This window comes from Lagopus leucura, unplaced genomic scaffold, assembly GCF_019238085.1.
Source record: "Lagopus leucura isolate 7727_CA_CO unplaced genomic scaffold, USGS_WTPT01 Super-Scaffold_1, whole genome shotgun sequence".
Lineage (NCBI taxonomy): Eukaryota > Metazoa > Chordata > Aves > Galliformes > Phasianidae > Lagopus > Lagopus leucura.
Window position 1 is genome coordinate 31,064,529 of NW_024962250.1, and position 259,473 is coordinate 31,324,001.

The 259,473-nt window shown below is 43.3% G+C and overlaps 6 protein-coding genes across 7 annotated transcripts; 4 read left to right on the top strand and 2 right to left on the bottom strand.

The window, feature by feature from the left end:
• Positions 1-7,532: 7,532 nt before the first annotated feature.
• Positions 7,533-59,731, bottom strand: SETD3 (SET domain containing 3, actin histidine methyltransferase). The gene is made up of 13 exons (XM_042863518.1): positions 59,661-59,731; positions 43,843-43,952; positions 42,147-42,239; positions 39,106-39,254; positions 38,029-38,101; positions 37,249-37,505; positions 21,629-21,687; positions 20,257-20,371; positions 15,412-15,486; positions 11,983-12,149; positions 11,264-11,349; positions 9,461-9,621; positions 7,533-8,864 (listed from the first exon to the last, which is right to left on the bottom strand). The coding sequence occupies exons 2-13, from the start codon at positions 43,943-43,945 to the stop codon at positions 8,421-8,423; spliced, it is 1,782 nt and encodes a 593-aa protein (XP_042719452.1). The 5' UTR covers positions 43,946-43,952; positions 59,661-59,731; the 3' UTR covers positions 7,533-8,420.
• Positions 59,732-60,187: 456 nt separating this feature from the next.
• Positions 60,188-73,997, top strand: CCNK (cyclin K). Of its 2 annotated transcripts, none has more exons than XM_042889931.1 (11): positions 60,188-60,322; positions 61,781-62,045; positions 63,000-63,081; positions 63,553-63,684; positions 64,504-64,609; positions 64,753-64,810; positions 66,861-67,030; positions 67,506-67,789; positions 69,971-70,004; positions 70,484-70,558; positions 72,656-73,997. In XM_042889931.1, exons 2-11 carry the CDS (start codon positions 61,849-61,851, stop codon positions 73,279-73,281), a joined length of 1,764 nt encoding a protein of 587 aa, XP_042745865.1. In that variant the 5' UTR covers positions 60,188-60,322; positions 61,781-61,848; the 3' UTR covers positions 73,282-73,997. The 2 variants fall into 2 exon arrangements, with proteins under 2 accessions (XP_042745865.1, XP_042745778.1); XM_042889844.1 differs by having other exon boundaries at positions 60,188-60,283.
• CCDC85C (coiled-coil domain containing 85C) lies at positions 73,718-174,919 on the bottom strand. The gene is made up of 6 exons (XM_042890046.1): positions 173,803-174,919; positions 112,759-112,835; positions 97,473-97,577; positions 85,034-85,129; positions 79,555-79,653; positions 73,718-77,794 (listed from the first exon to the last, which is right to left on the bottom strand). The coding sequence occupies exons 1-6, from the start codon at positions 174,512-174,514 to the stop codon at positions 77,705-77,707; spliced, it is 1,179 nt and encodes a 392-aa protein (XP_042745980.1). The 5' UTR covers positions 174,515-174,919; the 3' UTR covers positions 73,718-77,704.
• Positions 174,920-198,591: 23,672 nt separating this feature from the next.
• HHIPL1 (HHIP like 1) lies at positions 198,592-215,178 on the top strand. Its single transcript, XM_042870040.1, has 9 exons — positions 198,592-198,861; positions 201,812-202,458; positions 204,374-204,517; positions 204,800-205,128; positions 206,944-207,070; positions 207,701-207,846; positions 209,157-209,238; positions 211,006-211,088; positions 213,725-215,178. The coding sequence occupies exons 1-9, from the start codon at positions 198,592-198,594 to the stop codon at positions 214,285-214,287; spliced, it is 2,391 nt and encodes a 796-aa protein (XP_042725974.1). The 3' UTR covers positions 214,288-215,178.
• A 5,467-nt stretch (positions 215,179-220,645) lies between these two features.
• Positions 220,646-236,059, top strand: LOC122179242 (cholesterol 24-hydroxylase). The gene is made up of 15 exons (XM_042870007.1): positions 220,646-220,799; positions 224,432-224,509; positions 224,773-224,854; positions 225,354-225,427; positions 226,094-226,180; positions 226,832-226,970; positions 227,551-227,661; positions 228,447-228,603; positions 228,959-229,021; positions 230,450-230,522; positions 230,931-231,015; positions 232,899-233,009; positions 233,270-233,358; positions 234,050-234,116; positions 234,560-236,059. Exons 1-15 carry the CDS (start codon positions 220,675-220,677, stop codon positions 234,719-234,721), a joined length of 1,503 nt encoding a protein of 500 aa, XP_042725941.1. The 5' UTR covers positions 220,646-220,674; the 3' UTR covers positions 234,722-236,059.
• A 3,057-nt stretch (positions 236,060-239,116) lies between these two features.
• On the top strand, positions 239,117-246,362 carry LOC122176957 (extracellular tyrosine-protein kinase PKDCC-like). The gene is made up of 7 exons (XM_042865981.1): positions 239,117-239,572; positions 239,641-239,763; positions 242,138-242,409; positions 243,116-243,195; positions 243,295-243,399; positions 244,239-244,415; positions 245,485-246,362. Exons 1-7 carry the CDS (start codon positions 239,117-239,119, stop codon positions 245,586-245,588), a joined length of 1,317 nt encoding a protein of 438 aa, XP_042721915.1. The 3' UTR covers positions 245,589-246,362.
• The last annotated feature ends 13,111 nt before the right edge of the window (positions 246,363-259,473 follow it).

Consider the following 259,473-nt stretch of genomic DNA (forward strand, 5'->3'; position numbering starts at 1 on the left):
TTTCCTGGATCTGTAGAATCATAGAATCATAGAATGGCTTGGGTTGGAAGGGACCTCAAGGATCATCAAGTTCCAACCCCCCAGTCACAGACAGGATTGCTAGCTGCTACATCAAGCACCAGATTAGGTTGCCAGAGTCCTATCCAGCCTGCTCTTAAACACCTCCGGGGATGGGGCATCCTCTCTGGGCAACGTGCTCCAGCATCTCACCTGTCTCTCACTAAAATACTTCCCCCTTGACATCTAATCTAAATCTATTCTCCTTTAGTTTAAAATAATTCCCCCTTGTCCTATCACTGTTTACCTGTGTAAGAAGTTGATTTCCCTCACATTTATGAACTCCTTTTAAATACTGGAAGGCCACAATGAAGTCTCCCCCCAGCCTTCTCCTTTCCAGACTGAACAAGCCCAGTTCCCTCAGCCTATCTTCATAGGAGATCATGTTATGTCACAATTGAACAAGCCTTTGAGGCTCACTCATAGAGAAGCTCCATTTTGACTTTGTTGTCTATATTGATTCTCTAGGAAATAGGATGACCAGACTGCACCACCATGTCCTCTTCAGTGTTTTGAGTGCTAATATTCTATTTGCATTTGCTGTCACCGAACCTAGAGAGAAAATAACAGTCAGGACAAGTGCATTTACAGTCACAAATGCTGCCCTGACATGGGGACTGGCTAAGCACTGTTGTTACAGCATTACTTTCTTCCCCTCACCCATGACTGTGGAGAAAATCAATACTTAATGATCTATTTCTAAGGATCAACTGCTGATTATAGCAAATATTTGTTACAAACAGGTAGCAGGCACATATTTTTCTAGAAATAGTCTCGTAGTTTGTTCATGGTACCATTTCTCATGAACCTGAAAGCATTTAACAAAAGCATCTCTTGTCACCAGAACCACAGATTCAGGCTCTGGCATCCTACTGCAACCCCTTCTTCATGTCAGAAAACATCATAATGCTCCTTCATCTCAGAAAAGTACTGCAAAAATTCAGCTTTGTAAGAGCTGTGAGGCATTTGGAAATCACTGGGAGAAAACGTGCCATGAAAGTGAATGCCTTCACTGCATGGTGCAAACATACATTAAGCAATAAAATTCTGGTTCCCAAATAAACTTGCCTTGTTTTGATATTCAAGGAAATAAAAAAAAAGATATACACACTTCTCATTTCATCCTGACAAGATACAAAACCAGCCTATTTTTATTTTGTTGCCCAATATGGACAATGAAAATAGCTGTCTTAATAAAGAGAGAGAAGAGGAAAATGCAAGATCTTGTGACGCAAAATGCCGAGGCTCACCTCAGGACTGCACACCATTCTGGGGCTGAAGTTCCACCTGCTGGTCCCCACTTCTTTAAAAAGTGCTCTTTAATCACAGAAGTAAAATCTGAAGAAAAGATGAAAATACTTTGCTAAGCTTAAAAACTACAATGGTGCAGTAAATATGCTTCTCATGGCGGGTGACATTTGATCATTTGAAATACCTGGCTTTAGCTGAAAATCCTTCGAATCAAGTGGCTGTAAATCATCTGTCCCACACGTATTGCTACTAAACAGCGAGCATTTAGCACTATTAGCACGGGCTGATAACTGCTCTCAGCGGGAGAAGGGCAGAGTACCTAAAGCACATGTCTGTGTCTATAGAGGCCACGGGGGACAGCACAAGTTTTTAAAGCAACAACCAGACCTCTCACATGGAAAGTAAGCCACAGCAGTGTCAAAATGCATGAGAGTACTTTAAAATCATGAACCACACTTTTTTTTTTTTCCTTTTTTTCCAGAGGGAAAACAATTTCTTCTAACGATGATATTAGAATACAAATGTGCAGTCATATTGGTACACGTGCTGGATACTGCACACCTCCACACTTTGTTTTTCTACAGACAGGCTGAGAATTGAGGAGAACACCATCTCCACTTGAAAGGTTTGGGCAACAGGACTTCTTCAAGAAAAACTACGATAGAGGAATAGGAATAGACTGTTTTCAACACAGAGCTTCTTATTCTCTGAGAGATTTGCTGGCTGTATTAAACTGTTCAGCATCAACCCATGAAACCGCTGTGGGAGCACTCCAGAGGTATTAGTCAATACCCTAAAAGCAGGTGAACGTGTATGGTAAAAGTAGGCTTCCAAAAATCACTCGGCACTGACCTAATCCTAATGATGCATTGATTGTATTAACTTACAAAATGACTGCTTTGATTCCTCAGTGGATGGTGCAATTTAAAATTAATAAATATGCTTTTTGATGGATACTTTGCAGAGGAGTCAGAAACTACGATGTGTGTCAGTACTGACATTCAAGTGATAGCTTGCTTAACAAAACAACAAACCGATGTGCCTTTTAAGAAATGATGCCATGACACAGAACCAAGCATTTATTCCTGTCTAATCTTGCAGCTCTCTGAGATCCAGGTATTAGTGAAATGCAGTATAACAAGGCTTTGGTCAGCTGAAAACACCAACCCTGTTTTCTGACTCACTTTGCTGGTTTATGCCTTTCAGCTGTGGTTAGATGCTGCTTTACAGCTGTAGGAAACCTCATATGTATACATGAAAAAAACGTAAAGGGACAAATTACGTATTTGCATAATTGGAAGCTAAGGTAGCACAAGTTAATGGGGATGCTAGTGGAAACATTTTAAACAGCTTGCTGTGATCTATACTTTCCTATTTCGTTCTCCTGTAGTCTTAGGCTACTCCTTCTACTTCAAACACGCAGTGGGTCTGGTCCTTTTGTTACTAGCCTTTCGATGGTATCTTGACAGCAGAACTACATCTTCCTTCTCATTTAATAACTATTTATCATTCTGTATCTGCCCATTTTCAAGAAGGAATAAAGTTAAGTGTTCCAGAAATTGGAAAAAATTGAAGCTTGACCTTTATTAAGTGGGTTAATTGTCACAATCTCAGCATGTATGAAATTAATGACCAAAAAGTGGAACTTCAGAGTTTCAGAAGACTAGGTTAATGTCCAAAAAAGTTTAAACTCTGACCTTCTTGACATATGCCAAAAGAAACAGCCACCCTAATAAATTACTACCTGTGTGCAATTATAATAAACCATTCCTAGCATCCAATCACTTGAATTAATTGCTGCAAGGCAGTAGGGCTCTCTTACAGATATTCAAGTTAATCTAAAAATTCCTTTGCAGTTCATATGAGGCTGTTTGTGAATGCTTGCTTCTGTACAGGGATTCAGTTTCAAAGCACGTTATTCCTACCTTTGGACCACAAATCTGTATATAACACATCTCCTTAGTGCTAAAATTAGGCCTTGGCTGAGTTGCCAGCAGTGGTGAATGTGGTGAACCAAGGAAGAATAAAGGAAAGGCAAATGAATTTGCCTGATACATGACACCTACATAGCTCCCAATTTTGTCTTACAGAGAAGAAACAGAGTCACTTTTTGTAAAAGTCACAACAAATTGCAGAATGATTGAGTCCAACAGTAACTACAAAAAGAAAGTTAAAAACATACAAACAAACTCTGCACACATTAAACAACAGCACAACACAAAAGCTATACACTCGTACAGGGGAAGGTTGGTGGGGACAGCCAAGATTTCTCCTCTGGCCAGTAGTGCCTTTACAGAACAGAAAGGTGATTCCAGCCTGGTGCAAAGCAGCAGAAAAAGCACATAACACCTGCCTGCAAGTGCAACAGGGCATGTGCAGGGACCCAGCTACTGTCAGCTGGAGCACAAAGAAACCAGAACGGGATGGGATAGGCAACCCCACCTTGTCCCTGTTTGGAGGACAAATGAGCTGTGTTCAGGGCTTCAAGCTCACCCATTTTTCAAGAGTGATATATGCTTAATATTAAAAAGAATGCTAAATGTTTAAGTTCAGTTATCTGAGTCTGCTGGTGTCCGGATCCGTGCATAAATAATGGCAATCAGCTGGGAAACAGGAGTGGGGATTCTATTCCCTGTTCTCATGCAGATTTTAAGCAACTTTCTGAAGAAGCAGAGAAAAGTCTCTATGGGCTGTAGATCTATTCCACTGAAATTCACGTTAAACTGCTTGAAGGCACCAGTTGTAATGGTCAGCAGTCCTTATTTTTCTGTCTGAGAGGAACGAGAAAACTATTGTTTGTCTAAAATTACAAAGTTCCAAAAAAAAACAACCCAAAACAAAACTGTATTTTGTGTGGTACAGACCTCCTTTGAAAAATAGAAACAAAAAAGAAATGAGTTCTAGCACAGTGAACACAAGGGTTGGCCTGGAACACTGAATACTCAGGTTCAAAGCTGTGCTCCATCACCTTCGTGCAACAAAAAAGTTCTATATGCAAAAATACGATATGAGTAGGACTAAGCTCTCCAAGTTCAGACACATCGTCCAGGTGACTGTCCTGAGCACAGCACTACCATGGATTTCAGCGTTGCTTCCTGTGGCTCTGAGCAATGCTCTCAGAAGGGACACACAAAGCCCCCCTGTAGCCCCAGCACTGAGCAGCTCTCCTGCAGCAGCCAAGGGGCACAACCAATATATGCTGCTACACAAAACAACTTATTTGGTCGTACTTTAAAGCCTGTTACAGATAATCCAGGAGAATGAATACTAGAGCATTCATATTCAGCAGAGGGCTAAGGAGAAAAAAATAATAAAAAAAAAGTAAAGAAAACAGGTGCTTTGGTTTCTGCTTGGTGCCACAGGACAGGCAATATGGTATTTAGGAAAATGTGAGCGTTGCTGTGTTTTTCACTGAATGAATTCACAGAAATAGCTTCTACTTGTATCGCTAAAGCTGAAGTTAGTGCCATTTACACTGACTTCATAGCTGCTATCCTTTCAGTTGTGAGATCAGCTGAACAGTTCAGTGAATTGAAGGAGACAAAACCCAAAAGAGTCCACGTCCTTTTATGTTTTGCCTTTTCCTCCGAAGTACAACTGAGATTTTTATCTTATTTTAAACATAAATCTTGCACAATTTCCAAGCCTGCTGCACTTGCTAGGAAATAGATGTGGACACCAGAGAAATGCAAAAAACAGCGAGTGACCAATTTCCATGCTGTACTTGGTGCAGTAAGGCACCTGAAGAAGGAAGCGGATGGTAATTATGTGATAGACATGTCATCACATCTGAGTTCAACACGGATTAGAAGTCTTCTTGAGAAAAGAATTGGATGCTGCTTTGTCTGAGTGTTTGGTAGAGCAGTGTTTTGCCTAAACGCTCCTGTTTGGCACAGAGCATGAGGAACACCCAAAACTCACTTTCAGTTCATAAAACCAGGAAAGAGCAGTGGATTTGGGGGAGCACCTTCAATGCATCAGATTGAAATGCTTCAAATCACATTGTTTTGTCATTCCTTCACATCTTTTTATAAGGTAACAACTGGCAGCCATGTGTATTCCATAGTTTCTAACTATACAAATTAGAGAAAAGCAGAACCTTTCAGCATACCAACTTCATGGCTATGATGCTCATTCCTCTGTAAAGGCAAATCAGCTTCAGGAATACAGCCACTGATGAGCTGCACAGATCTTCTACACATATGGCCTTTAAACAGCATCCAGCCTCCATCCTACCTCCAGCCAAAAGGCTCGGCTCACACTCACGACAACACTTAGCCTGTGGTTGATTTTACATACTTTACATTTTTTTTTCAAAGCGGAGATTGTAGCTCTGTTTCATGACTTCAACAACAGGGCTGGAAGCACACAGCCCTGCAGTACAGCCGAAGAAGCTGCAGGTTGTTAGGGAAACGATTCATCAGTAGGTAGGTTCATGCAAAATTCAAAGGGTTTATTTTTTCCCCTCCCATTTTGTTTTTGGAGAACAGTCTAAGAAATCCAAGCGATGTCTTTCTTGCATGAGTACTTCACATAGACAGCTAAACAGAAGCAAGATTTGGCATTTAGCCTGAGATTAGTGTGAACAGCCTCTTAACCAAACATTATGAAGAAAGTTAACTTTAAAATGCTTTGAAAGGTCTGTTTTCATGACAGATGGTAATAAGGGCTCATCAGCGCCAATTTTTTTTTGTTTCCACCTCAGTTTTCAAAAGCTGAAGCTTTAGGTTAGTTCTGAGAAACCGCTACACGTGTAGAGGAGAAATGCAAATTACAAAATGAGATTACTCACTACTTTTATTGTGTGCAACATTTTGCTAAATGACACTAACATCTGAAGAGTAAGAATTTGGCTGCGTGCTTAATAGATCAGTTTCTGTTCACTTGAATCCCCCTTTTAATTGTCAGATAGTTCTCCTTTAACCTTCCTTCACCTGTGCACTTGGACAGTCACTGCTCTTCCCATACGCCACGAGACACAGCAGTCAGCAGCAGGTACAGATTTTGATTGCATAATACACTCTCACTAGGGAAGATATTGTAGAACTATATTTTATTCAAGAAAACCCACACATCCTGTCCTGTGGTGACCACAGGCTTTGCTAAGCCATAGTTATTAGCAAACACTGGAACAAAATACAGTGTATCAGATTGAATCAAAGCATGTAAATTCCGGATTACAGTTATGATTTTCAGGAAAGCTAGATTCAGGATTTCATCATAGTATCTACTACAGTGTTGTGCAATGTAGCTGGCAGAAACAGAAATGGAATATTGGTCCTAATAAGAAGTGATCAGTAACTACTTCGGTATGACATTTAAACTGTCAAGACACCAATTCATGACATTCTACCAAAGGCAGCATATAGTTACAAAAATACTGGTCCAGCATCTCGTTAGTGGTGAAGCAATACCCAAGGTGCAATGGCAACACGCCATTCTTAGTGAAGTATTTTTTAAAAAACTATTTATTTTTTTTTTCCATTTTCCCCACACTGATACTAGCTGAACACCAAAACTGCTATGACAACCTGAAAGTCACTACTTATGTGCATTGCACCAAAAATTTATGCAAAAACACATTTTCCAAGTTGTAGTATGAAAGAAGCAAAATGTAATAAAACTATCTATATGCCAAAAGACACTTAACTGATCTTGGATGAACAGCTTGCAACATTTATTGAACTTTCAACTGCTGTCCAAGCTTCACTCTTTCCAATATCTTAATTTTAAGGAAAAATGGGTAAAAGACAAAGTCCTTAATATTGGGAGGAGCATTAAATCACTTTTATACCTCTCCACTCACTCACAGAATAAAAATGTTCCACCCTCTCCTCCTTCCAACAAACAGGCAATCTCAAAATCAGGCCCTGAAATTACCCTTGTCCTCATATTGCACTATGGGAGGATTGTATTGTTTTCAACTGCAAGTTAAAAAATCGTACGGCGGTGACCAAAATTGCTGGAGGCAGTAAACCTGGTTAACCTGTGGAGGTATCCAGAGAAACGTGCATCAGAAAGACACACTATAAATGGCAAAGTATACTGCAGACTAGGCTTTGGTTTGCACTTGGGCCAAAAAATACATTAGCCTGCCATTTCCTTCAAGAAAACTGTGTCAATGAGCATCTTCAGCAAAAGATGAAGTTGAATAGGATCAAGTAACCACATCACATTCAGTGTTACATCCAACAACAAAGAAATGAAGGAGTAGCAGACAGGAATATTAATCATATTTTCCTTTTAATAACGGTTTAGTCAAAAGTGGAGCTTTGAAAATCTCTAGCTAATTGTGAAAACCTGTAGAAGCTGGGAAGCAACCTCACTTGGAACAGTACATTTTAAAGCTGTGGCTTGGCCTATCTGCTTTCAAACTCTGCAGTAGCACTGCCAACATTGTAAATAACAACAGGTACCACCTGGAAATAAAAAGTCTGCCTTTAAAAGTTGGTGAATGTAGTATTGTAGCAGCCTAACTCTGACTGAAGAAGAAAGATGAGATATTTTCATACAGTAAACAAAGTAAACTGAAATTTTCAGAGATCACTTTAAGTGTATACAATTTGGATTCTCATCAACATTTAGAACTACCGATCATAAGGTTGCCACCTTACCTTTTTCTGGACTGGCATACCTGATTTTAAACAGGTTTTCATCAAGTCTCCCAAGTTTCTGAACATCTTATCCAGTTTTCTGCTGTACTGCTCTCCCACCTTCATGCTGAATACCGAGTCAGTCCTGCCTTCTGCCTTTCTTGGCAGGAAGCAGAGCAAGCTTTTAATTTCGGTAGTCAGAGTGACAGAACAACAAAAGCACAGCAGATAGAAGAGCTTAATTCTTCCCCAGGAAGAAAATACATTTGGTTCAACAAAGGGCTGCAAAATCTTCCAAAGGCACCTCTATCCCCAGTTTTTGCCTGAAAGCAAGATGGCAATCTTAATTGAAAAGGGGTGCTAAACCTTTTTAATAACTTAAAAATTCATTTTTATATAAAGCAGCAAAAACATTTTTCTCTGCAGAAAGAGAAATGTTAACAAAGAAACACACCAACATAAATGCACTGTTCATAAACTTCAGCTAATTTAATTTCACAAGGAAGTCAAATTTTAGAACTATTCTTTAACCTCATCAGTACTTTCTGAAGAAGATTCTTTGGCATCTTCAGTCTCTCTGTTGCTTTCCTCTTTATTTAAATTTTCATTTTCTGATTTGGTCCCATTGAATAGAGAGTTTTCACCATTTACAAACCCATTTTCTGTGACTTCTGCATCCATAGCTTCATCAATCTTTAAGTCCCCTTGCTCTTCCACATTGTCTAGGTTTCTCAAGACAATAGGGAGTCTAGAGTCTGCCACAGTGTTCTCCAACAAGGCAATATTGCTCTCTTCATACTTAGGAAGCGGAGCTCCATCCGCCATTTGTTTGGTATAGTACTCTCGGCTCGCAGCAGCACTCTTTACTGCCTTCTCCAAGATCTCTTTTTCACCTAATCGCAGCTTGATAGCCATTGTCGCATGTGAAGTAAGGTCATGGGTCTCCAAGAAAGACTTATCATCCTGGTAGAGAAGAACAAGCAAATTTTTGTTATCAACAGCCAACAATAGAAGAAACCCCTTAATTTTTCTCTCTTTGCTTTAGCAGTAAGTGACAGTGATCCAAATAGACATATAGGAATGAGGGGGCCTGCATAAAGTTCCAGTGAAATTCGTCGCATATCCATAAAGAAGCCAAACATTTCTCCACATCGGTCAGCCTGCATAACAAACAAAGCCAGGAGACTTCACAAACATACAAAACATATACCCTCAATTAAAATATGCCTGCAGTAGTAGTATGTTTCTTTCCAGTTTGGAGAATACAACTAACAGACAACAAGTTGAAACGGGTACCCAATTTTACTTGCAGAGAAAAAGCAAGTAGCCTTTATTTGGTGAATCAAAGAAAAATTACATTAACAAAATTTTCTTTCTCGCAATCTTATTTGATTTTCCTTAGATAATGCAAATATCTTTCCACACTTTAAGAAGTGCAAAATGAATTATGTACTACCGCTCAGATGAAAGTCTGGAAGGAGAAGATGGGGACAAAATATCTCTTCTTACAATCATAATACTATTTCAGATGTTCAAGTTACATGTAATGATAATTTTACCTCCACCGTTGTTTTATAGGTTTTCAAAAGAAGGGATGCTCTGGCTTCTAGGAATGTCCACAGTTTAACTTCATTGTCCCAGCTAATGGGAAACTCAGAGTTCCCCAGCGTGAAGATTTTATCAATGGCATGCTCGCCTATCAAGTGTTCCTTCAGCTCTTCTGCAATAAGCATAAAACCAATCTGTTAAAAACAATCTTGTCATTCACTTTGTTAGCTGACAAACTGCAGAAAAGTTTATCTTCAAGAGTACAGCTTTGAGCAGCTAAGCAAAAAAATGCTTTCAAACCAGAATTATCAAATATGCTGATTAACTCCAGGATTCTTCTCAAAGAGGCAAAAGAAAGCCTTGCGGTGAGAAGGAGGATCTTCACTCTAAAGTAAGATCTGTTTATTTTAGTATCTCATACACAATGCAACTCTGACAGTGAGATACGATGTTTTGTATCATAACCAATAAACTAAACTGAAAGGAATAATTCTTCAGAGTTTGGTGAACTTTATGATAATAAAAGGAACACGGCAGAGAAAATTGCAAACAATAACAGATCATTTTTTCTAATGTTTCAGAAATTTGTTTCAGCAGCAGAAACAACCTATGGTTGGTCAAAAGAAACACCCATCAAAAACCCTTACAGAGAGTAGAAAATGCTTCATCAGCTCCTTGACATTATGTGAATTCTCTATCAATCTTTAATGATCAAATTTCACTCCTGCAAAGCAGCTTCCACAAACTTCAAGTAAAACTCACCGCAAACAGCAGAATGATGACTGACATCTACAATATAAATTGCTATGTACTTAAATTTCCACTTGTTTACAAGAGGATTACCAAAGTCAGTATCTTTCTCCTAATGAAATAACTCCTTGCATGTAGTTTCCCAATAAACTTACCAGTTTTATCAGGAAGTATTAAGGACACATGAGTAATCAAAGCACAGTCATATCTGGGAAGTGCAATTAAGATGTCCACTCATTGTATTTCCTTTCCCAAGGCAAAATTAACCCCCCTGCAAGATTCTTTACTTGGATTTCTTAAAAAGTTCTAAAAGATGGACAGCAGGATGCAGCAAAGCTGTGACATTAAAGAAGGCAAGCTTTTATAAAAGAAAACAAATAGAACACATGCAAAAAAAATTTAACAGTGCCAATATTCGTACTGATATTAAATCTGTATCATTTGTACAGCATATCTGACTGCAAGGCAATTCTCTTGCTGTCATCTAAGAGTTGTATCTCTTTTCCCCGTGAATCTCTCCAACATAAGAGGGACATAACAAAAATCACTGAGTACATAATTTGAATTTAGACTATAAATTGTCAAAATTCTTTAAACACTCAACTTTGAAACTTCTCTTCCACATTTTTCATACAATATGAAATATCCCAATTCTGCACGTGAATGATTCAGGTAGTAAAGACTGATTTGCTATGATTTTAAGAGTGTAGTAACACCCTAAGTCTCATATCATCTTGTTTTGTGAACCATTTTTAAAACTAGGAAGTAAAGGTCAAGCTCCAAAGCTCATTCACTCAACAACAGCCTGGGAGATGAAATATCAATTGGATCACCTCTTCAGGGGTTCTGAAAGTCTGTGCTACTACAATATTCTTTCAGACAACACTGCCAAAGTGTTGGGGTTTCTCACTGGCTCACAGTTGTGCTTATAACATCAACTCCAGCATATTCCTTTTTCTGATCTTCTATCTTCATGTTCTATATAAATGCCTACCACTGCATAATAAAAACAAACAAACAAAAAATCAAAACTGTAAACAAAAATTGAGATGGTTTTATCTTACCTTCATTCATACAAAACACTCGAAGGAAAGCCAGAAGCTGGGCAGAGATTGGAGGTTCAATGGAGTGCAAGGCAAAAACACTAGAACTAACAAAAGAAGCAATCAAACAAGAGAAAAGACAAGTTCTGTTGTTATGCCTTTGAACTTATTTAAAAAGACCTTAAAGAATATAATAAATGCAGCGTTACAAAAGTAACTTTAGTTTAAGCTGAAGAAAGTCTTTTCTAACCTGTATCTGAAAAGAACAATTATCTCTACAATTTTACACTTACAATGATTTTTATATGGTTTTCATAATAAATGCATGAAAATGCAATGTTTCATGTCTGCTGCTCCTAACAGCACCCTCTGGACTGAAAAGACTAAAGGAAAATGCTGTGGTTCACATACTGAGCATTGTAGTATGTCTGCAAGGGATAGGAAAGAAAGAAAAACCACAGATTACTTCAAATTAATCCTCTCTCTGTTTCTGTTCAAGTGGTTATTAAAGCAAAGACTTTTTTTCCCTTATAGATGGTCCAAATTAGATGGTAATATAGCTCAGAGAACTTCTGTAAATATTATTATAACAACTTTAGTTTACTATACAAACACGAGAAATATTAGACACAAGAAAGCTATCACAGAACAGCTTTATGTATGCATTAATGACATTACATACATTAGAAATGTGGGCTTTTTTTTTAAGAAAAAACAACACTGCATTGTGTTTTACTTACGTTGGGATACCAGCACGAGCTAAGACCTCTGCCTTCATAGCATACAGCCTGTCACTTTTACTCACGCCAAGCTTTATTTTCACTCTGTCATGTGAATTATTATCAAAGAAAAAACCACTGTGGATCACAAATTCAGCGTTTGACCGAGTGCCATAAAAAATGTAAATCTAGAAGGATGAAAAGAGAAGTGAAGGGACAGGAAAAAAAGCTTAAGATTAGCTCACAAATCTGACATAATTTGAAAGTTATTTCTTGGAAAAGTTACTATTCACAGTACAAGTTATACTTGGTCATATGAAGAAACATGCTTTGTTTGATGGCACTGATTCAAATGCTGTATATCACGATAAACTTCATAAAGTCTAGAGGCAGAAGTAAACATATACATGTAACTAAGAAACTGAAAGGAGAGAAAAGATTCTTATTCCATACTTCAAAAAAAAAAAAACTAACTGCTTTGTTTCTCACAATCTCATAAAACACTGGTATTTAGAAACAAGCTTTCAAAGATCCTACACTATCGTGGGCCAAAGAACATTCTGAGATAAGGACAACTCATTTAAAATACTGATGTTTCTGGGGTCATTTTTTCTCCATATGCTCAACACAACAGAGTAATGGAAGGATCAACTTTGGCTGGTTTTAATGTTACCTAAAGACATGGGTATACCAAAGTAAATCATACAGAGAGATCAGTTCCATGTTAAGCCAATATTTTCTCTCGTGCTACACTCCAAACCCTTTATCTAAAGTAAATGCATCACTTTAATTCATACACAAAGATCTGTTCCTAAATTTAACCTGCAAAAAAGTTTACCCAAAAGTGGATAAAAGAAAGGCAGTTCTGCGAAAAGCAGAACAAGCAAAGTCTCTTTTCTTACGGGTGCTTTTGTATCTCATTAATTTTGGTGCCCATAAAGGGCAAAATTCAATTAAGTTTTCTTCTTGTTTGTTACCTGTTGTGGAACAGCGTCCAACTGAGATCTGTTCCCTGTGCCCAGTAGCTGAATTTCCTGAAATACTCACAGGTAGTTAATAATCTTTGATTGCCATTGTGCTGATAAATGTGGTTAAAATACATTTAAAACCTATTAGAGTAATCCACGGCATTACAAACTCACAAGCTGTATGAAGTCTATGGGACAGGAGGTCAGAGTAATAGTAATCTCCTGCATCAAGGGGATATTTTTCCATTTTCCTTGACAATGGAATTGTCAATCAAAAAATAAAGTTTCAGCAGTTACAGAACAACCTGTTTAACTTTAGGGCAGGGCAATGCCGTGGATATGTGAAAGTCTGCACCCCTGGCTAGCTGACAGAAAAAGGCATGATGTTCTCTTAACGGCTCAACAACACTGGCAATGCCATTTACCTTCTTAGTGTTCAGTTTTAGTTAGAAGTATTTGCCCTAAGCACTAAGTGCTCCAATGTTATATTTAATTATAGTAGACATTACACAATAAGGCAGGCATATAAGGAATGAATGACCTGCCTATGAATGCAAGGGCTAAGTCAGGTCAGCAGCCCCCTCCTCCAGGAAGGCCCTTCCAAAAAGTGCTTAGGCAAACCATGGGAAAATGAAATGCCAGTGCAAATCTCCACTTGATTATAGGAAATGTTGCACAATCAGAAGAAACTCTGGCTCAATTAGTCCAGGAGTCCAGTTTGAAAACTACTGCATTATATCTCATATTAAACTGTCACAGTCATGCATACATTATACAGTATTCTCTTACACAAGAAGGCAAATCAGGCCATATGAGAAGCTCCTAAATTTGAGGCCAGTGTTTGATAAGACTCTGTGGACTTCTGCCTCGCTTTGTAGCAGCAAAAGCAGGGATTGTGCACTTTTCCTACTAAAACTGTAAGAAATAACATCTTCACACGATATTAAAAGACTAAACCATTACATAATTAAAACACATTAATGACACTGATAGCAGTTAAAGTTTGCACAGATTATAAATAAATAAATAAATAGCAAAGTGAAACCACTGAAATAAAATTAAAAAGAGAGAAAGCCTCTATAACTGAAATTGAGAGAGCAGCCAGAAAGCTATGCAACACATCTATTGCCAGCTGTGGAAAATTATAAATTGGATCACTTCTGGAAAAAACTGTGGACCCCTTTTAACTCAGCATACTGGTATAGGAAAAACAGCATATATTTGACTACCATAACAAATTTTAAGATCAACACAAAAAAATATACAATCACTGTGAAACACAGCATAGCAATGAGGATAAATATACCTCTGGAAAGCCACACTTAAAAAAATTCATACATATCTTTGCTCAAAAAGAAGGTAACAATACACAAGGAAAATGAAAATCAAAAGACTATAAAGCATAAGACTAGCAAAGTAATACACTTAAAGGTAGTAACTCAGATATACTGAGTTAGAAAACATTTTAGAATGTTTTAAAGGAAAAAGGTCTCTTTTTTTTTTTTTGTCCATGCAGACTGCTATCGCACAAGCAGCAGGAAAAATGGAGTGCAGCAGCACTGAGTGTTTATACTGGCTGCTGACACAGCACAAGAACACTCCCATCAGGAATTTCCTACAGTCCCAAACCACCATCTTCAATGCATCACTTGACAGACTTAGTTTGAACATTCTTTTTTGCTTCTTAGCAGTTCTGAACAGAATACTGGTATCTGAACTGTTCTGTGCATTTTACCAGACTCATTTTTGCTACTTTCTGTTTAAGGATGAAGATGTGTATACATGCAGGAATGTGAGTGGGAAAGGAAAGGAATATATCTTTAGGCTCCTTCTCATTTTCACTAAGCATGATAATGGAAACATGAGTAAAATGATTGACAAGTATACTGCATTTAATCTCCTCTCAGAAACTAACAAGAAAAGTAAAACAACTACATATTCAGAGTCTACAACCTGCCAGTGCAGATAAAGTAAGGTTCCAAATCTAAAATATATTTATCTTTGGTGCTTTGAGTATGAGTCTTTTATTAATCTTTGCTAGAATACTGAAGTCAGTGTCTGTGCGCTCAGCATTGAATAAATATTTCAAGCAGTTATCAAAAACATGAGGAATCAATGCCCTCTTAAAATTGGGGTTCACCAGGTAATGGAAAATCTTTTATTTTGCAAATCATGTATTTGATTAGCTCGGTAGTGTTTTCACACTGAATTAGCTAATGATACTAAAATTCAATTGTAGCAGGGCTTAATTCAAACCACTCTTCTATTATAATTTTATGGGGAGTTTTCAAGTGTCATTTTTTGTGCAAATTTTAGTAGTAGATTAGCAAAACTGTTGCAGCTAATTAAAATCTCTGAAATCAGCATTCTACTGTGCAAGCATCGGTACATACTACCTTTATCAGAGTATTCTTCACTTTCCAGTACATTTCTGCACAAAACTTCATAGAAGAACTATTATGTAGACAACTGTTCACATTACCTGTTCTCCAGCCTTGAAATCTTGAAGTGCTACACATTCACAACGGTCATCTTCTAAATTGTAGCCTGTAGTGATCTATCCAAGGAAAGAGCAATAAAAGGACCGTAAGCATTTTTTTCTATCTCCCCTGGTGTTGATTAAGCATCATCCAAATGGAAAGCTATATTGACAGTAGCAATTGCATATATTTATTTCTCTATCCAATATAATACAGACAGTAATAAATGTTTCATGATTTCTAATCAATCTCTCTTTAAAATTCTCTCTGAATTGCAGAAATCTAAGAAAGGAAATAACTGAAGTGAATGGAAGACTGTGAAACAAAGTATGATAGAATCACAGAATCATAAAATTGCTTGGCTTGGAACCTGTTAGGGTTCCAAGCTCCTTGCCATGGGGGTTGCCACCCACCAGATCAGGCTGCCCAGGGCTCCATCCAACCTGACTCTGAAGACCTCCAGTGATGGGGCATTCACAGTTTCTCTGGGCAACCTGTTCCAGTGCCTCACCACCCCCTGAGTAATTTTCTCCTAATACTTAATGTAAATCCCTCTTCTAGTTTGAAACCGTTACACCTTGTTCTATCACTATTAGACTCTGTAGAAAGTTTGTCTCTCTCCTGCCTATAAGCTCCCCTTATGTACTGAAAGGCAATGAGGTTTCCCTGGGGCGTCCTCTTCTCCAGACTGAACAAGCACAACTCCCTTAATGTTTCTTCACAGAAGAGGTGTTCCAGCCCACTGACAACCTGCATGGTCTCCTATGAACCTGCTCCAACAGTTCCACATCTTTCTTGCAGTGGGGCCCCCTGATGTGGATGCAGTATTTCAGATGGGACCTCACAAGGGCAGAGTACAGGGAGACAATCACTTTTCTCACTCTGCTGGCCACAGCTGGTAAAGATGCTGAAGAGCACAGGTTCAAAGACAGACTCTTGGGGGATACCACTTGTCACCGACTGTCTCCCCTACTTGTTCCATGCTAAAGCCAGCTGTTTCTTATAAAAAGTTCTTGAGCTTTCTGTCACTCCCAGGAGTGCCCGCAGGAGCCTATGACAGTTCTACATTGTGTTTTATCCTTCAACTACTGGCATATTTTTGATCTCCCAGTGAAAATGGATTAGATGACTGTAGTGGATATAATCTTCAGAAAATTATAATCTACATGCAAATAATCTCTTTATCTGAAGTTAGATCATATCCTTAACACGCTAACAGGATTTTTCTTTTAGTAGACAATGGAAGAGGGCAAATTTCTTGACCAACCTGCACTTCATCAGAACGATCAAGTATTCACACCAGCAAGTAAGGCTATTCTAAAAATGTAATACTTTGCCATTACTTTGAATATTATTATAAACATACAGACACAGATGCAAATAGAGGCTGAAACAAAATCTGTCGCACAATCAGAAAACAACTATTATGGCAGGCGTTCTGAATTTAGTCTGAATTTAAAAAGCTAACTTATTGAAAAATATGCTCTACAGGAAAACTTAGAAGAAGCCGAAGTTTCTTTATCGGTCTTTATAAATGAATAAACATTTCTTTATAAGCTGACTTAAAATCAAGTTTAACTACACTATGATTCCCATCTTGGATGAAATTTGTCCAAAGACAGAACTCCATGGGTTATTTTGAAAGCCTGGTCAATGGTTTACATATTAATAGCTTTACACTGCTTGCATAACCAAAGGTGCATTTGTAAGCCAAAACAATGCTTTCAAAGTGACCACAGGGAACTTGCCTCAGACGCAGCACATCCAAAATGGCAGCCACAAGCTAGGGCAGCCTGGCCCTGTGGGACACTTGCGTAACTGCACTGCACACAGATGCCACCACTTAAGATCTATTAAAAGGACTTGCGGTGTGCTGAGATCAGAAGAGAACATTAGAGTCATGCAACACAGGCTACTGCAAAAGACAGGCTGCAGTGTTTCAACACACGAGTTCCTGTGCTTTCATTATGCTGGATTGAACAATTTCTAATTAAGATCCACCATTTACAAAGTTATTCAACCTTGAACTGACAGTTGCAAGTGAAGAGGATTTGCCCTCACTATTACAAGGTATCCTCCTGGTTGTAATATGGTAATACAGTTACCTTCTCAAAAACCGCCAAGAGCATTCAAAAGAAAAGAGAAAACTCTTGACACCATTTGACCTGTCCTGATTTATTTTTTTTCAAGTGTAAACTCAATGAAATATATGAACACTCCTTTCCAGGCTCTCCAAAGGACTGTGTAACAGGAGAATTTCAAGAATTGGAAGAATTCCAGTACGTTAAGGGAAGGATTTGGTCAGTTTAAGCACGCTTCACTAGACTACCACTACTGTTTTGAGGCTGTTATTTCTCTTTCTTTTATGGGTTGAGTGGTGTTGTTTTATTTCCTTTGTTTTAAACAGTAGCACATCTGAAAGGCTTTTCTGAAAAGCATAATGGAGTGCTAGACTTACTTCCTCTTTCTTTTAATAACAGTCATGTAACAGAATTAACAGGGTGATTACTTCTCTTTCCACATCATGGCTGACAAATTGCATCCCTCCAGTTTTATTTCTGAAGCAGACCTGCATATGAATTTCAAGTTTTGCTTAAAGCATACAGTACTCTGCTTGGTCAGTGATTATGGATGGACCCAGCCCAATAGGCAGAGCGTAGCCTATTTAAAGCTCTGGCAGAACTGGTAATCAACCTCTGACTGTCAAAATACAATCCCACTAAAGAATAACAATGAGAAATGCATGAAGACAACCATTTTGATATAGTTCTTAGAGGAAGGTTGATCTAATTAATACTGTCAGAAGCACGAAAAAGCAGGATGGACCTGGCTACAGTTAAAACCCAAAGAGCATTTTATTACCCACTTGGGCAATGGGGCCCTGTAGAAAACAGCAAGAACAGGAATACGTAGTAGGCCACTGACTCAGGAAGCATTTCAGTATCTTTGGAATAGACTACAGTGGTACATACAATACCATCTCTCATGTCTTATTTTCATACAGTAAACTGTTTATTCCATGTGCTATAGCTACAGCAGAATCCACCCTCATCCCACTCTACAGCAACATAAACCACAACACAGGCAGCTTACAGTTACCTTAGCAGTTTTTTTTTTCTTCTCAATTTCTACTATACAACACACAGAATGAAAAATGCTGAGCAGCTTTTCTTACTGCCAGTGTTCTAGTTGTCTGTCCTTCCTAAGCCTATAGCTATTTTAAAGTAGCTTGTGTGGAAATATGAAACAAATGAGTAAAGTCTGTACAGAAATTCAAATTATTTAAGATTCCTCCCTTCCCCTCTTCTCTTTTTTAGGATACACTTAAGCATTAAACATTGCTTAGAGCCCTGATATACTACTGCACTAGCAGGTTTGGCTCCAGACACTGGCTCCATATCAAACCCAATGTAAAGGAACATAATAAAGATAAAAAATTACTTTATCAATTTAAATATAAGTTTGAATGGCTAAAACAACATACCTAACTGCTCTTTTAATATGGGCTAGTTATTTTTTTCCCTCCCAGAACCTTAATTCTCTTCCCCTTTCCCTTTAATCCCAACTTTGAAGGCATTCATTAAGGGCTGTCTAATGAATACAGGCAAGTCCCTGCAAAAGTATCATAAAGAGAAGCCCAGCAGAAGGGTACAAGAAGTACTGATGCATGCAGCTAAGACTTACATTACAAAAATATACATTTGTGAATTCAAAGCAATTTTCTTGATACCAGAGATTCTCATACAAGAGAAATCAAAGTTGTGAGACTGCAAAAATAGTGAAAAGCAAGAATCAGTACTAGAACACAGGAGAAAAAAAATACAATAGCCAAACGTGCAACTTTGTAGCCTGGCTTTTGGTGCTTAATTGGAACAATCATGGTAACAATAAATTAACTAAGTATTAAGTGAAACACTACTTGTTTTACATTTTGTTCATGTAAAGGAAGCTTTTCTTACAGCAACAATAGTAACACATGCTGTTGTCCTAACACTCACATCAACTCTCCTACAAAAGGACTAGATTACTTGAAATAGAATGGTCATATTTACTACTTAAATAATACTATTTACTGGAAATAAAATTTTAGAATGTAAATCTTGAAGCATACACAACATTGGCTAAACAACACTGATAAACTGTCCTCTTACAGTTTTCCATTTCCTCACTTCAACATTAACTAGCCTGTTAATGAAATCAAGACCTTATCCTCTAAACCAGCTCACGTAAGAAAAACCTTAGCAGAGATTTTCCATACATGTGTCACCTTTTAAATGTTTAATATGCCCTAAAGTAGCATTTTTGCATTTTGTTTCTTTGATGTAGTAACTGTTTTTGTTGAACTGGGCTTTGTTCTTGTCATTGCTGTCTCCATAACAAGGTTCTCTGGGCACAGTTAAAAGAGCAGGCAGTGTTTCTTAGCTGCAAATTTCTAACCACTTTCCTTTATGGTAGCTATAAGAGGTAACCCTCCATCACTGCTGACTTTCATATTCTCAGTACAGATCTATTTAGTATTGCAAATCTTTGTCAGATTAGTCAGAAACTCTATGTCAGAAAAATGGCTGGAAAAAAAAAGAGGTATCGTGTAGCTGGAACACAACTGTATACAATCATTTCTAAATGCTTGTTTAAATGAAGAAAGCTCTCCTGAAAAACTAATATAAGACATTTAAGAAATTGATAAATCTTTCTTTCAGCTGTAAGATTTTTTTAGGGTCAAGTCAGAAAGATAAAATAACTGTATTAAGAAGTGTAATGAAAAGTTACTAAAACTGTTTGCTGGCATTTGAAAGGCTTAATACTTAAGTCTTAAAGCCTTTCAACAACGCTGAAGTAAACCTTACCAGTCCATTAGTATGATTACACATGTCCCATAGAGGTATTAGAGCCAACGTAACTCTGGAACCATCTTCTGTTGGAATCTGGTTCTGCCGTGTCATAACAGAGGAAACTGCCCATCTACCAAAATAAAGAACATTAGGTGTTCATGCTCAATACATCAATGTACAGAGAGCCTGTAACACACATCTGGAGCAGACATTTACACAAGGAATTTCCAATTTTTTTTTTTAATAATATGTTAATAACAGCAAGAGGTAACAGAAGAATCATTCAAAACCCTTCTAAGTCGGGTTAAGTGAATGAAATTCCAGCTATGTATTCAAACACAGGAATCTTTGGAAAAGCTGAATATCCCAGTATTTTCTAAACATTTCTGGAATTCCATTTCATTGCATTTCAGACAAAAAGGAATATCTAATGACAGAAAATAGAAATCTTCAAGTATCACTATGCTCTGGTCTTAGTATACACATCACTGCTCTTCTTGAAAAAACAAACACCACCAGGAGAAGGTCAAAAGAATTTTAACTCCCCAGACTCCATTAATAGTAACAGGATTAGACTTTCAGAAGGTTTGGTGTTTTTTTTTCCTGAAGTGCTCCAGATTGCTTACAAAGGTATGGTCAACTTGAATTTTAATTCATTTCTTAAATAACAAGTTAAAACCATGGATAGCTTTGCTATACAATTTCAATACAAACATCATTTGAAACATAACAGTAGGATTTTTTTTTTTATCTGAAAAATTTTAGACCACTTCACTTGCAAGTTGGCATGTTCCTCTGCAGCTTTGTAAGTGAAGCAGGCATGCTTCAGATGTGTCAGTTTCATAGACTTACCCAGAAGCTTCTCAGACCTCATGAATGCCTTTTACTCCAGCTATTTTAATCACTTAACAGAATTTAGCTCATCATTTTAATTATTCTTATTTTTATTGTAATTATGTCACCCCCCCATATTACCTCCGAGTGACATTCAAGGTTCATATCTACAACTTAAGTTTTCCAGCTTTCCAGTTCAACATCCACTGTAAATATTTGCTACTACGCATTGGTAAAGCCTCTTACAAAATAAAATCTAAAAAAAAAACCCACAAAAACAAAACAAACAGCAAAATGAACCGAATTATTTTCTTAAAAAATAACCAATTACCTTACTAATCTCAAACTGCATGTGCCAGTTGGCTAAATTTACTACTCATGACTATTCCTTTGAAACTATTAAAATACGCATATTTATTTTACTTTCCTCATTAAGTATATTAGTATCAAACCCTACGTTTAACATTTAAGACTGTGCTTTCCCATCAATGAAGCATTACCAGGGCCCATCAGTTCACACACAGCAAAAAAGAATTAAAACAGACAGACCAACCTGTAGTCGTCATAAGTGAAAGAATCCTTTAAGGGCAGTTTGCTGGCATTAGGATGGGTCTGGGAAACACAAGTTTCAGAAAAAGGTGGAAAGAGAAAGAAAACAGAAATCAGTCAGCAGAATTTCATTATTTAGCTGCCTAACAGATCCTAACAAGAGCCAAATGAAGCAGGAGGCGTCCAGCCGCGCTACAGAGGGATCATCATGCTATTATGCTCTCATACATCACTGTCAACTTAATTTGTTGTGCCCAGCAGCCGCCATAAATCTGTTTCTTCATATTTCAGGACTGGAACTCACAGACATCATACAAAAATAATAATAAAAAAAATAAGGTGGACTGAGTATGCAAAGGTAAAACAAAACACAGCTCTGCAGGGAGGGAGAAAGAAATCAGACAATAAACACACATTAGGTTTCAGCAGCTCTCTCCATTTCCTCTTTCCTGCAATAGCAGTAAAGCACTTCACTTGTTCAAGGAAAAGAATACGTTTTTCATTTCTTCCCCTATACCTGTAGTAGTCGTTGTTTTTTTTTGTTTGTTTGTTTGTTTTTTCAGTAAAAGCTGCACTTCACTTCAGAAATCAAACCGATTAAAATATTTACAAAGCCTTGGTGACAAACAGATGAGACTATATACCTACATCAACAGTCCACACATACCCTGCTTTAAAAGCAAAGTAACCCCACTCGAGAAAGCCAATTGTAGTCCTCGCTGACAAGCAAAATCTATAGATTTGTAAAAGGCTTTAAGTAGCCCTAATGCCTGCTACTTCCCTAATGAATTGACTTGTTTCAACTTGCAAACAACACAGGTAGTTTTCAGCCCACACTCGCACACTTCAGAACTTCATCCCAGCTCGCAAGCGGAAAGCCATAACAACATAAATTCTACTCTTCAGGTTCAATTAGGTCTCAGAGACAAATTGAAGCCAGTGATCAAACGTTATTTCAAAAGATACTGATGAATGCTGCCCAGCTCTGTCCCCGTGACGCTGTAAGGCAGCAGCTCCATGCAGCGCCTTACTCCTGATGCATTAGCATCACAAGTGCGCGGCAATTCATCATCGCTCTCCGTAATGTACTTGCTGGCACGGTGTGCAGGACAGTAGGGGATGAGGTAAAAGTGGCTCAAACCGTAAATCAATTAGAAAACAAAAGCTTGCGCTCAACGCACAATTTTAGGCAAATTATATATTACAAAAGACTGCCAATTGGGTGCTCGGTCCCAGGTGCCCCTCGGTTAACCCTTCGGGCGAGTTAGCGCTAGACGCCGCCGTCCTCCCCCTCGCCTTTTGGTTGCGTTTTAAAGCGCACTGCCGCCAATTTTCCATCACGCCGGTGAGCTGGGCCCGGCACGGCACGGCACGGCAAGGCACGGCAAGGCACGGCAAGGCACGGCACGGCTTTCCTTGCAGCGGCACTTAACGGAACTGTCGCCTCTCACCGAGCCGTGCAAACAAACCCAAGAGACACCCCGAGCAGCACGCTTCGGGAGACGCCTGGCCCGCGTTTGTTCTTACAAATTCCGTCTCCCACGTTATTCCTTCGCGACAATTTCACGTCAGTGTTTTATTGCTAGCATTAACGATCGGTTCTACAGCGACAGGACGCGATGCACTAAGCGGAGAAAGCCCGCAGGCAGGAGCCGGCCCGGCCGTGCCCCGCGCCGCACGGCGCCTCAGCGGAGGGCCGCCCCTGCCACCTGCCGGCCAAAGGCGGAACGGCGCCTCGTCCGGCCGGGCGCGGAGCGGGTCGGGGCAGATGAAGGACGACGAAAGCCCCCCTAGCAGCTGTCGTGACCGGCGTTCGGCAAGAAGGGTCCGAATGTAAGGAACCAACTTGAATTTTGGGATTCCACTACGTGCTCCGCAGACTGCCCCGTTCGTAACTCCCTCCAACTCTGCTCTGAGACAGCCCAGGCATCACTCACATAAACACCAGCAAATTATAGTAAGGTATAGTCAATAGCCTTCTAATAAAAGACACAAGGCAGAATACAAACCCTGGTGTACATGATTACCATATTTATAACATTTTGTGACACGAGAAACTAGCAGCTATTTAAAAGTTAAGATGCTCCAATGTCAGCACATTTATGTTAGCTTTCTGACCTGGGCTATGCTGGTATTAACTTAAAAACTCTACAGATTATAAGAATCTGAAGACACACAAAAAAGAACAATATTCTGATTAAAAAATTGATTTAGTATGCAGCTTCTCTTTATGGTCCCTTGGTAAAAATGAAATCTCCCTAACAAACACTTAATAAAACCTGTCAATATATCTAGAAAGAAAAATGACACAAATGCATTAAGTATTAAATACCCTTGAAAAAAAGTCACATATTCCATGAATTTTTGATGCACTATCTTGACATTAATGTAAAACCTTGATATTTATAATTGACAGATATTTAATAAAGTATAGAAGATGTCTGCTGCATAGCATGCAAATTGCTTAGACTGATCAAAAAGATACAGACGTATTTAAACTAAACAAACACTTGATATGTAAAAAAACCCAATAAACCAGACCTAGCTTTTATCGGTTTATACACCTAGGTCTCTATAGATTAGCTATGAAGCATGACATATCCACCACATGAATCCTGATTTTAACTTCCCAAGTCTGTTATGAAGTAGTTTCATAAAGTTGGGAGGGGAAAAGCTTTAAATAAAAAATGGAAACATGAAATGTGAATATATTCATTTAGATGCAGGTCCTGACATTCTACTGAAAGAGTTATTATAAAGAACAAATACCATCTATTTAGTTACCCTCTCTGTGAAAATATTGTCAGAGCTGGCAATCAGGGTGATGACCACTGCAAAAACAAATAGCAGCATGTTGAATTTCATTTTCCTCCTGATGCTGCTATTCTTAAAGAAAAAAAATAAAAAATGTTTCTTCCCCTTCAGCGTTCCAAGCCTTCTTTGAGACATTTGGAGGATATCTCAAAATAACCAAAAATATTAAAAAGTAACAGTGATTGCTGCCAGATTGTCTGCAGCCACTGTGGAAAGAGACAGACTGTTATTCTAGTCACCTAAAACACTATCAGACTAGAAGCCAGTTACACAGTATGGCAACCGGATAAAGGGGGGAAAAAAATCCCCAACAACAAGAAAAAAGGCTTCTAAATATTTTTCTCTCTGGAAAGCAGTGATATCCAAGGGTTCACATCTCATGTTCAGCGTTGCACGAGAAAGCACAACTCCTGATGCCCCCAGAGGGGCCTTCACACTAATAATTTCCTCATCATGTTTTTGGACGGGCTTTAGAAGATTAATGATTCTCAAATCCCAACCTTGACGTTAGATGACTCCTCCACTTTTGAGGGGGCTTATTTTTATTTGGACAGGATGAAGGATTAGATGTAGAAAGGGTGGGTGCCTTTCCAGCTGAGAAGCCATCACAACCTCACTCCTGCTATCCAGCCTACACAAGCATTAACCTCCTGTACAAGAATGGGTAGACTATTAGAGACTACACCCCTTGCCCCATTCAATCATGAAATGCCAAAGCTCATTTATCAGAGCTCCCAATCTCAACAAAGGCCATCAACAATCTCAACAACTGCCATTAAAAGGAGCTTAATATCTGCTTCTTTACCAAGTGATGCTGTGTACAAGTCCTATTACTGTAACATGCAATAAAGCTTCTGGATAAAATCAGAACTAGAGTTTACAAAGTGTTAAATTTGCATTTATATGTATGCTGCTACTTTTCGGGAAAAGAACTGATGTATGTGCAAAGACATGTTGGCCAGCATATTTCTTTGTACAATTAGCCCTTCCATTTCATGAAGAAGAAAAAGCTAACAGAATCACTGGATATAATCAAAGTGAATGGAGTTTTTTTTGTTCTCTTTTTTTGTTCTTTTTTTTGGAAGACACCACCTCTAAGTTGAGATAAGCCACCCACCTGAGTAATCTACTACTCCACTCTAATACCTAACTAGAAAACAGTCCTTGTTTAAATCACTTTTCTGCATTTTAACTCAACACTGTACACATCCTTCGAGTAGTGACAGACCCATGAATAAGTTTCACGTGTTTATAGATACAGAGGTGGTTGAACTTCTGTGAAGGACATTTCAAGTACACACAAGTCCAAGGAAAAGTAACAGACAATCTCTGTATCAATATTAGTAAATCAGATTTCAATATTCTCAAGAACCTCTTGTGTACTGCTAAAGTAGAAACAGCTCCATTTCTATGTTGAGAAAGCATCATATGAAGTGCTGAGATTATATTGAGGATATCATTCCCCACCCCAGCAACCCTAAATTAAAACACTAAGAGTACTCGAAACCAAGTCAAAGCCAAAAACAGTTTAAACTTCCACCCTGTTAACTTTAATTCCTTTGAACAAAAAGCCCAAGGGTTTGTTCCTTTTGACCAAATTTATTTCCTCCCCTTCTTTACAGATTCTTCCCTCTTTCCAGTGTACTCATTAGCATGGGGAGATTTTGTTATGAGCCTTGTTGGATGCTACTTGATGGTTTCGGGCCAATGTGTAGGTGTATGAAAACACAAACACACACCACACACACACTTTCAGGGCCAGAAGCAGGAAGATCTGTCAGCATTTGCTGGTTACTGTCCCTTTCCTAGTTCTGGAAATCCTTTGAAGCAGCAGCCTTGAAGAGAAACTCCTCTCTGTGGAGCAGCTGAGGCTTTAACTGCCCTAAAGCTAAGTAAAATAAAGAATTCAGAATGGAGGATCCTAGTGATCTACAGGGAAACAAGAATTCTTTTTTTCCATTGGACGTATGCTGCCTAACCTAACAAGGGAAAGCCAGTTCACCATACAGGATAGGAGAAAAAGCTGAAGATTATTTTACTTTGTAATAACATTTTATAACTACAGAGGCTTGCTTTGGAATTTTCAAACAGCCTGATTCATTAAGCATTAGGAATTAGATCTACAAATGTACTGATGACTGTTACATGATTTTTCTTATGGAAGAAAGACAATCCTACTCCACAAAATCCAATCCTAAAATTAAAGATGTATTGCAGGACTGAAACTTATTAAACTAAGTAACAGTGTTGCTTATTCTTTATGTCAGCAATTTTTATTTACTTTCTGCCAATATATACACAAGAAAGCACTGTTCCACACTATTATGGGATTCATGCAGTGGAAGCAGACTAGAATGACTCCTCCTGGTGCAATGGAATTTAACTGCACCATCTATTTTTTTTTGTACCTTCTACCTGAAAAAAAATTGTGCTTAGTTGATGAGAAAGCAGTGGCATAACAGACAGCTCAACCATGACATCAGTTGCTAACTTGAGTGTCTGAAGGACCAACAGCCCACCTCATATGCAAAATGGACACTACTGTTTGACAGAAGACACAGTAAACATTTTCAAACAACAGCAAACCAGTATCCTACTTACAAACCTGCAGCTACTTTATTAAATGGAGGCAAGACAGTGACTGACTTTTTAACATCCACTTCATGAAATACAGGATATTTCTTTATCTTTTCCCAAATAAGAAGCCAATTAGTTATGACACAAAATAGTAACCAAGTTTTCTCTACCTTTTCCTGTCCCCTCACAGAGCTAAATGAAGATCCCCAGGGGCTGAAGGAATGAAGAGGAGAGCAAACGGTGAGAATGGGCTCATTTCACAGTGAGACAGCCCCCCAATCACCCCTCAGACACACTAAGCCTATACCTCATTTGGTAGATGGCCTCACAAAACACGTCTTGTGTTCACGCTGAGCCGGAGATTTATAGATTCCGACTGTAGTTCTTCATGCAGTTACAGTAAGACAGCTACAGACCTTTGTGAGCAAACTTTATTATGTCTGCATATGGGGACTTATTTACTCTTTAGACTCCGCCTGAAGCTGAAAGTTTACCTTGTTCATTTTATCTAGTGCAAAATAATGATGCTTCATGCTCAAATTCATCACAAACCTCCATTACTGATTCACTGAATCACTAACCACAAATAAGATGCTTTGATGGAAAGCCTGAAGTGAACTGCTTCAGGAAGTCAGGGAAATGCTTCCTATTCACCACCAGTCCTCTTCTAACAAGCATTAACATTACACACTATGGACAACGCTCTGGTACCTGTGAATCAGCTACTCAAGTTCACAGGTAAATCCTACCAGTTATCACTCTTGTGGAAGCTCAGACCACGATAACTAAGCTACTGTACTGCACAAGGGACACTGCGTATTGGAGAGGCTAAGTCCTGGAGCCAGTTGTACTGGGACTACGGCACACATACAAAACTAAAAACTTATCACTTCCTCTTCAAGTTACATTCAAGTGATAGTACAAGAAAATAAACTTTGGTTTACTTAGCAACATATCAATCTCCTACTGTGTGGAGTATTAACACTGAGTCTGACTGAAGAGGATAATCCACTTTGTAATTTAGTTAAATTACTAATTTTAACAAAGATAAGTCCCCTGTATAATTTTGTAGTGCTTAAAGAATACATCCTTTGAGTATTCCGTTCCAAGAAACCTCAGCTTGTTATCATATTTTAAATTTATGGAACATTTGTAACTGCTGTTATATCAGGAAAAATATTAAATCTGCACATTAAGTACAAACTTTATATGAGAAAGTATACTTGGAAGTGCATGATGATCTTTCGGTGTCTATTGAGGCACTCACTTCCACAAAAGACACAGACAGCATCTCTAGGGATAAACTCAACTGCCCCAGAAAGTGCAACTTGGTTAAAAAATAGGAATAAAAGCAAATAATGGAAAAGCAAACAGAAAAACAAAAAAGGCTCTACATGCTATTGGCTGTAAAAACAGTTGCCTATCTGCATTCTCAACCAGAAGGGTGGTTGAGAACCCTGCCTTCAAAAAATAAAAAAAGCCTTTAAAGACCACAAGACTAACAAGGAAACGTATTATTCCTCCCAAATGTGGTTTAAACTGTGCAGAAACACATTTTGCTTAGTGCTAGCGTATAAACTTTGAAGTACATCCCTGTTTCTCTAGAGGAAAGAGGGCATTTAGGCTAGTAAATGATATAGATCATAAATGAATGCAAACCATTCAGAATATAAAATATATTAAAACCTACTGATTTGATCTTAACCACTAATGTCCAAAGAAAGATGAGATCCACATCCAAACCAAAAGATATATTTTATCCTGTCTTGTCCCCATCCGATTTTAAAACATTCTGGCTGTTAAGAAATAACAGACACCACGTAGGATGCGCCTGCATTTTGATCCAGGCCAGCACGGTCCAACTGGCACCCATCGGCTGAATCTGGACCACGGGATGCCTCCATATGGCCTGCCACCTTTTCCTTGGAGGAGCTAGGGAACAGCTGTTTGAGGAGCAAATGCTGCCCAAACAGCTCAACACCTCCTCCTGTGTCCGGCTGGCTCAAAGCCCAAAGCTGTTGCCATGCTCCGGTGGGAGGCAAGGAGGCAACGGAGGAAGAAGGAAGGAGCCCTCCCACCCCTGAAAGGTCTTGAGCTCTTCATCTGGCCAAGACAAATTTAGACACACTTAAGCCAGCAAAGCCTGCAGCTGCTTCTCTCATAGAGAGGGGAGGCCACAGGAATGGCCCAACAAAGCCCTAGGATGTGCTGTTGTTGTCACCATAGCCAGGAGCAGGATATACTAGAAGTGACATAAATAAATAAATACATATATATATACATATATATATATATATCAGGAAATTGGCCCAGGTTTGCAAAGTCTATACCACCTTACAGTAAATACACTGAATGGTACAGTACAGTCAAACAATCAATCTTCAGTTTGCTGCCAGCAAAACAGACTAATACAATATTTTGGCCCTTACAGAGATGAAAAACACAGAAAAGCATAAATATATTCCAGCATTAACTGACTATTGATTTATTATTGATCTAGCAGAACAACTCAGCTGCTGAAATTTGGACAAAGCAAATATAAATAGCAACACTATCATACCTCTGTAACTGCCCACACAATTAAATTTTAAATCCTAAGGCTGACATTTATAGCAGATAAGTAAATAAAGGGAAAAGATACAGAATTTACAACAGTGCCATTTTTTTTTCAGTGACATTGACATTACTTCTGAAAAAAAAGCTGTTTGACTGGCATGCCAATGAGTATAAATTAAATGAGAGACAAAACAGAGTCCTGAGGACCTGGCTGCTACATGATCAAAACTGTATTCTGTTTCCAGGTACATTTACATTTGGCAGTGTATTAAACTCTGTAGAAGTATTAAAATACTCTGTATCTATTATATCAATACAAAACAAAATAAAAAACAAACAAAAAACAACTTCCAAACATCTGCCTGAATAGAGCATTTTAGAAGTTAGTATGTTTGTCTGCATTTAGCTCAAATGTTGTTTAACACGTGAAAGTTAAATGGCTGTATCTTAAAGCTAAGTACAGAGAGAGACCAGACATTCTACTTGACAGCTACCTGGAAAATCATACACTTTATTAGAATAATACAGATTAGAAACAGTATGGAGAAAAAAAGCAAGACTGGCTTTATCCACTCAGCTTAACTCTGAAATTCTTGCTTACTGATTGACAATCATTCTTTATTCACTGATTTCTATGCTATCCTTATGCACGAGTAAGTTACAGAAAGGAGATCCTGTCATTGGCATTTCTTAATAAGTTAACTTCTACTGGCCAGAAAAACCTTCTGCCAGGATGCTCTGTACTCATGGAAGGCATCTCAGTTTACCGGCAAGAAGGAAAACTTGCTTCCTAACTAAGTTAACATTTCTTTTAAGTAAGACAGTTTAACGAGTTAAGAAAAATGCATACATAACTAAAACATGACTGAATTAATTCAATCCACAACTAGAACCCTTTGCCTCTATCAGGTTATAAAAAGGCAGCTATTTGCAAGCACCTGGACCTTGACGTTACTTCTAAATTTACAGTCAGCTATTAAAATACATACCACTGCAAGTTCTTTACAATCAAACGCTAATTTTCTTTATGTTATTATATATTTTTTAAGGTTTTGCTACAAATTACTCAAAGAGTTGTGTTATGACTTAAGTGCAACAGGTTACGGTTTGAGCAGCAGGTATTTCCAGCATGCTTCCATTCATCCAAATGGCCAAATTAGCCAAATGAGAAATGGTTCTAGACCCAGAATGGTGGAGATGGGAAGGGACCTCTGGGTTCATCTGGTGCAACCTCCCTGTTTAAGCAGGGACACCCTGAGCAGTTTGCCCAGGACCATGCCCAGATATATCCGACTTTTTCCAAGGTTAGAGATCCCAGTCTCTCTGGGTAACCTCAAAGAAGCAATGCTCAGTCATCCCTCACAGTAAAAAAGTGTTTCCTGATGTTCAGACCAAGCTTCCTGTGTGCCAAGTGGATCACCTCCCTCAGACTGCTGCCAACACTTCTCCTAATGCAGCTCAGGACACCACCGGCCCACCAAAGCAAAGACAAATTACTGGCTCATGTTCAACTTGGCCCCCAGCACATTCACAGATCACCTGTAAAGTTCCTGTCACCCTATTTCTCCAGTCTGTTAAACAAAAAATTCCTTCTGAATGGTAGTGCAACCCCCTGGTGTTTCAGTCGCCTCCCCCAATTTGTGTCACCAGCAGATTTGCTGAGGGCACTCTGTGCCCCATCACCTGGCTGTTGGCCAGTCATCAGTGACATTCCCCTGGACTCAAGTGTAGAGCTGGTTCTGTTCAAGATTTTTATCAATGAGCTTAAAGCAGTTGAACACATCCTTAGTGCATTTGCTGATGACGCTAAACAAGGAGGTGTTGCTGAGTCCCTGGAGGGATCAGAGACCTCACAGAGGAATTTAGATAGCCTGGAACATTGGGCAATTATCAAAATGAAATTCAACACAGGTGCTGGGTTCTGCACCTGGAACAGAGTAATGGTGAACACATGTGAAAAGAGAGCTCAGGAAGAGAGGGACCTGGGGGTGCTGGTTACAGCAGTCTCAGCATGAGATAGCAGCACACCCTGGCAGCAAAGGATGAAAGCTGCATTTTAGAATTCATTAAATGCAGCACAACCAGCTGCTCAAAAAGAGGTAATTCCCTACATATTTACTGCTGGTACAGCCTCACTTTGAATATTGTGTGCAGTCCCACAAAATAAAAAGGATGTTTAAGATACTCAAATGCATGCAGAGGAGGGCAACAAAGCTGATAAAAGGGCCATGTCCAAGAAGGAGAGACTGACAACAAACTTTGTTTTGGGTTGAAGAAGGAGGCTGAGATGCTCACTGTTCCTTTTCCTCATAAGGGGAAGCAGAGAAGGAGATTGCAGACTCACCTCCCTAGTCACTGATGACAAGACGTGGTAACAGCACAAATCTGCATCAGGGGAGGTTCAGACTGGATATTAGGGAAAATGTAACTGTGAGCATGGTCAAACACTGAAATAGTGTCCCCCTAAAGAGGTTGTTGATGCTCCATGACTGTGCTCAAGAGGCATGTAGATAACACTCTTAATAACATGCTTTAACTTCTGGTTAGTCCCAAAGCAGTGAGGCAGTTAGACATGATGATCTTTGTAGGCCCCTTCCAACTGAACTGTTTTTTTTCCTGTCATTTATTAATGATGTTGCACAGCACTGAAACAGTACTGACCCCTGGGGTACACTGGCCTTCAAGTGGACTTTGTTGGACTCATTACAACCATACAGGGGGCTCAGCCAGTTCTCACTCCACCACCCAGTCTTCCCATCCAGCCCATACTCCAACATGTTCTTTTTCCATGAAGGTCTAGTAGGAGACAGCATCAAAACCCTTAATGAACTCCATACAGACAATATCCACTACCCACCCATTGTTTAGCAAGCCAGCCATTTCAGTATGGAAGGTTATTGGGTTAGTCAAGTCTTATTTTCCATTTATGAATTTATGCTATTTGCCTCAAAATTATTTCCAGGATTAGGTCTTCCACTATGGTTTGTATTTCCTCCTTCCTGCCCCTTCTGGAATATAGAAATGGTACTTCCCTTTCATCAATGACTTGGATACAAGACTTGAAGATGCATTAAGTAAGTTTGCAGCCAACACTAAACTGGGAGGAGCTGGTAATTCCTTTGAGGCTTTGTAGAGAAACCTTGCCAAATTAGAGGGCTGGGCAATCACTAACCATGTGGAGTTCAACAGGAACAACATTTGCAGTGTCCAAAATGATTAAATAGTACTGCGGTACTTCCATCTGCTCTAGGAGCACTCCATGTCTCGTTCTGATTCACAAAAGTTTCTCTTTAGTAGACTACAGTCATCCAGGTGCAGCTGTGAGAAAAAGTAAAACGGGAAAACCACTGCATACTATTTTTTTTTAAAGGCTCAAAGCATTTATTTTCTTAACAAATATAATCTTTCTGTGGATGTCAGTAAACTATATGGCTCCCTCTTGTGCTTATTATATCACATTTCAACCTACAATATATGTATTTTTAAAATATGAAGCCATAAATATTTGGACTCTATTCACCCTTCACTATGCATGCAGTGCCCATAAATGTTAATGAAAGTCACACACGTACCTTCCCAGGGAAAAGAGAACCCTGCAGTTTACTAAACTCCACTTTGGAATAAGCTACAAAAACTTAAAACTATGAATCTGCATGATGAAAGTACTCCTTTGACCATTTGCTGTATTCTGATAGCAACGCAGAGGCTAAATACACCTTTAAGGCACATCTGCAAAAACTTTCAACTATTTTTTAGTTATCAAATTACATACATTTAGAAAGGTGTCAGTGTGGTTTATAGACCCTGGCTAACATGCTCAAAGGTTTATTTTTGTCTACTCAACATCACACCTGTTTCTGCTTATCAAACCAGACCACAGTTTGGCTTGCAACAGCTGTGAAATGCATAAATCTGCCCATTCTTCATGTGTATCTGGACTAATCACTTTGAGAAAGAGTTAGAAGTACAGTGCTCTGAGAAATCCAGCACTGCTGACAAGGTAGTGAAATAAAACAGACCAGTACTTGTCAAGTTGTTTAAACCTGCACATGTATCAGACACAGAATTATTTTAATAACAGTCTAGCAATCCTATATGGAAAGACAATGAAGCACTTAAATGGTTTAACCCTTTTCTTCCCCTAGTCATTAGAGACATTTTGCAGACTAAAGATTCTGCAGAGCACTTTAAATATTCTGAGTTCACAAATTAATCCCTTTTTCAGTATTTCCAGATATTAAAAAAAAACCCTCTTATTTCAATATTCTACTTGCTTCATTTCCTTTGGTAAAACAAATCATCAAGAAAGCAAATATAAGATTTCTGTAATGCAAAATGGATATTTAAAATGTTTTAAAAAACACTAAGACTGCACGCCTGAAGGAGAATCAAAATCCTGGTCACAAGCACCAGCTTTCCTTAAAATGCTTATTCGAATGTAGCAATACTGAATGAAATGGTATACAAAAGTCTCACGTTCACTTTCATAAAGCTTGTGGAGTGCCCTGCCCTTCATAAGAAAACAGTTCTGCTTTGCCTTCTTTTCATTATCATGATGAATCTTTTACACCACTTTTTCCCTTTTTCCATATGTTCTTGAATTTCCAAACAGCACGTTACCCTTCATGCTAATATTTTTTAGTCACAATTGTTTATGAAATAAGAGTGCATGCAAGATGATACAAAAATTCATTCTGTTTTTCATGAATAATGAAAGTGATGCATTGTTTTAGGGGGAAAAAAAGGAGGCCTCTTGTGCACTGTTTTCTTCACTATTTCAAACATTGTAAGCTTTTATTTTTGAGAGCAGAAACAGTGATCAAGTAGTATTAAAACTTTCCCATGACTTTTCATCAAAATCACTGATCAGTACTTAGTACATTCACTTGGCAGTTCTGGATAGACCTATCCATCTTTCCAATGTGACTGAATTTTTACTGAATACTAGTAAGGTATTCATTGTAAGTAAAGTATTCATTGAAAATGTGGTTTCCTAGCACGGCACCAAATAATCAGAACGTACCTAATGTTTACCCAGTAAATATTACTACTCAGTTTCTAAAGAACAAGTAAATAAAGCACATGATTCCTTTTTGATCCATGTTCATGCTCATGTTAAGTTTAAAATAGTAGGTATATTATGCAAAAAGTATTTGTCAGGAGGCTAAGAAATATTTGGTATAGATTTTTTTTTTTTAATCACAAATGACCAGAACCTGTATGTTTAATATTTCATGTGAAAGACAATGGTACCATACTATTTTTTTTCTTTGGTATATGAATAGGAAGTCTAAAGAGAAGAACATAATGTATTTAAAAACTATTTCCACAAAGGTATCCATTACAGCAGACAAAGCTAAACTATATTGGTTTCAAAAGTATCAGAATGGAACAGTTTCAGTTGGAAGAGACCCTATGAGGATTAAGATCAACTGTCAAACTATCTTGGGGCTGACCCAAATTTAAAACATATCATTAAGAACACATTATCCAAATGCCTCAAACATAGACAGGCAGAGAGCATTAATCATCTCTCTAGAAAGCATGTTCCAGTGTCTGTCTAACCTCCTGGTAAGTTTCCCCTGATGCTGAGTCTGAACCTTACTGCTTTCAGCCATTCCATTGTGTCCTGTCAACCAATACAAAGGAGAAGAGATCACTTCCCTCTGCCCTTCTTCTCCTCAGGAAGTTAGAGAAAGCAATGAGGTCCCTTTTTCTCTATTTAACCGACCCAGCATCTTCAGTTGCTCCTCACAGGACGTCTTCCAGCTCCTTAATCAGGTTTGTTGCCATCAGTATCAGCTTTGATGTGTTCAAGTATCCTAACACCCTTTTTGAGTTGTGGAGCACAGAACTGCATGCAATATTCCAGAAGAAGCTGCATCAATGCTAAATACAGTAGGAGAACCACTTTTGACCAGCTCGTTATGCCATGTTTAATGCAATACAATTTTCACTCTTGACTGTCAAGCCACGAGGGCACACTGCTGAGTAACTGTGAGGTACCATACCAGTTTCGATGTAATTGATAATACAGAAAGTGCAAGAGTACAGAGTATTAAAAGCTTGTTACCACAGAAAATCATCATTAGGTTTCCAAAGACAGACTGCCACTGAAGTCATCCTACTTACGTTATTTTCTTTGCTTAAACTGTAGCTCCTCTTACCGTAACAATCAACAGTATGGCTCTTGATACCAAATATGAATTATTTAGTGAGATACTGCTTTGATGACATTAGCTTAAATGTTATACAAATTACCTTTGATTAGCTTTAAGAAATAATAAGAGAAATAGAATAAATTTGCCATCCTTAAACAGATGGGCAAAAAACATTTTGTCAAACATTCAAGCTCTTTTCCCACATATGTGGCATGCAATTACGTCACTGTGTTCTATAAACATTCTTCAGTTGTTTCTATCACCTTAGTATCAGATTGATGAACTCATCAATCACTTCAATCACTGAGAAGATGTTCAGAAGGACTGGACACATGGCAGACCCAATCCGGAGTGTAACTCTAGATCTCATTTCTCTGCAGAAGTGCATATTTTTTCCTTACTGTTGTGATCATATAACTTCTCACACTGACTAATGCTGCTGTAATAGTGTTAGGAAGTTGGTAGAACTAACCACAGATTAGCTATCTGATTAAGTATTGCAAGACCATGAAGAGCAGTTAGAAGAATTCAGTAATGTTACTCTGATAATGCTACAGAAGAACATAATTGTTCTGTGTTTTCTGACCTCTCCTATTGTCAAAAAAACCATCTCTCTAGATTGCACATCTGTGGAAATTCAGTTCATCAGTATTTATGCTTTTTACACAGACACAAGAAGCGTTGGATGGTTGGACACCGAATCTGACCCTGACAACAACATATCACTATTCACCTACAACATTACATCAAGACAGTCAGAGTAACAGATCTATCTTAAAAGCTCAATTTAAATCATTACTTAAATAGTTCAACAATCTCACAGGCTCTCCATACTCAAATTGTTACCAGATGTGTTTATGTATTTAAAACCAATCAAAATTATTATGTTAAATAGAAGGGAAAACTACAGGTAAACCACAGCCATTGGAAAGGCTACGTATGCAATATTCTCTTCTATCAATTAAAAATTGTTTCTGCTTTGATTACTGTAAACTACATTTTTCAATGAATCAAATGAACAAGTCGTATGAGAATTCTGAAGGTCCAGCTACTCACAGGGAAACTTCTGGAATCTGGCTACCAGAAGGAAAGATTGAAAGCAATAATTGGACCACCCTTATCTTCTCAAATTGAACAAATTTAGTTCCCTGTGTCTCTCCTTGCACAGAAAAAGGGCTAAAACAAGTGAGGTCTTAGCCCTGTTCTGCACTCACTTCAGTTTGTCAGTGCTCTTGTGCTGATGGGCCCAAGAATGTACAGTATTCCAGGAGAAATCTCAACAATGTCAAACAAAGGGTAGTAATCACTTCTCTCAATCAGCTAAATACATTCTTATATATTCATAAACCTACCGAACTGTGAATTTTTAAACAGCAGTTCAAAAAAAACAGCATGAATTTGCTTCAATAATTCAAACCTTCTAAGAACAATACACTTTATTATTAAGCATCACTGTTTTCACGCCTTTTTCAATCATGAGATGAACTATACTGTTTACTATATTTAAGATGCTTACCTGAATAACTTTGTAGAAATAAGCATATTGTCGGGCTGTGTTTTTATATTGGCTAAAAACATCATGTATGGCCTGAGTTGACCGAAGATACTGCACTTCATCTTCTTCAAAGTAGAGAGGAGTATCGTATTCATTGGGGAGAGTCTGGATGTAGGGCAGCCAGAAAGAGTTGGGGTTGGCTCGCTCACAAAGAAGATGGAATGCCAATGTTATATTGCCCATGGCTTGAAGAATTCGATCTTGAGAATACAAGGAACCTGAATTAATCAGAAAGTGAAGCACTAAATTAACAAGCCATGGAAAATATCATCTTACACTCACTTTAAGTTAAGATTCTGAAATAACATGTAAGAATTCTCAACCAAGAAGAGTTTTTCAGCTTTCTAAAATATGTGGCCACCTGCATTGTATTTTGCAACAAGTTATTTGAGTAAACACCTCATACAATCACATGGTGGAAGACATGAAGCTAGAAAAATATTTAGTGTCTGAGAACATTTCAACTGGCAGTACTGTAGAAATTGCATGATACACTATACACAGAACACTGTGCTAGCTACATAATGTGTTCAAAGTAATACACATGCTTCTGGAATATATCAAACATGCCCAGTGCTCTCAGCCAGAAACAGAAGTTTTTTCCACTATGTTCAAGCTTCTGGATATGCCAACCCTGAAGGTGAAGGTAATCAAGTCCTGTGGTATAGTAGATCAGCTAAATAAGAGACTTAAATTTAATGATCTCATACTTCTTACTTAAGAACTTCCTTAACATCTTACCTAATACTGAGTTTTTAGCTGACTCAACTGTCATCAACAGTTTTCTAGGTACCCACAGAAATAACTCTTCAGCCTACGGAAAGAAAAAACAAGTAGAGGGTCACACAGCATTTATATGACATGTCAAGTGTTAGGTATGCATCATTAAATTCCAGTTTTTTCTTTTTTAATAAAAATTATTTTGCAAAATCCTTCCTTCTCTTCCACTGAAAATTAAACATTGCAATAACTGAAGTGTCCAGATCTGCACTACACAAAACACAGATATGTATATTACAAAATAAAGTGCTTTGCTTTCTAGATGCCAACCTGTAGACTGTCCACAACAACCTCAAAATGTACAATATCCGTTATATTGCTATTAACTGTGTGATCAAATATTTTTTCTCAGTAATCTTTTCCATTGCCTCTGACTTTAGGAGAAATCTTTTGAGATTTTAATCCTTATCAATCAGTGGTACTAGTCTTGAGTACGTGCCACTAAAGCCCTAGAGTGAACATAATATACTTCTTTTTCAACATTCTTTCTACAGCAGCTGATTGTCTCTTCCCATCCTCCATTTTACAGATGGGAAACAGCTGTAAAAAAAGCAGCTTAAGCATTTACCTTTCACAGTTAGCTAACTGTGTGCATCTATTTTCCTTACCTGACGATTGAAAGATTCAACATAAGGGTTTTGTTTTGTATTTTTTTCCCTTCCAAAGTCACTAGAAAGTAAGTATCACAGTACCTCTGTGAGGCAAAAAGACCAGTGCTTGAAAGTAATGTGGAAGAAGGTACTAGAGCAGTTAGAATGTGAGCAAGCTACATTAATAAGGTAAGAGCACTCTTGCAATCAGGCAAACATTATGGGCAAACAAGGATAAAGACCAATAAGTTCACAGTACTACTCAACAGTCAAAGTAATATTCAATTTTATTAACTATTTTACTTCTCAAGTACACACAGTTTAGCTTTTCAGAACAGCAGTTTCACCAACAGTCAAAATACGGAAGAAAAGAAGATGAATGTTTCAGAGCTCAGCAGCTATGTTTCAAATATCATTTGCTGATCAAGTGAAGTGTTCACATGCTCACCTTTATCTCTCTTGTTGCTTTCAAACCAAACCCCTCCTCTTCAAAGTTAGCTATTTCAAAACCCTCTGTGGATGCTCCATTTTCAGTTGCCCATTTTATCAATTCAGGGAAATAGTCATCTCGTTTTCCATCAAAGACAACAGACAAACCTACATACAAAATTTATTTAAAAAGCAGAAATAAGAGGACATAGAAAGATAAAGAAGTACAATGTAAGGGTTCTCAGCTATTCCACAGCAGTTCTACTTGGAAGAAGCTGAGTCCAAACTGTTCTCTGCTAAGCATTACTTGATAGTAGACAAAAGGCTGCAAAATTGGCTTACTCAACACTTTAAAAATACAGCCATTTGAACAAAGCTGAGCTAAAATATGAAACTTCCCTCCTCTTCTCCTTTTAAATAAGGGAGAAAATATTTCCCAGCTTAATATTGATGATAAATATAATCACCACAACATATTAATACAGTCTTGAGGAGGAGCATGTTGAAATTTCATTATTTGAGCACCGGAAATGAAGATAAGCAGATATCAAGCTCCTTCTCTCACATCCAAAGCGCTTGGCTTTTTCATATAGCACATGGATATGCTAAAATAACTAAGAACTGATCAACACCTGATATACCACAGTCCTTCCAAACTGCAGACACTGATCCCTGATCCACAGATCCACTGATCCAAAAGGCACTTGGTCCACCAGTGAAATCTCAAGTCTCATTCAATTCCTCAGCTTTCCCTCCAACCTTCATCTGATTCAAACCTATGCATTTCCGTTCCCCGTTGGATCCTTCCACACCTCTTTGTCTAAGTTCTTTTCAATCCCAATTCTAGAATCAGATCAAATTAAAATTGCTCAAAACCCCCTGAAATGCTCAGGCCATTTTATGAGTGACAATATGCAATCAGCAAATCGCTCACGTTCAAAGATATTTTGGTTAAGCACAGTAGTTAAATAAATCTTAATGAGAGAAGAGTTTTAGGAAAGTAGAAATCACGTATTTGAGTTTTATCCTTGAAATCATGCATTTAAAATTCCAGAAACAATCAAATCTGTGGTTATCATTGACAATATGGTATAAAAGAGGTATACTGATAAGTATTTGCTTTGAAAGCAATGAGAATGTGGCGCACAATTATTTTGCTTGTTTTTAACCAAGCTAGCATCTTTCCTTTATTTCATACTCATTTCATTAAGTTATTTTCTGTGGAATATATTTAGGGATAAGGCTAGCCAAGGCATACCTAGTATGGCTAGCTGCATAACTTCTGCAGATCTTCAGTATTTAAAATTCAGTCACTGTTACAGAACTATGTAATTCTAAACAAAATACAGCTGTACTGATAAAAGAACTGACAAATCAGCTCTAAAATTCCCTTTTTGGCTCATGAAGCAAAAAAAGTTAGAAAACAAAAATACTCAGTTTTCATGTGAAGAGTTTTAGTTTTGCGTTCTGCAACCCACTGCCCTATTTGAGAAAAGCACAAAGTACTGTACATCTTAAAATTCCCAGCCTCAATTCACAATCCCATTGCTAATCATTTAAAGCTCATATTAATCTTAAAAACTATGTCGTATAAGTTATGTTCAATTCAAAAAATAGTTTTGAAAGACACCATACTATTCATACTCACTGTGTATGTGAAAATGTACATTAGAAGGCATTTGTATGGCAATCGTGTTGTGGCTGTGCATCTTTCAAGGAAAAAAAAAATGTATCCTATTAACAAATTCTACTGCTGCCAGCAGATTTTTGCCATAAATAGTTCTGTCTTTTTGGTGCAGGAGATATAGCAGAAAGCTCCACGCCAACACTAACTGCTCTTGTTAACCTGAACTATGTTCTACCACTACACGTGGATTACATTGCAGAAACCAGGACACATACCTCAACTTTATAGAAGTTACTGGATAGTAAAAGAATGAATCGAGTTCAATGCACAGTTACAGGAGGCAGTAATTCAAACAGTATCATTTATTCTTTGATATGTCCTCTGCTAATAACTACAGTTCAGAGGTTTAAAAGATCTTTTATGAACCGAGAGTTTTATACATTAGTCAACATATATTTCAAAAGGAGCTAAAAGAACACTTAAAGCTCCTGAACAGTCTGCTACTTGACAGATACAATGAAACACTCAAGCTTCATGCAGTCTGGCTCTTTCCCCACCCCTCCTCTTCGCTACATAAATATGAGGGAAGAAAACCATAAAGACATTTTCTGGTATTTCCAGTCTGAACCTCAAGTAAAAAAAGATAATTCTTAGACATTAAAACAACTCTCTGAAGAGGTTGCTTTTATTAAAGACTAAGTGGAAAATAGTTTTTAGAACTTACTTACAAGTAAAAAGAAAGCTTATTCAACAGCTATTGCAGAACATAGTGAAAGCAAACTGATCTAATCTGAACAATAAACATACATTAAACTTAGGAAAATCATCAATAATAGTTCAGATAAACCGTAATATCATAAGTATATACTTAATTTTATGGTTGGTATATAGCAGATAGATGTTTATTTTGTATATTTATATGCTTCCATTTTGTCCAAATTTGATGTCATTATTTTAAATGCAGAAATCATTTTCATGACCAGTAAAGTGTTCAGATTAAAATATTCATAAAGTTTAATTTCAAATGTTTCAATTCATAGAGGCAAAGAAGGCAGACTAGGCAATCGGAAATCAAAAAGGCCTATTATTCTCCAATGGCATTTTACTTTAGTCCTTCAGATTGTCATCTCACCACAATCTCAAGCTGTCTCTTCTAATTATGGGAAAAAATCATTTGTCTGTGGTACTCATTCATAAACACAAATATTAAAACTGCTCATGCCAGTGATTATGCTCATCAGAGCATTTAAGACACTTAAACGTACAAAGAAGCTGCATATCAAGAGGACTAGTATTTTTGTCCCAACACAGTAGAATGGCACAATATTTACATAACCACAACAAAATCTCTCTTTTAGCTGTCAACAGAAACAAGTCTTAGGGCAAATTAGTACTGTATGAGCCAACCAGCTCTCACAGTCTTCCACACTCACCTTTTTGTTTTTTGCGAATTTTCTCAACAAGTGAACGAATCTGTACATATTCTTCCCATTCCTTACCAGGACCTGGGGTAGGACTGCTGCATTCTGGAAAAAAAAATGCCAAACAAAAATATTTAATATATACATTTTAACATCAACAGATAGAAGGTCACAGTTTCACAGTATCTTTACCTGAAGTCTAGTATTTCAGTCCCATGAATGTGTTTGCATGGTAAACACCATCTCTGCTGTTAAAAACATCCTGGTTTTTTGACATGTAATGGCTAGAGACTTTTGAAATTTTCATAGTATAACTCACCCAAGTTATCTTACTTCCATCTGTTTGTCAGATAGAAGAAACACTAGATGTTTAAAAAAAGCTTAGAGGAAGAAAGACATTTAGAACCATAACTTTTGTTTTCAATAAGCATCACAATTTACATTAGCCTACTTGCCATTATTCTTACTGTAACGAAAGCAGATAACAATATCACAGAGTTTAACTTCAATAAATGAAGAATTTGCTAGTCCATCTGTTTCATCTACCTAGTTAATGTAATGCTCAAAGATGCATACATACTGGAAGGATAAGCAAAGAAAGACTTAGCCAAGCTTCAGTGTTAGATTAAATCCAATGTTTCTGACAGTGTTCTAAATGCCAGCATGTGGATCTGAGCTACACAAATCCAAGTGGGCAGCTGAAGATTACTTTGTTCAACTGATTTGCAAATCTCTCTGTTGAACAAAATATGGAAGCTTGACAAAAAGAACAGCTGATACTTGGCTTTGCTTAGAAAATTAGATCTATATTTTATTTTTGGTAGCAAAGCACAGGCCAACTGTAGCATAAGCACAAAACTGCTCTGCCAACTCCTTGTCTCCTCTTTATGAGCAATGCTAAGAGAAAATTGATTTTTCAAAGGCAACATTTAGATGTGTCCAGGGTATAAAAATGCAGATCTGTTTTCAACCACGGTGTAGCTTCACTACAGCTGCCAATGACAGTAACAAGTGTGAACAGTATTTTAGCATCATCATATGAATTTGTGTTCCATTTTTCACGTTTTGTAGAAATAATGGATAAACTCCAATTTCCTCAACAAGTGAAACCACCTTTAGTCTACACACCAGACCTGAGCTCTGCAGAAAATTTCTAAGCAGTGATAAAAATAAGCGTTTTTGCTTTAGGCAACAGTAGCAGTGCAGTTGAGTTGTAGTTCTGCTTTCCATTGTTAATTTTTCCACTCTGGTATCAGTTCAAAGTGTTGTTCAGAAGCTTAACAGAAATGGTATAATTCTTGAGGTTTACAAGAAAAATGCTTTTGACAAAGCTGCAATGTTAAGTAATTTACAGCAGTTTTTTGTTTAACTGATCTCACCAAGTGTTTAGAGTTTAGTCAAAGTGTTTAGTCAAGTGTTTAGACAAGACAGTCAAAAGCTACCCAAATACGTTGTGTTGCACAAACACACATAATAAACCCACAACAGTAAAATATATATATGTACTGTAATGTACAGCAATGATAAGTACATATCTCTTACCATTATATGTAGTGCTATGAAATACACATTCCCGTATTTGAAATTGGTTGCAAGGTTGGCTGCTTAGAGAAAATGAAGTAACTGTTTTGAACAAGAGAATGACTGAACATTTTTGATCATTTTGCACATCACCCCTTTTCCTTGAGGGGCAATAAATGAAACTTACTTTGCAACAACTCACTAGTCAGATTCAACAGTTCCTTCGGAGACACTGTCGCTGCAGCTCCTGTACCTGACTTCTGTGTTTTCACTCTGCTTTTCTTCCCCATCTTCCAACTACAACAGATTAATGAGCACACCATCACCAACTGCTAAGAAATCAAACACAGTATTGACGAACAGACAGGAAGACAAACAAAATTCTTTCCTCTGCTGATACTAAACACAAGAGTGAGACAGACTGTCCCCGAGGACATGCAGACTATGAAGTCTGGGGGCACAACAAGGCTTCTTTTATCTCCCTAGCAGATAGAGATTAGAGGCTCAAACAACCCAAGTTCACTGTTTCATTTTATCAGCTCTCCCTTGAGTTGCATAATTTAATTTCCCAGCATCTCTTCTACCATGACAAGCCCTCATGTGCAGACTGGTAAGGAAAGACCCCACAGATTCACATCCTTTATAGTTTTTGAAGGAACAACCACAAGCAGTTTATTACGCACAATACAAAATCGGGTTACTTCCTCAGGTCATAGAAAGGCAGAAGATAATGATCCTAATGATATCCATGTGAATTTATACAGAGTATGTAAGCTACAGCTTCTCAAATATGATATAAAGAAAAATATTAAATGATGGTAGGTATTTACGTTACTATTATAAGTGAATGTTGTTTTAAAGACTAAAAAATGATCTTTAGCTGAAGATGCTCTTGTACAGTATAAGAAAATCAATGCTGAAAAATTTACAACACATAACCAATTACATATGAAAAAAACAGCTTAGCTAAGCAATGATACCTGCCATTTTTAAGCAGTAGATGAGTACCCTGATAACACAAGAACTAAATGATAAGTGTGTAGTTTCTCTGTGAAGCTACTTTTTACATTTAAATTCACATCTACAGGTTGTGAAACAGATTTTAAAGTTTAATTCCAATTCTGTAGAAGATTCTGGAATTTCGTATAATCATAGAATGACCTGGGTTGAAAAGGACCACAACGATCATCTGGTTTCAACCCCCCTGCTATGTGCAGGGTCGCCAACACCAGACCAGGCTGCCCAGAGGCAGTTTTAAAAGTATTTTTTAATTTGAAATACAATTTCAGAAATTAAGATTTTTTTTTTCTTATATTAAAACCACGTCTCAGAAAAAAAAAAAGGAAGTATAAACTGGTTTCTCGTAACAGCAATGAAAAGACATGCTGTTTGCCAATACATGTATGACTGCAGGGAAAGCACTAAAAAACATAGCTGCATAACTTGCAGAGAAAAAAGCCTTCAGGACTGAGATGCACTGCAAACTTCATAAATATCAGAGGCAGTAGCACAACATTTCAATTAAGGGGTTTTTGTTTGTTTTTTTTCCCCCAAGTTCACTTTTCTTGTTGTCTTCTGGTTAATACTTTTTAAGTGCAATGCCATGTTCCCTTTCAAATGCACACTGCTTAAAATTCCTGAAATCATTCTGCAAGGAGAGTAAGCTGACAGCAATGATGAATAAGCTTGGTAATACACAACACAGCCACATTTCCAAATATAGTGTATCAGCTGGCTTGGAAAGAAGGATCATGCCAAAACACTGGCAGTGATGGGTGTAAATGATCTTTTTCCCCCTTTAATACTGCTGTCAAAAATGATCCATCTCCCTCCCCTAATACTGCTGTCAAAGAGCAGTCGTGTTGTGTAGGACTTTGAACTTTTTTCCATATCTCACACAAACAGTATTTTGATGAGCTGTAAAATATTCTCCCTTTGACTTACAGCTTTAGAGTGTGCTCACCTAACAGCTTTAGTGGGTAACCATGAGAAGTCTGTATGAAAATCCCAAAATAAGTTTGTCTTTTTTTTTTTTTTTTTTTCAAATACAGAGATAAGAATACTACTTAGCTTTCTGAAAGGAAATGTTAATACTTATGATATGTGAGAACTTGACCACTTCACAGGGCCACGTTTCCATATGGAAGCAATGCAAAGCATGGATGACAGGAATACGGATCCTAGCAAACAGTACTTCAAGGGGGAAAAATAGGCAGAAAAAAACCACTAGAATTATTCCATTCTAACTATTAACAAAAAAAATCTTAACTTTTCCCATTCACAAGACCACCAAAAAGTTCATTGCGGCATTTACAAAAACACAGCTGCAGGTAAGTTTAATAGAAAAAAAGTCTAAGACGAGAAATTAAGAAACTATAAAGATATCTTCCTCTCATTCAGTGTGTAAAACTAGAAGCTTCTAGCTTGTAATTGTGTTCAGCAGTGAACATAACTGTTCTAAGGAAATACTGTATTAGCTTTAAGTATGTTACTATTAGTTTTTAAAAACTCTGAAACTGCCTCTTTCTGTCTTATACACACCTTTCCAGAGATCCCAGAACTCTTGCAATGCTCTCTGTTCCCCTCCACAGCTCTTTATCAGCTCCACACTGCCTTCAGAAGCCCCCCCTTCTAGCTGGGCAACATCATCTTTTGTTAAGTTTGGCTACATCTAAATACACTGAGCAAAACTACCACCATTCATGTCGATTGCTGGGCAAACAAGCCAAACATATCCTATTCTCAAGGCAGCTTTCCCTTGAGCAAACTGGCCACGTCATGCTTGAACTCTTCCACTCTGAAATTGGATTGAAAATGTCCAACATGCTGACGGATTAAGAGGGAAGAATGACCAGCAGACAGAACTGACGTGACTGCAGAAGCTTCATTTGCTTCAACCATTACTTTTGAGTTTACAAAGCAGTAAACCAGTTACTCAAAACTTCACTGAGCTTTTATAACAACTACCGAGTCTGGAATTCCCACAGCAAGAGTCACCTGATTAAGTCAAAGGGATCACCAGCATATTCCTAATGCAGTGGAATGCCATAATATTGCATCACCTTTGGTTCAGATCATTGTAGATGCCAATTACATTATGTCCTCCTTCCATAAGTTCCCACCCCACCCATCTTCTTGCCATACACCAGCACAGAAGGTGAGGGGTGCAAATCCAGAATGGGTGTTAGAAGGACAGAAATGAGTTGATGAGGGCAGACAAGGAGAAGACAAAGAAATTCTCAAGATATGCAAAGAGCAATGGGAGGTGAGCACAGTAGGTGGTTGTGGGACACGTTCCTTGGCTGCTCTGACATGAGTAGGATGTACACAAACCAGGCTTGCAATTTTTTTTCTTTCCAAAATTGACTGCCTAGACTAAGTCATTTTCCCCTCTACTTCTGTTAAGGAAGTGTATAAACATCTTGTATCAACATACACTGAACATCCAGGGGCTTAAGGGACGTGCCTATAGGCAACCGATATCAGTTCTCCCATCTGTAAGCAGGAGAATGCACTTTATATTCTGTATGACCAGGCTGAATGGGACTTTGGCCTTTTGCTTCCAATACTAGAGTTAAGGGTTGGGTTTTTGTTTTGTTTTTAACTTGAATCTTATGACTGCTGGTAAAGATAAACACATTTCAGTGAATAGAAAGCATGGAATCAAGAAGTGTAAGAACAGCGTAGGTGGAGGAAGATATCTGTGATCTTTAAGAAAATTCAGTTTATACACTTACAATGAACACTATATTTGCTTGTAAAAACCACCTACATCATGTCACTTGGAAACCACATTAACACTCTCATCTCTCCTGAAGTATTAATCTAGATGTTCCCAGTAAATAAATGGCTGTTACAGTTTCAATGCCTTTCCTTCCAGCTCTCACTCTCATCCTCATTGTGCTTTATCCCTTCTTGCTATTACCTCTCCCAGCACTACCCTTCCCTTTTTTTCTTCCATTTCCCCCATAAACTTGCCTCAAAAGCACTATGAAAGACAGTATCATTGCAGTTCACTATGTACCCTTTCTCCAACATGTTTCTGTAGTTGTATTTAAATTGTAAGATTGTAACAAGGCAGTCTTTTCCCCCAACTTTTCAAGGGCATCTGAAATATTACAATATTTCAGTGGTAACAAAAACTAACAGGAAAAAACACTAAGAAGATTGATGGTAGAAAGCCTACACCATTTCCACTTAAGAATGCATTCTACTTTGAATGCAATGTAAACACAGGACTTCTACCTCAATCTTTTCTTTCTGCAAGCTATCTACCCTACAGAGGCAACAGCCTGAGCAAACAGCTGCCACTTTCCCCAGTATCTCCCTGCTTCTATGAAGAAAAGTTGGGCATTATCCATCTTCTCCCAGTGAGATAGCGAGAAGTTTCTCTGCCTCTTTTTACAGTCTATTATTTTCATCCTTTGCCATCCACTTCTTTTCTCCTGTCAGATTTTTACCATAGAAAGAATCATGACAGCAACTAAGAGCAGATCCTTCTGGAGCTACAAGAAAAGCACCACAAAGAGGGATTTTTCTTCAGTGTGTTCATCCAACTTCTTGTGGTCCAGGCTGCATCTGAGTAAGCTTTCTTTCTTTACAAGGCTGTAAAAATCCCCAAGCCAGCTTCTCCTATTTCATATGAGTTTCACTTTTATCTCCCCTTGAAAGACCTTATTTAGACACATGACCCATTTGCAATGGGACTGCACATTTCCTCTCCCAAGAGAAGTGAATGAAATAATTTGTCCCCACTTCTTCTCAACAAGAACAGTCTTCCCAAGATAAACTCTGCAAACCTCATGATTTTTCATTCAGGTATTTCCTCTCAAAGCACTTCCTCCATTATCAGCAAGCAGCTGGATTTTACTCCCTTTCAGGAACCTTTTACCTCTGCCTCTTCTCCCTGTTGATTTTCTTTAAGAGATCTGTCAAGCCAGTAGGTCTGAGCCTTGGTGTTCCTTAAAGAAAGTACAGAATTGTATCCAAAGTATAGGCATCTACAATTAACTGAATAACGTTTGAAAACAAAAGAAACACTGAACACGAGCAAAATCAGAGAAAATAAATATCAGACCAACGCTAAAAATTTATCTCAAGTTTTCACTAATTAAAAGAACTTGGCAACAAAAGGTTTGAAATCTACGCCTCTCCTCTTAATGCCTCCAAAGGAATGTTTTTCCTCTTACTAGAGGATGAGTTTGAATACAGATACTGCAAATGAATTCGTTCCTATTTCAAAAGCAGTTAACATCAACTAAGTATTTAAAAAATACTAAGAGAACATTGTTGGTTTTGTACTTACTCAGAAAAATCCAGTTCGTGCAAAGCAACTATTTTCCAACAAGATGCTGTTTTTACTTAATTTTACAGCTGGGCTCTTTAGGAAGGCATAAGGCAGTCACGTGGCTGACACGTGCTTCAATAAACCCTGATGTAAAATACATTTTGATTGTTTGTGAAAATACTGCTTACGTGCTTTAAGCTCCACGAGCTGTTTGCTATGGTTACACAATCCCAAAAGCAACCCCTTCCAAAGATAAAAGAGATTTTATAAGGGTTTGGTCCACAAGCAATTGAGAGCAGTTGCTGCCAACAACAACCCTCCTGATGCTCACCTAACAGAATTCTCCAAAATACGCAGTAAAACCATTAATTAAAAAATGCAAACATCGTTCCCAATTTCTACTGCCACAGCTATACATAACACTTGTAGGGGTATACTGCTTTTCTCAGATACAAGCATTTCAGCTGTACAGGTATATCAGAAAGTAACATACTATCACAAGTCAAATTCCGAATGGTGGTATGCTAAAACAGCAACTAGCAACTGTGTGCTACCTCCTGTAGCTAAACAGATTTCCAGGAGTTCCATACAGCCACAAAAATCCCATCAATTTTCAAAACAGCTCCTGTGATGGTTTAACATGACGTGTCCTGCTTCCCAATGCTGCATGCCAACAACAACCAGATTTCTCTGCAGAGTAAGTTCAGACAGAGGCTTCCTGAAAGTTTGAGAGAGCCTTGGATGCAATTGAAGATTATGACAATGGTATCTAAGCATTATCATGCAATATATCATATATATCATGCAATTTGCTTTTTGAGTCCCCAAATACAGATTTCATGTGGGTCAGCCCTCACAGCAACTGCTTCTTAGTCAACAATCTGAATAATTTTAATGATCAAAAGAGAGGACGCCTCTTTAAAACAGAACTCCACCTAACTTGGCTCTTTCCACCACTCCTTCCTTTGAAAAAAAAAAAAAAATATATGTTTTCTGGTATTGAATGCAAATTCTTTAGGATGTACAAAAAAAAAATAAAAAAATTAGATGTTGATTGATATATCTATCATTATATTACACTGTCTGCTTCACACAGCACACAGAGTGGAATAAAGTCTGCTTGAACAGTAAGAAGTTTTGGTGTATCACTGCATAGATTGTTATTATTATTTTTTAAAGTCCTCTAATTGTATTATAGTCAATGACATAACTAGCACAAAACTAGGGAACAACATATATTCCAATTAAGTGGACTGTCTCCAAGGAAGAGATTTAAAGCCAAAGATGCTTAATGTCAAGGACTACCATTTAATTGCAACAATAATTCCACCTAAGTAGAATGCCCTCAAGCAACTTAGCAGAAATAGGGCCCTTGATTATTTCTATGCAGTGAAAAAAAAATTAAGTCTATCAGTTCTGTTTATTTTTTGTTTTAACACCTTTGTCTACCCTCTGCTTTCTGCACATATTGCAACTCCAACACCATTTACCATTGCCGGCTGACTGCTCCTTCCAGATAATTACAATCATTACAGGACAGCCCACATCTCTAATCACAGCACAGGCAGCAGATGCCATAGATGCTCCTCCCAGCATCTGGGATTTTCTAATGTGACTAATCCAAGCATTAAGAACCTCATCCAAGCAGCGAGGTGACACAGAATGTAACCATACAAAGACACCACTGGCCCTTCATTCTGAAGGGCTTCCTACTCACACACATTCCTTACAACACTTACATGCTGATAAAAACCCTTGCAAATATCCCTACCAGACAGTACAGAGGAAGGAAGATATCCACAGCACCAAACAAGTTTGCACAGACCTTAGGATCTGCTCCATGTTACACGGCAGCACACACAACTCCTGCCCTCAAAATGACTATAATTACACCTTCATCTCTTCCAACAGCATACACAGGCTGACCGTTCCGGCACCATGGCTTGAACCACAAATCCCTTCACGACCTTTATTTGAGCACTCAGTTGACATTACCCAGTGTACGTGAATCTGTTAATATGTGAATTAAGAGGAGAATTTGGGCAGCTTTAAAGTAACTGCTGTTTTTCTCTGGATAACATCACAGTTTCTTCTAACTTTTCTCCACACTAATGTATGTTGGCACCACACCCCCACTAGCAGTGCTTGGGATTGCTATCAGACCACCAAGAAGACCTCCCCCCACCCCCTCAAATGGATACAGAAATGTATATTCAAAGCATAGCAATGCAGAGGACACCAGGCTTTGGCCATGAACCACAGCACATACTTGTCTGAACGCACATTCACACAAATATGTTTTGAAAAGCTTTTACTATGAAAGCCTAAACTATGTGATGCAGTCTAGGATTTAATACAGTTGGAAGGCCTTCCCAACACGCTCACCTTAAGTCTACTCCCCATTTAGTAGGGAAATCGTGACCAACTTGGAAGAAGAGAATAGACATTTTAGATGAAATCCTGGCAGTAATTCTAGACCTTGGAAGTGAAGGAGCAGGTTCCTCTTAGACTCCTTTCATCTCTTGGCATTCATAGTTGGCAACCTGAACCCTCAGAGGTTCCAAGTTAACTCAAAGTGACAGTGTAGGGGGTTTGAAATGAAAGCTTCTAACACAAGCATTTATTGGATTATTGGAGGTATAAGAAAGGTGCAGAAATATTAAATGTATTTGGCCTCAGCCCTGAGTTTTCAGATGTTTAATAAATTATACATAGTTTGATAACGATGTATACAGATCACAAGGCACTGTAAACTGCTATGAAATGTTAATCTTCACACTTCAGAACAAGTAGAGTGGGCACAGTAGTAGTTCTGCTAGTTTTGGTGTTTATTTGCATGTTTGCATGTGACAAAACAAACCAAAGCAAAGATTTTAAACATTTATTTTAGCACAGAAGTGCCAATTGTAAATGCATTGCTCCCTGCACTCCCAGAATGCAATCAGGAAGAATATTGCTGCTCCTGCACTGCCTCAGACCACAAAAGCGCCATGCCATGTCACTGACCTATCCTGCCCACCAGAGGAAGCATGTGACCAGACCCTACAAGTGTTCAGATAAGGAGCTGCAAACAACTACAGGACCCCACAAATCCCTATGAAGCCTGAGTATCTCTTATCTCCAGCTCTTCCAAACTGATAGCTAAAAACATTGGAATATCTGCGCTCCTATTTTACTGGGACTGCCTCTGCACAGTCAGGGTATAAGAAGAGGAAAAAAGCATCAGCATGACTCCTGACAAGAGTGCTATCAATATTAGTATTAATATCCTGCTTCCCAGCTCTTGTACTAAAGAGTTTGCTACTTCCACAAACAGAACTGTTACCCTTTAATCTGACAAGTCACCAGATACAGACATGACATCCACAGTGGAAGCAACCAAGGAATTCTTCCTTAAAGAGCACAAGTGACAGTGCTGATACGAGCACTGACTATGGCCATGCAGGGGCTGCCCCTGACACCTCACTGCTCTGTCTCTGTACACCACAGAAAATGCATTCTGGAAGCAGTAATGTGCGAAAACATGTTCAAGCCAGGTCTCGGTCATTCATCTGATCTGACATTTCTGAACTTGTTGGAAAATAAAGTTGTATCCTTAGAGAAGATGAAATGTTTCTCAAAGTTGCAAAGACTTTTGCTTTCCTCAAGCACAGGAATAAGGCCCTGGTGGAACACATTCAAGCTGCATCACTACATTAACTTCCCATCTTCAAAGCAGGTATACACTAAAACTATGGCTGCAGTTTCAAAGAGTTTACAGCACAAGTCTTTAGTTGCTTGTATCATCAGAAAAAAAAATAAAACTTACTATTTCTACCTCTGCTCCACTTCCAGAGAACAACTACAAAGACACTGCAAAGAAAAGTAAGCATTTATCACATTAAGCTGTTGCTTCACCTTAGTCTTCCAAATGCCCATACTTCAACTACACTGCAGCAGTTTCTTCTATTCAGACATTGATCTAAAGGTTTAATAAGCCAGAGAAACAGGTTGTGTGAGTCAGGCATCCTACAATGATAAGAGAACTGCAACATTATCTGCCGTTGTTTTAAAAGCAGGACTTGCATTTTTTTTTTATTTTTACATAAAGCTGTGAGACAGAGAAAAAAAAATGCTACTTTATGATCCCTTGCAGACCTGACTTTTATTCCCCAGCATCATCTAGGAATGAAGTCAGAAATAACTGAGTGCTGACTTTTAAAAAAGGAGAAAAGAGATACCGATCTGCATCTGACTACCATGTGAGAACACAACAGTCATTTTCTGCAGCTTCAAGCTTTTACATGGAACAGCTTCTTCACTGTAGAGCACACAAAGCCTCTCCAATTGGTCTGACAATGCCAGCTTCATTTTGCTCTTGACAGACAGAATCAGATGCAGCATGCTCCAGAGGGAATGGACGCTTCTCTATTTTAAGGAGTTAATATATTAATATGCTGCCAATGCAACTGTGCATAGCAAAGTGGAAGATTAGACGCTGTTGCCGGTCATCCAAGGCAGACAGCTATTCTCTCTTTCTCACCAGACAACCCATGCTACTTTCCACAGGTCTAAAAATAATGCTCCAGCAAGCATAGGTCGTCGAAGAACGAATCCATCCATACATAGCTGAGCTTCCTGCTGAGACACTATTTGGAGAAGGTAGCTTCCAAAGAAAAGATTATCCAGTCGCAAGATCATAAACGCATGTATTAATGTCAGGAGTATCAAAACCCAGGCGGTATTTCATTCTTCATAGTGAGTAGCAGTAGTTATAAAAATGCTGCTGGTTCAGAGATGTTAGCAATGGAACATCAAAAACTGTTGCAATACATCAGTTTCATCAAGTTCCTGAACCTGAGCAGCTCTAGCAATGCCACGCAGAAGCCCATGGCCCACCCAGATTACAGTTCTATGCAGCACTCACCCAGAAGGCTGTGAGCCAGTTTTGAAAAGCCCATTTTATGTGTAAAACTAAAAGCCGAGCATGACAAACGGGTCACAGGGTTTTAAACACACAATAGCAACTATTCCCTAATAACACGTTCCTTAAGAAGCAAGCTATGCAGATGCATTAAAGAATTGCTTTTGTATCAAGGGTTGAACTGGCAGAACTCAAATTAATATTTAAAGATGTGCAAGGGACCAGCAAAGACTAGAAGATATGAATATTTTAAGATATATCTTATATATAATACATATAATATATCTTACATAAATATAATTTAAGATAATATATTTTATCACTAGTTTTAAAGAACTAAGAAGCCCAAATTTGTAAACCTCTTTTAAACTATTAATAGTCAACAGAATAGGAAATTGGTGACAATTCAATATACTCCCATTAAACTCCTCTTCCTTCAAGAAGAGCAATTAAAAAAAAAAAAACAACAACAACAAAATAAGGTGTGGCAATTTTCAGAGCAGCAGAACAATTGTTTTGATGTGAACTTTGAAATGCTGTTGCACACATACAAAAAGGTGACAAAGCCCCCCTAAGCATAACTCTTTACTTTCAGACAATACTTTTCAAAGTTGTAATAGTCCACTGCATTTCAGAAAAAAAATGTAGCATGAAATGCTCCAACAAACCTCACATAGCTTCCTACAGTCAGAGAACCAATGCAGAAAGGTAACTCAGTATTTACTAACTCAGCAAGTATTCTTGGTTTCACTAACTGTGCTCTACTGGCCTAACACTTCCACCTACTCCAGGAGAACGGCTTTGAGAACTGAAGGATAGAAAGTGATACTCTGATACTCTTTCATTTTTAAGACCTGTAAACAGGTGAGACTTCTCAACAGTCACTTCCTCCATGCTCAGAAATGGTCTGTTGCTGCACGCAGGATGTTAAGCAAAGGTGAGAAGAAGGCAGCATGAATGACTGTTGCCATTTAACCTAATTTATTGCTCAGCACAGTGCTAACATGGTGTGGGATATCCCTTTGGCCAGTTGGGGACAGCTGTCCTGGTTCTGTACACTCCCTGCCGCCCACTGACAAGTCAAGTGAGAAGCTGAAGTGTCCTTGGTTTAGTGCAAGCAATGATCTTCAATAACTAGAACAGTTATCAACATTATTCTCATTCTTAATCCAAACAGCACTATAGCAGCTGCTAGGAAGAAAATTAACTCTATCCCAGCTACTGAACAGGGTACTTCTGACAAAACTCAAACAACAAAACAGAAGAGGTAGAAAGCGAGCCACATGACATGAAGGAAGACGTGAGACATTGAGTGCAAGGATGAAGCTAAGAAAGCCAGAGCCCATTTGGGGTTTAACCTGGTAAGGAACATGAAGACACTTCCAAACACATGAAGGGCAAGGTGACTGGGATTGCTCACCATGGAATTATGAAGAGTAAGCCACACTTGACCAACAGATGTTACTTACCCCTATTAAGGCCTTTGAAACTATTGCCATCACATACTCATGGACAGGCTGACAGAGGATCAGTCAGTGAGGCAGGCTGCAAACTGGCTGAACTGCTGGGTTTAAAGAGTTATAACGAGCAGCACAAAGTTCAACTGGAGGCACTCACTAGTGGCATACCCTGAAGTCATTACTGGGACAAATGCTGTTTACTACCTGCTCTGCTGATCTAAACAGTAGGACAGCATACATACAGAAAACAAACTTTATCACAAAGTAAAAATAAGAGTGTCTCAGATGGGCCCTAAAACCAATCCAACTCCTTGAAGGCCTGGCTGGAAACAGTCTGCACTTCATGCTTGGTTATCAAAAACCCTTCTCCCAGACGAGCTCATAGCTTAAAGGGACTAAGTTATCACTGTACAAGCATCAAAGTAAGACCCAGCATATCAGAGACACTGGACTGTCAATGCAGGTTCTGAGGGAAAAAAAAAAACTTCATACTACACCTTTTACCTGCTCCACTAAAACAATACCACATAAAAACTTTGGTCAGTAGGGCTTTAAAGTACTAAGACAAAGATCTACTTCTACTACTTGCTAAGAAACATAGGCAGTATTTACCAGTGACTTAAGTTTTATTGAGTTAAATAATTCAACCATTGTGTATCATATCCTGCATATGCATACAAACTAGGAACTGAGCCACGTGCAAAACTTTAAAATCCAAATGAAAGCAAAAGAGCTCCAGAGATGCATTCACCTCCAGCACAGGTTATTGACACTCTTTGCAAAAGTGACTGCAAAGCAAAAACAGACACAATTTATAGTCCATGCTCAGCTACAATAACTTCAGCCTATAATAACAGGCTAGCTGAAAACTCCAGTGGTTCAAGCACTGCTGTCCAATCACTTCCAGAAGAGCTGAATCACCTCTTTCAGAAATCAGGGACACAGAAGAATAAAATAAGACAGTACATAACTCCTAATCTATCATTCTCTTTGACCTGGTTTTGGCTAGGATAGAGTTTGTTTTCTTCCTACAGGCTGCAAAGGTGCTGTGTTTTGGATTTAGGACAGCTGATAACACATCAATGTTTACTTGTTGATCAGTGTTTATACCAAATCAAGGACTTATTTGCTCCTAACATTTAACAGTCTAACAGCAGTACCAAAAATCCTTCTGAAAAGTATAGGATATCTCAAAAGAGAAGTTATACTCCATTTTGATTTTTAATAGGACATCAGCAACTATAGTCCCAGAAACACACTTTTTGCTCATGTTGTACTACCTGGATATGAATAGCTTCAAAGCTTGTAAACATCTGTTCATATATACACATAGGAGACAAAACCTACCTCAACCAAATCTTTCCCGCCTCAGCATGCTTCAGAACAGGGCTAGAAAGACAAGCAGAATTCTCCCTGCAGCTGACAGGTCTGCTGCTCTGGCCTGGTAACTGATTCCAGAACTGAATGTGAGCCTTCAGTGCCAATTCTTCCCCACTTCAAAAAGTAAGGAACACAAGAGGCATGAGTAGAATTGCTGAACAGTACAGGAAGGGTAGAGGACAGGGATAGACTGAACAACCAGAATAGTCATTGGTGGAAAAGCCAATGTAGGACAAGTAGCTAAAAACAGAAAAAGGGAACAGAGAAGGTTACGGCTGACAAAGGGCGAGTACAAGAATGTAAAGCAATGTTAAAAACACTCTTGGGCACTGAATTTGCCTTTGAATTACTAAAATACAAACCTCTTCAAAGTGGGGCTCCAAATAGATCACAGCTATACAACATCACTGGAGCACACTTAAGATAACATCACAAAGTAGTTTACTTTTAGAATTTACACTCAGTAAAGCACTATTAAGCACCCGAAATCAGGCACAGGAAACCAAAGCTTCTCTAAGTTAGCTGGCAAAGGATAGCTAGAATTCAACTCTTAATCCCTTGTTTGCTATGAAAAAAAATGGTACCACCACAGGTTTGTCAGCATCCACGCAAGTCTACAGTGTCTAGAAAAGAGAATGTTGAACCACTGCTACACGCATGCAGTCTGCAAAGAACAAGCTTCATTATTCTCTCCTTAACCTGAAGCTAAGATGGGGTCTATTGTATGCAAATGCTACTACGATACTGGGGAGCAGCCACTCTGCAGAGTAGCAGTAAAATAAATCCCTACAATAAGCAAAATCCTTATTTGATCTGCTTACAAAGAACACTGACACCAAGTCCAGCTAATTATTTGGGAGCTAATCTCAAACACGTTCAGTTTTCTAACTAGAATTTGAGAGAATACCCAGGGCAATATTCTGACCTGGGATACTGAAGATGCTCCTAGATCTACATAATACCACAGTTCTGTCAGTTTGACTCCTGTTTCACTTCAGTTGCTAGTTAGATATTACATTCAAGACTGCCTCAAATTAATAATTTCTTACCCAAAGTTTAATTCAAAAGTAAATCAAAATACCGAAGGGTAAAGAAGAGTGCCTAAATCCAAGACAACACCCCAAATCTATGTACATATTTTATAATTACTATCACCAGCCTGCTAATTGTGAACTGCTACACTGAGAGCTGTAGTACTGTACATCCACCATTACCCGCCTTCTGCAGAACTTACTTAGGCAGAAGGAATGCTGCTTACTATAAACACCTCGCTGATCTTCAAGGGAAGACGACTTACTAGCTGCCATGCAGGAAACAAGCCAGGCTCTTTTTTAATGATTAATACATTCAGTGCCTCCCCTTTGAGCCATCTCCTCCTAACTATTTAACCAGAAAAGTAAAAAATAAGCACAGAAAACAGGTAAATGGACTGTTAAACTCTACCACTTCACTCCACTTCTGTTGTTTTGTTGCTTTGAGTTTAGCTCTTCCTGAAGACTAACAGATCTGCAAATTCCTTCCGAGCAGAATTAATGAAAAAATTTCTTTCAATGTTTTTGAATGTCTGTTTTTATTTCAATTATTAACTTTGTGTCACCATAACATAGCTTTGAGGAATGAAGCAAATTATCCAGTTGACTGCAGCTACCAGAACACAGCCTAAACAACCCAGCTTCCAGAACTACTTAGTGCTTGTGCCACAGGCATCAGGGCTTGGTCTCGAACAGTGGTCTACTGAACACTCATATGGTGACAGGGAAGCTACAGATCAGCACCACTATGGTGAAGTATAAAGCTCTAGATACAGAGACCTCCTGTGCTACAGAGGTATTTTCAACTGTACTTCAGCCCAGCTAGCTCAACATAACTCAAAGCTCTATCAAAGCACAAGTTGACATGCTTGAGCTTCTACCATATTAAGTTACTTAACAGAGTAAAGTTATCTGGAAGCATTCCTGCCTTCCCACCATCACACCATTCCCTGCAGCTTGTACTTACTGGCTTATTATTTTACACCAGGAACCAGACGCAAGGCATTCAGAACAGTACAGCCATTTACTCACCTACAGTAGTTTCAATACACTGTGGCTTTTTATTTGATTTTTTTAAACAAGCTTACAACTGAAAGCAGAAGAGTTAAGACATTAAGGTAATGTTACTAACACCCACAGAACGGAGGCATCTTTTGAAGAGACAGGTGGTTGTGTTGCACACCCTCAGAAGGGAGAAAGAATTTGCACTCAGCTTCATCTCACGCACAAAATTAAGTTCACAGAAGAGCAGGTACCAGGCCTCTCGTCCCAAGCTCCACACTGCAAAGAACAGCTTCCAGAAGGAAGGCTGAGGTTGTTCTGACGGCTCAGTGCAGCGTTTGGGCAACAAATCAATTGCAGATGGAAAATTTAGGAAGTCGTTCAGAACTAAAGACAATTGTGGAGCACAGCTTCACTTAAGCAACCCGTAGCGAGCACGCTGGGCGGGAAGAGGATGAAGAACAGCTGTGCAAAGTTGGGTTTCAGCAGCCTCAGGGGGCGACCTCCGTGTAGGCAAACAGCTTAACTGACACTCGGAAGAAGTATTTAACGGCAGCCCCGCCGGAACCGGCGCTGGGGAGCGGAAGGGTCGGCGTCAGCGAACGGAGGGAGCGGGCAGCGTGCGAAGCGCGGCACGCACAGAGATTACATCACGGGGAAAGCAGCTCCAAGCGGGGCGTCCCGCTCCGGCCTCCGAGGGCGAGGCTGAGCGGAGGGGGTCGCGCCGGGCTCCCCTCAGGCCGACCCAGGCGGAGAGGCGGAGAAGGGAGAAACGCGGCGGCGGGCGGGAAGCGACGGGCCGGCGAGGCCTGGGCCGGCGGAGCGCGCCCGCGGCACAGGAAGGGAGGCGGCGGGGCGGGCCGCGGAGGGACGGGCTCCAGGAACGACACCGCCGCGCGGGAGGCCGGCGCCCGAGGGGTCCCTGGCACGACCTCCACTTACCTCCCGCGCGGAGCGGCCGCGGCCTCGGCTGCTGGGAGCGGCGCCGAACCCAGGCCGTCCCTCCGCCGGACGCCGCTGCCCGCGGGTGGGGAGGCGGAGGCCGAGCGAGGCCCAACCCCGCTCAGCCAGCGCACGGCCCCGCCCCCGCGCCGCCATTGGTCCAACTGCGGCCACACGGGAGGCTCCGCCCCCAGAGGGACGCTCGGCGACCAATCCATAGGCTCTCCTCTGCCGACCCTAAGAAAGGGCATGGGGGCTCCTCCATTGGCTGGGAATTATCCCACGCCTTCGGTAGCCCATTGGCTTGCGCAGCTTGCAATCCTGTCCCCTCGGCCTTGTGATTGGTCGGTTCTAAGGCCGGGGCAGACCGTTGCGGGACTGCTCCTCGCGCTTAGCGGACACTGAAAAAGACGGGATTGGTTGCTGGAGTGTTCTACCGCTTCTCATTGGCCGCCGCGCGGCGGCCGCTCGGGGCTCGCGCGCTGCGCTCCGGTGACGTTGACGTGACGACGCAGCGAGCGGCCTGGCCTGCTTCCCAAGATGGCGGCGCGCAGAGCGCGGGGGCCGCGCTGTCGTTAAGAGGCCCGGCGCTCCACACCGCTCTGCTGTCCCGCGCGAGGCCTGTGAGTGCGCGGCGCGCGGGCGGCATCTCCTGGGCGTAGGTGGGTGGGAGTCCGGCCCTGAGGCACAGGGCAGGGGAGCGGGGGCGAGCGGGGGTACCGGGAGCCTCTGCGAGCCGGGGGAGGTAGGACGGAACCGGGCGCGAAGGGCGCTGCGTGAGGGAAATGCGAGGGAGCCGCGATCGGAGACCCGAGGGCTTGGCGGGGCGGCCAGGAGCGCTGTGTGACGGGTGGGGGGTGGGGGGCGGGGGCGCGGTTCGCGGTGAAGGTTTTGGGGCTGCGGGGCCGTGCAGGCGGAAGTGCCTTTGGCTCTGAGAGGAACGGGCCTGGCTCGTTAAAAAGCTCATTAAAAGTCGCGGCCGAGCGTGAGGAGGAGGAACCGTAACGGCTGTTAAATGAGGGGGGAGCCGGAGAGTGCTTTAAGCGGCTGTGGACTGTGTGTGACAGGGCTGTCAGTGGCACGGGGAGACCTGAAGGCCCTTCAGGGTGGCACGACGTGCTTTCCTTCCGACAGAGAAACTTGCTGAGTTTAGGAGAGATGGGTTATTGCTTTTTCTTCTTTCTCCTTCTGGCTGTTCGTTTGTCTTGCCATCCGTTTTCGCAGTGGAAACATCTGGAAAATCAAACTTCATCAGATTTGAGTAGGCTTACTCCTGGGTCTTCCTCTGACTGTTTTGCTTGGAGGAAATCTGTTGCGTCATATTGTAATGGGCATTTGTTAGTGGAAGCTTTGCCAGTGTGCACAGCAATTTGGGCATGGTATCTGTAGTTTATTGAATTATAGTAGAAATAGCCTTGTGCCCAGAAGAAATAAAGGCACCTCTGTAAATTGTGGAAGGGCTGAGCGCCACTAACAACTCCAACACCAGAAAGCTCTTTGCAGAGCTTTAGTGCTGTCTGTATGGATAGGTGAAATGCTGGTCAGCATGCTCTAACTGTAATCTGCTGCCTTATTTTGGTGTGATTTTAGGTGGCACCTTACCACACAGACCTATCTCAGTTGTCTTGATCTTCATGTGTGAAAGAACATTAATCTGTACTGTACTGTTTTTTTTCTTAAGTAACTCAAGTGCAGATCACTTCACAAAGGTTTTAGCCAAGTGTTGCCATCCTGGTCATGTTTTCAGGAGACCCACTGGGTGTTAAAATTGTCTTCAGGCTGACCTAACATACGTGTCCTGGTTATGAAGAGTGATCTGATTTCATCTCCTTCCCTCAGCTGTTCAAATCTTGCTGCTGCCATCACTAAAATGTTTTTTTCGTATTTTGTGGGCAAAATGGATTAAAGTTGTTCTATAGAAAAGTAGCAGGTACTTTTGATAAAACGTTGTAGAAGTTTCTCTGTCAAAGAATAGCAAAAATAATCATATATATGTTTGGTCTTTGAATTGCATTTGCAGTATACAGGGAAGATGAGAACACGTTAAATATTACCCATTTTTGAGCATGGAAAAAGAGTCCCCTCCATTTTAAAATATGTTCTTTTTGCTTTTCTTAAAGGTACTGAAGCTCCTAACCAGAAACTTTTCTGAAAACTTAACCAAGCAAGAACAGTTCTGTTTTAATAAATGAAGGAGAATAAAGAAAATTCCAGCCCTTCTGTAAACTTGGCAAATCTGGACCATACAAAGCCATGCTGGTACTGGGATAAGAAAGATTTGGCACATACACCTTCACAGCTTGAAGGGCTTGATCCAGCCACCGAGGCACGGTACCGCAGGGAGGGGGCCAGGTTCATATTTGATGTGGGAACACGTTTAGGGCTGTATCCTTTAAATTCCTGATAGAAACGTGTTGACGAGTGGGGGGTTTGAATAGTTAAATATTGCAGAAAATCTGTGGTGAGCTGTTCAAATGTTTCTCCATCGTGAATCAAAAATCTTTTTAAGTGCTGCCTTGTAGTTTTAGCCATTCCTTGGGTAATCGAGGTGTTTTCTGACTCCCATTGGCAATAGAGGAGCAAAAGAGTACAGTCTTGTCAATTATGGATATTCTGGCAGTTACCAGATGTGGTTTCACGTCATGTAATTCACACAAATTACATGATTCCTCAAATTTTGAATTTTGTGTTCATTTTTCTGCATATTTTAACTTTACAGATTCTAACCTGTGATCCACCTCCCCCTGCTTTTTCTTTCTTATAGGTTGGGATCTACAACTTTGTATATGTTGGTAATTTCTTCCCATTGTCTCACCTCACAGATACCACTTAATTACATCTTTAAATCCCACGAGTTCTTTGTTTAATAAATCTTGAAGATATAATTTTGCATTTATTCTGGCAGGGAAGAGTAGGGAGCGTGTTCAGATGAAAGCTGTATTTGTAGGTATGAATGTTTAGTAACTGTTTTCTGCAGTAACAGTTTCATGTGAAGCGATACTCATACGAAGTGATACTTTTGTTCCCCTTTGTGCCTATTCTCTGCTTTTGAGCTTTTTGAGGTCAGTGGTGCTTGTCATGCAGATGCCCATCATGGATGTGATGTGGACTTTTCTTACTGCCAGTAAACACTTGAGGTATCAGCTGCATCCGGACTGAATTTGCACTGAGGGGGGTCGTGGCTTCTGTTTGTCCTTTAATTGCAATGTTTTTCAGCCAGTCAGTGAATGGACAGCTGCTTGAGATACTTGGTACATCAGAGTGTATCTTTTCCATTGGGTATATGTGGTTTAAAATTTGTTCTGTCACTCGCTTGAAGTTCCTTATCCTGCACCACAGACACTATGATACTCTAGCAACTGGAATCATTTACTTTCATCGGTTTTATATGTTCCATTCCTTCAAACAGTTCCCAAGATATGTAAGTATTTACCATATTGATTACCTAATGCCATGATGATGTGAAGGATAGGCTATCTGAAATGACTACAAGTCAAGGTATTACTGCTTGCCTCAACGATTAAAAATGAATTTTTTATCTCTTAATCAACATAACTCCTGTTTGTTCACTCATTTTTATGGTTGGAAATGTGCTTGTGTTGGTAACATCTTGCTGATGCTTTTCTGTCACAGCTGATACAAGACAAATTCTACTTAGGGTCTCTAACCAAGAAATAAAGTTCTATGAAATGGTCAGTCCTCCAAATTCTGTCCTTTTCTTTGAGACTGAAAAGCTTAAATTAACACTACGGTAATATTAGAAGTCAATGTGCTTGTTAAATCTCTTCTGGGAAACTTCTACGCATCTGTTAATGGAAACTGACAGTGCTTTAATAATGTTGTACTGTACTGAATATGCAGACAACTCTTTGAAAGCACTTTTATTTTTCAGGTGACAGGAGCCTGCTGTCTCTTCCTGGCAGGGAAAGTTGAAGAAACACCTAAGAAATGTAAAGATATAATTAAAACAGCCCGTAGCTTGCTAAATGATGTACAGTTTGGACAATTTGGAGATGATCCAAAGGTAAAAAGAAAATACTCACATTGAACTCATTTTCATCCTATTGTACCCAGCAACACGACAGGCCTTAAAGCACTGATTGGTTTTCGGTTGTTGCAGATTTCATGTTGAACATGCATTTGTGGCTCTTCTGGGTAACGTAGTAGGAATTATGAAAATAATTCTTGCTAATAGAGATAGTTCTTGCTAACACAAGTGAAAACTACTGCAGTAAGTGTTTATATAAAAGCCTTATATTTGATTTCCTGTGAGCTCTGGTGTTATTTTGCAATTTAAAATAAATCTGGAGTCATTGTGGTCAGAGCTAGAAATGCTGTCAAGACATAAATCACACTTAATGTGGCTTTAGGAAAGAACCCACTGCAAATCTCAAGTCCAATAAGAGAGCATCATCTCAAATATTTTAAGGTTCTTGTTTATAGTACTTAGCAAAACTAAGCTTCTCTCAAAAGTGTTGCTGATGTTTTTTTGTAATTACAAGACAGATCTAAAACTAGAGAGATACGGTGGAAGCTTACCTGTTTGTTTTGTGTATTGGACAGTTTTATGCTATATCTACTTCAGTTCTTTGTTGCACATAGGAAAAGGAATTTAAAACACAACTGCCCTCTGCCCCAAGTAACTCTGAAGAAAAAGTGTCTGGATTTAAAAGAGTGATTAAGTTGGAAAGGTTTTTCTTCTCCTTGGAGACAAACCCTAATCAAACAAAAGCAGGCAAACATGTTTGCGTGGAGATGCTCTGTAGTCAGACTTCATACCAGCATAAAATATCTGTGAGTAAAAATGGGTCTGATATTGTGGTTACCTTGTTGTGTGTTGTAGGAAGAAGTGATGGTCCTTGAAAGAATCCTACTACAAACAATAAAGTTTGATTTACAAGTGGAACATCCATACCAGTTCCTTCTCAAGTATGCTAAACAACTCAAAGGTAAAGTGCTATAGAGTGAGCGAGTGCTGCCTGTCCTTAATTTGTGACATCTTATTTACATTAATAGTGCAGGTGTGTTCTGCTCCAAAGAGTTTGCTTTTCTGATAACTTTATTTCTTTTACCTCTTCTGATTGTTTTTCAGGAGACAAAAATAAAATTCAGAAGCTGGTTCAAATGGCATGGACATTTGTCAATGACAGGTGAGATGGTACTGGGAAATGTTCTGGAAGTTAAATGGTTACTTACCACTAATGGTTGCTTACTCTATTCTGTGTTGAAATATTTCTTCGACATTTCTTTGCTTATTATGTGTTGTCTGCTCATACTGAGGACAGCTGAGTTATTTCTTGATCTAGGTATTTTTTATTTCTACCCTTTTACTGCAGAAGTAGTCCATTAAAACCTTGATATTTTATGGGAACGACTTAATATTGCAGTCAGAAGCAAAGAAAGAAAAAAAAAAAAAAGATGTTTATTGAAAGGACCAACACAGATTACAGATGTCAAGACAGAGTTTGGCTTCTTGCCCAGCCTGAGACACGTAGCTTATTCTGTTCATTGCAGGGGAGTTGGACTATCTGATGATGTTTAAGGGTGACTTCCATCTCAATAGATGCCATGAATCCAAATACACTACTGGATTGCATGCCAGAGGATAGCAGCTATACTCTCCCAAGTTTTGTACACTAATCTATTTGGGATTATGTGGTGTTTATAACTTCTTAAGTATCCCATTTGCTTTCAGTCATCTGTAGCTTGCTGTAGAGAAAATCGATTTGAACTACTGCATATGTTACTATTTTGCTGCATCTAAGAAATAGTAATGAACACATCAGTGAGCTGTCAGGAACTTAGTTGGCTTGTTCCTATGGAGAAGAAAAAGGGAAAAGGGGAAAAAGAGGAAAAGAAGCAAGAATCACAGAATCATAGAATGGCCTGGGTTGAAAAGGACCACAATGATCATCTAGTTTCAACCCCCTGCTATGTGCAGGTCACCAACCAGCAGACCAGGCTGCCCAGAGCCACATCCAGCCTGGCCTTGAATGCCTCCAGGGATGGGGCATCCGCAGCCTCCTTGGGCAACCTGTTCCAGTGTGTCACCACCTCTGTGTGGAAAAACTTCCTCCTAATATCTGACCTAAACCTCCCCTGTCTCAGTTTAAAACCATTCCCCCTTGTCCTGTCACTGTCCACCCTCATAAAAAGCCATTCCCCTTCCTGTTTATATGCTCCCTTCAAGTACTGGAAGGCAACAATGAGGTTTCCCCAGAGCCTTCTCTTCTCCAAGCTGAACAATCCCAGTTCCCTCAACCTTTCCTCATAGGACAGGTGCTCCAGCCCTCTGAAATGTTATAGTTTACTATTAAAAACCAGTGGCTTTGATTATGACACGAATGTACTCAATTGCTATCAATAATATCAGTTAGTTTAGCATTAACTTTGACAAAGGCTATCCAGGGGATAACCTCTGACAGTTCTTATGGTTTGTTTTAAAACTCCAGATGGGTTGTTTCACAATTTCATGCTGGCTGTTCTACTTTTTTAGTATTTTACATTTGCTTGAAAAGCGAGCAGAAAATCTAAAATCCAATTTGAGCATCAATCCCTAAGCAGTGAAATGCAGTGACAGCACACTTCAGTAGCAGTGAACATAAACACTGTGGTTAGTTAAAGCTGCAGGTGAGACTGCTTTGCCATGTGGCTGCCCACAGTGGAATATAACGCTGCCTGTTGCACTCCCAAGTCATGCTAGTTTTCTGTTTTAGAATTGCAAACTTTGCAGAGTGTGATGTAGAACTTCTGCGAGCATCTGCTCTTTGTATTCTGTGTCTGAAAGTGCTGTGGTAAAAGAGCACAGTGCAGGAACAGCTTAGTTGTGTAAACTCAGCTTAACTCACTTAAGTGGCTGTTCTAGGTTTCTCCATTGAATTTGTCTGAGATGTTTCACAGAATCACAGAATGGCCAGAGTTGGAAGGGACCTCAAGGATCACAAATCTCCCAACCCCCCTGCCACATGCAGGGCCACCAACCTCCCCATTTAATATTAGACCAGACTGCCCAGGGCCCCATCCAACCTGGCCTTGAACACCTCCAGGGACGGGGCATCCGCAGCTTCTCTGGGCAGCCTGTTCCAGTACCTCACCACTCTCTGTGTAGAGAACTTAAGTTCTTTATGTTTAAGTGTAGTGGGAGTTGATGCAGTTATAGCTGTTGCGCATTAAATTTCTATTTGTTTTTTTGTATCCCAGCCTCTGCACTACTCTGTCACTGCAGTGGGAACCTGAGATCATTGCTGTTGCAGTTATGTACTTAGCAGGCCGGCTGTGTAAGTTTGAAATACAGGAGTGGACTTCAAAACCAATGTACAGACGATGGTGGGAGCAGTTTGTCCAAGATGTTCCTGTTGATGTTTTGGAAGGTATGAGAAACGTTTGCCAAAAAGAGAGGAGTATTTCTTTCAGCTACGTGATCTAAATCACAAGTAAATGCATATTGCTTTCTTTATGGGCCTTTAGTGCTGTGTCCTAACCAGATTTTTAATTGAACTTTTTAAATGATGATTTTAGTCTGGTTATCATGGTTAGTTTTCTGATCAGTGTTTGCTTTGCTAATCATTTAATTTGTTTAGTTTATAACACAGCTAATTAGCTGCTGATCTGTGATGCGTTGTTTTGGTGTGGCATTTGTTTGTTTTCAGTTGTTATTCCTTTTCTCCCTATTTTTAAATGCTCAGTTCTGTGAGCACTGGAACTAATGCAGCCTGGTTTCTAGCAAATTACACCAGGGTTGCTGTCACTGAAGTTTATTTTCAGTAAAAAGCTTAGTTGATTATGGTGAGCTAAGTGTACATTATGAGTCCATTATAATTGAGTTTTCTTTCTTTCTTTTTAAAGACATCTGTCACCAGATACTGGATCTGTACTCGCAGGGAAAACAGCAAATGCCTCATCATACTCCTCATCAGCTGCAGCAGCCACCATCTCTTCAGTCTACACCTCAGACACCTACAGTGCAACAATCACAGCAGTCCCAGGGTTCAGAGCAATCGCAGACTCAGCAGCAAAAAGAGTCACAGCAGTCATCACAACAGCAGCAGCAGCAGCAGCAAACACAAGCACAGCAACCTAAAAAGCCTTCTCCCCAGCCAAGTCCTCCTAGACAGATTAAAAGACCAGCAGTAAGTTTAACTTCGATCTTCAACTTGCATTTTATTTTTAAGCTCATCTGATGTCACTTTTATTTAAAGGCTCTGTCGTGCAGCAGCTTTGTTTGCTTTAAGGATCAGCCTGGTAATTAATTTTTTATGGTAGACTTCTGTTATATGGCAAGAATGTCAGCGTAGAGCAGTCTTGACAGTTCTGGCGTACTGTACTCTCATTTCACTTGAGGCAAAACCAGGTGGACAGGCATCTAAGGCAGCATCAGCTACTGAGGTTTGTGGTTCTGTGCCATCTGAATTTGTTGTGTTACTGTTGAGCAAGCTTAATTAAGGAAAGGTGTCTATTTTCTGTTACCACCTCATCGTTGAAAATAAGAAACTTCATGAGCAATAGAATAATACTGTAAGTACTCCAGATGCTTTTACAAGGTCTTTTACAAGTTATATTTTACAAAGCATAGCCTGCTGCTAGAGGAAGAAAAGCTGTGCTGCCAAATATGTGGTTCTTGCCCTGAGTACTAACTTCAGAGTTATTCAGGATAGAAGGCTGATTAAATGTGTTCAAGAGCTTGAAAACTGAGAGAGCTCTTTATAGACGGTGTGTATTGGTTTTCATGCTTTTTCTACTGTCAGCACAAACCCTGCTTGGGTGGTCGGATCTGCAGGGCAGGGAACTCTTTTCTTACTTTCAGTCAACAAAAATATGTAGGATAGTTTGGCACTTTAGAAATCGTAGACAACAGCTGGGATTTCTCTGGGTGTCTCCATCCCAGTTGGAAGTTTTAGAAATGCTTGTTCTAAATGTCTTCATTCAAAGCATTACCAATTGCACCCCATCCTATGCACTGATGAACTATCTAAAGGGGACAAAAGCAGTGCCTTCAGCATGAGCAGTGCTTTCCGGTCGAGTCCTCAGAGCACTTTCTTTGAAGTCAGAGGTTGAGTTCCACCATCTAAGAATTAAGGAAGGGAATAAAAACGCAGATAAAAAGGTGAGCCTGATGGAGTGCAGGCATCCAGAACAAAAATAGAGTAAAGTGTGACTACAGAACTTTGCTGTTCTTCTAGAGAACAGCAAAAATTGAGAAAAAGAAATGCGATGATCTGAACTCATCCTTTCTCCAGAAAACATTCTGGGAGAGCAAAATCTGTAACATTTGAACAATTTACTTGGTGCTTCTGAAATATTCTTCAGTTAGATGAACCACAAACCTTTTTAAAAATGTTTGCCTCCTCCTATAAATAGGGCTTTGCATGACATCTCCTTCACTTTGTATGGAATATAAATACACTTCATTCCTGGAGGCTAGATTTTCCATTTACATGAGCTCCTAGAACTGCATTACTTTTTACCGAGCCAGGATATTTTCAAGCAGCTGAGGCATTGGCCCGTGACTTACAAGCCCATAGTAGCTGCCTCAAGCATATGCACACGCTCTGCATCTCTAGTGTTGAAGAGCTCTTGAGTGTTCAGTTGATTTTGCTAAAAATACACTCGTGAATCATGAGATATAGACAGTAAGCTCAGTTTGATTAAACCAAAAATTATTAGTGGGAACACTTTTAATGCATGGAGAAATGGCACTAAATGAGCAATTCCATTATGACGTGCATAAAGCTTTTTATGAATACTGTAAATAAGAATTAGCATGCTAATAACACTAAAGTTAACTCTGGTCCAGTTGCTCTTTCCGTCCTTGTGGCAGTTGGGATTTAAGACTAAGTGACATAAGACTAAGATTGTCCTTAAAAAGCAGGGAAGCGGCCAGAAGGTGGCTGGAGATAAGTTGAATTGACTGTCAAAGGGATACAAGATTGAAGAAGTCTTAAGCAGTCCTCAGGTACCTTTGGACAGCAGAAATCTTGAGAATGCTTGGCAGAATGAAGAGGAATTCACTGTCCTAATTGGAGTGAAATGCCATTCCATTCTTCCTGCAGAAACTGAAGTGATGGGAGCTGAGCAACAGTTGGTGAAGACAGAACCACGAGACCTAACACAGTCCCTTGGAAAAACACTCATTCAAAAACTATGTACCCTTCTAACTTTTATCTTCCTTTTAAATGGCTTTCTACAAAAAAAAAAAAAAAAAGTTGTTTCCTGATTTGCTTGCTTTTTAGAATGTTGAAATGCTTTGTGTTTTGCAGTAAACACCTTTCTTTTCTCCTCTTCTTTTTTTTTTTTTTTTTTTTTTACTACAGGCCGTCTCTCCAAAAGAAGAAACAAAGACAACAGGTAAATGCCAATATTTGGTTCCTTTCATTTTATGTAAACAGTGCAGTCCTAAACTATTTTAGTATCAATGCTGTATCTGTAAATGCATGCTGAAAATATTTTTTAAATGTTCCTAACTGGGAAACTTGTGGAAATGGAATATGTGTGCCCCAGTAGTCCCTTACTACAGTTGAGTCAGTAGACCTCTCACTAAACTTCGCTACTCTTAGCATACAACTCTTCATCATTTGGAGTAGTGCTTCAGCAAGCTGTGGGACCCTGAAAAAAACTGACGATGCCACGTCACTGAATATCCACACTAATAAGAATTCTGTTGGTAATTAGTGACATTTTAATTGGCTGCTGGCATGGGTAAAAAGCATCTCCCATGTTTGCGTCGAGTAGCGTGACAGATGGTGACTGTTAGAACGGGACTGTGCGGGGACTTGGGAAAGCACTGCAGAGCCACGGCTAATGAGGAACTTCCAAATGTGTTTCAGAACCACCACCACCATCCAAAATTCCCAAAATCGAAACTTCACATCCACCAATACCTCCTCCACATCCACCTCCAGGTAAGCTTTGATTTTCTAAAACACATCTACTCTTGCAGTTAATCTTTCATTCATACGGCTTTAGAGGTGGAAGGGAGGACGGGGAGGAATTTGTTGCCTTGATTAAGCAGCTTGGCAATTAAATGCATTAGGTGGATGAGCACAAGAAAGAATTTCATTTTAGTAGTATAGGCTTTTCCAGAGAGAAGGAAAAAAAGTTCTGATGGAAATAAGAGCATACTTTGTGGGCCAAAGCTCTGACTTTTAAAGGGATAGAAGAATGAAGCAAACTCCAGCATGCAAAAAATGACAGACTAGCAGGCCTAGGACTCATGATATGGAAAAGGATGGCGGATGCCTTACTATCAGTATAGCTTCCAGCTGTCCTACAGAAGACCTGCATGCTACATCTTTAATGCAGAAATTGTGCAGGTACGTAACTTCCAAAAAGTAAAGGGGATGCTTTGCTGTGTCCCAAAACTGGGCTCTGTCTGCCAGAGAGCTTTAGCTCTGCACACGTCTTACTTTCACAAGTATACTGCTGTAAAAACTTACTTACCTCCAGTGCCTTGACAGGTTAGCAGTCCTTCCACTGACCCTTAAATATTACAAACATTTTACAGAGCATGGTCTGTAATGTAACTGTAAGATGGCCGCTTCTGACAGAAATACAGGAGAGAAAAACTATGCTCTGAATTTATAGTAGGAACATCTTTCCCCATCTGTTAAAAACTCATTAAGAATAAAGGGATTCTTCCAAAGATCACATTCATCATTCCTTCCAATGTTAATTATTGAAAGCACATCTTAAATCCAGAGTGATAATGGCAGTGGGCAAATGGAGAAATTATCGCCTGTGTAATGCAGTTACACAGTTACAAGTCCTGGAAATGCTGTGCATCACAGCCAGCATCCCCACCGTGCAGCATCTAATGGTGCAGCTGTCCTAGAAGGCAGGTTTGCTGTTAAAATGATGGCTGTTTATATGAGGCAGATCCTTTTGATGCAGGTAACAAACCTGTTCCCTTTCCTACCTAAAATTTTCCTCTTAAAATTTGCTTATATAAGCACATCATTGTGTAAGCACTGATACATTATAACAGCCTCTCTTGCCTGTCCTTTGAGGAAACAGCTCTTGAAATCTAATAGTATTTATTGACCAAATGAATAAAAGGACTGGAAGACTTACATTCTGTTTAGCTTTGTCAGTTTAGTTGATGGATGTCCCTGGAAACAACTGTCTGCTTCTAAATAACTTTTCCTAGCTGAGCAATGGTTTTAGGTGCTTACATGCACAAGTAAGTTGAACGTCAGAAGCCCCAAACCATTTTGCTTGGGCCTTTTGATACAGACTGTATCAAACCATACAGAGATGTTGCCATGAGGTTATTCATCTTACTGTAGAATTCCTTACTTTACAAAGTCTATATTAGAAGGGAAACACATTCTTATTTGAAGGTAATTTAAAGGACATTCTTAATGGAAATGGCCAAATATAGTTCTGTGAAAATCTGACCTTTCTGTGAACTTCATCAGACTGTCGTGTGTTGAGCTCCCTGAAATTAATCAGTGGAACAAAGCTGATCATATTTCGTATTCTAAATAATCTACAGCAGTTTTTTGCTTTTTATTTTTTTTCTGTTAAAAGACTTGAGACTTTGGCCTGTATTCCTACATAGTCCTTCACAACGTGGGAGGCAAGTGAAGTGCAGAGCAATCCCAGGGCACCCCTTGGAGTATAAAAGGGCAGAAAGGGGATGGGATGCGTAGACAAAAGAAGTTGGAAGCTCTTATCAGAAGCTCTTTGATATGCTGGGTCTCAGGACTTTTTAAAAGTGTACCAGTTACGATTCTCTTCTTCCAGTCGGCTGATTGTAGAACAGTATTTATATGAAAACAGTAGGAAGAAAGGAAGATGCGTTTGAGAGTGGGAAAACTGACCAGGATCTTTGTTGTACAGTTAAGTTATTTTCTAATGACAGAACAAGGTCTGACCGTGTACCATATGGCACTCAGAGGCTTAGGAAATCGTTGATTACTCTTTTGATAAAATAACTGGAAGAAAATACAGATGTAGTGAGAAGCTATTGCCACCATCAGTGAGATTTTCTTTTCCAGAGCGCAAGCCTCCTTTGACAAGTGCAGTTTCCATGGGAGAAGCAGAGCCATCTACTGCTGTGGACTCGGTCGATATGCCGAAGGTCCAGATTCCTCCCCCCGCTCATCCTGCCCCGGTGCATCAACCTCCTCCTCTGCCGCATCGCCCCCCGCCCCCGCCCCCCACCAGTTACATTACGGGGATGTCTACTACAAATTCGTACATGTCAGGGGAGGGTTATCAGAGCCTTCAGTCCATGATGAAAACAGAAGGACCAACTTACGGAGCTCTGCCACCGGCCTACGGACCGCCGGCTCACCTACCGTACCATCCTCACGTCTATCCTCCCAATCCCCCGCCACCCGTTCCCCCTCCGCCTCCCGCGTCGTTCCCTCCCCCCAACATCCCACCTCCTACTCCCGGATACCCTCCCCCACCTACGTACAATCCTAATTTCCCACCTCCCAGGCTGCCTCCCACCCATGCGGTGCCACCTCACCCACCACCTCCGGGGCTGGGAATGCCCCCGGCCAGTTATCCCCCGCCCGCCGTTCCCCCAGGCGGGCAGCCCCCCGTACCGCCTCCAATCCCCCCGCCTGGGATGCCGCCCGTAGCAGGACTCGGACGTGCTACGTGGATGAGATAGCATGAGGTGATTGGCACGGGATCCCTTGGTGTTGAGCAGGCAGGAGGAGCTAGCCAAAGCCTGCTTTGTAAAGATGGGGAGGGTAATTTGTATAATTTAGATGAAGAAATGAGACGGTGAAATGAAAATTTAGCTGACCTGTTTGCAGTCTTGTTTATGGTGAGTTATATAGGCTTCTAGATTTTAATGAGCTTTGCAGTATCTATTCTAACTTTATACATTTGTCTTAAGTTTAAATTGTCTGAGTTATTCCAGCACTGGATTACTTTGTACTAGCAAAAACCTTAACCAGCCATATTGGCTCAATTGTATCAGTAAGAAGTAAATTTCCTTCTAGAAATCAGTGCCTATTTTTGAGTATCAGAATAGCCAGATACCATGGAATTTCATCTATAATAAGAAACTTCATTTTTAGTAATAATTAAAAACAACACAATGTCGAGCATAAAAGCTACTTTATTTAAAGAGAGATTCTGAATGCTGACTGACTGGAATCGTTTTGAGGTGTTTGCCTTGCTGATATTTTTGTTTTGGAATGTACTGGTATCTTAAAGTATTGTTATGTTTACACCTATTTGCAAATTCCTGTACATAATATATATATTTTCTAAGTGTGAAAGTCTGAATGTAACAACCTACTGTGATGTACATCCTGGTTATAAGTGGGACTAACTCCATTCATGTCATCTACCCAAATAAAATTGGTTCTGAACTCAGCGGGCTTCCAGGGTTGTCGCGTTCCTCAGTTTGTAACTGTGATTCACACTTCACTGTATTCCAGCGGCTGCCGCCCAAGTCTTATTCATCAGTTTATTGAAAAAGAATGTATTTTAATTTATTCAGCTAGAAGTATACACTATCACAATCCATCTCTTACTTCATTTGTACTAAAATATTTCAAATGAATGTTTTACACACATTATCAAAAAAATCTGTACTAATACTTTCCGTCCCCAAAAAAGCCAGAGTGGTTCAGTAATAGGTAAAAACGCGTGCTAAGGTCTAAAGAATTCTGCTATGTACACAACAGCGGGTGCTAACTTTTCCAGTTCTTTGAAATTCATATACAGAAAATAGAGCAGGGCTGTAAGATCACGGGTTGAACAGAAATCAAACTTTAAACTGATTTCTAAAGCAGCACAAATAGACTTTCCCCACATTATGAAAAATATACAATTTTATCACTTTACAGTCACGCACTTGGTTTGCAAAAGATCAGTAGTAACTCTTCCCCCGCAGTCTCTAAAAAGATCAAAGGTCACTTTAACACTGGTTTATTTCAATAGCTAATATTTGGATACAAATGTGCCGTTCTCAAACAAGGTTGTGCTCAGCAGTCTTAGCAAGGTGCACAGAGCCGACTGCAGCTGGTTACACCACAGCGTTCCAGAGCCTTCTACAGAAACGCTGCTCCCTTCAGTCGCCCCAACCAAAGCCAAGGATGTCATTTCACTTCCCTTCAAGCAAAGTCCATTGGTAACGCTGGATGCTTTCTTTGCTAGAGGATTGCAGAACCTAGGGCTTCAGGCTTGAGGAAATCACACTTGGTCTGCTGCTCAACAAATAGCAATTCAGTGGCCGTGATTTCAAGGGAAGCTCCCCTCCAGTGTGATGTACAGAAACTGAAAACTCAGCATGGATCCATTAATTTAAATACGCAGATAATTCGGCTTTCAGACAACTGAAAGTTTAGCATCCAGGTCATCCTGTGAAGTCACCAAGCGTTGGTTTAATCCACGAAGACACTTTGTAGCTCAAATGGAGTTCAGAGCAGCATGCCTAAATACCCTCAGACAGCACCCTACTGTACAGCACTGGTGTTCTGCAAAATCAACGCGCATCTTACACCAAAAATCTATGCTGCCAACCAGAACCATCAATAAAACAACTGTCACTTCAAGAGCAGCAAAGGCTGTTCAGCAGGACTACTGGCTCCCCTGAGAAGTGGCTCTTTTGGCTTTGCAGCACTACTGGGCCTCAATCACAGCACTGTTTCCCATGGAGGAGAGCTCTGCAGGTGGAACAAAACAGGCTTTGCTTGTAGAAAGTGATACAGGGAATACTTAAGAGAGAGCTACATAGCTGGCAGGGCTGGTAATCTGATCAGCAGAGCTCCTGTCTCCTTGAGAGCGCTTGCTAGTCTTGATATAGTCCTAAAATAGCAAGCATGTCATCAACAAAATTAACACCCCAAAAACTCTGGCAACGTTTTGCTGTTTTAGTTAAAATTCAATGACGTAAATTAACCTTATTCCCAATATGATTAAATTCTCTGCTTAATCCAGAGATTAGATGCCACCAAAATTAAAATGGGCTTTCAAGCTGACAGAAGCTACAGTAACCCTCTGTTATGCATTCCGTGCTCAGGAAGAACGATGGTCTGATTTATCTGATTTACCTTTTCTGGTACAAAAAGATACAAATTTTGCAGGGTGAAGAAAGGTAATCCAGGGTGACTACAGACCCGAGGTTAAAACACGAAGCAAGAAGGAGGAATTCAGGAAGCTTCTGCAGATGGCAGATTTTAAAGGGGAGTCGTAGTCCTGAATGGATCTTTTCCAGACTACACTGGGTATAAATATCACCAGAGTTAGAATGAGCAAGTTCAGTGTTTGCTGACTGAGCAATAGTGAGAAATACACTACAGGCTGGCAGTGTGTGTGTGTGTGTTTTGGGGGAGGTCATTGTTCTTCACTTTTTTTGTTCTGTTTTGATTTCTGCACTCAATAATGAGGTGGTTCTTAACGGTTAGCACGAATGTTGGTTGCATTCTGGCTCTGTTTTTGTTGCTTACAGATCTAGGCTCTGACACCACAAATTCTTTACCCAGGCAGCTGGTTATACTAATTACCATGGGAGCAATTAGCTGTTTCCTATCTCGCAGTGTGGGCCTCCTGATATTGTATTGGTGCTCCATATTCATCAAGTAGCACAAATGAAGGACTCAGCCGGTAGAGCAAAGTAATTTAAGAGGAAGAACCTGTCTCACTAATCCATCTGCAGCTGTGACTGAGTCCTAGAGAGGATAAGACGAAAGTAATGGTGTCTGAGGTCATTAAATCTTTGAGCTAATCACTAAAATTGATGCAACTTCTGAAGAGAAGGCTTTGATCATTACATGTATCTGTCTTTTACATTTATTTTACACCAATGAGCTTAAGAAACAAGTTCAGCTTCCTCGCACTACTGGGAAATATGGGAACACTGAATGAAATACAAGAACAGCTGCTGTGATAGCTTGGAAGAGAAGGAGTGAGGTTCAGATTCTTACAGCCATACAAGCGGTACTGCACAATAGCAAAATATAAGTCCCATTGTTTTATATACAACCACTTGAAGAAGAAAAAAACCACTTGTTTTGGTTCATTAACAAAAATAAAGCTTCAGTGGCAGGAAGTAGTCTCACCAGACAGCCTGTGTTTACTGAGCTTTAATCAGCTCTGCAAGGTTGTTGTTGTTGGGTTACCTTTCACAGTACCCGACAGAGGAGAAGGATCCAGGGAGAACATTAAAAAGAATACCCAAATCTTCCACAGGTGAAAGATGAGCTGCTCTTGAAGATACTGTGAAAGCCATAAGCACTGTTAGGATGGCAGTTTCTGCTGAATTGCTTAGTAGTAAAAGCTTACAGGAACAGTGTTGCCATATTTGTAGGAAATACTGATGTGTGACAAAGTGACTTCAGTTCATTCACATGACAGCTGCAGAAATCTCATCATTTGTTCATGAAAAATAGTTCATTAACAGCTCATACGGCGTCTCAAGCTTTTCTGTATGCTGGTGTGATGAGTGCCACCACACAACATACACAGGGGGGCAAAGTGCTTTCATCTCACTGCTCAGCGTTTTACACAGCGCCAGGTGAAAACAGTTCTGTTTCTTCCTTCACAACAAGCACTTCCAAAAACCTGCTAGCAGCTCAGGAGCCTGACAGCCCATCAGCTGGGGAATTCAAATTGCTCTTTGCTCAGAAGGTTCCATCAGGTGCTGCCTGGAGCCGCTAACCTAGCTGTGACTCACTGACAAGCAGGTGGGCAGGAGCAACACAAACTGTGACTTCTCCATGGATTAAGGGTTCTTCTTGTTTGTCTTCAAAATGCTCTCAAGTTAGTTAATTCTAAAAACAGACCATACAACAAAGCGGGTTTGAACTACAATACAAATGATGCGAGTCTGGTATGACTGGATGGTTACCCATTGAACATCAGTTCCAGAGCACCACAGCCTGGAAATCAGGCCTTTAGCTGCCGTATTTACACTATTGACAGTTACAAAAAAAAAAAAAAAAAAAAAAAAAAAAGCCAAAAAAAGGAAACCCTGAAAAAACTCAACCCCCAACTCCCACAGAACGGGCAGCCTGAAATAGTGAGCTCTGCCCCTCGGAGTCTTCACAGAATCACCTCCAGCCCACGGGACAGCACTCCTACAACGGCCCCTTGAACTGGTTTCCCGACAGATGTTGCCTGATGGAGGGTTTGGAGCTTGCAGCATCGCCCAGCTTTCGCCAGACAACCTGTGAGGAAAATATACAGGGCGGGGAGAGAAAAGCAGGAATTAAAACTCAAAGGCCGCCGAGCTGTAGTAGAACGCTTACTATCAGGATCCGCGATTTCCCATAGCCGGGCTGTAATTCTCAGCAAGGCCACTTGGTGGCCCCGGTGCATCAGTTTCCATGGGAAAGCCATTGATGCATTTTTCTAATTAGACTCTCGAAATTAGAACCATTTCTGCCTGAGGTAATAGCGCAGAGCAAATACACCGGGTTCAGAAGTGAAGTTCAATGTTAGGTCAGCGCTGTCATGCTCACTGAAATTATGTTACCGTGAAGGGGAAAGATAAAGAAGGCATTAGTTAAAATTATACATGAAGGATTTTCTAAAAACATACATTTTATCACCAGTCACTGCTGGGGTGAGAGAGGCTATTTCTAAAAAATACAGAACTGCAAAGTGCTTTATAGGTGCCTTGAGTCTACACCAAAATAATATTTAAAGAAAAAAAAGCTGATGGCAGGCAATTATCAATTAGGCTGTTTGTGAGCACGAAGTTTCCACGTTTTACCTTCCCACTGCCTGGCTAAGAGAAGATGTGGCATTAAGCAGAGGAAATATCCCAAAAATCTGACCCCATTTAGTCCGTGCTTGGCTTTGCTTGCAGGGATCCAGTGACGCAATGAAGCATCTCAGCCCTTGCCATGGATGCGTGCAGTGATTAAGCTCTGTAAGGCACACTTGTGTTCTTCACACCCCGTTTAGGATTTATGTGATTTTTTTTTCCCCCTTAAGATTTTCCTTGCTGTTTGCACGCAGGGAAGCGCTGTCTTTGTTCTTTCTGCCTCCCATTGTATCCATAAACCAACATACAACAGCAGAACCATCCCTACTGAATGCAGTAGCACTGTCTTGTCACCACAGCATTTTGTAAGACCCCACTGCAAGCAACTTCAGAATTTAAAAGGAAGATTAGGCTTCTCTCTGCTGCTGTGAGGTACAAAGCGGTGCCACTTGTGCTGACCTCCAGCACGGACTTCTAAAAGAGAAGGCTCCATGAGCATTCCCCTCCCTGCTGCGGGAGCTGCTGCTACCGTCAAACAGCAAATCCCCATCTGCACACGACATGCATTTGGAGCCCTGCTCCTGCAGAAATCCAAACCTCTTTGTTCAAAGCCAAAACACAGTCAAGGTACTTTGAAGCCAGAGGTGGTGGCCCAGCAGCAGACACAGAAAGCAAGCTTTTGGGATGAATGCTCCCTGTACAGTATGGGCTAAGCTCAGTTTACAGTGTGGTTGCCAAACTGGTTAGCGGTGCTAAAAGAACCCCACACATCATAATGCTGCTCAGTGCTTTCAAACAACAAGACTCTCCCTCTGATGTCACATCTTATGGTTTAGGCTCAAAGCCATTCAGGCTGTACGGCTTTGAACACAGCAACCAAATGCTGCTCAGCCCAAACGGAGTCCCTATGGGCACAGTTGGAGCAAGCTGCAAACAGGACTCTCGTAGCCAGGGAGAGCCCTTTGCAGGGCCGGTGGTTAGCCAGAAAGCCACTGCCTTTCAGCAGAGGGGAAGTATCTGCTGAGCAGCGGCTGCTTGGTGCCGTGAATGAGGCATTCAGATTACTGACACCCAAAGCAGGCGACAGCAGAGCCCAACCCTCCCCTAGTGCCTGTGGCTCTCGTATCAAACTGGGTTTGTATGCAGACCAGTGATCCCCCCTGCCTACAACAAAAGAACACAAAAGACAGTGCTAGAATTACTGAGATGCATTCTTACATTACACATTTCACGAACAATCGCCTTCTCCTTTTCACTCAGGTCTTCTTCATAGTTGTCCTGCATTTGCCTATCCAAATTTTCATGGACCTCGAGGACCTAGAAAAAAAATATTACAAAAGTGTTGTGCTCCACAAATAATGAATACAATGCTGAGTGTCCTCAGCAACGTGTCAGAATCACAGAAGGGTTAAGGCAGGAAGGTACGTCTGGAGGTCATCTGGTCCAAGCTCTTGCTCCAGCAGGGCAACCAGAGTAACATCACTCATGAATATTTAAATTAGTAAAGTTCATAAAGCCTTGAGACTCAAAGATGAGAATGAAACCATGCTGAGGATTCCCATTCTCTCCCTTTCTGCCCTGACAGTTTGCTTGTGTTCTGCTGCCTGCCTCATATGGCTGACACCACAGCCCCAGGCACCACACGGCCTCCAGCAAAGCATGCTTCTCCATTCCTCCCTTCTGCAGGAGCAGAGCTTCTTCACTCCCTTCCATTTATCTCAGGTGTGGGGCAACTGTGGTCAGCCCACAGTTCTTAGGTCTAACAGCTTAACCACCTGAAAGCAGAGGTGCCACTGAATAACAGAGCACTGCACACCATTCAGCTGATGTGCCTCCAACCAACCATGAACTTTTAGATCTTAAACACACTGAGTCAATTTCACTCACTTTTGGCTGAAAATTGTTTTTAACCCATTTAGTTTCCCCAGGGAACCCCTCAGAGACCCATGGTGACAGCGTGCAGAAACCGGCTGTTATCCCTGAGACTTGGTGCCCTGAGATCCTGATGCAATGTGCAGCTCTCATTCATTGCCTCTTCGAGCCAGATCCAGCCAGAATGAACAGGGGATGGAAACAAGGGGAAAGCAGCATCCCAGGTCTGTATGCTGACTGCTCTCCTCTGAAGGTGTCTTTCCCAGCACAGGACTGCAACCACAGTGCATCCTCTCCACATCCCCACACCCAGGACTGCAACCACAGCAACAGGATAAAACCTGCTGGCACTGATCAGCAACAAACGAACAAGGGATGTGCCCAAAGAGGTATTTTGTGCACGGAAGTGCTACAGCACCCTGCCACCAGCAGCTTTGTAGGAGTGAGGAACCAGCTTTCCTTTCCATCCTGCTTGTGATTACAGGGCTTTTCCCACAATAGTATCAGGAGGAAAGCACTGCAAAAACAGGAAATGTGGCTGCAAAAGCACAGCAACAGCATGAAAGAGTGTGTGGGAGAGGATCTGAGATTTTTCAGAGTGCTTCTGATAGGCAGCTACCAGGGCTGCCTGCTACTGCAGCTCCACTGGGAGCCCTCGAAGGCACTCACTGGGCCCTGCAGGGCAGCCAGGCTGACCAGACAGCCCAAGCCTTGCAAGGAGATGGGGTCATGGCTCCCTGCATACTGGAAAGCAAGCACAGGTCACAGCAGCCAGAGTGCGTGAGGAGGCTTTGTGGCCTGCCAGCTCCATCAGCTGTTAGCACCTCCCAGACCTGCAGAGAACCAGGTTTCCTTGTTCTGGCTCCAACATCGACACCCTAGGCCTCACAACCCAGTGCCAATGTCTGTGGGCCCTGCAGACATCACTCAAGCTGGCTGGCAAGCAAGTACTATGGGCAGCCCTGGCCTGCAGCTGCACACTGACCCACAGATATACCTGTGGGGCAGCCCAGAGCCCTCAGGCAGCCCAGAGCCTGCCCACACCCAGGCAGCTCTGCACGAGCCAGGCCTGGCGCAGTGCAGGAGCTCTGCAGGTGCGTCTGCGCTGACCTACATACCTTACACTGCAGCCACCCCAGTGGGTGGGGAGAGCCTGAAATCATCACACAGCTTGTGGTCCCTTCCTCCCCACCAAACACCCCCACACACCACACCCTACTGCAGGTGAATCTGCGTGCAGGAATACTCCTGAAGCTCCCAGGGACCTGCAGACATGGTGTGAGGACAGTTTTCTTGCTGAGGTGCCCAGCACTGGCTGCTCTACAGAATGGGATCCGAGAGCAGATTATCTCCTGGTCTGGTTCAGCACAGCACTCCTACTGCACTCCAACTGTGACACATACAAAAATAGGTCATTCTCCTCGGGCCCTTAACCTACTTCCAAAATTCACCAGCTCATTCAACCAACAGGCCCAGTTCCCACCTTTACACAAATCAGGAACAGCCGTATCCTTTTTAAGGGGAGAGGAAGGGCGAAAGAGATGTAAAAAGCATGTATGTGCTGACGGAGAGAGCAGCTTTTTTTTTTTTTTTGCTAAAGAGGAGGGAATTAATTATTGATCCGGCTGGACCAGCACATCGAACCCGCTCCTCTGGAGTCAGCGTGCCCCTGACGCCGTGCTGCGAAGCTGTCTGCAGCTCAGCACTGCCCGTGTCTGCAGGGCAAGTGTCAAGGGCAGCCGTCGTTCACCACAGTTGAAGATCACATCAGCTCCAGTGCCTGCTGCCACCCAGCCATCAATCTTGCAGGCAGAGGAGTCTCAGAGACAAAAATAAACTGTTTTTCTACGGCTTCCATTTAAAATAAAATTGCATTCCCCAGGCCGTGAGGTGTGAAGGGGTGGTGCAGCCCGTTCAGCCCAGTGGAAATGTCTCATTTCCCCTGGAAACCATCCCTCACAAGAGACACAAGCCCTCTTCTGACAGGTGTTTTGTCAAGAAGTGTCAGCATCTTGGGTTTGCAAAGCCCAAACCAGGAGGATAACACTCAGATGCCTATCCCAGAGAGGCATGCTGGGAAGCAACACACTCCAAAGAGCACAGCCTGCTCTTGAAGGACAAGCCTAGGAGTGCTGACCCAGCCCGATCCATCTTTGAATCCTGCCTGGCGCCACATCAGCTGCTTAGGAAGGCCCAGGTCAATGTTCCTCAGGTTACGCTGCTGGGCACCGCAGCTGGGCCTTCACATAGGTTGTCTCTGGCTCAGCTAAAAGCATCAGCTGCCATTCAAAGGCTGGATTTGATTATATCTTCCTTTGATTTCTGCCATGTTTGAACCCAGGAACCCACAGCAAAAAGACAAGCGTACCCCAGGCTCACACCATCCCCGGAATTTTGTTCTTCACTGAGCATCACTTCAGCACACGGCCCTTTGCAGACACCTCAGTACCACATTATCTCCTGAGCTGCTCTCAGTCGAAGGCGAGGTGTCGAAGGTGACTTCTGTGCAGGGGATGGGCCAAAGACAGGCAACACTCCCTGGTTCCTAGCACCTCCTGAAGACAACCTCTTCAACATATTCATCAATGTGCTACAGACGTGCTGCACTTTGCTTCCAGTGAGCACGCTGGCTCATCTTGCTGCCTCTGTGTCACTATGTAAACTGTGAGGAACACCTCAAGTATATTTAGTTCTCTTTTGTGACTGCACTGATGTCTGTGACCAAGACGGTGTCACCTCAGTCACCCAGTCCACCACATCCCCTCCCTTCTGCCTCAGTGTGCAGCCCTCACAGGACCGTGCACGGCATATTTAAAAACAAAACCCACCAGAGTCTGCATGACTGCAGGAAGGCTCTGAAAGAGGCTCTGAAAGTTTGGGTCAGCATTTCTCTGAGAGGAAGGACTCTGATACTAAGGAATGCTTTCCTAATGGTGCAAGCCTCGCTGATTTTATAGATCTATAGGTCACATGGGAAACACGGGAAACACATGGGAAGCACTGGGAAACATGGCACAGAGCAGAGTTCTGTTTCAGCAAGTGAGAAGTCTGTACATCCTACTAGGCCTCTTCTCTGGTTTTGGCAGGGCCAAATCCTGCCTCCCTCAGCATCGGTGGGAACAAGAATTGTGTGCTTGGTGGATCAGCGCCCACTGCGAAGAGCCCAGAGGAGGTGAATTATAGGCTAAACATTGTTTTCTCACATTTGTCTCCTCCACATCTCCCCACGTCTTTAGCAGGTTTGCTCAATGCCTAAGAAAAGTGCTTTGATGTTCAGTGAGATACTGAGATGTAGCATATGTACCTTTTATTCCTGTTAGCTGAAACAGCTGTTAGGAGTGCCAACCTGTCATCTTGCTCCGTATTTAGCAGGTGCAAATAAGCAAAAACTATTTCAGAAGCAAAAATAAAGAAAACTCCAAAAGATGCTCAAGGAAGATCTTATACTAAATTGTAGACAACATTTCATCCACAGAGTGACTCAGTTGCAGGAAAGAAAAAAAAAAAGAAGAAGCCTAGGGAACATCACACAACTGAACAGAGCTTCTCTAGTATTCAATGTTGTATAGACAAAATGCAAAGGTCATGAGCTGTACCACGGACAGGGTCTAGGCTGGTAGCTGCATCCGATTTCCCACATGCAAGGGCTGGCACTGAAAATGTTCCCAGTTCTGCAGGGTGCAAATAAGACCAACTCCATCTGCTGCAGCATGTTGCGGCCAAAACACATTATCTTCCACACAGATTAAGATCCATGATCAGAGACCAACAGCCTCGATTTTATTGTGTCATATGAAGTAGGGGGAGGAGAGGTAGAGACCACAACCAGTTTCCTCAGTCCCTTCAATGTGCAGCTGATCTTTTGGACATAGGCTACAGGGAGGAAAAATAAAAACCTCCTCTCTCCTTGTTGCCACTGACTTAGAGGAGAATTTCCTCCTCACTTCACATCTGAGAATATTTTTAACCCCAGGTGTGTGAGCAGGACACATCACATTATGCCCTGTGAGATGTGATGGCTGTGCCACCTGCTTTCTGTCCCCAGCTGAGGCAGTTTCTAGGGTTTTGACAAACGTACCCCACCAGCCAAATCACAAAATCTCAGAGAACTTCTTGCAGCCCTTCCTTGTGATCAACAAAACCCCAAAGCAGAGGAATAGTAATAACAATAACACGGGCAAACAACCGGCATCCAACTTCCTTTTGAACCCTTCACATGCAACATTGTGCCAGAATCAATTTCCAGTTTCCAAGAATGTTCCTTATTAACTTCATAATCCTTTCCGTGAGCTTATCAAACTACACCTTAAAAACCATTTATGTTTCTTGCCCTTACTTGGAAATTTGGTCCCATAACCCCTACAGCAGACAGAAATGAAGGTACTGTATGAGACTGAAATGTTCTGCTAGGCATCAGTTTAGCAGATATATAAGCAAGAAGGAACTTACTAAGAAAACACAGGAAATATACATGGAGGCAATTGAACAGACACTCCTGGAGCTCCTCTGGGAAGCAGTAAAAACTGCACTAATGGTAATTTTTAAACCCTGATGATCCTAGACACCCTCCTCTTAACACCTCCAGCAGTAGCAGCTTTCATTGAAGGTCTCCAATGCACATAGTCACATGTGATCTTGCTGTACTCCAAGTATTTGAAGCAATCATTACAACTCATGATACAGATCCTGGCTATTGATTGCATGCCTCAACACCAACTTTCCAATTCCAATTGTCATGTTCCCATGAGTTCTGCCTGTCTGGGGTTAGCTGCATTGCATTACACTGCATGGTGCACAGCAGTGTGGAGACTACAGGCATCCTTACCTTCATGGCGTGCACAACAGCCTCTGGTTTCTGACCAACAGGGACGTATCCTGCTGCAGGAGACGAAGCAAGATCAGCTGTCATGCGCGCTGGTCCCTGTTTAAAGAAGAAAAGAAGATATGTTTTAATTGCTTTTGGGTTATTTTATCAAGGAGGAAGAAAATATCCATTAGTCATTGTATGGGAACTGTTGATCACGGCCTGAACCTCTGATTGACCATCTGAAGCAAGCAGTGAGTCAGCCCTGGGAGCACACATGAAGGCAAATCACCTGTGCTACCAGGAAGGGATGGAGCCTGGCTCCACCTCTCCTAGATCCCACTTAAGTGTTGACTGCCACCAAGAAGGGATCTCTCTCTGAACATCACTCCTTGTGGAGCTTACTGTGAGCCTATGACACTGGTGAGCATTTCCATTTATTTTTATTATCTTTCCATCACAACAATCTTACTAAGCCTAACCTTTGCACACCTATTGACTGTACAGCCATCTAAAATTCAGTCTTCTTCAACCACCTGCAAAGATGAACATACCACTATGCCCCCCAAAATGATTTTATCTAATGCCACTTAAGCCTGCCACCACTAAGTCTGTGTATACTCAGGCAGGAGATCACTTGGGTTTAAACCTAAATTGGTTCAGGAAACATGTTTTATTCATTTCAGATAACTCTGCATAAAGTTACAATCAAATGGTCCTCATCCAAGGGAGCAACACAAAGATCTTCAGCACAAAGAGGTCATTTCTAAGAAGCTGTACACATGAAAGAAACAGTTGGCAGAACATCATCGCTTTTTTGGCAATACTTTCACATAGACACCAAGTACCAATCTCCAGCTACAGAGAAAATTGTGAAGGCAACCTTAAAACAAGCAGATGTCCAAAGCTAATGTTGGCTGCGTTTGTTTCCAAAAAGCTGGCCAGTTCTCTTGCACGAAAGATCCCATTGGGAAAGATCCCAAAACAACATTTTACAAAAGATTTCTCCTGCTCAAACAGCCTCGTAAGCACTTTTGATAAAGACATCCATCTTGGATTGTATGAAACATAATGAGAATGAGATGTGCCCTGCCTGTCGCTAATATTCTGTACTTGCTTTATAGCACTGGAAGAAATCAACAATGAAACCATTGACCAAACTCATATTTAGTCTTCACATCCCTTAGGAAATACAAAGAATGATTATACTGAAGCCTGTGAAAGCAAATTAGGATGGCAGAGTGGTATGTAGCACCATGGCAGGAATGCTTCTGCATGCAATATGTGAGGCACTCCATTACCATCTTTTCCACACTGTGTGTTTTACGCTGCACATCACTGCTTCGCCTTCCAAGCCAAGGCCAGCAAGCGAGCCATGCCAGAAAGGAGGACCCAAGGAGGGGCACTTTGTCACATCTCACGCTTCCAAACAGTTTGCACTAGGAAAAAAAAGGCCACGGACAAGAACAGCAGGAAGAGCATGGAGCCTTTCAAGCCTAAGCCACTGGTCTGTGCTTAGCCCACGTAAACCAACAGCCACTTACCCAACTGACCTTCATGAACTGAGCTGTTGGTGACATAACACCTTCCTTCTGAGAGGCAGGCATCTCAGAAAAGGGAAAATCAGACTTAGTAACTCCTCAGTAACTCTCCAAGGAGATTTCACAGACTGATGAAGCATGGCAACCACAGGATGCTCCCAGGCCAGATGCTTGCTGGCACAGGGACACAGCTCACTGCAGCTCTATGGCCACCTGGGGACACATTCTCAGCATCTGGCAAGCCCCAAAAGTTACACAGAAAAGGCAGAGCCTGGGGAGGGAGCATCAGGGGCAGAGTCCAGCCAGGTTACAGCTGTGCCTTAAAGCTGCATATTTCTCTCAGAGCTGGTAAACGCAGAGTCAGCCTCCCACAGAGGTCACAGGCATTGATACTTGCATAACTCCTCTGACCTCGGAGTGAAAGCTGTCTTCCTCCCATTAACAACCAAGATCACAACAACTGAAAGCAGAAAATTCGGGAGTTTGTGGCCATGAACCATACTTGATAAAGATCTTTCTCCACAGCCCCCTTTAGAAGCAACACAGGAAATACCAATTGGTGCAACAACCAGAATTTGTTCTGAGTTGAAAGTAATCAGAAAAAGTAAAAGAAATTCATCTGGATAGAGCATCTAACAACACTGCAAATACATTTCTGTGACAAAACGAGAGCAGAACACAAGGTCCCCTGTATGACAGGCAGCAGCAGCTTCTCCTCACAGAAACGAAGCCACTAATGAGCTACAAAGCATCTCCATGATCATAATCACCCTCAAAATTATTACAGAATACTAATGAAACCAGAATGATTAGAGAGAAATGCTTTTTTCTAAAGAGTTTGATCATACTTCGCTGATTACTATACTAACATGATAAAAGCAATCCTGCAAGCACAGTAATGTGTTGGATAGATTGGATCACACAAAAATGCTCAATGGGTCGGTGCCCTTTGGATTGGAGTGGCTGAAATTTGGCAAATGCAATCAGCTGAACTCCACCTGAATGCAAGTAGAGAATTTGACTGAAGAAGAGAAAATTAATCTTAAAGATTAATGCAACAATGGAGGAATGCCCAATCCTTGCTGCTGGAGTCTCAGTACAAGATAACATTATTTGTAAAGCAGGCATGATTCTTCATCTTTAGGTTGGAAGCCAGAAGAAAAGCCTGTAAACAAAAACGGACATCCAAATTGCTGCATGCAATGACAGAGACTTGCATGAGAGAGTTCAGAAAAAAAACATGACACAGGCTTGCAGCATTCCCACTGCTGAAATGAGAGTCCATTTCTATCAAAAGCCAAACACGCATACAAAAAATGGAGAGGAGTGAACAAGGACCTCACCAATATCTCTGCCCTCTGCAGCTGTAAGATGCACTGGGTAAAAATACCCACAAGCTGCCAGAAAATACTCCACACCACTACAGATACCTTAACGTTTATCATTACACTGAAATTTTGTTGTGTAGTCATACCCTCACAGAAGGCTCTTTCCAGACATAAGAGTCATTATAAAGGTGTTTAGGGGTGCTCAACTCCCACTCATTTCAGTGTGGTTCACAAAAAAGTTTTAGCCAAATTCCTATCAGCTTCCTGCACTGGGACAAACATGAAGGAGGCCAGAAAAGAAAGGAGCTGTGGTAAGCAAGGAAAGAAATGACAACATACCCGGCAGGATGTATGGCCAGCCTTTGGAGGATGGAGGAGAAGAAAACGAGCAGAGTTCACCAATAGTGTTAGCTGGAGGGGAGGAAATGGAAGGAATTGGAGATAAGGTCAAGGTTGCTGAACTGGAAAACTGCCAGCAGTGGGAGAGGAGGGAGGGAACAGGAAGAAAAAGGAGGATGTGCATTTTACCCAACAGGAAAGCAGTTGAGATGTAATGCAAGGGAGGGAGAACCAGAGATAGGAGACTGGAAGGAGGGCAGGAGGGCAGGATGGAGGAGGAAGACTCAGGAAGTAAGCATTAAGGCAGTAGCTGAAATCACTGATGGAAGAGATTCCTCATGTCTAAAACAGACACATTTGGAAAATGCAAGTAAGAATCAACATGGTTGCACTCCACTTCAGCTACTCTGAGCACTTCTATCACTGCAGAAATCTATGCCCTTCCTCTTCCTTAAAGCTGACATTATCAAAGCCATGGGAACACAACTGACTCAGCATCCTGAGGGGCAATAATAGCAAGGTTAATCTGGTTACATCCTAAGAAGCAAGAATTGTCCATATAGGCAAAAAGTAATACTGAGGGCCTAGGGGTATGCAACACTCTAAACTTCTTCTCTCTGTCCGGTCCTGTTAGACATGCACTCCCAGTCTTAGACAGCCTTTCCACTTGCTAGGTTTTTACAGCATTCAGTAGTTCAGGGACAGTACACTTTTCATCTTCCATTATGTGGCCAACATGTCACACAATTTTGTAAAATAATGGTGCTAAATAAACTCAGAAGTAATGAAAATGCCATGCACTCACAATGAAGCTATTGACAAATACGATATTGACTGTTTCTCTAGTTTGCTTCTCTTGAAGTTGAACCAACTAACAAGAAGCTGTTTCATTTCAAAAGGCAAAGTTTCTTATTCTCTCTGGCTTTGGGGTTGCTCCAGGCTTACGGCAACAGCAACAAGACTAGAAGTTAGCTCATCTAACTCACCAGTTATACAAGGAACTTGTAACATAGAAAGAAAATTACATCTACACTGTGGCTTCCAACGGTCACCTGAGTAGAATTACATTGCATGTCTCTTCTGCTTCGACCAAAGCCACAGTTAACATTATCAAAACTAAACAAAACAAAAGGGCTGCCCAGCAGGGAGAATGCCAACCTCAAGAGTGGTTGCATCATAGAGTTCCTTGGAGGAAATATCTTTGCTAAGCACAGTGTTTGTTGGCCACTGCTCCTCTTAAGAACTAGAGGCCCTTCTCCAAGTCTTCACAAGCAAAAGGACTCATTGCCAATCCCAGGGAAAGAGAGGCTGTCAAACTGCTTGTGACCTATCTGAATACAACCTTGTCCCTGCTGTCGGGACTGCAGGGTCATACAAGACTCCTGGAGAGGCTTTCCCACCTACCTCATGGGAGAAACATCCTGAGTACTCAAGAATCCAGCCTCCTTCCAATTGGAAAACCATGACGAGAGCTCCTCCTCTGCCACCCCTACATATAGAGCAATACTGAAGCATCACTGAACGCATCTCCCTTTTAGCCCTCACCTACTCCTCCATTTCAAGCAGACCAGCACAAGACATTTGCTGGCATCTGTGATGGGACCAATTTACTTGCCAGAGCTCATTACATTACAGCTTTATGCTGTATGTGTCCAAATCACTAAAAAAGCCCAATTCTGTTTCAGACTCCCTCAGAAAATTTTCACTGGAGCCCTGCCTACAGGGCTTATGATTCAAGCTTGACGCCTGAAAGGAGATGCACAGTTCAGCTGTCTAGGCTAAGAAAAGAGAAAAGGAACTCTGCAGCCTCCTGTGTCAGAGGACCCTTGAGGGAGGATGCTTTGCACATGAGATAAATCCTCTCTTTCTCTACTTGCAACAAATTGTGCATGATCTGGTGGCAGACTCAAATCTACAAAAGCAAAGAAAACAAACTGAATAAAAGCAGCCCCAAAGTACTGCCCCTGTCCAGAACCCAAAGAGCATCAGTGAAGTAACAGTGCTGGTGTGAGAAAGAAAATTCAAAGGCAACAAATAATGCTAAAGATCCTTTTTAATCAGACACCAAAAAATGAAGAGACCTTAAATGCAGCTGCTGAAAACATCTGCTTCTGCACATCGAGCCGTGATGGCACTGCTGGTGCCTAAGACCAAGCCGCCTAATGAGTCCTTGCTGGGTGTGTGTAGTTGCATGGGATGTGGTCCAGCTCAGATGCTGAAAAGCACTGTGGTCGATACTCCATTCCTACGTGTTTGGAGGAACAAAATTAATAAGACTATAAAAGCGCACACTGGGAACTCCTAGTAATGACACACCTCCACAGAGGCAAAATAAGGCTTAAAATACGTACATTTCTTATAATAGATTCTCTGGAATCCAAGAAGAAAAGAGCCTAACTGGTGATAACAGGTGTCTGTTCTTTTATGGGTTGTCGGTTAGAAATCTCAAAAACGAACAGCGAAATTGCAATAAACAATTTCTTCTTGATTCCTCCAGAGATTGGAAAAAGCACAAGACCTTGGTCCTGACATCAGTTTTCAATCTCCTTCTCCTCAATGACATTCTATGTTTTAATGACATCCTTTCCTACCTCAGCTCCAAGAGAGCTGTTCCTGATCTGCAGAAAGACTGTGAAAAGGGAGCTAAACTTTAAAACCCAGAGGAAAACAGCATGCTGATTTTGCTTCACCAGCAGTCACAGCCCAGACACGGAGAATGCTTCAGAGCAAAGTGTGGCATGCAAGCAAACGCTAATGCTTCTGAATCTCACATCTTCTTCTTGCTTTCTATTAATTTTTGTCTATGATTTCAAAAAAACAAGCAGACATTTAGGGTTCAAATTTGATTACACGCGCCACAGTGTTCTAATGGCATATCTCAGACAACATTACAGCTAAATGGAATCATATCAGAAGTTTTTATTGCCGAGACAGAACAAGGAGAATTACATTATAGGCAGGCACTGCCAGATAACTCACAATAAAATTCCCAGGCACAAAGATTTATCTCACAGTGGTTTTGTTTGCAGCCTACTTAACCAGGTTTAAATTAAGCTTGGGCCCTTCTTCAGCACTCATCACCATCCAGGTGCTGTACATAAATCAAGGTGTCGACACTGCTCTGTAAACTGGGAGCTGTTGAGGGACAAGGCAACATAGCAATGTGCCCACAGGCATGTCATAAGCAGCAGGCAGAGCCTGGCAAAATACCGGAAGTCTTCACAGCCAGCTCCAGCCCTGGGCACGTGATGCTCTGGGGCCTCACATCCCTTCATCTGCCACTGTGATGCTGCAGAAGGGCTAAGAGCTCCAACAGAGTGAGCCTGCCTCATGGCTCCAAGACGACCCCACTCCAGAGTGGCATTTTCCTTCAAAGCCCCTGCTCTGTTACCTGAGCATGAGACACCCCGTCCACAGCCCAGGAGCACCCACATGCACTGAATGCCCAGTGCACCTGGTGGCAGATGATCTATTTTGACATCTTGCTGCCAGTCACATGAGAAGAAACAAGCAGGATGCTGTGCGGAAAGACACCAGCTCCCTAGCACAGCACCATCCAGGCCACAGGCGTGAGGGCAGGAGCCACTAGTGCTCTGCATAGCATCCTTCCTATCACATGGAGGGACGCTACTGCAGTGGCTAATCTCCTTTGGTATTACTTCATTTGCTCCCTTTAATCATAGAGAGCATCTGGTCATGCAGTTATTCAAGTCCATGAATTAATCCTTGGCACCACACAGAGCAGGGCTCTGTCTGCCCAGTTCAGCCATCTCATCAGGTTCACGGGAATCCACCTGGGTAACCCAACATGCTTACCCAATGCTCTTTTGATTAACAGAGAAACAACTTTACTGTTCCGCTGATTTCTGAGCAGAACATCGAGGACACTAAACAACATAAGAGCTGTTCTCCCCAGGAGACATGCCACACTGCATGGGCTGTGCTGGGGCATGCAAGGGAAGGAAGGCTTCCAGGGACTGCCAGAGTCCTAATAAACAAAGTCAGGACATTGTTTGCAAGTGGGTCTCATCTACAAGCTGGAAAGGAAATTCTAATGGTGGGAGCACAGCTCCAGCCCTGCAAAACTCTTCAGTGAATCCAAGCTGCTGGGACAACTTCCTCCAGGAGCAGAAAAAGAACCGAGTTGCTGCCCTTTGGGTTTGCAACAGGTTTGCTGCAGAGCTGCAAGCAGTGCATGACACCAGAAAGCCTCACTGCCAGCTTCAGCTGCTCCCCCAGCCAGGTATCCATTACTGACAAGTCAGATTCCGAGTGGTTTCAGCCTGTAACTACCTATACAAACAAACAAAAACGCTACAGACAGAAGTAGTCCTGCTGTACCCATGGACAAAGTGCACTAACTGCAGCTGACTCACAGGGGCACTATTAGCATGAGTATTTGGAGAGGTGCTAGCTATTTTAGTAAAAAAAGATGAAGCCCATTCCATCGCAGACGTAAACACCGAATAATATTAAGACATTCCCAGTTCTGAAGCACACCTAGTTTGGGGTGGCCCTGCTGAAAAGGTTCAGGTGGGCAGAGAACGGCACACATCAGACACCTCTTGTCCCTCATGGCCATGTAGCACCCCACCAGGGCTGCACCTCATGTGGCTGCTCTGCCACTGCTGGTGAAGCAGTTCTCTCTGAAGTCTGGGGAAAGTGAGGGTCTACAGACCACAGTATTTATCTCAGACCCACTGCTGGCTCCATACTAACAGATGCAGTAATGAATGTGCTGATCTACAGCAGATCATCAAAACATGAATTTTTCCCATCTTCTGTGGTTACCTGTAACAGTGGATGACGAATACAGACTGTCAGCGCCTCTTTTCCTCATCAAACCCCCAAACTTTGACATTGTCTAACTTTGTGCTGGTTGGCTGCTGTAGGGAAAAAGCCACACGCTGCTCAGGTGCACCAGAATAGCAGTTGATGAAGGGCCATTAAAAATGCACTGGCTTGTCCTCAGTCTCTCACTATACGCTCTGAAGTTTCACAATAGCCCTCCTCAGGCTGCAAATTCTGCCACTCTCCCCACAAACCTTTCATTTCATTTTCCCTTTCACCACTGCTGTTGTTGCAGTGGCAGAACGGCTACCATGAATCTCTGCCTTTGTCTGCTCCCCGGTACTGGCGCAGGCAGCAGGAAGAAGTTGCCCTCTGCCTTTGTTTCCCCTGTCTACACAGGCAGTCTGGCCACAGGAAGGCAAACAATGGCCCCAGCAGGATGTGCCCAGCACACACCAGTGGGAGCCACGAGGACCATAGGGTTCCTCTGGGTGCTGCTCCCAGACCCCAGCCCTCACACGACATGAACTGTCATCTTCGGCTGTCTCAGTCTTATTTTAAAAGCAAAGTCAGCTGTAAGGAGCCAGTCTGGTTTTGCTCCCAGAGATGAATGGATTTACTCCCACACAGGCTCCAGTGGGGACAAGCAGCCCTGCTTTGGGTGGCCTCCACCAGCACCAGGCTTGGGCCACAGCTGCACTGCCCCTGATCTCCACTGATTGAAGGCTGTTGCAGGATAAATGTTCTATTTTCTCTGCAGGGAGTGGAGAAGAGAGATTGAGTCATGTTCTTGTTATTCCTCTGACCCAACAGGTGCATCAGAGGACTGAGATCATCACTGTTCCAGCTAGAAGAATACAGGGCTGCCAGAAGGGGCCCAGTTTAGCTACTGCGTATCTCTCGCTGCCTCTGCCAAATAACAGAATTATAGAATCATTAAGGTTAGACATACTTCTAAGATCATCTAGTCCAATCATCAACACATCATCACCATGCCCATTAAGCCATGTACCGCAGGCGCAGCAGGCAACCAACACATCAGCCAAAGAGCCTTTGTCATCCACTTCCACCTCATCCAACGGCTTCTCCTTACACCTCCACACCATCAATATTTGGGTTTGTTTTTATCTCAATGTACGTGCCATATGGTAAATGGAATACTCACCTCAGAAGCATCTTTGCAAAGCACAAACGTGGCTGGTAGTGACAGTGCGGTGGAAATTAAGGGAATTAGTCCGACAGGCAGCAGGAGCTGAGGTGAGCAGAAAGCTGCTGCACAGCCTGAGCTCAGACTCAGATCTGGGTTTTGTTCTTTGAAAGAAACAGTCACTAGAGACAAATGCCATGAGCAGCACACAACTACAAACTCACACTCACTCACCAAGAGGTGCGTGCTCAGGGTCACTGTGTGACACAGAGGACAAGGGACACCAGCTGTCTTAATGACAGCTCTGGCATTCCTCCCCATTGATGGCAGAGAACTGGTTTTTTGGACAGATATTTTACAAGCTTCACGAGTGAATGGTTGTTATGGGCTGATCTTTATCTCAGTCTTGCTTACTCACCCTCATAAATTCGAGGAAGCTGCTGCCTGTTGTGTTCTTTCCCTCATTTTGGGTACCTTATCTAAGCCACCCCTTTAGAACAAAAGGAAGCACAATGGCACCTCCATGGTGTAACCTTGCTGCCATCCTTCCCTTATCAGGGAACAATTCTAAGGATGAGCCATCTGTGCTGTGGCCTTATCACAGCGCAGACCTCCTGGTCCTGATGCAAACCACACATCCTTCACTGTTTACTCAGTTGTTTGCTGCCAGTTGTCTCTCTCATTATCAGCACAGGCCATTCCGGCATCCCTAGCTCAGTAAACATAACATTTCCATTACAAAAATCTACAGTTATTTCCACTCAAGGAAGGAGTCTTGTTAAAATCAAATTATCAGTGCTAGTACATTTTAAATCTCAATCAGCTAAGCTAGTTCCAATCGCCAACAACAAGCTGGTTCACCCTTACTGGTGGTTCATGTCAATGTGGATTCGTGGCTCCTCCAGGCAGCTGATATATGAGCTTACCCAATGTGAAGACCTCTACCCACAGGAGCATGAGTAGCCTTCAGGTTGCCCTCACATCCCTGAGCACCAACATGTGCCTGGCATGGCCACAGGGCAGCGGGCAGGAATATGAACCAGTTCAGGGGCTGCACATTTGCACAGGCTGTTGCAACACCGCAGAGGAGGCAGACAGCAAAAGGATCAGAGAAAGGATGCAATTCTGAGCCATGCCCCAGCATTCATCCTCAGCTTTTCTACAGAGATATTGAATGCTCCAGAAACTAGAAACCGAGACTCTGTCCCTCAGCAAATGAGCTGCTGAAATGTGATTAGCAGTAACAAAATAACAGCCTCGTGTGGATGGGGAATTTCCTTTCCCCCTCATTCATTCTCCCTAGTCAGAAATGTAGCCAGCAATTATTAGATGAACTCTCCAGCAATGCCATAGCGTTCCAAAAATTAAACACTGCCTTTTAGTATGCATCTCTGGAGGATCCTGGAGCACTTAGCACTATTGAGCTTAGTGATAAAGAAACGCCTGAAAATCATGTTACAGAGTGGGTCATTTCCCACCCAGTCCCTTTAAGGGAAAAAAGGAGGTGCGGAGAGATGAAAGAAGCTACACACGGTCATGGGAGGATCCCAATCCTGATCCATAGCTGCACTGATAGGTAATGCCTGTTACCTCTCACTAACCACAGGTGGGTCCATATGAACGTGCAATGCAGGCTCCTTAAACAATGTCAACAAACAGAACTTCACATCGATAACCCCTGCTGGGTACTATTAAAACTCCAGAAAACCTCCGTGCTGGATAAGTTTTACCTTCTCTGTGCTCTCCAGCCACCAATCTGAGACTCCTATGGAGCAATTTCCTACAGCACATCAGATCAGAGTGCAATAGCTCATTTAAAGTGCTGTGCATCCATACGGTTGAGCCACAAAGGAAACACATACAGTACAAGGGGAAATGGATTCAAACTAAAAGAGGAGAGATTTAGACTGGATACAAGGAAAAAGTTTTTATAAGGGTGGTGAGGTACTGGAACAAGTTGCCTAAAGAGATGATAGATGCTTTGGCCTTGGAGACACTCAAGGTCAGGCTGGACAGGGCTCCAAGCACCTGACTGAGTGGTAGGCATCCCTGTTCACTGCAGGAGAGTTGGACTAGATTACCTTTTAGGGTCCCTTCCAACTCAAACAATTCTATGATTCTATATCAAGACCTAAAGCCAAAGGATTTCAGCAGGAATAAAATTTAAAAATGGCTACATAGTATTCCAGACAACATGGATTCAGAGCTGTTTGATCACCTGTCCCCAAAGAAGGCAGTATACTACCAAGGATGGGTGAAGGTGTCACACAGCACCTGGCCCTTCCTATAGACATTGACAGGAGTTGACACTTCCTCCCAGGTCATGGAGGAAAGCAGAAGGAAGCACTGGGCTCTAGTGAGCAGTGATGAATGGCAGTACCCACACAGCCACCAGGACAAAACAACTGTGATCTCTTTGTAAAGTTCCCTGACTGCTACATGGGGAAAAAAGAAAAGAGGATATTCGAACTCCCACTTCGTTTACATGGTTTTGTCTTGTTTGGATTTTATTTATTTTTTTTTACATGAAGGTTCTTCATTCATTCTGGGTTCTCACACTGAATGGAGTTTTACTTAAGAAGTCTTCCCTAAATTATTATTTCCTCCACCCTTCTTGTTTACAGATGTAAGAGGAATGCTGATATACAGAATGACTTAATGACTTTTACCCTAGTGGGCAGCCGAAATACAACTGTCAGCAACACAGGTGGTGTCTCAGGCACCAGGGCAAACATCTGGACAATGGTCATCTGTGCACTGCAGGGCAGCAGGGAGAAGCCCTGACACAGCAGCACAGCATTTATCTCTTGCAAGAGCCTTCTATGCCTCTAACCAAGATTCCTCTGTCATCTGAGAAGAAGCAACGCAGGCAAATCTTGGGAAACATAAAACCTCATTTGTGCTACAGAAAAACCTGAAACAAAAGTCCTGAGAACTTAATCACTAAAGCAATCCTGACTATGCATTGGCAAAACAATTTTTATGTCACCTAAGAGGAGCTTCTTAGCAGTGCACATAAAGCATATTTATGAAGAAGGAGAGGCAGGTGTAACAAGACTCACCCTTGCTTAAAAACATGCACAACAGTAACCGTCAGCCAAAAAATCTGAGCAGGAAAATTAATCAGTCCAAATTTTAAGAGGTAAAGTTCAATATTTCCAGGGGCTCTCCATCCTCCCAACAGCTGCACCTTTTATCTGGCTCCAGGGCCAGCTTTCAGAGAGAGCTGCTCCCTGAATCCTTGCGTGCAGGTCATACCCACCCCTCAGGAAAGCTCTGGCTCTTACACACACAGACAAAGAAAGGGCTCTTACGTTTTGCAGGGCATCTTGATACTGTGGCAGTGAGGACAGCTGTGACTCAGAGTGGTATGGGGACAACCCTTTCCTCAGAGTCCTCAAATCCCCAGTGCTGGACTGCTGCAAAGACAAAAAGAAAATGGGACAGGCTGTATTAGCAAGAATGAAACTTATCTCCTTTCTTCTGCATTACCTCTTCCCACAATCACCAGCTGTTCCCATAACTTCTCCCTGCAACAACAGTTCAACTGACCATTATGATACAAGCCGTTCCCGTGCCCACACCTAGAGAAAGCATTTGCAAGCAGCTGGAGGTGAAACTCTCGAAGTCTACACCACTAAACGACAGAGTGAGAAGGCATTTTAATTTTACCCAAGCTTGTGCTAGTTAGAACCACCTTCAAAGACGTAAACCCAGCAGGAGATATTTTCTGGATCTTTTTAAAGCAACATCAGCTATTCCAGTCTCCCACAGGTGGAGAGCAATGAGAGTTTGTAAACAGTGCTATTGTAACTCATTTAAGCTTGCAAAAGGGGCGTGAAAGCAACAGTTTCTTATTTGGTTATAAATTAGCTTGCAACCACAAGACTTAAGTGGAGCCATGTAAATAAAGGTAGTCAGCATGACTCAACAAACCATGCAGATAGATGCAATCAACTGCACTCAAAAAGAAGCATCAGGTGTTGGGAAGTGCTGAATAACATCAGGACAATAATATCTGCCTCATGTTATCTGTTCTCTCACTCAGTTGTTCTGAAATGGGATGGTCTTCAAACAAGAGGAGTTTCTCCTTTAAGAAAGCACGCCCATACATCATCAACATACAAGTAGCCAAAATCAAGCACCTGGGAGAAGATTATATCTTTTTATTAACAATAAATATCCTCATTAACTTTACATTTTTTTAAGAGCATAAAGCAATGCACTATCCCTCATTTTAAAGCCATAAAAGCATGACCTTTTAGATTTTTACGTTCCATTAAGACTTCTGACTTGCATCTGCTGGAGAAATGATGTTTTCCACTTCAAAAGAACCAAAGAAAAACCACTGGTGCAATAAAATTTAACAGCAAGTCTCATAAATCAGCTCAACTGTATATAAGAAAACCCTCAGTAACCCCAAAGGCCTGACCATAACCAAGGCTTCAGGGACCGTGGCTGTATACAGATCTCAGAAATACGGAAAGTTTGTCTTTGTGTTTCTTGCTCCCATTGTACAGAGAAGAATCAATGCATTCAGAGTGGGTACATCATTTTCTATTGGTGTCAGAAACCTTTTCTTGTAGCCAGATGGTCTGCTTAGTGCTAGTTCAGCTTTTGTTTTTATCTCAAAATGTCTTTTTTTTTTTTCCCCCCCACACAAGCATTCTGACCCACACATCCTATTTCTTTCATTTTACAAGCTGTGAGGAGGACAGTTCTCAAGAAAGTCATCATGAGAAATGGATGCTAGCCCTCCATCACCTGACATACTAGGAACTGCTGTATTTCACATAGAGGCATGATTTTAGCTTAGGGGATGTCCAGGATTCCTTGGATCTACAAGGCCTACAATTTGTTTGCATTTCACAACAGAACCCAGAACAAAAAAAAAACCAAAAAAAAAGTGCAGAAGAAGCCAACTCCTTCTGTACACAAGAACACCAGAACAAAAATGAGTTCTCTTCACCATGGTAAATACTTTCAAAGGAAGGGTAGAAGGCTAGAAAGAAAGATGGGGAGCAGATCCTTGTTTTCTTGGTAATGTCTCAGATATGTCATACGTAAGAGTTTCCTGGTGGTGACACTGAAAGGATTGTAGCCCAGCTGGTTCTGCTTCCACTGTCCATGCAGCCACTTCTTCATTCCTTATGGCACCAGGAGCAGCAATCCCAAGAGAGGTCTCTGCTGCCTGCTCCTTCAGTGCGCCCCTCTCACACCCTTCCCAGTCTCTGGAATGAACAGGCTCTCACACAGGCACAGGAAAGGAAGCAGAAACCAACACAGAGAAAACGTGAGGATACAGCCATGTACTGGAGACCCCAAGGCCACACATCGCAAACCTCAGCTCCATGCTCTGCCTTGTTGGTATTTAGACTCTCAAATTCATTCCCGTTGCTTCAGATTTCTGCAAACTGCATGAGACATGCAGCATGCCATGTGCTTGTGGGAAATAGGAGTGTGGAAACAGGCATGCAAAAGAGATGAGGCGTTCATTTGCTTCTGTCTCGCAGGAACTTGTCCTCTTGCCCCAAAATCTCAAGGGGTTAGCCTATATTAGATCTAGCATGTGTTTCAACACACTACAGGTCATCCGCATAGGAAGTCAAAATGCCAGCAAAGGAAGCAATGACACCAGATCAAGTTCTGGTCAACACACACCACCACTTTGGTTAAAATCATGCTAGTTTAAACTGATTTAACTGACCTGTGCTCCTGCCTGTAAGCAGAAGTATGCTTTAATTCCAATTTGGCTTAAATTGATTCAAATTGTGTTGGTAAATACACAGATACAGTCAAAACTCTGCTCAAGTGTTCCTAATGGATTGGTTCAATTGCTTTTTTTTAAACAAATCCCATTTACGACAGTGAATTTGTGTGACAAAACTATTGTTAGGTTGTTTCAGCGACTAATGCTGATGAATCTGATCTAACGCACTCAGTTTGATGGAAAGATCCCCGCTAAGTTCAATGAACATCAAAACGAGCCCTTAATTAAAGAGTAGGAAGGAAAAAAGAAAAAAAAAAAAAGAGGAGCAAACAAAGAATAGAAAAGAAATCTTAAGAAACAAAAAGGCTGGACAGAGAAATACTCAGAAGAGGAATGGGGCATGGGGTGAATTCAGTAGGGCTAGAAAAATCATCGCTTTCCATTATTCATCTGTGTTGGAGATGACCAAAGAACCATTTTTTCCTCCTGTTGTCAGTATGGTTTCCTACTTTTCCTATTGCTGTCAGCAGGACAGCCAGTCCCTTTCAGGAGCACTCCGCTCAACGCAGTTTTACTTCTGCACTTTCTAGAATGTGTTTCAAATTGCATTGAGATGTTTTTGCAACAACTTAACAGTCACAGTTCTGCACTATTTATTTTTCTTGAACTAAAAGCAAAAGCTCTTTTTTTTTTTTTTTTTTGGCCTTAGAAGGAAAATTGCTTTTTCTTCTTTTTAAATTAAAATAGCGTAGTGATGCATATTTATCAGACCTCTCAAACATTTACACATTCATTGGACTTGGCTATCAGTGTGGAGCTAACCAGAAAAAGAAAGTGAAACCCTTATTAAAAAGCAATATGACTAATGATGCATCAGAATGAGTAGCCATTACTCCACTTAAGCATAAATTAAAAATCCTGGTATTTGCATTGTCAATTCATTCACAAAATGAAATCTCTTATTACTTTACCCAGTTTTCATTACTGAGATCTAAGTGGAGCCCAAATTGCTTTTCCAGTCAGAACAGCATTAAAAGTACAATCACTGATCATCCCCGTTTATCATCATTGTTGGAGATTATCTCAATTAATGTGCAACGTGCCTATAATAAATTGCCTTTCAGGTAAAAAATCACTTCCTGTTTCATAGAATCACCAAGTTTGGAAAAGACCTCTAAGATCATCCAGTTTGATCATCCACCTATCACCAATATTTCCCATTAAACCACATCCCTCAGTACTACATCTAAATATTTCTTGAACACTTCCAGGGTTGGTGACTCCACCACCTCCCTGGGCAGCCTGTTCCAGAGAGGTTTCAATAAATTTATCACCAAAACAATTTTCATTTGTACTAAAACTCTCCATAGGAGAGTGCTCATCTGATGGAACTTCTGGGGGGCATGTTTTCTAGCCTGAGGTGCAGTGGGAGGTGAGGGACACTAAAAGAAATGGAAACTGCAGGAGGAGATATGAGGCACACAGTCAGTCTTAATCCTTTCAAATTTACAACTTGTGCATCCCAAAATGCCCTTATCCCTGCAAATTCCAACAACCAGGCACTGGTGACTCTGGAGTACCTCTTGCTCTTTTACTGAGATGTTTTTTTTTTTTTGTCAAACGCTTGTTTCATTTAAATAAAAACTGAAAAAAAAAAAAGAGGAAATGGAAAAGAAATAGAGAAACATCTCAGAGCTGTACAGAAGTGCAACATCTCCCCTAGGTCTAATGCCACTGCACATTGCTGCCTCCCCTTACCAGCTGATGAGCATAGGAAGAAGCCTGCATACCACCCTGACAGCATACCACCGACAGCTCCACAGCAGTCCTCCACACAATAACTCTTTATCATTTGGAAATAAGGATGTGACATTTATTGCTATATTTTTCAGTTAGGCAGAACTTGAACTGACCTCAGAATATACTGCCATTGGACCAAAGCCTGAAATCTTTGTCAGCCCTGCTAAGACAGTGATGGACCTAAATATGCCCCTCCTGGCAGGGGAAGAATTTTACCTACACATGTCAGTGAGAAAAGAATACAACAAAGAAACCATATTTTTATTAAAAATGAACTGCAGACCCACCTTCCAGTCTCCCTAGAAAATAGAAGTAATTTGATGACTGCCATGGGTGGAAAGTGGCAAGTATTTTCCACGCAAAGTAATTTCTCATTTAAAACCTTTGAAGTGAAGGTGCTTAGCAAGCCCTAGAATTACATTTAAAAAAAAAAAAAAAAAAAAAAAAAACCAGCAAACACTTGTGCCAATCAAAGCCTTCCGTTCTTCTATCAGGGAGAAGAAATGGTACCCTTTGACTTTTTGACCTGATGTGCTGAGTGATTCAATTTGAAAATAACACAAATAACACAAGAGGATGGATGGTGCTCGCAGTATTTTAAGGTCAAGTTACTATGAAGAAACATTTGTTTTCCTTTCTGTTTCTGTCCAGTAAAGTCAGATCATTGCTATGGCCATGTTGAACCAACTGTGAAGATAAAGCACTGAAAACTTATAGACAAGTTAGACAAATTATCTTTTCTGTTACACTTCAGTGTTACTTCTGCTGGAAGGGAGGAAAGAAAGAAGATAGGCATTTAATTCTGCAACACTTTGATCTGACAAAATGGACCGTTCTCAACAGAAGTTAAATGCAGCAAGAGACAGAAATTTACTTGACAGATACTTTCAGCATCTCTGAAAGATATTAGCAAAAGAACCCTGAACGATTTCAATTAAAATTATGTGCTGAAGTGGCTGAGAAAAATTAAAAAGCGACGCTGTCAGCTTCCAGTAATTCATGAATTAGCATTCAAAATAGGGTCGTTACATAAGTAGCCTTTAATTGAAAACACTATTTTCTCCTTTCACTAAGTCATTACAGCTGAAGGCTGAACAGAGGTCAAAAAAGGAAGAGCAATCATAAATGATCAGTTTGACTCTGTGCTCTAGGGAAATAATAAAGCCTTTACTAAGAATCACAGCTTCCCTTCTCTCCCGGAACATGGGGTCACCTTGTAGCAACTCAGGTGTGCACCCACAAGCACCCTGTGCCTCTGAGAACTCCAAACAGGAGCTTGGCAGATGTGATGTGGTGCTAGACTGCTGGAGACCCACGTCCTCCCAGAGTGCAGCAAGAGCCAAGAGGGACAGTCCTGCTGGAACCTGAGGCTATGGCTGAGCACCGGAGATGCTGCTCGCGTCACTTCTTAACTCATTTGTAATCTTCAGCCCTGTGAAAGCTTCCACTCCTGTCCCCATGCCACGCAGAAGAAAACTAAGCACCAATTCAAAGACCAGGTTTCACACAAAGCCTCATCCAACTCTTTTCTGCTTACCTCTGGGAAGTCCCTCAATGAAGGGAAAGGGAAACACGTCCAGTACTAAGAGCGGGATCAACCCCACAAGTCACCAACAGCAGACAGCCCAGAGAAGTGTGAGTTCAAGGGCTTTATGACTATCAGCATTCCCTACAACCGGTACCAAGTTCAAGAGATAGCAGATTACATACACATCAAATTCATTAAGAATTTCTCCCCTGATAAACATAACTTTACAGAAATTAAGCATCTTGAACACAACTAAAGGAGACGGAATATTGTGATGAATTCAGTACTGGTAACATAACATTCATTTTTTGATATCAGTTCATTAGATTTTCTTCTGACAAATTATTATGCCATACAACGCCCAGCTCTTAGAGAGAGAAAAGCAATTTCCATTTTTCAGTGGCTACTCCATTCTTTCACAAAGCACAGGATTCCCTTCAGCTGTAGTTTACAAGAGGTAACAGCCTTAAGTTGCACCAGGAGAGGCTCAGGTTGCGTATTAGGAAAAATTTCTTCTCAGAAACAGCAGTAATGCACTGACAGGCTGCCCTGGGAGGTAGGGGAGCCACCATCCTTGGAGTGTTCAAGAAATGTGGAGATGTGGCACTGACAGATGTTGTTAGTGGGCACGTGGGGGTGGGCTGAGCTTGGACCAGAGGATCTCAAAGGTCTTTTTCTACCTTAATGATTCTATGATTCTAGTGTGAGCATTATGGTGAAACTGGTCCCTGACTATAGAGCAAGCACCCCATACTAACCATGTATGTCCATAAGAATCTGGTCTTACAATGTGGTGAGTTCTCTATATGAGAAACTGTGCACATGAAAAAAAAAAAAAACATTCTTTGCATTCTACTTCTGCCCATAAATCTTTGATGGAAACTCTCATGAAAACCTTTTCTGAAGCCTTGGCTTTTGGTTATTTTTGTGATTATAAAAAAGGAGGAAGGGTTTATTTTAGCTCAGTGAGTTGGGCTGCCTTCATCTTTATGGACTGCTGTACTGCCCATTACCTGAATTACTTGCTTGTCACTGCAGTATAAATTCTTAAACCCACTGGCAACAATTTTCTACACCATAATTGTCCCAGTAATTGAAACTGCATCAATTTTGTCACTCAGCAACCCATTGTTTGCAACAGGGTAATTAAATGGAAGGTTTAGCTCGAAATCTTTTCCTCTTATTCCTAACACATGCTGCTCCTGAAGCAATTTACCCAAAACTTACCAACTTCTCTCATGGGTAAATTTGATTTGTAGCTGGTCAAAACCCAAGATTTTACTAACAAACATCTTTTGCACAAGTACAGGATGGAAATAAATAATTAGAGGCATATTTAATACATTCAGATGATTAAAAACTAGAAATGGCCCATATTAGCATGTGAAAGAACAAGCAACCAGAGCTCCAAACAACTAGCACCAGTATTAAGAGGCAGCCCCCAGATCCAAGAAGTTGTTTATGGATGCATCAGCAATCTCTACCTTACTGAAATTTCATGGCAAGCTGCTGCAGTCAGTCAGCTAGAAGGGAATAGAAGAACATTATACAGACATTTAGAACCTTAAACAAACAAACAAACAGATACTTTATCATCTTGGATTAATTTCTGTCAGTACCACAGATCAAAGTAAGCTGTTCTTACATGCAACATTTGACATAGATAACACAACTATTTGAACTTCAACCCCATTTTCCCATATTAATGAATGAAGCCTTGCAGAAACTATTATTACCTGCACAGACATTAACATCTTATTAACCCGATTTTAAGCATGGTGACCCCAAACAGCTGACTAAGTTCAAGCACCTTGCTTTCACTCACAACTACCGACATTTTAAGACCCAAAGAGCTGAACAGCACTATCAGAACAAAGCAGTCTGTAAGGACAACCTGACCCAAGTTCTCCAAAGTCCAGCAGAGCAACTCTTCACACTGTTGAGGTACAGCAAAGCAGAAACACATCTCAAACTAAGTGAAAGAAATGCTGCAATAAGTCAGCAGAGAACCTGGTGACTGAGCACACAACAGCTGATCCTACTGCTGAACATCTCCTATCGCATCGCCTAGCACAAAGATTGCCCCTTTATCTCATCAGTCAATGTTTTAGGGTCTCATGCACCAGGAAGTCGAGGGATGCGCAATTTCACTGTGTGAAGCTAGGTAATAATTGAATCAAAGCTCTGTAATTGCTGTTATCACTACAAGACATTCAAGCAAAAATAAGCTCAGCAAAGCACGCATCTGACTTTAAGTATACATGAAGAGTCCCATTAGCTCCAGTGGCATTTATCAGGCAAGCTGGAAACCACACACATGAGAAAGCAATTAAAAAAAAAAATCAACGTGCTTGATTTCTTAAGGATTCTGCAAACAAGAAAAAAAATAAGGAATGAGATTAAAACTATTTAACATCTTTCATGTCATACGAGCCTTCAGAAACAGGAGAGATTAAATTCCTTTACACTGGCTCATATCCCTGTTGTCCACACAGCACACCCTGAGATCGTTCCTTATGCTGGTGGTAAAGGCCTTGGAGGACCAAGGTGTTCCGATCACACTGTTTCCCAATTCCCTCTCTGGTGCTCAACCAACAGGTCACAAACACAGCTCAGGAATCAGCATTCCACTCCCACTGATCCTCAGATTCTCTCCCTCATTATCACGAACTGCAGGCATACAAGTTGAAGGGGCAAAGCCACAGATTTCATCTGCTTCAGTGGTTAAAAAAAAAACCACACTGGAATTCTCTACCACTGGGGGAACTAACATTTTGGGAGAGATGGTCAGTAAGAGGCCTAGCAGATTTTACTATGTAAAACCACTACCAGAAAAAAAAAAGTGGAGTATGAGCAATAAAAGCAGTGCAAGTTTTAAACCCCTCCATTCTCTGTAGCAACTGAGGCGAGAACTTCAGCATGCTGTTAATATTCAAGTGTGTCTGCATCTTTTTGCTCTTTTTTTTGACCAGCAGAGAAAGATCAGCTCCACAACTCATTGGAGGCTCAGATAATCAGCTCAAACCAAATTGCAGTATATAATTATAATCACACAACTGGCAGGCTTTGCTCAAGAGAGGACAAGGACTGAGATTCACGCAGTACAGCCTATAACCCAAATAGAAATGCAGCTCACTAGTTAACATGCCAAATGGAGCTATAAGCATTGACATTCCACGTAGCCCTCATCTGGCCTGTGGCTTGTAAGCAATAAGTTTAGGAGTTGCAGATTAATGGAGCCCATCCGTGGCTCATTAGCAGCAAAATCAGTCTCTTGGTTAGTAAATCGATGCAGAAGTTAAGGAATGCTGCCCCAGTTCCACTGTGTGAGTACATGTAGATGTAGCATTACTCAAATAAACAAACTCAGGACCATGCCCTCATAGCACCTTGCATTTTCTTTTCTCAGCTGCGCTCCAGGCTAGAGGCCAAAGGGAATCCCCGCAGCTCCTGGCCAAAGCTCTGCAGATGGAGTTCTTCATATCCCACCAAATAAAAGGGCTAGGAGTGAGGACAACAAAGACCTAAATCCCCTGCAGGCTTTAGCTAACACTGCAACCAAGCACTCTGCTGGCCATTTCTCCTTTCTAAGCAGTGCTCAAGGCAGAATGGAAACTCAAGCTCCTCTCTTCTGGTGGATCATTCAAATATTCAAACCACTTTCTTGCACCAAAGCGAAACAGGTGGGAAGAATCAGCTGAAACAAGTCTGATTTTTGATGAGATAGTTTGAATGTCTTTAAAAGTCTGCTACATAGTTCTAGATTTACATTTTTGACTTTAAGAAAAGCAAAACATAACTGGAAACATGTAGTTTTGGCTAAAGTCTTTTTTTTTTTTCCTTTTTTTTTTTTTTTTGGTCTAGAATTCAGCACTGAACTTCTTCCAGAAGTCTGTTTTTAAGCTTCTGCAACCAATGCTTAGTTTCTCTTTGAAAATCATTTTTCAGTCTTTATCAGGCTGACTGATCACTGAGAAGCTGCGTACTTTGAACCTCTCTACATGCTATAAAGACACAAACTAATGTTACTTCGTAGCCCAATCTAACTGTAATTAACAGCATTTTTTCCCAATCCTGTCCTTATAAGCAGAAAAAAGTGGAATCTGGGGAAAGTGTTACAAAACTGGTTAAGCACAGGATATGACTAATCTTGCATTTCACAGCTGGAGGTTGAACTGAGCCTCATTAAACCCAGTGTTCTTGCTCACCCAGAACAGAAACAAATGGGGCATGGAAGATCTCCGTGTAAGTTTCTCTCATACACTATTCCACAGCAATACAGAATCTCCCAATTTTGGTGAGTGCAGACACTCATAACAATGTGGTTCTGTATAAGCTATACCTCAAAGAGAGTGGAATTCTGTAGACAGTCCTCATTTACTGGAAATGAATATTTGAATGAGGACCCAAATGTGCATCTTCTTTTTAATTAATTCAAATCAGTGTGCAGGTAAACACTTACACAGTGCACGAGAATAAGAATACAGTACCTCAGAGCATGTCATCTTCAGCATTCTGAATTTAAATGGAGACTAAGTGCATTGGAAAGCTTTCACATCTGACTTGCTCTCCATTACAAAAAACCCTATTTCCCTTGTGATACTTCAAATTAAAGCAATTATCCTCATCCTTCTCGCACACAAACACCAGGTAGGCATTGGGGAAATAAGACAGGTTTGTAATTTTGCTCCATTGTGGCGAGCACACACAGCACTCCCAGCACACGTAACAGCCTCACAACAAACCTGTGAAGCTGCGGTTCAAGGAGAGGCCCCAGTGTGAGGACCTGATCCCAGCCCTGAGAAAAGTGCACAAGCAAGAACTGTTAACAGCAGGCTTGGCACACAACAGGGTGATCATAAAACAAGAGAAGAAATTGCAGCCTGATTCTCCCATAGCCAGCCAGCACACTGCATGCAATTCCTTCCTCTCCTCCATCCTCCATTCTTCAGGAAGAAACTAAACTCCATGGAACCCCATTTACATCCTTATCCTGCGTAGCACTGTTGACCCCTCAGCTCCCTGAAGTCCTGGGGTCCATTTTCTCCTCCTCGTTTTCAGAACAATGTGCCAGAAATTGCTTGCTGGGTGTATGCCTGTCACAAGTGCACAGAACTCAGGCTAAGCATACAGCTTCTTAAAAAGAAGGCTAAGCACAATTTCCAGGATTTTGTTTTGGCATAAGAAGGGGTCTCCCAGGGATACTCTCAATCCCCATCAGCAGGCAGGCAGCCGCTGAGGTGCTGGTAATACTGAAGTCTATGTGGCGATTTAATTAAATATTCAGATGTTCCTGGTAACTCCCCAGGGTTGCCCCCTCCCAGGAGAAGAATTTTTCTTATTTCTGCTCAGCACAAAAGCTCCTGGCATTTTTCCTCAAAGAAACATCAGGATCTCATTGTTAAACGTCTGGCCACTCACTGCTGCCCTGAGTATCTCCTCCCTCCAAGCTGGGCTTTCTGAAGCCAAGGTGTGCAACATGCCCTGGGCTTCTCTGAGTAGGAAAATGCTTCCAGCATACCCACCCTGAAGGGAAAATCTGGACTGGGATCAGCAGAGACACACCAAGCCCACAGTGCACAGGACTTCATTGCAAGAAGTGAGAAGAGTGGACAAGCCCATGAAGCCTACACATTTTGCAATTTTAGTTGTAAGTGCTTAATTCTTACCATTGTACAGAACGATGTGAAAACATAAAATAATAACCCTAATGATGGCCAAAAGTTCATCACTGTTATTATCTCTAAAACGCATGCATTAGTCGCAAAACTGCCCAGAACTGACCTTTGGAGCTCCCAAAGCTGTTAAATATAGGTTTCTCCAATCTTGAGGGAAAAGCACATAATTACCAATTCATTTTTAGTTTAAGGGGCATTGTGATGTGGCTGAAGGGGTTTATTTTCAACTCGGACACTTTCAGCTCAGCAACAAAAAGTAAATACGATCTCTCATCACAGGGCTTGTATTTCTGTAATATGGAAGGTTCCCTCATCTCCCTAACCAAAGGCTGCAACAGAATGTTCAGCTCTCCAGGACATTCTCCTCAAAGACAGAGGAAAAACAGGACTTCTCACACACGCTGTGGAACAGATTAAATCCCTGCACACAGCAGAATGCAGCACGCTTCTTCCCTGGAGAATTTCAGACAACAAAAGGGATGCCTGCAAAGCTCTCCACAGCCAACACCCAACGTTCCTGAGAGCTTACGTCCTTGTTCATTACACCTTAACTAGAACTTGAGAAAATAAAGTTGTCACTTAAACCCATACACAAGAAACATATTTGGATTGTTCTTCTCCTATAAAAGGAAGCTGGAAACTAGCCAAGGATTGCTACCACACCTTGCCACATTAAAATGCTAGCCACAGTGAGGCTGGCACAGAGGCTCCTTGGGTGCACAGCATGAGCCACTCCCCTTACCTGGTCTCGTGTTTGCAGGACAGAAGCCACCTCCACTTGTAAGAAAAGGTGGCACCATCAGCTCCAAGACACTGTGAGGTCCTTGCTACTGGGGTTATACCACAGACAGCTTCTCAGTAGTGGCCTTTGGTAGAACCTCTCTCCAAGCAATATAAACCAGGCAACAAGATCTGTGTGTTGTCAGAACTGCTGCCAGGTGTTTTGCCAGCACAGTGGTGCCATTCGCTGTCACTTTCACAGCCATGTCACCAAAACAACATAGTGTAAACCTAAGTCTATGACAGCATCAAACTGGAGTCATTTCTCCAGTTTTCTTTCCAGAGAAAGGAGGATGGGAAAAGCAGTGATTACTGATGGGTAAGCAATTTGAGAAGTTCATTTCCCTACTGGAAATACACACAATCTTCCCTAGAAAGAAAAAAGAAAAAAAAAAGTGAAAACAAAAAAAAAATCCATATATGGCTATCATAAAAAAATTCACTTCTTCATTTATTTTCCTCCTATCACAAAGTGCAGCTCATGAGAGATGGCACTTCCTTACCACACAAGAGAAGGAACAGCCTTCTCCATTAATCTCTTCCAGTGAGTCACCAGAAAAGCGAAGTGAATCACAGCACGCTTGGGTGCTGGTAACATGCACCAGGCAAGGCAGCAATTCCAGCACACGTTGGGAAGGTCTCCAATCCCTCTCAACAAGCTCTTGCTTGTGGCACCAAGCTTGCAAAAAATTCAAGAATCATCTGGACAACTCTCAGTCATACTGTCTGATTTTGGGTGGTCCTGCGTGAAGCCAGGAGTTGGACTTGAGGATCTTCGCAGGTCCCTCCCAGTTCAGGATATTCTATGATCCTACAATCCTTGCACGTGAAGATAATCATCACATCTCAGCATAGCCTCACCTGGCAGACACCAAGATAAAGCAACAAATCTCACTCAGGATGCCTTAGCTAGCAGAGGTACACTGTCTCACGAGTCACTGTAATATAAATCCTCCCATCAAGCTCACAATATCATCTGCAGCACCAGGCTTCTCAGGTTTCTCTGGATGAAGCACTATTTTAGCTCTATGTTTAGCACTTGGAAAGTAGCCAGAAGACTTCCATAACCACCACTGATTTGTTAATCCCTTAATGCACAGGCACTGTTTGTTACTTAGGATGTCAGGTTTCATCACCCCTCAGCACAGTGGTGATAGAACTTCTTGACATCAGACTACAAATATTATTGCAATGTCAATACTCCCAGGGAGGAAGCCAGGCTGAGTTAAAATGCGACTCTGGTATTGACAAGCTGGTTTGGCATTGCCGAGTTCAAACTGCCAGGATCACCTGGCAACTTCAAAAACAAGAGAATTGTTGCCAGGATCCTTTTTGAGTCCTTTGAGTCTTAGCCCAAGATCCACATGGTAACAGCTAAACACCTTCCAATGAGATGAAGCAAGAAAGTGTGGTTAAGTGGATTACACTCTTCCGGGAAAGTACTGGGAACAATGTGTACATATGCATGTGAGTGTGTGCAGAGACAAGTTTTCCTTGCTCTTCTTGCTCTTTTTGTCCATAGTTGGTGGAATCTGAAAATGAAGCATAAAGGCAAAAGGGCTGAGCCTCCTGTTAATTACTGTGGGTTATTTTGTTTGTTTGTTTGTTTGTTTTTTACTTCAGAAGATAGACCAGCAGAATGCCATGCTCGGCCATGGCAGGATGAAGCCAGGCCAAGGGCACATTGAGCAGAGCCTATCCCCAAATCCATGCGTGTCCCTGGCAGCTGCACACACACAGCCCATCTGGTTATCGATATCTCCAATGGAATCATCTCGGGGCTTCAGCTACCACCCGCCAGCACGGGGGTTGGGAGAAAGACAGAGGGAGTTAAAATTAAATTAGCAATTGATTAATACTTGAAGTCACTCAGTAGCTGTTGTTGAGTGTCATTTGGGGGCTTTAACCCTTCGGTGCTCCGTGCTCCATGCATCATAGGTGGCATTATCAACAAGGAAACTTGAAACTTGGGGCAATTTTTTAAAAGCTCACAATATGGTCAAAATGTGGATTTCAATAAAATTATGACTTACCAGAATTATTTTATTGACATTTCAGTAAGCACATAGCCTCCTTTTCAATTTTATTAACAGGAATATTTTGGAAACAGAACAAAAGGAAGATACCAGAGCAGTCTGTTTTTCAGACTCAGTGAAATGCAAAGAAAAAAAAAGAAAAAGAAAAAAAACTGACAAAAAAAGTTTTGGAGCAAAACTATTCCAAAATTTAGTGCTTGAAGTAAGAAGCAAAGTTCATGGAAAAAAAAACATTTAACATGCCAGGGAAGTAGAACAGTGCAACAGTGAAAAGATGCAGAGGAAAGGGAAAAAAAGAGGAACTCTTCTGATGGTTTAAATAGACAGCTCTTCACTGATTTCAGCAGAGCTGCCCCCTCTTTACAAAGAGTGCTGTGTTGTAGGGGATCCAGGGGACATATCAAACGGAAGGATTGTTTTCTTCCTACTGCTTGACATTCCTATATATAGATAGGTAAGCACAAGGAGCGATCAAAAGCCCAGCGGCACGTGGAGTAGACTTTGAAGGATGGATGCAAGCAAAAAGTGCCAGTTTTGAAGATGTCTGCTCTGCTTTCAGCGAGATCACAAATAAAAGCTGTGAGCCAGCACTGCACAAAACTACTCCCAAGGCTGTTCTTTTACTACAGCCTTCTCATTCAACAAGATAAAAGCAAATGTAAATGGGCAAGCAAGGCAAAATCCCAGAGCAAGGACACCGGCGACGCCACGGCCTCATACTGCATGGAGGTGCCCACGTGCCAGCACAGCATGTGTACTGCTGCTGCTGTGCCAGCAGAGACCCCCTGCCCACCCTCTGTGCACATCCAGATATTCTCCTCCTCAACACACACAGGGAGGCTAACAGAGAATTTACCATTCTTTTCTCTATAGCCAATTTTGAGGTAGCATTACTGCAGAAGGTGCATAGCAACAGAAGACTGAGTTCCATTACCAGGGAGTTCACAGCATTATGCTCTTCACCTTGTAAGAAATCCCTACTGAATTCAGGTGGGCAGACAATTACACAGAAACCAGAGATCAGAGCTTGAGGCCACATTAATACCTACTAGGAAATAAATAACCTACCTGAGAGAGAAGCTTGTTATCATCCTCCAGCAGTTTCACTTTTGTTTCAAGTTGTCTGATGTAGTTGGAAGATGAATCTTTAGGAAAAAAGAAAAGATGTATTTCAATTTCTTGTGTTAGAGGTAAGTGCTGTCACATGGCAAGGCATTTCTTCCCCCTGTGGAACACAAGTTTGGAAAAAAACTACTGACTACAAGCATGATGGGTAAGGAGGGGACTCCAGCAAAAGATTTTTTTTCCACTCAAGAGCTGAGATTTGGTAACAGCAGCTCCTTCTGTGAATCCATCAGTGCCATCAATCCGAGGGAAAGGGAAAAAAGGAAGGAGTCTCATAATTTTTCCCTCAAACAATTTCTGAGCTTTGAAAGATGCTCTCATTCATCTAAAATGCACCAAAATACTCAACGACAGAACAAGATGCCTCAACTCAGGTTCAGATAAACCAACCCCTTACACGCATGCTTTTTTTCCTTTCAAAACCAACTGATAAAATCCACAGAAATAAAATCTGTGCCAGAGTTCCCAGCACAGTAACAGGGTATGAGGCATACAGCCAGTCTCCAAGCTGAAGTATACACATCCTGAAACATACAGCAGAAATGCCTACCCATGAGACCTCTTTTTTTTCTAGTGGAACTATATGACAGAAACAGGAAAGCAAAGTACAGCACAACCCCACATAGTACAGCAATTTTTATCCTGAAGGAATTGAATGGCGAATTTACTCTGACAGTAAGACAGCAACATCAAGGAGGGCGACCTGGCACAGAAGATAACTTTCCAGAAAGATAACTTTTTGCATGGGGCTTACTGCTAACCAAAACATCTGCTTTTTGTTTGGAAATATGCTTTGAACCAATACACCTGCAAATTTTACAGATATTAAAGGAACTTAGGAGAAACCTTTTAGCCGTTTCCTTTAGAGCTTAACAGTTTGCACCAACTGCCTCCATCCACCTGTATGCCTGTAACATTTCTCCACTCACAATTTTGAGAGCGGAGGCTGTGAATTGTTACAGCAAGAGAATAAGAAGGAGGGAGTTTTTGCAGCTTTAGCATATGAAAAAGAAACCTGAACAATCTCTGCTAAAAGGGCTCTGTGAAATGGAATTATGCTTTCCTTCATTTCAATTATTACAGAATGGCTGCAAAAGCCACTATTCAGCCAAAGGACCTCACGCTGAGCATGAATCAGAGAGGAACAGAGTGTTACACAGCACAGGGCTGCTGCCGGCTCCATTCCGGACCAGCTTGCCATGGTCAGCAGGCACCCTCAGCTTCATCTCTGCACACAGAAACACGTGCACATCCACATGTGTAAGGTTTAGGCTCGCTCTGTGCCAAAAGGCTTATCTTCCTCTGTGCCAGCACCTGCCAGAAGCACTCAGTGCAAGCCTGAATGCACTTTCTTGGCCACTCTTTGGGCAGTTTTGCAGAAGAGCTAGCATGCAATCTACCACTAAGCACTGAGAGTGCTTTGACCAGTCAAGAGAAAAATTGGAATATGCTTGGAGAAGCTCTACCACAGACAAGAGCCAAACCACAAATAAAGGAACAGCGGGACCCATCAGAGTAAAGTGCCCAACTCAAGCACGCGCATTCTCAGAGGAAACATGTTCACGGCTTTGTTTTGATAATGCTTTGTACAAAACCAGGAAATCCAAATAAATCCTCATAAAAAAAGCATAAGACAACACCATAGGGAGCTGTGTAAGTTCAGTGAATGGCTTTAGTGGCCTAAAGATTCACAACAGCGTTGCCTTCAGCTGCAGAGATGGCAAGCTGTCTGCCCAACAGAAGCTCAACCACAAGAGGGGCCCACAGATCTCAGGAAAAGAGGGCAAACAAAGCAGGTTGTGTGATCGATCCACAGCATCTTCCCAACTGAGGTCTCATGCAAACAGTGCCAAGAATTTAGTCATGCATACAGAAATGCAGAATAAAATGCTGCAGATCTCTACTCTAGTCAGCAGGATTTCAGCACTAGCTTCAAGAACTTACTGAATTAGTAATAACCCAGTGCTCCATTAGGGTGATAGGGAATTTAAAATCCTTAAGGATCCTTCATGGAGCACAGTTTCACCCCTTTTGTACCCACAGCTCAGCCCAGTAATGCCCATTTGACTAAGCAGTGCCCAGAACAACCTCAAGCTCCATCAAAAGACTTGCTGAAACCCCACCTCTTCCATTTGTGTGCTTGATACAAAGCCTCCATCTGCAGATCTGGCCAGATAAGCTGTCCTCCTGAGCTATGCTCCAGCTTCACCAAGAAGCACGTGCAGCAGAGGTGAGCACCCCTATGCAGTGAATGCAGTGATGCCAATACATCAGCTCCTGATACTTATCTCAATATATTGGGGCATCCAGCTCCAAAGAAGGATTCAAAGTAGTGTCAAAAGACACCTTCTGGGATTCCAGAGACACGGACTGAGCACAGCCTATGTGTGCATACCTTGTACACACAGCAACACTTGCATAAACAAGTGCAAAAATGCTAGACAGTACTACAGACCTGTATGTGTTGCAGGTCACGTGCAGACACAGAAAAAAATCAGCCTGTAATAAGCCTTTCTCCTGCTTGCAGTTCAAGTCTGCTTCACAAGCAGCAGTGCCCCCACCGCTCCCCTGGTAATCTCTTTTCATTGCTTCATGTTTTGATTGTGCCACATATGGAACTCTATGCCACGCTGCGTATAAACAACAGCAATAACAGCAGCTTATGGGAACTACTTCTGAGCCCTCCTCCCCACCCTGTGCCCTCAAAGGGCAGAGAAGCTGAAGGAGGTCATTTTTGGCATCCCTACCCTCCAGCACAGGGATATATGTATATGGCTCAAAGTAAAGGCTCACACCCTGAGCTTCACTAGCAATGCTCTTCATGTGGTAGCTTTAGCATTGCTAACATCTATACAGAGTTAATGTTAAATGGTTGAATAGTGACACAGAAGCTGCTGTGCTTAGGTCTTGAGAGCTACAAGGAGTGACCAAGAGATTGGCCATAGCTGCCTAAGAAAAAGAAACAGTGAGAAAATTATTTTCAAATCCTTTGCAAAGAAAAAGCTATTCCTTGGACATGCTGGGGAGGCAATCTCTATACCTCCAGGAAGGAATGCACACCACAGTCACCATTAGCATTAAAAGCCTGCTCTGAGACTTGCTAGAACTCTTCACACAACACTGCTGAACCCCAAACCACATCTGATGTCAGTTAGAAAGCACATCACAGCAACATAAAATTTAAGTAGAAAAAAATCAACTTAGCTCTTTTGTCAGCAGGAGATGCTCCATGTCAGGCAAAGGCTGAGAAACAGTGCTCAGAACCACCACCACCCGCACTGTACGCTCGGAGACGAATAGTCTCCATCTTCTGGGCCTCCTTGAGCTGAGGTGGACACCAGACGAGCCCCCTGCATCTTGATCTCAGGTTTAAAGAATCCCATGACAGCAGGCAGTAACACTCCAGGCCGAGACTCTCCCACATTAGATCAAGAAACACATTCCCAGCATTTTTCTGCCTCTGACCTTCCTCTTATCAGTGAGTTTCCCCCCTTGCCTGCCCCCCTCACAGCCGTGGGGTGAGGATGGCCCCGTTGACCCACCCAAGAGAGGCAGCAGAGCTGGAATGTTGGCAGCTTGGACCCTCTCATTCCCATTATTAGGAATGATTAGGAAAATGAATGGTCTCAGCACTTTGTCAAAGCCTGCTGTCAGCCTTGAGGAATGCTGCACCTTCAGCCCAAGAGCTTTCACCCTGGCAACACGAGCCAGACCCCTGGCACACCCAACTGGCCCATCATCTCACAGAACAATACGGCACCCACTTTGAGTCCCCACACACCACCTGGTGCATCACCAGAGTCCTATTGTGTCCTACCCCATAATGCAGGGTAGGACACAGCTCTGTGAATGCATGGCACAATGAAGTACAGTATCAAGGATGGAAGTCAAAGACACGTGAGAAGAAGAACTCAGGAGTGTGTCTGGTCAGCTGTGATGGGATGACACCAGGACCAAAATGCTCTTCTTCTCACACTCCTCAAGGTCATGGGCTGCAGCTATACGAGCAACATTTGCCTTAGTTGACCAGATGGCACCAGACAGGATTTCCCCTCAAAACTTTATGTCTCCCGCCCACAACCCTTGCACAAAACAGACTGGCCACCACTCCTGGAGCACTTCGGGCAGCAGGAGGAGGCCAGGACTGGCCCCAGCACAGCACCTCTGCAGGCAGCCAGCAAGCAACACTGACAGAACTCACACCAAGAGTGCCATAATTAGGCAGCGCTCACTTACACAACGTAATTGCTTCAAGCCGAACTGTTCACAGAGCTGTAAAACCTGAAGTTCTGTTTCTTTAAAGAGCCTTTGAAGAACTAATTGGACATAGCTCCTCACATTATCTCCGTGAGAGGTAAGAGCACTGCATTCCAGCCCATGAAGGAGCATTACTGATATTACCCACCGCCCTCAAGATTTACCATCTTAAAAAATACACTCCATCTGGAATCCACTGTGATGCAATCTAGCTGAATAAGTTTTCTCCACGTAGACAAACCAATTAATACTCATTACAGCTCAATTAAGGCAAGACAAATCACTCTACCTTGTTTTAACTAAATGCCCTTTGATGGAGCAGGAACTGCCTGGCTCCTGAAGCTTTTTTAAAACAGAAATTAGAAACTGTTTCAACAATCAAAACAATCTCTCAGCCTGCAGAGCACAGAGCAGCGTCATTTTAAAAAACAGTCAGAAACACTGGAGCCTTTCTGATCCTCATTTGAGATTTCAGAGGAAGCTGTCTGAGGGGTAAGTAAGATGAATTATGCATTTATTTTGACAGTAACAAATGTTTTTATTTCTACTTATGTTATTTCTCAAAACCATGAGCATGCAGAGCAGAGGCTTGCATTGCAGCAACGGGTTGGGATCGAGCCACATCTATTTAAGCCCTTATACCAAAGCTTTTCTTACTTTAGCACTTGAACAGATGTAAGAAATGTAATGACTTAGTACAGTTCATAACAGAGATGCAAGAAAAGGTTAACGTCACACTCCTTGGAACAAGGATGCTCCAGAGCCCCCCAGCCACCTCAGTCACACACCCTGCTGGGGCAATGCAAAATGGCCTCCTGCTGCGATTCCTCCCCAGGAAACACATTCACAAGTAGGATTTACAAAAGCAAAGCACAGCTCTATTTGCTTTGTCACCATCCTGCCAACAAGACCCTTCCATCCCTCACCAAAAGCAGCGACCCCAAGGGGATTCTCCCAAAGCCAAGAAAGACATAGGAAGGAGAGATGTTCTGCCAGTCTTATACTTCACCACGACCTGCCTCATTCAGCCTCATGTGATGGGATGCTGGGTGTTCCTGCTTCCTCCCCTTCCACTAAAGATCATTCCATAGAAAGATCTTCACCTGTGCTCAATAAAACATTTCACTGTTTGTCAGCAGTTTTGTTATCACACCTCTACTCTTCAGCACAATATTTCAGATTCTTACTGCTCTGTTGGTTTTGCTTCTTGACACAGACAACCAGGCTGAAAAATGGGCCAGCGGCTACATCTTGTGAAAAAGGTGATTTATTAAGGCAATAGGGATTTCTTAGACCAGCTGGGAAGCAGATGAAACTCACATCTTTTTGTACCTTGTCACTACAGAAAACATTCAGAAGTGGACAAAATCATAACCCCTGATTCTTCCTAGGCAGCTCCCATCTTTCTGCTCTTACCATCAAAACCCACTGATAGAACCACAGAATCATGCAGGTTGGAAAAGAACATCTGACACAACCCATGGTGACACCTGTCTGAGTAAGACTGGTAAGATCTGACCTCGTATAGTTCAAGTAGAGGTGATATCTCAAGGTACTGAATAGGTATTAAAACACTATTCAAGACAATAGAGAAGTGCACCGTCAATTCCAAATAACTCAGAAATCCAGTCTCAGATTAACACGCTTTTTTTTTTAACTACACCACACCAGTGGCTGTGTGCTAACAACAAGGCTGTGCTAAGCACTGCTCAGGCAGGATGATGGGACATACGCCACTGGAGCTATTTAATTAACGTTTTCAAGCAAGTCTCTAGCTATGAGATCTGAAATTTTCCAAGATTCCAAGCTCCCAATTCAGTTACAGTTCATTAGGCCTGTCTGGGAGCTTAGCAGCCTCCAGCCAGTCTGTAGAAGTCCGATAAGGTCTCTCTGACTTCAGATGTCACTGTTCACTGCTGCAACTCCCAGCCATGACATCACCTTCCAGCACAGCACATCTGCCTACTGCCGCTGTCAACAGCAGCTCAAGAGCTCCTGATACCTTATCAGGATTTCATTAGGACGCAGCTGATAGGAAAGGAGGAGTGTGTGCCTGTGTGTGCCTGGCATGGCAGAGCAGCCAGGAGAGAGCTGTCTTGTCTCTTCAGAAAGTGCCTACCCATATCTCCTTTTTTGTCTGGTGACCTTTATGTTACAATCTTCACAGGGACCATCCTTCTATCACCTCAAAGCAGCACAGGAGCCACTGGAGAGCGCTTGCACCACACTACTAACCCATGCAAACCGTACAGCCTGCTTAGTGGGAAGGGGGAAATAAAGCAGCAAAGAGCGTATTATTGCTGTGTGAATTACATTTCTACACAAGAGAATGGTAGAACATTTTGTTGTCTTTCTATAGGAAAAAATGGCGGCAGTGATTCCCAAATTTCTCAGCAAAATCTTCTACCTGTTCCCACTGCCTGCATAGCCCAGCTCAGCCACAGCGATCAGCCACTATTGTTTGACCAGGCTTCCCAGGGAAACCTTTCTTTCTATCCTCCAGAGATTCTGAAGGCAAACAACCTAGCAAAAGATTAGTGTTTGCTTTGCAAGATGTGTTTTAATGCCTAATCGAGGACAAAACTCTGAAAACAATCAGCATCAGATCTATTTGAGGTTCAGCCTCAGACTGGGCTTTCAAGCAAAATTGGATGGACTATAATTAGATGCAAACCCAGTGCTAGAAATATTTGTGTCCAACACTCACGCAGCCAGACAGCTCTGACTGGTGTACGTGTAACAGAGGGAAGCTGATTTACACGAGCTGCAGCACGCTTGCCCTGTGCGTAGAAAAGCCTGCACTGTCAGATGCAGCAGGTGCTCCCTGGATCAGTCCCAGGTGCTGCAATACAGGCAGCACCCCCCACAGCTCTGTGACATTGGGCAGATTTCAAGTTTTGCTTGGCCTCTTTAAGACACTGTTTGCTGTCCAACCATGTGGATGGGCTCAACGGATGCATGAATATCAACAGAACAATTTCAACAGAACTGAAGAAAGTTCAAATTTTAGGTGGATCAGAGTGATTCTCCCTTGCAGAGTGTGGTACCAGCACTATTATGTCAGTGCTTACTAGCTGACAGGAAGGGAGACAACAAAGATGCAGAAGCTGTATGAACAGGGCAAGATCTGACTGACTACTGTAGGTGATGCCGTGCTCATGAAAACCTGCAAGTGAAAAACTGAAGAGAAGACAGCATAAGCAGCACAAGTAGACCAGAGGATCTTTGATTGTCCCATTCCTTAGTCAATACAGATTCAATCAAAAACATTCACTGCCCATGGTCAGGGCAATACTGAAACAGTGCAAGAACTGCTGCCACCAAATCCAGCAGAGTAAAGTCACAGCCTACTGACCAGTGCCAAAGTAGTGAATTAGGAGATCATCATAATCTTTGTTATCCAATACCTCTCTGCTATTGCTACAGATGGATAAGGGCTGATCTACCACAGTATGGCCCATGCAGGATCTTCCATAAGGGACTAATTTTAGATACTGAGAGCTAAATCCCCCAAACTAGACAGATCCATGTATGGCTTCTCATTGGTGCAACAGACATCGCTGATGTACAGAAGGGAATGGACAAATCTTTCCACTGACATAACCAGATCCTATGAGCTACTTGGACTGGACCCTTCCTTGGGGCAAGAGAGAGGTAAACAAAGTTGTATCAACAACATTCATTTGGGCTGGAAGTTCCTCACAGCTAATGGGATTCTGCAGCTTTAATGATTATGAAAAGGTTAAAATGACCTGCCAGGCACCCTGAGTTGTTTAAGCTTCTTTTCCTTCCTCGTGCTGCTTTAATCTTGGTAACTCAGTCACGTGACCCAGTTAAAAAAAGCCCCAAAGCCGATTAGTGGCTTCTACGACTCAAAACTACTGGCTATTAAGGACTCAAAACATTTGGGATGGTGTGACTGCTTTGGGAAGAGGAGTCCACTCCTTTTGGGTGCACCTCAACAGATGCTGCAGCCTCCATCCATCAACAAGATGATGAAAGGGAAGAATTCCTGACAGTAAGGATACACACTGTACTGATCTACACCAGTGTCAGACCAGTTGCTTAATTCTTCCCTCCCACATCCAAAACACAGTCTCTCCCATCTCACCTGGGCTACTCTCATAGTAGACCCTTCCCCTGTCCATACAGGCAACTAGCAACTAAAGGCTGACCCACCATACAATCAACGTACTATGCCCAAAGCCTCCACTGGACCTACAGTTTTGTGGCAGCACCCCTCAATTCCTCATGCATAGCAGTTCTGTGGAAAAGGATGTCGTGGACATTTGCAATTTGCAGCACGGACAAGAGTCCACATCATGCTCCAGTAAAAGCAGTATATGGAATAGCACTGTGATGCAGAAGCAAGAACCCATACAGGAACTGAGAAAATAATCCTCCATCATCAGTGCTGCTAAGGATCTTGAATACAGATTTGTGGCCACTTTTAGGCATCGTGCTTCAGGAGTCAGGCAGACTAGCTGGAAGGAATTTAGGGAAAAACAAGGAGGATGAGAGAGTGGAAAGCATAATCTAGCAGGAGAGCTCAAAGGAACACAGACTAGTTAGCCTGGAGAAGAAATGGCTGAACAAAGACATAGTAACGGATTCAAGTGTGTAAATGATCATCAAAAGAAGCAGCAAACAAATTGCACTCTGTGTTCATCCAGGAATAGCAAGCTCTCTAATAACAGGGATACAGGAAGGCTGGAAGAGATGGCCCTGGGTGGTTGAAACTGCCACTGATGATGGCTTTCATAAAGAAGTTACATAAACATCTGCTGGGAGCAGCGTAGGTACAGGTGGGTCTGCCCTGAAGCAAAGGGATGGGTTTGGTGACCCAACAGTGCTTCAGTTCTGTTCTCCATGAATATCCTGAATGCACTACATGTGAGAAAATCTATGGCTACTTCACTTAAATTCCAGAAAACAAATACCACAATTATTTAAAGACAAAAATGAAATCAGTAAGTCCTCAACTGGCACATGAGACCCAATAGTCTGAAACCATTTAAGCATTTTCATTTTCTATCTCCTGCAGAAATTCTCATCTAACTGCACAGTGGCTGACAAAGAAAGGTGAAAGAAGAACAGGTAAGCACATAGAGAACAAGTTCTGGCTTAGAACCCTAAGACACTAATAGGATACAGGGAATAAAAAGGTTCTATTGGAAACAGTTGGCTGCTTTAAAATACTGCTAAAGATTTCAGAGTTAGTTCTGCCAGAAAAGAGAGTTGTCATCTTTAGGAATTATCATTCCCAGCTTTTCCACAGAAATCAGTAATCCTAAATCACAGAAGGCCAACACGCACCAGGCTCAGTATGACTATAGCAACAACATATGGCCTCTTTCCCAAAGAGAGGGGCTCAATGAATGCAGGCGAGCTGAGGAATGCCAAGAACCCACGTTGGTTTGGAAACAGCCTCAGCAGCAGAACAGCCAAACCACGGTCAAGGTTTGCAGACACTGTGAGAAGGGAAGGGCCTGGAGAAGGCTATGAAGACAGTTGTGTCCACGTACACGAAAATGTTTCTCTCCAGATCTGAACTCAAACAAATGCACACAGATTTCCCCCCAGCATGGGGGACTGCTGTTGTTGCTCAAAACTTCAGCATATTTGACAAGCCCTTTGCTGAGTATTTTCAATTTTATGACAAACCTCTAGTCACAAATAGTTCAAAAGCCTGTGCAGAAGACACCAGGTTAATCCAAAGCCTTGTGAAACGGAAGTAGCTTTGCTTTGAAATTTTAGATTTGTTTGAATCCAGAAGTATTTTCTCCTGGACACATTAGCATTACTTCTCAGGTAAGAAGCCCTACCCAGTTTCAGATGGCTGCAAATTTATATTCAACACTGTGCACACAAATGGGCTGGTAGGCTTTATGCAGAAATTCCAACTGCCTTTGAAGGAATTCTGCTTAGAAAGCAATAGCACAAAGCAGTCCAGCTGCAGAAAGGCTCTCCTGAGTTTACAAAACTACTTCCTAAGCAACCTGCAGGGGAAAAAGACTGATTATAAGGCAAATTGATGTTTTTGTTGTAAATGTATACAAATACTTGCAAAGGTCTTTCTTTGTCAACACCAAGCTGAAACTTCTGCAGGCTCCGAAAACCGCATTTCTGATTGTAAATTTGCTCCCCCTTTTGCTTGGGAAGATTCTTCTGGACAATAAACTCAGCGAGCCTGGGAGAGGACTGCATAATTATCCGCTCCACACAATGGAAACCAGCCTCTCCAACACGGTCCTCAACTGTCAGGAATCCAAGCTGGGTGATAATTAAAGCTCAAAACTCCTCTTCTGCCGAGCAGAGAGAAATTAAACTTTAATTTCCAGTCCTCAGATACCCCCGTGATGCTCAAGGAGCCCCCCATTTAAAAAATCTCATGGATGCAAATGATGCCCTCTGCAGTACCAAGAGGAAAAGTTTAATTGGCAGAGAGAAAAACTAATGATTAGGTTAATGAAAAATAGGCTCTATTGACTCAGGCTGCTTGACTATTCCTGATGAGGGTAAACAGCCTTCCCTCCCCCTCCTTCCCCAGCCCCTTTTGTCTGCTGCATAGGACAAGGCTGAAAGCAGAAACTCGTTCAAAAAATGATGCCTTGGTGGGAAAAGGCTGGAGCGAGATCAAAGCGTCCCAGCCAGGGGCCCGGCAGCACAACCTCCATGTGCCCAGGAATTCAGCAACCCCCCCCCCCCCCTGCAAGTTGGCAGGATTGCCAGCTGCAGGCTGGGCTCAGGGATCCACCACTGAAGACGGAGGGTGAGAGCGACAGCCGAAAAAAAGCCAGGCAGTGTGAAACACTGCAAGAGCTAATTTAAAAAAAGAGAAAAAAACAAGCAAACAAGAGCAACAAAAACTGGGATCACAGTCGCTAGTTCAGAGGCCAGCTGAGGTCCGGCTCAGGGGTTAAGGAAGACCCATTGCAAGGCTTTCCCCAGGATTAGCAGTGCCAAAAATCTCTGCAATGCCCCAGGTCACGCTTGGGGTAGATAGGAGGAAACTTCTGCTCAATTGCCCAGCGCACACCTGGTTTCACAGCACCACCTGCTTCGGCCATGCTACCTGGGAAAAGACTTGGTTGGGAATTTTTTTTTTTTTTAACATAACATTTTTTCATGGTGAAATGCTGATTTATCAAGAGAGCATTTTTAATGAAAATGTATCCAATTTCATGCAATTTTTAGCTCAGGATGAACTTTCTATTAGAACCTCAGAGAAAGCCTAAAATAGCCACAAGCCTATGGCTTAAGGCAATCACTGGGGTACGTATAAATCCCTGCACACTAAGCTCTTCTTGAGTTGGGGATTGTGTGCACTGGTGTCAAAGACAAAAATTTTTATGGCCAACAACATGGAGCTTGGCTGCACTGCAGGAAGAAACCCTGCATCATTTCCTATTTGTCAGAAGTAACTACTGCTGTTAAGCCAGTGGCTCACACCAGGTAGATAAGGCACCAGTGTTCACCCTAGCTAGGTTTGGAATATGGGCACACTTTGCCACTAGCTGGCTTGATGTGCAGATCTCCCAGCGACAAAGAGCTTTTTGGGGGTCCCAGTGAGGAAGCTAATCTCTACTACAGGCCAGAGCACCAAGGGGACCCAGTGTTCTGCCAGCACTTATAAAGACTTTCAGAGCACAGGTTTCGCACTGCAGCTCAGAAGAGGAGAGACCACCAGAAATGCAAGTGGTGGCTTTGGGTACTTGCTGAGATAACCCTTCCCTCTTCCCATTGCACGGTTCCTCCTTTCCAGTCAGACTCAGAAAAAGAGAGACTCACACCGTTGTTCTGCCGACTGTAGTTAAACATTACATGCTCCAAATGCCTAGTGATTTAACTCAGTTTTGATAAACACAGTCCAGTGGCAGCATGACCATGGGAGGAAGGTGCATGTCTTCCATACACCTCTGAGGACTGAGCACAGCCAGGAAAAACAGCCACACATAAAAACTATGAAGTATTTACAGTTTCTCTACTGTGCAATCCTTCTGTGTCAAGCATAAAGAAGGCATAAATCTGACTCCTGCCAGCTTTCATCTGATATATAATTTAACAACAGTAATTGGGTCATGAAGGAGCCCCCTCTTGCCATCAAATCACACACCATTGCCTGTGTTCTTACACAGGTGTGGGGGAAAATCCTCTTCTTGGAAAGCACTGACACTCCTCTCCCTACCTGCAGTCATCTTCTGCCAGCACCTGCAGCCCTGCTGGAGGAGCTTGCAAAAGGAAATTAAACAGGAAAAGGGCCTGTCAAGTGCAATGTGTTGGCTATGCCGTGCTGGCGGATGGTTTGTCAGGGCCAGCTGGAAACAGCAGTAGGCCAGCCAAAAATATGCTGTAACCTAAAACTAAGCATAACAAGGATTCCAGATACCTGCACTGAACGACACGTGGCATAGTTTAAGAATCTGGATACAGCTAACGTATAATTAATGCCTGGAAAGAAAGGCTAGATAATACCTTAGACACTATGTTATTAAAGAAGTAGAAATAAGATAGAGGAGTAGATTAAAACATATCACTGGGCTGCACTGATGCAATGAGACAATAGAAATAACTGTTTTAAATCAGTTAATAGTATAACGTTAGTGCAATAAAAGTAGGAGCAATCATTTAGAAAGAGCAAGTCAATCCTCATATTTCTCTAATAACTGTGCTTTGCTATCATCCAGGCTACTGCTCTAACCCAGGGGTTTTCTGGAGTACACAACAAGGCCAGCCCTACCCAGCCACTGGTCTTGTCATCCACTCCACAAATGGCTCCAGTGGCCTCATCTTCTGGGAGGACGCTGAGCCATTCCACTGCAAGGGGAACATGAGCAGGGAGCATCTCATCCAACAGGTCCCTGGCTATTGGAGAAACTCATGTTCCTGGGAGAGCTGCACATTCACCTTGCCCAGGGCACTGTGGGCAGCCCAGGCATGAGTCCACCAGGGATAATAAAATCAATCCCAAAATTATCAGGCAATCAAAAGAGACTTTCTGATTCCACAAGCTAAACAAACACATGCTATGGCTTTGCAAAAGGACTGTGCAAAACTGTGCAAACATAAGGATACATTTCCCGGATAACGCATTCAAAAGTTAAACCATGCAACACAGTCAGCCTCCACTGTTATTCATTAACAGGTTTATTACTCTTGCTGAAGCCCTTTGGACTAAGCTGACCACTCCCTAAAGGTTGTTAAGGTGCACAGCTCTGGGTTGCCAAAAGCTGCCTCCATGGTTAGCTCCCAGCCCAGTTGCTCAAACTGCACAGATAACTGCAGGAGCCACTTCTGCGTATTCTGCTTTGAATGCATATTTGGTATCTTGGTTTTAAAGCACAAGTTCACAGGAATAAGTTGCAAGCACAGACCCCTGCTTGCTCTGCAGTGTCACATCCACGAGTCAATGAAAGAGCCCAGCATTCTGCGTATCCATAACACAGCAGAACAGGGACAAAGGGAAGGGATACATGAAGAGACGAAGACACAGGTATCTTCCTTCCTGGTAGAGATGTCAGCCTCAGTTTCTCCAAATCCAGTGCACAACAAAAGCCCCTGCCGTGCCAAGGGACCAATCTCAGAAATTACCTGTGTCCATGGAGGGCCTTTCCCTTTCAGATCCTCCCCAAAGCAGATTTTCCTCCTGCTCTTATTTAAACATGATCTGAGTAAGCAAGCCGCCATTACCTTCACAGAGAAACTATTCCATAACCTAACAGCTTTCACCTTGAGGAAACATTTCCCAATGACTTACTCCTTCAGCTAATTTCATCCCATTAATCCTAACTGTTTGTGCTCAATCCACCCCCACTTTTTCCCCACCCTTCCCATACTCATGCTCAGTTATTAGACCCCCACAGAGGCTGCTCACTCCCTGCCACCAGGAAGGCAAAGGCCTGATCCTGACACTGGCTCACAGTGGGCTCAGCCTTCACAGATGCATAAGGAAAGCCATGGAAGCTGTTTGGACAGCTGGATTTGTCCTCTCTTCCCCCAAGTGTACTCTAAACACAGTTATAAAGGAAAAGTCACCCCTGCCTTGTTGCACAACATGCTTTGCAGTGCCAATTTCCATCTCACAAGCACACTGCCTGCACAGCACTATTTGTGTTGACCAACAGGAATTTAATCAACTAACAATAATATACGGGGTAATACTCAATTGTTTGAATCCGCCAGTCAGATGAAAGGATTTACAAAGGCTGGATTTAACTCCCAGCCCTGGCAGCTTTCCCACAGTCTCACTCTAATCTACTGAGCTAGAGAGAATATGTGAAAACTCCAAAATCTGTGTTTTCCTGCAGGGCGCGTTAAATTCAAGTCTCTCAACTACAGATCTGTACTTTTGTCATGTCCCCTGCTCAGCCACCTGCTCTACCTAACCCTAAGTGAGCATTACACCACAGCAAAGCACACTCAGAGACAGCCAGCTTACGCAATCACTAATTCCATAAGCATTACAATGTCTTTAGTGACAAAAAGGCTAAACAGAGCTCAGAACGACAGCAGCCAATTCACTGCACAGAACTGCACTGAAGAAACTGATGTTGCTTGGGAAAGCCCATGAGCTGCACCATTGCTGGTTCAGCAGTTACCACCCCCTCAGCAGGTTAGAGAATGTCTTACAACACCGCAAACCATTGACAGGTTTGTGTTTGCTTACTTTGGAGAAGAGAAGCCTTATTACACAAAAACAGTAAAATACTCCTAGATGTTTTCACTAGTAGCCCTGCAATCCAGGGCCAGAGGAGGGCAAGTGCTCACCGCTCTGGGAGCCAAGCAATTCGGCTGGAAGAGAGACAAGCATGGGGGCAATCCATGACAAATGAGCTAGTGCTGGATATAGGAGGAAGCAAGGAAGCAACTCCAGCCCACATCACTATGTTCCTGCATCCCTTCCAAGCACAGACTGTCCCACCGCTGGGTTGCCCGTTAGCCCATTCCTCTAGCAACCTGGCACTGCTGGTCAGGACTCCAGGGCAGAGGGCCTTTGGCCACAGCCTGAAGGCCATTTTACTTCTGCTCACCACACAGCTTTAGAAGCACTTAGGGTAGGGGAGGACTGGAGCAGTGGCACGGCTCCCCCATCCAGCCAGCCTCTGATTTTGCAGACCAGTGCCTCGGAGGGACCATAGCAGAATGAAGAGAAGAAAAACATAAAATGTGTTGAAGCTCTCAAGCAAGGAGAGCATGAAGTAAAAAACACCAGGATTAACCAGCAGTAAAGACAGACCATACTACTTTCCACAGGTCAGTTGCAATATTTGACTTGTTCACAGCCCAGACAGATCCCTGTCAGCTGTTGCAGTGTAGCACTTAATAAAAGACACCTCGGGAGGTTCAGTCAATATATCCACAATGGGACAGTCTTGGAGGGACTGCCAACATGGATGCCCCACCCCCCCCCCGGTAGGAAGTGAACATGCACAAGTTAATTTCCAAAGACTCAGCTTCATGGTCAGCCATGGTTTGTGGCAAGAACACAAGAACAAAGTAGGGACAGCAATTTCCTGTGTTGGAAGTAAGTTTGGGCAGAGATTTGACAGCTTTAAACCCCCAGGCTTAGGTCTTCCATTTGACAGACCACAGTCTTCTGCCCCAGGAAGCATCCACCCCCAAACACTCATTAAAAAAAAAAAAAAAAAAACAAAACCACAAAGGAAACATCTCTAAGCATGCAGATGTTTAGATGGGCAATACTTGAAGATGCTCTTCTAGATGAACCCCTTCCCAGACCCATTCACCGCTTCTGACATCCTGAGGAGGTATCAGAGCTGCAGACTTGGGAGTTGAACGGACCACAAGAAGTGAAGAAACAAACACACACAACACCAAGAGGCACAGCAGGTCCCTCCCTCCCCCTGCAATCTGCACTAATCTCCTCCAACGTCTGTGCTGCAGAAGATAATTTAGAGGCAATGGCATGCTCCCTAACACATTGCCTCTCTCACACAGCAATTAAATGTACATCATTGTCTGGCTGTCCCGTATCCTTGGGGCAGGCAGGATTGTCATCATCTTAAAGTCATGATTTACAGAGGTAATAATCATGGCACCAGCCTCATTACATGCCAACTTTCAGGAAATTAGGTGATAGATATTATTCATTAACTTGCCACATGATACCCATATCCATCCATCTGTTACAGCTGAGCTAACATTTTGGTTCAGAGCATGCAAGCTAATAGCTTCTTTAGGAAGGAAGGAGGCATTGTCCTGAAAAGTGATGGGAGAGAACAGGAGGATTGCAACTGTATAAAATCTGCTTACCAAAGGGAAAAAAAAAAAAAAAAAAAAAAAAGAAGAAAGATGTCAGAGCTTGAAAGCTTTGTGAGCAACAGAAGGATGCTCAGGCCAACACCGTCCAAATCAGAGTAATACACAGTGCTCAAAAATGGCATGCACAAGTCAAAAACTTAGTTCCTGGTGGGCTCAGTCCAAAAAGGTGAATATGAAACAAAGTGGATTAACACTATTTTGGGGTGCTCTAGCAGGTTGCTTCATGACAGTGAGCTGCTTAGAGCCCTTGAAGGAGCCCTCCGCACTTTGCCCATAGAACTTGCTGGAGTCCAGCTGTCCTAACACCATTAGAGCCTAGGGATACTCCAGCCATCCTCAGCAGCTTCCAGGAACCCAGAGCAGCCTTTGGCAGCCTAAGGACTGTGAAAAGAGGAGAATGCTGAACACCTGCCTCTCGATCAAGTGCTGGGACAGAAACTCCCCAAAGTACATAGGAGAACAGTCACAGAGAAGATGAAGGCCTCCAGAGCTTATCCTGCTCTTCACCTAGGCTCCAGTTTTGCCTCACTGAGATGGGCATCTTTTAAGAACTTAATTCCAGGATGAGTCACTGCCAAAAAGGGGGAATAAAAAGGATTCCTGTGAAGTATTTTTCATTATTTTCTTTTCAGAGACGGCTGTGTTCTTAGGAAAAGAAACCAGAGGGCAAATGCTGAGACCTCAGAGGCACAACCCTACATTGCACAGACATCTACTCTCAAGTATTAGTCATCCTTAGGCAAATAATACAAATGGTTTCCCAGCAATTGTTTTGCCAGAAAGAAGAGAAAAGTGAGTGTGGATGGTGCTGCTATTGCCAGTGCCAGCCTTTGATATGACAACACTACAAGACTCTGAAGGAGGCTCTCCAGCAATGCAGAAAGTTTGTGCCCATCAAGCTACATCATGCCCAGAGGCCAAATTTATCTTCTCTAACCCTATTCGACCCTTTTAACAAATGCTTTCTCAAGCAGAACACATTAACAAGTACCATAAAAATAAAAGGGTTTCTCATTCCTCCCTCAAATGCAAGGAAGTGCTGTTGTCAGCCACAGGAAACACCAGAGCTGGCTGGGATCTTGTAGCTGGGAAACTGCTGCAAAAGAAGTGGCAGAAGAGCAAGGGACTGGGAGGAGGGGACAGAAAGCAGACTGGGAGCTTGGAAGCCTACTGTACCTACAGGCTTGCTGCTAACCATGGGCCAATGGGATGTGTGGCTAGGCACAGGGAGTCAGCACCCACCCTGGAACTGCCCAGCACAAGGGCAGCCAAAGTCTCCAATGCAAGCAGTGCCCAGCACTCCAGCTCCAAACTGGAGCTGATGATCCCCTCCCCAGCTCAGGGCATTCGGATGAGCAGAATCAAAAGCACAGCATGTGACAGTGCAGAAGCACTTCAGGAGAGGTATTTGCATCCCAACTGTGCAAGGTAAGAAAACTGCCAGCACAGCAGCATTAACAAGTCTGCTGCTGCCAATGTACTTCACAGCACTTACTGAACAGCTTGGTAACCTGAGGAATGATTAAAAGCGAAGTGAAAAGGAACTGTGCTTGGAGTCCATATGCTATGCTGGCCAATTACATATTAGGAGACCTCACCACAGCCTCAGGCTCCTTATCCTTCTCAGACAATGGTTTGATTTCTGGCTGGTCCTGTGTGGAGCCAGGAGTTGGACTTGATGATCCTTCCAACTCAGAATATTCTACAATTCTCTTACCCCAACCCCTTCACTTCAGGCACCAGGTCATCTCCTCCTCACTGCTCCTGGGATCACGGGGTGGGAACTGGGCTTGAGTTGGCATAATTGTGCTGCACCAGCTGTCCTATGCCAGGAGAGGTGCAGCTCTGGCTCTGTAGCACACACTGGTGATGTGGGGGACATACTGCCCAAGCTGCACAACCAGACAGAGACAACACATACTCCTCAGCATTAACACTTGTTTCCAACTGTTCTCCAAGGAAGACAAGGCTCTCTACAACACTAAAGGGTTAAGATTCATTCTGCAGCATTGCTCATGACATCTGTAGCACATGATACTGTTATTAGCATTTCAGGGATGTAATTATTGCATAATTCCAGGATTCACATCAACAGATCTGTGTTCCTTCAGGACTCAGCCGTATTTGCCTAGGGCAACAAGATGGTAGAGAAAGCAAAATGTTCAGCAGGCAGAAAGGGATGACAATATGAACACAGACTAGATATGAAGACACTTAGGCTAGAAACTAGGAAAAGGAGGCAGGAGACTTACGAACAGCCTTTCAGCACAAACAGTAAGGACAAATGGGCAGTGAGACCCTGACATGGGCTGCTCAGAGAGCTGTGGGTGCCCATCCCTGGAGGCATTCAAGGCCAGGTTGGATGGGGCCATGGGCAATCTGATCTCGTGGGTGCCAGCCAGCCAGCCCAAAACAGAGTGCTGGAACTGGATGATCTTTAAGGTCCCTTCCAACCCAAGTCATTCCATGAAAGTGCTGAATTGATTTCAAAATGATCCCACCTGGGACAGAAAGCACAGGCCCTCCCAAACAAAATACCCTCCAGTATCAATGTATTTTGTACACAGAGCCTGCTGCCACACGACATGCACACAGGCCTGGCATCACAAAGTAAGGCATAATTAGAAGTAGATTCCACCCAAATTAACTTGCAAATAGAGACGCAGGAGTGAATTCAGCCCCAGCTTAATTCTACTAAGGTCACTGAAATTACCTCAGAGATTAATGTGACCAACTTGAATATGTGTCTCATAGCCATCAAAGGAGCTGTGCACTTGCAAAGGGCATAACAGGTCTCTTGGATCTGCCAACCGTGAGCCGGGCACGTTCAGGATGAAGGCAACGGACAGAAGTCCCTCTTGGTTCAGATGCCCTTTAGCACTTCAACCGCTGCTTCTGCAGAGTTTTTGGACCAGGAAAAAACTGACTTTCAGCTTTTCTCCAAAGTAACACAAGCAACATGCTCTCCTTCAGGTCACTGCTGCAGCACTGGGAGGCCCTTGGGAGCATGAGCTTTCAGACAGATTAGTACAGCTTCACTGGGGAGGGAAGGACAACAGACGCCACTTAGCAGACTGCAAGCAGAACTCATCCCTGAACTGAATTTTCTTCACAGTCTCACAGTCCCTTGATCAGACAAGTCAGCTCCAATGTAATGAAGTGCAAACACTTTTGCTCCCACTAATTAGTTTTAATTAAGACACTGGATAAAGGGTAAGGATGTCTTTTTTTCCTTTTTGCTTTTACTCTGATTGTCTTCATTTTTATAGAGGATCTTAAATATTCAGATGCCTGAACCACAGCTTCAATGACAATATCTCAGGTAAACAAAATAATGGAGTATTTTATAAATATTGTCAAGTTTGCATGTAATTATCAGCACATTAAGGTCCTGCATACCCACCTGATGGATTTATGATCACCAAGAGAGCAAGGAGGCCTTCCTCATACAAAGCTCTAGAAAAATTTAGGGAGTTTATCACAGTTACTGCGTCACCATTGGCTTTTTAAACACTTTTTGTGTATTATAATGAATGGTTATCAGAGTGATGCACAGCTATAATCAATTGTCTGTGCTTCTGCCCATTAAGGACACTATCAAGGGCAAGAAAGCACAAATAAAAAATAGAAAATGCAATGCTCTGTCCTCTTCCCTTTCAGCCCTGGTGCCATGGGTCAGGCCGTTATTCCTGAGCACAAACTGTTCCCTTTCAATGCAGTTCCCCCCCCTTCTGCCAGATGACCCTGAGGCTGTGCTGGGTGGATTGCTCTGGGGGCCATGGGGCAGCCCTGCCATCCTCAGTACTCCCAGGCACCCGACTCGCTGCTCTAATTTTGGTGCTGACAGCCTTGAGAGCATCTGGGGAAGATGTCTGCTGTGCAGACGCCAGCAGCCAGTGGCAGAGCCCCAGCAAAGCAGCAGAAACCCCCCCCCAAGAGGTGCACAAAGGGCAGTGCCACGGGGACCCAGCAAAAAGCTGCAAATCAGCACCTCCAACACCACCGCCTGCCAGATCCTTGGAGCGTGCAGAGCTCATCCTGAATCCCTTTCTTTGGAGAACAGGGAGCTGCTCAGATTGATGCATTCCCAAATCCCTGATTCACTCTCTGCCTCTTTCCTGGAGAGGAAGAGCTACAGTCATCCCTAAATGCCAAAGATAACACAATTGAGAAAGGGATGCCATATCACACACCAAACTACTGGAGAAAATCCCACTTTATCTCAACAAGACAATTTTCCCTTCCTAGCTCTGGCAGAAGAAAGGCCAACCCCACCTAGCTGCAATTGTTTAACCCAGCTGCAGTATCTAAAGCAACGTCTACCTGGTAAAAAGGCATAGGGCAAATACTTCATGCCTGGTTCACTGTCTGTAACGTGATGTAGTGCTTGGAAGCCAAAAAAATAAGGACAATGGCAGTTATGAGCCAGATCGGGGGAGTATTACTTTGGAAAAACAGCCCCTTGGGAAGATGATACACATCAGAGGGGCAGTTTAACATGAGTGCTGGGAGATGGGCAGGATGAGCAGGTTAGACTTTTCCACCTCTGTATATAGGTGTGGTGCCACAGCAAGACTTCCCTCCTTCTTGTCTTCACAACACCACAGCTGCACTTGCTGTATTGCCTCCTGAACGCATTTCATGCACATCTATGTGGTCACCCAGGCTCAACAAGTCAGCTTGAAAACATCAGTTTGAAAATCCCTAGAGCCTGACATTTAATCCCAATAGGCTGAACCCACCAGCTCCTGCACAGGTAATGTTGCAAAAGGAAAGTTCATGCTTTTTGTTCCTGTGAGGAAGAACGTTCAATAACATTGACACTCATTTAAAAAAAAAAAAAAAAAAAAAAGACTTTTTGCAAGGCTAGACAAAAAAATACCACTGTCCTGGGAAACATCTTTCCCACTAGTTTCTCCTTAAGGATTCAGTTTAGGCTTGTGGGAACTTAACACATTAGAAACTCGCCCATAATTTGCATGCCCCAAACAGCAGGAAGATATGAGATCTGGTATTACTGAGATTTCTTTCCTTTGGCAAAACATATTCCAGAACATTTACTTGCAGAAAAGTTCACACATCATTACAACTAAACAGCATGCCTAGTGAGTGAAGACAGGGCACAAGATGACACATTACCCTGTGGTTTTATTATACTAGCTCTGCTTCCTTACCTCATTTGCAAAATTAGGGCTGGTCATAATCCTTCCATCAGTCTTTCCTGAAAATTAGGAAGAGGCTGAACCAGATTTTCCAATTAAAAAAATCTTCCCACAGTTTCAGAGATGTGAAGACAGACTTGCCAAGTATTTCATCTGAAGGAGCTTTCTGAAGTACCAACCCAGAACCTGAATGCCAAAACATTCCTTTGCAAGCATGCCCCAGGAGCATACATGGCCCAAGTGATCCCCACACCCTATGCCCAGAGTACCAGTTGAGAAGGAACACAGGCCAGAGGACACATGAAATTAAAGATCTTTAAAAGCTACACATCACCCACTGCAGCTAGGACTCTACAACTCAAAAGTGCCATTTGGTGATGCTCAGTGAAGCCACCTCCGCCAGAGAGCTCATGGTTCAGTTAAACCTTGCTATCCACATTTCACAGATGGGAACTACGATATGGAAGAGCTAACTGACTTGCCTAAGGTTACACAAGAAGCCTGCTGTCAACCAAGTCCAACAAGGCCCAATCCAGCACGTTAACCACATTCTTTCATGTGGTGACCAGTCTGAGGCTTGCAAGTTGTTGCTATTTTGCAATACAAAGCCACATCAAGCCCCTCCTCAGCAGATGCCCACAGCAGCCCACAGTGACAGAACCAGTGACCAAGTCTTACACAATGGCTGTGAAGAGTTTGGAGGTCAGTGCACCTATTTCCCCCACTGCTAGTGAAGCAGCCCCTCAGCCCCAGACTTCCCCTTGCCCCCAGTGCTGCAGTCACTGCCTCCCAGGCCTTACCTGCTGGCTGCAAACAGGCAGGCAGCTGTTGCCATAACACAAGTTACCAAGGAAATAGAACGATATGTCATCAATATCAAGCGCAGGGTGTGCACAGATAAACCAGCTAATTTCATTTTGGCTGAGGCCACTCCTTTTGTTCTCCAGGACCCATAACCCACCAGTGAACAAGTGACGGGTTTCTGTGGCTTTACACCTTACCATATGCGCAAAGCAGAGGCACAGAAAGACTTCTGGCCCACAGAGCTTCCTCATTCCTGCAGTCCAGCATTGCAGGCTGCCCGGAGGGACTGCAGTCTGTGTAGTCGAGGTTTTCCAGACCTAAGAGAACAAAGCCCTGAGCAACATGCTCTAATTCTGTGGCCAAGCCTCCTTCAAGCAGCAGGTTTCACTAGACACCTCCTGAGGTCCTTTCTAGTCTGAATTACTTACTGGCCTTTCCTGAACATTGCTCTGCCTTCCAGTTTTCCCTCACCATCATCACCATAAGGCAGCAGCACAGGCAGAACTAGAGCATCTCAGTCTTTTTTTTTTTTTTTTTTTTTAAACCACCCCTATGGGCAGCACATCCTTCCCGTGCTGCAGCTCTGAGCACACATAGATGTCATAACGCACGCTCACAGCTCCTAACTCTGCACAAAACAGCAAAACTTGAAATACAAAGGCAGGTTCTGTAAAGTCTTGTCAAGAGAAATAAGCCCAAGTTATTCATAGAAATGGGGCTGAGTGCAATCGGCCCAGAGTTAGAGAACGAAGACCAGAACCTCACTCTTAACACTGGAGTTACTCAAACAAAGCTCCACCCAATCTATGATTCTCAAACATCAGGCTAGGAATATTCCCAAATCCACAGCCAATAGGAAATTCCAATATTAACTTAAAAAATGAAATTCAAATATTTGATGGAAATTTTTTAAATGATCAAAACATACGATGCAATTGAGTCAGTAAAAAGAGGGCAGAGTTATAAGTTAAAGAAAGAACTGAAAATAGTCGATCTGCAAAGCTCGCTCTCTGCTCTAGGATATTATCCCACACTCCTACTCTATTTTACATGTATTTGCCTGGAGCTGTGGGCAGGAAAGACTCCTCCCAGCAGCACCTACCATACACTGAATTCCCCTACCTGCTGCTCTGAATTCTCTGCAAGTTGGATGGTTTTACTGACCTTGCAGGAAAGAGAGGGTTTTCCCCCCGCTTTTTGTTAAACAAAGTTTTAAAAACAAGCTATCTGAGCGCTCACATTCTTCCAAACAAATTCACACGCACCTTAAAGTCAGGAAAGGGAAATAACCTGACTTGTGAAACAGGCTGGGATTTACTTTATTTTAATTATTAAAAAATGAGAGTGTTAATTTCAGAGCCTTCAATAATTGAGTTTAATTACCCAAGAGACAAAACCGTCAGGCTGAAAGCTGTAAAATATATATAAACAAAACAAGACATATCAGCAGCAGGCAGAATGACTGAATCTATTACCACATTGCCAAATAAATGCCACACTACAGAGCCCTGGCACGGCTGAAGGTAATAAAAGTGACACCGAGCGTTTTGGGAGGGAACAATGCAAGCAGTCCCACATTCAGTTAGAAGCAGGTGACAGCATCCTTTCTCCCACTCAATTGTGCGTATTCCCATTTTTAAAGATGCAGCCCCTCATCTCCTCCAGATCCTTTGTGCAGCACACAATGCTCCCTGCACAGATGGCAGTGACTTGCCAGGCAAACCGCTCTGGCTAATTGTTCGTCCCGGCCACGAGCAGCGGGAACGGTGGGAGAGCGCGTGGAACAGCGGGCCTCACAGCCACAAATCATCCCACAGTGGGCATCTGCCCCTGAGAGCTGAGGGCTCCTCTCTCACAGCTCTCTACACAGCACGCAGGGGCAAGGAAAGCTTGAAAAAAAAGATAGAAGCCTGCCCTAAAAAGGCTCGTACACCAAAAAGGGTGGAATGAGTCGTGACAGTGACAAGACTGGCATCTTTACTCTGCCTTCCACGGGAAATCTCTAAAGCACAAAGGAGCACGTCCCACTCTTGCTGTGAATCACCGCCTCTCTTTGTGCCAATCACAGCCCCACTCTCACCAGTGCTTCCCAGCCTGCTTCTCTTGTTGCCAGTGCTGCTGAAAGTGGACCCTTCCCTTTGATCTAATTAATTTATTTCTTCTCCCAAGCACATCTGGGGGAGGGGAAAGAAATGGAAGCGCTTCAGGAAAGGATCCCAAATAAATCTGCATCGGCAGCTTGTCGCCAAACCACTCCCCAGTAAAACAAATGCCAGGTTGAATTCCATAAGGCACTGACAGACCATTAAATGCAGATTCCAGCAAACAGAAATATCATCAGAAAGGTCACACAGGTAGCTAGGGCGACCTCGTGTTCTAAGCAAGGCAGAAGAACCCTGCCCTGCTGCACTCACTGCTCCCACATCTAGGAGAGGCACTTCTGATGCTCCACGCATAGTCAGAGAGAGACTGGGAAATCTATACCCTCCATTGATGGCGCTGTTATGGAATTCAGTAAATGGATAACATGCTCAGTATCTACTACAGTGAATATAAAAAAACAAAAAGAAAAGAAAAAGCCTAAGGCAAGACTAATATTAATACCCAGCCATGTCACTCTCAATTAAGTTCATATCTAATGAGCACATTTTCTCCTTGCGCTATCCATTGATGCAATGGCCAATGAAAAGCATAAAATGCTTCCACTGGAAAGCAATGATCCGTGCTGGTGAATGCTGAACCAACCAATTATGAACTTTTTTTTTTTTTTTAATGGAACAAGCAGGGTTTCTACGGACGGTAGTTCTTGATGCCAGAAAATGTCTGCATCCACAAAGTGTCCAGGCACTCTCCTCACAGACTGCAACCACTATTTGCTATTACTTGATTCTCTATCACTATTACCACTGACTACTGTATGTATCTATGTAACGTGAAGAATATCTGCTGCACCCTAACTGACAGCCGTTTGCACTTGGTGCTGCATTTGCATTGCCTGTTTTCCATGAACATCAGCTGCTGTTCCAGACTGCACAATGTCTGAAACTAAGTGGTCAAATCTATCAAAGCAGCACTGTTCATTACATGGCAGGATGCAATTTCACTTTCTGCTATCCACATGCCCCAAAAAAAAAAAAAAAAAAAAAAAAAAAATCAACCTATGGGAGAGCTGTATTGCTCAAACAAACAAAAAAAATTCCATCATTCTCAAAGAGCTCATTTCTTCCCACTGGGAGAAGAAAGCACAGATCTAGGAGTAGCGCTTCACACAGCAGAGCAGAGGCTGAGTCCATACGGCACCACGGTGCTGCAGCCAAGCCAACAAGTCTTGACGTACCACTTCCCTGGAGGAGCTGACGTTACACCCGGATCCGGCACCACAGCCTGCATTCCCACAGGCATCGGCCCTGGGTTGTGCTCTCTGACAAGGTAACAGGCACACCCTCCAAATCATTTTAATTAAAGCTGAACATAAGGAGAAGCTGACCCTCCTTCCCAATCCAGTTCACTTCAGAGCCTTCATCACATTAAGCTTTGGACTGAAGATATTAATGAAATCCACCTAAGTGTGCATGGCTGGAGATTCTTGAGACAACTCATGGCTCTGAGGCACAGCACAGAGCCGCTTTGTGTCACCTCTCTGCCTCGTGAATCCCTGATACATTTCTTACAATCTTCTTCCCTTTTTTTTCCCCCCCCAAGGAAGAAATCATTAAATTCCAAGGATGCTGCTCTCATCCCCTCCAAAAATGCTCTGGAGCATACAAACATCCCCAAGAGGACCTCCACACCTCTTTTGTATGGAGGAGGCCCTGGAGACCTGCTTCCCACCGCTGCACTGCCATGGTAGTGGCCTACCCTTCTCAGTAGGGACAGCACATTAACCAGGGATGCTTAAACCCAAAGCATACATAAAAAAATACTCCTACCCAGTGACAGATCTATTCAGCAGCAGCAACCTGGACGCAAGCTTTGAAGCCAGGTATACGCCTGTTCTGTCCAGATAAATCAATGCCTGTGTCTGTACTGCTGGCCCAGCTTTCTCCAGAGCCTTGACCCACCTCCATCCAGCACCTCATCATTTGTATCTCATCTTCCATCTCAAACCAACAATCACAGGCCAAAGCACTAATCCCAGTGGGATAGAGTAGAAAGATCATGCTGACCGTCCATCTTTCCTTCCTCTCTTGCCAGCATTTTCTTACTGCTTCCTACTTATCTTAGGCACACTAGTTGTTTCAAGGACAGAAGGAAACACACTCCTAAGGTGCAGTTCATTTCACAAGGATTATAATGCCTCAGGTGAATTCTCAGTGAGGATTCCCCCAGAAGCTAATAAATAACAACAAAATAGTAGATCCCACACGCAGGGTGGAACTGTAATTGCAACGAAACAATATCTACCCCTGGGAGGAGGGCAGAAGAAATGCTCTGAGTCGGTTCAGCCTCTAAGAAATAATGCTGCTGTTTTAGAATTACCCATCTTTCAGAAGTCAGCCAAGCAGAAGTGATCCTTTCCACAGCTATCTGCACTGTTAGCACTGGTTGCCTTTTAGCTAGGTTTCAAAGGAAAGGGAGGCTGCAAAGGAACAGGCTGTATTTTCAGAAGGTGTTTGAGCCCCACCTAGCCCCCACACCCACATACACACACTGCGCTCTGATACAATCGGTATTACAGCTTCAGCTCTGCTAAATCCAATTTATCTGCCAGGTCATAAATCTTGGTGCGTATTGGAGCAGGGGCTCGGTTTCAAGCTCCAAGAGATGCTTCTCCCAGGTAATAAATGTCCCAAATAGGTTAGTTTAACCCATAAGCAAGGCCGAGGAAAACAGGCAGAGTTGGCTCGTTGGCATGTGCAGCTCAAAATGGAAAGTCAGCAGATGATCAAGACCTAAATGTTTAACAAATAATGAGGAAATAAAAAAAATATTTGTATTCAACAGTTCCACAGAGTCTGTTAAAACACTCCAGGGTCAAATCTGCACGCGGATTGTTGAAGGATCAGTCATGCGTTATGAAATTCTCCCTCCTAAACACTTAACTTTTAAGACTACCTGGCAGAGACAAAAGACCTGGTAGGAAATCAAATCTGTTTCACAGGATAATTATGTTCCATCCCTTAAAGCTGTTGCCAATACTGAAGAAGTGGGAAATTAGGATTATCGCCTCAAAATGCTGCAGAAACAACCCTGTGTTCTCTTACAACATCACCACCTGGCAGCCTCACAGGGCTGAGTGCTTGTACAACGCCCAAGCCTGGCACAAGGCCCACGTGTCTGGGGAGGGGAAGGCACAGAAGCAGCAGTAGGCAACAAGCAGAGCAAAAAATGCAGAGAGGCATGAGCCTGAGATCTGGGAAATGGGCTGCACTCTTTTCTTGGCCAGAGGTTATGCCAGTTTGGAGGTGGGCTTGATCCTCCACTTTGAGTGAGCAGCTTTCTGCGATGTACCTGTTGGTCATGTTTTGGTGGCTTGCTTTGCTGAGGTCCCTTCGCTATAGGTGTGACTGTAGGAGGCTGTTATTGAAATTCCTACTTATTGCAGAGCAGGACAGGGTAGCTTTTAGCAGATTGGTAAGAGGAAGGAGAAGGTTTGCCAATGAAGAACACCTGCTGGGTAACTGGCCGCTCCCATGCAATTGTGTTCTGCAAGGTCTATTTTGAGCCCAAGCCTAAATTGTAAATTCAGGACTGAGGAGGCTCCTCTGTCTTGAAAGGACCCTAAGAAAATAGGAGTGGTCCCTTGGTTGCTTTCATTGTACAAGGCCCCCCACACTCAGAGTCCAACAGCCTTTCTTATGAAATCAGTTGAAACACCAGAAGAAAAAAAAAACCTGAAGCAATAGCAATTGCTGAGTTTTTAAAGAAGTCAAAGTTGAGACACACTCTGGAAATTCAAGTAACTCACTGCACAAGTCGTGCAGTGCACTGCTCCCTCCCTTCAGCCTCTTCTTTTTTTGTGTTTTATAGATAAGACAGTAACAATGAAAGTGCAAGTCAGGACTACAAAAGCAAGGACCTGCTGACATACACTGTACACAGGACAGACACACGTCTCCCTGTAGCCCTGCCAACACAACTCAGTCCAGGCTGAACACACCGCTGTAGCTCTGACAGCACGCTGGGACACGGGAACCTCAGAGGCACCAAGGAGGTTTCTCCCTCTCAGAGGCCAAGCCCAATGTGTACGTGTTGGTTGCACTGCTTTGTTCAAGAAGCTTGTTATTCCCCATGGAAGCTGACACACTGAGCTCCTGGTGACCAGCAGACGGCCTCTACCAACTCCTCCCTCTGCTTAGCATCACCCTCACACAGCCAGCTGGTTTGGGGCATAACGCTTCAAAAACAGCAGCAGATTGATTTGACAGTCCACTGGGGAACAAGACTTCTCTGCAGCCTAGAAAACATGACCTACAAAGAATGACTGAAGGAACTAGGTTGTTTAGTCTAGCAAAGAGTGAGGACATGCATGATAACTATCTTTAAAATACACAACACGTAGCTGGAAAAAAGTGAATAACCTGTTCTCCCTTCCCACAGCAGATCGGGATAAAGCAAAACTAGACCTAGATCACAATGGTAAAAACTTCAGTAAGAGGTCAGAAGCCTTCTAGTGGGGATGACAGTGCCACCCTGGATTTCATCGACTGGTGGGGTTATGGAATTGCCACCTACAGAAGGTTTTAAGACTGGGCTACAGAAACATCTAGATAAGCAGGTCTTGCCTAAGGGTAGTGAGCTAGGCTACATGACTCCTCAAAGACTCTCTCACACCCTACTGCCTCAATTAGAAACACCAGATCACAAGTCAATATCACAATTTTCAAACCAGCCAGTTGCACTGAGGTGTGTTCCTGATGCTCACAATTCCACCCTAAGTGTGGTCCTCCCAGGACTACTGCTCTGTGGAAGCCAGGTCTCAAATTCCTACCAGCAAAAGAGGTGATCAGAAGAGTGCGTTGGATTTGCACACTGGGCACCACATGGAGGAGGAGGACTAGAGCAGCTGGTCTTGCTCATCAGGACCAGATTTCCAACTGACAGCAGGGCTAGCAAAGGATCACACCCAAGTCTGGAGTATAGCCACTGCTCTCATGAATGGCTGCCCCTTGGTTGGTGCGTCACCAATACAGCCTCCACTTGTACGTGCAAATGGAGGAAAATCCAAATGAACAGTTTTGTTACAGGACATCTGAAATCTGCAAGTTGGCTGCTGTAATCACAAGGGCTGTATTCCCTCTCCTCAGATGTGCATACATCACATCTATCTCAGACAAAAAATGACAGGTAACCATTGGTGGAAAAGAAGGTGAGAGAAAGAACCAGCATCTAAGCAGACATTAAGAACATACCAACCTTTTGAACCCAACTCTCTTAAGGACACATATCCACTTCAGCTTCACCTCAAAGCAGTTTCCAGTTAACCTGATGCACAAGGAAAGACAGCAGCCCTTTCCCTCTCCTTGTGCCAAAGGCACAGACACAGGCTGCCCAGCCGGGCAGCTCACAGACGAGCCAGACTTCACCAATCTCCGCACACAGATGGGTCCAGTCAGAATTTCAGCTGAAATGTTTGCTTCCCTCCCTCAAGGATGCTTGAGGAAGCCCCTTTTCTTCCTGCTGAGGCACGGCAATGCCCAGCTCACACAGGAGAAAACTCATTTCTGAAGATTAGGTGCCAAGCCGTCCCACCAAGCCAAACAACCTCCTCCTTAAAGCTAATCCAAGAGTCTGCCTGTACCATAGCTCCAAACACAGCCACCCCTGTAGCACAGAAACACAAGTCGCTACTAAAACACACATCCAGAAAGTAGGTATTCTGCAAACTAACAGAGGTCCATCTGGATTTATCAAAGGGGCATTGGGAGACAAATTTAGCATCTTATTTTAATCATTCTAAATTGCAAGCAGTTTTTCAGCTATATAAATTCTTTGAAGCTAGTGGCTCTCCCCTAATCATCACGGTTTATATTTACATGATGAAGTGTAATGATGCATGTCAGGAATGTTACAGTATTAGTTAAATTAACTAAGACAACTCTGGCTGCAAACTGATGAATTTTAATGTGTCAATATCAAATATGAAAATGCAGTTGTGCGGGTCTCCAGATCTGCGTGACCATATGGTTCAGAATCCTAATTAATGTCTCTGGATTCTATTTCACAGAACTTACAGCCACATGAATTCGATACTGTTTTTTTCCAGAATTTCAGGAAAATGTATATTTTTCCAAGCTGTGAGTTTTCAGTGGGAGAAAAAGCTTGAATTCCCTATTTTCCTGATAACTTCATCTCATCTCGATGCGGACCAGCAGTTTTCCAAAACCAGAGGTCAGCTGGAGCTGTCACCCTGTTCCAACCAGTCTGGAGAGACTCGCTTTGCAAGAGCCATAAAGGTTTATTACTAAGAACAAACTCGTTTTCAAATCATTATGTGCTGTGAGCAATCAGACAAGCTCTCCAGGAGTAAATGCAACCCAGCCTTCTGAAGCACAGTGGTTGTGACATGTAGGGATAGCACAGACCCTGAAGCCAGGCACTGCTATCAACACTACAGACCATCACAATCATATGAGTATTGACAGAAGATTTCCAGCTCCGTGGGGCACTGCACAGTGCATGGCTTTGCAAGTTCCACTTTGGGGACAGTGATATTTTCGTCTTCCTTATCTGACCCCATTTCTTAATGATCCATATTCAACATCTCGCTCTAGGCAACAAACAACATTTACTTGTGCTTCCCATTATTTAAACCAAACCAAAATAAAACGAAAGCGCAAACCAAGTTCATTCCAAAAGATCTGGTCAGACAAAAGATCTGTGCCATCCGCTGTTTTTTAGACAAAAATATTTCAGCACAGAAGCTAATAATCCTTGAGTTCTACTGGCACGAACAGAACAACTACAGCATCACTTTGAGGCTTTCTGAAACACGCGCAATGCTTTCAAAAGCCAGGCGCATTGAGAAAAAGCTCTCTGCCGCCTTAAAAGATCCCCAGAAGCGACCCTGGCAGGCACTGGTTCATGTCCACTATGAGATGGCTTATCTGTAAGCGCATCTTGGCATAGCTACATTCATGTAGGATTTCTCCTGGTATTATAGAGTTACATGTTTCTCACAGCATGGAAAGGAAAAGATGGCCTTGAGAGGTTTAAAGATTTAAGATGTTCCTTTTATTTTCTTTCATGAGAGCTACATATAACTACAGGCACTATCAATTTAAGAGCTCGGCTCTGCAAGAACTAAACACACTCAGCTTCCCTTCCACTGTGCCCTGCAGGAGGAAGGCTTTAAAGCATCAGACGATGTTTGTTCCATTTCTGAAAGGGTCAAGAGGATCCGAGATTGGGATTGCCAGATCTGCAGTTTACTGAAGCACTTACTTGAAAGAATTGCTAGGAAAAAAATGACCACAAAAACAATGGGAGTGCAGAACTACTGGCTGTGCTACCAGAAGTGGCATTCAAGAAGCACTAACAAGGGCCAGGTGATGCAGTGCATAGTGACAAAGTGCCCCAGTGCGTGCCTCTTGTCTCTAACCTCTAAACTGAAATGCTCTGGAGTAGGCACTATTTCTTCATTGCATACTTGTCCTGCAATTACCACAACAGCCAGTCTCTATTTATGCTTTAGACTCTGGATATGGCTCTTTGATCTAATCATTAGTTCACCAAATCACCAAGGCTCATCCACCCCAAAACACCAAGGATTCTGGAAGAAAGCATGTGGCCTGACTTGAGCAAAATAAAATAAATACACCCATTCAATTTGACAGGTTCAAACTCTCTCCTACCACCCCAAAGGATAAGAAACCAGGAAACCACTTGGATGGCCGGAAGCAAGAAGCAGTTTTTGGCCTGCTTTAGTGCTCTAAATCATATTAAACACTGAATCTCATAGTCTGACAGTAATAGAACAAAGGAAAACAAACACCCCAGAAGTCCTTTACAGAGCATTTCTGAAGTGAGACAGCTGTATAGACTGCTTCAGCTCCTACAAAAAGTCATTACTAATGCACACACTGCATGATAAGCAGTCAGGTAGAGCTGATGAATATTTGCTTAATACCAAAACCCTAGGAAATACTTTTTTTTTTTTTTTTTAAATAAGAAAAAAATTCACTGCAATCCTAATCCTGCTACCAATCTTATTTTTTATTTAAATATTGTTATTATTACGTATTTGTTATTTGCATTATAAGCCTAGTCACAGACAACACGCCTTGCCTGAGCTGCTGCTCAGACACAAAACTAAAGGTAAGTCCTTCACTGCCAAGTGACTGCTGAAGCAGGGACAAGAGACAGTTGGAAGCTTCGCGCGGCTGCCGCCCCATTTCAGGTTAGATTAATTGCACCAGGTACACCTGATCCTGCACAATATGCCCATCTCTCAAACTGTAAGCAACCATCCCACCTTCCCTGTGGACACACCAGGGATCTGTGCGCGTTCTCTATTAGTGCAGGACACCTAATAGCTATTCCTACTCTGGAAGTGCCTACGAAGTCCTAATGGGTTTACAGCTCTATTATCCCAGGCCTTGTAAAAGCAGGGAGCATGAGGTCAGTTCCCACACACAGAGGCAGGTGAGGTTGCACATGTTAACTGTAGTGGTCTCCAAAGCCCCAGGTGCCCCAGCAGAGCATTGGGCACTACCAACATCTCTCCCACACAGCTAAACAAGAGTTTGGTTTCTGCAGAAGCAAAAATAGAAATGGTTTCTTAAAAACAAAAAAAAAGTGATTCCCAGATCAAAGCAAACCTGTTCTAAGTAGGTATTAAGGAGGAAAAGTTTGCTTTAGGTTTACATTTAGGTCTACATTTGTGTAGAAACAGTATAGCTTCATTACAAGAGAACTCTTTTTGGAAGTTCTGGAGCTTTCAGACTTCAGCACTGATGCAGAACATCACAGACAAATAAGAAATAAGGCAGCAATATGCTGAAATGCTGCCCTGGGAGTTGGACATTCTTAGTCTGAAAACGAAGCACTATTATGGCTTGGAGAGCCATTTCCTAAAAAAAAAAATAAAAATAAAAAAAAATAAAAAAAAAAACCACACACCCCACACACACAAGTGCTATTCAACTCTCTAAGCAGTTCTTAAATCTAATTGTAACACAGACAACACAAAGTTTTGAGAATAATCCCACAAGGAGCTCACATACACACTGCTGAGTGCTGCACTGATGCAAGGGGAACTGAGAGGCTGGATCCTAACCCAAAAGACCACTGATTCCCACAAGCACACAGATCCTGCAGTGCATCTTCAGGCAGGGCTGCCTGTAAACTATGCCCATACACTCCGAGCTCAAGGCATTACATTTGACAATGACTTTCCATTGTATTTATTTCCTTTGATCCTTCTCACATTTTCCTGCCTTCTAGGGTCATTTGCTGATACTCCTCTTCCTCATCTTCATTGCTTACTGTTGCTTGCCTTCTTTTGATACTATTTTATGCTTTACTTTTACTTCAGGCACATGTATTTTAAAAAGCACTATCACAAAATGCCCATTCCTCCCTCTACACTAAAGTACAGCCTCATTTGCCACAGCAGTGTGATGGACTGGCTTCAGCCAAGTCAGGAAAGAGTTTAAACAGACAATCTGTGAGCACAGCTGATTCTGCTTAATTAGGGATCTGCTCCATTGGCAGATCAGCAGAGCCACTAATCAGCAAGGGCTGGTCCTGAGCTGCTGACAACAGCAGCTTCTTGCACTGGGGCAGCCAGATCTAAAGGAAAAGAATGTCAGTTTTCTGCCCAAAGCAATGTCTGAACACACACAAGTTGCATCACCAACAATGCCAGTACAGATGAGAAAGAAACAGAGCCTTGCTTGCACAGATGCCATCATACTATTCATGTGTACACACCACAGTGACTATCTCTCTTGCCATCTGGGATAAGCTCCAGTGATGTAAGGCATGTTCCTGCAGCAAACACTAAGCCTGAGCAAGGAGTAACCATGCTGGGTACAACAAACAATATGCAGGCACCAAACCCATAGAGGTGCGGACGCAGTGCTGCAGAAACTAGCCCAAACACACCTTGGGAGGCTCCCGTTTCTGCAGCTCTTGGCCCTTACAAGCATGTGAAAACAGAGCTTGTTTAGCATGGCTGTATCCTCCTCTTCCCCATTATGCATCCTCACCTGGATTGCAGAAGCTCTGTTGCTTTGCCACGAGCTGAAGAGACACATGACAAGAAGAAACACCAAGGCATTAAGTGAACCAAAGCCTGAGGATTGGGGTCTTGTTTCAGATCATCTCTTTTGAGGGAAGAATGGCTTATTTTTAATTTTAAAAAAAAAAAAAAAAAAAAAGCATGCCCTGGGTTGAATGAAGTGGGTCAGCTCTGTGACTTAAATTCTCTCGGTTGCAGCAGCGTGACCAGACACTTAAAACCGACGCCGATAATCGTTGCATTTCCCACAAGAAGGAGCAGATTATGCGCTATTACAACTTGTCAAGACATTAAGCAGATTAGCAGCTGCAGCATGTTTGAACCAGTTCTGCCAGCCCGGCTGGAGGGGAGGGCTCAGGCAGCAGGAGCAGGCAGTGGTGGCCCCCGTTTGTTTTGGAGCACGGTGGGCACCAATGTCCTTCTGCCCACCCTGCAGTACATGTTCTGCACATTTTAACAGCTCCACGTGCAAGTCTATGCAGTCCTGGAAGCCCAAGATGTGAAGCCTCATGGCATCTCATAGCCTGGAGGTTACGGAAGGTCAGGGGTCATCCTTCGTTTCTTTCAGTACACGGGAGAAAAGTCTTGAATGGTTTTCCTTCCATTGCCACACAGGGCTGCGCAGTAAGGAGGCATTAGAAGCACTGGGTGGAATTCCTCTTCCTAGTTACCACTAGGATGGATCTGTGGACTCAAATATCTGTTTTTGCAGCTCCGATGTCTGTTCTGTAAAACCCTTGGTGCAGCAGAATTAAGGCTCTTTACTGCTGCAAGCAGAGATCGCCTAATCAAAGCACAGGTTAACTCTCTCAAAAGCAACATTGCTTAAGACAGCTCCAGAAGTAGCCCTAAACCAAGCAATAAAATAATCAAAGGCCACTTCACAGGTCACAGCACAGAGCATCGCAGGGGGCCATGGGGGCAGAGGTCAGCCCTCGCTGTGCTGCAGCCCCCCCCGGCCCAGGCACTGCTGTAACCCAGGTCGAAGTCCTCCCTGTGCTACTGCAGGCTCCAATGCAGCCACAAAATGAAAAAACTCAGGAAGGGCTCCTCTAAGTTAAGAGGTGTCAACAGATTTTTTTTTTCAAAGAAAGGCCAAAGTCTGGTATTCTCCTCTTTAGTATGGCCCAACCCAGAGCACTATTTCCACTCCCACTGGCAAGCATATGAGATGGCTGCCCAGTGAGAAGTACAGCTCAGGGAGCATTTTCACAAACCAATCATCTTATCAGCAGCTTCATTGTATGAAGATTCAAAGCAAAACAAGAAAGCACTATCTTGGCACTTGCCCTGTGGCTTCACAGAGAAGCCTACATTTCCACCTCCTTCGCTGCTGGAAAACCTCACTTTCCATCTGAGAATAGAAGTTGTGACTGAAGTATTCCTGCATGGGGGGCAGTGTGGGGGGGAGGAGAAAACAACAAGCACCAGCCCTTGCAGATAAATAACTTCAAAATAGCTTCAAGGACTCCTCCAGGACTGCTTTGAGCACAGCATCCCCAGCACAGTGAGGGCTAGACAGGTTTAGGTCACCATGTGGCATGGCCCAACATCTGCAGTGTTGCCCACAGCCACCAAAGCTGGAGGGAAACAGAAGGTCAGGTCAGTGCTGTCCTCACTGGGTGCCACTTATTTCCATACAAAGGCTACTGAAATGCAAAGACCAGTAACCATTGCTCTGCTGCTTCTTTAGCAGTAAAGAAAATAATCCAGCAGTGAATACAAGTGCAAAACAAACCAAATGACCTCACTTTGACTTCTTCCCCCTTCAATCTGGCACCTCTTTGATTCATGGCTTTTACATGGGAAGCACAAACATGCAGCCGTGGTTTCACCACAGCCTTTACAAACAAGGAAGCTCTGAATTAAAGAGAAATTTCTGCTATAACTTGCTAACTCCATCACCCAGGAATATCCTGCGCTGCCAAGCACTTCTTTCTGTTTTTAATGCCGCTCAGCAGCAAACTGCTTGTGTTCCCCCATTTGTTCTAACTCTTGAAGAGAAACAAACAATGCATGCTCACTATTTTTAGTTGTGACCTCAAATAATACACTGCTTCAGAACATACGCTCAATTCACACATATGTAAGCACGAAAAATGACTCACAGGCAACGAATAACAAGCGTTTGACATTTAAATGTAACCTATTTGTAAGAGCAGTTAACATTTGTATTAATTAAGGCACACTTGAAGCAAGATTTTTCTGTTGCCATTCATCCAAGTATATATGAAAATTATCTGTCTCAGAAAAAAAAAAACGTGACAATTATACACAATTATCTGCTGCACTTTCCACCTGAGTACCATTCAATCATAGAATCATAGAACAGCTAAGGATGGAAGGGAATCTTAAAGATCATTTAGTCCCAACCCCCTGTCATGGGCTGGTTGCCCTGCACCAGATCAGGCTGCCCACTGCTCCATCCAACCCAACCTGGGGCACCTCCAACTCTCTGGGCAGCCTGTGCCAGGGGCTCATCGTTCTCTGAGTAAAAAATTGTTTTGAACATCTAGCCTAACTCTCCCCTTTCCTAGTTTAAAGCCATTCCCTCTTGTCCTATCACTATCAAACCATGTAAAATGTTGGTTCCCTTTCTGTTTGCAAGCTCCCTTCAAGTACTGAAGGCTGCAATGGACTCTCCCTGAAGCCTCTTCTTCTCCAAGCTAAACAAGCCCAACTATGTCAGCCTTCCATCATAGAAGAGGTTCTCCAGCCCTAGCATCATCTCTGTGGCCCTCCTCTGGACCTGCAGCTACCCCATGGGCCTGGACACAGCACTCCAGGTGGGGCCTCACAAGGACAAGGTAGAGAGGGGGGGAAAAAAAAGACAGCATTGCTCCAAGGAATTTTAATCCAACATTCTTGCTGAAAACCTGACAGAAGCACCAAATCCTGGATGTCAGCAGGCCTGCAGGGCCTGGTGCCCAAGGTAAGTTTACAAACCCGTTGTATAAATGGATCTGCAGATCTCTTCTCCTTCAGAAGAACAGTAGCAGCTTATCACATCATTAGGAATGCAGGTCTGGAACCTCATGGGATCCCACCCATGTCCTGTTGTCCCTTTGGCTTCTCTGTTGCTGAAACAACCAGTGCACAAACAGGTCTGCACTTGAACCTTGGGTCCATATCAGAGCAAAGCACGCTACACAAACTCAAATTCCCTCACAAGGCAAAGGCATTTTTTTGGTATCTATTTTCCATTAGTAGGAGATGCTCATAATTAATTCATTCAAGCTTACTAACATTACTCTTGCTTTTGTAGCTGTGAGATTATTACTGGAGCAAGCCCAAGAAGGAAGGCAGGAGTGAGGCCCTCTGAGAGCAAGTCATGCCACAAGTTGTTATTTAGAGAGGCAACCACACTTCTCCAATACTCAGACTACGTCCCTAACGGAAACACTGCATTTCCTAAAGAGAGCTTCTACCAATACAAATCAACAAATAAAGATGTGCCTGCAACCAACATAGTTTTCAATTAAACAGTAACTGAATAAACAGCACGAGGACAGCCAGAGACCTACTGCAAGCCCTGGACCACTGCTTCACATCTGCCTTCAGACCCCAGGTCAGATTCCAAGCACATCCTCCTGTACAGCCTTTACTTTGAAGCAGCACAAGCTCAAGTTTTGTTGTTTTCTTCCTGCTGTTTTTAATGTAGGAGCGAGAAGCACGCTGGCCACACACCCACAGCTGGTACAGATCTCCTGACCATTGCAGGGACTGGAAGGTGTTTGGCAAAGAGCTCCACAGCCCCAGGAAAAGGACACAAAGCATGAAATGGATGCTCCCAGTAGCTGCTTTGTATCACCTAGCTAACATCTAAGGAGGAGGTCATGGTTGCAATATTCACAAAAGGATATGTGACAAAGCATGCATTTATCACAGGTGCAATTCTAGCAGCAACAAATTTGCTGCTAGAATCCCCTCCAAGAGTCAAGAACCCAAGCAAGAACCCCCTCCATCAATATGTGACCCAACACAGCTCCAGCCTTAAGAAAAACTTCCCCCCCCCAAAAAAAAAAGCATCACACCTTTGTAGCCTTATCTTTTAATGCAATGCAGAATGTTGTTCTTCGTCTTAACGTTGGTAGCTTTAGTTATCAAGGTTTTCCACCTTGGTATGCACCATCAGATCTCCTTCATTCCGGTATTTTGAGGGGAAAAAAAAAGAGCGCTATTTAGATGCAAGCACTTCAGAGTGAATTTGCATTGCTCCTAAGAGAGCAGAGATAGTGTTAAAAAAAAAAAAAAAAAAAAAAAAGAAAAAAAACAACCCTAAGATACCAGGCATCATTTTCACTTATTTATTAAGCCAAGGATCTGTTAAAGTGCAGACTTCCCCTGTGCCAATAACACCTGGCAGTACATAAGATAGTAAGGACTGTTACTGTAATGGCTTTTCCATTGAAACAGACCAAGCACTTGACTACACTCCCAGAGAAGTGGAATATTATTCAGCGAGGGAACGCAGATACACCAAGAGGTGAAGCAGGGTGAAGGCAAAGTGCAGGCAATTAGTATTTCCTTGGCATAACTGCAATTTGTGAACTCACAAAAAATCCCCATCTAAACCCTCAGTTAATTTGATCCAAGCGTAAGTCAAGCAGGCCTGTCACATTCCTGCCCCCAGGAAAGCATCAGGGCCACCGATGGATGAGGATGGAGCCTGCAGGAAAGCGATCCGCTCGCCCAGGGCGGGCAGCCCCCCCAGCACCATGGGGTCCCTGCAATCTGATCGAGATGCAGTCAGCAGAGAAACAAGGGAGGAGAAAAACCTGCAGATGAATAACAAGGCTCTTCAAAGAGGAAAAAAAAGTTTTCCCATGGTTTAAAATTACAATCTAAACTTCAGTGGAAAGGTGATAGTGGGTGCCTTAGAGGTACAAGACAGCATTACATCAGCCCCAGAGCACACGCCCTGGTCCCTGTGGTATGGGAATGCAACTGCAGCTCTGTCACAGGTAATCCACTTTCTGAAAACATACTGCTGACCCATGTGCCCAGGTGCCCCATCACGTAGGTGGTCTGCTTCTTCACAAGAAGGCGGCTGGTATATCTTCCCTTTCATGTCCTCCCTCCTGGAGAGGCTCTGGGAGCCTCACTGCTGGGCAGTCTCCTGCTTTGCATGCCTGAAATGCAAAGGGAGGGCTAGGCACAGCCCGCAGAAGGGGCAAGGAGTTTCTTTGACAAGATAAACAGTGATCACTTTAACAGCTCAGGCACAGGACACCGCTTCTCATGTGAATGTATTTACACTTAAATAATACATCTATATGACCAAAGGCAAGAGGTGATCAAAAAACTGACATTTCAGCTGCATGACGCCTCCGTTAAAAGTGGCATGTCAAAGGGGAAAAGCAAGAGAGACGGTCTGATTTATGGGTTACTTTCAGAACGAGCGCTGGGGGAGTTTTCACAGTAGCCCTTGAGAAGTCTCTGTTTATTTGAGGAGCTCACAGGAGCACGGCCACAGCACAGGCACTCAATTCCATATCCCAGATGGAGCCAGATCCACTCCATCAGTATTTATTTACATTTAGATGCAAAGGAAGGCTATCCAAACAAAAGCAAAGAGTGTCCAGCAGATAATTAAGTGCACTAATCACAAACATATTTAGACAAGAAGGACCAACTCGGTAGGATGAAAAGGCAGGCTCATTCCTACTACAAACAAACTCCAGAAGAACTCCTCGTGCCAAAGACGTACTTAGCAGATACCATCCTCTTCCCCACAAAACCTCTCCAGGACAGATTTTTTGCAGCCTACCCAGCAGGATGCTTCCTTCAACCTGCTGACAGGGAGCTGAACCAGCCTCAGGTACATAAGCAGCAGTGAGCAGCAGGGCACCAACAGTCATTCCAGATTCCACACGCTCACTGCTAACTGTTTTAATGAAATCACATCTTATCTATTTTTACTGTTCTCTGTATACCTGCTCTGTTTTCATATACATAAATTATTCTTTACTTCCTTCCTGAAAGAGCTATTATTTAGCAGCCTTGCTGGCATTAACTATTGTATCACATTCCCCCAGAGGTACACTAGAGCAATGATAGACTGCAATGCCAACACAAAAAGCACACACACAAACACTCCCTATACTAAACCTTGGCAACGTAACCCATTTGAATGGAAGAGGCAATATAAATAGATCACCAACCTAAGCTAGTAAGGGCATGGTGCAGGCAGCAGATACATTACTTCTTCCACTTCACAAAATTAAAATGCATGGGCTATAATGATAGCTCTGCTTGTTCTGAACACATCCAATGCTGGACGGCCAGACAGAGATATTGCCATGATTGCTTCACAGATAGCAACGGGTCAGGCAAGGCTTGCTTCAGATTCTCCCTCTTCCAGAGTACTTTCAAAGTTGTCTTTATTTAATCCTTAAATTATCAGAAGAAGCCCTCTCATCTAATCTCAAAGAAATCACACTGGGCTTTAAAACTGTCCTCCCACCATTTCACAGAAGAGACATCTAAGGCAGTGTCTACAGATATATATTTCCATGTCTTGGCTGATCTGAACTGATGCACCAGCAATTGATACACATGCACATTAAAGTAGTTGCTTTATTTTACACGCATCTTTTTTAAAGACTCTGCTCTTATTTCAGCATCTCTCCACGAAACAGATTTCTGTGGACAACTCCTCCAGAAAGTTACACAGACTTCCCATACCCACACAAAACCGCTGGTCTCTAATTAGAAATTCAACTGAGTTAGCATTATAATAAGCCCAAAGAAGCTGCCTATGGGCACAGATTTATGTAACTAAGGCCACGGTCTGGGGCTGTGGGAACAAAGTACTCTCCAGGCCAATGCTGGCTCCAGTGCACTCCTCACAGAGGTCAGGAGAAGCTGAGTGGCCCCATAGAGGCAAGGCCAGGGCTGTCTAATCCTGAGGGAAGGTGATGCACAAAGTTGGTGTAACAACACTCAGTTTATACCCATAGGGAAGATGTCCAAATGGCACTGGACATGCATTGTGACCACAAAACATGCAGTGTGCATCATTCGCTGCCCATATTCTGACCACAAAAACTCAGGTAGATTTGCTCAAAGCAACAGAAACTTCCTCCTAAGGTTCACACCTTTTAATCGAGAGGAGGAGACTAGTTAAGTGGGGCTTTGACAAACAGGGAAGTCAATGGCTTCTCTCCAAAAGCCTGGAGGCAAAAGACAGATAACAAGCCCTGGCTGGGTGGTAGGAGGGAAACCATATAAAGCTGTGGGGACATGCTGATATGCTGGCCTAGAGCCCACTATGGACTCACCTACAGTCCAACCTCAGCCCAGGTCCCAGTGGAGAATCTCCAGATCACCTTTTATCAAATGGGATAACATCACAAGGATGGGAGTTCAGTTTCTTCCAGAAAATTTCTGTTTTCTGCTATTTCTTGGGAGTAAGTGTAAACTCCTATTACTCCTTTTAAAGCAAATGAAGCTTCTCGTCCCTTTTCACCCCCAAATACAGAGCCAGGTGTTCCAAAATACAAGTCACAACACAGTTAAGAAAGGCTAAAAAGAGAAAACTAGAGAAGCAGGAATCCCAAATGGGTTTTGCCTGAAGGCAAGGGGCAAAGACAGTGAGAAGCAGTAACGTAAGCAACATCATTTTACAAAATTCAAAAACAAAAAAATAGGTCACCTTGTCACTACAGAGATTGGGTGGGATTAGCTTAATACCAGCATGTCCAAATAAAGGTCAGAGAAAGCTCATCTCATCAACCAAGTTAAGAGGGTATGGTCATTAGCAAACTGTTTTCTCAGATGATGTTTGTGTAGTTGTCTCTTGGGCCTGAAGATGAGGCAGATACCACACAACAGAGTCCAGGATAAGGAAGTTTGCAATGGCTCCTGGGGAAAGACTTCCAAGCCATGGATTAAAAACACAGGGTTGCATGGGCTTGTCTGGATTTGCAGTGTAAATCTGCCAAACACTTCAATGCATATATTTGTAACATGGAACATGTATATTTTCTAATTGGAAGCTCCCACATTACACTGAAAGGACAACAAGAAGCAGCAGGATGCCAAGAGGCCAAAGCTCCTCAAAGTGCAATCCTTGCAGGAAATCCAATAACAGAGCATACCACAGCATCACACTTGCTGTGCTGTCAAGAAGAGTCCTAACCCTTGACCTATGATGATTCATCTTTGTTTACAACCTCTGACATTTTCCACCGCCATTCACACAGACACATTAGCAGGATTTGACCACTGCCTAAAACATCCAACAGGGATAAGTCAGCATGGTCCAAACTCCTCTAACCCTTTAGCCTGGCCCACAGGAAAGGGATCCCCATCCAAAAGATGACAATGACAACTCTGAATAGCTCCACAGCACCCAGGAATACCCCAGATGGAAAAATGGAATTATGGAAATTCATTTCCCCCAAACACTCCACTTTACAAGCTGCTTTGAGCTGTAGCCCTGACCTTATTTTTGCAGGTAAGACCTGCAAAATCCTTGCGCACTGCAAATATTCTTCCCATTAGCCACCACAGAAATTAAACTGTGTTTGAAGACAATGACCAATATGCACATAACCCCTCCTCCTCCTGTTCTCCCAACTTTCACAACTTGTCTCCCTCTCCCAGCATCCCCACTTCAAACGCTTATCAGAACCAGCCCCAGGTTATCCAAAAGCTCTCTGTAAGGCTGTGGCAGTCACTCAGCTGAGAGACAGAACAGGCACTTGGTTTGTGTTTGTATCAGCGTCCCTGGCTTCAATGCCTGGAATTAGGCTCTGCAGATTAGGCAATGTGCTGAGGCTTATCTCTGTGTCTAATCACTAATAAAGTTGCAACCTGGTGCATTTGCACTATACGAGGCCTCGCTCTACAGCATGGGCTTTAAAGGTCATCTGCCACCTCCAAACAGGTCTGGGTTTGTTGCAGCAGGTAACCCTGGCCCGGCAGGTCCCCTCCCGTTCCCATCGGCTGCAAAAATCCAATTACGGGCACAATGGTCCCAGCCCGCAGAGGATCCCTGGCCCCTCCAAGTGCCTGCCTCAGCACCCCCCAGACAATGCCTGCTTTTGTTTCAGCCTTGCTATTGTTTGGGATTCTCTCGCATCCGTGGACACGGGATAAAGAGCCACGTTCAGAGAGATGTTTATGAATGAGGTCTCAGAGCTCTACGGTGCAGCAATACAGGGCTTGACCGTGGACAAAAAGGGTCACGGTTTCTAAAAGCCATGCTGAAATTAAATCATTGAAGATGCAACATGCATTAGCCAGGAATGAAATGTTCCAAGCAAACTTAAACTGAAATCCTACTCCTTCCAAAGTCAAGAGAAGTTCTGCTGTGGACCTCAGCAGTCAGATTTTCTCCCAAAACATTTAGACTTTGTAAAATACCCTGCAGATTCCACTGCTTTGAAGACTTCACACTATATTGATTTCCGAAGTGGGAAACAAAATAATTTGAACTTAATGAAAATGTTTCCCCATAAAAATACAGTAGAGAGCAGCAGGAAATATTCAGATATGTGCCAAATATACTGGATGAAAAATATTACCTAATAAACATCTAAATAGCCTCCATACGTCAAAAAAAATCTCCTTTCTTCAGTTAGCATAATGAATTCTTTAAACTAAACTCATAATGAATGAACTTCATTTCATCTGAAACCAGGACAAACAGCAAAGATCTACATGTCCTCCAGGACCTCCCAGAGTTATGAGGATCTTATCATCTTTCTAAGAGCCTGAGATGAGCTCAGGCAGCTGACAAAGTTCAGCTCAATTTCTGAAGCACCTTCAGCATCACATATCTTGTTAAAATTCAAGATAGCCTTAGCCAAAACCCAGCTTATTTCACACAACCAGGCCTACAAGGGACAAAACCAACTGCAAACCCATCCATCGTCTTGGAAATTACTCTTTGTGAGACACTGCTGCGCAGAAGAAGATAGTAATATTGAGAAACCTTTCTGGCCTTTAAAGAGTAGAAGCAGACATATAATTGCATTCAATGAAACATCATATGGTAATAAGCAGCAATGGAACAGCCAAGTATAAATCTCCCATTCAGTAGAGTGTCACATGTATAAATCTATTTACCAAGGATTACTCTGTATCTCCTACCACAATAAATCACCAGGAAAACGTCTTATGCACTGCTAGCAGAGCAGGGATTTGGAAAAGCAGACAGGCTTCATAGTGACTGCTAACTAGCCAACCTGAGACTTTGTTACAAACATGTTATTAATTCACTCCCCTTAGTGGGCATGCTTGCTTCAGTGTTTGGTGGGACCAGGGCTGGGTTTGCTTCGTAAAACCAGTCCTTCACTCTCCACGACAAAAACACCGATGGACACAGATACAGCATTAAGCCTACAAACAGGGCACAAAATCTACCGAAGGAACCACAGAGGCTCTTTTGACTTCGCAAGACTTCGGACTGATTTGCAATTCTTTACCACCATTTATAAAAGAACGTTATTCTGGCCTAGTTTCAGTTTAATGTAAATGTTTTGTGTAGGTTAATCCCAGATAAATAACTGTTTTCTTGCATTATCTACCTCTTTCACTACAAATTATGGGCCGTCTTCGTAAGATTAAGCAGTGCAGAGCCAACTTTTCTATTGGATGCTCCAGTTCCCAGCTCCACAAGGGTGCCATGACACACACTGGAATATCTGAGTGTCTCCACTGCTGTGCTCCACCTTACCAAAATCTCTTGCTCATCATCCAAAGTTTGTTATTTAAAGCCATGAGTACAGAGTGGTTCAGAAAAGCTTTTGCTCTTTGCTGAAGTCTTAAGGCTAGGCTGTTCCAGAAGTTGCAAGGAAACAAAAAAGATCTCATGCCTGTGTAGCATTTAATAGACAAGTCCAAACTACAAACACTGGCCACACACACAACAGACAGCCACTGTAATTCCCTTTAATTCAGTAGGATACACTTGAGAAGTGGAGCAATAAACTGAACACAGCTTCAGTGCCAGAACACACAATGTAGGGCAGTTCCCATACTTCTTGGTCTATGGATGTCACATCAGAAGGGAATACTAATATTCTTCAGATAACACTTATTGTCACACAGTTCAAATCTTTCTTTTGCTTGACTTCAGCCGCCATTCATACGCTAGGTAACAATTTGATGAAACCAAACAATGTCCACACAGTCATAAACTGCACAGCACAAGACCACAAACCAAACTCACCCTTGGTATAAATAACTCCACTAACTGTTTGTATAAAGCCTCAGAAATACGCCTTCCTCCTTGTGGTCATATCTCAAAATCTGAGTTTGATCTGCATGTGGAAAGACAGAGTAAATAAGGCAATTGCCTGTGAAAAGAAAAAGAATCTGTACCTTTTTTCAAGTGCCAGCTAGCTTAGTGAGGTTTCCAGCATGCCAACAAAATAATAATCAACAACACGTAAATCTTCCCAGGAAAATCCTCTTCTAAATAAAACTTCTGTTGAAAATACATGGACATCCTCTTGTTTCCAATCCTTACCACAGAACTTCCACAATAATCAACGTCCCATCCAATCCAGATCTGGAAAAACAGGTTCAGGAGCCCCTTAGTCTCTTGGCTTGACCACCCTTGATTAAAGAGAGAACAGCCAGCAGCACAAATACTGCTCATTTTAACAAACAATCCTTGCTAGTACATCTGTGGCGGCATCATAAAGATCACCACTTCCACAGCTAGACACTTGCAGGCATTTGCTGGGAGCCTCACTAATCCACAGTCCTTGGAAAAGCATTGAGATCTTGGAGCACATGTGCTGGTTAGGAATACATTTTGCCTGCAAAAGCAGCATCCAAAATGTTCAGTTGCACATGCTTAACTCACAACTAACAACAGACTTCTCCTTTCTGACAAATCCATTACACACTAAGTTCACATACAAAATATTTATAAGATTTATCTACAATCCACACAACACTCACGTTGCAAAGTGTTCCATTACATAAACGCATACAAATAAGAGAGCATCCTGGTTGAACCTCTGAAGAAACTGCTAGAGAAAAATCTGTCTATACCATCACACTGCTTGATCCCACCTACTTGGCAGGGCATTTTTCACAGGCATCACTCTCACTGCCCTTTGACACAGGCAATTATCTGCTCTCAGTCCTGGCTGACCTCACATTCCTTACCCACTTGAAACTCCCATGTAAAGATAACAGAAGTTTTCATTCACATTATCTTAACCTCTTTGTTCTGGAGAAAGAAATGATATTCATAATGCCCAAACTGATTTCATCCTGGTTGAGGATTAGCCTCTACCTCTACTGCTGTAGAGCAAAAAGGCAAGCAAAAAATGACAAATAATTACAATGCTTTTTGCTTTACAATGAATACCCAGAGGTTTGCAACAACCCTTTTGCTGGATTTGAACTATAGTTAATTTCTGAGCATGTCTCAGATACCCTTGACAAAGCCTACTGAGTCCTGCAGATAAGGCCCAGGACTGAGGGTCAGAAAATGTTGCCTGCTCTTTACATACTTAGGCTAGTCAACGTCCAAACTATAAGAAGGAGAAGAATGCTACTTCTCAGGTTTATAAATACGCTATGAGGCCAAACTCATTAATGTTTACAAAGCACTCCTAAACTCCTTGTCTGGAAGGAGTTATACAACCATAAAGCATTATTCACGCTGTTCTAAGGCAGAAAAGTATGTATTACTGCAAATCCAGCAGCTTTTCATGCACCATTAAGGTTTACTACACAGTCTTAATCTAATCATAAGCACTTCAGAATCTAGATCTGTCATTCGTAACATACAGATCAGACTTCATCACAGAATAACCAACTGGGTCAACTCTATACAGCACAAGACACACACATGCTTTTTTCTCATTCGTACTGCACCTCTTCAAATGAATTATGTGGTCCCTTTCCAACCTGTTACAGTTGGAAAGATCAGTGTGGTAGCAAGGTGATGCAAGAGTGAAATGGCAAAAGGAACAAGCAGAGAAAGAATACTCACCCACCTCCACAGATCCAAGCTCACAGGAAAAATTCCACAAGGGAGGGATCTCCGACCAGAAATCCTTCCCCAGTGGCAGTCAGCCATAAATGGGATCTAAGAGAGGTAGAGCCAGGCTCCATCCCTTCCGGTCACACAGCTGAATTGTCTTCACCTGTGTTCCCAGGGCTGAGCTGGTCTTTTCCCCAGGTGATCAATCAGTGGTTCAGGCCATGACTCAGCAGTTACCATACACAACCTAAGCAATTCTATGATTCTATTTGTATTTTCAAAACTCCATCATTATTGGCTTTCCTGTCATCTTGCATTATGTTCACTCAGGATTTCAACTCAGGAGTGCAAAACTCAGGTAATGGATCTGTTCACGCATTTTTAGAAAGTTGAGATGGGAAGGCATGCAAGGTCCAGGTTTATGTCTTTACGGGTGTTCAGAGAAGAAACTCATTCCTTCAAGCAACTTTTTCTGCCCATTATTATTATTATTATTATTATTATTATTATGAGATCTCCTTCATGTGCAATTCTGGAAACACATTCATAAGTAGAGGTAGACTTGCTTTTGACTTGCTGATCAAAATACAATCTTTATACCTCCAGGCATCATCATCAATGCTGTGTTGGAGGGAGTTCAATCCAGTTGAATGAAATTGGCTGCTGAAATCCACAGCTAGCTCCCAAACCACAATTTTGGCTAACTCACTTACTCCTTCTCTTTCATCGGGCACCTGCTGCACCCTTTCCCAGCGGTCTCCAACTCTACCTAGAGCTGGGCAGGCAGTTTCTGCTGACCACTCTTCTACCATTAAAAGGATATTTCCCTTATCAGCTCAGCACAATGGCACCATGAGATTCAAGGAAATAAAGCCAAGCTCAGAGGAAGTTATTCCCCCAGCTGCCCTCCTGCCCTCTGGCAACTTGCAGTAGGTTCAGAGGATGGGCACCTCCACAGCCCCTGTGCCAGGACAAACTCCACAATGCCCTCGGGCTCAACAAAGCACACCCTTTGTGATAGAATAAGGCCTCTGCTTTCATTAGCTTTGATATGGCTTTGATTTAAATCCAGATATTAAATCTGTCATTTAAAAAGAAAAGCACTGCTGCACTTAAATGTAACATTCAGGGAGTCTTACCCTTTACATAACAGTCCTCTTATGGGGCCAATTCCAAGCCTTTCCCAAAACTATTGTGTTTTCCTCACTTCAGACTGCAAAAAAACAAATCAATAAAAGACAGTCCTCTATTTTTATCCAAATGAGACAGAATGAAAGAACAGGACAGCTGATTTTCCGTCTTCTGTGTCCAACCTGGCAAGATGCTGTAATGGGCTGAAAGGAAAAACAGAAGCCTTTCCACATGGGGAACAACTGAATCAGCTGCTGTTTACATGATCTGCTCCTCATTTTATAGGTCTGTGAGCAGACCTGACTGCACAACAGTGGGATTGCAAAGCTCACTGGACCTATGCTGTCAATATAACTCTGCAGCAACACTTTCTCAGGTACAGAGCCACAAGGCAAAGAGAATTAGCTACTCACTTCCAAAAGCAAAGTCTAAATCTAGTTCACAATATTTAATATTCTGAAAAGTCTGAGCACGTGTCCTTCAAACAGAAGATGCTCGTCAAGGTATTTCAGGTGGATCCCTAAGAAGTAAGATCCCAGGACCACCTGTTATTTTGCAAACCATTGATCTACTACTGCAGAGCCAAGCAGGGCTGTGACCTGTACGTGCCACCTGCACTTCTGCACCCACACTTGGCTCCCACTTGCTTAGGCAGCACATAGTTTTGCTACAGAATGCTCCCATGCTTACAGAAAGAAAAAAAATACACAAGGTACATAGCTTAAATTTAAGCACAGATTAAACAACATAGCTGCTTAGACAAATGCCGTTTTAAAGAACAAATTTCCAAAGGAATGTAATTATGCTTCTTAGGGTTAACAAAAGGACTTGTGTGATCCAGTTTCTATTCCTTACTGCGATGTAAGCAAGGGATGGATGTGACTGAATACAATACCCACAAACCCACAGGATCTGCACCCATGATTTTAAATAATTAAACAGTATTCATTCAGGGTGATCCTTCCCTCCCCGGCCCCTGCTGCTTAGCTTTACATATAGAAAACATTTAGTGCACAAGGCAAACAACAAACAGGAATATAATTAGTCCTGTTTAACCTAATTGAAAAGAGAGAAAGCAAAAGCTTGCACTGCATGGATAGCCATAAAATCATAAAATGCCATTTTTCTTAAGTTCGTATTCCAGTAATTATCTTTTATACAAAGAACAGTGACTCATAAAGCTGCTTTTTCATTTAAAAAACTCCACAAAAAGTCTGAAATAGAAGAGCTCCCTTCTCTTTTTTTGGTCAACTCGGGGCTGAAGCAAGAGCTTTATGATCTGTGGGAGTGAAAAGTCATTAGGGTTTCAATTCCAAATGAAAATTAAGGCTTTTAACTTCCCATACTACTCACACTGACAACCTTTCATACATAATTGCCAAGGAAAAGTTACTGTGGTCTTGTCACCCTCCTAATGATTGGGTGATAGGCTGACAAACAGATCCTCCCTACAAATTCCACTCTGCAAATGGCAATAAAAGCCAAAGGTGGTTAAGAAGCACTGGGTTCACACCCCAGAGTGACTTTGATGACTTTTTAGTCAGAGCTTATTAGAAGTTACCAAATTAGTGGAGTCAGAAATAGAGCAATCAAGGGAACAGGTAAGAATCTAATTGAAAGAGGAAAGGTGTCTTCAGCAATTATGACAAAGACTCTGCTTATTTGAGCTGAAACAGAGCAACACAACGAGGACTCATCTTCTTCAGTCGTGGATCTGCTCCTCAGCCAAAACTACACTAGGCTTCTGGATAACCAGCATTTTAAATATATAACATGACACCAAATACATAAATATGGCATGAGCAACGCAAATAGGATGAGCCAAAATACAACAAATGCTGTCCTCACTCTTTGAAAGGTATCAAGGTAATTTGTTGTCCTGATAATGCAGAGAAAGCAAACCATCTTTCTGCTGTTGTCTTGCTTGGGTCTAGCTGTGAAAAGGTAAATAAGTCCTTTGTCTTTTTTACTCTTTATCTTCTAATTTGGGAACAGAACTTATTATTCAGTGAGGTTCTATTTTTTACAGTTGTCTAGAGACTGTTCACAGTTCAACATCCTGATGTCCGAAACAGAAAGAAGAACCCCAGCATGTAAAATACGTTTATCCTAGTGAAGTCAAAACAGGATTTGAAGGTATTCCAAACTAGGAATTACAAGAGTCTGGAGTTTTAGCTCCTTTATGGGCTGCTCCTTCCTTGCTAGCTCATTATAACTGAAAACCCGAGGTGTTTGTTATCACTGGTATCATAGCAATAATGAGAGGCCCCGTCTGAGGTAAGGTCTCATTCTGCTGAGCACTATACAAACATTATAAACAATCCAACAACTCGAGTTCATTGGAGAAGATAAAGGAAATTTATCATTCTGATTCTATAAGAAGAGAACCAGAGACTTACCTAACACTACATCACAAGCTGCATTACAGAGAAAACGCATCAAATCTGGAGTCCCGATCCAGCACTGCAAATTGAAAACCATTCATCCTTCTTCTGTTATTTTATAGCTCACCCTTAAACAAAGCCATAGTAACTGACCTCATAAAAAGAGTGCTGTATTTTTTTACAGAAGGCTTCAAGATGAGCACTGGGTGACTAGTGAACACAATGGAATCTAGAGAAAATATCTGTACAAAATGTAAAAAAGATCTTCCAGAAGACAACTGGATACATCTGCATTCATGCAGCTGCATCAGTGTGGCCTGGAAGACTGAAAACTTCAGGAATGATGATTTTTTAAGTGGAAGCTGCAACCACTCCAGAAGATAAGATCTCCGCAAAGCGTATATTTTCATAGAATAAAATCGGAGAATCATTAGAGTTAGAAGGGACCTCTGAAGGCCATCTAGTCCAACTCCCCTGCAGTGAACAGGGACACCACCGCTAGATCAGGTTGCCCACAGCCCAATCCAGCCTCACCCAGAAGATCACCAGGGATAGGGCATCAACCACATCACTGGGCAGCCTGTTCCAGTGCCTCACCACCCTCTCTGTAGTAGATTTTTTCCTTATATCTACACTAAATCTACCCTGCCTGAGCTTGAAGCCATCTCCACTTGATTGTGTCACCACAGACTCTGCTAAAGAGTCTGCTCCCTTCTCTCTTTTAGCTCCCTCTTAGATACTGTAAGGCTGCTATCAGGTCACCTCTCAGCCTTTTCTTCTCCAGGCTGAACAGCCCCAGCTCTCTCAGCATCTTCGTGTCAGGGGACATTGAGAGGAATGATCGCACAAGCTTTAAAAACTGACCCCTACATTTTAAGAGGTGCTGCAAGCAGTTAAGAGAATGAAAAGACAAAACTCTAGGAAAAAAATTACATCACAAATGCTTTCAAAATTGGCAAACAGAAAGCTTCCTGCACTGGCAGAAATACCCACCTGGTTTGTAGCCTCAAAAATCAACACTGAGATAGGAAGACCAAATAACTGAAATAAAGAAAGCAAGAGCATAGGTACACACGGTAGCAAAGGACAGGTGTATCAGCAGCAAATAACTGACCCCTGCTCTAGATATGAGCTGCAAACAGCAAAATGAACAAGAGGACATTTTATCAGTTTTTCACAACATGCCATCCGTGTGTGATGCATGAGCCACTAGAGAAGATCATATAACCAATAACTACGTATCACATTCAATAGCAAACAAGCTTTTAACTCAGTAGAAAGGGATTAAAAGCTCTGCAGATCCAAAGCATAGATGAAAGTTATATTCAGCTGCCGGGAAACATATAAATACAAGACTGCAAGCCCCTGTAAGGGAGATAAGAAAAGGAAACCAGGAAGACAAAAGAACACTATTCATCACAAAAGTGCTTTAAGATTGCACATAATAATAAGATTCTCAATACCTTTGTTAGAACTGGAAAAAGATAAGGATTGTTTTCTTTCTCCTTTTTTTTTTTTTTTTTAATTATTGATACCCTTAGCACATGACCCTTCTACTCTAGCACAAAACTGAACTTTCCTGTAGATTGCTCTGGAGCCATTTCCAGTAGATCCCCCTAAAAACAAAAGTGGGAATAAATCAGTGAAAACAAAAGTAGTAAATAGCTACACGTATATAACCAGATCTACACAAGAATCAAGCAGACTATTTCCTAAATAGGACAGATTGTGTCCATTTGTGAAGATCACAAACATGAATCTCCTTTGCATGAAAAACTAAAGCATGTGTAAAGAGCTGAAATCTTCACTCAGACCAAGTCAAGCAGCATCTCTGAGGGCACTGAGATGTACCACACTACTAAATGGTCCACAGTCTGATACAAAGTCATGGCCATCCTTCAAAGAGCACAGTGTGACAGGAGTGGCATTTATAGGACAGGACATTATCAATAAGTGTCACAGAGTGAATGAAATGTACCTTAGCTAGTAAAAAACTGCACATGAAAGATGACTGCAAACCCTCGAGGGACTGCTTAGCACTTAATGGAGAGTCAGAAAGCAGGAATGCTGGTTTTAACCTTGCATTCATGATACACAGCAACCTGTCTTTAGATGATCCAGGGCAGAAGACGTAGGGAAGGACAAACAGTTTTTAAATCTAGTCAACTCCAATAGATCATAAAAAGATACTGACAGCAAGCCTCCTGCTGGAATGGTTTCCATAGAAATAATAAGCTTTGGGGACTGGAAATGCTGTAAGGCTTACTTTTTCTTTTTCTCTAACATAGTGGCTTGTTTTTACTGATCTACTGTGAGTGGTCCTTTTGCCTGCTCCCTTCCCCAGCAAGAGGACAGCACAATGTCACAGCTCTCCTCGCTGCACCAAAGCGGAGCTCATGGCACAACACAGCTTCATTTCCTTGCCCAGAAGGCAGAGGCAGACAAGGCTGCCAAACCCCAGGCAATGGCAGCCATGGAGCACCCTACTGCCCCGGAGATAGCTTGAAACATGTAGAAGAACATGTAGAACATGTGTCTCATGTTCCATACAGTATTTCTCTGCCTTCCATAAACATTCAAAGGCCACCGACTTCCCTGCTCAAGAAAGAAACCACAGCAGCAGAGCTTTTGGATGAAATGGGGAAAAAGGCATCAGCATGTAGTCTTTAGTGTCGCTGCATGGAGCTGGGGGATGGAGTTGAAGGGCTTTCCAGAGCAGTCCTAATTTGATTGAACTAATTCTGCCAGCGAGCCTGGGCTGACACAACTACAAAAGACAGATAACATGTCACCCCTTCAACTGCAATTTACAGCTGGCCAATGCCCTGATACCATAAGCCCAGCAATCATCACTAGGGCTTGCTCCTCTTCAGACAGCACAGACATCTCTCACCATGCCCAAAGCAGACAAAAAGGAGACATCCACTCCTGCAAGCCTATAGAAGACCACATCTCCTAGCCCAGACAACACCATAATTCACACCAGACACAGGACTGCTTCAATCTAAGTGTGAGATCCTTGGACGCCAAGCATCTATAGTCACTGCCAAGACAAGTGACACAACAGTACTGCTGACAGCACTTAGCACATGGTGAGCTAGTCTCCCAGTCTCAAATCCAACCAATGAAATAACCTGTAGTCTACCTCACCAGCAATGATCTTTCATAAAGACCTTTGCAGGAGAATCCTTGAGCAAGGTGAACATTGGGTACGGCTGACCAGGACAGTGAAGGCACACAAACAGTGACAGCAGTAACCTGCTGGCTTCCCACAGACAGGCTTCATGAGGCTATTAGTGCTCCACAGGATCTCTGCAGGTAGGGGTGGACTTGCACCGTCAGTTTTGGCTCTCAGAAAACCTTCATTTTGGCAGGTATGAAGATTGGACCTTTCCTTGAATATCTCCTTGAGTAGGAGATCTCCTTGAATCACTGCCTGGGGACATAAGAAGTTAGCACATGTACTGAGCTTTTGGAGAGTGGCAAACACCAGGGCAACAAGCAACTTAAGGAGGGGAATAATATCCATAAACCTGTATGTATGGGGACTGAAGTAACATGGCATAAATGGCCTTGGCCCAGACATGACTCACCATGAAAGCATACAAAATTACCTGTACAGCAGCCCTCAATTGCCATGGTGATAAATGTTTCCTAATGTCTAAGAGCAGCTGAGTCCTGAACTCCACACATCTTATTCACTAACAAGAGCATTCATTATATTTAAAAAAAAAAAAATCACAAATGAATTGTGGCCATTTTAAGCCTTCCTCAGATCAAGGGCTGATTTACACTCTCCTTTCAATGGAGACTACTGTGCTCCAAGTGCTGTTAATTCAGAAGATGGAGGTCGCTTGCTTTTTTTTTGCTTCACAATTCAGTAGGCAAGGGAAAGACAGATTCTCTCAGACAGTGTTACTTTTTCTGCCAGGAGTTATCTATTCGCAGAAGTGGGTCAACTTTCTCTTGGTGGACATGTTAGTGTGTGAGTGCCTAGCAGCGCTGCCTGCGAATTTCTGTCCGCTCCGCGTGCGGAGGAACCTCTGCGCATAACTATTTATGGCAGCCAAGCGTTTCATGAATTGCAGCAAGTTAACCACAAGGGGATGATGACATTTGGAGACAGGGCAGGATGAATTCTGGCTCGCAGACAAAAAGTCAGGTTAAAAATACAGAATGCAGAAGCAAACCTAGCCAGTTGCTGCTAATTCGCAGAAAAAAAATGGATACGCGGCCCCCAGCTTGCCCGCTCCATGCTAACAATGCTGTGAGTTTTGCAGTGGGACACATCACAGCATTTCAGCCAGTTTAAGTGTCTCACCTGCGTCTTGTCCATCAGGGAGATCAACCACCCTCTGCTCCCAGAAAACTCTCCAAAGAGCAGCTCAAACACAGTAGGCTGAGATGACAACACCAGCATGCCGGGCTGCAGACACATCTGTGTGAGCTGCCAGCAAGGCCCAACTCTGGCCATGGTGGGCTGCAACCTGAGCCTCCTTCTCCATACTTCCAAGGCAGCCTTACCCCTGTGTAAGCATTGACCCTCAGCTTTCAGAAGCAATGATTCTCACGCCTCTCAACCCTTCACGCACACCGAGTGCAATACCTGCCAAGGCTGCATTTTGGGTTCCCATGCCTGCCACTTAATTAGATCAATATTTAATTTTATCCTCAGTTTTATTTGATGAAATGCCTCCAGAGGACCAAATCATTTACATGTAACCAACACAAATTTAACCCCCTTATTTTGATTGCTTTTGACAAGTGTAAGTGAATAATTTCATCAAAGTCCTATGGCAATTTACCTTTTGATCAATACAAGTTTTCCTTCAATGGGACAGCTGAGAACAAGATAACTCTTCAGCAAGTTGTAAGAGGAAAACAAAATTGGAATGTACTACTACAGAGACCATATTTCCATACGTGGCCCAATATTAGTGCACTGTATTAGTTTCTTGAGCCTTGCTATCCTTAAATTTGAGAGCATAATTAGGGCTGGCACACACTCAGTGACCATGCAGGAAGGCTAGAGCAGACAGTGATAAAGCTGAAGACTCTTGGATAAAAAGCCAACAACTGCTGTACCCTTAGTGTCCAAGACATCAGCATTCATAAATCTATAAACAGAACTCAACGAACTCACAGAAGAAGTGCAGAGGCATTTCTACAGAGGTTTTACATTTAGACCAAGGAGAGTTTCCTTGTACGAACAGAAGGAATCTGTATGTAGTGGCCTACAATACCAGAAATACTAGCATTTTAAATATAGTAATATCAGGAAAAGTTAAAGCAATGTTCAGAGGACAAAAAGCATTCTTGATATAAGAAACCTATGAAATGGCCACGTAGCCAAACCTCTGTCTCAGAGTTAAATCATGGCACGGGCCATAGAGCTCTGACAGTCAGCACTGCAGGTGACATCTGACTTATTGGGAAAAGTGAATCTCCTGTCTTTCATCAGTGCTAGCACAGCTGCACTGGAAGAGTAGAACACGTTCACCACAGCTCCTCTAGTAGGATTGCTCTTACCTGACTAGATGGTTGCATATAAACTAACCATCCAAGCTGCCTTCCCATCAGTACAAAGAGCACATACGATACAATGCTTCTCCTAAAGCAGACATAGACATTTCAGTGTTATGACTGATGTCACCATGATGGCCTATAAAGGAAGCCCAAGGAGACACAGATGTTACAGTCTATGTTGTAGATACTTCAACTTAAATCTGATGAACCTCACTTCTGCGTGTTCTCATCTCAAAGGTCTCATTAACATGTCATAGTAAATAATATGTATATTGATTAGAAATACAGTAATAAAAACAAAGGACTTTGGCCTAAAGGGTATGAGAAGAAGTGCAGAGTGGCTGTACACCCAATCGATACTAACCCACAGGGAACAGCTATTTCTCTTTGCCACCATTTTAAATGTAATATATTGTACCCTCTAGGTAAACATGTGGACATTTACAAGTGGGAATCAATAGAACTAGAGCTTTTCCCACCCTCTCATCCAGAGAGGCCATTCCTCTTTTCTCAGAGCAGACAGCAGCGATAGGCCAGAGATTAATGTCTATGCTATGATAAGCTATCTGCTGCGCCCATCACTTGCCTCAACACCTCTCTGGCCATTTTTGAAATGCTGATGCTTTTAAGAATTATTCTTTTCAAGAGCCTATTCACATTGATAAAGAAATAAATAACCATTTCATCCAACTGGAAAATAAGTCAAAGAGACAAGGGCAACAGCCTGACCCATTTTTGGAACTCAGAGCAAACAGCTTCTGCAGCAAGCAAATAAGAAGTTGTGACGATAAAATTTACTGGATGGCATGGGTGGGGAGATGAAAGCCCAAAAAACTTCCCATGCACGCGCTGGATTTTGTCCCAGACACATCAACAGCTAGCAATCTGTATCACTGTGGGCTTGCAGCGTAGGCGAGGAAAGCCACAACATGCGCTCACCCATGTCTCACGGCAGCGTTTCACCAGACTGGCAGAACTCACACCCTGCCAGCCTGCAGGACTCACAAGCCACCTGGACTGACTTGCATGGAGCAACCATCAGCAAAGAGGACTGAGTCGTTCTTAACTGGCAACAAAAGCACAGTGGCTCTCTCCATCTCGCCCAGATGTACACATAAATCCTACCAAAGACAACTGTCCTCCTTTAGGTTGTTTTTGGATAAACAGATGTTCCAGTTAGATCTAGAGGAGGCTAAAATTAGTGGGAGCTGTTACACTGCTTCAGGGAGCTTTGAGTCACTCCCAGTGTTCCCACACACCTTACAGTCCAGGGATATACCCCCATGGGATCTGAAGGCTTATTTCAGCCTGCAAGTAATGTTAATATCCCCCAGTATGGCTGTCTTTGTTGGTATCTTTTTCCCGTCCAGGGATTTTTGGAAACTTTATTCTGGCAGAAACAAGGCAGTAGCAACAGCAGTAGCTCCAACTGGGCTGCCTAACCTGGAAGTCCATATAGACTATGCACATACACAGAGGTTCCTGCTATGTACACAAAGTAAAGCCAAAGCACTCACAAGCAAAATAGCGCAACTGTGCTCCAGTATCTGTCCTGGACTTGTGGGTAGGCTTATGGGAACTGTGGTGTGTCACTCAACAAGGATACAACTGGCCAGCTCTCATCATGCAGTCTGGAGATGCCCATACCCCTACCACCAAGACTCCCAGCTCACATGTCACTAAGCAGAGAATGAAAAGACCATTTACCTTCAAATAAATAGACGTTCTCTCAGCTTATAGCAGAATATCCGGAATTGTATAAGATTGCATGTGTCATCTAATATCAACTACTTTCACACTACTAGTTATGCTTATTACGCTATCATCTATGAGCAGATCTTCAGTCATCAGGTTGCAGGTATCACCTTCCAAAAAGCCAGTTTATAAAATTAAAGAAACTTCTATAAACCAAGGGAAGATGAACCAGGTTTGTTTGTGGGTTCTGTTTTTTTAAACTATTATCATTTCCACTGGACTCACTGTACAAACTCTGTACAAAAGAGTCTGAAGTTCATCACCTCACACTGGGCTAGTACACTGTGAGCAATAAATAGAGTCCTGGTTTACCAATTCACTTCTAAAGAATTGATGAAGAGAAAACAAATATTTAATCAACCTTTGGTTGCTAAGATTTCATTTAAAAGCCACCATTCTAGGGGCATTTAACAGACAGCTCCCACACTCTTTCTTTCCCATGTTCTTTCAGAAAAGCACTAACTTGATGAAACGGTCCTGCAGAAAACCTGGGTATTTAGGAAAAAGGGATAAAAAGGCCAACATCTAACCGATAGAGGTCAAAAGCAGGGTTGGCACCAAAGGGGATGGAAGGGAGCTGGTGCCGCAAAGGCTTCGCAGTGACAGCTTCTCCACCGACCTGACTTACTGCATTTTTTTCCACATTCACCTGCCGTGCTCTTCCACATTGTCACAGGCTTAAACGAAAACTGCCACTCGGTCCCAAGCAAGCCTCCCCACCACACTTCTTGCTGTCAGTCAAAAAGGGGCCTGATAAGCTTCACATTTACATATGTATGCACAGGAATTTCCAAAGGCACACTGAGGGAAATGGCCTCGCTGAATGCCGATGCTATCTGAGAAGACAACTATTTAAAGCCTTTTTACAGCTTCACTACCTAAGTAGAGAAATCAGGTTTGTTTGCATCTTTCCATCTATTATTACCCTAGAAAGTGCAGATCGTATCTGTCCCAGCCTCAGAAATGAAGCCAGGCTGGTTGTAAAGAGTTCAGTTAGCTTCAGTACTTCCCAGAGAGCATCTTCCTCAGCTCAAACCCGGCACCTGGGAAACTAAAGTCACTAAAACCTATGGAGTTAGTCGATACCAGCAAAGCCCTCTGTCCCAAAGCTGTAACAGCACACTCAGCGTCCGACAGGTGCTCTCTGGGCCTCTTTGAACAGCAAGGCTTTATGAAAACGCAGGAGCAGAGGCCATCTGCAGCTTTACAAACAAGACACGGCTGATTTACACAGCACTTAAAAAAAAAAAAAAAAAAAAAAAAAAGATGCTTGCTGTATCCTGCAACATCTGGTGACTGCATCGCCCTTTCAACCAGCAAGCCCTGACTGCTGGGCGAGGTGGCAGGAACATCTCCAGCTGCGAGTGGAAACATGCAGCTGCGGCAACAGGACCGAGCACAGCAGATTCTCGGACAAGCACACCACTAGAAAACTGGGCTGTTCGGTGCATGTGCCCTCAGACCTTTTGGGGCATTTGCTATAAGGCACCCAAAAAAGGCCCTGCACTCACTGGCCCCACGAGGACAACTAAAAGCTCCGGGCACTGAAGGCAGTTATTTGGCCAACGCATCCAGAAGCCCCATCCCAGTGCCCTGTCCTGGTTAGAAAAGAGGATTAAAAACATCAAAAGGATTCTTGTATACAACAGTTAAATAGACTGATGCTTGGTTTGACTCCCATCAAAACCTCTTGGCCAAAATAGGTCTTGTTGATTTTAAAGGAAAAAAATAATAATCTATTTTAAAGATATTCCAATATTATTATTATTATATATATTATATATTATTGGAATATATGTATGGCCACTATTTGACAACAGGAGAAAACATGCTTGAATACAAGCGGTCAGAGATTTGGCATAGTTTCACTGTGGAGCTCGCTTTTAACTTTAATGACTGGGTTACACAAAATCGTGAACACTGCTCTTTCGAGAGCAGACTCTTACCTGCAAACCAACCTCCTGCTTCTGAAGAGGAACAGGGGGAAATGAAGTCCCAGCTCTTTCAAACCTTTGGGCACTGCACAGCCAGGCAGCTTACCCTGAGAGCCCACAGAGCTAATAACAGGTGATGGGGCAGCCCTATGCTTCCATCAGCTTCTTCCCAAATCGCAGCTAGGCTTTTATCAATCTTATCCAAGTAACAAATAAACAAGCCCAATGTCACTCAGAATACGTAAAGGGGGAAGAGACAGGAGATGGGAAAAATCAGTGACTGAAAACACAACCTGCTTTTTTTGATGTGAAAAAAAAAAAAAAAAAAAAAAAAAAAAAAAAAAAAAAAAAAAACAAAATCCTCCAGATAAATGCCTCCAAGCCTTAACCCCAAACAGCAGCATTTAGCCAAGCAGCGAGGCAAAGCTCAGCGACCTCCTCCCTGCACCACCCCTGGCTGCCCTTCCACAGCAGGGCAGGGGTGAGGATGGCAAGATCTCTCCCCCACGGCACTCCTCACCCCAGTACAAGGCAGGTGTGCACACCGAGAGGAGGTGGGTTCAGGGAAAGGCACCTGCTGTGGGCAGGGTGGTGAAGGGGGCAAACTCACCGTTGAGACCGTTGGGGATGCTCCGGTGATGAAGAGGCGCAGATAGGTCATCCATGGACCTCCGCATGGCTCCAGCCTTGCTGTCGCCAGCCTTGTGATGGTGGAGGTGGTGATGGTGGTGATCGGGACTGCCAGCGCTGCCCGTGCTGGAGGTGCTGCTTCCATCCCCCACGTCCCTGGTGGCAGAGCCGCCGTTGAGGTTGGTCAGGCTGGCCTGGCTGTCGATGGAGCTCCGTGAGCCGGCCCCGCTCCGCTCCTCATCCAGCATCAGCACCATCTCCTTCAGCTCCACGTTCTCCCGCAGCAGGGTCTCCTGCCTCGCCTCCAGGTCCTTCAGCTTCTGCTGGTACATGCCTACCTCCTTCCACATCACACTGGCCGTGTGCCTCCCGAACCTCTGCCATTCCCTCGACAGCTTCTTGCCTTTCTGTCGGTCGTCGTCCAGGAAACAGCAGAGCTCCCGCAGCTCCTGGTTGTCGTCCTGCAACTTCTGGTTGACCTCCTTCAGCCCGCGGATCTCGTGCAGGTGGAGCTGCAGCCGCCGGTTCACATCCTTCATCAAGTTGCCGTGTTCCACCATTAAGTTCATCTTTTCATTCTCCACTTTCCTCAGTCTTTTCACCAGCTCTTCCTTGCCCCACCTCAGCATCTCCTCCTCCGAAATTTTGCTCAGGTCCTCTTTAGACCCCTCGAGGGAATTTTTGGCCATCATCTGTGCCTGGAAAGCGTCTGCTCTTACAGAGTAGCAAACGGTTCAGGTTATATGGGTTATTTTTGCTCGCTTGACTTCCTGGGACTGAAATTCACTGCAGCATCTTAAGGAAGAAAAATTATAGTTCCCCGTAGCGTGCTGGACAAGGTGGTACAGCAAAGCCCGACTGGAATATCTGCTTCCCCATAGAATCCATAATAAAAAAGCAATCCAAAGGGGGAAGAAAGGAAAAAAAAAAAAAAAGAAGACGCGCCCCCAAACGGGGCTGGGGGCGGCGGGGAATCGGCCGCCTCCGAGCGAAGCCTTCGCAGGGGATCGGCCAACTTACCCTGGGCGAAACAACTACAAGGCGACCGGCCCCCTCCTCCGGGGCGCTCCGTCCACTTGTTCCCCGCCCCTCCCGCCGCTGCCCGCCGAGCCCCGCTGTGGGAGACGAGAAACGGGTTCCGCGCTGCCGCTGCCGCTGCCGCCGCCCCGCTCGGCCGCTGCCCGCCCCCAAACCCGCGGCGACGTGGGGCCGAGCCCTGCGCGGCGGCGGCCGATGCCGGTGGTGCGCTGCCGAAGAGCGGCGGGGGAGCCGGCGCCTTCCCGGAATGGCTCAGCCCTCAGGAGGGAGGGGAAGGGCGGCAGCACCGGGCTGGTTCCACCTCCCCCTGGGCAGGGAGGCGCGGCCCGACCCCGGCTCTAGACCCAGCCTCAGCACGACCGAGCGGCGGTGGCGAAGGAGGAGGCGGCGAGCGGCGGCTGCTGGCGGCGGAGCGGAGCGGCGCGGGGCCGAGCACCGCCCTCCCGCGCTGCCCCATTGGCTGCCGGGGCCGGGCCGGGCGCTCGTCGAGCCCCGGTGCGCCGCGCCCCGCCGCCGGCTCGGGTTACCGGCACCGCGGCCGCGCGGCCAGCATAGGGCCGCCTGGCGCCTTCAAACGGCAGGTACAAAGGAACGGCTCCCCACCCCGTCGTGCTCTGCTCGCTGCGGCCGGGCTGCCCGTATTTCCCATCGCTGGTTGGTTTTTTTTTTTTTTTTTTCCCACCCCTCTTCCTTCCTTTCTTTTCCTGGGAAGCACCAGCTCGGGGAAGGGTGGGGTCGGACAGGCGGGAAGACGAGCCCGCCGTGCGGCGCAGGGAAGCGGCGCCGGAGCGGCCCCGGCTACACTGCCGCCAGTCGCTGGGAAACGCTCGGGCGCAGCGGCGGAGCTCCGCATCCCTTCTGAGCCGCCTTTGTCTCCGGGTGCCTGCCGCAGCCTCCGCAGCCTGCAGGTTGCTGCAACCCTCGGCCTCCTCACCGCTCCGTCAATCCTCGCCCCCTCCTCCTCCTCCTCCCCCCCCCCCCCGCTGTGTGGGGCAGAACTGCTTTTAAAAATGTGTTGTGCTATTCCTCGTAGCAACCTGTCCAGGTTCCTATAATCTTTACGATCAGGTGTGCCAGTGTCACTTCCAGGCGTCTCAGACAGAACCCAGTAAAGGGTACAGAAAGTTCACAAAGTTAAAGTGGATTTCCTAGGCAACATGTAGGCAGATTTCCTACATCCTTGCATCATATCCCCTGACTTTTAGTCTAAAGCACTTTTCCTTGAAATATCAGCTGCTTTTGGCCAGCATCGCGTTGTGAAAATGCACCAGGGCAGTGTAGTGCTGCCAGTATTTCTCACATGAGCCTCCTTTAAAAACTCCGGGGAATTGCCAGCTTTGTGTTCCCAAGGTACCTTGGTAAATGATTTGACTCCAGGGTTAACTCAGCACTGCCTCAGGTTTCTGACCACACTGTGGAGCTGGTCCAAGACACCCTCTAGCAAGGAAGAAGCATCGAATCTACTGCCAGAGCGTGGGATGCAGAGCAGATGGTCTGTGCATGGAGGGAGCATCAGTCCAGAGAAGGATGGAGAATTGCAACTTCTGCCTTTTGGTGCTACATTTCTAAGTCTAATCAGCAAATACGCAGTTCCTTTGATTTTCTTTTGCATGCTGCTTGGTTTCTGAGCCCTGGCATATGTTGGCAAACTAAGAAAACTGCCCACTCCCAGATTCCCTAGCAAAGTTCTGAATCCTGAAGGTGTTTAAAGCCATGTTGGATGGGGCCTGGGCAGCCTGATCTGGTGGGTAGCAGCCCTGCCCATGACAGGCGGGCTGGAATTAGTTGGTCTTCAAGGTCCCTTCAATTCTAAGACCTATAATGTCCTGCTGAAGCACAAGACTTACCTTCTTCTGACAGAGCTCATCTCTTCTGTGGTGACTTTTGGTCCTTTTCCTTTCCCCAAACAGCTTATATCCTTTTGTTATCAATGACTGGTCCTAGGGCTTCATGCGGGATATGCAGGTTGTCAATCCTCAGTCCCACCACAGACAATCATCATAACTTTTACACAAACCCAGTAATTCCCTGCAGAGAAGGGAATAGCATTGCCCTCATGCAGTAGGCTTTTGCACAGTATCTGCATGCTCCCTTCAGTGGGATTGTTCCTTACGGGTGAGACAGGCTCAGGAGGCTGGGGCTGGGCAAGATGGCTGAAGGGCTGCCTTGCCTGCCTGAGAAGCAATGGAGAAAATTGTAACGGCGTGCTGTGAATTCACCGTGGAGGCGGTCAGCTGGGGGGATGTGGAAACCAGTAGGTGTCTGTGCACTGTCCTGAGCCAATGAGAGCTCTCTCAGGTGTGAAGCGAGTCTGCTCCTGCTTCCCTCTGACATCCCAGATCTAGGGCACCAGTGCAAGAGGGGCCACTGGCAGCTGGCTGCAAAACCAGGCTGTGTCATGGAAGTAACACCTTTCAGAATGGGGCATGCTCAGGGTTGCATTGCCTCAAGAAGGCATCCTAGCATTCCCCAAGCCAGGTTCTTCTATTTACAAGGCTTTAATCTCATCCTTCCCTACAGGAAGAGGAAAGTGCTTCTCCTGGGCCCTCCCAGGCGGTGATCTGACTCGCAGATCCCGACAGTGGCTGGGGGAAGGAGGAGCAGAGTGGGGATCAGCTCCCAGAGGCCTTTCCTCACCCACAGCAGTCAGAGGGGAGGAGGAGGCCCCGGCAGCTGCACCATGAGCACAGGTGCAGCCAGGCCCTGCAGGTGCAAGTGAGCTCATGGATGGTCTTGGCCTGGCAGCGTATCTCTGGGGCTGCCTCACGTTTGCACCATCCTTTTCTCAAGAAAGGCTGTTTTGCTGTTGTTGTTGTTGTTGTTTTTCCCAGATGAAAATTTCAGAAATTTGAACTCTATGGATGGCTCTGCCAGCAGACAGGGGGGCTCCTCAGAGGAAGTGAGGAGATTATTAATATCCACAGAGGAAGTCACTGTGATGATTGAGGCATGCTTTCAGTTCTCTGTGTCTGTGCTTTTGAAAAAGTTATTGGCACAAGTCCACTCTGCTATGGTGCACAAGGGGTTTGTCTCATTCTGAAGTCCAGGTAGACTTTAAAGCACAGTAACTTGTTCTTGGACATCTGGAGAGCTGCGTGGTCTGGAGGTGGCACTGAAACTGCCTATAAAGGTGCTGGGAAGGCATTTATCTGGTGCTGATGGACACCTGACAAAAACATGCGTTGACCTGCAGCAAAGACCGCAGGTGGAGTGAGCAAAGCCTGAAGTGAGTGGACATCATGCATCTCTTCCACTGTGCAGCTTCCCTTCAGGGTGGGTGCTGCGTTGCAGCAGAGGAAAATCCCTTTAGCTTGGAAAGGCAGCAGTGTTGGAGCAAAGGTGCAGAGTTTGCCAGCATCAAGCTGTGGCCCAGGTTATCCACCTGCATGGTGGAAGTGATTGTTTTAATACCTTGGAGGGAAAGGACTAAGTCAGTGCACCGCTATGTGATCAATAGCTGAACCTGTGTTGCAAGCAGATTTTTAATCAACACAAATAACACACATCGTTGGAGTATTTTTGATGGGTCTGTGCTTTTTATTTTCCCTTATCAAACCCAGTTTTGCAGTGTTGTTCAGAAGGAACTACAATTTCCCTGTGCCAATTTAAGATGAAGTACAGAAGTTGGTAAACAGCACACCCCGGATTCCTTTTGTTACATTTGGCCATGGACCTTCTGCAAGCTTTGAGTGAAAAGCATTTTCAATATGCATGTCTTCTTATGCTTTTTATACCCATGAAATAGAGCATCAAAGCCTATCCCTTGCACTGAATCAAACAAATGCTTCCACCCTCTTCAGTCAGGGATGGAATTTTAAAGCGAATCATAGCATGATAAGAATTTTAGGAAAAAGAAAAAAAAAGAATAAAAAAAAGAATCTACTGGGTAAATTTGCTCTTGATGTTAACTCCCGAACTCAGCAGGTGACACAAAGAATGAGTTTGTGCCCTGTTACTTCACAGTGATATAGAGCCTCATTTAAGCCTTACCGAAGCATTCCCTCTACAGGACTACATTAGTATTACAGAAAGCACTTCAAGCTCAGGTCTGCGCTACTGCTTTGCCCCGGGGAGGGCTGGATCTCACAGATCCCACTCCCCTGGTGTGGGAACCCCACACCTAATGGAGGAATCCCAGAAGGACTTCCATATGACTTTGCTTTCCCAAGAGAGCATAGGAAGTCCGCAGCACTGTGTGTGCTGCAAGGCCTTGTGCCAGTTTACCCAGGCTGAGGACCTGTCTCATAAAGCCTGTGCTCCGTGAATCATTTACACAGGTTATAAATCCTCCACTGCATTTGTATTTTCTCATAAATCAGTGCCAAGGACTAATCCTTGATTAATGTTTTGAAATATACCATCCAGGTTGCGTCAGTGGAAGTTCTGTTTTGTGCAACAAAGCTGTACGGTAACGAAAAACATGCAGTGCTCCTAATCTCTGCTATTAAGATAGGGAACTTGCTTCTAGCCTGATTAAGCAGTATTTTGAGCCAGAACATTTTACATGACTCAGCTACCTGAAGAACTGCCTTGGGTCACTATTCTTTCTTTTCCCAGAGACTGAGTGTACAATCCAGGCAGATCAGCTGAACTTTGCCATGAAAAGCCTTCCTCCCTCTAGGTGCCCATCTGGCTGAGCAGAAAAAGCAGCCTCTGACAAGATTGTGCATCACTTCATAATGCTAGGTTCTGGCAATATTACTGGGCCATCCAGTTCAGTCTCTCTGCTTATGAAAGTAGTATGTATTAATGAGAGTTTCATCTTGTGTCCACAAAACCTTTCTATTTCGTGCCCTGCAACTACTAGGAAAATTATTAAATGCACCAACTTGTTTCAAAGCCTTCAGGATATTTGGAGAAGAATACTGTTGTGACCTGCAAACTCTTTCCCATGCCACAAAAGCAGGTCCTGTAAAAGGCATAAGCCTCTACACGGTACATTCAAATCAAGCAGAAGGAGCCTGTATAAATCTCCAAACCCACACCAGTCACCAAAGCTTCATTTTCAGTGAAGTTTGTCTGTTTCTTACAATGCAATACATTTTTTTTCCATCCTTATTCTTTATGTTTATTGAATCTAAATCCTAAAAAGAAATAGACATATGTGCTGCTCCTAGCCGAGAGTTGCAGGTGATTGACACTTCCCAAATGCAGACATAATAGCTATAGCAAAAATTTCACTGCTAGTTAAGAGTGTGTTGAGGATCCAACTTCATTGTGCAGTCAGAAAGCTGCATGCAGTGTCAGAGCTATTCTTCCAAGTATTAAGAAAAATCCCCCAACTCCTCTTACAACATATTAATCACCTGGACAGCCGTGTGCCTCAAGCTGAGTCACCTTCTCTGCCATCCTCTACCCAAAAAGTAAGGAGTGCAATAAGTGAAACCAGATGTGTGTCAAGAAATAAAATTTGAAAAACCTTTCCATATCTTCCTGAATATGTAAGATATAGTAATAGGAATATGGCAGACTGGATCGCAGCACTGGCTCCTGTATTGTCTCTGCCAGTGGCCAATACCAGATGCTTATGAGAATTCTGTGAAAAACCTGCCCATAGGGTGAGTTTCCTCCTCTCTGCCATCTGGTACTGTTTGGCTTCTTCCCAGAAGTAGTAAGATTTACATCTCTTCCAAAAATATTTGCAGTCCTATCTAACATGGGAAGAAGGCCAGAGATAGCTTGATACACCTTTTCCTATTGTAAACATTTCCCTGTAAACTTGAGTGATCCAACAAATACATGGGGGAAATGAAAGCAAAGGATTTACTACACTCCTCCATTACCATGCCATGATATCCTGGAAACCGAAGTCCACCCGGAGCTACGTGCAGGGCTGACAAAAGAGGGCTTTGTGAATATGGGGCAGAACTAGGTCCCCACAGCCTGGAGGTGCTTGCAGGAGGTTGCTTTGCAAGACAGAAGCACAGCACTCGCCGTTTTTAGTTGCATCTTTCATGTGCACCAACTGCATAAAGCTCAGGAAACTGCTGGGATTTAGATCTGAGCCATTTAAGTCACTGGTGATTTAAACAGTGGCTTTGCTGAAAGTGTATTCATATATTCTTATTTCTTCCTCTCTCTCACTGCCTCTACACTTTCCCTACGACTTTTACCAGTCCTTTGCAGATGTCTGGGATGAGGTGCAGTGTTGTTCCGTGAGCAGCAGGGATTTTAGATTACTGCAACTGAATGAATTTCGTTATCGTTTGTTTAAAAAAAAAAAAAAAAAAATTAACACAAAAATATAAAAATATTAGTGCTGTTCTTAAGGAGCACTGTGGACTGATCTTCCTTGGGTTTTAGTTTGTTCCATGACCAGGAGGATGCAGCAACCACCCAGGCTCTTCTGTAGTGCCCCAGTGCTCCCTCATCCATACACATCCTACTTTCCTCTGGCACAGCTCCGTGTTTGGGCAGCACTGGGCTTGGCACTGGTAGCTACAAAAGAGGCACCTTGCTATTCAAGCAAACGAAGCCATCAGTATTAGCAGCATGAAGTCAATGAAACCTCAGCAGTTCCACAATACAGCAAATAAGCTGTTATATTATCCACCATGTTCCTTACACTCTTTTTTCTCAGTTCTGTTGTGTATCAAATGAACAAATTCTCTTAGCTGTATTGATGGACCAGGAAAACATAAACACCCAATTGTGTACTGTAAGCAAGGCCTTTTGGTACTGTACCCTTCACTCAGTAGTAAAGCGTGTTTTCTGCTTGCAAGACAGTGACCGTGCTGAGGACGTAATTTTGCCTTCTTTCATAGCTCACTGAAGCCACTGGGATTTTATAACAGATGAGAATGACAGAGCCATGCCCTAAAATGCTGACACTACTTCCATATATCATAGAGATATCTGAATAATTCATAGTGTCAAGCAGAGCAAGTTAAAGGAACAGCTTTAATACATTCCATACCAAAATGAAAACCACAAATTCCTTTCTTTGGAAAGAAATGTGATCAGTTTCTCCAAGCAAATCTACAACAGTGTTACAAAATGTGAAAACAATGGGATTTCACTATGACTGAGCATGTTACCTGTTACCTTTGCCTTGTGTGATGTTTGAAATAAAGTGAAATTGGAGCCATATTAGACAGAAAGACAGCGTGTTCTTCCCCAGGGCACTGAAATGTTGCTGAAGTCACCAATTTGCTGTCACAGGTCTTCAGGTTACATCTCACTTTCTATCCTTCCTTATAACTATTGACTTCTAAATCATTTATTTCTGAAGAAAGGTTGGAGATTAAGCTGAAGTAAAGAACCCTGAATTCTGAGGCTGGTTAAATCTAAACCAGGCACATGTTCTTCCAAAGGGCCCTCATTTTTACAGTGCACAAAATGAAGGCTCAAGGATGTGGGGCCCTCTGGGAAATCATGCTTGAAATTCAGATAAAAACAATTCCAGCTAATCTCTTCTTCTGCATGTGAAAATAATAATAATAAATTCCTGTAATTTGTAGATTTGTTTACTCCTGTAAGCTTCCTGCCCTTTATTCTAGACCAGCAACCTTCCTTTTGTCCAATGCTTTGGGCCTCAGCAGAGTAGAGATACACTGAGGCAGGGGAGGTGTTGCAGACACCCACATCTTGCTCAGCACATGACAAATTGGAGGTCTCCAAAACGGTGCTCCTTGCTGTTGATATGCCCAAATCAATCTCCCCAGCCTGATTTGCAGCCGGCAGCCACAGCAGGTGTTGGTGTGCAGGTGACTCTGCCTGGCTTTCTGCATTCTGCCCACGTCCGCTGCCTGCTATAGGACAGGGATGCAGTTACAATCGGGGATGCCATTTGAATACAAATGGGAGGAAGAAAGGCACTCTCACCACCGGAGCCAAAGGAAGCCCCAGGTGGCAATGGGGTAATAGGATTGTGATTGCAAGGTTCAGCGTGATGGCTGCTCCTGCCACTGCTTCTCTCCAGCATGGCACAGCATTATATTAAATTTCCTGCACGCCTGTCACTCTCCTGATGCCGTTTGGCACTGCCTTCCATGCACACATAGTAATGCCAGTTTCCTTTGCATTTTTCCTCGGACCAGCAGGTTGCTGAGCCTTTGTATTCACCGCTCTTTTTCAGGTGGATCTTGTTCACTGAGGCAGCAGTGCTTGGCTCTGAGTCGTGCCGTCATGCAGGCTCACATCACTGTGTGGGCAGTTCTCTTCAGCAGAGAAGTAACACTTGGAAAGTGAGGAATTACTTGCCTTAGGGCTGTGGTCATTTTTAATGGTGTGGAGATAATCTGTCAGATTTGGGAGCTCAGAGCAGCAAAGGCTCCTGTGTTCATATTCATTCTTCTAGCATCTTCTCATCATTTCCCATGCAGAAGAACTTGATTCTTAGAGCAATTCATATTTTGGGTCCAACTGGAGTTTGTCTTTGCAGATACTGCTTGAAACCACACTGCAAGTACCTTTTGATAGCATGCAGAGTGTTCCAAGCTTAACTGATGGATCATAGTTGCTAACTTGAAGTTATACTCTCTGCTTTGCCTTCATTAGAAGCAAAAAGTTTCCAGGAACTGACAACTCAGGAAACTGAAGTTTTAGCTAAACAGAGCATAGCATAGCACACATCAAAGCAAATTTATTGCATCCACGTGCTCAATGCAGTTCTACCCCATGTCCATTGGGTCTATATTATTGCTGGGACCAGCAGCATCCCCTCTGAGGATCAGCCCTGCAGGTGACTCTGTCCTGGTCCCTTGCCCATTTGAGCCATAGTGCCTTGGACAACCCACTTAGTGTTTCCACCTGGGCTATGTGGACTGCTGCTCTCCACTGACTGGTGTAACTGGCCTGCTGCTGGGCAGAGTTGGCTTTAAACCAGTGGCCCAGGAATAGAAAATGTTGTGCGATGCTGGCAAATGGTACAGTGCCACTGAGGCACTGCCACCGAAAAAGAGACTGGATCTGGTCTGCCCAGAAGGCTTCCAAAGCTTTACCTTAGCATTGTGTAATTTTAACAAGTTTGGCTTTGGATATCTGAATACAGAAACATTCACAAGCATATACTTCCTCTATGGAGAGAACCAGTAGATTCTGCTGTCTGAAGTGCCTCTGCTTTGCCTGTGGCAGTGGGACCTGCAGAAAATATTGAAGGAGGGAGGCTGCAGAAAGCAGAGTTTCCATGACACTGGGAGGCATATTTCCCTGCAAAACCCACAGAGAGAAGAAAGAGAGAAAAAGAAAGAGAGGAGTAGTTCTTCCAGCAGTTTAGGGCAGGGGTGTGTGTTAGGTCCATCTCCATGGCAGGGAGACAGGATAGCAATCCCTGGAAGCAGTTTTGGTTTGGGGAGCAGGGAGAAGAGATCAGCATCTCTCAGCTGCTCCTCCTGTGGGTGGAACCCTTTGAGCACTCACTGCTTCCTTATCCCGAGGACCTGTGTGCTGATGGTCACTCCTGGAACTATGGCTTTGCCACATCTGTGATGCCACAGGACATGTGAATCACAGAAGCTAAGCACACTGACATCATGCAGAATGCTCTGCAGACAGATTGATGTTTCTCTTTCACTGATAAGCAAAGCAAAGAGTTCCTATACACAGCATGGTGTCCCTGAAAGGAAGGTTTTCTGAGTTCTCTGTTGTTACCCTCATGGGAGAATGGAATCTTCTCTGTCCTGTGGACCACAGAAGCAACTGTTGTACAGATTTAAAGAATGATTATTACTATTATTTTTAATACAAGATTCTCTCAGAAACACTCAGAGTTACGCTTCTCCACCAACACCACTGGCAGTTCCACAGAGAAATCCCAGCCTCATTTTACCATCTGAGTAATCTAACCTTACTGCAGGAGAGACACAACTGGGCTTTTGTTCTCCTCCCAGCTCATCTGGCCCGACAGACTGGAAAAGCCACTTACTTGGGAACAGACACCCCTGCCCACTTGCTCACATTCACTGAGCTGGGCAGAGCTCTGCATCTCCAGGCTGAAACGTGGGGGAAGGCAGAGAGGAGGCCACGTGGGGTGGTTTTATGTGTTATTTCATCAAGTAGTGATTTATTGCCATTTCCATCCCAGGAGCAGGCTGTTTCAGAGCTTGTAAATGCAGTCTGGCTTCTGAGCACTGAATGGATCAGACTTTTATAAGTTGAGGCCAAAACCAAAGTGTATTTGAGTGCTGGTGTTTCAGTCTTCCCACGTATCTTCTTAGAGGTGGATTATTCTGCAGTCCTTATGCTCATTGGATACATTAGCCAGGTACACCATTTTTTATTTCAGTGGGTGAGGCAACTTCTCCCTGGAGATAAGAAGCAGCAGGCTCAGATGACTTGCACTGATTTATACCTGTCTGTAAATGGTGTCCCTGTCCCAATCCTCAGCTATTTTAGGAAGTCACATGTATTGGTCTTATAGGGTATAGTAAAGATGTGAAGCCTCCGTCCCATACAGAAGCCCACTGGGAAGTAGAGGGATGCAGGATCCAGCACAGGGGACATGTATCACCCCAGCACAACTGTGCACCCCAGTCTCCCTACCACATGTCCCCAGGCAGGCTTCTGGACAGTCCTTTTAGTACCAGACTGTTGGACCTTTGCTCACTTCTTCCAGTGGAGATTTTTAGACATGTGGTCACATCTGCTCAACACTAAAGCAGGAGACATGCTGCCAGGGAAGCAGGCAGCTTGACCGACCAGCAGCAGTGCAATAGGAGTCATTGTCTCTGGGTTACCAGTTCAAACCAGTAACAGGTTGTGACTGGCAGCTGCTACCTCCTGACAGCTGCTAAATAGCCTGTGTAAATTGGGTCAGTGCCTTGGGTCAGCTTTCTCATTAACAGGTGTCCACAACTCAACACCACAAAGAGAACCCAATTATCAGCCTCATCCATGACAGTGATTTGGAAGATAAGGGCACAAATGAATGCTCATCAGGATGTGAGTGCATTAGGGAGGAAAAACGTTTTATGCTAAGCTACTCCTTCCTTCCAGTATCTCTGAGATAAACAGAAGGATTTTAAGCCTTCAGAGGCACCAGGCCAGCACCTTTCAGCAGCTTCAAGCCCTTGTTATTGTTACTGCTATTGCTCTTGACAGCAGGTTAAAAGACTGCAGGTCTCTTAGAAATCTTTAGAATTCTTAGGAAAATTGTTCCTGCCCACCAAGAGCTCACTGGTAAAGCAAGAGATGGCAAATCTGCATAGGCAACCGGCCAAAGAGGGCAACGACTGAGGAGACCTCTGGGTGCTAACCTGGTTACCCACACCACCATTAACATGCTTCAGACACTAGGCTAATAGTTCTGTTAAAATAAACCCAAAGGTTTAAAAGTCTCAGAACTGGAAATTCTATACATTTGCAACTGAAGCACAAATGGCCCAATACCACCAGGAATGTGATTTAGGCTTCAATGCTCTGCAAATATTCCTTTGGCTAAATTAGAGTAGGACTTGCTTTTAGTCTCAGTGTTACCTCTCTTAAATGAGAGATTGCAGTTAATAAATGAGATCAGATCTTTCTAATGAAAAACATTATGTAAACTAAATGCATAAGGATTTAATATGAAAGTTATGAGAGGGCTATCTGGTGCCTAATGGAGCTTAATATTTCCTTCTCTCAGACCCTGTTTTACAAACCTGCACAACTTTGGCTACAAACCTAACACATACCTGTTACTGCAGGAAAAATGAGCCACAAATGAACACAGGACAACTAAAAAAATCTGTGTCCTGTCCACTTTAAAACATAAGCAGAATTCATCAGTTGAGATCCAGCCCTCAGATCATCCCATGTACTGGTAGCCTCCTGCTCCAAAATGGGAAAAAAAACCCTGTCCAGTGTGGGGGAAGATGTCACATTATATGTGCACCTAACAGCTCATGTCCAATGCAAGAATCATAGAATCATGAATGTTGGAAAAGAACTCCAACATCATCTAGTCCAGCCCCAACCCATCCCACCATAGAATCACACAGAATCACAGAATCACAAGGTTGGAAATGACCTGCAAGATCATCTAGTCCAACCACCCTCCCATTCCTATCAGTGCCACAAGCTACTAAACCATCTCTCTCACCATGCCACTGACCATGTCCCTCTGTGCCACATCTCCACAGTTCTGCATCTCCTCCAAGGATGATGACTCCACCACCTCTCAGGGCAGCCTGTGCCAATGCATCATCACTCTTTCTGAGAAAAACTTTTCCTAATATCCAACCTGAGCTTCAACAGGCAGACTCACAGCTGCTCGATTTACAAAGAGGAGTGTCCAACAAATAGCCAAGGGCCAGCTGTGCATGTGGTGTGGTGACGTGGGCCCTGTGCCACTTTTGTCCTCGTCCTTGCCATTGTCACTCCGGCCTCACCAGAGCTGAGTTTGGTGAATGAAACCAAAGAGCTGGGCACTAACAACAAAGTTTCCAATTTGAGCTTTGTTGTTCTACACATCACCAAAGGTGTTAAATAAAATTACCATTTTCCTGCAGCCCTGGCAACATGGTAGTTAGAGTGATAATAATACAATTATTACTGTATAAAAATGTGAAATCAGCCTTGAATCTGATGAGGCTGTTATCAGTGTCCAAGCTGATTGTGTTATGAAAACTGCACAGGTAAGGAAAAATGTATTTGTTTTTTCAAAACGATGCACTGGATAAAATTTAAATTATATTCTTTTGAAGTCTTAGAAGAAAGGCACAGTTGTTGTAACTATATGATGTTTTCTCTTATCTTCACTAGTATGTAAAAGAATCCCTAATAAATTCCTCATTCCTTACAAAAAACCTGTGATAAGACAAAATTCTTCATCAGTTACACTGAAACAACTATAAAAACAATTTATTTACAACAGCAGTGATTGTAAAATTAAACTCAGGGATGAGACTTGCTTCTTTCTGAAGGTCTCTGAATGTCCTTGGAGTTTATGAGTAATAAGTCCTCATGGGACACATGGAATTCATGCCCTTAATCCATTCTGACTTTAAAAGTCCATCTTCTTTTATAGAATGTCTCATTATACAAGCTCTTGCTTCAGCAAATGTACTTCCATCAGTTTTCTCTGATGTCTGTTTAATATAACATCTTCTGAATTATTTAATGAGCAAACATATGGATTAAATAAAGCAAACACATCTTCCAGGGCTTAAATGTGCTTGATCAAAACTTTGCAAACTTTCTGTGGCTCATATTTAAGATCCCTAAGCCTCAAACCTTGGCAGTGTGAAAGGGAAGCTACTTTAAGGCTGACCTGGTGAATCCTATGGGTTGGCCAAGTACTCCCAGAGTTCACATTCACCTCTTTCCTCTGCTCCATTACTCCCCTCTATCTGCTCTGCCTTTTTACAACCAAAGGTCTGAGCTTTTTTCTGTGTTTTACATTCTCTTTACTGCTGTACAATTCAGTTCTAGGTTATATTTCTGTGTTTTTGGGCAACATGTAGCCTATTGTCAGAGTTTACCGGTGTAAGAATAAGCCAGCCTAGAGTTCTCCTCCGATTAATTTGAATGTAATTCTTCATTTCATTTCCCCTGACCTTTGAAATCTCCCTTGTGATTACTCATCAGAAAACCTTGATAAGATAAATTAGAAATTCTTTTAGATCTCAGATCAGATTGGAATAATAATCACCCTTCTTCCCAACTATCCATCTCAGGCTTGGTCACTTTTTTTTTGAACCTGTGTGTAGTCCAAGTCATATGAGCTGTAGAAATTAAACCAACCGAATTTCTACAAATGAATTTAAGCATTTAGGTGTAGAAAACAATAGTGTGTCCCCCTCCTCTTCCAGATCCTAGAATCCAGACAATCTGACCACAGTTTTAAATTACTGGTGACCCCTTTCTGAAGTGTTTTGACACGATGTTTTCTTTACATGCTTTGATTAGGCTTATTTGAAGCTGAAACGATGAAGTAAATGCATCAGCTGGATGTGTCAGGTAAAGTTGCAAAATTGGAATGTTATTTTATTATTTGTAGCAATTTAAGTGCAAACCAACCAAAACCAAATAAAAACCACCACCAGAGTAATGGTTATCTGAGCCATTTACCAGATTTGTTTGTTGGAATTCAACACAAAAATTGTCAAAGTTCAACAAGGTGTAAAGTAAAGCCAGGCTCCAGCCAGAAGAGCCCATGCAAGACCAGTGCAGAGTAGAAGCTTGGGCATCTCTGGCAGCAGAACAGCTGATATTTATTTTAAGGTTGAGAAGAGTGGGCAGGTATCCGGGAGAGACATGAATGAAATGTCCTTTTGTACAGCCTCTCTTCCTAGTAAAGTGATTCACTGGTTAGGAAGACTTTGAGCTTGTAGCTGGTCAACAGGAGACACAAACAAACAAAAAATCTCTTGTTGGAGTTGAAGGTCTCATTCATTTCATTAACTGGATTGTTCCCAGTACTCCCTTCTGCAGACTCAGCCTTGCGCTCTTGGGAAGGGTCACTCCCCACCCTGCCGGTGCCGCTGACCCAGGGGCAGGCGAGGTGACCTCTACATCCATCCATAATCCCTGCATCTGTCCCTGCCAGCTCGCTGAGCACGGCTGCCCAGGAGTTTCCCACAGCCTGTATGAGCTCTCCCTGTCCTTAAGTGCTGCATGGGTGAGTGGCAATCCATGTCTCCAGGGACAAAGCAACCTGGCTGATATCCTGGCCCCAATGAAGGGGGAGTTGTTCTGCCACTGATTTATCCTGTTGAGATTGTGCTGAAGGACCTGAATTCTCACAGCTGTATTAAGTTTGGATTTTTTTTTCTTGTTTGATGTCAAAATAATAGAACTACATGGTAATAGAAAGTAAAAGAGCTACAAGACGTCGCAGTTCTTTATGTGAGTATACAGGAGACAGAAAATCATTTTAGCTCTAAGTTCCATGAAACAAATTTTCATGAATACACTTCACAAGGTACTCAGTTTAGTTTCAGTGAGAGTTTGTGCACCTCTTTCCTAATGATCTGTGCTACACAATTAAATTTTATCTTGCAGAAGAAGACCAGGTCAGCTCCAAACATTTTGCTTGTTAATAGTAAGTGCACACAAGGAGCTTATTAGAAACTCAGCATTGTTTGCCTGATTTTCCAGCTAACTTTGCGTCTCTACAAAGATGAGGAGACCAGCATCCTAGAATAATGCAAATAATAGCAACAATATAACTTGGAAGCTGTTAGAAAAGTGACTTTATTTCATTTTATTTGCATTTGTGGTTGCAGCTAAATTATTTCCTGACACTTCTGCATCCTTTTGCTCCATTCTTATACCCAATTTAGTATTTTACTTTAATGTTTTTTCAGTCTTTTATCTGACTTGGACATTTCCAGTCCCAACAAAGATGGTGAAAAGGCAACATTCAAAGCCACACTTGCATCCTTCAGCTCAGTCAGAGTTTTTCAATAATGTCATGGATTAGCAGTGGAGCCAGTACAAAAATGCACTGTATTTACACTGCAAAGCTGGCCACTTACCCAAAGAGGTCATGTCAAATGTTTTTTACCTTTCCAATAAAGTATTGCCTTATTGAAGCTTGCTGAGATCTAATCTCCTGGACATTATATATTTTAGATGGATGGAGGAGAATTGGGGTCTGACTTGCATGCTATAACAAGATCCCAGTCCTAGAGATTCCCAGTCAGCAATTACAAATGTCACAGACACTTTATGGCATCAGAAATTACTGACTGCATAAAAACTTCATGTGCTGCATGGTTTGAATTCAATCCATGGGGCTACAAAATCTTTTAAATCACCGAAGGCAATGTGAAAATCTCAACACTGACAAGATGGAAAAGCTCCTGTGACCCAGATACTTAGGCTTGGTGCTGAGACACGCCAGGAGCCTCCCAAAAACCCAGAGCTCTGCTTGCATGGGAGGAATTTCTCACGCACAGAGGACAACCCAGATCATAAGCAAGAAGGATGTGAAATTAATATGGGGAAATAGGATGACGGGAAGAGAATGTGCACTCATGTGCAAGCGTGCCCGTGTGCATGAGGGAGTGCATTGGCTTTATGTGCAATTTTGAAGCATTGTTCTAAAAGCAACAGACAAATAATCCAAGCATATATTACTGCTCCTCTGTTGTGCTGCTCATTGTGCAGACAGCGTGGCGACAAGGGCAGGAAAATGCCCAGGGAGAGAAATGCAGCAAAAAAAACCTCTCCTACATTCATATATATTCTGCAGTATTACCCAAAACAGACAGATGCCCAGCCATCATCACGGATTAGCACATCAAGTGATCTCAGAGCAGTGCTAACAACACAACAGTAATTGTAAGGCATGAGGTTGTTTTGTTTTGCATGTAGTGTATCTCGATTTGATGGTAACCATTTTAAAGTCTGGAAGAATTTTGCACTCACTAAGCTGATTTTACAAGCAAAGAGAAGTGCTTGTCAGCAAAGGTTAATGTAGCTGTCACTGCAGGAGAGCCCTGTGGGTAGAAAGAGTCTCATCTGGCCGTTTTTTAAAGGGCAAGAATCATTGGAGTAAAGGAGGAATTTTTCCATATTTAGAAACCTTTTGCGTAGTTGTGGTGAACTGCTGCATGTTACCGCTCTATAGGAACAGCTGCTATATTTTTGTGATTATCAGTATTTGTTTCTATTGCTTGTATCTCAGGGTCTTATCTGTTGTTCTTCTCCAAAATGAATTGAATTTGAATTGAGAAGTTGAAAAGAGTAATTCTGGGTGTCTTTATTGCTGGCATCAGTACTACATTAGAGAGATGTGGAGCAGGAAGGACTGTCTTCCTGTTTTACTGATGGAAACAGGGGCAGGGAGTGACTAAATGTGAGACCAGACCACTGACTCCAAAATCCTTCTATGTCTCACCAGCATCTTCAGCACACTACTGACACATAACAAGGGAGTTGAATCCAGATCTTTAGCTTTCAGGCTGCCCCTTAACCACAGACTGGACCCAACCCTCCTTAAAGCATCAGAGGTGAAACTCATACAAGTGTAAGGCCTGTGTAGCAATTGTAACAGGGAGAAATTTGGCTGTGCCAGGCTGTCCTGACCATGCAAGATCTCATGGTGAAGATGTTCAAGCCCTCTGGTGAGTGCTTGCAGTGTCCCCAGGAAGCCCCTGTCACAGCCAGGGGACATGAGTGCTCTGTTTGAAAGCAAAAGCGTAAAAGAGATCCTAAGACTTCCAAATAGCAGCTGGCTTTATTTCCCCTGGTTGCCAGGAGATGGAGTCGTGCAACATGAAGTACATGTGCAGGCAATGTTTTGCTCATAGGCAGGGTCCTTGGTGAAATTGTTCTGGAAATCTTTTCTTAAAGCTTCCAGAGAAGAAAGCTGCCAGAGTCATTTGTTTTGGTGAAAGCATGCAGAGAGGCAAGGCCAACTGTGGTTGTTCATCTTGTGAGGGCAGTGCTGTGGACAAGCCAGTTTCCCATTCTCAGCAAGCTAGAATAGAGGCCAATGAAGATATCCTTTGATAAAACTCACGTGGCAACTCTTCATGGTAGCACTTCTTAGACATTTCTGGATGAGATCTGAGGCAAAGACTTAGGGTCCACAGGATATCAGAGCGCCATACACGTGTTGCACAAAGCAATTAGCAGTGCAACAAAAGAAAAAGCACTCCTACCTGACCCAGAGTCCCTTAGCTTTGCCACACTGGATACCAAAAATCATCCAGTAATTGCGGACTATGGGTTGACAGGTGGACAAAGTGAATGAGTCTCAGACATTGTTATACCTGGTGGAGCTTCACACACGATAGCTGAAAGTGACCACATATTCTCATTATCCTAACAGGCCAGACATCTTTCCTCAGGCACTGTCTGGAGACTTCCTGCCCTGCGGCACCCCGAGGCCTGCCTTGAACTTGGAGTGACTCTGCGTGGCTTCCCACTCAGCTCCCCACACAGAGTGCCTGAGGGCACCTGAGGAGCTGTCTCCAGTCAAGGAATGGATAAATGCTGGCTATTCCACGGAGCATTGCCTGGGCTGCATAAAGCAAGGCCAGAGTTTATAAATGGCATCAGATTTTCTGCAGCTGATGAACAGTCAAAGCATCAGGAGCTGTGATGCTTTGCTCAGTGCTGATACTTGCTCCGAGGGGATTTCCTTCTCTTCCTGACACAGATGGTGAGCTAGGTCCTGCTCACCTCTAGCTTGGGTTACTGCAGCATGCCCAAGGGCATCCAGAAATAGCAGTGTGATCTTCAGTGACCTCCCTGTTACCTCTGTGTGTAATTCAGGCTGTTAACTTTGACATACATTAGCTGTAGTTAGCTCAAGATCTCCTTACCTCACCTGCACCTCACTGCAAGAGCCGCTTTGTAAAATGCTATTATTTGTAATCCAGTAAGAGTTGGGCTACTATAAAATGTAAAAATCTGCAGTAATGTTGCTCAGTTTTGGGGAAAACAATACGAATCTGTTTAGAATTCCCTTGGTTCTGCATTTGTAGCACCTGATCAGGCCCTTAATGAGGCTACAAGCCTCTCTGGAGCCAATGAGTCGATCATTTGGTATCACTGTGAGAGAGGACTGAAGATATCATACAGTGGCAGAGAGCAGCCCTTGGCCAAAGCCCTCCTCTGCTTTGTGAAAGGAAACAGTCACACACATTTCTTCTCAACTTTTCTTGGAGAATATGGAAGAAAGGGCACAGAACCAGAGGACGGAAGAGCACAATACCCCTGACCTTCTTTAAATGACATTTTTCTCTAAGTAAACTGAAAATTTGCATATTCCTTTAGCAGTACATGTTGTTCCTTGCATATTTCATGAAGACACTGTAGCTGATGGGAAACCTGTGGCAGTGTGGTTACTAGCTGCCTGCTAGTGCTGGGCCAGTTATGCAAAGGGCACAACCACCCAAGGGCTCCAAATTTGGGGCAGGATTCTCCAGGGGTCCTAAGCTGTGCATTGTCTGCACTTTCATGCTCCTTGTCCCTCCAGAAAAGAGCACACTAAGCCATCCGCATGGACTCTTGGTATAGCTGGCAGTGTTATGGACTTCATTGCTCACTCAGAAATCAGAAATAGCACATTTGTAACCTCTCAGATTTTAGAACAGCATCTATTCTCTTTCACTGCAAAACAACCTTCCGATGCTGATTATTTTACAGAACTTTTCAAGTTGTAATTTGTTTTTATTGGCTGTATCTTCTATTTTCAGCTATTAGAAAATATCTGAACAACCTGTTTACAACTCCTTGTCCTTCAATAAGGGTGGAGTAATGTCAGAGTTGGCTGTTGTTAGCTTTGTTCCATGGAAGTAATGTTTTTGTGGCTGTTAAACAGGAAAAGTCTTACTTTGTACAGGCTAGGGGTGGGACTGAATGATTCAGGGACAAATGCATGGATCCAGAGTGGACCTTTCCTTCTAACAGGCTCAATTTAAGAATAATCACCTTCTCTTTTGATGGAATATACATGCTTCTGTAAGAGCTTTTTTTGTCTCTCAGAGCAAATTAAAGACAGGCAATTTTATGACGTTTTGGATCACTGATGAGGAAAGGCTCATTTGTACAGCCCAGTGAGCAAGCCTTTTGGTTGTTTCTCATTACAGACAAATTATGTGGTTATATGTAATACACAACATAAAGCATTCAGATGTAACATAAAATCAATACAGCACTTTCTGAAAAAGAAATGTACATTTTAATGTCCTTATTATTTCTTCTGTGCCCAAAGAGGGGGAAAAGATCTGTGCGCTGTAGATCTTGTAGAAGACAGACAGACAAAAATCATTCAAGGGTTGATACTTATTGTTCTGTTCCTGTTACTGCAGGGACAACAGTAGTAGTTTTTTAAAAATTGTTTCTGTGTGATCTTTTCTGTGTGAGCTGATAAGAAAATACAGTCTTTCTGTGCGTGCCACACATAAGGAATGCCTACCGCCCATATGGTACGCTTTGGGCTCCTGTGTCAGAGTTCCTGTGTTAGCAAACTGGGAAGAAAAGAAGCAAAGGAGTTATTAGGTTTCTGTAAGACAGTGATGTTTACTCCCTGCTTGTGTATAACATGAGCATAAGGATGAATGGAAAATCTTTCAGCAGTGCATCTTCTATGTGGTCATCTTGGTTATCATACACAGAGCTACGGCTGAGCTAGGCTGATTTTCACCACATGCAGGGCTGCCCTGGTGTTTTGTCCAAGCATTTGCTGTGACATATGACACAGGGCATAGGAATGTGCACTGGAGGGTATGGCTGAAGCAGTAGGAGGTGCTTGAGAACAACAGGATTAAAGGATATGAGGGACTCATTGTTCTATTACCAGGAGAAATGAGGCCTCTGATACTGCAGTGGAACATTTTGTTCCACATCTGACTCATCTTGGTATGTCCAGAGGCAGCAGGATTTCCGCTTCTCGAACCCTTTGATGGTACTCTTGAGGTAGCACATGCACTGGGATGGCTTATTGGGTTTTTGCATCAAATGCTTCCTTAACATCAAAATGCATTGCTAGTGTGACTTCAGACACTGCAAAACACACATCTGTGTTCCTTAGCAAATCAGCTTAAATAGGAGAGGCCCTTTTGTTTTTTACTGTGCTGTACAACTATTCTTATAAGCATCTTTCCAAAGGCTTAATATATTTTTATGTTGTTCATGTGAATATTAAAAGCCACGGAAATGAACAGCATCCATGCTAGCAGATTGCTTTAAATCTGCTTAGCATGCATACTGCTCTCTGAAAGGAATGGCTTACCTTGCTCTCCTCTGCCTGTGTGTGTCTGTGGCTTTGGGTCTATGTTATGTACACGCACACATGCCTTTTTGCTGTTTCCTCACAATCATTGTCTGTTTTTGTATTCCCACAAATAAGGAAAGCAAAACAAATGAGAAAACAAATGAAGAATAGAAGGATTTAGTAATTAGACACATAATGAGAAGGCAAAGCCTTGCTTCTTCTACAAAGACTTATAGCTCTGTATTTAATTCCCAACCGTTACACTTTAAGATAGCATTCACTGTTAACGTGGGGAGGAGCAGCATGTTCTTTGGTTATTCAAGTTTATAGCACTGAACTCCTCAATTCTGACCCAAACTACACCTGATGGTGGAGTTTCCAGGCACTGGGTCGAGTGCTGGTGATTTGATTTAATGCAGTTTGCATTTCTAAGCAATCTGTCCCACAAACACTAACAAAGTCTAACATACATAGAAAGAGTGAAAAACGTAGTTGTTGCATATTCAAGGGGCTCGTCTTGAGGGATATAAGATTGCAGAGCACCTATGGCTATCAGTTGCTTGAATTGTCTTAAGGTTTGCAGGTTCAGTACAGCAAACTGATCAACAGTTTTCTTCATGTAGGCTTTTTTCTGTCCTAATGTTGTGCTATTTGCAAGCAAATACTGCATTTTCACACCACCTCCAATTACATCCATCAGTAAAAATGCTGATCTTGAGGACCAATCGATGAGCTCATTTGGACTTCAAGGGAATAGGAGCAATCCAATACCTTAAAAAAAAAAAAAAAAAAAAAAAAAAAAAAAAAAAAAAACAAGAAGGAAAGAAGGAAAAGAGGGAGGGAGAGAGGGAGGAAGGAAGAAAAGGAGGGAGGAAAAGAAAGCAAGAAAAAATACACTGTATTTTCAACATTTGCAGCAAAAATATTCAACAGATTTATTCAGGTCATTAAGCAAGTGTTCAAATTATGCAAATTAAAAAATAGATATTCATACAAAATATCCTGTGTGCATGTTCTCCCATGACCATGTGATCTTGGTGAATGGTGCCTAAATTAAAGCCCAGCCCCATTGCTCCACAGAGAACAGATGCACGTTATTGCTCGCAGGTAGCAACAAGGGCAACACATTAAATTCAGCACCTTGGGTCAAGGGCAGCAGTTCCATTCCTGAGCTTCGTGTTTAGTGGTGGTTTGGCAAGGAACTCATACAGAAAAACACAACAGTGATTAAAAATATCAATACACTTCACCTTGGAAGACTGCCATGTTACAACAGGGAGAATCCAGGCAGAAAACTAGTAACTTGGGAATGATCACACAGTAAGCCTCCAGGCAGGGATGAAAATAAAAGCTGGAGATGTGCTCTTCCATCCACCACAGCAAAGATTCTTCAAATGCAGCCCATAAGCTCTTACCTGTGGCCTGGCAAGTCTCAAAATATGGCTCAATATAAATGAAAACGCAGCCATCCACCCCTGACAGAGCCAGCCTGTCGCTGAGGCCAAGGCAGCTCCATCTCCATTTCAGCAATGCCCTCCAGATGAATTGCTTCCCAGTCCCCAGCTGAGGGGAACCAAAAAATGGCCCGGTCTGAATGAACAGCACACTGGGAATTCTGATGTGAGGGCATGGCTTTGAATGAACACTGTGGACTTCAAAGCTATCGCATGCCATCTCACAGTGATCAGCAGATCAGATCTGTGGTTCTTTTCCTTCCAAGACTCCCTGTTAAATATGCACAGCTTTCCATTTTCTGTTTATTTCTGAATTGCATGGATGCCAAACTGATCAGAGGTTCTGATAGAAACGAAGAGGCTTTTGGAGAAACCTCATTATCCCACAGTTTATTTGGTTACTGTGTTTCATTCTTTGCATATTCATCCTACAATAAGAATATGTTTGTTATGTTGTTTTTTTTTAATGGGACGTTCAAATATCATCACAAACTCTGAGACAGCAGGCAGTGTTTACCACAGCAGTGGTATCCGGGATGAGTAGGAAGATGCATTTACATCCGTTGTTTTTACAGAAAAAAAATGGGGTTGCATAACTGCTTTTGATCAAAGTTTCCAAAGGCAGCGACTGGTTTGTTTGTTCTCCAACCTGCTCACCGAGGTCATCCATGAAAAAGGGTTTTTTAAGTGGTAAACAATAAAAAGGGGAACAAAATTGTAACAAAGCCCATCAGGCGTTCTTATTATCTGTACAAATGCAAAGTTTTTAGTGACCTTAGCAGCAGTTCCATAAGCATATGGAGAGCAAAACAAACTGTTATTAAATGCCGTTACACATATGGTCTCCTGACAGGATGTTCCAAGCCATGCCGCGATTTTACAGCCCGTATGCACCGTGCAGCAGTTCTTCGTCTCAAAGCAGGAGTCAAAAATAGCACGTCAGCATGGACTCTGCATTCTTGGTCTCTTATGGGCAGTCTGCATTGTGCACTGTGTCTAGCTGCGCTGAGCAGCAAAAAAAAAAAACTCCATCTGAGTGCGATTTGGTCTTGCTAGTTTGTAATATGAAACATGATGCACGAGATGCAAGAACATCCCAGCACTTAGAGCAAGCATTTCATAGGTTTATGTCACAAAACACTTAAAGATAAGGAAAGTGTTATCAGGAACATTGGTAGGGAGCGTGCAGCCGGCAGGTAGGGCAGCGGGGCCGCGCAGGGCATTGCGGGCTGCGGGCTGGAACTCCCCATCTCACCCCACGGCGACAGAGAATGAGGCAGCAGCAGCAGCCACACCGAAGTGGTTTTTAAACGTCTGCCAGCGGTATAAACGCTAAGCGCCGTTACGTGGGGTGTTTGGGTCGTACAGAACAGCCCGCGCAGACCGGAGCCCGGCAGGAACGCATCAGAAGCCCGAGGACTGCTTCCAGCACTGCGTTCCGGCTGTACGTACTACACCGGTTACACAGCCGAGCGGCCGGCAGGTTGCGGTCGGCTTGGAACCAAACCGAGTCTCGTTCCCCGAGCCGTCCCCGCAGCGTAAGACGATGCGCAGGCGGTGAAGCTCCGCACGGAGCCGCTTTCCGCAGCCCCCGCTCCCCTCGGCCGGGCGGCGCTCGGGGCGGGTGGGCCGGCGGGGGGAGGCCGAGGCTCGGCGCTGCCCCGCCGACGGCTGCGGCGCCGGGATGCGGGCGCTGCGCGGGGCGGCGCTGGCGCTGCTGCTGGCGGCGGCGCTGGGCCCGGACGCGGGCCGGCCGCATCCGCAGTGCCTGGACTTCAAGCCGCCGTTCCGGCCGCCGCGGGCCCTCGCCTTCTGCCGGCGCTACGGCGCCTTCGGCTGCTGCGACTCGAGGCGCGACCGGGCGCTGCTCCAGCGCTTCTATCGCCTCAGCGCACACCTGGACGGGCCCACGTACTCCGCCTGCGCCGGGCACCTGCAGGACTTGCTCTGCCAGGTGAGGGGGCTTCGGCTCCGCGGCATCAGCCCTCGTCTGGGCGCTTCAGGCGTGGCTGCGCAGGTCCCAGGGTGCTCGGGGTGTCGGCGCGGCCGCGGGCGCACCGGCATTGGCACGGCGCCGCGTGACCCGGGGCAGCGCTGCACACCGTGCTGGGAATGGGGCTGTCAGCCCACGTGCGCACCCTGGATCCGTCAGCAGCAGCTGCCCCTCGCCAGGTTGCTCTGGGCTTCTCGGCCTTTGGATCTGATCTAACTTAGCAGCAGCGGCGCTCTGAAAGGTGGGGGTGTGGACAGTTACATCTCCCAGGGGTCTGTACCTGGAAAACCCCCGGGTACAAAACACGCTCCTTGTTCCCCACAGCGTCAGGTGTCTCTCTGTGCAGGGTCACAGCACCCTGACATGCGCCGTCCAGGTGTCAGCAGTCCTGATGTGATGCCTGACAATGAGGCCAAGAAACCTCTGGCTGGGAGATTCTCACTGGGGCGGCTGTTCTGGAGCTGGATATGGTAACGGGATGATCACACATTGTACAGAGCAAAGTGTCCAGCCCTATCATTGGCCGTGGCCTCATGTGTATGAAAATGCCCCTGGGACAGAATAGTAGCAACTCTGTCTGCTGTGTCAATGTAAATCTGAAATTACTTCAGGCAGCAGAGCCCGGTCTGCCATGTTCAGATGGGATCAGAGTGGCTGACCAGAAATCCTTCTTGTAGCATTTTCTGGGGAATATTTATGTTGTTAAAACTGTGAAGAGAAAGGCGACCCTTTCCTATAACAGCCTTCTACAGATTTGACTTTCATTTCATCCCAAATTGTACTGAAAGCAAAAACCTTTGAATATGTTCCTGAGACAGGCAGCATCCCCATCCAAGACCATTTGCAGGTTGGAGACTAGTAGTTAGCAGTGCCCACTAAGTGCTCTTTCTGTCCCCTGCGTACGTCAGAAACCTGGCTGTTAAAAATTTGTTCAGAAGTGGTGAAATCTCTCAACATGGAAAAAATGATTCACTGAAATGTTCTAATGAGCTCAGTGCACCACCGGCCTGAGACACGGCTACAAATGGCCGCACAAGCACAACATGGGAGTTCAGGCACTGCGATTGTTCCAGAGCACTGCTTTCACTTATTCACCATACATGAAACTTATAGCCTCTACCTGAATTAATAAATGGTTTTCTGTGAATTATTCAGCACACTTCTGTCCCTTTCTGCTCACAGTTTGTGATTTCTCTCAAATATAATCAGATTATTTTGACAAGTGTTTCTTCTTGTACTTGAGCAACCTGTTGTGACAGGAGCAGGGAAGTTGTACCTCTGTGCAACCCTTAATTCTGACATTCTTGCTGCTTTCTCAAAGCAGGCTTTCAGAGAACCAAATACATCTTGGTGTCTCCTTTTCCAGAGTGTGAAATCCAAAGGCAGAAAGGAAGGCAGCTCTGATACAGGCCTTGTTCTAATTCTCTTGCTTAAATTAGTTTTCTTAGGCTAAATTTTCATCATGACAACAACACCAGCAAACACTGCAGCTGTTTTCTGTCCCTGGCACACCTCTTCATGTTCATGTAACAGAGCTGAGTGCTGTTATCACATCTGCCTGTAATTTCTAAGTCATGTGCAATCTCCTTTTTACTGCGTTAATTGCTTCTCATTTGAAGGCATAAAAACCTTCATTTTGCATTGAATAGCTTCACATTATGAGGGGAAAGCTAATGATCTGTTGTACGGTCTTTCCATTAATTGTGGCATGTAATAGAAAATAAAATAAAAAATATTGTGTGCACTTATCAGCTAATTTAAATACATCAGTATTCTGGATCTTATGCCTTTTCAGCTATTGAATAGCACCGTAATCTGCATTAGAATTTAACTGCTTATAGGTTGATTTTTTTTAACTAAGTTGATTTTACTTGGAAGCAATGCCACCCAGGAATTAAACAATGCAGAATGTATTCAGGAAGGATAGTTTCTCTTCTTGCCTTTCTTGCCTCAGTTATTTATCTACCCTATAAAAATAGCTGAGCATTCACTAAGTCATGTTAAGTTATTTGGAGAGCACTTTTGAGATGCCTATTGGGAAGATGCACTGAAACTGGAAAATATTATGTGTTTAATACATGGAAAAACTCTTACAAATCAGAACTGAGTCACTTTGGTCAGTCTGTGATTTACAGACCATTTTACTGGGTTGCAGTGACGAAGAAAGAAAATGCATTTCTCTGGAGGAGTTCTTGTAGTGGAAAATACAGAGTATGTAGATTTGAGTCAGTCCTTAGACCTCCAAGGATTCACTTTCCCTAAATTAGGGCTGTCCTGCAGCTCTTCTTGGGATTTAGGGGTTTGCCTGGATTATGGCTGTCTTGTGATCTCTGTCTGAAATCCCATTACCTGAGCTTAGTGACCAGTGTAGTCAGAGTGGGATGCATTTTGACCTCTTTGAGCCAGATACATCAAATGTGTATGCTCAGAGATCCTGTGTGCAGATGCAGGAACGAGATGATCTGTAAGGTCCTTTCCAACCCAAGCTTTGCTATGGCTTGAATCTTCCCAGCTAACTCCTTATGTCACTGCTGTGCTGTGGTGAACCTGCTCTGTATCTCATAGTCAGAGCATCCAGTATAGAAATGCTTTTTTTCCAGTCCAGCCTGGTAAGGCGATACAGCAAGATGTGTGTCATCATTGGTTTTCTTGAGTTAGTGCTATGGTTGGGATAAATGCGTACGTACATGAGAAGCTTGTAGGAGCCAGCTTTCACCAGAAACACTGAAGATCATTTTTGTGAATGTTAAGCTAAACCCACTTTCTGAGATCTTTTCCTCTGTTAATATATTTTCAGAATAAACCATAGCATCTGTTGTAATTAAGGTGAAATTTCTCCGATTAGTGTTGCTGCTCAGCTGTTTTAAATCTGATCCACAAATGGCTTGAGGCGTTTTCTGTCTCTTTCTAGGAATGCTCTCCATATGCAGCTCACTTGTACGATGCTGAGGATCCCTCCACCCCTGTGCGGACCATACCAGGACTTTGCCAGGACTATTGTCAGCAAGTATGGCAAAAATGCCGGTCCATTTTTCGCTATCTCTCTACAGACCAGGAGTTAATTGCACTGGAGAACAACATGGCAAAATTCTGCCGCTACCTGTCCCTGGAGGACACGGATTACTGTTTCCCACACCTGCTGGCTAATGAGAACCTCAACCAAAACCTGGGGTTGGTGACCGCTGATGCAGAGGGCTGCCTCCAGCTCTGCCTCGCGGAGGTGGCCAACGGGCTGCGCAATCCCGTTGCAATGGTGCACGCCAACGATGGCACCCACCGCTTCTTCATCGCCGAGCAGGTTGGCCTGGTGTGGGCCTACCTCCCTGACCGGTCCAGGCTTGAAAAACCTTTTCTAAACATCAGTGAAGCCGTGCTTACCTCACCTTGGGAAGGAGACGAGAGAGGTTTTCTAGGTATTGTCTTCCATCCTAAATTCAAATTTACTGGTAAAGTGTATGTCTACTATTCAGTTGAAGTTCGTTATGAAGAGAGAATCCGAATCAGTGAGTTCAGAATTTCTTCTGGTGACATGAATACTGTGGACCATGGTTCTGAAAGGTATTGTACGCACCTTTAATGTCTTTAAGATCTCAGAAGACAGCTTGTGTGTTTTTAAGGCTTACTAACAAATAAAGCTTATTTAGCTCAATATTGTTCTTGTATTCCAATGTGTTGGCAAGGTGATGAGGCTTTAAGCAACCTGGTCTAGTGGGAGGTATCCCTGCCTACAGCAGAGGGGTTGGATCTAGATGATCTTGAAAGATCCCTTCCAACCCAAACCACTTTATGATCCTATGAAGGTAGCCAAATTTCAGTCCTAGCGTATTGAGACAGTGAATATACATGTCCTCTGTGGGTAAACTACAAGTACTTAGAACAGAATATTCATGATTCTTAATTCCAGTATGTCAGAAGTTTTAACTGAACTCTGAATGAACATTACTTACAGTTAATGTTTTGTTTTATTGATTTTCCTTTGTGATAGACTTCTGCAATGCATGAGTGAAATTCATTTCAAAGATAAAGGTTCCCAAAATTACTAGAAACAAACCTGATGATATTGTACCAAAATGAATTTGATCCCATGATTTTTTTTTTTTTAATCTGAATGAGAATTTGACCATATGATATTACAAATTGAGCATCAAATTAAATAAAGTGTAAATAACTATGCTATTACTGAGAGTATTTTGATAGGACAATTAATTTGAGTCTGACCCTGCAGCTGATCCACGTTAATACACACAGATAATTAAAGGTTTGTTTGCGAAGACAGTTAATGGATTTATAACCTGCTGCAGAACCATGTGACTGATCCCCTGTTTGAAGAAGACCTTGAATAGAGTTAATTTTGAGATTTTTACTTTATTACATTGTATTATGGGCTTTGTTGACTGTTTCAGTAGTTTAAGCCTGCAGATGTCAAGGCCTCTCAGCTGTTTTGTTAAAAAATCATCAAGCTCTGTACTTGTAACTCTTTCTGTGCTCATGTAGCCATTGGTTAGTATAGTGAAAGCTTAATAAGACAAACCTGTGGTCCTGTTGTGCTTGTGCAGGCATGTCTCTCCCAGACTTCATCCTGAGAGGTTTCTTTGGGTAGTTGAGAGAAATCCCTGGAAACTGAAGTAAAGTAAGCTTTGTTTGTTACACCTGGGAATCTCCTGCTTGTGTTCCTGGCTTTACCTTTCTTTAAAGTTATATTTTCATACACTTTGGCCTTTTCTTATTAAGATAGAGAGGCCAGCTGCATTAAAAACAAACAAACAAAAAACAGCAAAAAAAAAACCAACCAAAAACCAAAAAAAAAAAAAAAAAACAAAAAACCAAAAAGATAAAAGTAAGAGCTGCTCAGGCTTTAAAATGAAGTTAAGGGTACTGACTTGAGTAACCTTTGCTTTGTCGGGATGCTAGTTGGATGGTGGTACTGCTTTTACAGTTCTCGAAGTTCCTGATGCCCTGTGTATGTAATTCCCCTTTAAGGATCCTTTTCTTTTTAAGCATTTAGCTATTACGTAATGTTCCAAAAGTCTTAGGTCGCCTTGAAAGCGCCTGTCAGGATTGTGCCAAGTGCTGTACAGATGCAGAGATGGAGTCCTTTCCCTCATGGTTTGCGGTCTGATTTGAGCTGAGATTCCTTTTTCTAAAGGGAAAAAAAAAAAAAAAAAAAAAAAAAAAAAAGCCAACAAGGAGGAAGGAAGAATCAGAGGACAAGTATGATTACAAATATCTTCTGCCACGTAATTTCTCAGATTTTCCTTATTACACAATTTGGTGTTTTTGTAATCTGGAAAATATGTCTGAATAATATGATGGTAGAAAAGTTAAGCTTAAGCAAGATTCAGTATGGAAGAATATGCACCAAAGCTGACCTGCAGCCATTTCTGTGTCTCAAGAACAACACCGTGTGGGTATTACTCTGCCTTTTTCTTACAACTTGTGCAATAGGTAATGCATTATTCCTGTTTTCAATTAGGATAATTCTGGAAATAGAAGAACCAGCTTCTAACCATAATGGAGGAGAGCTGCTCTTTGGCGATGATGGTTATCTCTATATATTTACTGGAGATGGAGGCATGGCTGGAGATCCTTTTGGGACCTTTGGAAATGCCCAGAACAAGTATGAGCCCCTAAAACTTTGTATCACATGTCCCTTCTGCTGCCCTTAGATTAAGGCAAGCAATTGGGGGAGGCAAAATTTGGGCTGTTTTCTGTCCACAGTTTACTTTTTCTCTGATGCTGCACTCATGTTTGTGCACACCTCCCATGGAAAGTCTTGTGTTCTCTTTAAAAAATATATATACAAATATATATATATAAATATATATATGTATCTAAATGAGAATGTCTGTTGAACTGCGATCTAATTTTATTTCCCTTTTCCTTCCTTCTCCCAATACAGATCAGCACTGCTGGGCAAAGTGCTGCGGATCGATGTGAACAACAATGACCGGGGGCCTGTGTACAGGATCCCCCCGGACAACCCCTTCGTTGATGACCCACAGGCTCGACCTGAGGTCTATGCCTACGGAGTGAGGAATATGTGGCGCTGCTCATTCGATAGGGGAGAGCCTGATACGAAGGAAGGGAAGGGGCGTCTCTTCTGTGGGGATGTAGGACAGAACAAATATGAAGAGATCGACATCGTAGAGAAGGGGAAAAACTACGGCTGGAGGGCGAGGGAGGGATTCAGCTGTTATGATAAAAAGCTTTGCGTCAATTCTTCACTGGGTAAATATATGCTCTCTTGAAATTACGTGACTTTCACACTGTGCAGTATTCAGCGCTGTCATTTTTAATTCCTGCCTTCAAAGCCTGGCTGCTTGACTGAAAGCACTATGAAAGGCTATGTGGTCTCAGTCTAGGATGGAACTGACTTGGGGATAAATCCTGGAAGTCCAGAGGTCATCATTTTTTGAATTAGGAGACAAATGAAATGTCCTAGCTGTTGCTTTCCTTGGCAGTATAGTTAGTCAAATATTCTAGAGATTCCTTGATTTGGGGGGAGAATTTAATCTTTTCCACATCAAATAAGCTTTCCCGCAGAAGCAAAAATAATTTCACTACTAATGTCCTTCTTTAAAAACAAACAAACAAACAAACAAACAAAAAATCCCCCACAAAATAACAAATTCTGTAAGTTGACCATCCAGTATGCACGCTGCTTTGCAGGTAACTGAATGTACATTTTGTTTGTATTTCTTCTAGCCGTGCCAAAAATCAAAACCATAATTTCTTTTTACTTTTCAAACTTGAATTAAGGTATTTGCTGGCTGACTAAACCCTGGTGCGTGTGTGAGTGTGTGTATGTGTGAAGCCAGTGCATTGTGTTGCAAGGTCTGGTCTGGAACACATCTTGTGCTGAAGTCTCCACACAGATCCAGGTACTGGCACTGACTTGCACTGTCTGAGATTCTAGTTTTTTCCCTTTTATGTGTTAAACCTCCTGTTTATTAGCATAGCTACAAGTATAGTGGGAGCACATAAGTGTTTCTTTATAAAACTTCTGAAAGCCTGGAGCAGGGTTTTTGCACTTCCTTAGCTGAAGCAGTTGTCAGAGAGCCCCTTTAGTGCTGTCTGTGTGATAGCACCTCTGCAAGTGTTCTTGGTGAGCACTTACTGAGGTCTCCAGGGACTCAGAACAATTTGTGTTGCTTTTAGAGACCCTTTTGTTAGCACAGTGAAATGTCACAGCCCCTGTACAGTGGTAAGAACAGTGTAAGCTTAGGAAGCACCTGCCTCATATGAAATACTGCTGCTGTGCAGCTGCCAGGTTTGCTGATACAGAAAGGGAGGAAGGCTATGAGGAAGAAGAGGGGTGCAAGGATGGACCACGAGTTTCAAAAGGGAAAAAGGAGAACAAAGAAATGTCTGACTTCAAAATCAAGTCATCTGCCTCTGTTTTGTCCCTGACTTGTGTTTTACCTTACATTTTACAGTGAATCTGCCAGCACTACATCTTGACAGTGCTATACCATAAATATTTGATGGTCCCTTCAGGTTAAGTTCCCCCATTTCATAAAAGCACGTGCTATTCATGCTGACATCTGACATATCTTTTCATCAGTGCCTGCAGTCTGGAGTCACCTGTCTCTTTTTTTTGCCTTTCCCCAGTGAAACACAATTGCACTAGGCAAGCAGCTTCTGCATAGATGAGTATCTCTGAAAGCAGCCTGCAAATTCATAGGGAAGCTGTTGAGAAATTGGCAAGAAGCAGCACTAACAGAGCCTGGTTATGGAAGGAGAGTCTTGTCTCGGATGAATGGTCAGGTGTCTGGAGGATGGAGGGCATTCAAGTTTATCAGGAGTTTCTCTTATACTGGTAGTGTGATACTAGCCCTGAGCTGGCTTGTCCTGGTTAGCACAGCCAGTTAGATGGGGGTATCAAATATGGTTCTGAAGAAGTGAGAATCCACACAGATTTGGCTTCATCAGCAGTTCCTTTGGTTAGAAGGTACTCAAGGGAAACCTGATTGTGTCATGCAGAAACAACTAATCTACATCATTTGAAACACAAGGTAAGCCATGCACCTATTCTCTTTACAGATGATGTGCTTCCAATCTATGCATATCCACACAAAATGGGGAAATCTGTTACAGGAGGCTATGTCTATCGAGGCTGTGAGTTTCCAAACCTGAATGGCTTATACATATTTGGTGATTTTATGAGTGGGTAAGTGGATATTCAGATGCTTACTGAGCTATACCCCTAGCCAAAGTCCTTCAGTAATGCTATGCCTGCCTGCAAATGTATCTGCTACTGGCTGCTATCTGCTGCTGTGTGCTGCTTGTGGCAGATGGCTCACGTGGCATATTTTGTACAGCTTCTACTCCATGCTGCTGTGTAGAAACGTGACTTCATGCCAGCAACTGTTGATGTCACTGGTTCACATTGTGTCAGTACAAATATCGGAGCAATGATATGGTACTCATTTAAAATACTAAAAGTCATGTACAAAAGCATGCAAATGCATCCTAAAAAAATATCTCTAAATTTCCACAAATCTTTGGTGTAGCCAAAGATATATATTTTTTAAAGTCCAGTAAAACCCCTTAAATTCTTGCCTATCCTTTCTCCAAGTGCTTGTCTTACCCCTGAAAGACCAGGGATGCATGCGTGATTAATACAAGTGTTTTGACCTCAGCGATTCTTTATTACTTGGACGAGCTGCAGTTCATACTTCTGCTAACATGGGCAGGAAGCATTAAATATCCCCTCACGTTTCCTAGAGAATGTTCATAAATAATTTTCTTTATTGTTTGGTGCAAATTTTAGGGTTTTGATTTTCCTTTTGCTTCACAGACGCCTGATGTCTTTGAAGGAGGATCATACTACTGGAGAGTGGCAGTACAGTGAAATCTGTATGGGGACAGGACAAACCTGCATGTTCCCCGGGCTCATCAATAACTATTACCAATACGTAATCTCTTTTGCTGAAGATGAAGCAGGTAATCATTTCACTTATATCACTTGTGCTTTTCTGTTTTATCATGGCAGTAAGAACCATCCAAATTGAGGATTAGCTCAAAAGTTTAGAATTTGGAGTTTTATGATTTGGGAGTTAAAATCCATTTTCTTTTATGTCTAACATTCATAGAATGTGCAGCTGATCTGCAGTGCTGTGATGAGAAAGATACATCACCTTAAGTAAGAATTACATGGCTTAAGAAAGTATAATAAAGGCAGCTGGAAACTCAGGCAGGAGTCTGTTCTGAGAGGCAGCCCTTTGCCTTTTTCTTGTCTTGTTATAATGGAAATTGGTAATAGCAGTTGAGCGAGTTTTCTTTCTCTAGAGTGAACTTTTTTCCCCTGTACTTCTTCAGCATGCAGGCAGCCATGTTTTACAGGTTTACCACACAATTAATCTTAGCAAGCTTTTCTTCATGGAAGCAGTTATTCTGGGGGCTGCTGCTCTGATGAATATTAATCCAGCTGGAGCAGTGGATGTGTTGATGTGGTGGGGGCACCTATTTTTAGCTCATTGCATTCTCAAAAACCAGCAGCCCCATCCCCTGGCATGCTGGGGGCACTCTAGGCACCGTGCTGTCTGTGGGATGCATGTGTGACAGCCTGCATGCTTTATGGATCTCACAGACATATTTCTGCCTGGTAATTCCCAGGAAAGAAATATGGGACGTGGAGGGAGAGTGCCTGTGAGGGCTGCTTGTCCTGGCCCCTCCTGCACAGCAGGAAGAGGGGGATGGAAATGCAGTTAAGAGAAAACACATCAAGTAAATGGTGATGGAAATTGTTTGGCTGAAGGTCGAGCTCTACCCATGCAGCTTGACAGAGCTGTCACAAATCCAAATGCCTTTCGTGTGAGGTACGCCTCACTTTGTGAGAAAGCAAAAGCAGAAATTTGGTCTCGTGTAATTCACCCCAAAGGACTGAGGCAGTGTGAACAGTCTTAATGCCCTTTCATTTCAACAGAAGGAATTGAGAGTTTGACTGTTTTGCACTAGTGGAGTTAAAGGATGCAGATTTGACCGAGGTGACAACTAAGGCCTGGACAGCTAAACATGCAGTAGAAATCAGTCAAAATAATGTTTAATGATGAAATGTAAAACTTTTTTCTCACTGAATTTATTTTTTGCCACTGGAATACAGACGAACACTCATTTCAACCCTGTTGCACTGTTTGTTCCAGCAGCCAGACCTCTCTCTGTCAAGTCTCATCGTTCCCTGATGCTCTCCAACTTGCAAGTGCCAATGGACTCCATGGGGAGATTTCATGGCTGTGTGTGTTTTTTTTTCCTAGGAGAACTTTACTTCATGTCTACTGGCGTACCAAGTGCCACGGCCCCACACGGAGTGGTGTACAAAGTGGTGGACACCTCCAGGTAGGGGATGCGCTTGCTGCAAAACCTGAGCTTGGTGCTGTGTGTCCAGGTGCCCCGTGTGGCCAGGGGTGATCCTGCAGTGTGCGCTTGGACAGAGCAGAAAGACAACAAAACAAAGCATGTCAAAAAAGCGCATTCTTTGTTGTGTATTTTAAGAGGGAAAATGGCTTGGACAAGGAATCAAACTGTCATCATCCCTTCTGGATCCCATGCTCTTGTATATGAGACTGAGTAAGGCAGGGAATAGCTGTGTTTTGTGGGGAGGCTTACACTGTTTTTTCCAATTTCCTGTTTTTTAAACAGTACTATTATTGGGTAAACTAAATAAACTGAAATATTTTTAGCTAGATATGTGGAAAGAGACTTTGTAAGAATCACAGAATCATAGAATGGCCTGCGTTGAAAAGGACCACAATGATCACTGAGTTTCAACCCCCCCTGCTATGTGCAGGGTTGCCAACCACCAGACCAGGCTGCCCAGAGCCACATCCAGCCTGGCCTTGAATGCCTCCAGGGATGGGGCATCCACAACCTCCTTGGCAACCCATTCCTTCACTTTTATTTTTCAAATAAGTTTGATATACAGCTTTAGCTACTTGAGTATTCTCCTGAACCAAACTGATTTTCTATTTTTATGTTGGAAAGAGACCTCAAGCTTAAACAGACCTCAGTGCTGTTGCCTGTATTCCTCTGTCTCCTCCTCTGTAAGAAGCATTTTCCATTAGCTAATGCTGTGGAATAGTTCCTGTAAACTGCATAGAAAGAGGCTTGTATTACGCAACCTTTGCAAAAATGAAAAAGCAGAAGTCAAAAGGCAAATCACAAGTTTAAAAACAAGTTGATACAGTCTGTAGAATGTAGCAATACGAATGAGTTCACAGGGAAAATAATTAAAGTAGGAAATATGATGTCCCTATGCCTGAACTGAGAGAGGAACTCATTGCCTTCCACAGAAATGCAAATGCAAACAAGCCTAATTACAAAGGAGTAATATCCTCCAAATGCATGCATCGTGCATTTTTGAACGAGTTTGAAAACCTCTGAAGAAGGATGCGATTAAGAAGCAGCTTTCATAGCAAAAAGTGGTTATAAACTGGATGCAACTTCTCAGAAGTGAGCTGTACTTCCAAGACAAACAAATCTGTGTCGAAGTAATGTGTTGTTCTAAGAGATAGCTTCTGTCAGAGATGCTTACAGTTCCTGTCTGAAACTAATGCATTTTTGGTATTTCTGAAGTGACAAGTCATTGGCAGTGACAAATCGCAGACCTCTTTATTCTCCACCTGGCTTCTTTCCACATTTGTATCAACCATGATAAAAGGGAAAGTCTTTTGTTTTGGCTTTGTGTATGAATAATAAGCTGTTATTTCGCTTCCCTGAAGACAGCCAGAAAACTTGCATTGGTATGACCTTTGTGTCAGATATTCAACGTACCCTGTCTAGTTTTGTGATTTTTAGTTTCAGTCTGATTAATCTCTTTCTGGATTGCTTGGACCTGCCAATGTTTTATTTCCTTAATGGATTCAGCAATAGCAAACAAAAACACAGCCAGAGGACTCCTCTGACTTGTGAATATTTGGACTTTGATCAATGGAGACATGTGATAGTTTAATTATGTTTTCTACTGTAAGAGATTATTTGGATCACTTAAGCAGACTTTTTTTTCCAGTGAGCATTACATTTGTCAAAAGAACAATGGGAAGCAAAGGCTCATGATGCCTCTGGAAAGGAATTAATTGTGCGCTGTACGTGTCCCTTTTTTCACAGGAGAGCACCACCAGGAAAATGCCAAGTTGAGCCTCTGCCAGTAAAAGTAAAAAGCAAGCTTGTAAAATTTGTGCCAAAGGAGAGTAAGTGTCATTGTTGCTGGTTATTATGGGTGTGTGTTAGCTGGCAGTAAATATAAACTCAAAGCTTGCATTCTCCCTCTGCATGGAGACCACCCAGAACGGCAGGCTTCAGAGTATCTTTGAGATTAATTCTTGCCAGCTGGTTTGAATCTGAGGAGTTCGTTCAAATAAGGCATAAGGCAGGAAATATTTCCCCTCTCCCAGGCACGTGAAATCTCTGCAATTTCTGTACCTTTTTGCCTTTTCCATACTGCATAATAACTGTTTCACTACTAACAACTACCTTTCCCCATGACTGTTTCTGTATTGAGAACCTGTGTTCTGTGGTGCTTTTCAGTGACAAATGATTTTTGCAGTGCCTTCAGGAAGTGAGGAACACTTCAGGCAATGAAGGATATCATGGCTAAAGGGTTTGGAAATAGCTCATTGAGCAAGATAAGGTCTGAGGCATTGTTAGTCGGGAGAGAGAAAATACATGATGAGCAAATGCCCACAAAAGACTTGGTGTGATCAGCCATTCAGGTGAACTTTTGGCTTATCCAAACCCTCCAGGACTTTTTGATTGCTTCATGCTGAATGAAGTACTGTGCTGCTAAAAGTGGAACAGTAGAAGCTGCAGATGAAGTTGCACTAAGAGCTATTTACACTCAATGCAAAGAACTAAGTACACCATCTGATCCTCATAATTACATTTAACAATATCCCATTTCTTTTTCCAGTGTATTTTGTTGACACGTGTTCTAGACAGTTCTCTAACAACTTTGTAATGAAGTTGATGTTACTGTAGGAACTCTACTGTCAGGATACTCTTATTTAATTTTTTATTACATACATCATGATATGCTGCATTTGAATCATTGATGAGTTGCACAGCTTTCTCTTCATGAAGGAATGAGGGCACTCAGCACCTTGTAAGATTGAGTCTTTAGGGTGGAACAAGATGTAAGGCTGATTATTAACTGTTGACATGCCTGAGCACTCAGCACCTCCGCAGAAACATTTTCTTTTGCAAGCTGTGCACACCATTTCAAAGCGTTATTAATTTTGTTCATGTTCAGCCAGCTTTGTCTCTGTTTCTTTTATGCACTATTCTGTATGCAAGTCCAAAATTCAGTTTTTTTAAACTATACATGTAACTAATTTGTGGTTTCATTTAGAAGGTAGTTTTCATCACATCATAACGCAGAAGCAGTGGGTGAGATTCCACTGAGCATTTCAACACCTGCATTCACATTTAGGTGCAAACCAAGCATGAAAATTTTGATTCAGGAGCATGAAAACAAGGAGGTAGAGCTGTAAATGTTTTGTTGTTTTGTTGGTGTTTGTGTGAACGTGACAGAATCACTAAAGCATGTGGCCAGCTTTAGCTTGAGGAATGCTTTTGTTGGAAGTGTATTTAAGAAACAGCCTGATGAAGAGTAACTCATAAAACAACTTGATAGAGTGGGGTGAAAAGCACTCCCAAGTGGCCACTAGCTTTTGTGCAGTCCTACATACCACTGTATGAGTTCCAGCATTTGTGAGTGCTTTGCCAGGTCAGGCAGTAGTAGAGTAGAGTCTGAGGTGTGTGCAGCTAAGACTTTCACATTTACTTCTTGCCTTCAGAACTTCAGTTTCCAGAGGGGGGAACACTTTGCACACCAGAATTACCATTTTCCTCATAATAGCATTGTTTGGGAAGCTCTTTCAAAAAGTGAACCACTGCATAGTTTTGTCTTTAGAGAGCAATGGTTATTAGGACATTTTTTCCCCCAAATCCACTACAGAACTATTGATGAGAATGGATAAAACAAGGAGAAGAAAAAAGTTGTGATAGCTTTGCAAATATATGGACACTGTCACAGCTCAGTTGATTATTATTCTGAGTAATTCCGAATTGCTTCCCTCTGACAAGCTAAAACTTATTTTTAAGCTAAAAATAGAGTATATGAATAAGCAAGTCCAGTTACGCCTGGAAACTGTGACAGGAAAGAATTTTCAGCTTTGGAGTTCAAGGCTCTTTTTCTTTTTTTCATAAGGAATTAAAAAACAACCCCAAATCCTGTTTTATGTGTTGTCCTGGCAACTCCGTTCTTTTTGCACATTCCAGTTACCAGAGAGAATTGATTTTGAATGTTCGCGATTTCAGCTCCTCTGAATAAAGCATCTGGCACAGTGGGGAGGCCGGAGCTCTCAGTCTGGTAACGATCCAGTCATTAGTAATGAAGAGAACAGAAAAAGTGTGCGAGTGTGCAGCTCTAAAATGCTTTCCACAGGGGAGAAGGGGACTCGAAGAACTCTTACCTGAGAAGCTCTAACTCTGACCCTTTAATACCCATGCTAAAGTTTTGCCAGTAGTCTGCTTGGCAATTGGGTAATGTTTCCTTCCTGAGAGTCTTATTTATTGGCATTAAGCAGTGCAGTCCTCTCTGCTAACTAAAAGCAGCAGACATTTCTAGTTGATGAAAATATGGGCTTACCGGGAACCTTTTTGCTTCTCAACAGGACCAAGTAAACAAATTCCAAGAGAAAAGTTAAATCAGCCAAAAATCAGCACTGTTTTTGTGTCATTACCTTAAAGATAATGCAGTGTCTGCAGAATGACAGACCTATAATTTCCTGGTCTGTTTTTTTCTTTTTTTTTTTTTTCCCAACAGAACTCATTGTGAAGACACCAACACCACGTCCCCGACTAAAGACCACAACTGAAGCCCCGAGAAGAGGCTGGCCAGACCCTGCCACGTCCCACACACCGGCTCTAGACCGAGTGGACCAAGCCCCAGTGAACCGCAGCGTGATGCTGGTCCCCACCACAGCACGAAGCCCCAAGCCTGGAAAAAGGGAAAGGAAGGGACAGCGCAGGAAGAAGAAACCCCGCAATGGGGCCGTGCGGCTGGATGGTGGCAGCCGTGGACGGAGCTGGGGCAGAGTAGAGGTCTATGTTGATGGAGAGTGGGGCACGGTGTGCGATGATGGCTGGAGCTCAGCAGCCGCTGCTGTGGTGTGTCGTCAGCTGGGCTTTCCCTATGTGGTGCGGGCCAGCAAGAAGGCAGAATTTGGGGAAGGGACTTCGCTTCGTATTCTTCTGGATGATGTCCAGTGCTCTGGGCAGGAGAAGACACTGCTGGAGTGTGCCCACGCTGAGGTTGGTACGCATAATTGCTCCCACGAGGAGGATGCTGGTGTGGTGTGCAGCAGGGAGGAGGTGGCGGACTGGTGATGGGTGCTGGAGAAGAAAGCTGAGGGACAGAGAGCACTTCCTCTTCCTAATCGACCCTCTAAAGCAGCGTATGTATTGAGGAAGGCTTTCTCTGCCTAGGGGATGCTGCACCTATTTGAATTAATCTTGGCGTTTTCTTCATCCACATGCATCTACCTTGGAGGGAAAGAAAAAGTAAAATTCACTGGTAACTTGAATGTGTCCTGGCCAACGGATGGGTTTGTAGGGGGTGTTTTACAAGAAGAAAACCCAAACCTCCTCAATTACAGATAAGATAACAGATACCTACAGTTGCCCGTTTGCCATACAAAATGCAACATTCCACAACCACGCTTCACAATATTTGGCTGAAAAAGAAATTCCCAAGTGGCTGTGTTTCAGTCTTTCTTTTGCAGGTGTTTGCATTGTTTTCCTTGCTTTGCTGGCTGTAGCTCTCAGTGGTGGTTCTGAAGTATGCACAAATCAGTGCCTTTCTTTGCAGAATAAAAAGTAGACATTTTGGCTAACTTTCTGCACACTAGTTGAAAGGAAAAAGATTCTCTTGTAATGCTTAACTTTGGTATACATCTATGGATTATCAAAGATAACTACATCTAAGCAACAGTCAGGTAAATTAGGAAAAGCTATGGCATGCTGCCTAGAAAACCCTTCTTCAGGTTACACTCCTCTGAGAGAAAAGAAAATCAGGTCTTTTTTTACATGAACAGAAACATTACCAGTTGAACACAGAAGATACTTTGTACATGTTCTCCACTTTATCAAGCACTGTGAAACCACATATTTTTGCATTCAGTTTTCACAGCTATGAAGGATGTAATGTACTGGGGTAATAACCCTGTAATTATTTACCCCTTTTCAAAAAATGTTAAAAATAAATCACAACAACCCACATTTGTCTGAAATGTGTTTTTACCTTTGGAGACACTGGAGACACTATTTTGTGCTCTTATGTAGTCTCTCTGCATTTGATAGAATTTGCCTGGTTATTATTTTTATTCCTGACATGGTCAGGGTAAATTCTATTTTACTGCTCATAGAAGAACATGAGAAAGATGAAGTGAAAAAATGTAAAATGCCTTTTGCAAGTCCATAAGCAAGACCTTGTGTCTAAAGCTCTTCCTGTGGATGTTTAATTCCCCAGTTTCAAGTTAACAGAGGCCTCCTGAGCCCAAAACATAGAATCGGTAAGGTTGGAAAAACCAAGAAGATCATCTGGTCTAACCATCAACCCATGCCTGTGATCACTCTCAGTCATGTCCCTCAGTGACATGTGTGCCCTTCTCTTGAACATCTCCAGGGACAGCGACCCCACCACCTCCATGGGCAGCCTGTGCCAATCGCTAGCGCCCTTTCTGAGAAGAAATTTTCCAAATATCCGACCTGCAGCTCCTCTGGCACAACTTAAAGCCATTACCTCTTGTCCTGTTGTTAGTTACATTGATGCATATGACAAATAAATAGTTTTTTCCTCAACTTTATCATGTATCACAGAACCATAGAATGGCTTGTGTTGGAAGGGACCCTAAGGATCATCGAGTTCCAATCCCCATGTAGCCATTACATTATTTTTGATATTAAAGAATACCATCTCTATAAAAAGCCAACAATCAGAAAAATAGCTCTGTCTCCCTAGTTCTTATTAAGTGTAAAGGGGAGAACGGGCAGATAAAGCACCTTTTGCAAATTACTGCTTTCATTAGAAAACCCACCAGTGCTGTTAGGAATGAGCTTGTTGTTAGGCCTTTCCCACTGCAGTAACAGTGCAAGTGCATCTGTTTAAAGTGCAGAAGTTTGCTTCAAGCACATAATAATGTTCAAGAAACAAAAGAACACTTTGGAAATACTTCTATTAAGAGACCTGGCAGCTCTTGAGTTGATGGGGCCAGAGGGTTGGAAGAAAATAGAAAGTGAAGATAAAATCTTTCTTCTTCAGGATGCCTCTTCCGCTTCTTTTGGTTTCTCAGCCAGATTTCAGCTGGCTCTAGCTGTGAGATTTTAAGGAAAATCATGATCATGATTATGCTTGAAAATTTCTGAGTAAAAAAAACCTCTCAGGAATAACAGAAGTAACAGAGATGATGCAGGGATGTCTGCCCCGGTGCAATTAGACAGAAATTTCACCTTCATTTTCCAGGCACGTAGCTATTTGTCACTTAACTCTTCACACCCCACTACTGTTCCAGCCCACTTGAACTTCCTAGGCAAAGCAAAGGCCCCGTTGTTGTGCCACAGCACCTCTACCTGCCTCTGCTGAAGCCAGCAGCATTGTGTGGCATGGGCTCTGGCACAGGGCTGCATGCCTGCTGCTTACTGCTGGGCCATCTGGGTGCAGACATCATGACAGATGTATTCATGAGCAGAGGTAGAGACAAGACCTGCAAATGTATTTTCTCACCTTTGCCCTTTCTGCCAGCCTGCAGAGGGGGAAAAAGCACTCAGGTGTGTGCATGCCAGCTCAGTAGGGTGTTAGCACATTCATCCTGATTCCTTCCAAGCTTAAAATGGATCTGTTCTATGTCTTGGTATTTGTCAGTCTGATCTCCTGATGTCTAAATGAGCCTGTACAATTCAAAGCACAGAAGCGCACCTACATTTAAATACCTGATACGTCATCTGCACTTGTATAGGGCTCTTACTGGTAGCATTTTTTGTCATTTCAAAATGCATTTATATACCTGGATGGCACGTAAATTGAGCTGTAGGTAAGCTGATCAGTCCTCCTGCTACATTTGAACATGCCGCTACATCAAGTTGCAGTGCATGAACAGCTTAAGGCATGTGTACTGCATTACTAAGCACGATGGCCTATAATTAAATAAAACTGAAGCCATGACTCAAGGCCATAAGATCCAGAAGTAGCACAGTGAGTGACACTGGCTCTAGCACAACAGTGTAGAGAATGGGCCAGGGGACCCCACTGTTCATGACGCTGTGGAGTTTGTCCTTGCTGTACCTCCCCTACCAGCCTCTCCTCCAAATCTCACCAGTCAGTGCTTTCAGTCAACCTGCTGGCATCAGTTCAGATGTCTGAGAGAGGCCCAACTACATATCCATCCTGCTGTGCTGGCCTTTGGCAGAGCACTGCTCAGCTGTGATCCACAGAGAAATTCAGCGATGCTGGGAGAAAAGCAGTCCCAACCGTCAGTACCTAATCTCTGAGAGCTGCCAAGAGCCCCCTCAAAAAGGTCAGCTTGGCATGTGTGATGCATTCACTCTCCTAGATAATTTCTTATACACGCATACATTTTTCTATTAGAAGATACCCAAGCAGTTTTTATTAAGAACTGCATACCAAATTTAAGTTTTAAGCTTTTACAGTCAGTTCTCATCTGTTAAACAAATAAGACTACCAGCTCATGAGATGCATGTCAATACCTTGCTACCCTGTGCATGATTTTCCCAGGTTTCTCTCATCTCGATTTTAATCTGGGGCACAGGTGCAGCTATGCAGCTGCTTCAAGCAATGTTTTAATGCAATCAGGAAAGCAGTTAGGATGGAAACTGCCAACTTCTTTTAACAATATTGTAGTAAATAGAGACACTATTTTTACGGACAAGAATCTCCAGTGTTCAGCCAGGTGTAAGCACTGATATCAAGCACCTCTTCCTCAGGGGCATTAACTGATGGCAACACCTGAACTCTTGGACTGCCTTCATTCAGCATTAAGAGCCTTGACAACTACTTGCTAGTTCTGCACAGGAACATTGTATTGACTGGGAAGGATCAACGTGCTCTTCCAGAGCTGGATAACTGCTGGCACTGCAGCATCCCAGGGCCCTGTTTGTAGGCATGCAGAATATTTTCCGTCTATGGGTATTTTAGTATCAATGGTGAGTTGAGCTGCAATCCTGTAGAAAGAAAGCTTAAGAATATATATTTTCTCTACTGAGTTTTGCAATCCTTGGAGCAGAGCACTGTGTGCTATTAAAAGCAAATGGTTACTTGCCACAATATAGTGACCATGTGAGATGAAGCAAGAGGCAAGTGGAGGAGCAGAAAAAGTTATTTGTCTCAGAAAAAAACATCTTGATTTTTCACCTTCTGTATACCAAAACCTGCATGTCTGCACTAGGGACCCCATGGGCACAGCTAAATCCTGTTTCCTGATTCCAACAGAATGTTATGTATAGGATTTCTTAAGGTCTGGTGGTAGAGCCAGACAGATAGCCTGAGAGATCTAAACAGAAGGCAGTTCTCAGATCCCACCTTGACAGTGTTTCCAGCCTGGAAAGGAGTACATCCACGTGTATTCCTGCTGTACATGGATGAAGCATGTTGCTTATGTGAGCACCAGATCCTACAAGTACCATATGGACCTTTAAACAGGGGGCTGAGGTTTTCACCTGTGAATTCTCCATGAGAAATACTGATTTAATCACCAGCTGCACTGAAACAGTAGTATACAGCAGATGGAGGCATTTAACAATGAAGTCAAAAGCTCCTAATACAGAGGTGCATTTTTTTGGCAACTTCAGTTTGCCTGGGGATTCCTACCTCTCCAGCTAAGCACTAGGGAATCATCCCCAAGCACAAGCTATGCCTACGCTATGCCCTTACTGTGCTGTCCTCACTTGCAGGACATAAGATATGATGCTGGACCTCTGAGAGAGAGCAGGAAATGATTTTTAATAGACAGAAATAAGACAAGAGGAGTTTGCATTAACTCTAGGTCCAATTTTTTTTGCAATTTTACCTTGCAAATTCACAGTGACAGTTCCCAACTTTCTGCCACTCTTGGCTCTTAGTGTTCTGGGAACACTCATGCTGGCAAAATGCTCATGTGATAGCAGTTCAATCCCCAGCATAAAAGTGATGCACAGGCAAGTGCAGAATGCCCGACCTGTGCTCCTTCTCTGTGTGTTATTTGGGTGCCAGGCAGATGACAAACAGCACAATGATTTTGGATCGTGTCTTTTACTCTTGGGAGTAGAAACATATTGGAATACAAGCAAAAGAAATTATTGAAGCTTGTTAGAATGCAAACAAAATTTTTATTAAAACTTATCTTTAAAGGCTGAAATGTAATTTCCACAGCCTTCTCAGGCTGAGTACTTATGAAAGGTAGTTATGTAGAAAAGTACTTATGAAACATATCAGCTGATGACTGCATTTACATGAGAGGCTTGATTATACAACTTCCCTGTTTTAATCAGGGATGAGGACTACACCGCAGGGCCTCTCTACTCCATGAAAATGTAAAAAATATCAAATATTTTATCACGTATTAAATGCTCCCCATCAATTGCTTGCAAGCAAGGTAGAAGCAGAAATTTTTTTATCAGAAATATTCTGAGTGAACTCGAGTGACCCTTACAGATAATTACCTTCTATCCCTCTGTAACTCTGAAAGAAAAATCATCAATGAACCCAGAAAATCGATAATTCATCACAAAGCTCAATGAGTGGCTTTGGGTTTCATTAGCTAGCTTCAGTTTTTAAACACATCCTCTGGCTGACGCCGCTCTTGTAGTGAGCCATTCCTTTCCCATTGATTGCTATTCACATTACAAGATCATGATGTAGACTGCCTGACCAAATGGAAAGTTAGATTTCTTTTTTCTTCTGAGAACAAGTTGTTATAACACCCCAACCTCGACAGGAAATAAAATCTACTTTCATGTCAGATAAACTGGAACAGCAGTTAGATGATAGTGTTGGTCTTTAAGAATACACCAGCAGTGCAATTTCTGGATTAAAAAATATTGGTGTAGAAATCTGTGTACCCAAAACACAGGGGGAAATCATTTTGGGGTCGTTGCCCCAAGGGTTGCCATCTGGAGAAGAGAAGGCTCTGGGGCCTTCCAGTACTTGAAGGAAGCTTACAAACAGCATTGGGACTGATTTTTCACACGATGGGGTAGTGACAGGACAAGGAGGAATGGTTTTAAATGAAAAGAGGGGGAATTTAGGTTAGATGTTCAGAGGAATTTCTTCATGGAGAGGGCAGTGAGGCACTGGCACTGCTGCCCAGCGCTGTGGGTGCCCCATCCCTGGAGGGGATGAGCTCAGACACAGGGTTTGCATTTGAGTAGCGCTGCGTGGAGCCAGGGTTGGACTCCAAGATCTTTGCGGGTCCCTTCCAATTCCGTGATTCTAAGATATTCCGTGATTCTAAGATATTCCGTAATTCTAAGATTCTATGCCCTCCCTGCAGAATACAAAGCATTAAAGCGCTGGGGGCCGTCGGAGGTGACCGTGGAGCAGCCCTGCACACCCACACGATTCAGAAAAGCCTTCGTGCTCCTGACAAGCTGTCACACTTCGGGCCGGAGCCGCTCCTCCTGCAGCCCCGAGCGGAAGCAGTTAACAGCCAGCAGCCTCCGCCCTGCCCGAGGCCGTGCCGCGCCGGCGCCGTCCCCGCTACAACCGACCACCGAGCGGCGGCCATGGCAGTGCTGGGCGTGCTGCTGTTACTGGCGCTGCCGCTGCTGCTGGCGGCAGGGCTGTACTGCTGCTACGTGCGGCGCGTCCATGCCGCGTATGACCACATCCCCAGCGCCCCGCGCGAGAGGTAAGGGCCGGCCAGCCGCCCCGCCGGGCGCCATTTGCGCACGCCGCTGTGACTGCGGGCTGGCAGCCTGCTGAGGGCCGGCGCTTTGCTGACACGGCAAGGACGGGCGTGACGAAGCGGAGATCAGCAGTTTCGAGTTGCGCGTTCGAGTTGCGCTTTGTTTGTAGGACGTTGAGCCGACAGCCGGCAGCGGTGCAGCAGGGGCCGGTGTATGGGAATGGCGCACCGCCCAACGCCGGCAAGAAGCCCTGCGCCCTCACGCACCCAGGCAGCCCCGCAGGGACACCGGGCCCGGTTGCTTATCTCCAAGTGTCAGGAGAAAATCTACTTCTGTAATCGTGGTCAGAAATTGAGATGAGAGTTAGGAGGGAGCCTGTCATACCTGAATCTACCTGTCCTCATCTTGGGAAGTGAGTTCACAGCCTAAGATAATGGCAGTTGAGTAATTTCGTGGCTGTTTCTCTTTTCCTTCTTCAGGATTTGAGGCGTGGAGGTGGTGATAGAGGCTAGGACCCTCCTCAGGAAGGTTTCTAGCACTGATGTCTCCATACAAGAGCTTCCCTATCTCTTGAGCTCACAGTAATCATAGAATTGCAGAATTGTTTGAGTTGGAAGGGACCTTTAAATGTCATTGGTGCAACACTCGTGCAGTGAGCGGGGACACCCACAGCTCCAGCAGGTGCTCAGAGCCCTGTCCAGCCTGACTTTGAATGTCTCCAGGGACAAAGCACCCACCACCTCTCTGGGCAACCTGTTCCAGTGCCTCACCACCCTTATAAAAAACTTTTTCCTCGTATCCAGTCTAAATCTCTGGTCTTTTAGTTTAAAACCATTTCCCCTTGTCCCATCACAACAGACCCTGCTTAGAGAATCTGTCCTCTTCTATCCTGATAGCTTTCCAGAAGTATAAATAGTCAGTGGCTGCAAAACCCCCATGTCAGTACCAGCTGTGCAAACGCTTCCGCTGCCAAATATCCAAGGGAGGAAAGATCAAATACCTCCAGCTCTGAAAAGTACTTTATAAAGAAAAGCAGAACATGGTACTGATGTAACCTCCCTGGGAGTCAGGGGATTGTGAGAAGATGAGGCCAAACTCATCTTGGTTGTGCAATGGACACAAGTTGCCACAAGAGAACTGCCAATTAGGTGTAAGGCAAAGCATCTTTACTGTGATGTAAAATGGAGAAACATGGATTTGAAGGCTGGACTATTATGTGGGTAAAAAATTGATCAGATGGTTGTCACAAGAGGGTTCTTATCAATGCTTCTATGTCCAGATGGAGCCAGTCAAGAGTGGTTTCCCCCAGGGGTCTGTCCTGGGACCAGTGCTCTTTAGTATATCAGTGACATAAACAGTGGGATTGAATGTACTCTCAGCAAGTTTTTTGATGATAGCAAACTGAGTGGTGCAGTTGACACAACAGAAGGAAGGAGCACCACCCTGAGGGATCTGGGCATGCTTGGGAAGCGGGCACATGAGAACCTAATGAGAAGTTAAACGTTCAGAAGAAATGTTTTACTGAGAGGATGGTGAGGCTCTGGCACAGGCTGCCCAGAAAGGTTGTCAGTACTCCATCCCTGGAGGCATTCAAGGCCAGGTTAGATGGGATCCTGGGCAGACTGATCTGGTGGGTGGCAACCAGCCCACAGCAGGGGGTTGGAACTAGATGATCTGTAAGGTTCCCTCCAACTTAAGCCATTTTATGATTCTCTGGGTTCACAGAATCAGCACAAGAACTGGATAAGGCCCTGAACAGTGGTAATATAGCTTTGGCCTCAGGAAGGGGACAGAATGGTGGCTTCCAGAGTTCCTTGCTAACCCACATGGCTCTGATTTTGCAGTTCCAAAATGGGCTTCATCCAAATGTTAACCCTTCTACTCGTTCCACAGCCTGCATCTTTCCAAGGTGTCATTCTGTCCTAAGTGACTTTTCCTTTGTTGCTGTCTCCTTCCTTTACCTTTAATAAAAGCTTAAGAAAGCTTTGTTTCAGGATGAAGTACAACAGGATCTTTGCAAAACCTCAGACCATGTCTCAGCTCTTACAATTACATAATGACAAGATTATGTTAACACCCTTGATTTCCTGGGCTGATTTAGTTTGTCAGAGCTAACACATCTCTAAATGAGGCTTGTGCATGATTGGCTAAAATAGTGAGTCATAATGGCTTTGTGTCATTTCTGTCGTGTGAATCATAGAATGGTCTGGGTTGAAAAGGACCACAATGACCATGTAGTTTCAGCTCCCCTGCTATGTGCAGGATTGCCAACCACCAGACCAGGCTGCCCAGATATCACACTTGGAAAACACTGAGAGCTAGAGAAAAGGTCGTCTCTTCAAAAGTTTGCTTCGTGTTAGAGTTCTATTAGGAGGAAATGGAGAGAAGGATTTATTTGTAAATGCATGGTTTTGGATGGCAGTGCCACATAACTATATATCCCAAACCAAACCCTTGCTTGATTCTATCATGGCATACATGACTTCCTACTAGTGAATGAACATTCTGCGCTTGTTACAGCACCTAACCAACTTGGGAGTTGACAGGATAAAGGACAAAACATCCCTGAGGACTCAGTTGTCACAATTCCCCAGTGACGGGAGCTGTGAGCTGGACTGTACTCGATATGCTGCAGGTAGAGCTCTTCCCAGAGCTTTGGCTAGCAAGGACTTTGTCTTCTTACACATTTTTATAGTCCAGTTAGAGAGGAGGAGTCAAGCAAGAGAGGAGTGAAGATTTCTGCAGATATTACGTAGCCTTGTTGAGTGCTTGTTATTTTAACTGTCTGCTGGTTCCAATAGAAATAAAACAAGAGCCTGTTTTTCCCCTATAGCTTGTTTGTATAGAAGAGGATGATAGCATGGCTGGCTGTGTCTCAAATGGAAAACAGATCTCAAGCACAGCTTGCTTGATTTGGAGAGGAGCTTGGCCAAATCTTCCTTCAGATGTGTGCAAAGCCAGTGGGAATTTCCTGCTCACATCTGAAGGAAGAAATTGGTCTCTGACCTTTGAATACAGCTATTGTAGTTGAAGGATTAACCCTTTTATTCACTTCTTTCAGTTTCTATATGAATCCTAAGCTTTTCTTAAACATTTCATAGTCTTGCTCAGAAAATATATCTGCTGTGGGCGTGCAGCTGGCAGGACTTTGTCTCTACACCAATCCCCTGGCTGTGCACCAGAGGGTTCCTAGCATACCTAGGTGATGTCTGCATACTGGCACAGTTATGTGTTATTTCTGCCTTTCCGTACAAGGAGTAAGAATACAACCAATGCACACTGCATCCACTGAGCAACAAGTCTGTATGCTGAGTACTTGGCACATGAGCATGTGGGGATATAAAGGGATGCTGAAATGGGGTTGGTTTTGCTCCTCATGCTTTCTGTAGCAAAGAATCTTGAGCATGTTTGAAAAGCAATTTACTGTTGTTTATGTTACAAATAGAGCATCTACCCAGGGCAATCATCATTCCAAATCATTCTTTTAATCATTAGACTGCAGCAAAACACCTAGGTCTTGAAGCTCACTTCACATCCTTCCAGTCATCCTTCCCTAAGTATCAGTGCTGAGGACTGCAATCTGTACAAAATCCTTTTGGCATCCTCATGACACTCTTAACTTCATTTTCTGCAGCTTTTTACTTGGACATCTGCCAATCTTTTGGAGAATGATGAAGAAAAAGGAGTTTCTACATGATCTCTTTCTGCAGTGGTAAGTTGACACACATCAGTAGGTTAGACTCGAGTAGCCCTGTAGTAAGTTGGGAAAATAAGACGTGGAGGCGTTGAGTTATATACTTATCATCATTCAGAGGGTAGGTAGTAGGGCTAGATAAAGAACGCTGGTATTTCTCTTATTGGCTTTATTCATTCAAGTCTGCAGTTGTGCCCTGTACATGCTGCTTTGGTCCTTTGAAGTTCTTAGGTCTGAACTGATACTGGTGTTTTGTACCATTTCTTTCCTTTTTTTTGTAGGTCAAAGAAATACGGACCTATTGTGCGGGTTAATGCATTTCACAGAGTCTCAGTACTGATTTTTAGTCCTGAAGGAGTGAAGGTACTGCAAAATAAAACAGAACGGACAGTGGGAATCAGCCCTCTAAAAAGGGTGGTGGTGTCTGATGATTAGGGCAGCATGGTCCAGCTAACTTGTGCCTTCTGGGAGCACAACTCTGCCAGTTTACGAAGGAGAAGTGGCCTGAACTTTTTTGCAGTCTGTATTTATTTTCTTGCTTGATCAATTGATTTACTTTGTTACTTTTCTTTAAACTGCAGATATAGCAAGCACCCTCAATTTCTGAGAAGCAGGCTATCTGCAAGAGCTTGATATCTCAAAAGAAAAGGCACAAAGGAGCTGAATTTTTGTAATAATCACAGAGATAGCTTCCAGGTCACCAGGCAAAAAATGCTACAGGCATGCAAAACAAGCATGGAAACTGGGGAATCAGGGCACACCAAATAATTCATGTAGTCTTCAGACTGTGTGAGCGGCTTTTTATGTTTTGTCTGAGAAATGAATGGTGCTCAGTACTCACCAACCTGAAATCTTATTTTAGGAGTTCTTGATGTCACCAGAGTACCCAAAGGACCGTCTGATATATGGCCGTATCTTCAATTTGTTTGGTGTGAGGTAGGCAAAAAACTACCTGAAGCCACTGTATCTCAAAGTAAGTGAAAGATTAATAAAGACACAGGCATGGCTCTTGTGTTGAGTCAGGCTGTTAATATAAATGACTGATTCCAGGTATACTTAAGCAACAAGTGCTTACTAAATTACATTGAAAGTCTATATGGCAAGTCAAACATCTTCCCGATCAGGCAGGAGGTTGTGATGGATGTTTTTTACCTTGATTTTTTTTTTCCCCTATGAATGTTCAGTTAGTCTGAGAAGAGTTTTCTCAAGACCATCATCAAACATTTCACTTGAACAACAAACTTTCGTTTGAATGCGCTTGAGTTTCCAGTTCCTAAGCAAAATGAAAGAAGAGGGGATGTTTTGCTGTTATCTTGATGCTCCTGAAAATAGAGTAATTAAATTACATTAATTATTTTTGTTACAGTTGTTTTGGAACCTGCACAATGAATCAGCATCCTGTTGCACACAGTAGTCCACACATACCATGCAAAACATGGATACAATTCAGTTGTTTTCCACAACAATGCATTCAAAGCAACAAAGTACTTCCTGCTTATGGGAAAAATACAAGAAAGTAGATGTGGAAGAGTTTTTGATGGGACAATTTGGGCTGACTCCCTTGCTGAAAAGTGCTCCTTTCCTTGTTTTCTTAAATGCTAGGTTTTTGGGGAATGGCTTGGTAACTGATCGTGACTATGAGCACTGGCACAAGCAGCGGAAGGTGATGGATCCAGCTTTCAGCAGAAGGTAAGGCAAATATCTCTGGGATGATCTGCTTGCGCCTGCTGTATTTTCATGATTGTAACCATTCTTGATGCATTTTTGATATTTAGAAAGAGAAAACCCTCTTAAAATCTTATTTTAATTTGAGTATAGCACACTATACAGTGTTCCCAAACTTTCCCCATGGGAGTGACACTTATGTAAGCTCAGTGGTGGCAGGGAGTTCCCAGGGTCGTGCATCTAGGAATGCTGCAATGGTTGCTTTATCCCATTTGAAAACAAACCTCAGATATTTGAAGTGGGCAGGCCTAACCATTCACCTGTCTGAGTGATTCCCTGTGGGAGAGAGAGATTGCTGTGGTCTGGTTTGCTTGTCTGTACAAAATAAATACATTGCATTTAGGGTCTGGAGGTTTGTCCATCTGCCTCAACATGCTCAGGCCAAAGCTCTTTGCTGTGACAGCTGTTATTTACATGGTAGGATAGAGCTGGGTGGCTGCAAGAGCACATTTTGTCACTTCTGATTTTTAAAGTACTAAGGCAAATTTCTTATAAATCTAAGGTTAAACAACATTTAAAAAAAATCATTATAATTTCCTGTAAAAAATTATAATTTTGCCCGAGCAAAGGTATCCTCCCCAGAGTCCCCATCACTCATTTCTATTAATTGTTCAGCTACCTGATTGGTATGATGGACACTTTTAATGAAAAAGCAGAGGAGCTGATGGAGAAGCTAGAGGAAAAGGCAGATGGAGAGACAGAGTGTAGCATGCTGACGATGATGAGCCGGGTGACTTTGGATGTCATTGCAAAGGTACCAGCTGTGTGCTTTCTTGTTTCCTCTGCCATTAGCAGGAGGGAATGAAAATAATGGGATCAGGAGCTGGAGCCAGGGTACCTTTACCTGGGAACGCCCCAAGAAGTGGGGCAGTAATTGTGGCACACCCGTTCAGGCTGAGATATCGGAAAGGGAAGTTAGGGAAGGATTTATGTTGTGTAAGAGAGGCCAGCAGCATGCTGCACAGGAAGCTTTTTGCAGAAGCCCTTAAACCTCGTGACTCCCATCCCTCCAGACTAGAAGGGCACACTGCTGTTTGTTCATGGGTGCATATTGCATTACTATATGTCAGCATGAAATCTGCCTTGCCATGGCTTTTCCCTTCTTTGTGTGAAACAGTTAAGGAATAATTGGGGGTAATAACAAATATTAATTCCCCTTAGAAAAGGAGAAAGGCTAATCTAGATATCAGCCTTCCCTCACAGACTCTTGCAGACTAGCCTGAGGCATTTTTCTGGGAAAAGACAGTGGTGCGAGGCAGTCCTGCTTTATCATGCCAGCTCTTCTGAGCTGGGAGGATTCAGCAATGGCTGCTTTTTCCTTTCCCTCCCCTCAGGTGGCCTTTGGCTTGGAATTGAATGCATTAAGGGATGACCAGACGCCATTCCCACATGCTGTGACCATGATCATGAAAGGAATGACTGAGATGCGCATCCCCTTTGTGAAGGTCTGTGTGCTCCTTGCATCCATCCCCTGTCTGCATGTCCAGCTGGAAACTGCCTCTGTATGAGACTAGAGTTGTGTGTGGTCTTAATCTTACAGGGAAAACATCATCAGTAGTTCTTTCCTCCAACATGTGTTGAGATAGAATTAATTAGCACTTTAAAACACTTGCAGAATTAACATGTTATTAGTTAGTGCTTCATTTCTATCATTCTGCCTTTTTCCCTCCCTGCATGTTTTCTCTTACGTGCTTTTACACTTTCATGCCCATTGCTGCAAAAGTTGGGAATTCCTTGCCCAAGAAGCACTGCAGCCTTCATACAAAGTGGAAGAAATTTGAACTTCCTTACCATAAAAAAAGTATTGGCCAGTGGGGCCAGTGTTCATGGACTTGAATTTTGTGGGTGAAATCTGGAACAGTTAAGCTCCATAGTTTCTCAAGAAAGCTGTCATTCAGACTTCCAGAGCTCCCACTTTCCCTTTTGGGTCCAACGGGTGGATTCTGTATCGTATGCTACAGTTTCTTTCCTCAGAAAATTGAGGAATTTTGCTCATGATGATCAAAAAATTAGCCCTGACAAGGCAGGACATCAGCATGAACTGAAGTAGTTCTCCTTTTAGTCCAAACACTTCAGGAAAAAGTCCGAAGCACTTTAGGAAAGTTCACTTTGTTCTGCAGAGAGCAGATGTTTTTGTGAAAAATGACATTGAGGTGCCATTTAAAAAACAACACTGCAAATGTTTTTACCAGCAAGAGGAATAAAAAGACTAAATAAATTCTGTATTCAGTACATGCCAGGAAAGCAGAAAATGATAAAAGAGGTCCGGGAGAGCATACGGCTGCTGCGGCGTGTGGGCAAGGAGTGTATTGAGAAGAGGAGGGAAGCCATCCAGAGTGAGAAGGAAATGCCAACAGATATTCTTACGCAGATACTGAAAGGAGATGGTAGGAAGCACATCGCTGTTCAAGTTAATTTGTCTTTGGCTTGCTTTTCCTGAGCTTTGGAAGTCTTAGTTTGGGGACGTGAACTTTGTGACTCAGTCTGCCTTTACTGTCTTCAAGACCATGTGTTTTGTTTTTTTTTTTAACATTGAAGAGTCATAAAGTGACTTGTTTAGAAAATACCCTGTTTCTTGACATTGGATCAAATACTGATCACAGGTCACCTCTGAGTAGCTGTCTCAGTGTTCCTTCCTAATCCATTCAGGAAAACATGCTCAAAGCAGGACAGGGTGTCCTGACTCTTCCAGCTGGAGCACAAATACATTTCCTAATCTCATTTGTTTTTCTGTCTTGACAGCTCTGGAGAAAACTAGAGATGATGAAAACATGCTGGACAACTTTATCACTTTCTTTGTTGCGGGTTAGTAGCTGCTTTAATATTTGGATATGTTGTGTGGGAAGCTATATTCATTCTTGTGCTGCCCACACAATTGTTATTGGCTTTGCTCGCTCCTTGTAATGCTGCTGTGACCAGGAATCACTTGGTTGGTGCATTGGAACTGTTGAGTCATGGCCTGAACCTCTGTTTGATCACCTGAGGTGAGCACTCAGTCAGCCGCAGGATCACAGGTGAAGGCAATTCAGCTGTGTGACTGGAAGGCGTGGAGCTTGGCTCCACCTCTCCTAGACCCCATTTAAGGACTGATTGCCACTGAAGAAGGATCTCTTTCTGGAGATTGTTCCTTGGGGGGGTTCTTGCTAGCCTATGATACTGGTGAGCACTTTCGTTTATGTCTGATTATCTGTTTCAACATGATAATCTTACTAGCACAACGTCTCTATGTACTTATTGATTGAACAGTACTTTGCAACACCTGTATACTTATTGATCTCACAGTTGGTAAACAGCAGCGTTATACTGGAGTAAGAACAGCTGAGCAAAGTCTGAAAAGAGCTCTTAGTTTTCTCGCAGGCAGATGATGTTTCGTCCTTGTTCTGTCATACCAGCATAGTGAATAAAGCCAGGCTGTTGTTGCAGGAACAGCTTTGCCTTTGGGGTGCGAGGCTTTTTCATGTGGTTCTGACCCTTCCATCTCATGTCCTGCTAAGTCCCACTGAAAGCATCTTTAGTATGTTGCATGGGTTTTTGCATCACCTCACCCACATAAGCAAATGCCATCCTTGCTGTAGGGGTAGCATTCAGTGCTAGCTGGGAGAGGTCAATGTCAAGACTATCAGTAGAAACAGAGACCCAGATAATGAGCTGAAGGATGTAGAAAAATTGATCTGCACATCAGTGGGATTTAGGTGACTTCCTGAGATGACGCTTTTCTTTCCCAAAGGAAGGTATTTTTTAAACAAATCTTCATGGAATTCTATTTTCTGTAGTGCTTTAAAATAGTATGTGTCCCTATTAATGAAAAAACATTAAACATACCTACATAAAGCAAACATTTCAAAGACAGAAGCTCTGTTTTCCTTCAATGTCGGTAAATATTTGCTTCTCAGTAGGGTTATGTGGCTGGTGATAGGACAGTGACTGAATCACTTAGGCCTCTTATAAGTGTTAGCACTGATCTTGCTGATAGGTTGTTTCTAATCATTCAGTCATGAGTACAAAATCTGCAGCCATGAATTGATCAAGGTAACTGTTAAAAATACCAGCTATGCTTCTTGAAAGGTGTTTATCACATCCCTTTTAGTGTTTCATTTAACTTCTTAAATACTTGAAATAAAATGTTTGGGGCGTGACTTTTAAAGTCTCTTGTTGGCAGTAATGTGACCAGACCTTCTTAGTATCATCTTATTACTTTATACTAACCTTTGAACTGATTCTTTATGGTTCTAGGTCATGAAACCACTGCCAATCAGTTGTCGTTTACAGTAATGGCACTGTCTCAGCATCCTGAAATAATGGAAAGGTAGGTGTACTCTGATTCACTGTTGGTTTCATGGTGAACCTAATTATATGGATTACCAAAAAACTTAAGGTAAATTCTAGCCTTCTTTCCGAAAGAAACAGTTTCATGACTCAATATATCTGACATTTAAAAACAAGCAGAGGGATGAATTATTTCAATTCCATCTAAGTGTTTGTTTTTTTTTAAAGCTGGTCCAGAGTGCTGCCTGGCTGCGTTGTTCTGTGTGTGCTTTACTGCATCCTGATGGAAGGCACAGGTTCAGGCAGGCTGGCTGGGAATCAGTAGGCATTTTGCCTGAGGATGAAAATCAAAGTGCAACTCAGTGTCTGGAAAGTAAAAAATGTACTTTGTCACTTTGCCTCACAAGAAATAGGTGTCTGCAACTAATATTTTTGAATTTCTCTGCAGAGTACAAGCTGAAGTGGATGAAGTCCTTGGTGCTAAGAGGGACATTGAGTATGAGGATCTTGGCAAACTGAAGTACTTATCACAGGTACTGTAGGAGTGAAGTAAGATACCAGTCAGAGCTGTTTGGTAGCACTCCTGCCATGTCACGCGACTGCCAAGAAGAACCCCATGCTTTTAAGATTTTAGGAGCAGCACCAAAATGAGAGGCTGATGGCATTTGTCCTCGGAGAATAAGCAAGTAGGCAGACAGCTGTCTGCAGCAGCCCAGCCTTGATGGGAAGGGTGCTTCTAGATTCCATTCTGAAACCCCAGGATTCCTTTGCTTCTTACTTGCATTATTACTAAGCAGAGAGCTGGAGTTGCTTAATCCCTACCTGTTTAAGCTGAAACTGTAGTTGTATTATTTTAAGAAGGGCTTGCAGTGTGGAGCCCAACCTTTGCGTAAGTCCCACGCAGTTCCCAAAATCTCAGCTCTATTTTTGTTTGATTGCTATTAAAACATTTCCAACTATGATCTCACCGTAGTGCAATAAACGAAGTGAGATTTGAAGACTTCCAAAAATATTGGCTGGTTTTTGCAATTTCAGTTTTTTTTTTTGTTTTTTTTTTTCAGTTGTTAAACCTTATTCATTCACTGAGGAGGGGGGGAAAGAAAAAAACAAACAAATGTTTGGTCCTAGAAGAAATCTTGTGTGTAAAAAGTTGGTAATGAACTGTAAAGCCAGGGGTTGGCTACTTGCCAGCATTTGTCACGTATCTTTTTTTTTTTTTTTTTTTTTTTTTTTTACAAGATGAGAGCACCAGTAACCTTCAGGAGAGGCTGAATAGACAGACCTGGCAACTATTCTCCTTGCTTCCATTTCCCTGTAATTTTAGTAATCTACTATCACTGCTTTTCTCTTAAACTGCCCCGTTGAGACTCATGTTTGTCATTTCCTGTCCCTCAAACTGCTGTGCTTTGGTGGCAGATAAATTCAAAAGTGCACTTCTTGTAAAGAAAAGACATCACTGTGTGCTTACTGAAATCAGCAGGTTTCTCTAGGCTTGTCCAAGCGTCATCACAATTACATCACTCCAATTAGGACTAGGTATCTAAGCTTTTCAGTGTTAAGACAGATTACATGAGAGCCTCTCAAAAGCAGACAGTTTATTTAGCAGAACAAGCTTGGATCTGTACAAGCAAAGTCACAGTCACCATTAGTCAGAGAGCTAGTCTGTCCATGGAGGATCAGAGACCATGGGACTCCTCTGTTGTCATTCAAGCAATTTTGAATCCTTTTGTCCATGCTTCTTTTTCATTAATTCATTCTTGCATACCCACTGTTAATTGCATTTGCAATGCGATGCTAATGTGCACTGTTAATTAGGCTTCACTTTCATGAAATAAGCCATTCTTACAGCTCAATGCCATCAAAAGAAACGGTCATGTTTCACTTTTTTTTCTCACTGTTTCCTATTCATTTTTCTTTGCCAGGTTGTTTTTTGTCACTTTGGTGCTGTGACCTGGCACAGCTCCCTGAGCACCAGATAAAGCACAAAGGCAGGGGCAGGAGCACAGTGCTGAGAGTGGGGAGGAGGTGGCAGTAGCCACCCGTGCTGCTGGCAGCAGCTCTGAGCACTGCTTGTCAGGTGCATGAATTTCATTCACTCTCAGATACTCCCTTTGAATTTCCTTCCCAGTAATATTTCACCTAATCGTTTTCCCAAGTTTAGGTGTTAGATCTGCTGAATGCATTGTGCTTGTCACTTCTTTATGTAATTTCTGTATCAGTGATAAGAAAGAACCAGGTCTGAAGGCAAGTTGACTTAGCCATTTTTTTTGCCCACGGGATTCTGAGGAAGGTACACCAGCATCTGTTCTATAAGCCAAAAGCTCCCCTTTGGCCAGAATGAAAGGCTATACGAGTAATTCATTATGTTTCTGCACTGCATTAAATAACTGATCTCTTGTGCTTTTTGCTGACACAGGTTCTGAAGGAATCAATGCGTCTGTACCCACCTGTCCCAGGGACAGTGCGCTGGACAGGGAAGGAGACTGTCATTGAAGGTGTCAGGATTCCTGCAAACACAACGCTACTTGTAAGTCTTGCAGCAGCATCCCCCATCAGCAACATGTAGCTCTTGCAGGATCCACGTGTAACAGTATCAGAGTCCAGAATACTCCCCCACCATTCCTACTGACTATTTGGTGAAATTTGGGCTGGGACTTGGATATGAATTGAGACACTGGGTCAGTTTTGCCTAGGGGGTGCAAGATAGCTGTGTTTTTGCACCTGTGACAACAGAGAGTCATTTTCAGTGAGCTTCTGCTGACTAATGCAGATCTGCCTTCTTGACAGTTCAGCACATATGTGATGGGGCGGATGGACAGGTACTTCGAGGATCCGCTCTCTTTCAATCCAGACCGATTTAGCAAAGATGCACCTAGGTGAGTTTCTTTTTACTTCCAGATCATTAAATATGTAATATTTAATATCTAATACTTCAGGGCGAAGAAAGCAGAGGAAAAATTTTCCCATTCCAATTCATGTTATTTAATATTTATGTTAAGGTCAAAACCAGACTGAGACAAAGCCAGGATAAGTATTTGCTGTACTGCAAAACAAGGATTTGATGCATGACAGCCTTTACCCAGGAAGCTTGAAATGGATGGTAGTGTGATGGAAGTATCAGGACAGTTTGTGCTGAAGCCCCTACATCTAACTGCTTAGGTCAGGAACTTTGTTTCAGATAAGAGCTATTCTGATCTCCAGGACCAAACAGCCCCTTGCTTATGTGGTTCAGATGTGCGTGCAGGAGCAGCAGTTGGATGGATTGTTAAATCCTCATGATAGTCTGGAGAGCATTTAGGGTGTGCTTGAAATATGGCTTAGAAATAAAGTTTGCATGCAGCCATACTATGCAAGCTGAGCCAGTGGAGTGCTACTTACAGCACTGTTCAGAACTCTGTTGGCTCTGAACCAAAAAATTCTAGTTTGGAGATTGTCTTGACAGTTCAGCTAGGTGGGGTGGCATTTAACCATTACCTTGCTGTAGTGTTGGCTGTAGTGTTGAAGGATTTGCATCTTTCTTTATGATAAAACAGTCAGAATGACAGTTTTGATTGTTTATCTTTTTAGGCCATATTACTCCTATTTTCCATTCTCACTGGGACCCCGTTCCTGTATTGGGCAGGTGTTTGCACAGGTGAGCACAACTGTAATGAGAATCTGTTAGTGAGCCCTGGGCCAGGTCATAGTATACTGGTACCTTGGCCCTACTGACAGTGCACTAGCCCTCTACCCCTCAAAGGGAAGGTGCATAGCTTGCCCCTGATAGGGGACGTATGTACCTTGCAATCAGGAATGTGCTATGAGTTTATCTAAGCGTTGGTGCTCAAAATCATCACATTAATATGGTTGAATCACCAAAATGGAGTTTGTTTGTAAACACAGGGACAGATCTTTGTGTCTGTCACTTGTCTTCAAATCTGGGAAGCCCCAGCTGGCTGTGTTCTTCCTTCCCATTCTCACAGCCATTAATAAATCTATATTGACAAAGCAGTAAGACATAGCATGCTAAATTTCAAATGCTGCTGTCAAATCCATACTTTCTGTCAATGATAATGAGTTTGCTTTCCTTCTTAACAGATGGAGGCTAAAGTGGTGATGGCGAAATTGCTGCAGAGGTTTGAATTCCAGCTTGTACCAGGGCAGAGTTTTAAACTTTTGGACACAGGAACCCTTAGGCCACTAGATGGAGTAATGTGTAAGTTAAAGCCAAGGAGCTCTCCTAAGGGTTTCACCGTGTAACCATCAGGAAGGGCAGCATGAAATGAATGTGGTTGAGTTTCATCAGATTTTGAAGATTTTCTCCCTAATTGGAGGTTAGATTTTTCAGGCACCTTTAGACGATTATTAGACAGAAAAATTTCCTAACTTCCTCATCATTTACTGAAGAAAACTTCAGGAGATCTGCTCTAGAGATGTTTGAAAATCTTGGAGCTGAAATTATGCCTGGAATTGCAAAGCATTCTGTTTTTCTGGGGGACTCTGGTTGTTAACAGATGTTGAAAAGGACATCCTCTCACTGAAGTATCCCTGGGAATACACAAACATAAGGCCAGATCCCAGCAGATAGCTTCTACTAATTTTATTTACAACACAACATGGTCTAAGTAAGGCCTTGTGTGTGGATTTTCATTTTTACGCAATAAAAAAACACAGAATGCAGGACTGAACTTAGAAAGAGAAGCTTGGAGCCGTTCTCCTGGTCAAAATAATTTTCCTATCTCTGCTCTACATGAGGAAAAATGATGGAGAGAAATGATTTGAAACAAAAATCAGACACTGTGATCACTAATTGTCCCTGTTGCTTCTGCCTCATTTTCTTCAATGTCTTTTACTTCCAGTAGCAGTCAGTGTTAGATTCACAATCCAGGCAAGGCTGTTTCTGTGGGGGAGGACTTGGGTTCATTTTGTCCTGCATCCTTTCCCTATCTGGCTCACTGTGAAGCTACTCCAAAGCTTGGACTGGACTGCCTCATAGCTACAGCAGGCCTGGAAGTGCCTGAAGTCAAATGCTGCTTAAACTGTCCTTGCCTCAAAGAAATATGTATGCAGCCTGAGCCAAAGGCAAGAGAATATCCTGCAGCTGCCCCAAAACTGTTTGCTCTGGGCTGGCTTTCAGCCTGGCTCTGCTATGGGAAAAACGATACTCTGAAAATCTAGAAATACATGGATTCCTAATGTGGGTTTGATCATAAAATCTGTCATGAAGTGAAGGAAACTGGAGACCCTTAGCACTGTTGGTGTTACCACCTTCTTGAGAGAGAGGACTCGGAACATACACTGTCAAGTTTCTGTGCTGGGTTCCACACCAGGAAAGTGACTTCTTAAGAGATTGCTTTTGTTTGTTTGCATTGTGCATCACCTTGTGCAGAGCAGCAGAGGGATAACAGGCCATTAAGAGCGCTGCTTTTGGCAACGTCAGCAAAGCTGTGCAGTATACTAATATTACTTCTACCCAGAGGTAATAGCACTTGTACTGCTAGGAGTTTAGGCTGCCCATAGAACAGCTCTGCACTCCCTTTTGCTGGAAATCTGCTCATATTCTCCTGTGCATTAATAAAACCTGATGTGGAAACCTGAGGACTTGCAGCTGGATGTGTGCGCTCAGAGCGGGTTTTAGGATGCATGAGATGCAATGCTAGTGGGGCTGGGTGTGCAAAGGGCTGGGTTTGGAGATGTCCGAGGGAGGGATGCATCTTGGCAGTGTTGGGGGCCCTGAGGGAGTAATGGAGGGCAGTGGTGTATCCTGCTGACAGCACGCAAACCACTTGGCGTGGGATGCAGCTGCCTCTGCCTTATGACGAGCGAGATGGAATGTGTTAGGGGCAGTAAGCATGCATTTCCTTCTGCTCCCTCCATAGTGGGGTGCTTTCAAGGACTCAGGGCGCACAAGGGGGTGTTACCATGGTTAATACCCTGCAGCAAACCCCAGTACCATCCAGCTGCCACAAGCCTTCCCCCTGACCCACTGGCCAGCAGCTCCTGCAGGACTGTCGCCTGTAAATGTGATCGCCTTCCAGCAGATGGCAAGCTCTCATCGGCGATGTATCTAGCAGCAGCCGTGCTCCTCAGTCCTGAGGTTCTGGAGAGACCCAGGGCTGCAGCTTCATGAGCACTGCAGAGAAGGACAATTTCTCTCTGCTCCCTCTCCCAGATGCACAGGTACCTGCTAGGATCCTAGCCAGGAGCCCAGGTGAGAGCTGCCCCCGGATGTGAGGGCACCTGTGGCAAGATATATTCCCAAATTCTTGCAGTGCCTGAGCCTTCCCCATGTTCTGACAGATGGCAGCTGCGGGTTTCTTTGATCAGAACTGTAAACTCTGCCTACCCCTTCTGGGTTGTTGCCCAGAGCTTTCATGTGTGTGAGGAGTTTCCCTTAGGATTTATTCCCAGCTTTTTATGCTAACCTGGGATCTTGATCTTACCCCTTTTAGTGTGGCAGACAAGTAAGAGGAGAAGCAGAGAAAAGGCCACTGCCTAGACTCTCTTGGGATGGGAAGGAACCAAGCAGGGGACAGACACTCAGAGGACTCTGCCTTGCAGGGGGAGGCAATTCCCTTTATATGGTGAGGGAGAGCCTTTCTTATCCTTGCTTGTCTGGAGCATCACAGTTCGGCACTCACACCCCATGCCCAGGAGCACAGCCAGCATCAGAGCCAGGAGGGAATAGCCTCTGGGGGAATGAATGCAGACAGGGAAACGAACAACACTGTCCTTATTGCTGGGGCCAAGTGTGCAAAGCATGAATTGGGATGTTTTGTTGCCTGTCAGGCTCATTTATCCAGCTCCCATTTGCCTCCTCACACAACAGCTTTTGCAGTGCTGTTTGGTGGTGTGCAGCATGTTCAATCACTGCATGCCCACCACAGTCCTGCCAGCATCTCAGTAGGAAACCTGCTCATGGAAGCCAGCAGGTTTCTCCATTTCGCTGCCTGCACTGCTTTGATCTCACTTGGCAGGACCCCGATGACATGTCTTGTCATTGATCACTGCCTTGTGGCAGCCTTTAGGCTACCAGGTGACACAGGGGCTGAGAGAACCCAGTGCTCCATTTCATTCCCTGTGATTTTGGGTTCTTGCTGTGAATTCACAGCAGTTATTGTGAGCTCAGAAAACTGAAAATAAAATGACGTAAAGAGGTCAAAACTAGGAGACTAGAAAGCTTCCTGTAATGTCTTCCTTCCCACATAAGACTGTGCCCCCGAACACAAGGAGTCTGAGACCACAGAGCTGTGGTCTTGGCAGGAACCCATAAGTGCTAACATAAAGCAAACAAATAATCGATCATTATTACTGTTTTGTGTCTGTGAGTCTTGTCTAATAGGTCTTGATATTGTTATGGTGCTGAGGACAAGCTGAAATTAAATAATACTGCATTCAGCTGGCATCTATTCCCTTGGAAACACCGGTAAAAATGCATGTAAGCATTCTGCAGTGACAATGAATATTCATTAATATGACACTTGATTTGAAAATAAGGACAGTAATTAAAGAGCCGTTAAGGCTAAAAAGCAACAAAGGAAACTCAACTACCAGAGGAGTTGCCTTGGGATCAGGCTGTAACTCATCTGTGCCTGGATAGGCACAGGAGGACAGAGTGTTTCTGGATCATTTTACACGGGTTTCATAGGATGAGCAAGCAGTGTGTACTGGGAGGCTGCGGGCCCTGCCTGCCCTCCCCATGCTCTCAGCTGTACATTTCTGAAGATTTCAGGCTTTGGCCTCCATTCCACTGTGGTGCTGCTGCTCATATCCACTCCTCCATATTTCTCCAGTGAGAGACAGGTATCCCGTGGCATTCTTTGGCATCCCTTCTCATTCCATTGCATGGCATCATATTTCATTCCATAGGATCCCACGCCGTACCATCTCACCCCATCCCATCCCACAGCATCACATCCCATGGCAGTGCATCACATTGCATTGTGTTGCATCTCGTGCCATCCTGTTCCAATCCATCCCATCCCTTTCCATCTCATCCTGTCCCATGGCATCCCATCCTATCACAACCCATCCCATCCCATCCTGTCCCGCTTCCTTCGTGCAAACTCAGCAACACAAGAGAGCTCTCTTCTTCACATCACAAAGGCGCTGAGCTGGGTGTGTGTCACCACTGATCCCTACAAGCCAGCACTGTGTTTTGTGCCTGGATTGGCTGCTTTGGGTGGAGAGGGGGGTGGAGAGGGGCTTTTTTAAACTTCCATTTGTCTTGCAAACAGTTACAAACCCATGCTTTTGCCAGCATTGTGCCGTTTCAAACAAATCGACTTTATCCTAAGAAGAGACAGCCGATACCTGCTTTTATTAAAAACCTGTCCAGATACTTCTACCTCAATTCTCACTGCTTAAGCTTTATCTCTCCGAGCCGCGCTCTGCGGTACCATCAGCAGGAAGGACGGCGTTCAGACCTAAAACTCACCCGCTCCTACAGCTAACCCGGCGGGCACGGCGCTGCACCGCCCTCCGCAGCTCTGCACTTCTGGGAGACGACCTCGCTCCGCGACACCCGCAGGTGCCGGGGCCGCCCTGGGCGCCGCCCGCCCGCCCGCCACTCCCGGCCTCGCCCTGCCCGCCCCGCCCCTCGGTGCCGCTCGGCTCCCTGCGCGGCGGAGCGCGGCACATCGTGGCCCCGCTCCCATGGAGACAGGCGGGCGGCGGCGGGGCGCGGCGTTGAGCGCGGCGTTGCTGGCGCTGTCGGCGCTGGCGTTGCTGCTGCCGCCGCTGGCGCTGCGGGCGGGCTCGGAGCTGCCGCCGGGTTTGCTGGAGGAGCTGCGGCAGCGGCGGCGAGACCTGCGGCGGCTGGCGGCGGGCGGGGCGGCGGCGGCGGCGGAGGGCGGGCTGCGCTGCGGGGACGTGCGGAGGGCGGCAGGCGCGGCGCCGGTGCTGGGCTCCGGCTTCACCAAAGTGGTGGTGCGGGCGGCGCTGGCGGGCGGCGGGGCCGTGGCGCTGAAGTCGGTGCACGGGGCGGGCCGGGAGGTGCGGCAGTGCGAGCAGCGGTACGGGGCGCCCGCCGGCTGCCGCCGTCTGGCCGCTTACAAACTGCTGAAGGAGGTGACGCTGCTGCGGCGCCTGCGGCATCCCGGCATCGTGCAGGTACGGAGGGGCCGGGGGTGCCGGCTGCCGGGCGAGAAGGGTTCGCTGACGGCCGCTCCTCTCTGCAGCTGCACGGGCAGTGCTACGACACTGGCGGGGAGCCCGAAGCCGGGGTCACGGCCGTGCTGGAGCTGGGAGCCCCGCTGGAGATGATCCAGCTTCTGCAGACCCCCTGGGAGGAGAGATTCAAAGTAAGAAAACAGAACGCGGCGGGGGCGTCGGTGGGATTTCGGAGCTCGAACCGAGTTAAATGTGAGAAGCGCCCGATGGCCGCTGGGCGGGCGGGGCTGTCAAGCTGACGCTGTGCGTTCCTGCCGACGGACCTCCGCTCATCCTGCTTTCACCCCTTTGGAAGGGCATGGCAGCAGCCCGAGCATGGAGTTTGCTGTGTCCCTTCTGTAAAGCATCTCGCTGGGGGTGAGGAGCTGAGTAGTATCAGCATCCTATTCTGTATTTCTGGTTCTCCCTCTGTGTTGTCCCACTCTATAGGGAGGTTTCGTAGCAAGACCGTGGCTCGCTGCGAGCTCTCCGTGTTCTGAGCAGAGTTCTCAGGTACTGCCGGGACACGAGCACTGCTGAACTCCTTTCTTTATGCCGTAGGAGTGCATCCCTGTCCATGAGCTCTGCCTCAGTTCTGAGTGTGATGCAGGAGCTCTTCAGCTCCCCAGGAGCTTGGTTGGGCAATGGTTGCTTTACAGAGTGCCTCGAGGTCTCTGCTGGGGATTCACTGCTGCTTGTTTGCTTCCTGAGAGGAAAGGAAGCATCATGTAGAGGTGTGCGCACCTTGATGTCAGTAAGAAATATTTGGGGCAAGAGAAAAACACAGCAAAACTCCCCAGACAAAACCCCTGCCTGCTTGTGGTATGCAGTGTTGGGAAGGAGCCTCACCATACAGTGAGGAGTGTGGCATCCTTAACCGCAGATGTGAGACAAAAAGCTGGGTTTTCTCTGCTTGCTTCCCTGACCAAGCTAAAATGGCATCAAAGCTTCCAGAGTCACATCTCTCGACCCGTGGAGTTTCATGTCAGCCTACAGGCAGGGTTATGCTCGCTGCTTCTTGGCTTTTCCGGCACTTAGTCTTAAAAGTACTGATCTCTTGTAGAACTGGAACCCCTCTGTACTGGGCTGGCTGGTGGTGAGGTTCCAAAAGAATCTCAGAATCATCTGAGTTGGAAGAAATCCTTAATGGCCATCCAGTCCAACCCCCTGTGCTGAACAGGGACACCCACAGCTCCAGCAGGTGCTCAGAGCCCCGTCCAGCCTGACTTTGAATGTCTCCAGGGACAAAGCATCCACCACCTCTCTGGGCAACCTGTTCCAGTGCCTCACCACCCTCAATGTAAAAAGACTTTCCTTATATCCAGTCTAAATCTCTGGTCTTTTAGTTTAAAACCATTTTCCCTTTCTCTGTCACAATAGACCCTGCATAGAGAATCCGTCTCCTTCTATCCTGATAGCTTTCCAGAAGTATAAATGGTCAGTGACTGCAAAACCCCCATGTCAGTACCAGCTGCACAAACACTTCCACTGCTAAATATCCAAGGGAGGAAAGATCAAATACCTCCAGTTCTGAAAAGTACTTTATAAAGTAATGTAAAGCAGGGTGCCTTTAGCTACTGAAAGGAGTGGCATTGAGGTTTGGTGTGCTGGTATTAAGTAAGTTTGTAGCAATCTTTTGACTGATGAAGACAATAACACATAATGTAGACTGGTACTGTCTGGTCCTGTTTCTTAATGAGAGCATCTAAAAGGATGGGATTTCCCCTCTAATGAGCTCCAGAGGAGCTGTGAATGTTCCAAGTCTAGATTGCTATCTGAGGCGAGAGGGGAGCTGGGTGTTCCCACGCATGTGTGGTGGTGACATACCTCCTGGTGTGGGGCTCATGGCATGGAGGAGGAAATGCTGTGGTGTTCAACCTGAGGGCTGCTTTGGTGTGAATGCACTTCCAGTTCTGATTTGTCCGAACGTTGTTCAGCAAGCATTACATAGGATCAGGTATTGTCTGAGCTTCCCTTGCTGCCAAAAAGTTGCCATGAAAGCAAAAAGCTGGCAAGAAATACATTGCATGCTTTGGTTGCTTCTTCAGAAGCATGATTGCGTGCCCAAATTCGTGCTGCTGAGCGATGCAGCAACGCGTGAATCTGGTATTAATGACCGTGGGGCCTCGGTCTGCATGGAGCAGCATGGGGGAAGGGAGGAGTACGCATTAATTCTATGCCAGAGTGGGGAAAAACCCTTCAGATTTCAGCTGGCAAATCAGTACAGCTCCTGGAACACGAAGGCTGCTATTGTTTTCCTAGCAGCTCTCTCTTCCAGTTCCTCTAACTGCAAACATCTCTTTTTGTATATACACATTGGCAAAAAATGCTGCTAAACTTCTTACTGCAGTCCAATCCCGTGGCAATGTTGATAATAAATTTTGTAGCATACATATAATTATCTTTTATGTACTGCATGCCTTTTTGCCTTTAATTTGATCAAGTGCCCTCCCCTTTGTTCTACTTGCAATTTAATAACTGTTTTTCATCTGTTTTTTCCATGCATATTCATCTTCCCTTTCTCAGATTTGCCTGGGCCTTGTGGAGCTGCTGTTCTACTTGGCACACTCCCCTCTGGGCTCAATAGTCCTCTTGGACTTCCAGCCAAGGCAGTTCGTTATGGTGGATGGGAACCTCAAAGTGACAGACATGGATGATGCCAGCACTGAGGAGCTGTCGTGTGAGGAAGATAATGACTGCACTCTTGACTTCCCCACAAAAAGCTTTCCTCTCCGGTGCTCTTCAGCTGGGAAGTGTGAAGGAATAAACGAGAAGAGGAATCTCTTCAATGCCTATCGGTGTGTGCAGGTGGTGTGGGCCCACGCGGTGCCAAGTGCTCTTCTTCCACATGCGCTTCCTGCTCAGCTTTGTTAGATTGTAGCTAAGGATGACTTTAAAGCAAATTTATTTTCCTTATAAGGCAGGAAAATGGTTGGGCTGTTGCCTGGTAAGGAAGCAGCCTCCTTTCTTCTGCTGCTGCCCTTTTCCAATGCCCTCCAGGAATTTGCCCTAAAGGCTGCACCTGTGAAATCATTTGCCAAACAAGTCCTCCAGAAAGCCATGGCATTTGGAAGCCTGAGGGCTATGTTTGCCAAAAGCAGCTCAGGTTATCTGCCAGAGTGCACCAGCTCTGGCCCACTGCTGCTGGGAACAGGCTGGTTCACCTCTACATTGGGCTGTGGGTCTCTATGAAACGGTAGGAAGCTGTGGGATCACCATGGGCAGTGGGCTGAGACTGCTGCAGACCGCTGAGTCACTCTCACTTGGTTTTCCAGGGTTAATAAGAATACCCTGTATACCCTGTCCCTTCAGGGCAAGGGAAAGGTCTTGCATGAGCCTTCTTTTTTAGAGGTCTTTATTATTATTTTTATAATTTATTATATTGTAATGGGAAATCCATTACATGAAAGCTGACTTGGGGAATGAGGGAAAGCTGCATTTCTGGAGCCTTTGCAAACCAATGTTAAGCTGCTGTGTTCTAATCAGTCCGTGGGATTTTTGCAGGTATTTCTTCACCTATCTTCTGCCACACTCTGCACCACCAGCTTTGCAGCCCTTTTTGAGTGATATTCTTAATGCAACAGGTACCATCTCATATTTGTAAACTAAGCTTTCTTTATTGGAAGACTCTAGATGGCATGTCATATAATTACTTGTCGTTATCATCTTTTCTTTCAATGCAGGTAACTTACAATATGGAATAAATGAAACCCTGAGAGCTTTTGAAAAGGTTTTACATCTGTACAAGTCTGGGCTCTACTTACAGAAAAGACCTCTACTTTTAAAAGGTATGGGAATTTGAATGCTTTACCTGACATAGGGAATGTTAGGGATGCTTGCCCTACTGAGACTTGGAGACTACTTGGACTACTTGGAGACTGGTGCAATTCTAATCTCCTGTGCATTCAGGTACTGTGGTCACTGGAAATAGAATGAAGGACCAAAAGTTTCTATTTTTTACCCCTCATTTGAGCTGTCTTGTGTTGTGTGTGTCTTGTGCATGGTTGCATTGTTTTGCCAAGTAAATGTAATACAGACAATGTGGCTAATTATTCTCCCTAGTGGAAAGCTTCAAAGGTCCAGTGGTTGCCATGGCTTACATCTTCCTGAGTGTCCCCTTGACATGATCATAGAATGATTACGGTTGGAAAAGGCCAGTAAGACCACGTAGTCCAGCCATCACCATCATGCTCACTAAACCATGTCACTCAGTGCCACACCTGAATTTTGGAGGAGTGAAGGTGGCTTCAGAATGGAAATCTTTTACTGTGTGTGGAATTTGCAGTTATGAGCAAAGATATCCAGTCATGTGCACTGAAGAGCAAGCAACTTTAATAGGAAACGCCAACATTTTCCTGTGCCACCTACCTCTTGGCATAGCAGCTGACCCAAAATGACCAAATGTATCAAAATGATCATCATCCTAGCTGTGCATGAAGGTGGGGAGAGACACTTAATGAACTCAACAATATCCTTAACGTGGCCTGCTTGGGCTTGTTGGGTCAATCAGTCATTGTCCTGTTTCCTTTTAGAGTATCATCCAAGTGCAAAATACTAAGTTCATTTTGCAAGTAGTCTATGAAGGTGCACCTGGTGTTTCCCCCACATGCCATCTTTGTGTTCCCAGACTACATCTCCCTGCGGGGATTCCGGACGGAGGAAGCAGAGCCCTATAAGTGCTGGCCTTCCTACAGCCACCTGGGCTGCCTGCTCTCTGTCCACAGCCCTGAGGAGGCCGCTGCCATTTGTAGCTCCCAGCCACAGTGTCAGAGTTTCATCATCAGCCAGCAGAGAACATGGACAGGTGAGCTGGGGATGGGCTTGGAATCATCTTGCCATATGGTGCCATGTTGCCTTGTTCTCTGTCCTCCTCTGTAGTGCTCTGTTTTGCTGGGTGTGTATAAAAGCTGCCTATATTATTTAGGAGATTAGAAGTCTTCTGTGATGGGCAACTGAGGTTGCCTAGAGTTTTTCATGGAATCATATAATGGCTTGGGTGGGAAGGGACCTTAAAGCCCATTCAGTTTCAACTCCCTGCCATGGTCTGTTTGCGGCCCACCAGACTGGGCTGCCCAAGGCCCCATCCAACCTGGCTAGGGATGGGACACCCACAGCTTCTATGGGCAGCCTGTTTGTGAGGAGATGAGAAATTCTGTCTTCCTTCTGTAGGCTCTTCCCTCTACGCTTTTTTTGCACAGGTTTATTGTCGAACAGTTACTTACTTCATACAGAGATGGCTTCATTTTTGGTGTTATGCTAAGTAGTTCCTGCGGTATATGTAGTTTGCAGAAAGCTGCTGGTTTTTCTGAGATGAAAGAAGCTGTGCGAAAGTAGGTGGTTACTATTGTTGTAATTAAAAGGCTCAAGGCTTACAAGTTGTTATCCCCTTTATCAAAACTAAAGCTCCAAACCAGTGGATTTCAAAAGTATCCCTGTAATTAGCTCTGATTACAGCCTTTTATTGCTAGCATGTTTTCAGAATTATTATAAATTACCTCATTTAGCTGACACTTCAATCCTGGGATAAATTATTAAGCTTAAAGTAAGACGCTAAATGAGATAAATGGGTGTTTTCAGTGTTGGAGCTGAAGAATCACGTCTTGCTGGCTCACAACAAAGCCAAAAATGCTGCTTTTCCATGGGTTTGTGTGCAACTGATATATGGCTGATACCAAAGTAGGAGCACTGCACTGGTGCAACGTCAGTCTCCCACGACCACTTTCAGGCTAACAATGGGCTCTGAGAGTACATCTACAGCAGGGTGGTGTAACCCTATCCAGGAGAGCTGTGTTTTTGTGTCTTTTGGGATAAATAGAGTGGTTCGAGGTGAATGAATCTCTTCTGTTAAACTTGTGCCTATATTTTCTTTCCAGGACGCCCACTCGCCTCATTTCAGAGCAGCCCAACTGATTTAATACCGGATACTACTGCTGTAGTCTATATTAAACGATCAGCTTCCTTAGGGAGAAGACTTTAAAGACAATGAGATCACATAGGACAATCCTGGGAGGAACAAATCACTGGGGAGAAGTTCATCTACTGAAAGGAATAACATGCTTTATTTTGCTCGGGTTGTGATCTCCCCACTAGCTCAGATTGAGTCAAATACTGCTGTCTCCTTGATCAAAGCTCCAGTTTCTTGTTGCAGAGTGCTCCTTCCCTGCAGCCCTGCTAGCTTGTTTAGCTGTTCCCACACTGCTGTTCTGCATAAACAATCCCAGTTTTAGTCAAATGTGGCCAGGCTCTGCAATACCTAGCCTTGTTGCTTCAGTAGTCAGCTTGTCAGCCAAGAAATAGCAATAGCTGCAGGGACCTGGCTGGAGTAAGCCCAGTTTGCTCAGCAGACTCCAAATAACTTAGAAATAGCACACACTGGAGAATGCAGCAGCTCCTCCTGCAGCTACCAACAAGGTTTCACACCACTGTAGATGGAAGGGCTCAGACCTCAGTGAGCGGGTGCAGACTGGGGTCCGTATCCAGAGGTTGAAGCTGGGGATGGCCTTCTGAGGAGGGTCATGGTTCAGCTCCTTTGGGTCAGGGAAGGGAGACCGTGTGGAGGTCATCTCTGGAGCCCAGTGTCGGGGTGCTTGGATGCACGATTTGGGTTTGACCAGGTGTGATTTGCAATACCAGCTCCCATGTATCAACCTTGAAGGTTTTTCTGTTACTTTCCGTGAAAGAGCGAGACATTCAAATTATTTATGTACAAAGTGTAACTCTGTATGGTAAAGAATGACTGTGTTTATTCTAAGCATGCTGTGAATAGTTTTTCTTTTGTAATAGCCTATGTTTTAATGCAACCAAATGCAAGTGTTTCCTACCTTCAGCTCTCCCAGCATCATTACCCATTCCTGAGGACAACCTGTGAGCACACACCTGCACATGCTCTTCCCTGGGCTGTTTGCAGGCATTGCCCTTTTCTTTTCCTGCACGCTGAGAAAAAGCCCAATTCTCTGCTGAGCTCCCCCTGTTACAGGGGAAGTTTCCTAGCCTGGACGGGAGAGCTGTGCTGCAGCATCCCTGTGATACAGAGTTGAGTTTTCCTCCCAGCCTACACCAAGCTCCTGCCTGGGTTCTGCTGTGTTTGCTGTGAGCTGGTCCTGGATTTCCTGAGGCAGGTGTTAACCATTCAGCTCATTACTACTTGCAGCAGTGGGGCTTTTCTCATGCTGTGTAACCCCTGCTGGTTGAGTTGAGGCTCAGGGACTCTGGTTGTAATATCAATTAACGAGAATTTCTATTAGCATGACAAGAAAGCTCTTCTTGCTGTGATTATCCTATTGCTGCAGGCTTTTAAAAGGGGCATGATGGTGGACCCAGGGGAAGGTGGAGAGATGGTCCTGCCAGGGGTCCTCCGTTATCTTGCTTTCACCTCACCAAGCATGGCTTTGGTTATCTCCTTTGTGGTGCTTCACATTATCAAGATTTAATGAGAGTTTATTCTATCTCTCTCAATATAAGGAGGTATAAATCAGAAGTGTGTTCCCCAAAGTAAAGGTAAGTGCCAGCATGGGGTCACTTCCAAGAGGAAGAAACAGGGGATGTGAACATTCATAAGTTGCAGTCATTCCAGATTGTGCTGGGAAGGTCTTCCTGGCCTCAATATTTCTCCTGGTAAAAAGTTCTGGTTCTGGGAGCATTGAGTATCTTGTATTCCTTGTTGCATGTTTTCCCATGGGGTTTTGATTGTATAATTTCCTGCAAATCAGTCAGGACAGCCTGGCAGCAGATGGTGCAGGGTGTTACGGGGTGCTTTGCATAAATGCAGATCCCAACATAACACCTGCAAGTGTCAGAATCTAGAGATGGGCATAATTTTATCCTCTCTAATGTTTCGAGCACACAGTGCTTAATAGTAAGCTACTAATAAAAAGAGAGCTTGAGCTCCCCAGAATCCTAGTTGCTCCATCTGCTCTTGCTGCAGTGGCTGACATCTGTGGGGACTGTAGTCCAGCCCCTTCAAACGAGTGGATGCATCCCTGGAACCTGCACACTTCTTAATGCATTCCCTATCCTGCTTAAATGCATGGGGCAGGGTGATTCATAGAACCAATGAATGGCTTGAGTTGGAAGGGACCTTAAAACATTCAGTTCCAATGCCCTGCTGTAGGGTTGCCTCCCACCAGCTCGGACTGCCTGGGGCCCCCATTCAACCCAGCCTTGGGCACCTCCAGGGATGGGGCACCCACAGCTCTCTGGGCAGCAGTTTCAGGGCCTCACCATACTCAAAGTGAAACATTTCCTAATACCTGACCTAAATCTTCCCTCTTTTAATTTATCACTATCTGTCCATGTAAAAAGACCGTCTCCTCCCACATGTCCCACTGCTTGGCTGCTTCCACCTTCCTTCGTGTCTTCAGCAGTGCAATGCCTGTGACGATGCTGTTATTTGTCCTTTGCTCCAGTAAAATGAAAGGGTAAAGATAAAGATCTTCTGGTCAAGGCTTGGGCACACAGTCGTGTCCATTTCTGTGTCAGCAGCTACAGCTGGACATACATTTGAAGAAGCACAGTCAGTGGAGAAAGTGGCATCCAACTTGCTTCTTCCCAGCTTATTGCTGTTATTTTCTGCTATGAAACCTTTTCCAATGGCAGTGCCAGTTTCAAAGCCCATAAAACCCATCTTCTGCTCCCTAGAGCAGCTTTAAGCTTTCAATTCCAGTGAAAATTTCAGTGCATGCTTAAAATCTCTTTTAGTAGCTACGATACACGCAAAACTGAGATGTAGGCATTTATTGCCCTTAAAACTCACCGTTGCTGGAGTCAATTTGTCTCTGCTGTTGCTGATCAGTATTTCAGCTAGCATCATGGTAACAGAGAAAAGTGCTTAGAAGGAAACAGCAGGGAACCAATTGCAATGGAAACCACATGTGCTGGAGGAATAATATTTACCTAAATGTGTCTATCACATCTTCCCAAAGGATGTTGCTATTAGAAGAAAATGGTTATGAAAGTGTTGCCACCACAGATAAAAGTAATATCATATTTTAAAAACACACACTTGAATGTGTTCTTAATTAAATCCATATTGTAATAACAGATATAAAGCCACATCCACAGAGGATAATACCACGTCCTCCTAAGACAGAAGCTACAGTTTAATAAATATCAACAGGTGCTGTATGACTCATGTTAAGTATGTTTGCACACATGACTGGTGACTTCATGAGCTGAGGTGTGGACTGAGGGGGTAGAACTGAATAAAGAAAGAGTAAATTCTGGTGCATCATCCAGATTTCTGGTAGCACCCAGAGTAATACCCGTGTTCTGCCACTATGCTTCTGAAGACTTCAGTGATGTTCTATGGGGGTCTTCTCCACTTAGCTTTAGAGACAGAGGTGCTTTTTAAGAAATACTTGGCCTTTCTGGGCATCGTGTCCCTGCACTGCATCCACCACCACAATGCCTTGTCCTCTCTGATTCCCAGTGGCCATAATACCATCCTCATCTCCCCCAGCAAATCTCTCCCAGCTGCATGCTCAGGTTTCTCTATGCTCCTATTTACCCTCCATTCTTTGCCTTTACTCTTCATCTGCTGTCCCAGCTCATGTACTTCTCACCCCTGGCATATCTCCAGCATCCATGCATCTCCCTGCAAACTCTAAAACTTGCAGCTGAGCCATGCATGACAGCATGTCCAAGGAGCTCTCATTTCATCTGCTCTCAGAGAGGAAATAGTTCTGCGTGGAGCAGGACACGATCTGGTGGCACCTCAAGATCGGTCTGCTTTGATTTTCAGCCTGTTCATTGATCACAGATGATTTCTAGATTAGAAAGTTCCAAACAATATAGTAGTAACACCCTGTAAAAAACCTGGGTAAAAACTGTGCATTAAAAACATGGTGATTAACTACACTGGGTTGTTGACATGGTGCATCACACCTTCCCAATCCAAGCTTAGGCAAGGCTTAAGAAAAGGCAAATTCCTGAATTGTGTTATGTTTACAAACATTTATTCTCAAACCTCATCAGAAACAGTGGAATTTTCTATTGAACTTCTCAGATAAAATTTGTTGCCCTACTTGCAGTAATTGGAAATATGAGATCCATCCTGAAAATGAATTAAAACATCAGCTACTCTGAGAGCTACAAAATGTACAACGAAATTTCCACATTCTTGTATCTGTAAGTTAGTTTTCCCACACAGTGTCTTTAGCATGCGGAGTGTTTGTCTCTGCTGGGATTGTTTGTCTCTGCATATTCCCTCCCTGCTTCAGATGACAGATCAGAGAGTTCAGGCTGAGATTAAAAGCTTGATAATGAAACCTGGGGACGCAAGTTAATCATCACATTGGGTAGCCAGAAGAGTGTTTTATGAATGTCTTGGGGACACTTGGTTGCAAAGGAAATTTTCTGATTGCTCAGATGGAAAATGCCAAAAATACTTCAGATAACTAGCTGCTGTGTTCTGCTCAGTGTGGTTCCCTTCTCATTTGGAGAGGGAGTCATGAACTCCCGCTCCTAATTAATCTTGCCCTTGTTTGTTTCTTCTGATTCTTTCAATACATGAGGAACAATTCATTGTTCCTCTCAGTGAAGTCAATGTCATGGTTTGCATTTTCATGGGTTGACTATTTCACTTTGTCTAGAAAAACTACTGCTATGTGACTGTAATAATTGACATTACCTTCAAATCAAACCAGTTGCGCCAGTCTCGTTCCACTCTTAGTCTAGAGCAGTGTCAAACCCAAGATTTTTCCCAGTACTGCTAAAGATCAGTTCGGGATGTGCTCCAGAAATGATGCATGGCCTAATTGCAATTGAGTGTTTGTTCACTTGCTATATGGCAATGACAGTTAAAGCTTCCACTGAAAGCTTTACGAAGTAGCAAAGTGTTCTATTTCCACCCAGGGAATCTTATGTAGAATCATAGGATTATTAAGGTTGGAAAAGACCCAAGGAGGCTGTGGATGCCCCATCCCTGGAGGCATTCGGGGCCAGGCTGGATGTGGCTCTGGGCAGCCTGGTCTGGTGGTTGGTGCACATAGCAGGGGGGTTGAAACTAGATGATCATTGTGGTCCTTTTCAACCCAGACCATTCTGTGATTCCATGATTCTATGACATCTAAGATCATCTAGTCCAGCAATCAACCCATTTGAAGCTTCTTCCAGCAAAGCATAACAAACTTGCCCATGCTTTTTTTTTTTAAAAAAAAAAAAAAAAGAAGAAAAAGTATTAATGTTTAATAACAGCATTTAATTCAATCATTCTTATTATTTGTTTGTTTATATTTAAACTGGGTGCTTTATTTTGAAAGAAATCAGTGATATGTTACTTTAGCGGTGCTTCCTTCATCTTGCTAAGATAGGAGCACAAGGGTTAGTCTCTCATCCTCACCTCCTTTGCTTTCCCACCTGTGGAGCCCATCACTCAGTGCTAATGGAAAAGCACTGCGTGTGTGAAGTGCGAGGGGGAGAAAGGATGGTCTGCAATGCCTCACTGCAAGGGTCCTGCAGGATGTCACCAGGCTGTCAAGGGAGCTGCCACCCATGGGCAGCGGAGGTGGGGAGATGTGCCCCTGGTTCCAGCCTCATAGCACCAGGGCTGCCCGTGCTGAGGCAGCTGCCCACCCCTCACTGTCTGCCCTGAGGCAGCACCCACACACTGGGACTGGCTCCCTGCCTTTCAACACCTTGTGACCCAAAGCATCTCTGTCCTAGTGCTGTGTCTGATGGTGAATGGCTAGGAAGCACGCTGGCTGAAACGTGCTGTAGGCTCTGCTCTGTTTTAAGGACAATTATTTTTATAATGGAATTTTTGTTTGGAGCCACTGACTGGCTGAACAGCTTCAGTCCTGTTAGGCTGTAGATGAGCTACCTTAGGAAAGAGGAATTTTTCCCATGCCAGGAACCAAATCAAAGCGTTACCTGCATCCTTAGAAGTGCAGCTTTACCTTACCTGACCTCCCATCCTACGGAGGACTCTGAACTTGAGAGGATCAGCCTTGCACGTTCATGCACAGGAAAAGAATAGGGAGAACAAACAGAGCACCCCACCCTCTTCCACTTATTTAAGATCAGAAAGAGAGTGTAGGCTAAGCCTGGAGGAGTGGATTTATGGATGCAGAAGAACCTAGTTATTAAAACGTTATGAAAGTTTTCCTCCCCTTTAAATGCATAAATATGCAGATGAAAGGAGGCATGTGATCTGGCCACCAGCCATGCTGCTGCAGGCTCAGCCTAATTATCAGCTGCCAGCTCCGCTGTGTTTTAAGTGGTGAACATGATTAAAGATGCAAAGACAATTGAAGAAAGTTAGATCGGTTCTTACGAGGCCTGCTTCTATTTTATAACCACATGGCAGCTTGGCCTTGAGACTGAATCTGCCCTTACAAGCTGAGGGAGAAAAGTTCTGCTGATCAGACGGGTTTTTTTCAACCACAAGCTGCACGTGCTCTTGAATTCATCGTTTTTATAGCAAAGCATTTGCCAAGGTGGGCTGCTCTCCTTCCCCAGTCTGAGGGAAAGAGAGCAGGGAGTGCCAGCAGGGTCACCCCATCAGGTGAGAGGGGATCGAAGCCCAGGGTGTTGTGACCCTCCCGTACAGAGAGGTGCTGACTGGTGCTGAAGGCATGGTAAGACAGACTGCTGGGCTTCTCCCTTCCTTTGGAAATGGAAAAATCGTTGAGAAAGCCAGATGGCCTCATGTGTCTGGGAGAGAGCCACGGTCCTGTGGGCAAAATGGAGATCTGGGATTCCTCTCCCCAGCACTGCCATTTTCCTAGCTTGGTTTCATTGCTGCTGCAGCTAAAGCGAGGCCAAGCAGTCTGGCAGTATTCATCCTTTTGTGATCTGTATTCACAGGGGGACGGAGCCTGGCACTGCAAAGTGACAGACCTGTCAGTGCTCACACGTCGGGTGTGAATCCCGCACTCTTGAGTGTTGGCCTCACGCTGCCTGCAGCCACGGCTCTGTCTTGTGCCTGTCTGCAGCCTCTCCAGCCCTGGGGCTCTGCCTGGAGCTGCACCATGCCCTGGGGCTGAGATGCAGCAGGCCCCTGGAGCGCTGCTGTTTCATGGCCCTGTTCCACACAAATGTGCTGGGAGATGGAGCTGTTCCCAGCCACGTCTGCCATGAGGCTGAGCTCCTGGCCTGGTGGGTGGCCAGCAGGGTGATCCATTTGATCACCATGGGATATTTGCTCCTGCACAGAATAAACAGCATCCTCAAAGGGGCGATTGATTATAAAAGCAGCCCAGGGTGAGCAGACACATGAAATGAATCCTACTCAAGGAGTCTCGTGTCAGTGCTTGGCCATGAGTACTGATAGGGATATGAAGTGTGCTCCTTTTGCTGCTGGAAATGTGACTCTGTCCTTGTGCTGAGCTCCATGTCAGGAGCCAGGCTGTCTGCTCACCTCCTGATTTATGAGCTAGATACTCATGGAGCCACTTTGTCCTTTGAAAAGAAGCAGGCACGGATGTGGCTCTGTCTGCCCAAGATTAAGGCCTTCTCCAGTTTCTCACTGATTTAACCACCTTCCAACATATAGATCTAGGTGAGACAAAAATGGAAAACAAGCCTCATTATTATGTCTCTTACCTGTGCAGCCCCCTTGGCCCTGCTGCACTGGCTTTGGGCTTCTAGCCCCCTTATGTCCTATTACATTTGTCATTACATATTTCTTTGTCAAGAAATAAACCAGTAAAGAAATGCAGCGTGTCTATGCCAAAGCTATGCCTTACGAGCCCCCCTGTAATTTTGTGTTCCCCTCAGATGTTTCTTGTTTAAGTAGTATACTGCAGCACCACTGTAGCACTGCTCTTAAATAACCAAGGATCCCTGAAGAACTGTTTTGTGATTACTGGTTTGCTAAGGTTGAGATTTGCATTTTCCCCATTATGCACACTCTGTGCTGCTTCCCAGATCATGTTCTCCCTTTTAAGAGTAAAGCAGCCTTCCCCACAAACTACTCATTAAAAGCTGTTTCAAATCACAATCTCTTTCACCATTTGACTAAACAAACATTCCTTATTCTGGAGATTACTCTATTGCAAAAGATAAGGAAAATGGGCCAGTTATCAGTGTTAGTTATCCTATAAAGGGCATTCCAGACTGATCCAATGCATACAGTCAGGCCATGAAAGTCTGCTTTTTCTGAAGCATTAATAATGCATAAGCATGCTGCTCTTTCTAGTCTCAGCCAGATGCCTCTGTATTATGAGCCCATTCTCACTAATATATTCTCTGGTAGAGGAAAAAAAGGATTAATCACATGCAGAGAATAGCAGGAATACATATATTTTAATAATTCTCTGTTTTCCATTCCTGGCATTTGTTTGCATTTGAAGATGGGCCGGTCTTCTCCCCAGGGATGGGAAGGAGCTGCCCGGCAGCCAGCATGCTCCCGCTTGCTGCTGGCTCAGGGCTGGCTCCCAAGGCACTGCAAGCAGAGTAGTGGGGCTGCTGAGAGCCTCTACTTCCCAAGCAGCTCCCTCCAAGTCAAATGTTATCAGTAGATTTGCATCTTGATCCAGCTATCACTCACCATTTTTCTGCACTCCAGCCATATAGCTGTGTAGGAAAAATACTTGTGATTATACTTAAAGTGCAGTTCGGGTAGTAAACACCTCCATGTTTATCAGCAAAGTGCAGGAAAGAAAGCAAATTACTGAATCAGAGTGACAACAAACTGGAGTGCCTGGGTCTGACTTTGCCAAGCCAAAGCAGTGGCTCACTACTGTAAGAGGTTCACAATCTCCATCCCTGCCTAGGTGCATCATCTGCACCTTGAGCTTCTTACCTAGTTTTACCTACTAAAACCACAGAACAACCACTAAAATCACAGAAAACTTTCTGAGCAAAAAAAATGAAAATATGTGCATGAGCAAGAATTACCTGGTTGGAGATGTGCCAGGGGAGAAAGAGGCTGCCGAGGATGAGTGGCAAACAAGCAGTGATGGGGAGGTTGCCTTAAGCAAATGCAAATCCATGCTTCTGGAAAAGTTTTCCCACCGCTTGTCTCACAGCAGCACCAGGAGCCACGCTGCTCCATGGACAGCCTGATCTGCAGGCAGCCAGAAACTGAACTGAAGAACATTTTAAGTCAAGTGAGCTCCCTGGTACGGAGCTTGTGGTTGTGTGAGTGTGGTCAGGAGTGCTGGGCAGCAGTCAGAATGTGGCTGGGGACCAGGGAGCTGCACAAAAGAACACTTCTCCTGTGCAGTCTTTCGCTGACACATTTTCACTAAAAAAATTGGACTCTGACCCTCTGTCAGTGGCTGGGTCCTTAGCCGAGGTTCCTGCAATTCAAACTGCTTATCAACTGTGTTCTACAGGGCTTGAACTTGAATGTACATGCCAGCTCTTTTCTACAAGTGATTTCAGAAAGCACATCAAATTTTAGCCCACCATCTCCTTACGATGCTTGGACTCCAGTGTCTGGTTGTCCTGCTCTGTAGTAGTGCAGCAGAGCCTGTGCCAGCTTGGTTCCCTGAGCTGCCTCACTGCATGGGCAGATGCACACTGTGATCAGGAGTGCTGCAGGGCAGGGAAAGCACACTGGGTGAAGCACCCAGCTAGGGATGCTTCATTGGTGTGTAATTACAGCTTGTGCTCTTCAGGAGACTACTGGTAAAATTCTCAGCCTCACAAAACCCAGAGGGAAGACTGGAAAAAGGGATTCTGCAGATGCAGTAACTTGTATTCTGATGCACAGTGAGGAAGGTTGGGGTGGTAAAAGTGCATGAACCCAGCTATAAGAGGTCACACACATCTTTTCTGTAATCACTCGGGGCCAGGTTGCTGATAACAACAATCTGCTTGCCCTGAGAGAAGCAGAAGCAGGGATGCTCTTCCCCGCTGTGCAGGATGCTCAGGACAGAGCAGCAGTATGCTCTCTGTGTGCTCAGCAGTCTGGCATTTTACTTTCCTGTCTATAATTGGGTGTTTTGTGTTTAAAGTGAGCACTTGCGATCATTTCGGACCAGGCAGGCTGCTGCTCAGCAGAGTGATGTTTTCTGGATCAGTTGCTGAACAATGGCACAGATCCATTCCCACACACCCTGCAAACATTAATGCCTCCAACTGTCCCAGTTTTGCTTGTCACACGTCTCCTTTCATTCACCCTCCAGTCAGCTCTGCTCCACTGCATTGCAGCTCCATGATGGCTTCGCATCAGGCGGCTTGAGTGCAAGTTTGTCCCCATGGGCAGATTTTTGTCACCATGAGACTTCTGAAAGCTGAGACCCCTACTGAAGTGCCTGGAGAACTGCAGTGCTCAAAGCCCCTCACAATGGATTTAATTTCCTTGCAAGACATTTACAGTTTGGGTTTGTGTGACACAAAGTACATTTTAAATGCGAGATGAATGTAAGTCATTTTGATCACCCATCCTCATACTGGAGATGAATTTTTCCCTCCCGTGAGTCAGTAGAAGAGATTCTGCAGCAATGCCTCGTGTTAACAGCTAAAAAATTGTTAAGGAAATATTCAGAGGTTTAAACAGGTTTTAACATCTCCGGATCCTTTTGGAATTTTCTAGAAAATGAAAGAAAAAAGAAAGGATAGCTGGATCACCTGGCTGATATGTGAACAGCACCGCAGAAAAGCTGTAAAACTGAAAATGGGTGTTGGCAATGCATGTCGTGCAAACAAGCATAGGGGTTTAAGAAGAACTTGTCTTGCAAACAACCTCTCCATATTTTATAGCAGGATTGCCTTGCAGTCATGGCACCAGCTTTCTCTTCAGTTGCACTGAAACAGTTCTAGTGCTTCCTTTGAGTTAACAAGGGACAATTTTTAGGATGGCTTCCAGGAACAGCAGCTGGAATTTCCCAGCCTTCCTCCTGGTAGGGCTGGCTGCCCTATGCTGCAGGGCTCACCTCGCGCCTGGCTGCAGCCCCACACGGAGCTGCAAGGAGAAAAGTACTAAACTGACTTGAAGCTGGTTTAATTAAAGTGATACCCATCTCGCTCAGGTAAACACAAAACAAGGAATAAGAATGTATCCATGCTTTAAATCCTGCACAACATAGCAAAGGGGTGGTAAACAGAAGGTTGAAGCGAGGGTGAGCTGGCTCGTGCATGCTGGAGCTGGAGGCTGTGTTTTGCGTTCCATTGAAAGGTGAGGTGGAGCTGCAGTGTGCATCCCTCACCAAGATAGGCCTCGTCCCATTCAACAGACAGCGTGGTGCTTCCTGTCCTCATATCCAAGTCAGGCTCAGCAGATACAGCTGCCTATGACAGCCCAATTGAAAAGCCAGAATTGCTGTGCAGTCCAGTCAAGGAGAAATGGAAGGAGTTTGTAGCTCTTTCTTTCATTGGCTGAGTGAGTGAAATGTTGAAAATTATTAGTTCAGCTAATCTGGTCTGCTCAGATTGAAAAACTGAGGCCCAAAGAGCACGTCAGTCACCTACTGTCACCCACCCAGTTTACAGCAGAGCTAAACATAATGCACTCAGTGCCTGAGGGTGTTTTGCTAGTACTTCCCAGGAGGAATATGTAAAGAGTTTATGAACACAGCACAGGGCAGTGCTGGTGGGGGCTGCTCAGCTCCTGGCCTGGGGCTGGCTTGTATCTCTGCAGATAGAGCACATCCCCTGCAGCATGATGCAAGCAGCTCTTTCTGCAAAAGATTGTACAGATCTGACAGATTCCTGGTCTGGCGCCTTCACTGTTAATTTAGGCTTTATCCACATGGCAGGCAGAGTATTCAGCAGACCCTGACACGTGGTGAAGTAACACCTGAACAACTGCTATTGTAACTGGTTATGACAGAGAAGTCTCATACCTTAACTCAGCAATAAAACACAGAGACAATGAACACACGGGGGAACTCGAATTCTTACTTAAAGTCTAAGCAGTAGCACATCAGAGGAGTCACACAATTAAGTGATTTCACTCTTTCCACCTTCCATTAAGCAATCAATGAAAGTTCTCCCTCTAGGGAAAAAGTGAGATGAGGGGGGAGCGTTAAGCCCACTGTTTTGCCGGTGGTGCCAAAAAGAAATACATCATGATTTATATGTTAATGAGCCATTCTCGTTAGGCAATGCATTCTGTAAGGTGTTGCAATGGGGGACTGTGAGGTTTATCCATCAGAGGAAATTAATTCATCATCAAAGCGAGACAGAGAGCTCCCTGGTGAGAGCCGTAAATAGGGCATTTGGAGAGTGACAGAGAGCCGGGTGGCATGTCCCTGCTAGCGCTCCCATTGACAGTCATGTCGCCTCCTGCTCTCAGGCTCCAGCTCATGCACATTAACCATAGCCGGTTTCACATTCCTGGTCGGTATCCAGTCGATGTTGGTTTCAATTAGAATAAATGCTTATTGATTGAGAAGAGATGGGCCGGCTGATTAGCTCCTTGGGAAGCAGAGCATGCTTGGCAGAGGGCGAGGCTGGGCTCCTCACAGAGCCAGGAGCACATAGGGTTCTGAAAATTTGTCATGGAGAAGTTTTCTAGATTAAATCAATCCACTGAAGAATCCATCTAATAAAGATAAATGGCTGTCTTCATTAGGGAATTAATGATAGGCCCGATAAAATCACAGCAGGAGTCATGTTGACTTCAGCAAGCTTCCAACCCAGCCCAATATTTGCCTCAAAGCAGTGGTTCCCAACCTTTGTGCAGGCTACATGTGTGCATAACCATGCGGTGAGATGCAGAGCAGGCACTGCTCCTGAGCTGGAGCTGTAGGTGAAGGTCTGCAGATGGAAAACAAGCATCTTTCAGATAGATACCCCCCACAAATAAAATAAAACACAAGACAAGCATTTTAGGTAGTATGGTTAGGTTGTGATTGGACTTGATGATCTTTAAGGTCTTGAGTGATTCTATGATTTTTATTTACATTAGCGAGGACATTTTTTTAGACACTACGGGAAACAGTCTTGTCAAGAGGAGCACTCCAGGAGCATGAAATCACAGCATATTTTCCCTTCCCCAGTCCTGCATGCATGATCGTGAACGCAGAGATCTTGGTGCTGTGATTGACTTTGCTGCATATTCGGGTATCCGCAGCATTTAACTTGCTAACTGTCTCATGCTACGTATGACCCTCACAGCTGATGTGATTACACACAGTTCTCCTGATTTCAGTAATAGCGGCGACGTGCCCGCATTTATTCCAGTCGTTCACACACGATTAAGTTATTCGGGTCTGTGTCCATTCCGGGCTCTGGGCACATCACGTTCAAGCAGACCCCGGCGTGGCTCTGCCCACCCCACGGCCCCGGGCTCCGTCCGCGCAGTGCGGGCTGGGGAAAGCCGCTGCAGCGATCCCCTCCTGTGGTCGTGCTGGGCCGGTGCAGGCAGGGCTGCAAGAGCAAAGGCAGAGCCAAGCATTGCGCTCATCTGGGGTTTGAAAAGGGGTGGGGTTATGGAGGGAGAGTTCTGTTCTAAGATGCGGGTTTTGTTTCTTTTTACTCCCCTTTCACTCTTTCTTCTGCCATTTGAGTTCCGTCAGACTCGAGGCCAGCCTGTGCTTGGCCTGATGCCGTGGTTTGTGGGCCGTGCAGGGATGTGGGACGGCTGCACAACCTCAGACCTCACCCTTTGCCATCAGCGAGCACAAAACCCAAGCGCTCAACACGATCGGAAATCTTCAGCAAGAGTCTTTAATACTGATGAATCCACAGGAGCAGCAAGGCTGTAAACGATTAACGAGGACCTTTATTATTCATGCTTGTGTCAGGTGCTGCCAGAGAAAATCTCACTGCAATCTGCTGTGCTGCTGCCATGTGCAGGTGCTCTGCAAGATGTGGCTTCGGTGCAGTCTTGCTTTGCCAATGCCAGATGTAGCATCAGTGGCAGAAAAGTGCTGCTCAGACATCACTGTCATTTTATGGGTTGCTTGTTTGTTGTTGTTTGCTGTAGACCATTAGTGGGTGGGTTTTAAGGTTTAACACTCAGGACAATT

Coding starts and splice junctions, on each gene's coding strand:
- LOC122179242 (XM_042870007.1), top strand. CDS start 220,675: ATGGCAGTGCTGGGCGTGCTGCTGTTACTGGCGCTGCCGCTGCTGCTG. Junction 224,510..224,772: donor CATGATCTCTTTCTGCAGTG/GTAAGTTGACAC, acceptor TTTTTTTTGTAG/GTCAAAGAAATACGGACCTA. Junction 234,117..234,559: donor TTGGGCAGGTGTTTGCACAG/GTGAGCACAACT, acceptor CCTTCTTAACAG/ATGGAGGCTAAAGTGGTGAT.
- CCDC85C (XM_042890046.1), bottom strand. CDS start 174,514: ATGATGGCCAAAAATTCCCTCGAGGGGTCTAAAGAGGACCTGAGCAAA. Junction 97,578..112,758: donor ATAACAAGCTTCTCTCTCAG/GTAGGTTATTTA, acceptor TTGTCTTTGCAG/CAGTCCAGCACTGGGGATTT. Junction 79,654..85,033: donor CTGTTGTGCACGCCATGAAG/GTAAGGATGCCT, acceptor TTTTTTTTCTAG/GTCCTCGAGGTCCATGAAAA.
- SETD3 (XM_042863518.1), bottom strand. CDS start 43,945: ATGGGGAAGAAAAGCAGAGTGAAAACACAGAAGTCAGGTACAGGAGCT. Junction 38,102..39,105: donor AAGCAACAAGAGAGATAAAG/GTGAGCATGTGA, acceptor TTCTTTCCGTAG/GCTGAAGAGTTATTTCTGTG. Junction 20,372..21,628: donor TTCACTTATGACGACTACAG/GTTGGTCTGTCT, acceptor TTATTTTGGTAG/ATGGGCAGTTTCCTCTGTTA.
- HHIPL1 (XM_042870040.1), top strand. CDS start 198,592: ATGCGGGCGCTGCGCGGGGCGGCGCTGGCGCTGCTGCTGGCGGCGGCG. Junction 198,862..201,811: donor TGCAGGACTTGCTCTGCCAG/GTGAGGGGGCTT, acceptor GTCTCTTTCTAG/GAATGCTCTCCATATGCAGC. Junction 205,129..206,943: donor TTGCGTCAATTCTTCACTGG/GTAAATATATGC, acceptor TTCTCTTTACAG/ATGATGTGCTTCCAATCTAT.
- LOC122176957 (XM_042865981.1), top strand. CDS start 239,117: ATGGAGACAGGCGGGCGGCGGCGGGGCGCGGCGTTGAGCGCGGCGTTG. Junction 239,573..239,640: donor GGCATCCCGGCATCGTGCAG/GTACGGAGGGGC, acceptor TCCTCTCTGCAG/CTGCACGGGCAGTGCTACGA. Junction 243,196..243,294: donor TGATATTCTTAATGCAACAG/GTACCATCTCAT, acceptor CTTTCAATGCAG/GTAACTTACAATATGGAATA.
- CCNK (XM_042889931.1), top strand. CDS start 61,849: ATGAAGGAGAATAAAGAAAATTCCAGCCCTTCTGTAAACTTGGCAAAT. Junction 62,046..62,999: donor GTGGGAACACGTTTAGGGCT/GTATCCTTTAAA, acceptor CCTGCACCACAG/ACACTATGATACTCTAGCAA. Junction 63,082..63,552: donor TCAAACAGTTCCCAAGATAT/GTAAGTATTTAC, acceptor TTTATTTTTCAG/GTGACAGGAGCCTGCTGTCT.